The sequence below is a fragment of the Pinus tabuliformis genome, chromosome 1_1, assembly GCF_031772625.1.
Source record: "Pinus tabuliformis cultivar Carrire ecotype Pingquan chromosome 1_1, CPIR1, whole genome shotgun sequence".
Taxonomy (NCBI): domain Eukaryota; kingdom Viridiplantae; phylum Streptophyta; class Pinopsida; order Pinales; family Pinaceae; genus Pinus; species Pinus tabuliformis.
The window spans coordinates 578,562,978-578,851,335 of record NC_142297.1 but is presented as its reverse complement, the minus strand read 5'-3'; the positions used below and the strand labels follow the sequence as shown (position 1 = coordinate 578,851,335).

Genomic DNA, 288,358 nt, shown 5'->3' with positions numbered 1-288,358 from the left:
TATTATTTTGTCTTGGAAATACTAAATTATTTTGTTCTGAGATCACCTAGTATGAGTTGTTCATTGCAGCCACCACTTGATCCTTTAACAAGCATTTGAAATTCAAATTGTAATAAAGCTCTTTTAGTTGATTTCCAGAAGAAGATTGCTACAAGCCAATGAATATTACTGTGATTAAACTAGATGTTGCACTTGGTACCATAGGCCTTGTAATACGGTTGTACTCCATTTCAGTCTATGGCAGTAGACTGATTTCTAACTGCTCCATGTACAATGACATATGATATAATATATTACCCACATAACTGTAACTTCTAATCTTCTAATAGATCATGTAATGAAGAAATATTTATCTTTGAAAAGTTATGGACCCACTTTGTACAACTTGATAATTAACATGAATTTTGAATCTATGACTTTGCACAATGCTCTATTATAATTTGGTGTCTGGTCATAGTGACAATCACCTAGTTCTAGTTGGTTTGAGGCCCTTGGTAAGGATCCTCTATTCATATGATGGAGTAAACAACCTACTTGTATATTGATTTCTATTGGATTTAGTTGTTTGAATGCAACATGGTATATATTAATGGTGTTGGAAAGGGAATTGATGGTGCAACTGCAAGAGTAGAGAATGTTTTGGATGCTACTTATATCACACTCAACAAGAATTCTTTACTAGGTTACATGAATTTTTTCATTCTGTATTTAGATGTAAGGGATTCATCTATTTTCCTTGGTCCATGTGATGATATAACTTCATTCATATATTGTGCCCTTTATCAAAACATTGTTTCAGTTGTCAGAAAGCTTAAAGTAGCTAGCCTTCATGGAATCGAAGTATATAGAAGTGATGGAAAAGCAACTGGTAAGTTCTTTGACTTGCAAATGTTTAGATTGCTCTAATTATTTATTTAGGAGAGAGCTTTGAGAATGGTTGCTGCATTTTCTTATGTCTTTGTAGTTTAAATTTGATTTAATCAAAGTTAAAACCCCTTCTCCTATAAGTAGTTGCAGCTATGATTATCGCATCATCGAAGAAACTTTAATGTTTGGTTTGAATGTATTATGTCTCTACCTTTTAGTCATTTGTCTTGGTTATTTTCTTACTCTAGTATAATATTTTTTTCTTAGTCTTGTATAATATTTTTTTCTATAGGGGCATAACCAAATATTAGTTCTATGATGTAATCCCTAAAATGTGGTGGAGGAATACCATGAAGAGGTCATTGAAAAAAGGTATATGTATTGTTTTTGGGTTACCATTTTGATTTTCATTAGCAGTATCATCCATTGAATACTAGTGTAAAAAAAAGGCTTGGGTTCCCTTCTTAATCATATTTTCTAAGGATTATATATTAATACTTTGGGTTTCCATTTTTATTTTCATTAGCAGTATCAACCATTACATACTAGTGTAAAACATAGCCTTGGGATCCCTTCTTAATCATATTGAAGTATTATATCTAGTTACTTTGGGTCGTGATTTTGATTTTCATTAGCAGCATCTTCTATTAAATACTGGTGTAAAAATTAGTTGGTTTTTCGATTGGTGCACTTTTGGCCAAATCTATTGGCATCCCCTTGGAAGCTCTGAGACACAATTTCAAAGTGGCTCGCAAATTGGACGTTTTTGTTGTTGAATATTTCAAGAAGGGCCACTCTATTGAAGTTTGTTCTTCAAGCCATTCTGGTGTTCCAATTATTTATCCTTCTATACTCAAAAGAGATTTACAAAGACATTGTTGCTATATTCTGAAAATTCCTATGACACGGAGCTCAAAGTATCATAAAATGGACACTTTCTTCATGAGAGAATCTTTGTCTTTCGAAATGGGGAGGGAGTCTAGGAATTCAAGACCATGAGATGCTTAATAGGGTGATGGGGGGAAACTATGGTGGAAATGTGTACTCATCTAGCATTGGTAAGTTGGCATATATATTGTCATTGGAAATAAGTGATTCACCCTTTCTTCCTTGGAGAAAAAATTCATCCTTCACTCAAACTTGTCTATATGTTTTAAGGGGTCTTTCTCTTCGCAATTTTCTATTATTGGGGTTATGCTATGTACTTATACTCAAAATAGGTTTTTGACATACCTCAAGTAGATTTCATTTTTTCTATGCACTCATCCTTGTAAGGTTATGTAAGGATATTACCTTGTTGAACTTTCCATGTGAAAAATGCCTTAGTCATCAAGCTCTTTCTCTATTGCTTTATGGATAGTTGTATATAGATATCCTATATCAAACTTTCACATTGATAAATTATCCCTATCAATTGTATTAGTTTTTTTTTTGTTACTCACCTAGTATTATCAAATGGAATGATCACTTTCTTTTAGTGTTGTCCAAACATTAATGGCAATTTCGCAATATAAAATGTGTGTCTCATTTACTACATTCATGTTCTTATGAAGAGCATCCAATATGTTGCTCCTGAATGTCTACTCAAGACCTTAAAGTTGGCATATGTCTTGATCCCATGACATTCAATCTTAATCTCAATCAACCTTGCAAAAGGTTTACATGTGTGATTGGTTGTTGAATTGTCACTATACTATGAGACAAAGGTGGTTGGCCATGTACTTCATCCCAGTAGATACAAGAAATAATATTGATCTCAACCCCTAGGATGATGACTGCTTCATATATTAGTGTCCTCATTGGAACCTAAAGGTCCTTTCAAAAAAAAGGTGTTGACCTTACATACTCTTACAACATAGAAACCTAGATCTCATACGAGTCAATGTTGAGAAGACAATCAAGGAACTCATAAATTGTCTTCAAATATTTCTTGTCTTGAGACAACACTTGTAATTGATCATTAGCTCTTGTATCTTGGTTTCCAATGATCCTACCTTCTTTCTCTCAAGGTGTGGTTTTCAAGCTTTTCCCTTTGCAAATTCGTTGTATGCTCATACGTATTTGAATGTATTCTTTAGTGTTCTCATTCTCTTTGTGAAATCTTGGTCTTCCTCATCTAAGATAGTTCTTCATCAGACTTAGGCGGTCCTTCCTCATCTACTAATGGTTCTTTGTCAAATTTAGGTAGTCCATACTTGTCAGTTTCTGATTGGGTTTTGATAAAATCTTCCTTGTGATGGTCCTTGTCTTCAGCTGCTTGAATAATTTGGAAATGTTTGGGTGTTAGTGCCCTAAATCTAGGAGAATATCTTATGTCGAGACTACAAAAGTAACAACAACTTGTCCTAGGCTACTAAAAATACCATTAGGGGTTATGATTTTGAATGTATTGTGAGTGAAAAATTTGCATGCCTTCATCACTCTAACCATGTTTATCATTGAAGATATTTTTACTTGGGTTTGCACTTAGAAGATATTATGATCTTGTTGCAGATCCTTGTATTGGTTTCCCAATGCCCTTTTTGTTTTGAAGATCTACCTTGATTTTACAATTATAACTTACAATGGTTGCAAGAGCACTTATCCATACAACATATGCAACAAAAGTTAAATTTGTTCAACTTCTTTTGGTTATATTTGAAAAATCTAGTTTTTCTCATCCTGATAGGTAAATGTTTGTAGATGAAGATTCCATCTTAGCAACTCTGTCACAAGGAAATTATGTATATTTTGTTGTTGCTCAGTACAAAATCAAGCAATTTTTTTTTTTTAAACTCAACATTGGTTGCATTTAGGAGCAAAGAGTTGTCTCCATGTCTTCTTCACACAAGAAAGTTGTATGGTCCAACGATCCTGCCATATGACTGTTGACAGCTAGCTTGCGGTACAAGGCTATCTTTGATGATGAAGCAGTAGTAGTAGCTTGGTGGTGGGGAAGATTTGGAAAGCTAAATCTTCAATGAAATCCATGATTTTTATGTCGTTGGCCCTAACAAATCATGTTTTGATGTGAGAGGTTCTACAAAATAGGGCAAGGTAGGGTCCTGGAATTTGCACTCTATGCAAATGTGAAGGGGAAACAATAGACCATGTGTTGGTGTTCATTTGTATTTTTTCTCAGGAGGTATGGGGTGTTATTCTCCCCTTATTTGAGGATAGGGTACTTGGTAGGAGGCTTCTTTGTTGGACTGTTTGATGATAAAGCACTCAAATAACATAGATCATTGCCCCTGATTGCCTCTAGATCCATTTGGACAGGAAAGAAGGAATAAAAATTTTGTAGACAAGGAGATCCCTCCTTTTCAGGTATATCATCAAATAAAATACCTATATGAAGGCATAAAAATGACTCCAAAGGTTAAAGTTCCAAGGTGGGTTGCAATCTGGAGGTTGATAAAACTTATCCATGGCCTTTCTTTGTTGGTGCTTGCCAAGGTACCCCTGGATTCCTTTATACACATAGTTTTTAACATATACCAGTAAACAAAAAAATAAAATATATAAAAATAAAATGAAAAGTGCAAACAATATTGTTAGTGTAATCATTAAATGAGAAAGACAACTAGGTTCCTCAAAAATGCAAATTAGGCATTCAAAATATTCTTTATTTCGTCAGGTGAAAGAAAATTACAATTATCCTTTTTCATTTTTGGCTCGCTGAATATACAAAGAGAAAATTGCTTAACAATATTTCTTAATTTGACAACAATTTTACTTTTATCTGATACAAGAGTGGAGGTAGTCTTAGATTTTACCTATTTCTCAGTAGTTTTTCTCCTTTGGCAACAACATCATCCTTCAATAAATACATTCCAGCTTGTACAGAGGAAAGTTGATGTTTAGTAGAGGGCCCATAAGAGATCCTCTAATGGAGGTGCAGTAGTTTAGTAGGATCACTGGATGAGGCACATGTATGAATGTATTGTCTTCAATTAGGAAGGCACAATTACTTGTCCAAGAGAGGGCATGCATGAATGTCTATTCTGTGAATGGTGTAGTTTTCTAAGTGTGTTGGGTGCATGAGTTCATGCGTTTAGTCTACCCTACTGGGTCTTTTATTTGAAGCAATGTTATCCACACGTGATGGTGATATCCACTAGTTGCATTGGGGTTAGGGTTTGCTACTCATGTGAGGCACACCACTGGTATTTCCCACATCTAGTGTAACCCTAGTCCTTTATTATTCGATAAAAGAAGAACAGGGCACTTCACTGTGGTTAGAAAATGTGCTTCATTGTGATGGTTAAACAAGAGAAATTTTGAGATTGTTGCATTGTAATTCATTATTTCAGTTAGTAGATAGAAATGTGGTGGAGTGCTACAGAATTATGTGTTTGTAGATCTAGCATTCCTTGTCTGTTGTTTTGATATGTGACTAATCAGGTTTCAATTCCCAGCTTAGGGTTTTGTTTTAGAAATGAAAATCTACTTACCATGTATTGAAAATGAAAAGGCAGAAGAAGACTCCTATTTATAGGATCATCCTTGTTTGTACCATTTAATTAGTGTTGTGATATGCATCTTTGATTGCATGGTGGTCATGTTGTAAAGGATTCCTGAAGGATAAGGCCAAAACAATCAACAAATGTGATGTCACACTCAACATTTTTAATGAAAGGTGAGAAAACGTAACATTATGGATGGTCCTTATCTATTTTCTTTGGTTTATCATTTGTTTTCATTCAACCTAAAAATGGTGAGGATGAGGTTTAGAGGGAAAATTAAGAGATGTTCTAAGATGTTCTGAAATAAGATTCTTCATGTTGTCATTATTTATGCTTTGGACCAGCTGGTATTTGATTTATCAATTTCACTTGAACAAAGCTTCTTTATAAACCACAAAGGCGTAATGAGTTTCCTATGGGACCAATAATAGATTTGGAGAACTAGTAGCTAGTTTATCTTTCTCCTCAGTTTATATTATTTTCTCAACCATTAGCTTACGTGATTTGAGTGCTTTTTGTTGAAGGCATTCTTCATTAGAATGGCCAAAACACTTATGGCAGTTGAAATGTTTTTTAAGACCATTTCCATTTCTAATTTGTTTCTCTTAGAATGAAACTTAGAAGTGGAAGGAATATTCATATATTGTAGTCCCCTATAAACTAAATAACATGAAAATGAGGAGGGGGAAGAAGAATAGGGATGAGAAGGATTTCAACACACATGAGAAGTTAAGGAGGTTGAGTGATTTTGAGAGAGAGAGAGAGTGCAGGAAGCCAGGAAATAAGCATTTCTAGGTAGCACACAGTTTTGTACATCCACACAGAATCCATACAATAGGATAATATGCCCCCTTTCGTACAATATGTAAAACAGAGAATTGTTATTTCTGGTTTTTTTAGTAGGTCTACCTCTCAAGCAACCTGTAGAAGCTCAAGTTTAGGGAGATTTTGGTAACTGTGTAGTCCTGATTTTTGGGCAGTGTCTGGAGATTTCCTTGTAACTTTTTCAAGGATGTGGAAAAGGACACAGATAGTTCTATCAATGCGAATTTCATGATAGAAATCAAAGGGAATCCTAAGGCTTCATTCTCTAACATAGATGATCCTTTGATAGAGGATTTGAGAAATTCTCTTGAAGCCAACCTGAATATACTCAAAATGCACCATAGAAGGTAGATTTTGAACCTGGAAACCCATACGGGAAAACCAACATTGGATGGTGTCTTATATTATACTTCATATGCATACAACCAATGTCCCTTCAACATGTGCGTTGGGTACCTACAACCATGCATAAATGATATTCAGAATTATAATTGGCTATGGTGAGAGGCAATAGCACGTTTGAAGGAATCACATCTTATATGTGTGTGTGTGTGTGTGCATGTGCAAATAGGTGCAATAAGTGCTTGGTTCTGCACAATTAGATAAAAGCATGTATACATTCAATTGGCATTTGGTCTAGCTCACACCCAAATTTGTATTGGGAGTGTTATGGCTTGAATGTATGTTGAAGGGTAGATATATGGTTGAACATGATCAGGCGTTGTGATTGAAAATTCAAGCTAGAACATAGTGCTTAGTGTTGACACAACATAACTTAAATCATTTTTCAATTGTTTGACTTTCAAGTTGTCACAAAATTGTAGTATGTAGAGTGTATTTGACATTGTAAGAAAGAATAGTATTGCTTTTGAGCACCAATTTGTAAAACAAGAGTAGGCATCACTTTCTTAGAGTTTTTCCCCATAATTGGGAATTGGCCCTGACACCCTAAACAAAGAATCCAAGCCCTACATAGAGTTTGGAAACATAGCTCGTTCATGCTTGCCGGAGAATAGCCCAAAGAGAATCATGAACTCAACATAACTCAGTATTGCACTAACAAATGATTTTTTTTATTGCAAAATGCATTTAGAAAAAACTAAGCCATCCAATACAATGATATAAGGTGGCTAAAGAGTTGTCACAATATCCAAAATCCCACTTTTGATTTAGGAACAAATTGTTTGGATGGTTTTTTCTTGGTAACAACTTAGTAGTTAAAGATAAGCTTCAACGTTTTCTCCTAGAGTGCTATTGTGTCATTTTCATGAGATAAACACAGTAGATCAATGCATTCTGTTTTAATTCAATCACATTAAATTGATGGGTTAAGGAACTGAATGGTTGACTTTGCCATGCTATGGGTGTATGATAGAGCACTTTAAAATTTTGTTTTGAGAAACATAGGTACTCAAATTTCTTGTCTGTTAATGACATTGCAACATGCTCTTTGAGCAAAGGAAGACCATTAAACCGTTCTTAACCATCCTTTAAAAATTCACTAATGTCTATGAGATCATGATTTTTTTTCATATAAAAATGTTATTTAATATCATCTTTCAATGAAATTTTATACAGAAATATATCACGTCTCATGTCTTGTAAATTACTCTGTGCAAATGGTTCTTATTTGAAATTTTTTTGTTCGATGCAACACAATTCGTTTGATTTCTGATATAGTGTAGGTGTTGGTTTTGTTTTGAATTTAGAGTGTTAATATTGTTGTTACCTTTGGAATATGACCTAATAGTTTTGATCTATATGACATGAAAGGAATTGTTATATAGTTAATAGGTTGTCACCTTGAAGGGTCTTGCCCCTGTATGCACTCAATGTAGTGGCAATTAATGTGATAAATGAACAAATCTTTATAACGACATCTACTAAAATGTCAATTATTTAAGACTTGGCATATTCTTAGTTATATACTTGTAAGCATTATTTTTTCTCTCTTAGTTAAGATTCCATTGAGTAAAATTATGATAATGCTTTATCTTGAAGATTCCATTTAAATGAAATTCTTATCGATGCTTTATATTGTCTTGCAGATTTGAGCATTGGAAGTCAACCTAACATATTTCATTTATGATTCCTTTTGTTACCTTTTTTACTCTCCTATCAGTGTTTCAAATTGTATCCATCACACAGTGAGCATACTGGGTCTGCTTTTGGAAACGATTCATCCATATGGGAAGCAGAAAATGTTGTAGTTTGAGAGTATTGGGATACTTTGATCCTTGCAAGAATGGATAAGAAAGGTAATAAGTAGATCAGTGGGTTGATAGTTCTCGTGAGTGTTTTTTCGTCACTGGTTTTGAATTGGTTAACACAATGGTTGATTGTCTCTAAAAAGTGACAGTTGCATGATATACTATGATCTGAAATAATTTTTTGGTTGTATTTAGCTAACATGACTTATTTGGAATTTCTTGTTTATGTTCCAGGTGTTGACAAAGGTAAGAAAACAAAACACGTTGCAACCCCTTATCCAAAACAGGGTGCAAAGGGCCCAGCCTCAGTTGTCAAGGGTTGTACCTGAGAGGTAAAGAGGTGGGGTTGTACCATTGAATATGTACCTGGGAGGAAAAGAAGTGGGGTTGTAACTTGTAAGAGGTCAGGAGCCTCTACTTTCTGGCAAGATTCCACTCCACTAAAGATGCTAACACCAATATGACCATAGGGGTTGGGGAGAACGATCACTTTGCATCTTCACATTCACACTGGAGGGAAATAGAGATCATTGAATATGTTTTTAGGAAGGAACTTCTTAATGATTTTGATGCCTTTGAGGATTGCAATGAAAGCTTCTCTAAGTGGGAGTGATTTTAAAGGGGAAAAGAGAAGGATCATATAGGCTACATAGGAGGATGTGTTGTGTATGGAGGAAGTTGGTTCACTCAGTTCTCTCTTTCTTTCCAAGACAGACAAGTGTGGCAGCAAGAGGGAATCGTACAATGTGTGGAATTGGCATGGTTGGAATGGGGTGGGTGGGTTTGATTAATTAAATGGAAATTGAAGTGGATTGGATTTAATAGAAAACACAACAGGAAGAGGGGTTAAGTGCCTACTTTCATACACCCTCACCTAGACAATGAGGATGGCAATGTACTGCTTAGAAATATTCCAGATAATGAAAAAGCTAAAGAGTTTAGTGATGTCAACGATGAATACGGACATGCAATTACATAAATATATTGAGACCATGAGCCGATACTTTTAATTGATGATTTCAAATGTCTCTAATTGATATCATGTTGCTTCATTTGTTCTTTCGTGTTAAAAATTTGTGTGTTGAATTTTTTTTTTACACTAAGAATTCTCCTAAGATTAGTGAGGGAATCAAGAAGATGAGATCATATATGTCACATTGGTATGTGGTATGTTATATTTCAACTTGCTTTTCAATGAATAAAGACTGTTTGTGTGTATTTTTTAATTTTGTAAAAATTTGTGGAATGCATGTTTTCGTACCTATAAAGGTGTTTGCTTCGACATTTTAACCACCTTGGATTTTTTGTTGTTGCATATTTTCTCCAATGTTCCACGGGGACATGCCCCCCATGTATGTCATGCTATGCGTGGGACCAAGGGAAACATTTCCCAATGTGGGGGACACATTTCCCCAAAAGGGGTGTATCTAGGCACCCCCTCCCCATCTCCTAGGTGCCATGACCCCCAATTTTTTTGTTCAACAACCCTTTAAGACAAACAAAAGTATGGGATAGAAATTTGAGGAGTTTTTGACCTTGGAAATTAAGGGCAATATCAAATTCTTAAAATAAAAGTGACATTCTCCGGACATTCTCCAAACAGTCATAAATGAGACATTCTCATTTATTTCTACTTTTTCTATCCAAACAGTCTCATTTATGACTGTTTGGAGAATGTCCAAAGAATGTCACTTTTTTAACATTACCATTAATTGTTTCTAGGTGTTTGAGAGTGTTTCCAACCTCATTGGACTTATATGGAGAAAGTGGAATTTCATATCCCATCCAGGATAATTGATTATGAGATTGACTAGGTATCAAGGCTTTCAGAAGAACACCAACAATAATTCCTTGTCAGATTTGCATAACAATGGGCACTAGAATTTCAAATTTTTATGTCCATGGTAGACATAATGATTAGGATTGACAGAGATGGAAGCTTTCTCGAGTTCAAATATTATATATTGATAGTTTAAAAAATGCATCAATTATTGTTGCAAGAAAGGACATTAATGAAAGGTCAGTTTAAATTTTCATAAAGTTTCAAGAAAAAATATGAAATGGACATTAGAGCCATGAGCTTGGAGAACCTCAAAGAGAGCCTATTCCAGAGATAAGTATGTGGAAATAAATGACTGAGCTCATGTAATAGCGAAAGTTTGAAAGGAATCTCCAGTAGTGTAGGCTAGCATGAAGAAATCTGTCCAGCAGGCTTAGATCTTTCGAGTGACATAAAGATAGAGGTAAAATGGGGTGCCAACAAGAGGTATAAATTTTCCTAAGAGAAGTCATTTAAATTCCACCAGAAGGTAAAACTTCTATCCAAAATCAAATAATAACCCATTCTACCCAGCAAAATGTCATTAAGATTGTACAAAGTCTGACAAAATCACAAGTATTAGTGACAAAATTAAGATTTTGCTAAACTTTTTTTTCATAATAAATCTACACACTAATGGAGTTTTCAAACTTTCTAGCAACTTCTGCATTTAACTGGCTATTGAAATATTATTGTCAGAAGTTAGAAGAAGTATATGAGAAAATTAGGAAGGATTGATGATCACTATGCCATCTGCAGTAAATGACCTCATACCGAGTGCCTCAAGTGTAGGACATGGAATATGCATGGTGAAGAAAAAAGTTCACGACTTTTATATGAAGATGCAAATAAAACAAGAATACTCATCTCTATAATCAAGCTATATGTGTCACAAATACAAAATAACAGATCAACAGTGGCCACCTAAAAGGTGTTAAGTATGCCAATGATTAATTGTCTGCAATCAATGAAACAATACAAGAAAAAACAATTACACATCAACTAACTTTAACAATTAGCTTTATTCATTTGAAAATATTCTTGAAACATTGACCATTCCTACTAGACATTGGTCCTTTGAAAAAGTTTTGACTACATGTTACAAGAAAAACTAAGAGGTAGACAATATGATGGTGAAGCCAACAAGGGCAATGCATTAGTACAAAAGTCATAGACAAGTGGCAACAAGCAAATAAATGTAAGATCTTTTAAAATTGCATTGCAAGAGAGTTTCGTCATAAATAAAAAACAGTAGAATACCTTTCCCTTACAATTTTAGGAGACTCAAATTATTATGTCAACAGTTAAATGGATAAAGGGAAGGAAAATGCTTGAAAGAATTTTTCTTTGCAGTAACATAGAATGTTACTAATTATTCTCCAAATAGTTGGGAACTATACTTGAGTTCTTTAGGGCTCATGACTTCCCAAGTTTTCACCTCTCACGGAAAAGACAGAGACAAACTAAATAGTGGCTCTTGGACTATAAGAAATATAGGAACAAGTTACTATACCAATATACATGACAAAGGATGTACATTGATTCCACTTGACACACTATTCAAGTCTTTTTTGACATCTCTTTGTTGTCTAGGATTTGCCGAAGGAGTTACAGGTTTTATGGGTTATGATGATTGACAAAGTAGAAAAAATAAGTTGAGAAGTTGATTAAAATCAACATTCTTTGATATTTGTACCAAAAATTTAATGATCAATTTTGTTTATTATTCTTCTGATTCGGTGCCATCTTGAGGTGCCTATGAGACGTTGGTGGGACCTTTGAGGACATTTCTTGTATCTTTTAAAATTGCATTGCAAGAGAGTTTGGTCATAAATAAAAAACAATAGAATACATTTCCCTTACAATTTTACGAGACTCAAATTATTATGTCAACAATAAAATGGATAAAGGGAAGGAAAATGCTTGAAAGAAATTTTCTTTGCAGTAACATAGAATGTTACTAATTAGTCTACATATAGTTGGTAACTATACTTAAGTTCTTTAGGGCACGTGACTTCCCAAGTTTTCACCTCTCTCAGAAAAGACAAAGACAAACTAAATAGTGGCTCTTGGACATGGAAACTATAGGAAATATAGGAACAATTTACTATACCAATTTACATGAAAAGGGATGTACATTGATTCCACTTGACACACTATTCAAGTCTTTTTTGACATGTCTTTGTTGTCTAGGATTTTCCGAAGGAGTTATGGATTTTATGGGTTATGATGATTGACAAAGTAGAAAAAAGAAGTTGAGAAGTTGATTAAAATCAATATTCTTTGATATTTGTACCAAAAATTTAATGATCAATCGTGTTTATTATTCTTCTGATTCGGTGCCATCTTGAGGTGCCTATGAGACATTGGTGGGATCTTTGAGGCCATTTCTTGTATCTTTTAAAATTGCATTGCAAGAGAGTTTGGTCATAAATAAAAAACAGTAGAATACCTTTCCCTTACAATTTTAGGAGACTCAAATTATTATGTCAACAGTTAAATGGATAAAGGGAAGGAAAATGCTTGAAAGAAATTTTCTTTGCAGTAACATAGAATGTTACTAATTAGTCTACAGATAGTTGGTAACTATACTTGAGTTCTTTAGGGCGCATGACTTCCCGAGTTTTCACCTCTCTCAGAAAAGACAGAGACAAACTAAATAGTGGCTCTTGGACATGGAAACTATATGAAATATAGGAACAAGTTACTATACCAATTTACATGACAAAGGATGTACATTGATTCCACTTGACACACTATTCAAGTCTTTTTTGACATCTCTTTGTTGTCTAGGATTTGCCGAAGGAGTTATGGGTTTTATGGGTTATGATGATTGACAAAATAGAAAAAAGAAGTTGAGAAGTTGATTAAAATCAATATTCTTTGATATTTGTACCAAAAATTTAATGATCAATCATGTTTATTATTCTTCTGATTCGGTGCCATCTTGAGGTGCCTATGAGACGTTGGTGGGATCTTTGAGGCCATTTCTTTGTGTTGGTTTTGAATTGCAAAAGGATTTCATAGAATCGACTTGAATTTATGTTGTACCTCGAGAGCTCAAGATGATATGGGTGTTCTCAACAAGTTTTATTTAAGACAACTTCTATGTTGAGTGGATAATCAAAGCCTAGGAGGGCTAGATTGCTTGAAAAGAGTTGTCTAGGCATTATGTTTTAGACATGTAAACAATGGTGTACTGATCTTCGATGTCATTTTTCAGTTTCTTAATGTGTTTCACATGTGTTGATATATCCTATCTTTTTAACATAAAGAAGCCAAAACAAAAATCATCCCCCTCCAACCTCAACAAAGACATAATCATAGAAAATCAATGTGATATGGTGCATTTCAACATTTCCATATGTGTTCTTCCACTTTTGTCTCACTATTTCAACAAATTTAATTTCTAAGTCTTTACTTACCTGCTTAATTCACTATCTTCCCTATTAGTTTGTGCATATCTCTATCTCCTTCGTGCTTCTATGAGGGAATTTGATCATCCTGACAACTAGCCAGATTTCGATAACACAACCATCTCCCACACACAACCCTCTACTTTACCAATTCCTTCCCCTTACCCCCCCACCCCTCACCTCTTGATTCCTCATGCCTTCCACATCCACATCCTTGTTTCCTACAACGCTACCTCTACATCACTCTAAATTCATCTACACTTCTATTGACGTGTCTTTGCACCCTTTTGGTGCAAATGCTAGTTGTATTCATGTTGAATGAAATCACAAAAGAAGTTGGACTTGTCCCAAAGCCTTATTTAGGTAAACCATAGAAACTTCACAAATTAACATACCTTTTCGATCTATTTTTTATATTTTAATGGATTCGACTTATTTTTTCAAAAAGGAAAAATTATGAAGTTTCTTGATTGAGCTCCTACTTTTTCATATGTATTAATGTAGTTTGTGCAGGAGAATCAGTCCATGAAATCTTATGTGTCAGGATGCACCATTGACACTTTCATAGTGCAGATTGATCTTTGAGTAATAATCATATAATAAATTATAATGCATTGTGTTGACCTCCTACAACCTCATAATAAAGAAATACTCATGGTTCTCAACTTTTCAATATGAAAAACTACATTTTGAAGTTATAAGTGATTATAGCCTGATTATTGTAACTACCTTTGTTAACTAAAAACAAAAACTTACTTTACTTCGACCTATCAGTTGTTAGGCAGCAACTGCTAGTTCTAGATCTATATGATTTAGTCACTAGAGTAGTGCGCTATATGGTAACTAGTCAAGCTCGTCTAATTCACCAACAATGTTGTCAATTTATTTGACAATTTTTTCTTGAATACCCTCTTGGTGCCAAGATATTGCAACAACCCTTGTATTTCTTAGCGATTCACCATTTTGTACTAGTGATTCGCTGTGATTTTATAAGATAATATAATTTGGTGAGAGATTCGCCAAAAAAAATATATTTACATATTATATTATTAATAAAATCGCCTTCCATTTATCCTATGTATCATGGGGATTCACCCATTTCTTATACATATAAATTTATGGGGGTTCTTAAAATTTTCCCTGTGGATAACTCTAAGGGCATTGATTGGATTTGAACCTATGGCCTATGGAATCCCCATTGGAAACATGCCTTGGGTGGATGGTTCAATTGTTTGAGCTAATCTTTGGGGCTCCAAATGCCATCAACTTATGACATGACAAGTATATAATGGTTTTATTTTAAATGCCATGAGCACAAATTGCCATAATCTAGAGCAACTTATGTTTTGTAAATGTCATGCCTACAAAATCCATATGCTATAGAGTAAGACTACATGGATGCAAAGAGATAAAGGATACCATAATACAAATACATTACATACATGGATATTACCATCATAAGTTCTTTTTGTTATTTGTTAAAATTTGGTGAGTCCGTTTGTTTTATAGGTTGCATATCCAAGATCTCGATGATATCTAATGAGGCACATTTGTCACATTTCTAAATTTAAGGTTGTAAATGCATAATTCCCACCAAGGGTTATAAATCCTACTAATAACATAGAGTTTGAGATGTCATCTCCACCTTCTTTTATCATAACAGAGCAACACCTCGAACAACTCTCTACACTTCAGTTGCTTGATATTATCACTTTTTGCAAGGTCTCATGTTTCACTCAAGAAAATTCAATAATAACAAGTGATTGACGCTATTTAATTTTCTTAGATAAATATGTTTCTAACATTATGGATTAATTAATTTTGTACTATGTTTATATTGATTATAGAATTTTAATTTCACCATAATTATTTATGAAGAAGAATAAAGACAAGTCTTCAGAATTTAGGAGTGCGGTGTGTTTGTCAAAGATGTTTGTTGGTTAGACATACAAATACTATCTGCCTAAATGTTGATACAAAGAGGATGGTGTAGAGATTTTTGTTTCTTTTATGCTAAATTCAAGTGTCAAACTAGAAAAGAATACGAGCATGATGAAAAACTTAGCTATGGTGTGACTAGTGGGGCTATCATGGACCAAGGGAATGAGGTGAGCTAACAACCAAGAAAAGATATTGGTGAGGCTAGTATGCATTAGTAATTTGACCAAAGAAATGGTTAAAAACTATGAGTTTCTAACAACAACTTTAGACATAAGTCATGATGGTCTTTCTATATAAAATCAACAAAAAAGAGGGATGTAATGATCAATCTTAAGGAAAGAAACCGCAAATAGTTATGGGTAGAGATACTAGCTAAGGAATTGACAATTTGTATAAGGGTAAAGGGATTCATTAGAATATTAGCTATATGTTGATCCATTGGGATATGTGAGAGCTTCATTGCTCCCTTCTAAACCTTGTCTCGTATGAAGTGATTTATAATCTCCTATATGCTTGGATTTATTAGGAAACACTGGATTCTTGGAGAGTTTGATACAACTGATTATCAAAGTGAATGAATATAGTTTGCAATTCCTAATCAAACAATCTTGCAAGTAATTGTTAAACATAGATGGCTTCACAACTAGTAGTTCTAGGTTCCATTTGTTCTACCTTTGCTAAAATAAGTGTTATGAAAGTTTGTTTCCTATTGAACCATGATACCATTGTTGATCCTAAGCCAAAGCAACACCTTAAGGTGCTCTTCCTATCTGCTACATTGCCTACCTAATCTGAGTTTGATTAACACTATAACTTCACTTTACCATCTCCAAGATATATTATACCCTCGGATACTTAATCACATGTTTTTCTACTACCCAATGCTCCTGACTTGGCTCCACCCCCATCTAACTCAATTTGTTTATTGCAAAACATATATCTAGCCTAGTGTTGACCAAATACATCAAGGAACCTATCAATGGCCTATACTCTCAATCTGAAGTTTTCACCTTCCTTAGATTAGTGATCATGGGTGTGGCCATAGGTTTGTATTCCTCCATCCAAAACCTCTTCAGGATTTGAATTACATACTTATATTAAAATGTGAAAACCTTGGCAAATCTTACTAGCCTCTAATATGCAAACTATAAGTTGCTTGGAAATATTTTTGCAAAAATATTTTAATTTCGTAATTATTTTAGATAGTCTCTATAAAATTTTAAGGTAAAATAATTTTATCCTATAAAATTTGGCAAATTGTTTTTAGAAAAAATGGAAATTGATGAATCTTTTTTTTGGGAAAAACCATGGAAACTTAGCTCATCTGTGAAATTTACCCTCTAAAACTTTAGGGTCAAATTAGTGAATTTAATGCAGTGACTTCCTTCTATCCTCAAATGTGCATAGTTCCAAAAAAACTATTGTAAACAAGGGGTGTTACATATTTGCTTGAGTTCTTCATTTATGTTTATCTTGGTGTTGCTTCAGTGCAAGTGAACACCAATACACCAAAGTCACCTCACTGCATTAGGGTTTGTTTCACTATGAATGAACATCCATAGCCATAAATTTTGCTTTGAGCAAGAGGTAAATCAAGGGACACTTTTGCTTTGAGCACGAGGTAAATCAAAAGATTCTTAAAAGACAAGGCTTGAAACTATTACAAAGATATACTCATTATAAATCAAACATGTCATAGATATGAAATAAGATTTTATAAAAAGGATAACAAAATTTTTTTCAACTACTCAAACTACGTCCAATTAATTTTTATCTCACATATATAATCTTAAAATAAATATTTCTATAATATATAATACAATTTTAAATAATGTTTATATAATTTAATTTTAAATAGTTTATTATAAATTTTCTATCCTTTAAAATTCACAAAATTTTGATTTTATTATAAAGTTATAATTTTTGAAATAAACAATATAATATAATATATACCTATTTTATAAAAAATATTTTATTTTTTAAGTTCACAAAATGTTATTACCTACTACCTTCATCCATCTCATATTTAATGTAATACCTAACCTAAATACAACCTAATAGTGAAAAAATGAACACAAAAATAATGTTGATCTGTAATCTTCTCTATGAAGGGGTATGTTTTTTAAAATTGAAATGTTTTAAATTATATATATATTAAAACGGATAAATTTAATAATTTTAATTATTATTTTAATATTATAAAAATATACGTAATTTATTGGTGAGAAATTTTCACATATTTTTAAAATTTAAAATTTTTTATATCAAAGAAAGACAAGTTTTAACTGAATCTATTATAATAAAGTTAAAATGGTAAATGTTTGTATGAGTGAGACCCCTTCAGGAGTGTCTCTATAAAGCAATGTTGACATCAGATGAGAAGTTAGAGTGGTACGTGTTGTTACAACAATTTAAATGTTTTATCTTTTTTATTTTCATGATAACCTTAATTGTAGGTAAATTGATTATTTTATATTGTTTAATTTAAAAATAAATTTAAAATATTAAAATTTCATAATTATTGATACTAATTAAAAAGTTATAACAATAATAAGTTATATAAATTTTTATCAATTTTATTAAAAAAATTATATTTAAAATTAAATAATTAAAAATAATAAATAAATAAATTATATATTTAATATTTTTATTTAAATATATATATATATATATAATAAGTAAATTTATTATTAGTATCAATCCATTTTAATCATGGATTTAGCAAGAGTGTAAGATTCATCATTATTATTCAAAGAAAACCAATTATCTATAATAATCTTTGATGGTTCTTAAAAGAGCAACTTTTCATTCGTTAAAATATCTCTAGGTCTTAGGTTGTTAATATGTTTCCTTAAATCCGAGGAAGATAAAATCTTAGCCAAACAAAAACAATTTTAACCAATTAAACAAAGTTTTTCGCACCAAAAGTGTGATTACTTGTTACGAAACGTGTAAACCAAAAACTTCTCTTATATAATTTCTACCAAAAATAACTTTACTTAATTCATTATAATTCACAAAAACTTGAATACAAAATTTTTAAATAAAACAATTATTTAATAAACAAAATAATTTATATATCCATATTTAACCATTTAATATAATTCAATTATGATTTGGAAAGTCCTTTCAAAATAGATTACAAGAATCATTTTCGTTATATGTAACAATGAATTATTTTCCTTAAACCAAGGTAAAAGTTTAATATCAAAAACAAAAATACCCGCCTGTATCCTTACGAATAGTAAACCCATCCTTTACCAGCAACTGAAACCCGCGAATACTAAACCCATCCTTTACCTGCAATTGAAACCAAAAGAAATGAAAAAGCAGACGCGCGGCTGCGTTTGTGACCGTTTGAAATGAAGTGGCTATAAATAATTATGAGACACCCAACATCGAGCAAGTTCAGCTTATCATAATCTTTTTCTGCATTCCGTGTGTTGGGCCGCTTGTTGTTATCCTTTTCATTGGTTTTTTTTTTTGCTTTTAATTCTTCATTGAGTTTCTGCAATCGGCCATGCATGTGTTTCTTTTTTCATTCTAATTTTGGTTCTGGTTGATGTTTTCTTTGGGTTGCTTTGTCTGATCAGCGGATCTATTTTTTCTTTTAATTTTAAATTGTGAGAAGCAGAGTAGACGATAGACAGACCAAAATGAAACCCCTGATTTCGAATTTATAGAGGTATGCTTTTGTTTGGTTTAATGTGAATCCATGGACAGATATTTAGAAAGATTTTAAACTAGTAGATATCTACAAAATGGATGCTGCCTGCTAGATGATGGCCTTCCTCGGATTGGTTCGGGTTTCTCTGTTTCTCAACAATTTGATCCCTAATATGCATTTTCAACCTTCTGATGGTTGGCTTGGTTCTGGGTTTTGTAGTGCTCTGTTCTGCGGTACAAGCTTTGTCCGATCAGCGGATCTATTTTTTCCTTTAATTTTAAATTGCGAGAAGCAGAGTAGACGATAGGCAGACAGAAATGAAACCCCTGATTTTGAAATTATAGAGGTATGCTTTTGTTTGGTTTAATGTGAATCCATGGACAAATATTTAGAAAGATTTTAAACTAGTAGATATCCACAAAATGGATGCTGCCTGCTAGATGATGGCCTTCCTTGGATTGGTTTGGGTTCTTCTGTTCCTCAACAATTTGATCCTTAACTTGCATTTTCAACCTTTTGATGATTGGCTTGGTTCTTGGTTCTGGGTTTTGTAGTGATCTACAAAAACAGATAACAAAAAAACATTTATATTAATAAGACTCGAACCTGCGTGGGAAGATTATAAACTCAGCTACATTCAATTAATTATGTAACCGAATTATGCTAATAGCCTGGTAAACAATGATGTGAGATGATGATCTTCCTTTTAGATTGGTTCGGGTTCCTCTGTTTCTCAACAATTTAATCCTTAACTTGTTCCTCTGTTTCTCAACGATTTAATCCTTAACTTGCCTTTTCAACCTTCTGATGGTTGGCTTGGTTCTGGGTTCTGTAGTGCTCTCCTCTCTGAATAATGCTTGAGTTTATGGCATCAGTCTCTCTTCCAATCTTTGTCTTCCAATCAGCCTCGCCGGTACAGCCCTTGCCTCCATGAAGGTACGGTCTCATTCCTCCGATTTTCTTTCTTGCTTTGCAAAATTAATCTGACGTGTCACGTAACCCAACTCTGCTAATAGCCTGGTAAACAATGGTCTGACCTGGATCGATTTGGGAGACAAACAGTTTTTATTATTTTTATCTCAGGGAAATTGCAGGGTTTTAACGAAATGCAGAAAGACCATTGGCATTTCAAGAAGAGAGAGGGAGAGCCATTCCAGGTTTTCGCTTCGTCAATTGTTTAAGTTTTCTTTGGGGCCGCTACGGTTTGGTTGAAGTGTTTCTGAATGTTTAAATGAAATCTGATCTGTCTTCAGGGGAGCCGCTGGACCAAATGAGATGAGAGGATTACGTTCTTACGATTTTATTCTTTCATTGCTTTAGAATTTAATCTTTAAAAAGTTTTTCCAGATTTGATAATTGGTTTGATGCTGGGTCTCAAGTATGTTTTAACACTGTTTTTTATTTGGTTTTTTTTATAATGAAACATGTAAATAATCTAAAACCCAGAGGTATCTAGCAGGAGAGAAAGTCTTTCTCTTTATGGATTAGTTTTGAATTAATTTTATGTGGCACTGGAGTGGGGTAGTTTTCCTTGAATAACAGTGACAAGTCAGGGATTCCCTTGCATTAGTGGATAGCAGCCAGAGATGGCTGTCCTCACCGCTGGTTTGACAACTAAATTATAATAGATTTTTTCACAAGGTAAAAAAAAAGTAGCTTAACTGAAAACTTTGCCTTGACAAATGTTGAATTCATTACATCATTGATTTTTTGATTTTCTGTGTGTTTCAGTGGTTAGCAGGTGAGTGACAAAGAGAAACGAATGATGAACAATAAAAATCTTTTATCTCATGAAAATGGATTTGGCAGCAAGTGTGATGCTATTAATTGTTTTTTTTTATTCGATATAGCCTAGCCTAGCCTGACCTCCATGCAGCTTCTTTTATCTCATGAAAATAGATTTGGTCGCAAGTGTGTGATGTCATTGATGCCTGACCTCCATGCAGCTTCTTTTATCTCATGAAAATAGATTTGGCCGCAAGTGTGTGATGTCATTGATTGTTTTTGTTCTATTCGATATAGCCTAGCCTAGTCTAGCGTAACCTCCATTCAGATAAAAACACATTTTGTTATTTTGTTATTTATTGTTTTGACAAAATTAACATTCCTATGTGGAAAAGTTGGCAACTCACATTTTAGAACGAGAGTGAAGTACAAATAAACGTAGGGCTGCTCTAGCTCTGTGCAACTCACATTTTAGGACGATAGTCTCGGGAAGTACAAATAGCATAGGGCTTGTAAAGTCAGAGGTGCGGTGCAGGTTCGCTTAATCGTTCTACGTGTAAGTAGTATTCATGGAGCCAAATAGGGTAGCGTTGGTTTTGTCAGACTTCATTTTGTTTTTTATATCTTTTGAATAAGAGGTCAAATTTAGTTTTATTTAGTGGTAGTATATTTTAGATGTTTTTGAGGTCTTTATGGATATATTTTTGAGTAAATTGGTTTATAATTTGGCAGAATTGATTGAAACGTTAGTTTTATATGTTAATTTGTTTTTTGAATATTTAAGAGGTTTCTCAAGGTTGTGGATTTATTTATCTATTTAGAAATAGATTTTAAATAATAAAAAGAAAGTTATTTTATTGAAAATATTTAGCAAGAAAAAATTTCAAAACATATAATAGTTAGACAATGTTGTATATCTTTTCTTATTATTTGTTTTTTTCTTAATAATTTATAATGAAATATATTTATTTATATAATTTTTGGTTAATTAAATTCTTTAGTAAAAAAAAGAATGATATATGAAATAAATTTTAGCTATTTTTAATTTAACATTTTTCCTCTTGTGGGAAAATCCGGGCAAATCACCGGGGAAACTAGCAAGGCCTAACCCCAAGGGCGTCAAGGAGAATTGACCCCTTGACCAAGGCACTTTAACAAACTCCAAGGGCCTCGAGGAGAACCCCAAGGGCATCGAGGAGAATTGACCCCTTGACCAAGGCACTTAACAAACTCCAAGGGCCTTGAGGAGAATTGACCCGGGATCTGAGGCACTTAACCCTTGGGGCTACTATTTTTAAATTTAACATGCTAACTTATAAAAAATAAAATAAATTTATATTTATTAAATAAAATATTTTTTTTTAATTGGAAATTATTTTATATATTAAATTTGCAAAATGATAGTTAATAATATATTGTTATTTTATCTATTCAACTTTATAAATTGTAAAAGGTAAAGTGGTTAATACATTATAATTTGACATGGTTAATATTAAAATTTGTAATTTGCAAAGAGTAAATTACTGGTTATGTTGAAGTTGGATTAATTTAAATTTGAATTTGTAAATTTAGGTTGATTATGATAAATATTATATATTAATTATATGGTATTTTAAGTTTACTTAATTAATACAAGTTTTTTTTAAAGATATTTTATTATTATTTAATTTATTAGAAATTTGCAATGGATTATAGTTTATTTATATAATTTTTGCTAACCAATTGATATGTGTGTCTTCCTCACTACTAATTAAGAAACATTAAGATTTGCAGAGAGCAAGTTGTAAAGGGTTGTAAAGTGGTAAAGTTGTGACATTAACATGGATATGACTTGATGTCTTAAGGGGTTGTAAAGTGGTAGAGTTGTGACTATTAAAATAGATATCTATCTATAACTTCATACCTTTAAATGTCAATAGTGTCTCACTTTTTGATAAATAATGTATATTAAATAAATATAAATAAAACATATTTTATCATTACCTTATTAACTTACCAATCAAATTATAAACCATTAATATATATCATTAAAATTTAATAATAATACAACAAAAATAACCTCTTATTAAATTTTACTCAGATACTATCAATTTTTTTATATTTAAATCCCCCTTCTTCCTCCTATTATTTGAATGGAAGTTGACTTAATAATTGGTGACACTAAGTAACACTACAAGAATTGATTATTTGAACCTATAACAACATATATAGTTTTTGTTTTTATTTTTGTTTTTTGTTTTTTCCCAGATGGAAAAGCGATATATTCAGTCATGTAAAAGTTACACATTCTTCATGGCTATATATCATAAACAACAACAATTCAGACATAGTATATCCGTGCATATATGCCATCATGCAATCATACATTTGTCCCTATAATCAGTTTGATTAGCAAAATCTAATCTATACTAAATTTGGATTTCAGATAGATCATAATATAGTAGTAATGGCATGTATTCACTGATAATAGACAATATATAGCACATCTGAAATGTTGTCATTAATTATTAAAAATAGAGAATACCATAGGAGATCTATATGATATCAAAAAAGAAGTATGTCAGAATTAGATAGTTATCCTGGTAATGGCAGAATCCCGGCCTCCAACCAAGTCTCCTCCATCTTGATCTCTATGTGAATACCATCCAGTTTGTCCATGACACCTTTTTTGGAGAGACTGTCCACATCTATATTGAAATCCCTGCTGATATGTTGTATGGAGGAGTGTTGGAGTGAACTCCAAAGTGTAGTGATCTGTTGTAACCAGCCTTGTATGGAGGATTTGCAGATGATAGCCTTGCCACCGACATAGTCTATGATGACCTTTGAGTCACCATAGATGTGGACAGATGGAATATCCAGAAAATGAACGAACCAATAAAGTCCCCATAACACCATAGCCTCGACCTTTGTATTAGTGCCTTTACCCGCTCCCCAATGAACATGATATGTCAGCTCAGGTGAAAAGAGGATTATGAATCTGCATCCACAAATGTTGCGTTGTGATGCGCCATCAAAAAACCCGACAGGGTAAATGATCTCAGGGCCACATTTGGTATGTGTGGACTTTTTAGTGGATATGCCAGCTTGTAGTTCAGTCGAGATTTTGCTTCTAATTCTTTCCATCACCAATGCCTAGTTTTCACGGAATTCGTTGAAAATAATATTGTTCCTCCATCTCCAAATCTCCCAAAAGGAAATAGGAGGTATAAAGCGCCATGAATTGTATTGTTTACTCCACCATTCAAGACAGTTAGTAATGTAAGTAAAGTGTGGAAGCTGGAGTCCATATGTGGCATCCAAGATTTGCCACATTTTAGAAACCTCGGGGTACTTGATGAACATATGCCAATTATCTTCTTCTACATTTCTACATAAAACGCAATACCCAAGTCCAGACCAGCTTCTTTTTTGAAGGTTTGCCCATGTCAAGTTTTTGTTCCTCCAGACTAACCAGAGAAATAGAGTGTTTTTTGTAGGTATGTGGGAGTTCCAAAATTTTGAAAACCAACATACCTCAGGTTGAATGGCGTCTAAACAACAAAGTTTTTTATATGTATCCGCCACCATAATGTTGTATTCCTTCATCTTGCCGCGTCATGCGATCGAGTCTCTTTCCGAGTCCCTACAAATCCCAATCAACGATAGTTACCTGTGGATCGAATCCCATTCCACAACGGTCTGTCCATACAATCCCAGCTCCGTGGAACACTTCCAAATAGGGCAACTGTTGTGCCAAGTCATAATGACTTGTTGCCAGAAGAAAATACCCAAGTCATTAAGACCATGTAGGAGAGGGTCCAGAAAAGCGTCAATATCCTCAAGTCCCTAGATGTTGTCCCAACCAATAGCTATGTGATGACCTGTGCCCAATCTCCATGAAGGTAGTGATAGAAATGGGTGACTAATCTTTATAACACTGCACCAGACTGCCGAGTCCGAGTTACATCCAATACAACCCCTACGCATCCAAAACTTAAATTCAATGTCTCTCAGGTATTTATGATTTATAATTTGACTCCAGATTCCAACTCCAAATATCCCACACCATAATGATTCGAGCAGAAGAGCATGTCCAAGTCTTTTCAAGTTCAGGATGCCCCAGCCTCCCAACCACTTCGGCATAGAGATATGTTCAAGTTTTGTGAGATGATATTTGTGCTTTTGCCGCATGTTGGACCAGATGAAATGGGCAATAATCCCATTTAATTTCTTGATGATGGAGATAGGCAGGTGGAATAAGTGTGCCTAGTACACACCCATTTGAGTAATCACAACCTTAGTAAGAGTGAAGCACCCTCCCATAGAAAGACATCTGAATTCCCAACCCGATATTTTCAGATAAAATCAAGCCACTGCCAGTCCAAAGTCTTGTATTTACAAGGCTTAATGTGGAAACCAAGGTATTTCAACCCACCAAACGTTCTCAGAAACAATCCCAGATAGATTAGCAATATAATCAGTAATATCCATATCACCATGAGCATGTACAATAGTTGATTTACTTTGATTCATTATTAAGCCACTAGCATTTCCGAATTTAGTGAAAATGTGGAAGAGGTGTAGCCAAGAAAACCTGTTGAGCATCCCCATGATGAGCGGGGGGCTGCAAATGCCATCAACCTATAACGTTTCACAATGATGCTACCTGCAAGATGATTGCCTCACTTGGATTGGGGCAGGTCCTCTATTTGTCAACAATTTAATCATTAACTCGAGTTTTCAACTTTGTGATGGTTTTGAAGTGCTCTCTGCATCAGTCTCTCTTTCAATCTTAATTTTCCAGAGGTCGTGGTTGGTTGGTTTGCAAGTGAGTGGCCTGGAGAAGAGCAGAAGATGAACGATAAACTCAATATCTCCGATGTGAACGTAGAATTACACTGTGGATGACACGCTAAATGTGGTCTTTCTCGGCTCACCAGTACAACCCTTGCCTCTATAAAAGTACGGTCGCATTCCACCGATTTTCTTTCTTTCTTGCTTTGAAAAATTAATCTGACATAACCCAAATTTTTCTAGAGAATGGTATGACCTAGGTTGGTTTGGAAGAGTATGGCAGTTTTTATTATTTTTATCTCAGGCTAATAGCAGCGTTTTAACACACATGGAGAAAGACCAGTGGTATTTCAATTAAGAGAGAGAGCGAGCCATTCCAGCTAAAGCTCGCTTCCTATTCGTCAATTTTACGTTGTGATTGATTTAAATTTGTAAATTTAGGTTGATTATGATAAATATTATATGCTAATCACATCATGTTATTAAGTTATGGTTTATTTAATTTTTGTTTTTTTAGATCTTTTTATTTTGAGGATCAATTTTTATTATTTAATTTATTAGAAGTTTGAAATGAATTATAGTTTATTTATATAACTTTTAGTTACTCAATTATGAAAAATTCAATCTATAACCAACATTAAAAGTTGCAAAAACAAAGCTTTTAATACAAGCCACTGCCAGTCCAAGAATATAGTTTTCAATATTAAGCTTTTAATACAAGCCACTGCCAGTCCAAGAATATTAAAGTTTGATATAGTTTTCAAGTTATGGTCTATTTGGAGTTCAGTGAGTTTAGAATTATGAATTTGGGTTGACATATTTATCACAATATGTCATTAAGGGTTACATATTGAACAATTGATATATTTTATGGCTAGTAATGCTAGCCTTTTAAGCTAACACTGTCTCTAAAGGGGTTGTTGTAAAGTGGTAAAGTTGTGACGGTTAACATAGATATTACCTTATGATTTCAAATGCCAATCGAGTCCCACCTCTTGATAGGTGGTGGATATTTGAAAAATATAGATAATTTGAAGCATTTTTGGTCATTACCTTACTAACACTAACTTAACAAGTCAAATTCTAATTTATTAGTTCATCATTGAAGTCCTCTTGATAGGTGGTGGATATTTGAAAAATGTAGATAATTTGAAGCATCTTTGGTCATTACCTTACTAACACTAACTTAACAAGTCAAATTGTAATTTATCAGTTCATCATTGAAGTTTAACGATGATATAATAAAACTAACCTCCTTATTAATAATTTACGTTTTAATGAATAGTTGTAACTATTCTTAAATGTTACATAGTCTAAAATTGCAGTTGCCCAAATGCCATGAACTTGATTTTTCCAAGGAAAATCAATCCCCTTTCTTCCTTAGAATATTTGGATGGAGGGTAACTTAGTAATTGACGACAATAACAATGGGTAACTCTAAAGGAGTTGATTGGATTTGGACCTATGGCCTATGGACTCCCCCCATTGGAAACATGCCTTGGGTGGATGGTTCAATTGTTTGAGCTAATATTTGAGGCTCCAAATGCCATCAACTTATGACATGACAAGTATATAATGATTTTGTTTTAAATGCCACGAGAACAAATTGCCATAATCTAGAGTAAGTTACGTTTTTTAAATGTCATGCCTACAAAATCCATATGCTATAGAGGAAGACTAAATTGATGCAAAGAGATAAAGGATACCATAATAAAAATACATTACATACATGGATATTACCATCATAAGTTGTTTTTGTAATTTGTTAAAATTTGGTGAGTTTGTTTGTTTTACAGGTTGCATGATCCAAAATCTCGATGATATCTAATGAGGCACATTTGCCACATTTCTAAATTCAAGGCTGTAAATTCCCACCAAGGATTTAAAATCCTACTAATGACATAGACTTTGAGATGCCATCTCCACCTTCTTTTATCATAAGAGAGAAACACCTCAAACAACTCTCTACAATTCAGTTGCTTAATATTATCACTTTTTACAAGGTCTCATGTTTCACTCAAGAAAAATCAGTAGTAATAATAAGTGATTGAAGTTGTTTAGTTTTCTTAGATAAATATGTTTCTAACAGTATGGATTAATGAATTTTGTACTATGTTCTTATTGATTATAGAATTTTAATTTCACCATAATTATTTATGAAGAAGAATAAAGATAAGTCTTCGAAATTTAGGAGTGCAGTGTGTTTGTCAAATATGTTTGTTGGTTAGACATAAGAATATTGTCTACCTAAATGTTCATACAAAGAGGATGGTGTAGAGGTTTTTGTTTCCTTTATGCTAAATTCAAGTGTCAAACTACAAAAGAATACGAGCATGATGGAAAACTTAGCTATGGTGTGCCTAGTGGGGCTATCATGGACCAAGGGAATGAGGTGGGGCTAACAACCAAGGAAAGATAATGGTGAGGCTAGTATGCATTAGCAATATGACCAAAGAAATGGTTAAAAACTACGAGTTTCCAACAACAAATTTAGACATAAGTCATGATGGTCTTTCTATATAAAATCATCGAAAAAGAGGGATGTAATGATCAATCTTAAGGAAAGAAACCACAAATAGTTATGGGTAGAGATACTAGCTAACAAATTGACAATATGTATAAGGGTAAAGGGCTTCATTATAATATTGCCTATCTGTTGATCCATTGGGATATGCGACAGCTTCATTTCTCCCTTCTGAACCTTGTCTCGTATGAAGTGATATATGATCTCCTATATGCTTGGACTTATCAAGAAACACTGGATTCTTGGAGAGTTTGATACAATTGATTATCACAGCGAATAAATATAGTTTGCAATTCCTGATCAAACAATCTTGCAAGTAATTTTTGAAGCTAGATGGCCTCACAACTAGTAGTTCAAGCTTCCATTTATTCTACCTTTGTTGAAATAAGTGCTATGAAAGTTTATTTCCTATTGAGCCATGATACCACTGATGATCCTAAGCCAAAGCAACATCTTAAGGTGCTCTTCCTATCTGCTACACTGCCTACCTAATCCGATTTTAATTAACCCTGTAACTTCACTTTACCATCTCCAAGATATATTATACCCTCAGATACTTAATCACATGTTTTGTTGCTACCCAATGCTCTTGACTTGGCTCCACCACCATCTGACTCTATTTGTTCATTGCAAAACATATATCTAGCCTACTGTTGACCAAATACATCAAGGAACCTATCAATGGCCTATACTCTCAATCTGAAGTTTTCACCTTCCTTAGATTAGTGATCATGGGTTTGGCCATAGGTTTGTATTCCTCCATCCAAAACCTCTTCAGGATTTGAATTACATACTTATCTTAAAATGTAGAAACCTTGGCAAATCTTACTAGCCTCTAATATGCAAATTGTAAGTTGCTTGGAAATATTTTTATAAAAATATTTGAATTTCCTAATGATTTTAGATACTCTCTATAAAATTTAAGGTAAAATAATTTTATCCTATAAAATATGGCAAATTGTTTTTAAAAAAAATGGAAATTGATGAATCTTTTTTTTGGGAAAAACCATGGAAACTTAGCTCATTTTGTGAAATTTACCCTCTAAAACTTTAGGGTAAAATTAGTGAATTTAATGCAGTGACTTACTTCTATCCTTCAATGTTTGCATAGTTCCAAAAAACTATTATAAACAAGGGGTGTTACATACTTGCTTGAGTTATTCATTTATGTTATCTTGGTGTTGCTTCAGTGAAGTAAAGACCAATACATCGGAGTCACCTCAATGTATTAGGGCTTGTTTCACTACCAATAAACATCCATAACCATAACAAAGATGGATCCCTACTTAAAATCTTTATTGTTTATAAAATTAAACATATTATATATAAAAATTAAGCTTCTATTAAAAAAATAATAATAACTCCCGGATCCAGGTGTCTGACTATGGTACAGGTACGTGGGTAGCTGTTTGGGTGGGCGCGTGGCTGATCTCCACCGCCACTCGGCCTCTCACAGCACTGGTCATAACTTCCCCTGCGCTCAAGTTTAATGCTGCTTTAATGCAGCCTATCCCTCCTCTTCCGCCGGTTTATTTCCTGATCATGGCGCTCTCAACTTGCCACATTCGCATCTCTCCTTTACACTTAATTCCCTCCTTTGCAGCTACAGCGGTTCGCTCTCAAACCTTCCCAAGAATACACTGGGCTCTGGTTCGTTGGGTGAATTTCTGGCTATGCCTTCAAGCTACTCACTGTCACACCTGCAATTTCGCTAGCCACTCGTCTGTTGCTCTCCCTTTCGCCCTTCTGAGTGCTGAAGCCAAGCTTGTCCTCATCCCTTTCTGCCTCCATAGTTTATCAAGCTGCCCGGATCACCCTGTTCCTCCAGTTATGCCGAAACTTCGCCAGAGGATGAGCTGCAGAAGAGGCAGCTCCCGGGGGCAAACGGGCCGCCAGGCCTCCTCTTCCACGACGGACTCCTCGACTTTTTGCTCGGACTTCCGCATGGACCGGTATCCGGCTACTCGGAGTGGACGGGGTAGGGGCAGAGGACTGCACAATATGGCAGCGAGCTCCCTCAATTCTTCGACTAACACCGCTCGGCTACAATTCCCCTGTAGTCATGGCACTTTCTCCTTTATGGCCTCGGTCACCATAGAGCTTAGCGAGCTCAATTCAGGTCAGGAAGTAGGTTCCCTTGGGGCGACTACGGAAAGGCTGGCGGAAGACAGACATGGCTCCATCCAGATGAACTTCGAACCGAGCAAGGCTTCAGGCTCAGGCAAAAGCAAGGCTTCCCAAATCATGAAGGATCAGGCAGGCTCCTCTGAGGACGACGATGATTACAAGTATGGATGCCGCATCATCGAAGAGCCGCCCGATCCCTCTCATGATGTTTAAACAGGTTGGTGCTTTTTGGTTTTTTGGGAATTCAGTAAGCTCGAGAATGTTCACTTATCACCTTCCTTACTATCATGATAAGTGCTCTAGCTCAAATCGCCAGTTTCCCCTGCGAAAGGGGCACTCTGCTAGCCTTTGGTTTCCAGTCTCGGTTGCAGTCACAGCTACTTCTGAAGTCTGTATTCAGATTTGGGTTTCAGGCAATGTCTCTCGGTTCAATCGATATGGTCTAGTTTTCCTGTTATGGTTGCCATATGGCCCCTGCTTAATTTTCAGTTCCATGTACAACAATGGGGTTTTTTTATTTTTTGCTTTAGTCATGGTCAGGTTCTTTGCAGTTCTTCAGGGCAATACTCAAATGGGTTTTTTTGCGTATTGATCTGCTAGGCTTGTAAACATACCGCTTCTTCAGGCTAGCTTTTACAAGGCCATGACCTCGGTGTAAAATTATTTTGTATTAATATAAAAATGACATATTCAGGAAAAATAAAAAATAAAAAATAAAAAAATAAAAAATAAAAAATAAAAAAATAAAAATAAAAATAAAAAATAAAATAATTTTAATAATAATAACAATAACAAAATTTCAAACTACATCCAATTAATTCTTATATCATATATATATATATAATATTATATAATTTTAAAATAAATATTTTTATAATATATAATATAATTTTAAATAATGTTTATATAATATAATTTTAAATAATTTATTATTAGTTTTATATATATTCTATTTATAAAATTTATAAAATTTTGATTTTGGTATAAAATTATAATTTTTAAATAAACAATATAATATAACATATACCTATTTTATAAAAAATATGTTTTATTTTTTAAGTTCTCAAAATAATTACCCACTGCTTTCATCATCTCACATCTAAATTGATACATAGCCTAAATACAACATAATAGTGAAAAAATGAACACACAAATAATGTTCACCTGTAATCTTCTCTATGAAGGGGTATATTTTTTAAAATTGAAATAGGTTAAATTATATATAATTTTTTTAATTAAAAGTGATAGATTTAATAATTTTTATTATTATTTAGAAAAAAACAATATTATAAAAATATACGTGATTTATTGGTGAGAAATTTTTATATATTTTTAAAATTTAAATGTTTTTTACATCAAATAAAACAAGTTTTAACTAAATCTATTAGGATGAAGTTAAAAAGGTAAATGTTCATATGTTTCTATAAAGCAATGCAAGGTTGACATCACATGAGATGAGAAGTGATAGTGGTACGTGTTGTTTCAACCATTTAAATGTTTTATCTTTTTTATTTTCATGATAATTTAATGATATAATTGTAGATAAACTGATTTGATTCTTTTATATGGTTCAATTGTAAAAATAAATTTAAAATATTAAGATTTCATAATTATTTATATTAATTAAAAAATTATAACAATAAGCTGTATATAAATCTTTATCAATTTTATTAAAAAATAATCTATATTTAAAATTACATAATTAATTATATATTTAATATTCAATATTTTTATTTAAATATATAGTTTTTGGAAGAAATTATTTATATATTTTTTATATAGTGGGAAAATTTATCACTAATATAGATCTATTTTAACTATGGTTCTAGCAAGAATTCAAAATATTTTAGAATAAAATTTGATTTATCATTGTTATTAAAAAAACTAGGCTATGTGAGATCTTTAAGAGGACAAATTTTCACTGATTGAAATACTCTAAATCTTAAAAAAATAAACTCTTAACCAAACAAAAACAATTATTTAATAAACAAAATATTTTTATATTCATATTTTGCCATTTCATTTTCGTTATACGTAACGAGGAATTATCTTCGTTAAACCAAGATAAAAGTTTAATATCAAAAACAAAAATACCAGCTTGTAGCCTCACGAATTGTAAACCCATCGTTTACCAGCGACTGAAACCCACGAATTGTAAACCCATCCTTTACCTGCAATTGAAACCCAAAAAAATGATAAAGCAGACGCGCGGATGCGTTTGTGACCGTTTGAAACGGAGTGGCTATAAGTAATTATCAGGCACCCAACATCGAGCAGGTTCAGCTTATCATAATCTTTTTCTGCATTCCGTGTTGGCTTGGCTGGGCCGCTTGTTGTTATCCTTTTCAATTTTTTTTTTTCTTTTAATTCTGCAATGAGTTTCTGCAATTGGCTATGCATGTGTTTCTTTTTCCATTCTAATTTTGGTTCTTGTGTCTCTGCTCGGTGTTTTCTTTTGTTTGCTTTGTCTGATCAGCGAATCTATTTTTTCCTTTATTTTTAAATTGTGAGAAGCAGAGTAGACGATAGGCAGACAGAAATGAAACCCCTGATTTCGAATTTATAGAGGTATGCTTTTGTTTGGTTTAAGGTGAATCCATGGACAGATATTTAGAAAGATTTTAACCTAGTAGATATCTACAAAATGGATGCTGCCTGCTAGATGATGGCCTTCCTCGGATTGGTTCGGGTTTCTCTGTTTCTCAACAATTTGATCCCTAACATGCATTTTCAACCTTCTGATGGTTGGCTTGGTTCTGGGTTTTGTAGTGCTCTGCTCTGCGGTACAAGCTTTTTCTGATCAGCGGATCTATTTTTTCCTTTAATTTTAAATTGTGAGAAGCAGAGTAGACGATAGGCAGACAGAAATGAAACCACTGATTTTGAAATTATGGAGGTATGCTTTTGTTTGGTTTAATGTGAATCCATGGACAAATATTTAGAAAGATTTTAAACTAGTAGATATCCACAAAATGGATGCTGCCTGCTAGATGATGGCCTTCCTTGGATTGGTTCGGGTTCTTCTGTTTCTCAACAATTTGATCCTTAACTTGCATTTTCAACCCTTTGATGGTTGGCTTGGTTCTTGGTTCTGGGTTTTGTGGTGATCTACAAAAATAGATATAGAAAGATTTTAAACTAGTAGATATCCACAAAATGGATGCTGCCTGCTAGATGATGGCCTTCCTTGGATTGGTTCGGGTTCTTCTGTTTCTCAACAATTTGATTCTTAACTTGCATTTTCATAGAAAGATTTTAAACTAGTAGATATCCACAAAAGGGATGCTGCCTGCTAGATGATGGCCTTCCTTGGATTGGTTCGGGTTCTTCTGTTTCTCAACATATTGATCCTTAACTTGCATTTTCAACCCTTTGATGGTTGGCTTGGTTCTTGGTTCTTAACTTGCATTTTCAACCCTTGGATGGTTGGCTTGGTTCTTGGTTCTGGGTTTTGTAGTGATCTACAAAAATAAATAACAAAAAGACATTTATATTAACGAGACTTGAATTTGGGTGGGAAAATTATAAACTCAGCTACATTCAATTTATAATGTAACCGAATTCTGCTAATAGCCTGGTAAACAATGATGTGAGATGATAGCCTTCCAATTCTGCTAATAGCCTGGTAAACAATGATGTGAGATGATGGCTTTCCTTAGATTGGTTCGGGTTACTCTGTTTCTCAACAATTTAATCCTTAACTTGCCTTTTCAACCTCTAATGGTTGGCTTGGTTCTGGGTTTTGTAGTGCTCTCCTCTCTGAATAATGCTTGAGTTTATGGCATCAGTCTCTCTTCCAATCTTTGTCTTCCAATCAGCCTCGCCGGTACAGCCCTTGCCTCCATGAAGGTACCGTCTCATTCCTCCGATTTTCTTTCTTGCTTTGCAAAATTAATCTGACGTGTCACGTAACCCAACTCTGCTAATAGCCTCGTAAACAATGGTATGACCTGGATCGATTTGGGAGACAAACAGTTTTTATTATTTTAATCTCAGGGAAATTGCAGGGTTTTAACGAACATGCAGAAAGAGCATTGGCATTTCAATAAGAGAGAGGGAGAGTCATTCCAGGTATCCGCTTCGTCAATTGTTTAAATTTCTTTGGTGGGTCGTTTAAATGAAATCTGCTGTGTCTTCAGGGGGAGCCGCTGGACCAAATGAGATGAGAAGATGATGTTCTTACGATTTTATTCAAGTAGGAAGTGTGAGTTTGCTTTTTCCAGTGGGTTTTTTCCATTGCTTGCTAATTTAATTTTTTCAGTTTTGATAATTGGTTTGATGGTGGGTTAGAGTATGTTTTAAAACTGTGTTTTGTTCGGTTAAGAGTTTGTTTTTTTGGATATAAGTAAACATGTTAACCATCTAAAACCCAGAGGTATCTGAAACCAGTGAAAGTCTTTATATGATAACTCTGGAGTGGCATGATTTTCCTTGAATAACAGCGATGAGTAGGGATTGCCTTGCATTTGTGTATATTTTAGATGGTTTTGGAGGTTTTTATGGACATATTTTATAAGTAATTGATTTATAAGTTTACAGAATTGATAGAAACAATAGTTTTATACGTTAATTTTGTATAATTAAAGTATTTAAGAGGTTTTTTTTAAGGAGTGTGAATTTATATATGTATTTAGAAATAAATTTTAAATAACAAAAAAAAATTATTATTTTATTGAAAATGTTTTGCCACAAAAAATTTCAAAATATATAATAGTTAGATAATGCTTTATATCTCTTTTTACTATTTGTTTTTTCTTAATAATTTATAATGAAATATATTTATTTATATAATTTTTGCTTAATTAAATTATTTAGTAAAAAGAATGATATATGAAATAAACTTTTGCTGTTTTTAAATTTAACATACTAACTTATGAAAAATAAAATAAATATATATTTATTAATTAAAATAATTTTTTAATTAGAAAACTGTTTTATACATTTAAATTTGCAAAATAATAGTTAATATATTCAACTTTATAATTTGTAAAAGGTAAAGTGGTTAATACATTATAATTTGACATGGTTAATATTAAAATTTGTAATTTGTAAAAAGTAAATTACTTATTATGTTGGTTATTTTTTTTAAGATATTGTATTATTATTATTTAATTTATTAAAAATTTACAATGAATTATAGTTTATTTATATAATTTATGGTAACCAATTGATATGTGTGTGGTTTTCTCACTACCGATTATGAAAATATTATTTCATAATTAACATTAAGATTTGCAAAAGACACCCAATAAAATGGCAAAGTTGTGACTATTAACGTAGATATTTATGACTTCATACCTTTAAATACCAGTAATGTCTCACTTTTTGATAAATAATATATATTAGATAAATATAAATAAAACATATTTTATCATTATTTTATTAACTTACTAATCAAATTATAAATTATTAATATATAATTAAAATTTAATAATAATATAGCCCCAAAAACACCCTTTTATTAAAAATTTAATTAAATACTATATATTTTTTTTGGAAAATCCCATATCTTCCTCCGCTTATTTGAATAGAAGGTGACTTAATACACTAACACTACAACCGTTGATTATTTGAACCGATAACAACATAAATTGTTGTTTGAACTAATCCAGGGGGCAGCAAATGCCACCAACTTAGGACATGTTTACAAAATGACGCTACTTGCTAGATGATGGCCTCGCTTGGATTGGTGCGGGTCCTCTGTTTGTCAACATTTTAATCGTTAACTCGCGTTTTCAACTTTCTGATGGTTTTTAAGTGCTCTCTGCATCATTCTATAACTAGTTAGGGTTATTTATTTAATTATTTATTTTTTGCATGGTTAAATTATTTGGAAAAGGAATGTGTGTGAAATAATTTTTATTTTTTCAGATTATTTTAAAATTTAGCATGTAATATTATATATAATATAATTTTTAATTTTTAAATTTTTTTTAAGTGAGAAAAGTTTATTTTATATTTAATATTAAAATTTGTAAACATAAAATTGTTAATATATTGCAATTTCATATATTCAATTTTTAATTTGTCAACAGTAAAATATGAGAATTTTCGGTAAATATCACATCATAAGAAATATGTGGTTCTTATATTTGATTTATGGATTACAGAATAAGGTAAAATAGTTAATAGTAGAATTTGCAAAGGCTTAGATAGCTAATATATTGAAGTTCACATAATTTTTAAGTTGTGATTAATTATTCTTGGGAGAACCATCTCATTGAAGAAGACGACTGAGCGCTCCTGGGAAGCAAGATGGCGGCTAGGGTTTGAAGAAGACCTGCTCAAGCTGTAGCCATAGTCCCAACTCTAGAGGAGGACAGTGCCAGAGCAGCAGAGCTTCGCAGAAGAGGCCAGGTTCTGACCCTACAAATGAAAAACGCAGGGTCCAACGAGACCCTATCTTATAAACAGGTAATGATGCACAAGGATAAAACTGCACTGGATGGGGTGCAAATATCAGGTTCTAAGAAGTCAGGAAAGGAGGGAACGACTGACAAAGGAAAGCTAAATAGTGAGGGCAAAAATGCCCCTAGACAAAAAGAAATCATTGGCAGAAACAATACTGCGAACATAGACAGGAAAAACCCCTCCCCTGAGGTTGAACGAGCACACGAAAACGGGCCTGAGGATGAACGATCACGAGACAAGGAGGATCTAAACCAAGCCAAGGCAGGACAGGAAGGAACAGCGATGGAAGTCAAAAAGAAATAAACCCAGGGATCGTGCAAGCCCAAAGCTACTGAAACCCTAGGGGTAATAATCTCTGACCCAAAACTACAGGTGTACTTCGACCACATGGCAGAACATGCAGTGATCTGCAAGTTTATGGGTTTCTGGCCAACAAAACGAGCCCTGTGCATGTGGATAAAGTAGCAATGGAAACCCAGAGGAAATGTAAGACTCCACTTAGGAGCCAAATGATTCTTCACAGTGGTTTTTACCAATCTGGATGACAAGAATCGAATCTTTGATGGAGGCCAGTATTTCTTTGCCTCGGCAGGTCTTTACATGAGACCATGGAAACCCAAATTTGCCCCAGAACAGGAAACTTTCAAACAGGTACCGGTCTGGATTCGCTTGTTCTCTTTACTGATTGACTACTAGGGACATGCAGCACTTGAACAGATAGGCAACAAGTTAGGCACCTTCATCAAAGCTTCAGAGGCAACATTACAGAAAAGATATACCTCATGTGCAAGGATTTGTGTCGAGATGGATTTTTCGAGAGCTCTTCATGAAGGCCTATGGCTGGAATACAAAGATGAAGTGTATTTTCAAGCCATAGACTATGAGCAGATCCCATTCCGCTGCAGGAAATGTCATGAACATGGACATTTGATCAGAGAATGCCCAATGAACAGAACGACGGAGAAACCCAAGGATAACAGAGGAGATAAGAATAAGGAGGCCTTTGTTCGACCTAATGCTAGACAGAGAGAAAACAAAAAACGACAAAATAAAGCAAATACCTCCTTCAGAAACACAAGCAATGCTTTTGAGGTGTTGGAGTCAGAGACGGATTCAGAGGACAACAATCCAGAGCACGAGACATTGAGAGAAAGCCAGACCACAACCACACCAGGAACAAAAGAACCCATTTCTAATCCATCCAACAACATCCCACATGTTCAAGAATAAACAGAAGGATTAGAAGAAGACTCAGAGATGATGACTAGCGAAATAGGGCTACAGGATATGGAACTAAGCGACATTCTTGAACAAGAAGGTATGGATCTACCAAACATGGTAGAAAATTGGAAGAAGAAAGGCATGGAACACATATCGGAAGAGGAGGTGAACAGAATCAACAACCTATTCATAGCAAGACAACAAGCAAAAATGGATTTGCAGAGAAGGAGCTTGGGAACCGCAAAAGGGCTAGGGGTAAGAGCTCAAGGACTGCATCAAACCACCACCAACTCAAAGCACTGGAAAAAACGATGAAGAAGGAGAAACAATGAAGCATTACAAGAACTTGGTCAGATGCTCCTAAACTCAGGTAAGATGAAAGCCCTTGAGGCGTTCACACTCACCTCCTAAAATTTGTTAATTATGAAAGTACTTTCATGGAATGCTAGAGGGCTAAATAGCCTAAAGAAGCAGTGGTTACTAAAGAAAAAAGTCAAAAAGGAACAACCAGATATAATTTTTTTGCAAGAAACTAAATGCTCCAGCAAAACAATGGAAAACATCAGTAAAAAATTGGGTAAACGAATGGAATACCTAGAAACAACAAGCAGTGGATGGGAAGGGGGCCTAGCCATTCTTTGGAATCCTCAAGTTCTCCAGCTTATATCCTCTGAAGCTGCCAGATCTCATATATCTATAGAAGTCCAAATGGTAGGTAATCCATCCACCTATCTCTACACAAATGTCTATGGCCCTCGGAAACTAGAGGCCAAATTGCTATGGCTCAGAGCTCTATCCAACTTGCAGCCGAGATATCCCCAAGCAAAAGCCATTTTCGAAGGTGATTTTAATATGATCACTTCACTCATGGAAAAAAAAGGAGGCATCAGAACACTCAACAGGGATTCTGAAGCTTTCAAAGACTTTATTAAATCAGCCAGGTTGGTAGACATCTTCCCCAAGAGTGGAGCTTTCACATGGAACAACAAAAGAGGGGGTGATAGGAAAATCGCCTCTAGACTGGACAGGTTCTTAGTGACAGAAACCATTCTTCTGGAAGGGATTACTGTGGATTCGGACATACTACCAAGTGGAGGTTCGGACCACTAGCCCATAATAATGAATGCGGCCATCCTAGGCACACCAAGGAATAAGCCCTTCAGATTTGAAAAGTTTTGGCTTAGTCATCCTGAATTCACAATGAAAATAAAACAATGGTGGAGTGAACCGTTAGGTATAAGAGGCACTAAAATGTTCATTCTCCAAGCTAAACTTAAACATATCAAAACCAGGTTAAAATCCTGGAATCAAGAAGTCTTCGGTAACATTTTCAAGGAAAAAAAGAAGCTGGAGGAGCAATTGGAACAAATTCACAAGGAATGGATCTAGTAAAATATTAATCAAGAAATGATGAATATAGAACAAAATCTTATGCAGGACTGGCAGATAAGATGCCAACAGGAGGAAACTCTATGGAAGCAAAAGTCTAGAATTGAATGGCTTAAGGAAGGTGAAAATAACACTAAATTTTTTCACAGATTTTCCATTGATCACAGAGGTGCTAATAAAATATTAAGAATAAAAGATGATCAGGGAACCTCGGTGCAAACTCATCATGAAATCTCGAGCCTTCTCATAAATCATTTCAACCAAATTGTAGTGGAACCTAATATTGACCGAGAGGAAGCTATTAGGGACCTAGTGACTTCTATTCCCAAGCTAATCTTAGAGGATCAAAACATGGCTTTAAATCGAGCAATTACCTTAGAAGAAGTGGAAGAAGCAGTGAAAGATATGCCAAATGGTAAGGCACCAAGACCGGATGGCTTCACCATTGACTTTTACAAAGCCTGTTGGGAAATAATCAAAACAGAGGTATGGGAAGTAGTGGAGGATTCCCGGCGATCCTCTTCCATCCTAAAATCCCTCAACTCTACGTTCATAACCCTTATTCCAAAGGAGGAGGAAGCAAACACTCCATCGAAGTTTCGGCCAATTGCATTGTGCAATGTGTTGTACAAGATCATATCTAAAGTCATAGCTAACAGACTAAAACCAATTCTTCCAGGTATCATTTCGGAAGAACAATCTGGTTATGTAGAAGGGAGACAGATTATGGACAACATACTGCTAGCTCAAGAGATGATTCATACTCTCCAAACTCAGAAAAAAGTGGGCATGCTAATGCAGTTGGACCTATCAAAAGCTTATGATAAAGTCAGCTGGAACTATTTGGAGGCTATTTTGGATGCCTTTGGCTTTGCGAAGCAATGGATAATTTGGATCCTAGCCTTGATTAAGTCTACTAGATTTTCCATTCTGGTTAACGGAGCTCCCACAGCCCAGTTTACACCCTCTCGAGGTTTGCGACAAGGGGATCCCTTGTCCCCCTTTCTATTTGTAATTCTAATGGAAGGTCTTCGCCGGCTTATCAGGGACTCCAACCCTTTCCCTCAAGCCCTGCTACAACTCATCAGCAGTTTGTCGATGACACAATGCTGCATGGCACGCCCTCTGTCAAAGAAGCTCTTGGTTTCAAAAACATTCTCAATCGCTTCAGCCTAGCCTTAGGTATGGAACTTAATCTAGCTAAATCTTCCATTTTCTTTTTCAATACGCACCTAGCAGTCCAGAAAAATCTATCTACTGTCCTCGGTTTCAAGAGGTGTAACCTCCCTTCAAGATACCTAGGCATTCCGCTGACTGACAAACCCTGGCAAAAAATTCATTGGGAAAAAATGATCGCCAATCTAGAGAAACGGTGTCAACATTGGACTCATAGGACCCTCAACTTTGCAGGCCGCCTAGTCCTCACCAAATCCATCCTCCAGGTTATTCCTCATTTCATGCTTTCTATCCTCCCAGCACCTAAAGGTGTGCTTCAGAAAATCCGTCTCATTCAGAAAGCTTTTCTTTGGTCGGGCAACTCAGTGAAACAGAAGTGGTCTTTAATGGCATGGGATAAAATCTGCAAACCCAAACACCTGGGTGGGTTAAATCTTCAGGACCCCTACACCGTCAACCGAGCATGTGGAGCCAAGCTATGGTAGAGATGGGTAAAAGAACCGAATATACCGTGCACCAAACACTGGAAAGCAAAGTATGTTAATCACTATAGCCTATAGAATTTGATCAGGATGCAAGAACCCCCAGACGGATCTCCAATCTGGAACCTTGCAAGAACTAATCAGAGCACAATTCAAGAACAGAGTTTTTGGGAAGTTCGCGATGGACACACTGCCCTGTTCTGGGAAGACGGTTGGCAGCAATTACCTAAGATTGAAAGCACGGATTACCTAACCATTCAGAGAAGAAACCAGGAGTAAGGGTGAACAACAATGAGTCATTACTGGAAACCTAGCGATAATAATCAAGCATGGAATCAGTGGATATTCAACGATACAGAGCAACCGGAAGAGGAAGATAACATTGTAAGAGCACTACAGACAGAGCTGGCCAAAAGAAAAATAAGGAATGCTTGTGATGCAGTTCAACTGCATTGGGGCAAGCTCGAGGGGGTAATTTATCCCTCAAAGAAGCAAGAGGCTATATCGAAGAAAATGAACAAAGGGAAAAATTAGTTGGTGTAGTAAAGTTTGGGATGCCAATCTTTGGCCGAAGATTAAAACTTTCCTCTAGCTTTTGATGCACCGAAGAACTCTTACCTGGGAGAACCTTCAGAAAAAAGGGTTCATAGGCCCCTCACGATGCCCCCTATGTGAAATTGAGGAGGAATCCATGAATCACCTCCTCAATACCTGTAAATGGACAGAAAGCTTATGGAACTAGATGGAAGCAATATTTAAGAGAATGAACAGGGATAGAAACTCAATACAGGAAAGCATAGGGAATTGGCAAAGTAATTTTTCCAAAATCCAAATGGTCAATACATTATGGAAATTAATTCCGGGGTTTATAGTGTGGATGTTATGGAAAGAACGAAACAGAAGGGTGTTTCAAAATGAAGTTAAAACCACAAAGTTTATTAAAACCACCATTTTGCAAAACATGAGGGAAACGGCTCTTACAGGGATTTATCAATCACTGACTTACAAATTCTGCAGGCATTTGGAATTGAGACAGGATCCATCATTGTATCCTTTGATCCACAACAACAACATGGACCCTCCATGAATGTTTGGTTGCCACCACCAACAGGCTTTCACAAACTCAACTTTGACGGTGCTTCTCATGGGAACCCTGGTCTGGCAGGTATAGGAGATGTCCTTCGAGACTACAAAGGAGAAATACAACATATTTTCAGCCAATCGTTGGGTGAAGGAACCAACAATGAAATGGAATTTTCGGCTTTAGAGCAAGGGTTACGAATTCTAATACGCCTGGAAACAGGAGCTACAGTGGTGGAAGGGGATTCTCTTTTGGCTATCAATGCAGTAAGGAGAATGCAAATGGGGTCGAAACCGAGTAAGGTAACGAAGCATTTGAGGTTGGCCAAGGTCACAGAGCTCATAACAGAGCACCTCTCAAGCCTCGACGGAATCATCCTGCAAGCAGTGAGAAGAACGGCAAACGCGGTGGTTGATTGTCTGGCCAACTACAAGATTGATAACCACTTCACCTACCCAGACACCTGTTGGCATGATGTCATATGCACAGAACTTTGAGATAAGTGTTTATTTCTCTCGAGACAAGACATTCGATAAAGGGAGGAGGGGCCAGAAGTACGATAGATCATGCCTTAATAGCGAATGAAGATAGCCAATTGTAGGAACAATGGGCGACAGACCCATGAAGTACATGAGGAAGAGTGGGAAATCATAAACAAGGACAAAGTGCAGCGAATGAAGAGGAAAACCAACAAAAAATATGATCGGCGCCATCAGCAAAACACAAGGGAGGACACATGGTGTTCAACCAATAGCCTCAAGCGTGGCAGAGTTAAGGCTCTGGATACACATCATGAACAGGAATTGGGAATCCATAATGGCAGTTATTATGGCAGGAACAACGCCTATCCGACGGTGAAGTGGGAGATCTCCAGCCAGACCTTCCCACCCTCAACTATATCTAAAGCATCCAACCAAAAGATCAGAACATTGCTCTCTCCCGGCTCGCCTCTTAGCATTCGCAGTGCTGCTAGAATTTTCAGTGATTCCGCGACCTGCAATAACATTATGGTGCGTGAGGGAAGTCGGAATGTTTCTGCCAACCGGGACTTGCAGAAAGCCCGGGAGGCTTATGAAACCTAAACCACCCAGAAAGAAAAACACAAAATCGAAGAGCTCGAAGCTGCGGTAACAGAGGAGGAAGAACGTTTGGATGCGCAAGATTTGGAGAAGGAAGTGGAATGGCTATCTGATCCAGGCACAACAACTACAAGAGCAACTCAATTTGTTCGAACCCAGGGAGAAATGTGGAGGATGAAAACCATGCTGGCCAAGGTGCTCAGCATGCAGGCTGAAGACATCAAAAAATCTCACCAGGCCATCTCTCTCGTTTCAGCTGAGAATTTGGCTAAGCTTGATGCCATGGAATTCAATTTCAGTGCCCTGACTCAGGAAGTCAGAGTCCTCTCGCAAAAACTAAGTGTCCTCATAAGTCTCCTCAGGCTCTCCATGCGTCAAGGATCCACGACTGCGATGGAGGTCACGGAGGAGGCAACCGACACCAGTCAGGTGAAGCGGCCCACTCCTCAGAGGATTCTGCAGCCTGAGAAAATGACTGCAACAGCCGGCCCAAGTGCTCCTAGTACAGACTATGTTATCTTAAAGCTGTAATGGCTTCTCTGTTCTTGATATCTCTTTTGGTTTTGATATGTTATGTTCCTGGCTTCTATGCTCCTGGTATCGCGTAGCTGTAGAGGTCCTCCTGGCCTCTGTCTTTCTTTTTGGCACTACTGTCCAGCAGCCCAGGTTGAAGATCTATTTTTCTATTTTTTACCCCTCTTTAGGCAGCCCTGCGTGGTTAGCCTCGGGTTCAGTAGATGAAGTTTCAGCTGCTTATAGTCATTTTGAGCATGCGTTGAGGTTTTGGCTTTGTCTGTGCGTGCAGACCCTTTTGTATCCTATGTATTTTATGAATTAATATAAAACTGCTGATTTACAAAAAAAGAAAGTTGTGTTTAATTTAAATTTAAATTTGTAAGTTTAGGTTGATTATGATAGATATTATATGTTTTTTTTTTTTGTTGTAAATCAACAGTTTTATATTAATTCATAAAATACATAGGATACAAAAGGGTCTGCATGCACAAACAAAGCCAAAACTTCATCACATGCTCAAAATGTCTATGAGCCGCTGAAACTTCATCTACTGACCCCGAGGCTAACCACGCAGGGCTGCCTAAAGAGGGGTTTGAAACAACAAAACAATTCATCACCCTAGGCGACTGGACAGTAGAACCAAAAGGAAAGATAGAGGACCAGGAGGACCTCTACAGTTATGAGATACCAGGATCATAAAAGCTAGGAACATAACATACCAAAACTAGAAGAGATATCAGAAACAGAGAAGCCATTACAGCTTTAAGATTACATAATCTTTACTGGGAGCACTCGGGCCGGCCGTTGTAGTCATTTTCTTAGGCTGCGGATTCCTCTGAGGAGTGGGGTGCTTCACCTGACTGGTGTCGGTCGCCTCCTCCGTGACCTCCACTGCAGCCGTGGATCCCTGACGCATGGAGTGCCTGAGGAGACTGATGAGGACACTCAGTTTCTGCGAGAGGACTCCGACTTCCTGAGTCAGGGCACTGAGATTGAATTCCATGGCATCAAGCTTAGCCAAATTCTCTGCCAAAACGTGAGAGATGGCCTGGTGAGCTTTTTTGATGTCTTCGGCCTGCATGTTGAGCGCCTTGGCCAGCATGGTTTTCATCCTCCACATTTCTCCCTAGGTTCGAAAAAATTGAGTTGCTCTTGTAGTTGCAGTGCCTAGATCATAAAGCCATTCCACTTCCTTCTCCAGATCTTGCACTTCCAAATGTTCTTCCTCCTCTGTTACCGCCACTTCGAGCTCTTCGATTTTGCGCTTTTCTTTCTGGGTAGTTCGGGTTTCATAAGCCTCCTGGGCTTTCTGCAGGTCCCAGTTAGCGAAAACATTTCGACTTCCTTCACGCACCATAATGCTATTGCAGGTTGCGGATACACTGAAAATCCTAGCAGCGCTGCGATTGCTATGTCGCGAGCCGTGAGAGAGCAGTGTTCTGATCTTCTAGTTGGAAGCTTTAGATATAGTTGAGGGTGGGCAGGTCTGGCCTGAGATCTCCCACTTTGCCATCGGATAGGTGTTGATCCTACCATAATAACTGCTATTACGAATTCCCAATTCCTATTCATGATACGTATCCAGAGCCTTAACTCTGCCACGCTTGAGCCTATTGGTTGAACGCCATGTGTCCTCCCTTGTGTTTTGTTGATGGCGCTAATCATATTTTTTTTTGGTTATCCTCCTCGTTCGATGCACTTTGTCCTTGTGGATGATTTCCCACTCTTCCTCACGTCCTTCCTGGGTCTGTCGCCCAATGTTCCTTTGGTTGGCTATCTTCATTCGCTATTAAGGCGTAATCCTTCATACTCCTGCCCCACTTCTCCCTCTAACGAATGTCTTGTCTTGAGAGAAGTGAACACTTATTCCAAAGTTTGGTGCATGTGACATCATGCCAACAGGTGTCCGGGTAGGTGAAGTGGTGATCGATCCCGTAGTTGGCCAGAAAATCAGCCACCATGTTTGCCTTTCTTCTTACTGCTTGCAGGATGATTCCGTCGAGGCTTGAGAGGTGCTCTGCTATGAGCTTTGTGACCTTGGCCAGCCTCCAATGCTTCGTTACCTTATTCGGTTTCGTCCCCATCTGCATTCTCCTTGTTGCATTGATAGCCAAAAGAGAATCCCCTTCCACCACTGTAGCTCTTGTTTCCAAGCGAATTAGAATTCGTAACCCTTGCTCTAAAGCCGCAAATTCCATTTCATTGTTGGTTCCTTCCCCCAACGATTGACTGAAAATATGTTGTATTTCCCCTTTGTAATCCCGAAGAACACCTCCTATACTTGCAGGACCAGGATTTCCATGAGAAGCCCCGTCAAAGTTGAGTTTGTGAAAGCCTGTCGGTGGAGGAGACCAGGCATTCACGGAGGGGCCTTGTTGTTGTCGCGTTCTGAAGAGACAGTGATGGATCCTATCTCAATGCCAAATGCCTGCAGAATTTGTAAGTCAGAGACTGAGAAATCCTTGTTCTGTTCTGCTTTCCCTCTGGTGAGAACCATTTCTCTCATGTTTTGCAGAATTGTGGCTTTAATAAATTCTATGGTTTTAGTTTCATTTTGAAACACTCTTCTGTTTCGTTCTTTCCATACCATCCACACTATAAACCCCGGGATGAGTTTCCATAATGTATTGACCGTTTGGGTTTTGGAAAAATTACTTTGCTAATTCCATATACTTTCCTGTATTGAGTTTCTTTCCCTGTTTGTTCTCTTAAATATGGCTTCCATCCAGTTCCATAGGCTTTCTGTCCATTCACAAGTATTGAGGAGGTGATTCATGGATTCCTCCTCAATTTCACACAGGGGGCAGCATGAGGGGCCTATGAACCCTTTTTTCCAAAGGTTCTCCCAGGTTAGCGTTCTTCGGTGCATCAAGAGCCAAAGGAAAGTTTTAATCTTCGACCAAAGTTGAGCATCCCAAACTTTACTGTACTAATTAACTTTTTCCTTTTGTTCATTTTCTTCTATATAGACTCTTGCTTCTTTGAGGGAGAAATTTCCCCCCTCGAGCTTGCCCCAATGTAGTTGATCTGCATCACATGCATTCCTTATCTTTCTTTTGGCTAGCTCTGTCTGCAGTGCTCTTATATTGTTATCTTCCTCTTCCAGCTGTTCTGTATCGTTGAATATCCATTGTTTCCATGCTTGGTTATTATCGTTAGGTTTCCAGTAATGGTTCACTGTTGTCCTCCCTAGCTCTTGGTTTCTTCTTTGAATGGTTAAGAATTCAGGGCTTTCCAGCTTAGGTAATTGTTGCCAAGCATCTTCCCAGAACAGGGCAGTCTGTCCATCTCGGACTTCCCAAAAACTCTGTTCCTGAATTATGTTCTGATTAGTTCTAGCAAGGTTCCAAATTGGAGATCCATCAGGGGTTTCTTGCATCCTGATCAAATTCTGCAGGCTATAGTTATTAGCATACTTTGCTTTCCAATGTTTGGCCTAGGGTAAGTTCGGTTCCTTTATCCACCTCCACCATAACTTGGCTCCACATGCTCGGTTGACGGTGAAGGGGTCCTGAAGATTTAGCCCACCCAGGTGTTTGGGTTTGCAGATCTTATCCCATGCCATCAACGACCATTTCTGTTTCCCTGAATTACCCGACCAAAGAAATGATTTCTGGATGAGTCGGATTTTCTAAAGAACACCTTTAGGTGGTAGGAGAATAGAAAGCATGAAATGAGGAATAGCCTGGAGGATGGATTTGGTGAGGACTAGGCGGCCTGCAAAGTTTAGGTATCTGTGCGTCCAATGATGACACCTTTTCTCTTGATTGGCGATAATTCTATCCCAATGAGTTTTTTGCCAGGGTTTGTCAGTCAGCAGAATGCCTAGGTATCTTGAGGGGAGGTTACACCTCTTGAAACCGAGAATAGTAGAAAGATTCTTCTGGACTGCTAGGTGCATATTGAAAAAGAAAATGGAAGATTTACCTAGATTAAGTTCCATACCTGAGGCCAGATTGAAGCAATTGAGAATATTTTTGAAACCAAGAGCTTCTTTGACAGAGGGCAAGCCATGCAGCATTGTATCATCGACAAACTGTTGATGTGTTGTTGCAAGGCTTAAGGGCAATGGTTGGAGTCCCTGAATAATTCCATCCTCTTTTGCTCTTCTGATAATCTGGCTAAGACCTTCCATTAGAATAACAAACAGAAATGAGGATAGGGGATCCCCTTGTGGTAAACCTCGAGAGGGTGTAAACTGGGCTGTGGGAGCTCTGTTAACCAGGATGGAGAATCTGGTAGACTTGACCAAGGCTAGGATCCACATTATCCATTGTTTCGCAAAGCCAAACACATCTAAAATAGCCTCCAAATAGTTCCAGTCGACTTTATCATAAGCCTTTGATAGGTCCAACTGCATTAGCATGCCCGCTTTTTTCTAAGTTCGGAGAGTATGAATCATCTCTTGAGCTAGCAAGATGTTGTCCATAATTTTTCGTCCTTCTACATAGCCAGATTGTTCTTCCAAAATGATACCTGGAAGAATTGGTTTTAGTCTGTTGGCTATGACTTTAGAAATAATCTTGTACAAAACATTGCACAATGTAATTGGCCGAAACTTCGACGAAGTGTTTGCTTCGTCCTCCTTTGGAATAAGGGTAATAAACGTAGAGTTAATGGATTTTAGGATGGAAGAGGTGAGCCAGGAATCCTCCACCACTTCCCATACCTCTGTTTTGATTATTTCCCAACAGGCTTTGTAAAAGTTGATGGTGAAGCCATCCGGCCCTGGTGCCTTACCGTTTGGCATGTCTTTCACTGCTTCTTCCACTTCTTCCTAGGTGATGGCTCGATTTAAAGCCTTGTTTTGATCCTCTGTTATGAGCTTGGGAATAGAAGTCAAAAGGTCCTTAATAGCTTCCTCTCTATCAATATTAGGTTCCCGTGCAATTTGGCTGAAATGATTTATGAGAAGGCTCAAGATTTCATGATGAGTTTGCACCGAGGTTCCCTGATCATCCTTTATTCTTAATATTTTATTAGCACCTCTATGATCAATGGCAGATCTATGAAAAAATTTAGTATTCTTTTCACCTTCCTTAAGCCATTGAATTCTATATTTTTGCTTCCATAGAGTTTCCTCCTGTTGGCATCTGATCTGCCAGTCCTGCATGAGTTTTTGTTCTGTATTCATAGTTTCTTGGTTAATATTTCCTTGGATCCATTCCTTGTGAATTTGTTCCATTTGCTCCTCTAGCTTCTTTTTTTCTTTAAATATGTTGCCAAAGACTTCTTGATTCTAGGATTTTAGTCTGGTTTTGATGTGTTTAAGTCTAGCTTGGAGAATGAAAATTTGAATTCCTCTTATGCCTAACGATTCACTCCACCATTGTTCTATTTTTGAAGTGAACTCTGGATGACTAAGCCAAAAATTTTCAAATCTGAAGGGCTTGTTCCTTGGAGTACCTTGGATAGCTGCATTCATAATTATGGGCTAGTGGTCTAAACCTCCACTTGGTAGTATGTCCGAATCCACAGTGATCCCTTCCAGAAGAATGGTTTCTGTCACTAAGAACCTGTCCAGTCTAGAGGCAATTTGCCTATCACCCCCTCTTTTATTGTTCCAAGTGAAAGCTCCACTCTTGGGGAAGATGTCTACCAGCTTGGATGATTTAATAAAGTCTTTGAAAGCTTCAGTATCCCTATTGAGCATTCTGATGCCTCCTTTTTTTTCCATGAGCGAAGTGATCATATTAAAATCACCTCTGAAAATAGCTTTTGCTTGAGGATATCTCTACTGCAAGTTGGATAGAGCTCTGAGCCATAGCAATTTGGCCTCTAGTTTCTGAGGGCCATAGACATTTGTGCATAGATAGGTGACTGGATTTCCTACTATTTGGACTTCTATTGATATATGAGATCTGGCAGCTTCAGAGGATATAAGCTGGATAACCTGTGGATTCCAAAGAATGGCCATGCCCCCTTCCCATCCACTGCTTGTTGTTTCTAGGTAGTCCATTCGTTTACCCAATTTTTTACTGATGTTAACCATTGTTTTGCTGGAGCATTTAGTTTCTTGCAAAAAAATTATATCTAGTTGTTCCTTTTGGACTTTTTCTTTAATAAACGTTGTTTCTTTAGGCTATTTAGCCCTCTAGCATTCCATGAAAGTACTTTCATAATCAACAAAGTTTAGGAGGTTAGTGTGAATGCCTCAAGGGCTTTCATCTTACCTGAATTTAGGAGCATCTGACCCAGTTCTTGTAATGCCTCATTGTTAGTCCTTCTTCCTCATTTTTTCTGGTACTTTGAGTTGGTGGTGGTTTGATGCAGTCCCTGAGCTCTTACCCCTAGCCCTTTTGCTATTCCCAAGCTCTTTCTCTACAAATCCAGTTCTGCTTGTTGTCTTGCTATGAATAAGTTGTTGATTTTGTTCACCTCCTCTTCCGATATGTGTTCCATGCCTTTCTTTTTCCAATTTTCTACCATGTTTGGTAGATCCATACCTTCTTGTTCAAGAATGTCGCTTAGTTCCATATCCTCTAGCCCTATTTCGCTAGTTATCATCTCTGAATCTTCTTCTAATCCTTCTGTTGGTCCCTGAGCTTGTGGGATGTTGTTTGATGGCTTAGATATAGGTTCTTTTATTCCTGGTGTCGTTGTGGGTTGGATTTCTCGCAGTGTCTCGCTCTCTGGAGTGTTGTCCTCTGAATTCGTGTTTGATTCTAACACCTCAAAAGCATTGCTTGTGCTTCTAATGGAGGTGCTTGCTTTATTCTATCGTCTTTTGTTTGCTCTTTGTCTAGCATTACGTCGAACAAAGGCCTCCTTATTCTTATCTCCTCTGTTATCCTTGGGTTTCTCCGTCGTTCTGTTCATTGGGCATTCTCTGATCAAAAGTCCATGTTCATGACATTTCCTGCAGTAGAATGGGATCTGATCATAGTCTATAGCTTGAAAATACACTTTATCTCTGTATTCCAACCATAGGCCCTCATGAAGCGCTCCTGAAACATCCATTTCAACATAGATTCTAGCACAGGAGGTATATCTTTTCTGTAATGTTGCTTCTGAGGCTTTGATGAAGGTGCCTAACTTGTTGCCTATTTGTTCAAGTGCTACATGTCCCCAGTAGTCAATCGGTAGAGAGAACGAGCGAATCTAGACCGATACCTGTTTGAAGGTTTCTTGTTTTGGTGCGAAGTTGGGTTTCCATGGTCTCATGTAAAGACCTGCCGAGGCAAAGAAATATGGGCCTCCATCAAATATTCGATCCTTGTCTTCCAGATTGGAAAAAACCACTGTAAAGAAACCTTTGGCTCCTAAGTGGAGTCTTACATCCCCTTTGGGTTTCCATTGTTGTTTTATCCACATGCACAGGGCTCGTTCTGTTGGCCAGAAACCCATAAACCTGCAAATCACTGCATGTTCTACCATGTGGTCACGGTACGCCTGTAGTTTTGGGTCAGAAATTATTACCTGTAGGGTGTCAGTTGCTTTAGGCTTGCATGATCCCTGTGTTTCTTTCTTTTTGGTTGCCGTCTATCCTGCCTTGGCTTGGTTTAGATCCTCCTTCTCTTTTGATCATTCATCCTCAGGCTTGTTTTCTTGTGAAACCTGTTCTGGGAAAGGTTTTATCCTATCTCTGTTCACAGTGTTGTTGCTTCCAATGATTTCTTTTTGTTTCTGGGTATCTTTGCCCTCATTGTTTTGCTTTCCTTTGTTGGTTAGATCTTCCTTGCCTGACTTCTCAGAACCTAATATTTGCACTCCGTCCAGTGCAGTTTTCTCCTTGTGCATCATTACCTGTTTATATGATGGGGTCCCGATGGACCCCGCGTTTTTCATCTGTAGGGTCAGAACCTGCCCTCTTCTGCGAAGCTCTGCCGCTCTGGCACTGTCCTCCTCCAGAGTTGGTACTATGGCTGTAGTTGAACAGGTCTTCTTCAAACCCTAGCCGCTCCCTCATGATAGATATTATATGTTAATCACATAATGTTATTAAGTTTATTTTTTACAGAGTTAATGTAAGTTATGGTTTATTTAATTTTTGTTTTTCTAGATCTTTTTACTTTGAGGACCAATTTTTATTATTTAATTTATTATAAGTTTGAGATGAATGTAGTTTATTTATATAACTTTTGGTAACCCAATTATGAAAAATGAATCTATAATCAACATAAAAAATTGCAAAGACAATTTTTAATACATTAAAGTTTGATATAGCTTCAAGCTATGGTCCACTTGGAGTCTAGTGAGTTTAGACTTATGAATTTGGGTTGACGATGACCGTTGCCATATATTTATCACAATATGTCATTAATGGTTACCTATTAAATACTTGATAGATTTTATGGCTAGTGTGGCTAGTAATGCTAGCCTTTTAATTTTTAAGCTAATGCACTCTCTCAAGGGGTTGTTGTAAAGTGGTAAAGTTGTGACCATTAACATAGATATTACCTTATGCTTTCAAATTCCAATTGTGTCCCACTCGTTGCTAGGTGGTGGATATTTGAAAAATATAGATAATTTGAAGCATTTTTGGTCATTACCTTACTAATAGTAACTTAACAAGTCAAATTGTAATTTATTAGTTAATCATTGAATTTTAATGATGATATAATAAAACTAACCTTCTTATTAAGAATTTATATTTTAATGAATAGTTGTAACTATTCTTAAATGTTACATAGTCTAAAATTGTAGTTGCCCAAATGCCATGAACTTGATATTTCCAAAGAAAATCAATCCCCTTTCTTCCTCAGAATATTTGGATGGAGGGTATGTTAGTAATTGACGACAATAACAATGGGTAACTCGAAGGGAGTTGATTGGATTTGAACCTGTGGCCTATGGAATCCCCATTGGAAACATGCCTTGGGTGGATGGTTCAATTGTTTGAGCTAATCCTTGGGGCTCCAAATGCCATCAACTTATGAGATGACAAGTATATAATGGTTTTATTTTAAATGCCACGAGCACAAATTGTCATAATCTAGAGTAAATTATGTTTTGTAAATGCCATGCCTACAAAATCCATATGCTATAGAGTAAGATTACATGGATGCAAAGACATAAAGGACACCATAACACAAATACATTACATACATGGATATTACCATCATAAGTTGTTTTTGTAATTTGTTAAAATTTGGTGAGTTCGTTTGTTTTATAGGTTGCACGATCCAAAATCTAGATGATATCTAATGAGGCACATTTGTCACATTTCTAAATTCAAGGCTGTAAATGCATAATTCCCACCAAGGGTTATAAATCCTACTAGCCACATAGAGTTTAAGATTTCATCTCCACCTTCTTTTATCACAAGAGAGCAACACCCTTAACAACTCTCTACACTTTGGTTGCTTGATATTGTCACTTTTTACAAGGTCTCATGTTTCACTCAAGAAAATTCAGTGATAACGAGTGATTGAAGTTTTTTAGCTTTCTTAGAGAAATATATATCTAGCACTATGGATTAATTAATTTTGTACGATGTTCATGTTGATTATTGAATTTTAATTTCCCCATAATTATCTATGAAGAAGAAGAAATCCAACTCTTCAGAATTTAGGAGTGCAATGTGTTTGTCAAAAATGTTTGTTGGTTAGACAAAAGAATACTATCTACCTAAATGTTGATACAAAGAGGATGGTGTAGAGGTTTTTGTTTCTTTTATGCTAAATTCAAGTGTCAAACTAGAAAATAATATGAGCATGATGCTATAGTGTGCCTAGTGGGGCTATCGTGGACCAAGGGCATGATGTGGGGCTAAGAACCAAGAAAATATATTGGTGAGGCTAGTATGCATTAGAAGTTTGACCATGGTTAAAAACTATGAGTTTCCAACAACAAATATATTGGTGAGGCTAGTATGCATTAGAAGTTTGACCATGGTTAAAAACTATGAGTTTCCAACAACAAATTTAGACATATTCATGATGGTCTTTCTATATAAAATCATCGAAAAATAGGGAAAGAAACCACAAATAGGTCTGGGTAGAGATACTAGCTAAGGGATTGACAATTTGTATAAGGGTAAAGGGCTTTGTTAGAATATTAGCTATCCGTTGATCCATTGGGATATACTAGAGATCCATTGCTCCCTTCTAAGCCTTGTCTCATATGAAGTCATATATAATCTCCTATATGCTTGGATTTATCACGAAACACCGGATTCATGGAGAGTTTGATACAACTGATTATCACAATGAATGACTATAGTTTGCAATTCCTGATCAAACAATCTTAGAAGTAATTTTGAAGCTAGATGGCCTCACAACTAGCAGTACTAGCTACCATTTATTCTACCTTTGCTGAGATAAGTGTTATGAAAGTTTGTTTCATGTTGAACCATGATACGACTGTTGATCCTAAGCCAAAGCAACACCTCAAGGTGCTCTTCCTATCTGCTACATTGCCTACCTAATATGATTTTGATTAACCCTGTAACTTCACTTCACCATCTCCAAGATATCTTATACCCTCAGATACTTGATCACATGTTTTTTTGCTACACGATGCTCATGCCTTGGCTCCTGCATCATCTGACTCAATTTGTTCATTTCAAAACATATATCTAGCCTAGTGTTGACCAAATACATCAAGGAAATTATCAATGGCCTATACTCTCAATCTAAAGTTTTCACCTTCCTTAGATTAGTGATCATGGGTGTGACCATAGGTTTGTATTGCTCCAGGATTTGAATTACATACTTACCCTAACTAAGGAAGATCTCCCTTGGTCTTTTCCAAACCTTCAACCCAAGAAATAATGCATCATGTCAATGTTATTCATTTCAAACTCAATTGACATGTCTGCTTTGCGTTGATTTTTTTTCACAGCACTGAAGAATCAGGTTTGAGTCTAAGATCATGATCACAAATACACTCAAATGTCACAATGCAAGCACTTTTCACAGTGGAATAACATATAGCAATGAATCAACTAGTACACAAGACAAATTTTAACCCATAACTTGTTATATTACAAATTTTAATACAACAATCTTAGGGCTCTCATACCAGCGATCATGGCCCTTACAATTAGCCCCGATAGAAGAATAGCTAGGGTTTGGTATCAATAAATATGATTACTAATCTTTCCCTGAACAAAGGACTTACTTGTTGATGTAGTGCTTCACAGTCCTTTCAATCCACATACCTTGAACACACCTGGCGGGTACTTTGCCTCCCCTTGCGCTAATCACTTAGGGCTTCAAGGCTGCTCTCTTATCACTGATTTCACCCATTGTGAATCGTTGAACTAGGGATCAACAAGCTTCCCTCTTATCACTGAGTCTACCCACCAACAACCCACTGAACTAGGACACAACAATCTACCCTCACACAATCCACAAATTTACTTATCTAGGGATCATTCCACAACCGACTTTTCTGCAATTTGCCTCCTCAATTTTCACAGAACTAGGGATCTTCCTAGCAACCCACAAAAAATGGATCCTCTGCTCAAGTCACTGTAACTTAGGGATACTAGGTTTTTGTTCAATGCTTATGAACAGACCCTTACATCAACTAGCAATACTCTACTCAAAGACATCATCAATACTTACCTTGTAAACTCTGTGCAGATCAAAAGATAAAAGGTCTTTTGCAATGATACTTGGCCCTAACATAGCTGGCATAAATCTGACTTGGCTTCTCCACAGGTCGGACCCTTAACTTGGTTAAGATTACACTGAAATTTTCCATACTTGGCCTCGACTGCTGTACAGAACCTCAACTCTCATCCAACATACCAACTAGACCTATTGACCCTTTTTCTCAGTTGTTTAAGGGTCTCGACCCTATTGAAATTCCACAAAAGTTTTGACATATACATAGAGGTTTTCTATAGAAATCACATGACAAATTCTCCTACTTTGTTTTCCCAAAACAACCATACACAAAACCCTTTCAATGTTGGACCAAACCTTCGCTACCTTGACCAAAACACAAGAAAGAACAAACTCACTTTGCTTCCTCCAACTCTAGCTCGACTACACAAGGAACTTTGTCACCTGAGATTAGCCTTTTCACAAGGGGAATTGCACTTGTGATGTGCGTTGAATGAGCTCACCTTGTCTTCTATTTATAGAGTTCTTGGTGGGTTTCCCTTAGCCACCAAGGGTCATCTCATAACTCCAAGTCGACCTAAACAGTTTAAACTCCATAAAAACACAAGACAAAATTCTTTTCCTTCATCCAACACCACATCATTGAAGCCTTTGATACCCCTTAGCCCCTCAAAGGTGCATCACATGCTCTCAATGATCAAATAATCAAAATCTCCACTTGGTTTAATGACTACAATATTGGGTGTAAAACCCATTGCTTGGGCACACTTTCCCACCAAGCCCATGTGGGTCAACTTCTCCCAAACCTAGTACCCTAGGGTGTGGGAGTACCAGTGTTGCACGAAACACCCCCCCAAGGATCCAAACTAGGAATCACGTCCAAGGATCCAAACTAGGAATCGCGTCCCACACGGATCCGTCGGGGATCCATTGTCGAATCTGCGGTTCAAAATTTAAGAACCGTGTATCAAGCTAGCGAAGACGGTTCTTGGAAATTAGGAACTGTGCTGGCCCGATCTGCGGTTCTGAATTTCCGAACCGTGAATCCGACGAAGGATCCTTCCTAGATCTGTGACAGATCGAGCACGGATCCGTACTGATCCCAAGTGGATCCGAAGGGGGACGAGCGGTTCCATATGGTTATAAATATGTTTTATATTTTTTCTTTGGCTTAAGTTGGATTGGGGCTTCTCAGACACTCCCAAGGTGCTCTCTTGATGCTCCTTAGATGCTTCCTAGATGCTCCCTCATGGTAATGTTAAATTCTTAAGTGACATTCTCCTTTATTTTTATTTTCATCTTTTTACTTAATTTTTTAACATTACCATGAAATGACTTAGGATGTTTGAGAGTGGTTCCAACCTCATTGGACTTCATATGGAGAAAATAGAATTTCATATCCTATTCAAAATTCAGTAGACTTAACATTTTTTAGGAATTCAGGATCAATGGGATTGTATCATTTCATTAGATTATATCATGTATTGAGGGTATGTGATTAGCATTTAATCAAGAGCACCAAGCCTTATATTTACCCTAGCGTTGGTGGTGTTAATTGTTGAACTCATTTGTCATGCCCTTCGCAAAATATTACCTTTCAATCAAGTCAAAATCATCGATCAAGCATGTTAATATTTTTCTACCATTTTTTAAGGCTTTAATTAGGTAGTTTTATCAAAATTGGGCAATGTTGACTAATATCCCTAGACAATCAAGGTAGAAGCAAAGGCTAGACAAGAGGAGAAGAATCTAGATTCTAGATGGTTGATGCTCGAATAATTAATCACTAATGTACAATTGATGCCATATCTATCTTGATTTATGTACAAATATGCATGCTTCCATGTCTTCTAAAACTAATTTGGTATTTTGGATTTTTTTAATATAAATGCAAAATACCAAATTAGTTTCTATATATATATATATATATATCTATATATATATAGATGTATATATATATATATATATATGTGTGTGTGTGTGTGTGTGTGTGTGTGTGTGTGTGTATATATATATATATATATCTTTGCTTCCTAGATTTTTGGGAAATGACGCTTCCACGTCCCCGCTTCGTGCAACATTGGGAGGACCTCCCATGATGCACAAATCAACACTTTGCGCCCTACAATGAGCTTATTTGCACTCATAAAAAATAAGTCATTTGTTAAAATTCCTTGAAATGCATCAACTGGAATGTATTCTTCTAAGTTCTAACTGATTAATTATGCAGTTTAATTTGTTACGACAAAATAACAAATAAATCACACTACAATTTTCTTCACAATAAAAGTAAATTACATTGTGGAAATAAATCTAGAACTGAGAAAATAAAGCATACACACAATAAAATTGACACCATTATTTTTTGACAAATGTCCCCAGAAAAACAAAATGTGGGAAAACTAGTCCAACAAATAAGGGTTTTATTATTATTATGTAGCAACAAAAATTCTCAGTACAATTTGGATGCCAAACTGGCAATCCTCTCCAAAGGAATCACTGGGAAAATTATTACGAGAATTTTTCCCTTATCCACAAGGAATCCTGCAACAATCTGTCCATTGAAGCTGGCTATCCAAGACCCCTGTGCAGGCCTTTGCATAGCATGTAACTCGCACTGCCTGGAACTACCTCTGAATCAGACGCCCTACATGTTGTTGCCTTTGGAAGTGATTCTCCAGCACTTTGGAAAATTATTCTAGCCTTCGACACCTGAATCGACCTCCTCTCCAGCAAAATCGAATTGCCTCAATGAAGCTACTTGCACAGTCCCTGTGCAACCTCTTGTGGAATAACTTGACCTCCTCTGGCTGACTCTTACGGCACTGGAAAACCTCCACCAAAATATGTGGGAAAACTAGTCCAAAAAATAAGGGTTTTAATATTATTATGCAACAACAAAAATTCTAAGTACAATTTGGATGCCAAATTAGCAATCCTCTCCAAAGGAATCACCGGAAAAATTATTACGAGAATTTTTCCCTTCTCCACAAGGAATCCTGCAACAATCTTCCCATTGAAAATGGCTATCCAAGACCCCTGTGCAGTGCTTTACACAACCTGTAACTCGCACTGCCTAGAAATACCACTAAATTAGACGTCCTGCCTGTTGTTGACTTTGGAAGTGATTCTCTAGCCCTTTGGAAAATTATTCTGGCCTTCGACACCTGAATCGGCCTCCTCTCCAACAAAATCGAATTGCCTCAATGAAGCTACGTGCGCAGTCCCTGTGCAGCCTCTTGTGGAATAATTTGACCTCCTCTGGCTGACTCTTCCGGCATTGGAAACCTCCACTGAAATCTCAATTGTTGTTTCTCTGCCTCTGCTACTGATCTCTTGGCTCGAATTCTCTTCCCGATTGAATCTATGCTCTCTGGGAAATTTGATTTGCCTATGTCACTCACACACTTGATGTGTCTATCTCCATCCTAGCGTCCTGCTATTATAGTATCTCGTTGGTGAACCAATGACCATGATTAGATCCCCATCAACGGTTAAGATCATCTCAAACTCAATCTGTGTGAGTTTCTAGAGCATTCTCATCTTCCTCAATTAATTGTTGTTAATTAATCACTTTTCCTAAGTTGGACTTAGGGAATATTAAATAATTGAACAATTAACTTAATTGAGTTGTCTAGGTGTTTTCTCCTTGAACCTTTTCTGGGTTTTGGAGATAATGTGTTCTTTAGCCTCTATGACCAAAGTCGAGACTAGAACACCTGCCCGATGATACAAAAACTAGCACTCCCTCTTAGCGAGGAAGGTGTTCTCTCACATAACATCTTCCCATATGCTGCTGATGTCTGACAACTGTGACTATCTGCCACTGCCCACCAAGCCAATGCGCATACTTTGATTCATCTACCACTCTATAGTTGAACCATCCTACATCTGCATTGCTGCTGACACTACATTGTGCCTCCTACATTGTTGCCAACACTGCTTTGCATTACCACTGATCTGAAGTTGTTGTTGTTGCAACTACTGCAACTAAGAACCAAATTCTCCTGCTACTAAAAAGGGTTCTCCACTATACCCATATGTTCTCTGAAATAGACTAACTTAGCTCTCCCTAGAGATTTCATGAGTATATCTGCAACCTTCTCTTCTATGGGAACATGTTGTAGCTAAACTACTCCATGTTGAACACAATCTCTGATGAAGTGATATCAAATATCTATGTGTTTCGACTTATCATGGAACACTAGATTTTCAGAGAGCCTGATGCAACTATGATTATCACAGTAGAAACTAGTCACCTCCAACCTATGACTGAACAAGCTCACTAACAACTTCCGAAGTCATATAGCCTCACACGTAGCTGTGCTCAATGCTACTAACTTCTGCTTCCTGCTGCACCAAGAAACAACTCTTGATCCAACACTGAAGCAACACCCTGATGTGCTTTTCCTGTCTGTTGAATTTCCTGCCCAATCTGCATTTGTGAATCCACATAGTCTGACACCATCACCTCGAGTATATCTCAATCCATACTCGATTGTGCCACACAAATACCTCAGAATGTGCCTCGCTGCTTTCTAATGCACTCTCTTTGGTCCCACCATAAATTCACTGAGAGTGTTTACTGTGAAGCGGATATTTGGCCAAGTGTTGATTAGATACATGAGGGAATTGATAAGCTATCTATACAAGGTGGGGTCAATGTCCTCTGATGCATCTATCTTCCTCCAGTTTGTGATCATAGGCATAGACATCCTAAATATCTTTAGAACCTCTGTAGCATATCTCCCTTGACCAAGGAATATTTACTCGTCCTTTTGCCATACTTCCAAGCCTAGAAAGTAACGCGTCAGCCCCAAATCCTTCATGTCAAATTTTGTTGTTAGGTTCCTCTTGATGTTCTCTGTGAGCCTTGATGACCCTATCAAGAAGAGGTCATCCACATACAACACTAGGATGAGTGGCTCATACTATACCTTCAAATAGTAAAGGTTGGGATGTGCGTCACTCTTGACGAACCCATTTGCTGCAAGTAGTGTTCAATCTGACCATACCATGCTCTAGGAGCCTGCTTGAGCCCGAATATAGCTTTCTTCAGTTGCACACATGTGTGCCCCTCTCATGTGTCTCGAAGCCCTTTATTTGTTCTATATATACCTCCTCCTCTATGTTGTTGGGAAAAGTATCCAATACGGAATGACCCTATCCCACTCTAAGGGTGATAGTTCCTTAGCAACAATCAAAGCAAAGCTATCTAAGATTTCTTCTTTATGAGATGTAAAAGAGGGGAGAAAGAGATCCGCTAACCGATGTCTTCCGCTAATGGTTGATCCAATCTTCTCTCCTTGCTGCTTGCTCCCAACTCCTTGCTCTTTCACGGGCCCAGCTACACCAAGATCCTGCAAAGTGACAAGAGAGGGAAACTACAAGAAGCATACATTCATAACTGATTCAAGGATTAGAATAAATCAAATACACAAGTATAACAATACATCATTGAGACACATGCATATAGAAGAACCTCAAATGCTTTATTAATGGAAGAAAGTAATGTTCAGGAAGTGATACAACCATAAGAGGCCCAATCCAGCATCACCTTCCCAGCAGAAAGAAATCTCCTCTTCACCTCCTTCAAAGCAAATCACCTCAATAGTTCTAGACTCAAACCAACAGCAATTCTTTACATTCACAAGATTCCAGCCCCCCTAGACCTCATGAGAGAGATCTATATATAGGAGTTTTGGAGAAAGGATGAGTCAGCTTGAGGCTGGCATGAAGCTGACTAGTGTCCTCTCTCACTTTAGTTATTCTTCAGTTCTTGAGTCCACTTGGAGGTTCTTGCTTCCACTTGGAGTTTTAGAGCCTCTTACTCATCACCAGTCGAATTCCTTGATCCAAGTGTCATTTTGGAAGCTTCCTGGGCACTGACACCTTGAGGAATGACTGTGCCACATGTCCAAACTCGCCCAGCGCAGGTAGCCTTCTTTGCAGTTGACATTCAACGCAGGTAGACAGTGGAGCAGTTGACATTCAGCGCAGATGCTCAGTGGAGCAGTTGACATGATCCAGAATTGCCTTGTTTTTGAGTAATTTTCAGTGGAGAACTTATTTGGATTGTTGTGGTTTGTCGGCCTTGTTCCTCTAGGGGTAGGAACAACATGTTTAGGGACTTTGGATCCCTTAGATTATGGACATTTCATGCTTCATGTTGTTAGGCACAAAAATGTCTATAACACTCTATTACCTTTTTCAAGAAGGTTGTCTTGACATCCATCTGGTGAATCTTCCATCCCATCTGCACTGCTAGAGATATAACTAACCAGATAGAAGTATATCTGGAAACTAGGGAGAAAGTCTCCTCATAGTCTATCTCTTCTTTCTATGCATACCCCTTTTCCATGAACCTAAACTTATACTTCTCCACGTTGCCATCTTCAACGTACTTGATCTTATAGATCCATCGAGAGCCCACAACTGACCTATCTTCAGGCCTCATCACTACCTCCCAAAAATCATTTTTCATGATGTAGTTGTACTCTTCCAACATGACATCTATCCACACCTAATGTTTTGTGGCCTTCTGATAGCTGGAAGGATATACAACCTGTACCACCAATGCTTGGTACCTATTTGGTTGCCTGCCTTCCCTCTTGTTCATCCTAGGAACACCAATAAAATCTTCTACATCTCTCAATGCATGACTAACTTCCCTGCTAGTTCGATCACTAGTGTGGGAGGATCTACTAGCTCTTCATCTTGCCTCTACTGCTTTGTTTGATGCGAATTCACTAGATCTCCTGCACCTGAGGACGTGCTGGTACTGGTGACAATACTAGATCCCTATGACTGTCCTTACAACTACCCCTGCTTCTGGACCAATGGAGCTTTTGCTTGCTCACTCTAATCACATGTTGATATCTTGTGATTCTTGAAGGCTTTATCCTCCATAAACTTTGAGTCCCATCTTATGATAATCCTGCTGCTAGGAACATAGATCTTGTATGCCTTAGAGGTTTTTCTATACCCAACGAAGTATTTCCTTTTTGTAATCTGATCCAACTTGGTAAATATCTCATCTAGTACATGACAATAAGCTATGCTTCCAAAGATCCTGAAGTGACTAACTCCTGGCTTCTTCCCTGAGAAGACTTCTTTTGGTGTTATCTTCCCCAATGCCCTGTGAGGAACCTTGTTTTGAATATACACAACCGTGTTACATGCCTCTGCCCATAAGAACTTGGGAAATCCTGGTCATATAACATCACCTTTGTAGCCCCAACTATAGACCTATTCTTCCGCTCTGCTACCCCATTTTGTTGTGGATTGTATGGAGTTGTCCACTCTCTCTTGATGCCTTCCTTTGCACAAAAATCCGTGAAGTCACTATCTGTGTACTCACCTCCATTATCTAAGCGAAGCATATTGATCCTCTTCCCTGTCTCATTCTCCACTAGAGCCTTAAACTCCTTGAAGTGACCAAATACCTCATCCTTGGTCTTCCAGAAATAGATCCAAGTTTTCATGGAATGATCATCAATGAAGGTGACAAAATATTTGTACCCTCCGAGAGATCTAGTGGACATAGGACCACAAATGTCTGAGTGTATAAGTTGTAACACACCATCTAATTTGTTGTCACTTCTTCAGAATGTTGCCTTGGCATATTTCACAAGAACACACTCTTTGCACACATTATCATGTTTTGTGCCTAATTTTGGAACACCTGTTACTGTTTCCCTGAGAATTCTAAGTGCTCCTTGATGTAAATGTCCCATCCTCCTATGCCATAACTTATTCAATTCTATCCCACTATTGTTGCCATTTCTCACTAGTGCCATTGGAGAGTGTACAAATTGTTGCTTTGTACCCCAATCTGTTTCACCTTCTTCCAGTTCTAGTGTTTGATGAACACCTTCTTCCCTACAAAGTGGACATCATATCCCATATCTTATAACTGAGACACTGAAATTAGTGTTAATTTATGGTACATTCTATGCTTAGAGTAGTTTACTTCTTTTCTTATTATTATCCAGAAATTAGCAATCACATATACATTAAGTAAAGTGCAGATAGAACATTAAACAATCAACAGAAAAACAAGCCAAGACAAGAGACCCAAGATGTTGCGGCTAGCCAGGGACAAACCCCAATATGGGGAAATCCTTTGATCAAATCTTCTTTTATCTTCAATAATTCAGCAGAGAGAAATAGTACATAAATCTGATTTACATTAGCAGCAGCAAACCCTAGATCAACCCTCAACTAGGGCAGACAATATCTCGCAAACCGACTGTCGGATCGGCTTGATTCCTTCACCAAAAAATGCAGCCTTCTGAGGAGAGTCAGTTCGACCTACAACACAGTTCTGAGAGAGGGTCTGATGGTCAACATTGGTCAAACTTCCAATCTGCAGTTGCAGCCCCAAATCTGCATCTTCCTTCCACACGTGTGAGAGAAGAGTCTCTTTCTGCGCAGTAGGAAAAGAGCCTCTTTTCTGCGCAGGAGAGAGAGAGATGTGATGATATGAGTGTGTCTAAATGAGGAAAAGACACCCTGTATTTATATACAAATGTTGATGATTGAATAGATGCGACTGTTGGGCTTCTAAGCCTCCATGAGTTGATGGTCGGCTTGATAATTTTTCCATAATCAAAATAAATTCATATATCCATAAATACTTATCGGAATCGGATGATCTTTAGATCAATCCTACACCTCTCGACGAGAGGAATCTAATAAAAATATTATCAGCCATGAATAAGATGACCCATATGGAGTTTGGCCCTAGTTTCCAATTTTAACACTCCCTCTCAACTAGGGAGAACTCCATCTGCAATTCGTCTGTCGGTTGCTAATATTCATCCATCAAATGCACTGGCCTGTACAGCTTGATCCTTCTTTTGCCTTTCTCTATTCTGCCTGCTCTACTCTGTTATGTTCTGCCCTGTTCTGGTCTGCTTTGCTTTGTCCGAATTATGAAGAAGAAGAAATGATCGAGGATGTATCATACCATCCTCCACTAACTCAAAGTCAGTCTCAGAGTGTGTACCACTAGTCCCAGACCAGTCCTCAACTGACCTAAAGTCGGTGTCATAGTGGGTACAACTCCTACCACTAGTCCCAGACCAGTATCATTGATCCCATATCAATGAAGGTCATCCTAGCATAGGGAGTATGGTAGATATAGTGATGCATCCATCGGTACTACTATGGTCGCTATCCTCATTTCCCTGCTCATTGATCAGATGAGAGGTACTTCCCATGAGTCCCAGACTGCATGGGTAGGATGCCTCGATAAGAGAACTAATCAATCTTGTCCACAGGAGAGCAAATCATCTTGTCCCACAAGAGAGTGAATCATCCTGTCCACCGGAGAGCAAATCATCCTGTCCACAGGAGAGCGAATCATCCTATCCACAATTGCCATGGAGAACACATCATCCAGGCGTCACAGGAGAACTAATCATCCTACTACACAATCGCCACGTAGAACACATCATCCAGACCTCATAGGAGAACTAATAATCCTGCTACATAATCGTCATGGAGAACACATCATAAGACCTCACAAGAGAACTAATCATCCTGCTACATAGTCGCCACAGGGTGTCGCAGGGAAAGTTTTGATTCTTTTACCCTATACACTTACACCACCAGGGGATGGTGAGTCACCCTGTGGCCATATGTCGCTCCAAGAAGTACCCTGCATCCCCTCGGAGCTCCCAAAGCTCAATAAACCATACAAGACCCTCATCAGAGGGTCTTTGAACAACACCATGTCGTTCTCAAAAAGTCAGGAATTTGACCTTCCCTAGGGGCTTTTTCAGAATGTCGGCGACCTGTTCATCTGTACTGATATGTTGGAGCCTTATTGCTCCTCGCTGCACCATATCTTGAATATAGTGGTACCTGATATCGATATGCTTGGAGCGATCATGAAATACGGGATTCTTTGACAAACAAATCCCACTCTGGTTGTCACATAGGATCATGGTGGTATCCAATGTAAATCCAAACAGCTCACTGAAGAGCTTTCACAACTAGACTGCCTCACAAGAGGCCATGCTAGCAACAATATACTCTGCCTCGGCGGTGCTCAAAGCCACTGACTTCTGCTTCCTGCTCATCCAAGATATAGAAGCCGATCCCAAGGAGAAACAACACCCGAAAGTGCTCTTAACGTCCACCACATTGCCTGCCCAATCAGCATCAGTGTATCCTACTAGTCTCACATCTCGGCAGTGTATCTTAACCCATATGTAATTGTGCCACGAAGATATCTTAACAGATTCTTGGCAGGAATCCAATATATGTGGTGAGGTTCAACCATATGTTGACTTAATGTGTTGACAGCAAAGCATATATCTGGACGGGAGTTCACTAAGAACATTAATGCTCCGACGAGTTGCCGATACTCGGTGGCATTTCATAAAACAGGTCTAGCAGCGCTAGCGCTTAACTTCTTGAAGTCAAGCTCCATCGAGGTAGTTACAGGCTTGCAGTCCACCACGCCGAATCTTTCCAATACCTTCACCACATATTTTCCTTGAGATAGGAAAATTTCCCCTGGCTTCTAACACACTTCAAGTCCTAGGAAATAGTGCATCAGTCCTAAGTCCTTCATTTCAAATTCAGAAGTCAACTCCCTCTTACATTTGTGAATGAGAGGGTCTGCACCTGTTAGAAAGAGGTCATCCACATACAGCACCAGTATGAGAGGTTTGTCATCTTCAACCTTTAAAGTAAAAGTTAGGATCGACTTCAATCCTAGTGAATCCCAGTTTCATCAAGTAGCTATCGAGCCTCTCATACCATGCTCGAGGTGCTTGCTTCAACCCATAGAGAGCCTTCTTCAACCTGCATACATGAGATTTTCGATCATACATCTTAAATCCTTCGAGTTTCTCCATGTAGACCTCTTCTTTGATCGAACCATGCAAGAACGCAGTCTTGACATCCATCTGATGTAGCTTCCATCCTTGTGAAGCCGCAAGGGCTATGATCGAGCGCATGGTGGTACATTTGGCAATAGGTGAAAATATCTCGTCATAGTCTATACCTTCCTTCTGGGAGAAGCCACAAGCGAAAAAACGAGCCTTATACTTTTTTGTACTTCCATCTGCTGCATGCTTTATCTTGTAAATCCATTTAGAAGTGACAACTGTCTTGTCTTGGGGTCGGGGAACTACTTCCCAAACATCATTCTTCATAATAGACTCATATTCTTCGGTCATAGCATCCTTCCATACTTTATGCTTGACGGCATCTGAGAATGATGAAGGCTCATTTTGTATGATCGTGCTCATGATGGTCAGGTATCCCTGATACCTGTTAGGTTTCTTACTTTCACGGAAGGTTCCTCGGCATGCAGTGTGTCCTTCAGCATCATCGAGTAGCCCCCTAAGACAAGAGGGCCTCTTCCTAGAAGAGGAAGGCTCAAGTGGATCAATAGGATCCATGGGTTCATCCACATCGAGCATTGTTACATCACCTTTTTCTTTCGGTTCCCTGGTGTCAGCTTCTTGAGAGCTCCTCAAAGTAGGAAGATTGTCCACCTTACTAAGAGCCATATCTTCATCAAAGGTGACATCATGACTAATCACGACTTCCCTTTGACTGGCTACATAGATTCTATATCCCTTAGTATTTTCACCATAGCCCGTGAAGATTCCTTTCTTTCCAGATGCACCCAATTTATTCATTTTCTCTTTCGGCACATGAAAATATACAGGGCTTCAGGAGTCTTGGAACCCAATGGTTGATGAGGGCATCGGTTTTGTACATATACGGCGGTGTTTGCAGCTTCGACCCATAGAAACTTCGGAAGTCTTTGATCATGGAGCATGGCATGGACAACTTCCACAATTGTATGGTTCTTCTTTTCCACCACACCATTCTGTTCAAGAGTATATGGTGTAGTAGTCTCCCTCTTAATGCTAGCCTCTTTACAAAAGTCATGAAACTCGTTAGATTCATATTCAGTCCCATTATCAGTTCTTAATATCGTGATCTTATTTTCGGTTTGATTCTTGATCAAGGCTTTGAAGTGTCGAAACCAAGATAACACTTCATCCTTCTTTTTCAAGAAGTATATCCAAGTCTTTCGAGAATAGTCATCTGTAAAAGTAAGGTAATATGAATATCCTCCCAAGGAGTTCACAGGCATCATACCAGATATGTTTGAGTGAACCAACTATAATATATCGGAGGTCTTGCTTTGGTTTGAGGGGAATGGTCCCCTTTTGAGCTTTCCTTCGACACATCCCGGACATACACCTTCTTTCTCTATTCAGAATTCGAGCATCTCTGTCACCATTTGTCTTACATCGGGTAGAGCTTTATAATGAAGGTGTCAAAACCTCCAATGCCAAAGTTCAGATTGAAGAGATGTGTCACAAGACATGACACCTAGCGGACTTCTACCGACTTGATATAATGAATCAACTTGAAACCCAAGAGTGAACGCATTTTTAACATTGTTTTTCCATACACATACCTTGCCATCACTGGAGGTCACCTTGTAGCCTTTGTCTTCCATTGCCGAGATGGACACTAGGTTCTTTCTTAGGTCAGGTACATATAATACATCCTGTAAGTGGATCGTATTACCTTTATTCAATTTAAAAGAGACATTGCCTACACCTTTCACGGGATATTTCATATTATCTCCGAGGATAATTTCTAGGTTAGTTTCTTTCTCTATCAGATTATGGAGAACTTCTTTGTAACCAGTAAAGTGCCTTGAGGCACCACTATCAATAAGCCAAATTCCCAGCGAGTCCGAAAGAGCAGAGGTAGATAGAGTAGCTAGTAGATAATATTCATCCTGCTTATTGTCAACAATTTTAGATTCATACCTGGAATTTCTAGCCTTCTTGAATGATTGTTCTCTTCCTTGATTTCCAGCACTCCTTTTACCTCTGCTATTAGATTTTCCATTCCTTTGACTGCCATGAGAGGGATTTTGATCATCGTCCCGGTGTGAGTCCCTTCTATCAGGGCACTCCCTTGCATAGTAACTTGCTTTATCGCAAATGTAACATCGTCCTTTTCTTCCACCCTTAGGTCCAACTTCTTTTTATTATTTAGTCCCGGAATTATTTATTTTCTTAGCATGAGAAGAAAAGGCAGCATGAGGACCTTTAGGCATGGGCATTTCTTTCTCTTCTATCCTTGTTTCTTCTTGAATGCATCTTGCCATTAATTCCTCGAAACCAAGAATTACATTATTGTTGAGAAGAGTAGTCCTGAACACGTACCATTCGGATGGTAATCCTGCAAGAGTCATGAGTGCCATTTCCCTATTAGTAATAATCTCCCCAATAGATAGGAGATCGTTCCTGATCTCGGTGATTCTTAAGAAGTATGCTTGCATACTCTCATCTTTGCCCTTCTTAATTTCCTTCAGCTTATTTCTAAGAAACAAGACTTGATTTGCATCATTAACTTTAAATAAACTCACCAGTCTATCGTAGATTGTTGGGTTGTGTTATATTCTTTCCACGACTAGCCCACGTAGTTAACCGGGGGGTTAGAGGGGGGGCTCCAGCCCCCCTTCGTTGCGGTGATTGTGTAGTGAAGGGGGGTCACAGGGGGTTTGAGGCGTACCCGTAACCCCACTTTATGGGGTTCGGGGCAGTGCCCCGGAAAATTTTGGTTTTGAACCCTATGTTAGGATGGGTGGACCCACCCATGGTTTTGTGCATGTTTTTTGCACATGTTTTTGGATGCGATGGTTTTCGGTCCATGGTATTGGATGCTTCGACATGTATAAATATGTATTATAACATTGAAAGGAACATAATGAAAAATCAAGTTGGTAGTCCCGGTTTTGGGATCCAGGGGAAATCTCTGTGTATATGTGTTTTATGTGTTATGCTCTCGCATTGTTTATTTTCTGTGTTTTATAATTCGTATGCAAGTAATTTCTGTACAGGGTTAAAACCTACATTTGGTATCAGAGTAGTTTTGGCTTCAAGGGGACGCCATTGTTACTGAAGGGTTTTACTCGGGCCTGTGGTAGACCCTGTTCAGTGGGAGATCTGCGAGATCGATTCTGGTGGTGAAAGAAGACGGCAAGCAGTGGAAAGATAGAGATCGAGAAATTTGATGGTGAGAGTTTTGAGTTGTGGAAACTCAAGATGGAGGATCTGTTGGTGGATAAAGATCAGTGGATCGCGATAGATCCTGGTACTAAACCAACGGGAGTGTCCAATGAAGAATGGAAGAAGTTGGATCGGAAGGCAAAGAGCACAATACGATTGTGTGTCTCAGATTCAGTGTTGCTAAATGTATCATGGGAAGCTACGATGAAGGCTTTGTGGGACAAGTTAGTGACTTTGTACCAATCTAAGTCTCTGGTGAATAAACTGTTCCTGCTGAAAAATCTGTATAACCTGAGGATGAAAGATGGGGACTCGATGACAAAGCATCTGAATGCATTTAATACTGTGGTAAGTCAGTTAGCACCTGTTGATATTAAAATTTCAGATGAAGATAAGTGCATCAGTTTGTTGTGTTCTCTACCAGATTCGTGGGATAGTCTGGTTACTGCAATAGGTAGCAATGCAACTACCTTGCAGTTTGATGAAATAATCTCAGCCTTGCTGACGGTGGAAATAAGACGAAAAAATATGGAGAATCAGAATGGTGATGCCTTGTCTGTACGAGGACGGTCCCAGAACAGAAACAAAAATAAGTCATCGAGTGGGAGATCTAAATCTAGAGGGAGATCTAAATCTCCAGGAAAACCTATAAAGGTGGTGTGTTGGAAATGCAGAAAGGAAGGACACTTGAAAAGGGACTGTAAATCTAAAGCTCCTGATAAAGGAAAAGAATCTGATGATGCTCCTTCTATAGAGGTGAAAACCACCTCAAATGAAGGTGGGGATGTGTACTTGGCTTCTTCAAGTACACATGTAGATCATGAGGCATGGTTGATTGACTCAGGTGCATCCTTTCACTTCACTCCCCATAGAGAGTGGTTCTGCGAGTATGAGAAATACGATGGTGGTGATGTCTTCTTAGAGGATGATAGGAAGGCTCGAATCATTGGTCGCGGAAAAGTAAAGTTGAAGTTGCAAGGTGGAAGAGTTAGAACACTTCCGGGTGTTTTGCATATTCCTGCATTAGCCAAAAATCTTATTTCTGTAAGCAAGCTGGATGATGCAGGTGTAAAAACAGTGTTCGAGAAGGATACCTGAAAAATGGTTCGGGGAGCACTGGTATTGATGCGGGGAGTTCAAATTGGAACTCTGTACAAACTACAAGGTAGCATTGTTATTAATGGGGGCAACAATTCTATGGTTCCTGAAAGTGGAGCAGAAAATCTAGTGGTCTCTAGAGAGAAGACCATGTTGTGGCATCAAAGGCTTGGACATATTAGAGAGAAGGGCTTTCGAATACTTCATGGTAAATTTATGGTAGAAGGTATGAGTAATAGCTCTCTGGATTTTGATTTCTGTGAAAATTGTGTATATGAGAAGCAGAATCGGGTGAGTTTCCCCTGTAGTAGTAAGAGGGCGAAACAGATATTAGAACTTGTGCACAGTGATGTGTTTGGACCTGTGAAGGTTCCTTCACTGGGTAAGTTTGTGTACTATGTATCATTTATAGATGATTTCTCAAGGAATACATGAATATATTTCCTTAAGAAGAAATCTAAAGCCTTTGACAGGTTTAAAGAATTTAAGGCTCTCGTGGAAAATCAGACAGAGAAGAAGATAAAGGTGCTGAGGACAGATAATGGTGGAGAGTTTTGCAGCAAGGAATTTGAAGAATTCTGTAAGAAGTGTGGTATAGCACGACAGAAGATTACTCCATATACACCTCAGCAAAATGGAGTTGCAAAAAGAATGAATAAGACATTGATGGAAAGGACAAGAAGCATGCTCAGTGGTGCTAAGTTAGGACAGGAATTCTGGGCAGAGGCGGTGGATATTGCATGTTACCTGGTTAATAGGTCACCTTCATCAGCGTTGGAGGATAAGACTCCACAAGAGGTATGAACTGGTAAAAAACCCTCTCTTTCACATCTGAGGGTATTTGGAAGTGATGCATATGTACATGTTCCAAAGGAGAAACGAACCAAGTTGGATAGTAAATCTGAAAAGTGCATCTTTATTAGGTATAAGGATGGTTTAAAGGGTTATAAGCTTTGGAACCTAGTCACACGGAAGGTTGTGTGCAGCCGAGATGTGGTGTTCAGAGAGGTAAAAGATGTTATTAAACATGAAGTCCAACCAAAGGAACCTAAGAAGGTAGAGTTTGAGCTTAAGGAGGAAGAATCAGACTCTACAGCAGAGGAGGAATCAAAAGATGAAGAGCCGCAAACTCCGGGTGTGAGAAGATCAGTTTGAGAAAGAACGCAGCCAGAAAGGTATAGTCCATCTACTTTCTGTTCAAATTTTGCTTTATCTATTACTGATGATGATCCCAAAACTGTGAAGGAAGTAGTAGATTCAGAGGATGGCAAACTTTGGAAAGAGGCCATGGTTGATGAAATGGAATCTTTGCACAAAAATGAGGCTTGGGATCTGGTGGAGTTGTCGACTGGAAGGAAACCCATTGGAAGCAAATGGGTGTTCAAGAAGAAGACAAATGCAGAAGGAAAGGTGGAGAAATACAAAGCTCAGTTGGTAGCAACAAGTTATTCCCAGGTGTCGGGAATTGATTTTGGTGATATTTTTTCCCCTGTTGCCAAGGTAACTTCTATTAGATTACTTTTATCTTTTGCTGGTACTTTTGGTTTTGAGGTAGAACAGATGGATGTGCAGACAGCATTTCTTCACAGGGATCTGGAAGAGGAAATACACATGAAGCAACCTGAAGGCTTTGCGGTGAAGGGCAAGAAAGAACTGGTATGCAAGTTAAAGAAGTCTCTGTATGGGTTAAAACAGTCACCAGGGATGTGGTATCAAAAATTTGATACATTTATACGGAGACTTGGCTTCACCAAAAGCAAATAAGATCACTGTGTGTATTTGAAATTAATTGGTGACTGTATTATTTATCTAGTCTTGTATGTGGATGATATGTTGCTGGTTGGAAATGACAAAGAAATTATCCAGGATTTTAAGACCCAATTGTCCTCTAAATTCGACATGAAAGATATTGGTGTTGCAAACTATATTTTGGGCATGGAAACTAAAAGAGATCAGACAAAGAGGAAGCTCTAGTTAAACCAGAGGAAGTATGTCGAGACAATACTACAGAGGTTTAATATGCAGGATAGTAAACCGGTGAAGGTTCCTATTCCTGTAGGTGTGAGGTTATCTGCTGAACAGTGTCCCAAGACACAAGAAGAGGAAGAGGACATGTCCTGTGTTCCATATGCAAGTGCAGTTAGTAGCTTGATGTATGCAATGGTCTGTACTAGACCAGACATTGCACATGCAGTGGGAGTATTGAGCAGGTTTATGTCAAAACCAAGGAAGGAGCACATGACAGCAGTGAAGTGTGTTTTCAGGTATTTGCGTGGCATTAGTGATTATGGTTTGTGCTACCAAGGAAGATCGGGATTGGACAGAATGTTGGATATTCGTGGCTTTGTTGATGCAAACTGGGCTGGAGATATGGATCAGAGAAGATCTACAAGTGGGTATGTGTTTAACCTATTTGGAGGTGCAGTCAGTTGGATGAGTAAGAAACAATCTGTAGTGGCACTATCAACTACAGAGGTAGAATACATGGCAGCCACTCATGCAAGCAAGGAAGCAATTTGGTTTCACAGATTGTGTTCAAGTATGGGGTTAGTACAGGGAGATATAAGGATAGACTGTGACAGCCAAAGTGAATTTTTTTTTACAAAGAACCCTGCATATCATTCAAAGACAAAGCACATTGATGTTCAATATCACTTTGTGAGAGATATGATAGAAGACAAAAAGGTGTTGCTGGTAAAGATGGACACTTTGAAGAATACTACAGATGCATTGACAAAATCTGTGAGCTCTGAGAAGTTCTCTTGGTGTAGAGAGACAATGGGCGTTTAAGGGCTGGAAAAATGACTAAGCTCTCTTGTGGCCCCCTGTGGAAAGAAAAGAACAAGTGTTAGAATGTTGGGTTGTGTTATATTCTTTCCACGACTAGCCCACGTAGTTAACTGGGGGGTTAGAGGGGGGATGGATCCCCCCTTCGTTGCACCGATTGTGTGGCGGAGAGGGGTCACAGGGGGTTTGAGGAGTACCTATAACCCCACTTTATGGGGTCCAGGACAGCGCCTCGTGTTATCACTCAAATTTTCCTACAAGTTGTAAGAAGAGGAAAGGGGTCCGAGGTAACCATAAACCAACTTTTAGATACATAATCTATCCAATCTGTATCCAGAGAGGGCTCTCTCTTTAAGGTTTAGCTTTGTTTTGGAAGATATTAGGCTACTTATGGAAGCTTTGGGGTTTTGATTGAGTTTGGTAGTGAAATTCAATAGTAGAGTGTAGGAACTAAATATTTCAGGCCAATGGGCTAATGGAGTCAAAAGAAATGGCTCAACTGGATTTGATTTCTTAGCAAAGGATGGCTTCATAAGGCAAGATAGCTAAAACAGGGAGCAAATGATAACTTGATAGGATGGGATGGACTTAAAAGGGATGAAGGGCAATTAAGAATCCTTCAACATGTTTTAAGAGAGGAGAACTTGAATGATCACTAATAAAGAGAAATTAAGAATTCTTTAATAAATGATCAAAATGAGTAAACCAGGAAACATGAGCAATTAAGAATTCACTGCTTATGCTAGTTTAAAAGAAAACATCAAGAATAACAACGATTGAAAACAGATTGCACTGAAGCATGTTCTGAATTAAGCTTTTTCATTTTGATATTCATATATGAAACATAATTGAAATATTTAAACAAGAGAACAATGACACATGAGTTATAAAATACTTATTTGTTCGATGTAGTGCACATGAATCCTATGAAAATTCCTTTGTATTAATTCTTCATCTAGCTAGCCATGCAAGATTTGTCCAACAGCACTTTATTCCAAAATAATCAGTTTTACAACAATGTCTAAGAATCCACCCTCAATACTCCGAATGAGGGAGTATTTATACAAAAAACTTTACAATAAAATATCTCATAACAAAGTGAGATATATTCTGAGATGACTAACTATATGTTACATGAAAATAGAGACAGATAGTCTCGTAGGTAGCAGATAGAGGCAAACTGATGGTTTTTTGTACTTATTTTTGAGTGTGCTGGAGTCAGGTCCTATAATGTGGCATCTTACTGTCTTTGATCTAATTCTGTGCTGGCTGCTCTGCTTTTCATCTTCTTACTGATACACTTTAACCTGTTCTAATACTCTTTACCTGTTTGATCTTTGTTTATCCTCTTTACCATCATTGACTGTAGTAAATAACCAAAATTTACCTTTTACCAAGGATAAATTACAAAATTTCTAGCATTTCTTCCCACCATTTTGGCTATGGTATTCTGGTCCTTTGAAATTTTCTGAGGATCTCATCAGTCTCGGTGTACCTGAAAAAGGTAGGTTGAATTGGAAACAAGTGCTTTAGCTCATGCTCGACATAGAACAGGTTCTCTAGACTGTCATAGAGAACTCTGCCTGTAGGCAGTGCCTTTGGTGCTGATGCACTTGTTGATGAACTTGCCTGGTCGCCTACATATTGATTCAATTTTTCCACATAATCTATATGCCTCATTAATTTGTCATTAATAACTAAAGGACTAGGAAGCCCTTTGTTCTACAAAATACCAAATTTCTCCATAAAAGCATTAATTTCCTCCTGCATGTTTTGGCATCTTCTTTCTAGATTTTGCATCAGAGACTTTTTAGTTAATACCTTCTTAACTTCCAGAATTGTCCCTGTTCTGTCTTCAATGCCTAGTTCTTCAAGTTGGTACTTATTCTTGGTATTCAAAAAATTTATGAGCCTGGTGGCTTCCTCAGGCATTCTTCCTAATTCTGCTTTTGTTCTCTGAATTTCTTCTAGGGCTGCCTTTACCAAATCAATTTGCTCAAAAATTATTTGTATTGATGGCCAAACATCATTTATTGACTGAGTGATGTTGGTCCAAAGAATCTTTCTAATATCTGCCAAGGGCTTGTCAAATGTAAGGTCTTTTTCTGATGATTTTACCTTGTTTTCCAATCCTTTAATTTCCCTTGTCTTTTCTGCAACATTTATCTTTGATAGATTATACCTCTGTTCTAAGGTAACATATTGTTCTTTTACCTTTTGTAATTCTAAAACTTGGAGTTTCATCTCCTCCATTGATCTTATCAGTTCCTCTGTGCTCAAATTTGAAGTATTTTCCTGTGTTGTTGCTGCTGTTGCTGTACCTGTGACTACCTCAGCTGTGACTAAGGGGGAATTTGGAGCCAAAGTTGTTCCAAGGGTTGAAGGGACTGCAGTTGAGACTACTGGTATCACATTGGGAGGCTGAGAGGTCGACTCTCCCTGCCTGTTCTTCAATGATTTTTCTAGCTCTTGCTCGGTCTCGTTCAGTCGTTCATTAAGCTTTAGGAGCAAGTCCATAAGCTCTTCTTCAAACCTTTGTTGTATGACCTCAGCAGTCTGTGGATGCCTTGAAGGAGGCAACTTTAGCTGCTTTCTTAAGGCAACTATATCTTCATCTTTCTTTTTTATTAAGGCTTCTATAGCCTTCACATCTTTCGGATCATGACCCAACCCAATGATCAATTCTTCTAAAGATTTTATTCTATTATCTTTAGCCTGTGAGGAGGCTTTCTCCAGCTGTAATTGGGCAGTTGTATTATTCAAAGAATTTTCTAGTCTTTGGGCCATCATGGCCTTACTAGTCAATGTAGAATAGATCATCTCCCTTGTCTGTTTATGCAACTCAATTTGGTCCAAGGGATGAATGTCCTTTGCCATGACCTCAAAATTGGTTCTGAGGTAATCTACTGCTGATTGAGGTTGTTGCACTTTAGGTTTGAAAAAACTCATTATCATTTTACCTTCTTTGATGTCATAGGCTGACATCAATCTGTTTTGATTAGTGGGAGCCATTTTCAAATACTGATTGTAAACCTGGATCCTCAATGGATCATTTCTGGCTTTTATTTCTATAAACTTCTTTTTGATATCTAGAGTGTCTTTTCCTGGTGGCCTAAAAGATGATACCTCTGCACTTTGTTGTCTCTCCAGCTCCTGTCTCTGTGAGCTAGTAGATGTCCCACCTACTAGGAAAGTTTGATGACTATCTACACCTTCTTTTCTTTGACTATCAGTAGTCTCTTCAAAAAATTCCTCCTCTGAAAGGGGATTTAGCCTATGCCTTTTAGCACCAGGCTGCTTTGAGGGTCCACTGGCAGGGGTAGCTACTTCCCTATCTCTCTTTTTATTCTTTTCCTCATTCAGAGGAGTCTGCAAGATTGGAGGTTCTCCCACATTGCCTTGAGTTGGAGGAGTGTGCATTTGGGCCTGTTCCTTAGAAGTTTCAAGCTGTTTAGACATTGTAGATTGCTCTGTGGCTTGAGTGCTGGTCTCTAGCCCCTTTCCCTTGGATGTTCCTGTAAATGGTGTGTTGGTATCCTGTGAGTGCTACTGAGAGGTTTCAGCTGTAGAGGCACTAATCCCTGACCTTTGAGAAGACTCAAATCGTACCTGCCCAAAAGAATCCAGGTCAAGTGTTTTCTCAAGATCCCTCATAACATTTTCTATATTGACCTGTTCACTATCAGTTTCTACTAGGGTCCCCTCCCTCCATTCATCCATATTGGAAAATTGTTCAATCTCTGGGATTCTATGGTGTATATATGGTGACAGCCTATTCTTCATTCTTCTATCACATATGAAGCTATGAGGGTCATATGGCATCCAACCAAAACTCTTGTGTAACTTAAGGTGATCTTCTAAAATTCTTTCAGCTTCTTTCCATGCTTCCCTAGTGTTGCAGACAAAAGGGCCTAATTGATTCTTGATTTTGAGTTGTGCTTTATTTTTGGCTTTACAAAAATGAACCATATCTGAATTTATCATTTGTCTGAAATATTCTAATGCAAATAGTCTCATTGAAACATATTTTGGTAACTTGAAAGGGCAGAGCTCACACTCATATACCCTGATTTTTGTATGGTTCTTGTATAAATACCAATCACCTATTATGTACTACTTGGAGAGCTGAAGGATCCTCTTAATGTCACCACTGATCCTAGGAGGGGAAATCCCTGTCAATAAGGTGGTTGCTGGATGAACAAACTGATCAATGAACTCATTGTAGGAGTAAGGGGAATCAAAGGATTCATGGAAGATGGGACTCCAAAAGATGACAGACCTTGGATTGCCTTTGGTATCAAGTTTCATGACAGGGAAAGGGAAGTTTTCTGACTGATAATATAGCATGAGATGATATATGAAGGTGGTATACTTGAAAACTCCTTCATTTTCCAGTCTCAAGAACTAGTCATGAATCTTATTAGCAATATAGGAGGCATAATCATACTTAACAGCAGGGGGTTGTCCAGGAGTAAAGATTGACAACAACACTAGGGTTAACTCATCAACATACTCACTAGTGTTGAATCCCATAACTAAAGATATCATATCAACAATGAGTCTTCCCATATCTGTGAAGAAAGTTTGCAGATAAGGAGGTGGGCCCTTAGGCTGATGTTTCTGTAACATGAAAGTCTGACAGAGACGATTAAGTTCTAATTGGTATAATTTATTTGATTTCTCAAGTAAATATCCAATGGAAATGGGAGTGAGAGCTTGACTGGAGTGAAATTGCAACATTTCATTGATGGATTCAGCAGTTATTGGGAAGAGGACTATTTTTCTTGGAGACATAACTGCTCTGTGGTTAGGGTCATAATTGGCCTGGCATTGATGAATTATATCAGGGAAAACATGGACTGAGGGGAAAAAATACATGGGAATGTTAGATTCCCACAGTCCTACCACATCAGAGCCATTCAGGTAGTTATCTCTACTTTGGCAAAAGACTTTGAGGTGATTTTTATCAGTGACTAAGTCTTTTATCTAGAAGTCCTTATCCGCAAGAGGCAGATAGTCTAAATCTTGATGAGGAGCATTTATGGCGCAACATTCAAAGCTACCGGGGTTTCCATTTCTCGTTCTTGTGGATTCAAAAAGGGAATTTAGGTTTTCTTTGTGAAATAGGGAACACAGAGGCTATGGGGGACTTAATTGACGAAAATAATAACTGAATTATTATAAATTTGGTCTTTTTCCGTCAATTTACAATGGAAAACTAGAACTTGCAGGGTTTTGTTAGAATTGGATAAATACCTGTGTTCGAGGGATGAACAGTGAAATACAAGTACTAGTAGTGGCTAAAAGGCTCTGGGTTGCGTCGACTGCGAGTTTTTTGAGCAGGGTGGCTGTTGAAAACTTCAGACTGTTGACCTCGACGTTCTTTTCCATGGGCGCGCAGGTTTACAGTATAAAGCAGTGAAAATGACTTGTTTGTTTTATTTACAAAGTCAAGGGTTGGCAGGGTTTTTTGGGTTTTCGGACGGATGATGTCAGCGACGAGTGATATGACGTTTTTGTCGTATGCAGGAAGGCGGTAAGTGGTTTCATATCGCACTGCTTTTCAGGATGGGCGGTATTAAACCTGGAGCCAGCGATTCCACAGATCTTGCAACGCATGGCGGAGGTACTGTGCAAAAACCACTTTGTAATCGCGTGCCAACGCGCAGTCACAAAAGGTCGCGTGATATTCATAAAGGCCATCAAATCTGGAGGACCTGATCGGACGATTGATGGAAGGTGCGATATGAGGAAGTTTAACAGGGCGGGCCCGATATGATTAAGGGTTAATTAAATCGTATCGAGAGTGGCGGGATAGGTCGGGGAAGGTTATTAATTAACCATAAGGGTTAATTAATCCCATATTGATGCGGTGGGGGATTTATGGGCTGTTAATTAGTTATGGATTAACTAATTAATCCCGATTATAAAAGCTTTATGATTATATTTAATCAGGGGCAGGATATATAGAAATTCGGGGTTTTTCATATTTACATAATACGGGAGAGGGTAAACATTATAAGGGAATTATATAATATAAGTTAAAAGTTAATATGACAATGAAATGAAAAAGCGCTAAGTATAAAACAGTTGATTTGTGTATTTAACTTAGGCTTAAGTGAAAAAGGGTTTTTATGAGAAATTATGTAATTTTCCTAAGTAAAATAGGATTTTACTTAGGAAAAGACTTATGAAGGTGAATGAATGATTTATGAATGGTTTTAAGTACTTAGGCTTTTAAATTATTGGGCCGAGGGTCCGGTCCCTCCAGAAGTCAGAGAAATGCTCTGAGCCCCTCCAATTTAGCAAATACCTTAGTACTTAGGGGAAATTAGTGAATAATTAGGGAAAATGAGAAGGGGAGTTAATTATTCTGACTTTGCTTTGCTTGAGATGTTTTCAATGTACTGTATGCCTTGGCCTTGTGATGAAAGTAAAAGATTAACACATTTAGAGTCATCATTCATCACATATAATTCTGCAACATCAACTACCTACCCTACCTACTTTAACCTAGCATTTTTTCTTCTTTATTAGGGTGCACTTAGACTAGCAAACCCTTATCAAATTTTCCTTTTCTTTTACATGGCAAAGCCTATCTAAGTCTGCACTTATTACATCCAAGGGCTCAGATTAAACTATTGAGCTCCTTTGATTTACTCTACCTATCTACTTATCTGCCAAGATTACACTATTTGGTCGGATATTTATTCTCTGTTTCTACAATATGAAATTGAAAAATGAATTAACCAAGTTTAAATAGTTTGACTATTCATGAATTGTGGCATAAGTGACAGGCTGCACACAATTGTTTATTACACAAAGTGAAAAAGGAGTGGCATTTAGACTTGCACACTTTCCTGGTCTATCTTTTCTTTGGGGTTCATTTTCTTTCATTTTTTGACCATCTTTTATTTCTTTTTACCCTTTGATTTTTCTTTTAGGGTATACCCTCTTTATATTTTTTAAATTTTTTTATTTTTTGAAAATATGGAAAACTTTTGCAACAAGAAAAGGTATGAACATATTACATAGCTTATCAAGGTCAATCATGACATATGACACCTATTGATATAGGGGCATAACTAGAAAATTTTGGTTTTGGACCCTATGATAGGATGGGTGAACCCACCTATGGTTTTGTGCATGTTTTTCGTACATGTTTTTGGACGCGATGGTTTTTGGTCCATGTTATTGGATGCTTCGGCATGTATAAATATGTATTATAACATTGAAAGGAACATAATGAAAAATCAAGCTGGTAGTCCCAGTTTTGGGATCTAGGGGAAAATCTCTGTGTATATGTGTTTTATGTGTTAAGCTCTCGCATTGTTCATTTTCTGTGTTTTAGAATTCGTATGCAGGTAATTTCTGTACAGGGTTAAAACCTACATAGATTTCCTTGGAGGTGTTCAGGTCGGAGATATAGGCCACCAAGCACTTGTCGATAGAGTCCCGGATGATCTTCTTTGTTTTGACTTCGCCGGTTTTCCATTTATTCCTGGCAGCAGCGCATGAATTTGATGGAGGCTCAACAATATTGCCTCTCACATGGCCCAACACTCCTTGATCTTCTAAGTTTAGATCGAGAGACATCTTCCATCCGTGATAGTCAGCTTTCTCAGGGAGCTTGTCTTCGGTAGGGAAGAATGTTGAGGACCCCATAGTTCTTTTAGGATAGCCTTGCCAATCTTCTCTTCGGTGATTGCTCTTGCTCTTGCTCGGGCTTTGTCTTCACCTCAGCTCTGATACCATGTTAATTTATGGTACGTTATATGCTTAGAGCAGTTTACTTCTTTTCTTATTATTATCCACAGATTAGCAATCACATGTACATTAAGTAAAGTGCAGATAGAACATTAAACGATCGACAGAAAAACGAGCCAAGACAAGAGACACAAAATGTGGCAGCTAGCTAGGGACAAACCCCAATATGGGGAAACCCTTTGATCAAATCTTCTTTTATCTTCAATAATTCAGCAGAGAGAAATAGTACATAAATCTGATTTACATCAGCAGCAGCAAACCCTAGATCAACCCTCAATTAGAGCTGACAATATCTTGCAAACCGACCATCGGATCGGCTTGATTCCTTCACCAAAAAATGCGGCCTTCTGAGGAGAGTCAGTTACACCATAGCGCAGTTCTAAGAGAGAGTCGGGTGGTCAACGCTGGTCAAACTTCTGATCTGCAGTTGCAGCCCTAAATCTGTGTCCTTCCTTCCACACGTGTGAGAGAAGAGTCTCTTTCTACGCAGTAGGAGAAGAGCCTCTTTTTTGCGCAGGAGAGAGAGAGAGATGTGATGAGATGAGTGTGTCCAAATGAGGAAAATACCTCCTTTATTTATATACAAATGTTGATGATTGAATAGATGCGACTATTGGGTTTCTGTGCCTACATGAGTTGCTGGTCGGCTTGATAATTATTCCATAATCAAAATAAATTCATATCTCCATAAATACTTATCGGAATCGGATGATATTTAAATCAATCCTACACCTCTCAATGAGAGGAATCTAATAAAAATATTATCAGCCATGAATAAGATGACCCATATGTATTTTGGCCCTAGTTGCCAATTTTAACAATTAGGTTCATACCTAATCTCGGCACATGCAATACATCTGTAACACTGGTGGTTACTCCTGACTCCCCTTGAATGTTAATGGTGCCTCTCCCGACTATAGTACATTTAGTCATATGTCCCATTGTTATCTGGAAGTCCATCTCCTCCTTATTATAGCTGGAGAAGTAACCTCTCACTCCTGTCACGTGAGTTGACGCAACAAGTGTCTCTATACCAAATTCCTTTTGAATCTGAGATAGATAGGAAAGTTGTCTAAGAAAAATCGTCCTCCAATTTGGAAGACAAGTCTGTAGCACCTTGAATGTCAATGGTGGCTCTCCCGATTGGAGTACATTTAGTCATGTTTCCCATTGTTATCTGGAAGTCCATCTCCTCTTTATTGTAGTTGGAGAAGTAATCTCTAACTCATGTCATGTGAGTTGACAAAATAAGTGTCTATATACGAGACTCCCTATGAAGCTGAGCTAGATAGGCAAGTTGTCTGAGAAAACTCGTCCTCCAATTTGGAAGACAAGTTTGTAGTCCCTTGAATATCAAATTTGTTTGTGGCCATACTGGAGGTTTCTAGACAATTTATTGAAGACACCCTAATCATAATCTCATGTGCTTTTTCTCTTCCGATAAACGTTGATTTGCTACTACTGGTCTAGCTACAAACCAAATGCACCCAGATCTGCTCACTAGAAATGCTTCTAAGAAACACCACTACCTGTTAGAATTTCTATTGGGTTGTTCGAACCTTTCCTCCACTTGCAACTGGAAATCGAACCCTTTTGCCCAACAATTCGCACTACCTAGCTGGACCACTGCGCAGACCCAAATTTTTTTCTCAAAGACTCCCTTTGAAGCTGCAAAATTTCGTCTTTGCTACTGAGCTCTTGATTTGTCTTCAACATTGCTTTGATGCCTTGTGAAAATTCCTTGAAATGCAACAACTGGAATTTATTCTTCTAGATGATTAATTATGCAGTTTATTTTGTTATGGAAAAATAACGAATAAATCACACTGCAATTTCTTCATAATAAAAATAAAATACGTTGCGGAAATAAATCTCGAACTGAGAAAATAGAGCACACACATTAATAAAATTGACACCGTTATTTTTGGTCAAACATCCTCGGAAAAACCCAATGTGGGAAAACTGGTTCAATAAATGAGGGTTTTATTATTATTATGTAGTAGTAAAAATTTTGAATACAATTTGGATGTCAAACTGGCAATCCTCTCCAAAGGAATCACTGACAAAATTATTACAAGAATTTTTCCCTTCTCCATAAGCAATCCGACAACAATTTGCCCACAGAAATTGGTTATCCAAGACCCCTGCACAGGACTTTGTGTAACCTGTCACTCACATTTCCTGAAACTGCCTCTAAATTAGATGTATTTCCTATTGTTGCCTCTAGAAGTGATTATTCGGCCCTCTGGAAAATTATCCCGGCCTCCAGCACCTGAATCAACCTCCTCTCCAATAAAATCAAACCACCTCAATGAATCTTCCTGCACAATTTGTGCACAACCTCCTGTGGAATAACTCGACCTCCTCTCGCTGACTCTTCCGACATTGGAAACCTCCATCGGAATCTCAACTGCTGCTCCTTGGCCTCTACTACTGATCTCCTGGCTTGAATTCTCTTCCCGGCTGAATCTCTGCTCTCTAGGAAATTCCATCTACCTAGATTACTCACCCACTCAACGTGTCTATATCCATCCTAGTGTCCTACTCTTATAATATCTCGTTGGTGAATTGACCATGATTAGATCCCCATCAACGACCAAGATCATCTCAAATCGAATCTGTGTGAATTTCTAGTGCATTCTCACCTATCTCAATTAATTGTTGTTAATTAATCGTTGTTCCTAAGTTAAACTTAGGAAATATTTAATTATTGATCAATTAACTTAATTGAGTTGTCTCTAGGTGTTTTCTCCTAGAACCTTTTATGGGTTTGGAGATCTTGTGTTCTTTAGTCTCTCTGACCAAAGTTGAGACTAGAAAACCTATTCGATGCTACAAAAACTAACATCATCTACCTATAGCACCAAAATAAGCAAATTATTTTGAAGAATATATAATATAAGTAAGAATATGCTTCATTTTGGGGAAGCTCATAGTTTGCAAAAGCCCATCAATCTTGGAATACCATGCTCTCAATGCCTTCTTTAGTCCAGAACAATTTTTTTAAAGCATGCACACATGGGACTCTTTTCCCATTTACCTCAAAGCCCTAAGGTTGCTCTATGCACACTTCTTCCTAAATGATCCTGTTAATTTTCTTAAAACTCAACTATCTAATCTGTGAATTATACACTTTTTCTTACAAATTCCTATTTAGGAATGCACTTTTGATGTACATTTGTGGTACCTTCTGTTCTAACAGTGTTATAAGTGCTTCTCACTTTTTATTTGTAATCAATTTTTCCCATAATAGCAAATGCTTCCTCATAGTCAGTCCTTCTCTTTGTGCATATCCTTTTCCAAATACATGGATTTATATTTATTAATCAAAGTATCTAAATTAAACTTGGTTTGATATAGCCATTTATTATGTTTACCTCCAGTGCAATTTTGCAAGATTGTAATCATCCATTTTTTAACTTGTTTAACAAATTTAAAGCATACTTTTCTTTTGAGATGAAAATCTTAGTTTGTTGTTGCCAAATTTAATTTCAAGATAATAATGTTGTAATCCCAAGGCATTCATGTCAATGATGTGCAAAGATTATCTTTTTTTTTTCTAGTGAACTAAGAATTGTTATATGTAATTATTAAGTCAATAACATGAACAACCATAATGATATGTTCTCTTTTTCTTTAGGATCGTAAGTAATTCTCCTAGAACCACTTCATTTAAAATACTTTTCAATTTTTTCATATTAAGTTTGAGGCTTTGCTCAAACTATATACGGCTCTCACCAACTTACATATCAACTTTTATTTTCCTTCAATAGCAAATCCTTCTAATTGCTCCATATACACTTTTTCTTACAAATTCCTACTTAGGAATTCACTTTTGATGTACATTTGTGGTACCTTCCATTCTAACAATGTTATAAGTGCTTCTCACTTTTTATTTGTAATCAATTTTTCCCATAATAGCAAATGCTTCCTCATAGTCAGAGCTTCTCTTTGTGCATATCCTTTTCCAAATACATGGATTTATATTTTTTAATCAAAGTATCTAAATTAAACTTGGTTTGATATAGCCATTTACAACATATTGCTTTCTTATCTGGAGGTAATTCGATTAACTCCAAGTCTTGTTTTTCAATAAAAAATCATATTATACCGTTTGCATCTCTCCATTCTTATTTGGTGTAAAATTTACTAAAATAAATAAGATCATATGAATTCACAATTTCACTGTTAATTTTCCACGAAACTCTGCAACTATGTAGATGAATGACTAAAAAAAGGCAATTGAAAACCGAAACCAAATTTACTTTCACCAAAATACAAAGTTTCTTAACAATTTATAAGCAGCAGAAAATATTCGAGAGATAAAAACACAATCACACAAATTGACATGCTTTTTTACCCAAGAAACCCAAAAGGGAAAACCTATTTTATTTGTTGTGGTTTTTATTGATTATTCTTAAGCAATTGAATCTATTACAAAGCATTTTTTCTCTGAGAAAACATTACGCTTCTTCTCACTAACCTCATTTGATACAATTGATCTCAGCTTGCCTTGATCACTGCGTGATCTCGACACTCTAGCACGGAACTGTTCCCCTTTTGAAGCCTTGACTTGCCCTTGCAAATCCCCATATCCTTCTGCTATTCTCTTGTGCACTGGAGCCCTATTCCTTGCACACTTTATCCTATTTTCTAACGCAAAAGGAGTTCCTAAATCCTAGTGCAAATCCGCCCCTATTTCCTAGCGGGCAAGTCCCTATTTTCTTGTGCTCTTTAGCCTCCTATTCTCTTGCGCACTTGTGACTTCTAATTTCTTAGGACACAAGCTCTCAATTCTACACACACACAACTAAAGAATAATCTCACAAACTTGTGATTTCCTATGCCTTCAACCTCCTCTTTATAGACCCAATTCGAGCATGCAAGGAAGGCTCAATTCAATTTTAGAAGTTGAGTTCTGATATCGAGTTAACTGAGAGTTCAAATGATTCCCTCTCCAATCAACACTTGGAGTCTTAACTCGTTCAATCAAGACTGAAGACTAACTCACTCTAACTGAACTAGTAACTACCACCTCATTTTGTAGTCAAATTGATGAAGACTCCACTTAACTGAAGCTATGGATCTACACAAGCTATCTTGATGATCATTCCAGTAAATTGTAAATAAACTCATCCTAACTAAAGTCTAACTCATGAGCTCACACTCATACTAAGAGAAAGACAGATTGAGGTTTGCATTGGCTAAGGCACAAGCCAAAAGACCTTTACTCGCTACATTTTCATCAATCTAGTCCTTCTATTTGTGCATATCATTTTCGAACTACATGGATTTATATTTATCAATCAATCTAAATTAAACTTAGTTTATATACCCATTTACAACATATTACTTTCTTATGCCAAAAGACCTTTACTCGCTACATTTGCATCAATCTAGTCCTTCTATTTTTGCATATCCTTTTGGAACTACATGGATTTATATTTATCAATCAATCTAAATTAAACTTAGTTTTATATACCCATTTACAACATATTACTTTCTTATTTGGATGTCATTCGATTAACTTCAAGTCTAGTTTCAATAAAGGATCATATTATACTTTAATTGCATACTTCTATTCTTATTTGTTGTAAAATTCATTAAAAATAAATAAGATCATATGAATTCACAACTTCACTAATCAAAGCAATTTTTTGCTTAATAGGGTGACTTTGACCTTGTTCACCTTTATCCTTACTAGATTTCATTTGGTTTTGCATTATGGATTATCTTGTAAAAACCATTTTGGTATTTTCTTAAAGCTACTTGATTAATTGTAATCTTCTTCTTCTAAGTCCAAGTTTACTCTTTCTTTCATCTCTTTTTTCCCTTTTCCATATTTTTTTCATTGTATATATCACTCTCCCTATTATTCACAACAATCAAGGAAAAGTTACGACATAGTCAATATTACTAGTACAAAGGCGACTCCTAATAGAGAATCATGTCACAATGAGACTTGAAACTGGGTGGGGAGGTCATCATTAAACCCTCCCAACCACTTGGGATACACTCAAATGACTTATTCTCCTATATGTGATTGGATTTTTGGGTTGAACTTCTCTTTATCAAGTTGTTGGCCCAATCAATGACCAATTTTGAATCCCCCGTCACTAGAGATTTTTTAGATTCTTTAGAGAAGTGATTGTAAGTAAGGTACACAGAGCTAGGAATTATGCTCAATTGTTGGAACCACATCTAGGGGCATATTTGACTTGTACATAGAGTGACTCAAGAAGAGAACTGTTTCGATGCCACGCTTGGGTGGATGACCTTGTGAAGCATTATCAAATAAGCCCTTGTGTAATCCCTAGTTGAGAGGGGCATGTCTGACACTCCTATTTTATGAAACTTTGGGTGACCTTGAATTTATTTCATAGTTTAACTATCAGATCATCAATGACCTTGATCAAAATGTCATGAGAAAAAAATTTACTAGAGTTTTTGGTCCACTAGACATTATTTATTAAAATCATGGAAACCCTCCAGATGGAATAGTGACTTTATTTTCGTTTCATGATTTTATGCATTTTTCTAAAGCTAAGATGTGATCAAGTGCCTTTTATGTCTAACTCTGACATCTTCTTGGTGCATACCTTCCCTATGTATGAACATAAAATAAATATATGTGAGACATTTTCATTTGAAGCTTTGCACAGTGAACAACAATTAGGACCCAACCATCCCGTTTTCAAAATATTGTCCCATGCTAATAGCTTATTGTTTATGGCTAACTAGGAAGTAAATCTGCACTTTGTAGGAGTGTGGAGTATCCATAATGAGCTCCACCACCAAATTTTAACACCTGTAAACTGTGATTTTGTGAAGGATTTGTAACCAAGTTTGGATATGAAATCCCTTTTGTTGGGGTTCTTTGACCAAACTAGTTCATTCTCAATCACATCTTTTAGTCTAATGAAATTTGACACCAGTGTAAAACCATCTTAAGCATGGATCTGACATGAGTTCAGAGGGATCAAATTTCTTTAGGTGAAAACCTATTTTAGAGTGCAAAATATAACATGTAATTTTCATTGTTTAAATTGTATTTTTGAATGCTATATAAAGTACATTACTTAAACTTGTAAGTCCAAAAACTCTTTGTTGAATTTCAAAGAAAAAACATATACCTAAAAAAAGAACAAATTATAAAATATTAAGACCACTTCAAACGTTTTAATCATAAAAACTTATTCTTTTCAATACCTTTATATATATGCCTAATTATTTCAAAACAATATATAATATATGCATGGTTGACATTAAAATATTTTACATAACATGTGCATTGAGACATTTTATCAATACATTAAAATAGTTTATTTGTTATTAATATATTTTTAATTATACGCCAATATTAGTTCGTATTAAAATATTTTATTGATAACCCACATTGAATACTTTATTAGTATTTTCTTCTAACATTATTTTTCTATATATAGATATATATGAAGCTCATATTGAGATAACTTGCTTAACATAGATCTTCAAATAGTTTATTTAAATCCCGCGTTGAAATATTTTTGAAAAGTATAAGGTTTAAACATCCCACTCGCATTTTTTTAATTTAATTACATTAAATGAAATTATATTACATCATATGGACAACTAACTAAACATGTGTATCATATTCATTTTTGTTTTTTATTATCGCTGACAATGCTTTTCTATTTAGAGAATGTTTTATTTTTATTTTAAGAGAGACATGTGTTAACTCTAAGTTGAGCACATATGGGATTACACATCACCCTCATACAGAGTTGTAGAATGAGCCTCTCAACTCAACACAGAGACTTATATAAGATTCTCAATCTACTATCTCTTGACTAGTAAGTCCTACGACGGATTGCCAGCCCGCATGACCCCATTCTTGTGGATTTTGAGCCTTTGCTAGTACATAACATCCCACTTGTTGAAGATGACAGATAAGAATATTAGACAATATGAATTCATCTCTAGCCTTGAGCCATGGGTTCATACCCAACTTCACCTTAGTGTTGTTTCCAATGTGCCAAAGAGTCTAATTACCAATGAGAGGAAGGCAAGAACAAGATCTTTCCAAACATTTGATCCCTTTGTCGATTTTCAAGTCTTCCTAAATAGTCGTAAAAGATAAGGAAGTGCGACAGTTGACTTTGAGCATCCTTCCCTAAAGAGAGGTATTGTCCACCAACTACCACAAACTTTAAGCCGCCAAGGGCTTGGTAAAAAAGAAAATGTTTTGGAATCTCCAACCACCCAATTTCATTAGGAGGGCAATTTTATCCCATTTGACTAGAGAGATGTCACCAAATTACCTAGTGCTAGACCACATGAAGTAAAAGCATGTCTTCTGAAGTTTTGAGAGAATGCCTTGGAACAAATGCAATCGAACACAATACATAATGATACTTTAAAGAACAACCTTTATTAGGAAAACACTTCCACCTCTCGAAAGGAGTCTATTGAGCCAAAATGAGATCTAGGATTCAATTTTCTTATATAGCCATAACTAGTTAATGAATTTATAATTGATTAGCTTGAGGGAAAAACCCAAGTACTTAAATCCATCATCGAGATATTTAGGGGGGAGGGAACACTAAATAAATTTTGTATTTCTCCCTTTGAAAAAATAAGAATGTCATCCACAATTAGAAAATGAGTGAAGTGATGATTTAGAAGCCACTTTCAATTTTCTTGAAAGAACTCCTTGAAATTGCCTCATGGATTAGTTTGTTCAATGCTTCAACAACCAATAGAAAAGTAGAGAGAGAAAACACACACAACCATGTCTCAACCCCTCAGAGGGTTAAATAACAAAAACAAAGCTCAAAACCCATATTTTTTAATCCTATACCTAATTTAAACAACAAAATTATATATCTATATATATATATGATATTATTTTTTATTCATTAAATTAAATTATTATTATTATTAAAAAAAATTATTTGATATCAATTTTTATAACTCATATTATCAGTAGTAAATAACATACTATTCACCAAATAGTTAACTTTCTTTTTTTAATTTTTGGAAACCATTAATTATATATATATATATATATATATATATATATATATATATATATATATATAATTTTAATTTTAATTTTAATTATATAAATTTTTATTTAAATTTTTATTTATTTATTTATTTTTTCTTCACTACTGGTTCACGGATACCCATGGTCAGTGGGTCCGCTACGTCCAGGATCGAACAACGCTAGGGTGGACCCCACCCGAAGTGTGTCACACCCCTCAGCCTATTGACTGACCTAACTCCAAGAGCTTTCGGGTTTCGACCCTGTGACCTCCCATTGGCAAGGACCCGGCTTGACCGATTGAGCTAACCCTTGAGGCCTAGTTAAAATTAAAAATTTTATATAAGTAAATTTTTAATAAAAATTATATATATATATATATATATATATATATATATATATATTTTAGTTTAAAATTATTTTTTTATATATTTTTAATTAAATTTTTAATAAAGTTTACTTAAAAAATACCAAATAAATTAAATACCAAATAGTCATCTAGTTTATTACTGCCAACTAAAATCGCTTATGCACTGGATCCTTTGACAAAATTAATCAATCGTTTAATTCTTTTTTCGTTTCTCATTCATTGCCTTCAACATCACATCATATAGGAGAATAATACAAATGGAGGATAATAATAATAATCAACTAATTATATCACTGCTATAGCGGCTATAACTACTTTCCAAAATTTTTCTATGCTTCGTTTTAGAGCCTCTCTCCTAAAATTACAACAACTTATTTTACACTGATCCAGGGATTTGTGATGTGATTTAGCTTTATCTTTTGCTTATGGCTTGTGTTTTCTAACTCTTTTCTATCTAACCCGCAAGCCGATCTCTTGACTTGGTTTCAACCCGATTCTAGTTTTGCCTTAGTGAATTGTGCAATCCTTGAGGGCAACCAACCTTGCTCTCGGGAATTGCGCAATCCAAGCCCGCAGTGAGAATTTAGCTCCAAAATTGCATAGAGCCAGCTGACAACTAGATTTCGGTTGGGAAACTGCACAGAGCATGAGAGGCAACCTGAGCCACTCAGCTCCGATGCAGGAGGTAGTGAGTTGTCCAGTTCTCTCCAGAACTGTGCAATCTCTCCGTACATGCATGGTAGCTTTTTCCCAAAAAAACAAGAAGAAAAAAGTGAAAAAGCATCCCTAAAAAATAGGGATCTATTTTTAGAAGTCATAGTTGCACTTAAGTTATTTTTGGAAACTGTCATTGTGTCACTTTTTCCTAGATTTTTGGCCTTCGTGTCATAAACCGTAAATCGACCAAATCTATTTAATAGGTGCCACTAGAACTCAATTGCACATCCGATCTTGGAGCTCTTGCATTCTCGAGGAGGTCTAGGAACCTTCAGCATAGTTGTCGCAACTTTTCCGGGTAAGTCTTGCTTTTAGTATTTTTGCTGCTTTTTATGTCGCTTTTGTTTGCTTGGCTTGTAAGAGTGTTTTTTTACCCATGTTATTGAACGAGCATTGACGTTTTGATTTGTTTTAGCTTGTAGAAGTGTTTTTTAAATTTTTGCATGGCCTTTCCCAAGTGTTGCATGCATAACCTAGTTTTTGCATTAATGGTCGTCATTGCGGCGACTCGCTCCACATGCTTCATTGTTCTTCAGTTTGATTAAGTCATGCACTCATTTTATTTACATGTATCGTCATTCACTCAGATATGCACCCACCTTCACTTCCCCTTCAGATCTACTCGTTTTCATGTTGCCATTGGGTAGATCTGGGATTCCTTGGCCCGGATTTTGCTCCTCCCAGACATGCACTGCGCATTTTTGGATCTCAAGGCTTTGCCTTGGCTCCAAGAATTGCGCAGAGGCTGCCAAGGCCTAACTTTAACTGCACAGTTCCAGGAGCTAGTCCTAAGCCTTGGCGCAGTCCTAGCCAACCTAAGCCATACTAAACTGCACATTGTGCAGTTCCAATCAGCAAGCGCTCCCCACTGGCAGATGGGACTGCGCAATGCATAGAACCAGTTGGAAGTCAGTCACCTCTAAGAGCCAGTATTGTGCAATTATTCCCAGCAGTTGCCTAGTTTGTTGTTTGGTATGTTCTTGAAGTGCTTTTGGTTTCACGCTAATATTTGCATGCCATGAGTGTCCTCTCTGTGTCCAGGTACAACAATTGTTAAGCAACTCTCCAATAGTTATAGGTAACGTGGCTTCCAAGAGAGCTACATTAAAGGATATTGTCAAGAGTAGCACTGGGGAAGCAATTGAGCAGGTGCCAGTGAATTTACCAGTTTATGCAGACACTCGATTATTCATTGATAAGGACATGAAGATAACTTGGTAGGAAATTAAGGATATATTTGCATGGGACTTCAAGGAAGATCTAAAATATCGGCAGTTGTATGCCAATATCCACCAGTCATGCTTACATAAGGTTGCATGCAAGTACCCCGCATTCCCATGTGCGGACATCATCCACTGGATTGTCTCACACACAAATCCTGAGACTATGACATTGAGAAGTGCCAGGGGAACAAATCTTGGTACCTTCAGGATGGGGAATTATCATCAGATGTATCGCTTACCTCAGTGGGTGAACTGCATGGATACACTTTTTTATTCCACCCATAGCTATGTAAACACCAAAGATATCATCAAGAATTGGGTGAAGGAGTCGTCAACATTCAGATCCACACTTAATCATGTTTATAAGACGAATTAACTTAGGAAGGCCTACCAATTCTTGATCATCTTTGCATGTTGATTATATGGTCAAGAGAGCACGGAGAACTTTCTGCAGAATTGGGTGGTTGTGTTGGACCAATTGGTGAATGATGGAAAACCATTAAATTGGTCAGATTTGTTGGTTCATCAGTTGAAGTCCATCTGACTAATGCCCAGAATCCATCGAAGGATGAGCAAGCGAGATTCTACATGTCTGTGTATTTACTTGATGCAATATGTGCCCAACATCAATTTCTTGGCATGGGTTGGACATGGACACCACAAGAGAATGCCGTCAATATTTATTGCAAGTTTCTTTCCGAGTGCAGCTACCAAGGAGTTATGGCAAGGCTAGCTAACCATTTCATTACCCCGATGTACAATTTGATCTTTGAGCAGGATCCACCTTGCATGTCCCAAGAAGCAATGGTGGCAATACTCAACATTAGAGATTGGCATACCTCACCTGGTGGCACCTTCATCGAGATGCTTGGTGAAGAGAAGCCTCTGCATGTTCTACCAAGGTATGCCACAGACAAGTTGTTAATGTAAGAGGTCGCATATTACGTCTCCACAGGGTTATCAACAGGGCTACATAGGAGGAAGAAGGCACCATGGCTTGCTCTTCCTTTACGGATTGGATTGTACAAGATTAAGAGCTTGAAAGATGCAGATGCTGAAGCTAAGGAGATAATGAAGTTTGAGTTCAGCACTAGAGATTACAATCTATATGATCCCCACGAGATTTGCAAGAACCACTGCGTGAGGGTGTAATATCCATGGATCCATGGAGCATTTCATTGGGTAAGGGACCACCCTTGGAGATATTGTTACAACTACTCCAATCTCAATGAACCAGTTAGTATAGCCACAGAATGGAAAGTTGTTCTATAGGCAACACCACCATAGGAAGCAACAACAACAGCAAGAAACTGACACAGGACAAGGGTAAGAGGAAGATTGTCGAGAACCCAGAGGCTGAGCAAAGCTACAATTTCAAAGAATATCCTCTCATTGAGAAAAAAGCTTTGGTAGCAGAGGCAAAGAGGCAACAACGCATAAAGAGAGAATAGTGAAGGAAGAGAGAAAATCAAAGGTTGGAGGAAGTAGAAAGGAAGTTGCGTGAAATGGAGAAAAAGATGAAATAAGAACAGGAGCTAAGAAGGAGAGAGAGGGAAGAGAAGCAGAAACATGAACAGAAAGAAGGGCAAGGTGTAATGATAGAGAAAACTGTGCCCATACAGGTTGAGGAGTCAAAACAACCAGCAGATGAAGAAGAGGGTGAGCAGATGTAGGATCGAGAGCTTGCTCAGCAAATTGAGAAAATGGTTGAAGCAATGGACATGGAGTTGGGATAGGAGCCACAGGACCAAGATACCAACCTCATGCTGAGAGTTTCCGAGGTTGCCCCTCAGTCTCCACCACCTCTAGTATTAGAACTAGTCCCGAGCGAGCAAGGAGAGGTTTTTCTCCTTGATGATGATCCAATGATGGATGCATATAATCTATCATTTGATAAGTTCCAGCAGAAGATTGTACAGGTGTGGAGAAAAAATTTCCCGGATGATCACACGTCACCTGCATTTATGAAGGAAAGGGTAATAGCACCAAATGTCAGAATGCATCCATTCACCACGGTCGATGCCACTATGGCTTATGCAAGAGCCATGAGCTCAAATGTCAAGTTCTTATTAGCAGAGAATGAACATATGGCTAAGAAAATGCAAGTAGTTAGGGAGAAGGCAGAACAATCTGCAGGATCTACAATGGAAGAGATGAGGAAAGTGGTACTTGCTTAAGTATCAACTCTTGAGACCACCATGTGGAAACTTTATGACAGATTTGTCGCCGTGCGTAAGGCGGTTGCCCATCTATTTGGTTTTCAGCGACAGAGTAGAAAGATTGTCGAAACTCTCAGAGACATACACACTGTTATCGCCCATGTGCAATAATGGACAATGAGATGCAAAGGAGCCCACTTCACTTGCCCAAACTGATGAAGCCACAGGCATATATGGACAAAGAAAAAATCTAGATGTAGATCCAGAACTATGAGCAGCTCGCCCCATTCCTCAGTAACATACATGCCCCGTCAATCGGTTCCCTCACCGTAGCTAAGGAGAAGAACCAAGTCCGACTAGAGATCGACAGGTACATGGAGCAGCTAAGGCAAGAGGCCAGCAACGATAACTTGGAGATGAGCGCAAAAAACATGCAGAAGTACATTGGTGGTCCTGTCATAGTCAAGATCATGTTACACATGCTTCAGGATGTGTTGGAAAAGGGTTCCAAAACCATATACCCACAAGCTATGGAGGCAAGAGTCCGTTATCAGAAATACACTATTAAACAGTATGGGGATTGTTGGAAATACTAAGAGGGGGGGGTGAATCAGTATTCCTTTTCACGTGTTACTTATACCAGTTAAATCAATTATATTTAGAACAAAAAATAAGCAATAAGAATAAATGATTTTATTAATATAATCTTTATAATGAATCAAGTACAATATATAGGGCTCCAACCCTTGATGAAGACATTGATCTTCAATTCTCCAGGCTCCAACCTGTTGCCAAGCAGTAACTTGGTCTTTTGTGAGGCTCCAACCTCTAGGGCTCCGACCCTATCTTGTCAAGGCACCAACCCCAAGGGCTCCGACCCTATCTTGTCAAGGCACCAACCTTAGATTTAGGAGCACCAACTCCAAGGACACCAATCCTTCCAATTCTAAGGCACCAACCCCAAGGGCTTCAACCCTCTGTTATATATTGTCTATATATGTTTGGTAGTAATTCTCTGCTCCCAAAATCTTCTTCACTAAATTCTGTCTATCTACAGCTTCACTGCTACATCAATGACAACCTGTCTTCATATGAATGAGTCTTCAGAAATCTTCATATTGCCCAAACAAAGTCTGCAAAGTTGCCTCATGATGATTTTAAATAGGCATCATGATCTCCAATAACTTTTCCAAGATTTGCTGAAGCTTTCCAACAAGATATCTTCACTAAGCCTCAATGTATGCACGAAAGAAATTCTTTGTTTTCAAGCCTCTGTTCTTATTGTCGCAATAACTACTTTAGGAGTGATTGTCACGGTATCTTACTTCCAAGGAACAAACTCAAAAATACTTTAACGTTGTTGTTGTCTATTACTCCCTTCAACTGATGACTGATGAAATCTTACTTCACTGGTTCGAGGTCAAACAGATATTCACAAAAAAAATTGTTCTTCAAGTTGAGGTCTGTACTTCTTCTAATTCATCACAAGTCCGAGCCTTTCAAATATTAACCCAATCAACAGAATTTCTCGACCTTCGACTTCCTTCTTTCCTGCTGGACCTTCGACTTCCTTCCTTCCCACTCGACCTTTGGCTTTCTCTGTTTCTTCAAGTTCACGAGTTGTGAACTATTACTTCTTCTCTGTGTTAGATGCGCGAAATCCATTACATGACGTGAAGTGTTTCAAATTGTATATATATTTTTCCAATAACCAAAAAACACGTTCATTGGGAGGAGAGGCCGACTTATGAGTTTGCACATTAAAGATTTTATTGGAGAGGCCCTTTTTTTTTAATTCATCCAAGGCTAGTTTCATCAAAATCCGATGATGCTTCGATAGAAGATCTTGGCGCGGGAGCAGGGAAGAACGATCAGAGTTCAGCGCGCGCAGGGGTTTTCAGAATACCTATGAAGGGTGGACGAGGAGGGGGCTCCACTCCCTCCTACAAGGACGCCCTGACCAGCAGGGGGAAAAAGCCTCTAGAAGATGTTAAGGAAACAGGGGTGGAAGGAAAGAAGAGCACGGAAGCGAGAATAGAGGAACCCACAGAAAAGGATCAAAATCACACAAAAGACAAGGAGGTAGAGGACAAACAACAGGAAACTAAAGACAAGAAACACAAGGGACCCTACAAACCCAAAACAGATATAACTCCCAGGGTGATTTTAAATAATCCAAAGCTGCAGACGTACATGGAACATATGGGGACATATGCCATCATCTGTAAGTTTATGGGACTATGGCCCACTAAAAAAGCTCTACAATCATGGATCAGATACCACTGGAAACCTAAAGGAAGCATAGATCTTCACCTTGGGTCTAAGGGTTTCTTTACGGTGGTGTTCACAAATATTGAAGACAAGGACAAAATATTTGAAGGAGGGCCCTACTTCTATGCTACTGCAAGACTCTATATGAGACCTTGGGTTATGAACTTTGTCCCAAAAAAGGAGACTTTTACTTCAGTTCCGATTTGGGTAAGACTCTACTCTCTACCTCTTGATTATTGGAAAAATGAATCGTTAGCGGCCATAGGCAATAAATTAGGACACTATGTTAAAGCCTCTGAAGCCACTAGAAGGGGAAAATATACTTCCTTTGCCAGAATTTGTGTGGAAATGGACCTATCAGGAGCTCTACTGGAGGAGATAATCTTGGAAGTTTTTGATGAAGAATGGGTACAAACAGTAGATTATGAGCACATTCCATTCATATGTCGCAAATGCCATGAACATGGACATCTTTTTAGAGACTGTCCGCTCAACAAGGAAACAAACAAAAGCAGAAGCAATACAGTGAAAGAAGCAGATAGCTTTCAGAAAGTGGTTAACTGGAGTAAAGGAATTAGGAGAGGTTCGCAGAATCAGTAGCGAGAAGAACAATAGTTCAGGCAAAACAGTTTCCAGGGGCTTCAGGAAGAGGAAGAGAATACTAAAGAAGAACAAGCAATGGAAGGGAGTTCTGCAGAAAAGGAGGAAGGGAAAAACCCAGTACAAACACAAAATGATGAGTACCAGAAAGAAGCCACCATGAGTGATGTGGAACAAGAAATGGATCAGGAAATGACCCAGAGCGACATGGAGATGGAGGATCACGAACTACAGGAAATTTTGGAGAAAGAGAATCTAGATCTAGAAGGCTTCTTGGAACAAGGAACCAAAGAGGGAGTGGATTCGTTACCTCAAGAGGAGTTCCACAGAGTATAGCAGCTGTTCATCTGGAAAACTTAGAACAAAGGATCCGAAAAGCTAAGGAAGAATGAAAAACAAGGTAATGAAGGAGTGAAAGCTATGAAAGCCACACCAAGATTAGCACCAAGAATCCCAGGAAAGAAAAGAGGCCGGAAAAAATAGAACGAGCTGTTGATGGAATGTGGGAAGCTAATGATAGATTCAGGTAAGATGAAAGACCTATCCAGCTACTCCTTTAAAAATCTTTGATAATGAAGTTCACTTCTTGGAATATAAGAGGTCTAGGCAGTAAAAGAAAACAAAGATTATTAAGTAACAGAATGAAACAAGCAGCCCCGGATGTGATCTTCATTCAGGAAACTAAATGTTCCATTCAAAAGATAAAAGAGATTCACAGTAAATGGCTCAATAGATTTGAGTTTTTGGAGGTCAAAGCAGAGAATACAGCTGGAGGAATTCTCACGCTTTAGAACCCCCAAAAGATTGACATGATAGATGCAGAAGCATCTAGAAATTATCTTTCAGTGGTCATTCGGCCAGTGGGAGATAAGGAAATGTACTTGGTTACAAATGTGTACAGCCCCCAAAGGATGGAGGGTAAACTCTTGTTTCTTGATTCACTGCAGAAGCTCAGGGAACGTCATGCAAAAATCCCCTGGATCCTGGGGGGTGATTTCAATATGATAAAAACGTTGTCGGAAAAAAAAGGAGGAACTAGAATTCTAACCAAAGATTCTTGTGCTTTTCAAACCTTCATAGATAGTATGAAGCTCGTGGATATCGCCATGAATAATGGTACCTTTACTTGGAACAATAAAAGAGGAGGAGAGTCTCAAGTGGCATCCAAACTGGACAAATTTATAATTTCAGAAGATCTTATGATCAAGGACAAGGACATAGTTGCGAGTGTTCTTCCCTTTGGAGGCTCGGATCACTGGCCGGTTCAACTGGACATTCAGGGTATTGGCAAACCCAACAACAGACCTTTCAGATTTGAAAATATCTGGCTCTCCCACCCAGACTTCTATAACAACATTGCTATCTGGTGGGCAGAAGATTTGGATATTCAAGGCACAAGAATGTTCCTTCTTCAAAAAAGACTCAAACACATTAAACTCCGGCTCAAGGAGTGGAATAAGAAGGAATATGGCAACATTTTTGAAGAGAAAGAAATTGTGGAAGGAAAAATGCATAAACTCAACCAAACCCTGATTACAGAGGGTTTTGATAAGGAGCAGAATGAACTGGCAACTAAATATCATCAAGATTGGGAAAACTTATGTAAGCAAGAGGAAATTTTTTGGAGGCAGAAATCCAGAGTGCAATGGCTAAAAGAAGGAGATCGCAACACCGGATTCTTCCACAAAGCCACTATGGTGAACAGAGCTCACAACAGGATTTCTACTATTAAGGACAAGAAAGGTAACATGCTCAGCACGCATGAAGAAATCGAAGCTGAACTAGTTCAACACTTTCGGGGCATTGCTCAGGAAACCTGCACTAACAGAGATCAATCTATCAGGGAGATTACTAGGCATATACCTAAGCTAGTCTCCAAAGAAGACAATTTCAACCTCAACAGACCAGTGTCAGAAGAGGAGGTCAAGGAGGTCCTTAAAGAGATGCAAAATGGCAAGGCACCAGGTCCGGATGGGTTCAATGTAGACTTCTTCAAAGCCTGCTGGAATATAGTAAAACAAGACATTCTGAACGTGGTGGAAGACTCAAGGAGGGATAAAACTATCCTGAAGGCGCTTAACACCACCTTTATTGCCCTAATACCTAAACAGGATGTAGCCCTAACTCCTGAAAGGTTCAGACCCATTGCCTTGTGCAATGTTGTCTACAAAATTATCTCCAAAGTGGTTGCCAATAGACTCAAACCCCTTCTTCCTACCATGGTGGCAGCGGAATAGTCAGGATATGTGGAAGGCAGAAAAATCCTCGACAACATCATTCAAGCTTGACAAACAATGAGAAAGCTGGTATGATCATTTAACTGGACATAGCCAAAGCCTATGATAAGATAAACTGGACATACATCAGAAAAGTTCTTGCTGCTTTTGGGTTTGATCATAACTGGATCAGATGGGTTATGGCCCTAGTCACTTCACCCAGCTTTTCAATCCTGGTTAATGGTTCACCCTCAGAGACTTTCACTCCTTCAAGAGGCTTAAGGCAGGGAGATCCACTCTCTCCCTTTCTTTTTATAATCATGATGGAAGGGCTGGGGCGAAAAATCAGAGATGCCAAGGTAGTGGGTTCAGTCAAAGGTCTCCAACTTTCTGAAGAGGGTCATGCTTTAACACATCAACAATTTGTGGATGATACTATGCTACAAGGGATCCCCACGGTCAAGGAAGCTCTTGCCTATAAGCAAATCCTGAAAGACTTTTCCATGGCTTCAGGTTTGGAGGTAAATCTCTCTAAATCTAAAATTTTTTCTTTAATAATCACATTGTTATTCAAAGAAATATTGCCAGAATTCTGGGCTTCCAAAGGGAGCTCCTCCCCTTAAAATATTTGGGAGTTCCTCTCACTGCCAAACCCTTACACAAGAGCATATGGGAACCTGTTATTAACAAATTGCAAGACAAGGTCAAGAAATGGACCTATAGATCTCTAAATTTGGCTGGTAGGTTAGTGCTAACCAAAGCTATCCTTCAATCCATCCCTGTCTTTATGCTATCTTTTCTACCAGCTCCTCAAAGTGTCCTACATCAGCTCAGATCCATCCAAAGAGACTTCCTTTGGGGCCAGGGGGAGGATCGTAAGAAATGAGCCTTGGTATCTTGGGATAAGATATCTAAACCTACGAGCTTTGGTGGGCTAGGTTTGGATGACCCTGACTTACTCAGCAAGGTTCTAGGTGCCAAATTATGGTGGCGATGGGTTAAAGAGCCAGAGACGCAATGGGAAACCATTTGGAAAGAAAAATATGCTAGCACCTAGCATAACCATGATCTAATAAGAATGTCAGGTCACAGAAAGGGCTCGCACATTTGGAACAAAGCCTGGGATAACCGGAGTTTGCTCCAAGGAAACAGCTTTTGTGAAATCAGAGAAGGAAATCTCAGCCTGTTCTGGGAGGATAGATGGCAACAAGAACCTATATTATTAAATGAAGACTTAAGGGATCTCAAGGAAAACATTGATAGCAATAGACTTTCTAAGGTGAAAGACTTTTGGGAGCAAACCAATAACACTGATAAATGGAGAATTTGGAGGAATTTTGATTTTAGGGATAACAGCACCCTGAAGGCTAAAGCAGAAACTCTTAAGGAAATGTTAGATCAGAGGAAGATTCTAAAATCTGAGGGCCACGATTAGCTAAGATGGGGCAGCAATAATGAGGGGGTTTTTAACCTCAAGGAAGCAAAGCTCATTCTCCTTGACCTTAATTCTCAATTTCCAGACAAAACCTGGCTTAACCTTTGGAGACACCAGGGCTGGATGAAGATTAAACTTTTCATGTGGCTCGTTCAACACAGGAAAATTCTGACCTGGGACAATATTAGGAAGAGGGGCATTCTGGGACCTTCCAAATTCCAGCTTTGTGAAGCGCATGAGGAAACTATGGAGCACCTTCTCAACAGTTTTATGTTCTCCTCTAGTCTGTGGGACTCTTTTGCTTTCATTTTCCATCAGACGGATAGAGACAAAAATAACATCTGCAACACCCTGACCAACTGGAGAAGAGATTTTTCAGACAATGAAGTTCTCGCCACTGCTTGGGCCCTCTTTCCGAGCTTCATTGTTTGGAATGTTTGGAAAGATAGGAACAATCGAATCTTCAAAGAAGTAAAGAGAACTTCCCATTGCATTTTTGAGCTGATCTTAAAACAGCTCAAGGAAATGGTTAGCACCATAGTGCGAAATCTCCCCAAGAACCCTCCTTCAGCTACTGACCTAAGAATTCTCTGTGAACTGGGCCTGCAAGGCATCTCTCCTCAGGGTCTGGATAGAAATCTAACCTCCCTGAGGGATGCAAATGATTTCTAGCATCCTCCTCCAAAGGGTTATCTGAAATACAACATAGATGGAGCTTCAAAAGGCAACCCGGGTACAGCTGGTTATGGAGGGGTACTTAGAGATGAGAATGGTAGTGTCCTCTTCATTTTCCACTGTCATCTGGGACAGGCTACTAATAACTTGGCAGAATTGATGGCTATGGAGCAATGTTTGGATTTCCTGAGTCAGGAAAACAGGCAAAATGTGATAGTGGAGGCTGACTCTGAACTTATTATCAATTCAGTCAAGAAAATCAGTGGGGGTTCTAAGCCAGAAAAAGTCTCAAAAAATTGGAGACTAATTCAGGGATTTCAATGGATTCAACACCACCTTCAAAGCCTCCATACAGTTGGCTTTAAGCATGTCCACAGGTCGGCGAACAAATTGGCAGATTTTCTTGCCAACCAAGGTGTTATCAGCACAGAGATTAGAGTGGCATCAAATTGGCATGAGCTGCCTCAGAGCAGGTTAAAGGCGGTTGTACAGGAACAGGCAGAAAATGATAAGTTGGAGTTTAGAGACAGAGCCTTGGACCAGGGATCAAATTGATTCAACCTTTGCATTCAACACCTGCATGTGTCATCAATATCTGATAGACGGTTCTGTGGCGTGGCAGATACCTAGTCTGGTCGCTCATATTCCCAGAGTAAATGAGAGGAAGATCTATGTTTATCGTGGGGAATGAAACGAGTCCCTCAGATCTTCGTTCAGTGACAAGCCCCTCATCTATTCAGGGTTCCAGGTTCAGGCAAGGGAGATCCACATGCGCAGGAAGAGCCCTATTTTTTCTGGTGGCCGGTCTTTTAAGAAATCGGAGTCTCGGCATGGATTACCGCCCCCCAGGCGGTTTCTGGCTGATCGCACCGCTTTCTATTGGGAAGCGGTTTTGGAGATTTCGCAGCGATGCCACTCACCCTCCAACACGTGGCAGGGAGAGGGTTCCAAAAACCGCTCTTCCCTGCTCACTAACGTCGGCCCTTCTTGTCCGGAGCGATATCAACATCATCCGTTGGATTTAGTCAACGGAGATCAACGGTTGAGTCGGTTCTTGCAACTTGGGGGGTAGGACCATTATACTTCGATCTTTTTGACGGAGCGATTTCCTCCTCGGCCATCGATCTTAGTGCCTTTTTTTGGACGGCTCAGATGATTAGGGCTTTTCCGAAAGCGGTGAAGCTGGAAAGTTCACGGGCTTTCTGGGAGCCAGGTTACATTTTTGTTTGTTTTTCCTTGGGTTCGAGTTTTCTTTGTAAGACTATAAGGTTCTGACCTGGATGTCTTGTTCTCCATGCATGTAAAAATTGTACACTATTTTTTTGGTTTAATGAAATAGAAGGATCCACACTTGCTTTAGCAAAAAGAAAATATTCATCCAAGGCTATACCCACATGGAGGTCCCACATTAATCGCAATCCCAACCACAACATTATCACATTAATCAAAATCGCAACATTCATGAAAATCAGAGTTATTTCTTTAATCCTGCAATCGCAATTTTCGGAGGTTTGCACATAACATAGTGATTCCCCTACTACTGATGGAGTGGATGTGATATGATCTTAAGCAGCTATTAATAAATCTATCGGGTCCACAACCTTATTGCAATCGGTGGTTTGACATCCCTTAGAAACTAGCGATACTGCGGATGCGATATTGTATAAAGTCATGTTATAGTGGTGTAGCGGGTCTGCAATATTATATCGCAATCGAAGGTTTTACCATGACCTTTATGACTTGCAATATGACAGTTCATACGGTGGATGAGATATAGTATTAAGGTGTATTATAATGGAACCATCAAGTCCACAGTACATATCGCAATCGGCTTTTTACTGTGACATCTCGTTAAGACTTGTGATATGAAATTTCCGATGAGGTGGACGTGATATAACATAACGGTGTATTCTAATGGAGCGATCGGGTCTGCATATCCAATCACAATCGGTGGTTTTGTGCGGTGGCATATAATAGAACTCGTCGATATGATATGTTAACTCCTCCAGTTTATGAGGTGTGAACTTTTAAAAGGTTTCCATGGTTTATTCCTTCCTCCGATATTGCTCTTACTCTTGGCATATGCGATAGATCTGTTATGTCTTGGCTTGTCGCTCCCATGGCTTCTCTTCACTCCTATGACTTCCGATACACTGCTCTGATAACTCTTCTTCCGATAGCTCTTCTATGATGGCTTCTGATATCTTTCCTCCTTGGTTCCACTGTTTCTATTACGTTTGTATTCAATCCTTGGATCCTCCATGAGCAGTATCATGATCAATGGGAATCAATGGGCAACCTCACATGTCACAAGAATTTTCCATCACAAACACTGCCATATTGACATCAATGGCAACCTAGATTAACAGGGACACCATAACACAGTACCAAGCTTGGTATCAGTACATCACCAAAAGTCATCAAGTGGATGTTGCCAAGTTGGTATTTCCCCAAACTTTTGAGTCATAGTGTTTTGTGTTGTTAAGCTATCTTTGACCTATTTTGTCTCACATGGGTACATGTGGAAAATCTGTATTAGTTGTAAATATGTTGTAAGTGAAATTCCAAGTTTCATTAATGGAATGTGAACAGTCACTATGTAATCTAATGAGTTATTTTTAAAGAAGTTGAAGAGTCATGAGGGTAGTGAAAGAGTCAAAGGGGAATGTCAAGGGTCACCCCACCCTTTGTTATAAATAGAACCTCATAAATCATAGAAGAGGCTTTTGGAAAGCCAAGTTTTTTGCTAGCCTTAGGCTTAGAGAAGGCTTGGGAGTTTTGTGACGAGCCTTAGCTTATCCACAGCATAGAGAGAGTATACTTCTTTGGAGGAGAAGGTGTTCTTGACTGTAATGTTCCACTGTTGGGGCTAGTAGTTGTCAATGGTGTATGTATGGATGAAACTTTTACTTATAATATAATAACTGAGCTAGCACGTTTTCATGCATATATTGTTATTGTAGTTGGACTATTCTGGTTTCTTTAGTAATATATGTTGTTTAAATTACGCATTTGCTTATGAACTATTTTGTATGCAATTGTATAAATTTGGTTGAAGGCTTGTTTTTGGATTAAGCCGTCACTTTGGTTAGTGGACTATTCTTCTTTCCAGCTCGTGATGTCGTTTCGCTCATGTGTTTCTTTCAGGCTGCGTACTATTACAGGCTTCTCAGGGACACACTTGTTTTTCCCCTTTGTGTGTTAGAAATCTCATGCATCTCACTTGAATCACTGCAGAGTCACACACTTGCTTCATCCCAAAGCTATCATACTTATCTTTGAGTGCTACCGTGGTCAAGACACTACATTACCACCCACTGCTAGGAATCCTACTCCAAACGGTCTGAGGTCTAGTTGGGACTTCTTACCAGGGAGATCCCCTTGAATGTTGGCAGGTCCAACATCGTCAACATTTCTGGTGCTAGAAGGAGGGAAAATGACAAGTTGAGCCCTCAAAGTTTGTTTTGAATCTCTGCACATCATTCATGACTTACATCACAATCTAAACCTCGACATGTTTTTCTCATGCTCATGATTTCGAAGTGTCAGAGGATGTCATAGATGACTTGTCACAACTCAAATATGATGGTGAAAGCAGAGAAGCCCTGTTAATTCATGCATTTTCCTTTTTGGGTTTCTATGACAGGAATGAACTCCCATCAAACGATATTTCCTGTGGGTTGTTCACTTACACGTTCCGAAGGTGCGTTAAGCAATGGTGTCTCACATTGCCTGCAACCTCTATACTCTCTTTCAATCACATGACTAGAGATTTAGGAAGTGCTATCTTTCGTTATGACCATAAAGCACTCAATCTCAAAATTCTAAATTTGTGAAAAGCACTTGATGAATCAATTGTGCACTTTTATGAACGCTTCCGCCATTACTGTTTTGAATTTATAAAAGATGAAGTTGATTGGAAATTTTTAACTGAAAGATTTCAATATCTTCTTCACATTTCAAAAAATCCACAAGATTTAGAATTTTTCGAACCCCTCCCAGCATGTCTCAGTGTTAGAGCTTCTAAATCTGATACAAACAAGTTTGTTTTCCCAAGTGACCCTCTGTCCCCTTCTACTCAAATAGCTCTAACTCTGTAGGAAGAGGAGGGAGAAATTGCGAATCTACCTGTTGAACAGTCACCTCCTCCCACGCCACCTGCTCTGGATTTCTGTGTAGATTTGAACTGCAAGCCCGATGGTTGTCACGTGGTATCATCTTCTCGACCTCTGTCCACTAATTCTGTTGATCCTTTGGATTTTGGTGTGTTGTGTTCATCTGTTCCAGATTCCACGTGCGATGTTCACAAGGATCAAGTTATGGACATAGTTGGTGTTGGGAAATCAACCTGCGCTATCATTTTTTATGAGTATGTGTGGGAATCTGAACAAGAATTTGCAGTGAAGGATGGCATCCTTTTGTCTGCACCTCGTCTGCTTTATCTTGACATCTTCTATGATTTTGCCATTTTTTATTTTCCTTGTGAAAAATTATCCCCGGATGTTTCTATGTCTGATCATTCACAAAACACATAGGATGTCAGTTTGTCATTTGATTGCGGAGAGGACAAATCTTTCTTCCTAAATCCACTCGATCTCTCATCTTTCATTTTTGGAAATTCAGAGGGTGAATTTTTTTGTTTCTCATCAACCCCTCTGTATGATTCATCAGATCATGAGGATGCCGATGTCCATCTTGAATTTTATGATCGTGGTTGTCGTGATCTTTTCACTCATTCATCTGATCATGATTCTGATTCACCTATTGTTGATCTTTCTAAGCCACCGGTCTTTGATGATCCATCTTATGATGAAGTGGAAATCCCTCAATCTTTCGAGGAACTTCAGCCTAAGTTGATGGTTATGTCAGGTTCTCGTAGCCTTAAGGTAAATTCCACTTCCGACCAGAAATCTGTTGAATCTCCCCAGGCTCCTCGTCACTCTCTTGTTTACATTGAAAATGAATTTGGTTTACAGTTTTTACATCCTCCACCGGAATCACTCAATCCTATTGCTCATCCATTGGAGCAGTCATACGTAGCGAGCACTGTGGCGAAACAAAAATTTTCTTCTTTCTTCATGTTTGCTCATTTGTCATGTTCAAAAGAGTGTACATCTTTGTTGTCCACGCGCAATGTGACACAACACCATGATATGTCTGCAAGGTGTCTTTCATGTGCTTTCAATATTTTCTTTTTTGTAAATTCATTCAAACTTCAAACGTTTTGGTTTGCATTGCTTTTATCTTTCTTGTTTAGAGGTTTGCTTGAATATCTTTCTTGTTGGTCATGCCATCACCTACATGGGTCTACCAATACATAGGTGGCTGCATTGGAAATATCACTTCACGTGAGTTGGTCCATTCTCTGCTTAGCTTAGGAGTAGGAGTAGTGTTTTCTTTCCCGGTTTTGTCTTTGCTTATTCTATTTTGTTTGCTTACTCTGTGTTGCGTATTTCCTTTGCTTGTGTGTTTGTTTTATGCACCCTTAGGATTAGTTTCCCCATGACAAGCAGTGTGAAATACAAGAGGACATGTACAACTATCAAAACTTGGTTATCTGTTTATTCCCTCTCCTTATGAAGATCTTGTGTTTCTTTTAGTCGATGGTACCCTGATGGAAAATATGTTCCTTTCAGAGTGAGTCTTGGTGAAATCACAACGCTTGCACTTTTAACTAATACCACCTACTCTAGTCAATTTTCTATATTCGGTTAACCCTTTTCAATTTAGTCAAGTAGAGTAAGGTGAAGGGGAAAACCTTAACAAATATGTCAGAGGTATATATAAACATCCCTATCTAAAGGGACAACCTCTTCTTCTCTTAATAAGTCGGGATCCCTCTTCCACCTCATGAAATAAATAAGTGTCTATGCACAATTCTTTGAAAAATAAAAAATGAAAAAAATAAAATAAATGCAAAAAAAAGAGAAAGGTTTCCTGCGCAAAGAGGTGAAGCAACTCCGTTGGGGTACTCTCCAGGCTCGCTGGCAGTGGAACAATACTTGTGTTCCTGAAGTGACTATGTCGGGGTACTGTCTAAGCTTGCTAATATCAGAACAACACCATAGATAAAACTAAAACTCTGATAATATATATTACTTGTGCATCAATATACCCCTCATGCCCAATCAAGACAACTCAGTTGACTTGGCTTGGTATGTGTGCTACCAATAAAGAGAATGGTAGGGACTACATCTTTAAATCAAGCTAGTGAAGAAGCTATGAAAATCAAATAATCGAACAATACTTCCAGAAGTGTTAGACTTGCTTTACACAAGACAAGGTCCATATATAGAGTTGGAGTTCTACCAGTGTGTCGTCAATGTTGTAGCAGCTACAACCACCTTCCAAAATTTTGTTTATGCTTTCTTTTAGAGCCTCCCTCCTGAAATCATAGCAGCTCATCTTACACTGACCCAGGTACTAGTGATGTGATTGAGCTTTATCTTCTGATTACGACTTGTGATTTCTAGCTTGATTTTCTGTCTAACCCGCAAGACGATCTCTTGACTTGGTTTCAACCTGGTTCCAAGATTTCCTTAGTTAGCTACGTAATCCTTGAGGGCAACCAACCTTGCTCTCGGGAATTGCGTAATCCAAGCCCGCAGTGAGCCTTCAACTCCAAAACTATGCAGAGCCAGTTGATAGCCAACCTTCAACCGAGAAAATGCATAGAGAATGAGAGGTAGCCTAAGCCACTTAACCCAGAAATTGCGCAAAAGATTTCCCTCAACAGTTGCTCAATGCATGAGCTAGTCAGTTGTCTAGTTCTCTCCAGAATTGCGCAATCTATCTGTACATGCATGGAAGCTTTTTCCTGAAAAACCAAAAAGCAAAAAAGCAAAAAATCATTCCTAAAAAATAGGGATCCATTTTTAGCAGTTGAAGTTGCACTTGAGTTATTTTTGGAAACTGTCGCTAAGTGTCATTTTTTCCTAGATTTTTGGCCTTCTATCATAAACCTTAAATCGACCAAATATATTTAATAAGTGCTGCCAGAGCTCAATTTCACATTCGATCTTGGAGCTTTGGCATTCTCGAGGAGATCTATGAACCTTTGGCACAGTCGTCGCAACTTTTTCGGGTAAATCTTTGTGTTACCCGTTTTATTGAACGAGCAATGGTGTTTTGACTTGTTTTAGCTTGTAGAAGTGTTGTTTTAAGTTTTGCATTGCCTTTTCCAAGTGTCGCGTGCATAACCCAGTTTTTGCACTAACGGTTGTCGTTGCAGCGACTCACTCCACACGCTTCATTGTTCTTTAGTTTGATTGAATCCTACACTCGTTTTATTTGCATGCATCATCATTTACTCAGATCTTCACCCACCTTCACTTACCCCTTAAAATCTAGTCGTTTTCATGTTTCCATTTGGTTGATCTAGGTTTCCTTGCCCCGAATCTTACTCCTCCCAGGCATGCACTATGCATTTCTGGATCTCAAGGCTCTGCCTTGACTCTAGGAATTGCGCAAAGGCTGCTAAGGCCTGGCTCCAGCTATGCACTGTGCAATTCCAGGAGACAGTCCTAAGCCTTGGCCAGTGGATTGCGCAGAACCAGTTGGCAGTTAGTCATCTCTGAGAGCCAGTATTGCGCAATTCTTCTCAGCAATTGACTAGTTGGTTGTTTGGTATGTTCATGAAGTGCTTTTGGTTTCACGCTAATATTTGCATGTCATGAGTGTCTTCCTTGTGTCCGGGTCTAGTGGTTGTTGAGCAACTCTCCAACAATTACAAGTAACATGGCTTCCAAGAGAGCTGCATCAAAGGATACTATCAAGAGTAGCACTGGCAAAGAAATTGAGAAGGTCTCAGTGAATATACTGGTTTAGTTTGTTGTTTGGTATGTTCATGAAGTGCTTTTGGTTTCACGCTAATATTTTCATGTCATGAGTGTCTTCTCTGTGTCCAAGTCCAGCGGTTGTTGAGCAACTCTCCAACAATTACAAGTAACATGGCTTCCAAAAGAGCTGCATCAAAGGATACTGTCAAGAGTAGCACTGGCGAAGCAGTTGAGAAGGTGTCAGTGAATTTACCAGTTTATGAAGACACTCAGTTGTTCATTGAGAAGGGCATGAAGATAACATCGCAGGAAATCAAGGATATCTTTGCACGGGACTTCAAGGAAGATCTAGAAGATCGGTAGGTGTATGTCAATATCCATTGGTCAGGCATACATAAGGTTGCATGCAGGTACACCGTATTCCTATGTGTGGACATCATCCATTGGATTGTCTCACACATAGATCTCGAGACTATGACATTGAGTAGTGCCAGCGGAACACAATTTTCTACCTTCGGGATGGAGAATTATCATTTATCTCAACCGGTGAACTACATGGATACAATTTTCTATGCCACCCACAACTATGTAAACACCAGAGATATTATAAAGCATTGGGTGAAGGAGTCGTCAAATTTCAAATCCACACCCAATCATGTTTATAAGACGAAGTCACTCAGGAAGGCCTACCAGTTCTTGATCATCTTTGCATGCCAATTATATAGTCAAGAGAGCACGAAGACCTTTCCACAGAATTGGGTGGTTGTGTTGGACCAGTTGGTGAATGATGGAAAATAATTCAACTAGTCAGATCTGTTGGCTCATCAGTTGAAAGTCCATGTGACTAACGCTCGGAATCCGCCCAAGGATGAGTAAGCGAGATTCTACATGTTTGCGTCCTTACTTGATGCAATCTGTGCCCAACATCAGTTTCATGGCATGGGTTGGACATGGACACCACAGGAGAATGTCGTCAATATTTATTTCAAGTTTCTTTTCGAGTGCAACTACCAAGGAGTTATGGCAAGGCTAACTGACCATTTCATTACCCCGGTGTACAAGTTGATCTTTGAGCAGGATCCACCTTGCATGTCTTGAGAAGCGATGGAGGCAATACTCAACATAGTAGATTGGTATGCCTCACCCAGTGGCACCTTCATCAGGATATTTAGCGGAGAGAATCCTCTACATGTTATACTAAGGTGTGCCACGAACAAGTTGGTCATCCAAGAGGCTTCATATTACATCTCCACAGGGTTATCAACAGGACTGCATAGGAGGAAGAAGGCACCATGGTATGTTGTTCCTTTGCAGATTGGAATGTATGGGATTAAGAGCTTGAAAGATGCGGATGTCGAAGCTAAGGAGATAACGAAGTTTGAGTTTGGCACCATAGATTACAACCCATATGATCCCCATGAGATTTGCAAGAACCACTATGCGAGAGTGTATTATCCATGGATCCATGTGGCATGTCATTAGGCAGAGGAGGACCCTTGGGAATATTGTTACAACCACTCCAAGCTCAATGAACCAATCAGTATAGCCACATAATGGAAAGTTGCTTTGCAGGCAGCAACACCACAGGAAGCAACAAAAAAAACAACAATAAGCAGCAAACCGACACAGGACAAGGGTAAAAGGAAGATTGTCGAGAACCCAGAGGCTAAACAAAGCTACAAGTTCAAAGAAGGTCCTCTCATTAAGAAAACAGCTTTTGCAGCGGAGGAAAAGAGGCAACAACGCATAAAGAGAGGAGAGTGAAGGGAGAAAAGCAAAGGTTGGAGGAAGCAGAAAGGAAGTTGCAAGAAATGGAGAAGAAGTTGAAAGAAGAACAAGAGTTAAGAAGGAGAGAGAGGTGTTGGGTGTGGTTTTTATACCTATTTTCTACACTTTCTTTCCCTAGTTTTGATCCTCTTTTCCTCTAGGCCAAGGAAACTTCACATGTTAATCACCCTTTTTCTCATTATATACAACCTATTTCGCGTCATGTTATTTTGCCATTAATTGCTGAATATAACGATGCAGTATTCCTTTTTGTGGCTAACTAAGGTAAGCATTGGAGCAGTCTTTTGAGTCATCTTCTCTTTTTCAGGTGTTGATTGCGAGAACAAGGTTATGGAGTGAACAAGTTGCACTGATCGGTCTTAGAGTAGAGTAGAACAGATTGATGTTACACTCTTTATGCTGTTACAGATTGTTGTTACACTTTGTATGGTGTTACAAGTGTTGTTGTTACACTGCGTGCTGCTAAAAGTGACTGTTGTTACACCTCGGATGTTGTTACCTAGTGATTATTGTTACATCCCAAACCATCATAATGTTGTTGCATCGTAGCTAGCACATTTGTGGGTACTATTCCACGCAACAGCTATCGGAAGTTATGAATTGTTTATTTAGAAGTAACAAATCCAAATGGTTGTGATCTTAACCAATGTATCTGAATAGCATTTGTATTTAGGAACATGTTGTAATGACTTCTATTTTATGATCAACATGAGAATCGTGAGATTTTCATGACTGATCTATTCCTGATTTTGGGTATGTAATAACTATAAAAGAAACTCAATCGCTCATGAACAGGGATGGCATAATGAGCACCGTCATTCTAATCTTGTAACTTTCAATTATTTTTAATATTGAAAACACTACGGTGATGATATTATTGTTTCTCATTTGATTCTTTAACTAATCTCATGTTCATTCCTGCGCCCTTGCTAGGGAGGAAGGGCCCTCCTATTTAGCAGGGACTGCAGCGGTATAAGTAGCTGCATATTATTGTTTCTTTTATTGATTGTATGGTTTTCTATTGTTGCTGCATAAATTGTAGAATATATCCGTTTCAGTTCTAGAATTATATTATGTCGTTACACTGGTTTGATTAAGCATAATGGTAGTTGACCAACAGGTGTAGTTATTAGTTCAGTATGCGGTGTGGCCTTGCTTTGGTAATCATGAAGTGTGATTTCATTTCTGTGGAGTGCCTTAATTTCTGCAATTGATTAAACAACATTCTTTACTGTTTTTCGATTTTCATTCTTAGCTGTAGTGTATCGGCACAGATAGTGCAAACTCCATTGAAACAGCAAGACCTACCATGGGTTGACAATTAAATGGTTGCAGTCTTAGTCAATTAGGATTGATTAAAACAACGCTACAAGAGGGAAGAGAAACAGAAACAAGAATAGGAAGAAGGGAAAGGCACGATGATTGAGCAAACTGCGCCCATACAGGTTGAGGAGGCAAAACAACCAGTAAATAAAGAAGAGGGTGAGAAGATGCAGGAACGGGAGCTTGCTTAGTAGATTGAGAAAATTGTTGAAGCAACAAAAATGGAGTTGGGACAGGAGCCATAGGACCAAGATACTAACCTCATGCTGAGAGTTCCCGAGGTTGCCCCTCAATCTCCACCACCTCCAATATCAAAACCAGTCCCGAGCGAGCAAGGAGAGATTATTATACTTGATGATGATCCGATGATGGATGCGTACAATCTATCATTTAATGAGTTGCAACAGAAGATTGTACAAGCACGGAGAAAGCATTTCCCAAATGATCATGTGTCACTTGCATTTATGAAGGAAAGGGTGATAATGTCATATGTTAGAAAGCATCTAGTCGCCATGGTCAATGCCACTATGGATTATGCAGGAGCCACGAGCTCAAATGTCAAGTTCTTGTTAGCAGAGAATGAACAGATGGCTAAGAAATTGCAAGCAGCCAAGTAGAAGGCAGAACAATCTGCATGATCCACAATGACAAAGATGAGGAAAGTGATACTTGTTGAAGTATCAACTCTTGAGGCCACCATGCGGAAACTCTATGACAAATTTGTCACCGTGCCTAAGGCGGTTTTCCATATATTTGGTTTTCAACGATGGAGCAAAAATATTGCCCATGTGCAAGAATGGGAATGAGATACAAAGGGGCCCCACTTCACTTGCCCAAAATGATGAAGCTGCAGGCAGAGTTGGACAAAGAAAAAATCTGGATGCAGATGTAGAACTATGAGCATCTTGCCCCGTTCGTCAATAACATATAGGATTCATATGCACGATTGTTCAAGAGTTTGAACGTCATGGTGAGAATGCACAAGATCTTGACAATCGGTTCCCTCCCCGCAGCTAAGGAGAAGAACTCTCACCGCAACTAAGGAGAAGAACTAAGTCCGACTAGAGATCGACAGGTACATGGAGAAGCTAAGGCAAGAGGCCACTAGCAATGACTTGGAGATGAGCATAGAAAATATGCAAAAGTACATTGGTGGTTCTGTCATAGTCAAGAACATGATGCAATGCTTTAGGATGAGTTGGAAAATGGTTCCAAAACCATATACCCACAAGCTATGGAGGCAAGAGTCCGCTATCAGAAAGACATTATCAAGCAGTATGGGGACACCATAACATAATACTAAGGTACGTCACCGAGAGTCATTAAGTGGATGTTTCTGAGTTGGTCTTTCCCCAAATTTCTGAGTCACAGTGTTTTGTCTTGTTAAGTTGTCTCTAGCCTCTTTTGTCTGAAATGTGTACATGTGGAAAATCTATATTATTTGCAAATATGTTGTAAGTGAATTTCCAACTGTCATTAGTGGAATGTGAACAGTCACTATGTAATGTAATGAATTATTTGTAAACAAGTTGAAGAGTCATGAGGGTAGTTGAAGAGTCATAGGGAAATGTCAAGGGTCACCGGACCCTTATAAATAGAACCTCATAAATCATAGAAGAGGTTTTTGGGGAGCCAATCTTTTGGCTAGGCTTAGGCTTAGAGAAAGCTTAGGAGTATTGTGACGAGCCTTAGCTTCTCCACAACATAGAGCGAGTATACTTCTTTGGAGGAGTAGGTGTTCTTGACCGTAATGTTCCACTAGTGGTTAGTAGCTATGAATGGTGTTTGTATGGATGAAACTTTCACTTATAATATAATAACTGAGCCAACACGTTTTCATGTATATGTTGTTATTGTAGTTGGACTATTTTAGTTGCTTTAGCAATATATGTTGTTTAACTTACGCATTTGCTTATTTTGTAAGCAATTGTATGAATCTGGTTGAAGGCATGTTGTTGGATTAACTCGTCGCTTTGGTTTGTGGACTATTCCACGTTCCAACTTGTGATGTCGTTGCGCTCGTGTGTTCCTTTCAGGTTGCATACTATTGCAGGGTTCTAAGAAACACGCTTCTTTTTCCCCTCCGTGTGTTAGAACCCCCATGAATTTCACTTGACTTGCTGCAAAGTCACACACTTGCTTCATCCCAAAGTTATCATACTTACCTCTGCGCACTACCGTGGTCAAGACACTACATTACCACTCATTGCGGAGACTCCTACTCCAAAAGGTCCAAAATCTGGTTGGGACTTCTTACCGAAAAAATCCTTTGAATGTTGACCAGTCCAACACCATAGTTATAATAGTGTTACTGGACTCTCCCCTTTTATCGACTTTCTTATCTGTAGAAAGCGCAGATATACAGTGATCGATTCATCACTTTTATTTATTTTCAGTTCCTCCATTTGACCAATGTTTCTAATAATGATATATTATTATTAAAGCATTTCACCGAACCTAAGATGCCAATTTCAGAGTTCCAGGAACAAAGTAGAACTCCTATAATTTTTTATACAAATATTTGATATCCCGAATCCAATAACTTAGATTTGATACCAATATTTGACACCCGGCATCCACCATCTTCCATTTTATTATATACTCTGCATTTTCTCATGAACGCACGCACAGCGTTCCTGATCTTCGAACAGTATATTTCTCATTTCCATTCGCCCCCGCGTTGATCTCGATTTTCACACAAGCAATGAGTCTCAAGATCGATCCCGCCAGCGGATACTGCAATTCCAAGTGCACATACTACAGCAAGCGAAAACCAGTCAATTTCCCCAAAGACTAGTACCTGGACATCCCCACCTTCACCTCTTCATGTCCCCACAATGGCCGAATTCCTCTCATTGATTCTGCCACAGGGGAAACCATCACTTATCCAGAATGCCGCAGTTTAATTTGACTGTCTTTTGCTTTGAAAATTATGGAAATTTTATTAATATTTTGATAAAATGCTGTAGGCATTTTTGTAAATCTAAGTTACAGTTGTTAAATTTCAAGATTTTAGATGCACCAGAAATTTTTGATTTTGGATGTACCAGAATTTTTTGATGTCGCTGAATTTATTTCCACTATCAAAAACATAATCCAAACACTGCGATTGTAAAATTTCTTAACATGAAATTAGTCCAGTTAATATTAATTTTCATTTTCATACTGGCTTATTATATTGTAATTAATAAAAAAAACTTCTTTTTTTTTCAATCAATTGTGAAAATTTTAAATAGATTTTATAAAATTTATTAAAATTTTGAAAAATACAAATATTAAACTTAATATTTTGCAAATTAAAATATTTTCGAAATTTATATTTCTATTTTTTTATTTACTCATACAAAAAACATAGCTAATTTTATAAAATTAAAAATAAAAAACAAAGTATATATGACTAAATGAATGACATTATACATCACATCCTAATATTTATAAATAAATGACGATATACATCATATTCCAATATTTATGGATTTTATACAGCACATTCCAATATTTATAAAAATTCAGTACACATCAAATCAACTTTCTGAAATAAATTTAATAGATAATAAACAAAATTAATAATTTTTTAAATTCTGATATTAATATTTTTATAATTAAATCTTAGCATACGAATGGGATGGGAGAGATTTGTTTATATCATAGTCTAACTCGCTGGAGGAATTGCCCAGAAAGTTATGGAAATTCCGATCATATTTAGAGAAAATCTGGTAAGGATTTTAGTAAATCCAAGTTCTAGTTGTTAAACTTCAAAAGTTTAGGTGTTTTGGACGTTTTTAATGGTGCTTAATTTATTTCCATCATCAAAAACATGATTCAAACACTGCCTCTACAAAAAAATTTGAAATTTTTATCCGAAGTCCAACCATTTTTGACCGTCTAAACCACTTATTGAAAAAAAATGCAGTTGTCTATAACGCCACTTTTTGAAAGTTTTTCGGGTGGGTTTTTCCGGTCCAAATCCGGTAGGAATTTATTGGAATCGCAAGTTTGATAGCTAGTTTCTGCACAATGAAAGAGTCCCAGGGGTTTCGAGGGTGCTGAATCCAAATATGCAGTTAAAAACCCATTTTAACTGCAACAAATCAAGATTTAACCTCAGTTCTTCCGCAGGATTCCATCACCGAAATCTCCAAAAAAATCACATTATAAACAACTCCGAAAAAAATATCACTCTCTTCACTCTATCAGAAACATTAATTCATTAAATATTTACCTTTTTATCGAAATGGTTGCCAACCAAAAATTCGTAACCTCCAAAATATCCACTCAAACACAAACATTAATTCATTAAATATTTACCTTTTTATCGAAATGGTTGCCAACCAAAAATTCGTAATGTCCAAAATATTTTATCAGTAATAATTGGCTATCTTGAAATAGCCAACCAGAAATTCAATGTCCGAATATTTTATCAGCAATAATTCGCTATCTGGGTGTCATATCAGCCATAATTATATTGCTCAACAAACATCCACCCATTATAGGTTAATTAAAAAAGTCCAGTTAGTTTTCAATTCAAATAGTACTTAAATTAATATTATAAAGCCAGGCATCATTTACGAAATATTTATAAAATTTTAATAAAAATAAATGGTCAAGTTAAAAATAAATAAAAATAATCATATTTTATAATTTTTTTGTTTATATTAATTTAATAATGATAAAGGTAAATTTTAATAAAATTAGAAAAAATCAATTTATTTTTTTATAAAATTTATATGAATTATTAATTTTTTGTTTTCAAGTTTTATAATTATTATCTAATTTATTAATCACATCAATAATTTTGATATAGTTTATTAATCAAAATATTTTATAAATTGTGTAAAAGATATGGAATGGCGTGTCACACCAAAGTGCATATTATTAAAACTAGCCAATTCAATGTAGTTTTTTAAGCATATACATGTCATTTGATGCTGTTCTCCCTTTTTCTTCATATAGGCTTTTAGAAACAAAAGCATAGCATAGAATTGATACTTCTATTAACTTGAAAAGTAAAGGAATTAACTCATATTTCAGTCTATTTATATGTAATGGGCTTTACATGTTTTTAATACAATCTTGCATTTTTCGTATTGTGAAAAAAATAATAATAATGATGATGTAGTTTTTAAGCATACAAAGATTAACAAAAACGTATTTATTGGTATTTATATTATTTTATGATTTGGGTGTGGTTTGGATTATTGTTTTAGTTAATCAAAGTAAGTCTCATGTCATTTTTTAAAAATATTTATTATTTTAAGATATTTTTGATGTAAAGGTTTATTATATTTATAAATAAATAACTTTGAATTAAATAAGTATAAAAGCATTTTTTAATTTATAAACTTTAACATTACAAAGTTTGGGATAAAATCACATCTTTAGTTAATGATACGAGTTATTTAGAAACATTAAAAATATGTTGCAACACAATATTTTTTTAATTTTTAATATTTTCCGTTTTTTTTAATTGTTTGTAATTTTTTTATTTTTTATTTATATTTATTTTTGGTAATTATTTAAATTATTTTTTTTTAACGAGGTTTTTATTTTTTTATTTATTTTTAACGTAAAAAATGGTTTTAAATATTTTTTCTTAAATTATTTTTTTTGGAAAAAAATCATTTATTTTTTTTGTTTTTTTGTTAATTTTTTTTACAAGTTAATTTTGTATTTTTTTGTCTCTTCTTTTTTTACCATCTTGAAAATTACCAAAATTTTAAAAAAAATTATCCACACTTAATACATTAAAGTGTAAAAAATAAGTCCTCTACACAAAAATGGTCCATACTCATCAACACTTTTCAAAATCAAGATGAAAATCAAATGTTCATACTTGGATACACAAAAAAATTTGAAGTGTAAAAAATAGCCCTCTAAAAAATTGTGTTGATGTTCCACCAACACTTTTCAAAATCAACATGAAAATCACTAACATTTAAAAAAAATGTTCATACTTGATACATAAAAAAATTTAAAGTGTCAAAAATATGCTAAAAAAAAGGTGTATATTATGAATCACCATTTTTCAAAATTGAGTGATGTTTTGCTACCTCAAAAAAAAACGGTACTAGATAATTTTCTCTTTTTTTTGCTTAAGCAAGAGTCCAACCTTCTAATTCATTAAAGTGTAAATTCCATTACATAATGTACAACTGTTCACTAGGAACTTGTGAAAAAAGTGGAAAAAACCCAAGACTTCCAATTACCCAGCCCAAGGCCGAAGTCCCGCCCCTTACACACCACACTGCTACCTCTTAAAAGGAATACCAAGCCTCCAAACTACTAAACCATTAACCGCTAACTTTCCAGGCAGCAAGGAAACCTTCAAAGCAAAGAGCATCGGAAGCCGTAAAGACTCCTAAACCTGGAAAACCGTCAATAGTTCATTATCTTGCGTCGCCCGCCTCGCTTTCTTAATCTCCACCGTTGGATCCTCCTGATCAATCCAACGATTGTAGAGGATTTCGCACTGTGAAGAAGCCCGACTGTTAACCATAAGGTCCCACTGACTTGCTCGCTCCATGCTGACCGTCGATCCGCTATCCCTGATCCGATGGCTAAGGATCATATCGTGCGGTGCAACCCTACCGAACATTACTGTGCAAGAAGGGCGGTAATGCCTCAGGCCCCACTGCCACGTGTTCTCCGATGAGTGGGTTCGCTTCCAAATTCTCAAAACCGCTTCCCGCTTACACCGCATGCGATCGCCAGAAAACCTCCCCCAACATGGTAAGACGATTGCCGGCGGAAAACAGGGGGTATTACGGCCCAAAATCGGTACCTGAGACGGATGAATCATCACTTTCTCTCCTCGTCTGTACCTGAACCCATAACCGAAACTATCACCGCCATTCAACCTTTCTGCTGAAAAACTGGCTCTCCCCTTTTGATTCCCCCTGGGCTCTCTGAGCAAATTCTTTCCTTGTCTGCGGGGGTCGAACAAGGTCTGCCACCCATACCCGGACGAGCCATGCTGAAAAAGGCTACCCATGCAAAACACTGAGATTAGGACCTAGCTGCTAAGTCCCTGTCCTCTTCCACTTTCTCATGACACAGAGTTTTCACTCTACAATGGGGCCACTCCTCCCAATTCATTGTAACCTTGCTGTCAGGACAATTCACCCCTTGGTTGGCTAGTAGATCCGCCAGCTTGTTGGCAGTTCTGCGAACATGGTTGAAACTGACAGTACGAAGACCTTGGAGATGACCCTGAATTCTCTGGAAAACCCGAATAAGCCTACAGCGTTTTGAAACTTTCTCTGGTCCTGTTCCACAGCTGATTCTTTTTACCGAGTTAATAATTAACTCTGAGTCCGCTTCTATAATCACATTCGAGCAATTGTCCTGCTTCAGAAACTATAAGCATTGCTCCATAGCCATTAGTTCCGCCATGTTATTGGTAGCTTTACCTAAATGACCATGGAAGATGGAGATAATACTTCCTCTTTCATCCCTTAAAACCCCTCCATAGCCAACTGTCCCTGGGTTGCCTTTTGAAGCTCCGTCAATATTGTATTTCAAATACCCTGCCGGGGGGGTATAACAGTTAATTTTCTTCGTATTTGAAGAAATCACTTGCCTATCCAGGCTTTGAGGAATGATTCCCTGAATACCCAACTGCCTGAGAATTTTCAAATCTGCCTTTGAAGGAGGATTTTTAGGATAATTCTTCACTGTGGATCCTACTGTTTCCTTCAGCTGTTTTAAAATCATGTCAAACAGGAGATGAGAGGGTTTCTTTTCTTCTTTAAATATTCTCTTGTTCCTTTCTTTCCAAACATTCCATATAATAAAACTTGGTGTTAGGGCCCAGGCTAAGTTAAGCCATTCATAATTAGAAAAGTTCCTTCTCCAATTATTGAGGGTGTTAATTATACTCCCTTTGTCTCTATCTGATTGACGAAAAATTATGGCAAAAGAATCCCATAGCCAGGAGGTAAAGCTGCAGCTATTTAGTAAATGTTCCATTGATTCCTCTTGAGCCTCACATCACTGGCATCTAGAAGGCCCCAGAACCCCCCTCCTCCTAATATTATCCCAAGTCAATATTTCTTTGTGATGAACTAACCACATGAAGAGTTTGATCTTCGTCCACTCATGGTGCCTCCATAGGTTTGGCCAAGTCTTGTCTGGTATAAGAGAATTCAGCTTAAGTAGAATTCCTTTTTCTTCCTTAAGATTGATGGTGCCCTCATTATTATTGCCCCATATTAGCTGATCTTGCCCTCCTGTTACTAATATTTTCCTTTGCTCCAGCGTTTTCCTTAGTATCTCTGCTTTTCTATTCAAGGGGCTCCCCTCTCTGCCAACAATGTTCTTCCAGATTCTCCACTTTTCTGTATGTTGTGTATGCTCCTAGAAGTCCTTTACCTTAATTAGTCCTTGCATATTAGTCTTGTGCTTAAGGTCTAAAAAGTCCTCATTTAGCAGTGTTGGTTCTTGTTGTCACTTGTCCTCCCATAAAAGAGCTAAGTTTCCCTCTCTGATCTCCCAGAAACTATTTTCTTGTACGAGGCTTCTGTTCTCCCAGGCTTTGTTCCGGATGTGTGAGCCTTTTATGTTTCCAGACATTCTTATGAGATCACTAGTGTGCCATGAGCTAGCATATTTTTGCTTCCAGATATTTTCCCATTGCGCTTTTGGATTTTGTACCCAACGCCACCAAAGTTTGGCCCCTAGAACATTGTTAAGGATTTCTTGATCATTCAATCCTAGGCCTCCATAGTTCTTGGGCCCGCAGATTTTATCCCAAGAAACTAAGGCCCACTTTTTCCTTGTTTCCTCCTTACCCCACAGGAAATCTCTTTGGATGTTTCTAAACTGGTGTAGGACCCCTTTAGGAGCCGAGAGGGCTGATAACATGAAAACTGGAATAGCTTGCAGAACTACCTTAGTGAGAACCAACCTACCAGCTAGGTTTAAAGATCTGATGGTCCATTTTTTAACTTTATCCTGTAGCTTATTGATTAATGGTTCCCAGATGCTTTTGAGCAATGGTTTAGAAGTAAGAGGGATACCTAAATATTTTGAGGGGAGGGAGTCCCTTTGAAAGCCTAGAATTCTGGAGATATTTCTTTGAATAGCAATATTGGTATTAAAGAAAAAGATTTTTGATTTTGATAGATTGAATTCCGTACCTGTGGCCATGGCAAAGACGTTCAGTAACTGTTTATAGGTTGTAGCTTCTTTGACTGTAGGGATTCCCTGTAGCATGGTATCATCTACAAATTGTTGATGAGTTAGAGCCTGCCCATTCTCAGATAGTTGAAGACCTTTAATCTTACCTGTAACTTTAGCATGCTTGATAGATCTACCAAGTCCTTCCATCATGAGAATGAAAAGAAAATGAGAAAGTGGGTCTCCCTGTCTGAGGCATATGTAAGGACAAAAGATCTGTGAGGGAGAGCCATTCACAAAAATTGAAAAGCTGGAGGAGGTCACTAAGGCCATAACCCACCTGACCCAGTTATGATCAAATCCAAAAGCAATAAGGACCCTCTTCATATAGGTAAAGTTGACCTTATCATAAGCTTTGGCTATATCTAATTGCATGATCATTCCAGCTTGCCTTTTGCTGCTTAACGAGTGCACCACCTCTTGGGCTTGAATGATGTTGTCTAAAATTTGTCTGCCTTCCACATAACCTGATTGTTCCCCTGAAACTAGGGTAAGAAGCAGAGGTTTAAGTCTATTAGCCACTACTTTGGATATTATCTTGTAGACTACATTACAGAGAGCTATGGGCCTGAACTTATCTAGAGTTTGCGCAATATCCTGCTTAGGGATAAGGGAGATGAAGGAGGTATTGAGCACTTTCAAAATAGTTTTGTTCAACCTGGAATCCTCCACTACATTCAAAACATCCTGTTTGACAATATTCCAACATGCTTAAAAAAAATCCACATTGAAACCATCCAGGCCTGGTGCTTTTCCATTCTGCATTTCTTTGAGGACATCCCCTACCTCCTCTTCAGAAACTGGCCTGTTTAGATTGAAATTGTCCTCTTTTGTTACTAGCTTTGGAATGTTTCTAGTTACCTCACTGATAGACTGCTCCCTGTCTGAAATATTTTCCTGAGTGATTCTTCGGAAATGTTGCACAAACTCAGCTTCAATATTCTCATGGGTGGTGAGAAGAATCCCATCTTCGTTCTTGATTGAAGATATTCTGTTGTGAGTTCTGTTTGCCATAGTGGATCTGTGAAAAAATTTCGTGTTTCACTCTCCCTCTTTTAGCCATTGAACTCGAGACTTTTGTCTCCAAAAAATTTCCTCTTGTTTGCACAGATTATCCCATTCTTGATGATATTTATCCACTTGGTTACTTTTATCTCTATCAAATCCATCCATGATCAGAGCTTGGTTGAGAACCTTCATTTTGTTTTCAACAGCTTTTTTTTCCACAAAAATATTGCCGAACTCATTTCTGTTCCAATCCTTTAGTCTGAGTTTGATATGCTTTAATCTTTTGTGGAGAAGAAACATTCTTGTTCCCTGAATCTGTAGATCTTCTAACCACCATTTTTTAATATTGTTGACAAAATTTGGGTGAGAAAGCCAGATATTTTCAAATCTGAAAGGTCTGTTACTGAAAGTACCTATTCCTTTGATCTCCAGCGGAATCGGCCAGTGATCTGAGCCTCCAAAGGGGAGAACTCTCGCTATTACTTCCTTATTTGTCAGCATAAGATCCTCTGAGATAATGAATCTATCTAGCTTTGAGGCTACCTGAAACTCACCTCCTCTTTTGTTATTCCAAGTAAAGAGACCAGAATTCGTTTCAGTATCTATTAGGTTCATATTGTCTATGAAAGTTTGAAATTCTAAAGAGTCTTTACTAAGAGTTCTGATTCCTCCTTTTTTCTCTGAAAGAGATTTAATCATGTTGAAGTCCCCACCCAAGATCCAAGGTATTCCTGCCTGTCTGTTTCTGAGCTCCACCAGGGAATCCAGAAACCTTTGTTTGTCGTCTATTCTTTGAGGGCCATATACATTTGTGACCAGATAGGTGAACTTGTCTCCTACAGGTTGAACAACTACTGATAAGTAGTTCCTGGTTGCCTCAGCATCTAGTATGCTAATTTTTTGAGGGTTCCAAAGAGTGAGAATTCCCCCCACTGTATTCTCTGTTTTGACTTCTAGAAATTCAAATCTACTGAGCCATTTGCTATGAATTTGTCTTAATTTTTGAATGGAACATTTCATTTCTTAGATAAATATTATATCTGACATTTCTTGTTTCATTCTATTACTAAGCATTCTCTACTTTCTCCTACTCCCTAGACCTCTGATATTCCAAGATGTAAACTTCATAATTAAAGATTTGTGAAGGAGTAGCTGGCTAGATCTTTCATCTTACCTGAATCTATCATAAGCTTTCCACACTCCATCAAGAGTTCATTCTGCTTTTTCCTGCCTCTTTTCTTACCTTGGTTTCTTGTTGCTAGTCCCGAAGTCGTTTTCATCGTCTTTACCCCTCTATTGTCCTGCTTGTTTATGTTTTTTCCTTTCTCCAACGTATTTTCCTGCGTTTTCCATAATAACAACTGTTGTATTATGTTTAACTCTTCTTGAGGTACAAAATTTACTCCTTCTATATTTCCCTGAATCAAGAACCCTTCCAGACCCAGGTTTTCTTTGTCCAGAATCTCCTACAACTCATTTTCCTCAAGGTCCATTTCGCTCTGGGTCATTTCCTGATCCATCTCAAGTTCTGTGTCACTCATCATAGTTTCTTTCTGATAATCATTTTCCTGTGTTTGTTCACTGTCTTTTTCTTTTCTCTTTTCCTCAGAATTTTCTTCCCTAGCTTGATCTTCTTTAGGAATCTCTTCGTTTTCCTCAAGAACTCGGAATTTGTTTTGGCTGACTTGTAGCCCTTCATCTTGATAATGCTTTGGTCCTACTTTGCCGCCTTTTCCTCGCTTTACCACTTTCTGGAAGCTGTCTGTTTCCTTCGTTGTGTTTGTTTTGCTGTTGTTTACCACTTTACTGAGTGGACAGTCTCTAAATAGATGTCCATGTTCATGACATCTGCGACATCTGAATGGAATATGCTCATAGTCTACTGTTTGCACCCATTCTTCATTAAAAACCTCCAAGATCACTTCATCTAGTAGAGCTCCTGAAAGATCCATTTCCACACATATCCTAGCAAAGGAAGTGTATTTCCCTCTTCTGGTGGCTTCAGAAGCTTTGACAAAACGACCTAATTTATTGCCTATGGCTGTTAACGATTCATTTTGCCAGTAGTCCAGAGGTAAAGAATAGAGTCTTACCCATACCGGTACCGAAGTAAAAGTCTCCCGTTCCGGGACAAAATTCATCATCCATGGTCTCATGTAGAGTCCAGCTGCTGCATAGAAGTAGGGTCCTCCTTCAAATACTCTGTCCTTGTCTTCAATGTTCGTGAACACCACAGTGAAAAATCCCTTTGACCCAAGATGTAGGTCAATGCTCCCTTTAGGTTTCCAGTGATATTTGATCCATGTCTGTAATGCTTTTTCAGTGGGCCATAGTCCCATGAACTTACAGATAATAGCATATGTCCACATGTGATCCCTGTGTGCTTGCAGGGCAGGATCATTTAAAATAACTCTGGGTGTGATCTCAGCTTTGGGTTTGTAGGGTCCCTTTTGCTTTTTGTCTTTAGTCCCCTATTTTTTGTCTTCTTCCTCCTTGTTCTCTGTGCCATTGTTTTCCTTAATTTTGTCTCCTGCTGTCTCCTCTTCCCTATTTCGTTTCCCTTCCTCCGAAGTTTCTTTAGCATTTTCTAGAGGTTTCTTCCCTCTCCTAGCAACGGCCTCCTTGTAGGAGGGAGTGGCACTCCCTCCTCTACGACCCTCCATGCGAAACCCGCCTGCAACTCGCTAAAACCCTTGTTGTTCATCTTCGCGCCTCCACTCCGACTTCGATCAGTACTAGGTAATTTTCTCATTTGATCGATAATTATGTTTTTTCCTATTTTTTATTTTATTTCATAAATAAAATGTCAATTTTTGTCACTTTTCCTTTGCCAATTTCCATAGTCATTTATTAGTCGCCAGTGATACCCATCACTATGTTTTTCCTAACATTCAGCTTGGAATAAGTGTGTGATGACCTTGGTCTTATTTTATTTACATGGAAAGGCTGTTACAATCCTAGAAGAGCTAGAGGAGCAAGATCACAATGAACGCGATGCTCAATATGGCCCAACTGTACATCCATCCTTTCTAAACAAACCCACTATTTTTGTTGGACTCTTTTGACATCTTATAGGCCAGCGAAAATGTTACATCTTTCTTCTTGCTTATCTTTCAGAACCTTGCCGAGCAGGGTCTTCATTTTCTAGTACAAAGACAAGGCATGAAAATATTGTTTTTGTTTGCTCCTAGTTTGGCCATGGTTAAGAAACCAAGTGGAGATATCCTCTAGGATTTCTGAATCCAAAAAAGATTGCCTCTCTGTGGCTACAGTGTATTCCAAATGACGAATTTCATTCCTAGTTTCAGGGGGAATAACTGAGTGATAGTTGGTTGCTGCCTCTTGAGCGTGTTGTTGGGCTCGGTTGCGTCCCTAGGGGCTGCAGGCACCCCCACCCCGTTTGCTTCTCATTCTTTGTGTTTGCATGTTTAGCAGAGATAGGTAATACAAACTAACAATACATGGCTATAGCTTGACAATGGCTTGAAATTGACTAGGCTAGATAGTCGTAGCCAAATACAGGGAGAAAACTAGGCAATTCAAGGTAAGCCTCAAGGCTAAAGGAAATTGACCATGAGCAAAGAGACAACACCAAGTAAAAAATTTAGGATTTTATAGAGGGAAGGGCTTTTCATAAGATGGGAGCGTAGAGCCGTGAGTCGAATTGGAATGAAATAGGTACAACCAGGACCAAGAAATAATCCCCTCAAGCCCACACCACGACTTAGACATACAACACAAAAATAAAAAGACAGTTGTAAAATGTTGTGAATTACCTTGAACCAATAGACAATTCCTGACAGCAAGCACAAAGGCAGGAGGAGGAGGGCTGAAAGGTTTGCCATAGAGGATAAGCAAGATGTGCTTGAGAAACTAAAGCCTGCATTAGAGATGCCATCACCTCGAGCTGTCGCCTTACGATAACTCGTAGTGTGTTTGACTATCACGGTGACTCTCACCCAACGACTTATTTATGGAGCTCAGGAAATAACTCCTCCCACCAATCCCCATAAACTAGAGGAGAGAGCCCAGAGATAGCTGTAAAATGTTGTTGTCAATCACCTCAACATATTACGCTTCCCCGACCCAGGGTTCCTATTGCAGAGGGCTCAAATTTTTCCATTTTCTTAAGTTTTGTAGACGGGTGCTTTTACATGAAGGCACCCCTACCTCACAAAACAAATGGTCCAACAACATCAATATTCACATGTGTTAAATTGTAGGGGAACGACTACGTCACTCCCAATATTCAATGCATTCACTACTATGGGATAGCAGGCTTGTCCCCCAATCCTATTAATCTTGTAACACACTCCATTGGGGAGCACTTGTACCAACAACAATTATGCAATGTGTTGCACGACAAAGATGCGCAACGGCTGTATATGCGCACCATTAGATCCAAACGAGTGCAATTGTTGTGTAGGATCCAACGATGCACATATACAATTGCTATGCATTAAATGTCACACAACAAACTTAATAATTATTGCCACTTTATACATCTATTCCCATCTCCTTAATCGAAAAATTTATATTACAATTGTAAATAACATAATATTAACAAATAATTTTCAATAAACGCTGAAAATCAATTAATAAAATTTTTACAACTATATATTTGAAAATTACAATGCTTACATATGTAAGCCAATATAAACTATTTCCCTTGTGAATATTATATTTCCCTTGTGAATATGAATTGATGTGTGTGATGAACTACCTGAAAATCAATTAATACTTTTTTTTTTAAACTATATATATGAAAATGACAATGTTTACCTACGTGAGGAGGTGTAAGCTATTTCCTTTCTAAATATGAATGGATGTGTGTGATGAACTTTTTGTCTCTAAGTAATTGTCAATAACGTAATATTTAGAAATAATTTTGAATAAAAATTGAAAAACAATAATTTTTTTTTTAAACTAATAATTTTTATTTTTATTTAATATTAAAATTTGTATTTTTTTGGATGTGAATTGATGTGCGCGATGAATTTTTTGTCTCTAATTTTATCGAAATATTAATAATAACAAGGTCACATAGCTACCGTTTCTTGCCACTTAGTTTAATTATTGAAATTTGAAAAGTATGTACCAATTCCTACATTTAAACAAGGGCTACAGAGTAGGGTAGCTCAATTGGTGATAACTTGTTCTATGTAAACCATGAGATTCAAAACTATGTGGGCCAAACCAACAAAAAAAATAAACATTCTTAATTCATAAAACTCAGATATATCATTACTTAGGCACATCAATTAAGCAAACAAGTTTTGGATTCCTTATCTTGGAAATTTGTTCTCACTCTCTATATATGAATTAATAATACCTAGTATAATGGTTAGAATAATGTTTTTAATTTTTGATTTAAGAGTATAATTTTTTTTGAAAACACCAATTTAATTAGTATTAAATATTTTTATTTATAGCATTTTTGTGAACAATAATGCCGAAAGATGTTTTAATTCATTAAAAATTAAAAAAATATTTTTATTCATTCAAATTAAAAATTAAAAATTAAAATAGGAAACTTCTTTAACATACGAAGTAAAATAAAATATAATAAAACTTTAATTTTAAGATAATCAAATAGATGTATAATATTTTTATTGGCTAGAAAGCAATAATGTTTTCATAAGACTTTCACTACATGAACTTTTTTGGACAAATGTATACCACCACTTTATTACATAATAAGAAATTACACTATCTTTCCTACCCTAACAAAATGTTGTGTTTAATACTTAAAATGAAGTCGACACTACATTTTAAACTTTTGTGGTGTTTTTTTGTAAAGAAAGAATTCATATTTCCCATAAGTTTCTCAGATATCATGAAGTATATAGTAAAAAAAAACAAAACACACTCCAACTAAATTCAAATTTCCTTTCCTTAAAAAAATTCTTCCCTCCAAGTTTTAATGCCCTAAATAAATTGAGATGTTCTATGCTTTATATATATCTAAATTATTTACTATGTTTACTTGGAAATTGTTAACTACTAGAAAATAAATTTATCAATAGGTGAGGTAGTGCCAAAAATATGTTTCTAAAAAATAGAAGGAAGAAACCAAGATATAAATAGCTCTGGAGTAAAACTCAATCGTTAAAATTGATTTAGGTTAGTGGTGGTAAACTATCGTTAAAATTGAGTTAGGTTAGTGGTGGTAAAGTGATGAACTTCAACGACTTTACTCCCAATAACAACCTATAAATTCTTTGAGGAGTGAAAGTATTGCCATGGAAGATATTTTTTTTTATTGAATGTTATAAGATGATGTTTATTTAGTTTGAAATTATTTTTTTGGTAATTTATCTGTAATTTTTGAAATAAAAGTTTTAAATTTGAGTGAATGGAATATTATTTTTAAGATATATAATTAATTAGATTTGTTTTGAATGATTAGAAAAAAGAATTACAATTTTTTTCATTTAAATTTAATTTTCAAATTAAATTTATATCAAATTTACTTTTTTATTAATTTTAGATTTTATCGTTAAACTACGCTATACCATAAAAGTGTATTTATTTAACTTAATTTTCAATCCAAAAGAAATTATGTTGTGAGCACTTCTTTGGTTTGGCAGTTGGTTGGCCACTTGCTAAAGTGGACTATTATAAATGAACTGAAAATTTTTAGAACAATTTGACTAACGAATAATTTATTAATATAAATGTAAGCTTTAAGGAGCTGAAGATTTCAAATCAACACTTTTTACAAACATGTAAGGTTAATGAATAATAGTATTTCCACTGCTTTTACAAACATGTAAAGTTAATGAATAATAATATTTCCACTGCTGGATTTAAGAACTCTGTGGTTTATTTCTTCTGACTTAGTTACCGGAGAATCCATAGTAAGAACTATTTTCTGACAACGTTTCAAACCCCAACCGGGATTCATCATCAGAACGCTTGAATGCTTGATAGAAGAAGAGCTGATTTGAGAGATTAAATAGTAATGAGGAAATTTTAGAACACTTTGACTAACCAATAATTTATTAATACAAATATAAATTTTAAAAAGCTGAAAATTTCAAATCAATCCCAATCATTTAAAAACTCACCTTTTACAAACTGCAAAGTTAATGAATAATAGTATTTCCACTGCTTTTACAAACATGTAAAGTTAATGAATAATAATATTTCCACTGCTTTTTAGTGTGTTGATTTGTAAGGCAAACCAAACCAAAAAAATCTTTCTAAAATTTTTAAACCCACTAAAATTTTATAAAATAAGAAAAAGTATATATATATTTATTTAGTGATGAAGAAAAAAAAAAAAATTTAGTAATACACATGTTCATTACCCATATAAGCTAATAATTACAAAGATTTTCCTTTAGCTTTAACGCACTAAAATATATACCAAAATATTATAGTTATCTTAATAGTAGGAGCATTTTTAAAATATTTTAGAACATTTATTATATTTGTTTATTTGTTTAACAACCTAACAACCATCCGTATACTCTTTACATCGCTATATTTTATTAAGATTATTATATGTTCAGAATGTGGGTTGTCGATGCATAACAGAGAACAGGCTGCGTGCTCTGTATTCTCGTCTCCTGGTGCCTTGAAAGTTGAAAAGCTGATTAAATGAATGCAGATAAAGTTGAATCATTCAGCTCAGTTGGAGAATCTGCCTGTTTGTCAGTGCCCACAAATTTTTGAAAAATGGAGTTTCGATATAAGAAAAAGCTCTCCGCATATTCCAACTATCGTTGACAGCGATTTATTAATTAAAATGGCGTTTATAGAAGGGAGGTGGAGGATTGTCTGGACGGTTAAAAGTAGTTGGAATTTGAGAAAAAAATTTCAAAAATTTTTGTAGAGGGAGTGTTTAATCGTATTTTTGATGATGGAAATGGATTCAGCACCATCAAAAAAGTCTAAGACACCTAAAATTTTGAAGTTTAACAACTATAATTTGGATTTACAAAAATCCTTGCCGGATTTTTTCTAAATATGACTGGAATTTCCATAACTTTCCGGGCAATTCCTCCGCTTCATTAGACTAAGCGTTATAGAAGCTGGTGTAATTTGAAATAGGAGTAAATAAATTTGGCCTATTGTGCGATCAAGAGTTTGGGTAGGTGTACACAACTTTTTTTAATGTTCCAAACTTCGGCAAGCCCACTTCAATCAATGGGATGCCATGGCAACATTCACTACTATTTATGTTTTGTTTAATATTGCTTTTACAAGATTTTTTGAATTTTTTAAACCCAGATTCCGACCACTTTTGGCTGCTCCCATAAAAATGAAAATAATTAAATGAAATTATTGATAAATAAAAATCAAATTAAATAGTGTAATGTTAACTTTGTTTAAAATGATTTAATTTTTGGTCAACTGTCAACTAACAAGGGTGAAGGGTGCCCTTTTCATTTGTTGATTGATTATTTGATTTTTTTTAAATACAGTATTTATTATTAAATTATATATTTAAATATATAACTAAATTATATAAATATAAATTTAAAAAATATTATTAAAATTATATAACAAAATTGTGATTTTTTTTGTTTATTTAAGAATGATACCCAAATACACAAATGCTAAATGATTTTTTATTTATTTTTAAATAAAGTGTAATAGGTAGTGTTGCTATTTAGTATTTGTTTTTTAAACAAAAAATAATTGGTAATTAAATTAAACTAAAAAGAATAATTTCTAATACTTATAAAAACACAATTATAATTTCCCATAAAAGGAAAATTGAAATTTTAAAAATAAAAAAAAATTAGTAAATTTAAAATTTCTCAAAAAATATTTATTTGATTACATTTTTTTCTGAAATTAAATACATTATCTATCTAAATGCTTTGAATTATCAATTGAATTTCACTTTTATCTATCTAATACCTCGTGCATTTGTATGGTTGACAGTAAATTATTATTCATAATAGAAAAAATATATAAATATTAATTTATTACCAACTTTAAGGGTAAGTCCCAATAATCCACATTCATTATTAGATTTTTTCCTAAGTGGCACATGGTCTTTAATTTATATTAAAAATGGTATTTATCGTTATTTAACTTATTATGGGAAATGAAACAAAAAAACTACAGTGGAATTAAACCATTGAAAATACTTGACCCATAAGTAAAGTTCTATTTAAAGACTAAGTGAATTGTTTCACTTATTTTAAAATTGATGTTAAACCATGTTGTAAGTCAAATAACATAATTATTTATATGAGAACTCTATAAGTTCTTTTAAACGATGATACATGTCTGTCTTCATAAAGAGTTCTTTTAAAAGATGGTACATGTCTGTCTGCATAAAGTTTCTTGCTTCCCTATAAGAGGGTATAAATATAGCGGGTATAAATATAGCAGGTTTATATTGCCTGCAAATCTTCCCATAGGCTTGAATGGAAATAAAGGCAATGTTTATAAAGTTTCTAGTCATAAGGTCATGACTTTTTAAAATCTCCCAAATATAATGTTTATAAAGTTTCTAGTCATAAGGTCATGACTTTTTAAAATCTCCCAAATATATATTTGGGAGAACTAAGATAAATTATAGGGAGGCAATGAATACTATCTTTATATTTATATTATTATTTTTTGAAGTTGAGTTTTTCAATGTATTAAGGTGGTTTAGATATAAATTATAAACGAATAAAGTATATTTATAATGAATTAAGTATGTGTTACAATGGATTAATGTATAATTTTAAAGTATATTATTGAAAAAATTTGAGAGAGAAAAAGAGGTTTTTTTGTTGCTTTGTTGATTTGAGAGAAGCTTTTGACACAGTTCCTAGGGATAAGTTTTGGCACATAATGAAGGAACTTGGGGTTCTTAAACATTTGAGAGTAGCCGGGAATAGGCTGTATGAAAAAAGTGAAAGTCAAAATTAGAACTTCAAAAAAGTGAAAGTCAAAATTAGAACTTCAGTAGACATTTCTGAAAGTTTTAGAAGTGATATTGGGGTCAAGCAAGGTTGCCATTGTGTCCTACCCTTTTTGGTTTAGATATCAATAAGCTTGATGAGTGGTTAAATTCACAAGGGGGTGATGGTATCCATTTGGGCCAATTTGTTATAAGGCTTCTTTTGTATGCAGATGACCTTATTCTGATTGCTAAATCTACGCTAGGTTTGCAAGAGCACTTACTATCCCTTGAACATTTTTGTAAAAGGGCGGGGATGCAAGTCAATATTAGCAAAATGAAAGTAGGGTTTTCTCTAAAAAAATAAAACATAACCAACATAAATTCTACTCTGAAAGCAACATTTTGGAAGAAGTTGTGGATTACAAATACCTCAAAATTAACTTTGACAAAAAGCTAAGCTGGGATGGCTGTAGAAAGAAAATAACTTTTAGGAGTTGGAAAACATTTTATGCTTTTTAAAATAGGTGTGGAGAGGTAGAATTATGGGATTGGAAAACCACTCAAACTCTTTTTGGGCTTTTAGTGATTCCGGTGATTCTCTATGGTTGTGAACTGTGGGCCAACAATACATCTGACATGCAGTGGAAACAAATTGAGAAAATTCAAAAGCATTTGATTACAAACAAATTCAAAATTAAAAGTGCAATTCCTTATGCTATCTTGTTAAGTGAAACAGGGATTGTTCCTATTGAAGCAATTGCTATGGTGCGAGTCATAAGGTATTTAAAAAAAATTGAGCAAATGGAAGAGGGAAGATGGCCTAAGGTTGTCTTTAATGACATATTGTGCAAAAAAAAGAAGACTTGGATGCAACAAAATAACAAATGGTTTAGTAAATGGGGTATTTGCTTGAACACGTGTCCCATAAACAGTAAAGAGATAAAAACTTTTCTTATGGATAAGTTCGTACTTGGGATAAAGAGCTAGGGAGAAAGAAAAAATACTATATTGAAGTGTTTAATCCCACTCATAATCATCAACAAAAAACGTACATAGAGGCCAATATTTCTTGGAGAGCCAAAATTCTTATTGCTCAGTTAAGGACTAATTCTCATCAACTCCGTTGTGAAAAAGGGAGTTGGAAATTGCCAAAAGAAGTGTGGGAGGAAAGAGTATGTATTTTTTGTTCTTCCTTGAAAATGGAAATATAAGAGCACTTCATTTTGGAATGCGAGACCTTCAAAGACAACATGGAAAGTTATGCAGATACTCTGGCAGCTAGCTCTTGGGATAATCTATTTAGCAAGGGGTTTGTTGAGAAGCTGAGAGTGTTTATTGTGAGGCTCCACAGAAAAAAAAACCAATACATCAATTAGATGAAGAAGCAATCTGTTTCATAGACTATTTTTAGCATTGTGGACGTTAAAATAATTTCTTCCTTCTTCTTTCTTCTACATCATCATTGAGAAAAATCAACTTGGCAATTTAATAATGATGATTTTAATAATGATACATCATCATTGGGAAAAATCAACTTGGCAATTTAATAATGATAATTTTAATAATGATACATCATCATTGGGAAAAATCAACTTGGCATTTTTCAAACTTCCAAACACAAAGTACAACTCGTGTAATTTTTTAATTAACACTTGATATCCCAAATCCAATACCGTTCATTTTATACAAATATTTGACACCCGGAATCCAACATCTTCAATTTTATAAAATATTTCAGAAATATTCTCATGAACGCATGCACAACCTGCACGATCTTTCGAACAGCAAACATTCGCATCTCTGTTGATCCCGATTTTCACGCGACGATGAGTCTCGAGATCGATCCCGGTAGCGGATACTGCAATTCCAACTGCACGTACTACAGCAAGCGAAAACCAGTAAATTTTCCCCAAGACGAATACCTGGATATCCCCACCTTCATCTCTTCATGTCCCCACAGTGGCCGAATTGCTCTCATTGATTCTGCTACAGGGGAAACCATCACTTATCCCCATTTATGGCGGAGCGTGAGATCTCTGGCAGCCGGTTTAGCCGGCCTCGGGATCAGAAAATCTGATGTCATCCTCCTCCTCTCGCCCAATTCAATCCATTTCCCCATAATATGTTTAGCGATCATGTCCATCGGAGCCGTCGTTACAACCATTAATCCGCTAAATACGGCGGCCGAGATATCGAAGCAGGCGACAGATTCCGCCGCCGTTTTGGCCCTCGTCACGCCATCTTTGGTACACAAATTGGCGGCCACCCAGTTGCCGATGGTTCTCATTTCCTCTTCTTCTGAATTGCCCTCGCAAAATGGCCGATATTGCATCTCTACTCTGCAGAAGCTCATGCTTTCGAATCCTGCCGACGCCCCCTCTGTGAGAATCAGGCAAGACGATACCGCCACTCTGCTTTACTCTTCCGGGACTACTGGAACCAGCAAGGGGGTCATCTCCACGCACAGAAATCTCATTTCTCTGGTTTGTATATCTCTGGAGCGCTTGAGATTGCGTTGTGAATATTGTGGAACACGGAATGAAGAAAACTCATACCTGTGCACGGTACCCATGTTTCATATATATGGGCTCTCGGCATTTGGTTGTGGGTTGCTTGGAGCCGGAAGCACCGTTGTTGTTCTGTCTAAGTTTGATCCGGGGGCGATGCTTATGTCTGTTCAGAAGTACAGAGTAACCCATTTGCCCCTTGTGCCTCCCATTCTATTGGCTCTGATCAAGACAGATATTTCAAGTAAATATGATTTGAGTTCAATCAATACTGTTATATGTGGTGGAGCTACCCTGAGCAAAGAGTGCGAGGAGGAATTTGAAGCTCGGTTCCCCACAGTCACGCTATTTAAGGTACCGGTTTTGCCATCTATTTAATCTAAAGGATGTTTTTATATATTTGTTATAAATGCATAGCTAGCACATATAAAAATTCTGGTCTAAAGTTGCATATCTAGAATTCCACTATAAGTCAACCTTTTTTTCATACTCAAGATATCCATCTGGAAGCTTTAGATGGATTTCTTCTAGTGTTCATATTAAATGCATATGGGTTATGACCTGCCTGTGCTATAAGTTTAATGCTTCCCTGGTTACTATCTCCCTGTGCTATAAGTTCAATGCTTCCCCGACTACCCAAAGGTGCCATAACCACCTAATCAAATTATCTGGTGAAGTCTATAAGGTTTGAACCTTGATCAAGTGTATGGAATTCCCAGTTTAGCATTGCTAATTTCAACAACCTGAATTTGAATTTTAGCTAGATTGGAAATTTCTAAAATATTCCCAAAATCTGCAATTGAGATGAGGATGCCTGTCTCAAAACCACGGACTATTTTCAGTTGACTATTGTCCACAATCTTAAGAGATTGCTAGCACAATTTTTATAAAAATTATGTTAAATACAAGCTGTCTAAGCTGTCTAATCATGTAACGGGTTATGGAAGTTTGACACCATAAAAAGTTAAGAGTTCCCATTGTTCCAGATCTAGAATGCTAATTGAATTTTTAATAATATAGGTTGATTTATAATTAATAAGAATCACTAAGTGCATTGTTCAACCCTACATAGATTTTGGATCATAATAAAACTCTATTTATACTTGAAATTTCTGTTGAATAATATAAGTTGATTTAGAATTGATAAGAATCACTAAGTGCATTGTTCCAGCCCCTACACAGATTTTGGATCGTAATAGAACTCTATTTATAATTGAAATTTCTGTTGAATTCTATGACGAAAAAATGATTTACTTATTACAAGATTAACTTCTTCCTATTCAATGCACATAAACACGAAATGTAGGCTTCATATTTATTGCACCCAATACAGTTGGTATGTTCAGTGCACCATTAAACAAACAAGCCCCATATGTTCTTACATTCTGTTATCCTCCACAATATCCCAAGGCCGAGAATGGAGATCGAAGAAGGTAAGCTCAAACCACTTAGGGTTAAGTATCTAGCCCTGCTAAACCAGAGAGGGATCTCTCTATGAACTCACAACCAATGATGACTGGAGTGGGAAAATATGTTAGGCTAGATATGTTCAGCTCTAGAGTTTAAAGATTTTTTTGGTTTTGCTGGATTAGGAGTGAAAATCAGGGAATTAGGTCAAAGATCAAAGGTTTCAGTTGCAAGAGATATAAAGGAGCAGGGTAGGTATGTCTTTTGTGATACTTTGGGGTTTTGTCGATGTAGTGTATGGTGGAAAAGCAAAGATCAAAACGAGCATGGCAAGCATGAATTCATTTATCATAAGACAAGAGACATAAACATGGAGCTCCTAACAAAACAAAGCTTAAAACTCAGAATTCTGTTTAAAACCTCTTAGGAAAATCATTGAAAAGCATAGGCATGGAAAGAGAATGGAATTATCATTCATATAAAACTATAACAGAGGGAAAACATTATCACAAACTCACAACACAAGAATTCCAAAATAATAGCTGCAATTGTCCTTTGAATTTCTGCAAAAGTGATGAAGTACAAGCTCCAAGAGTTCTACTCACTGATGTCCAACCTGTTCTATGACTAAAAACTAGATACATATAGACCAAAACCATTTTCCCCTCCCTCAGGGTCGAATCCTTCAGTTTATGAATTGATTACATGAGGTGTTCAAACAAAACCCTAATGTCTAGGGAGGTTAAAACAAATCCTCCATTTAAACTTTGATTGAACTGCTCTCATAAATGAGGCCTAAGTTTACATGAAAACAATCTAACAAGCTTATTTACCCTTCATTACATCATAAGTACATCATAATTACATCATAAAAACTCGAATCTAGCTGATAAAACTAAGAAGTAGTAGTTTCAGGCAAAAGCGTAGAGAATTCAGGCAAAAGTGCAGCGTGCCAGGAGAAAGCGCAATGAAATTGTTGAATTGATTTTTGGAGGTCTTCCCGAGGTCCAAATCCTGATCTGAAAAGTGATAGAGATAGGTCTAGATGTCTGCTACATGATAGAATCTTCAAGAACTGAAAAATGTTGCTCCTAGCCCTTCAAAAGTTCATTCTCCCAGAGGTACTCCAAAAGTGCAGCGAGCTCTTCAAAAAGAGGGCAGAGAGGTGATTTTTGAGTAGTTTTTGGCATTTCCCACCTATTAGAACTCGCTGAAACTTTGCTCCCAAGGGCTAGAGGTGATGTACAAGTGATAAGGAATCTAAATATGCAAAACAAATATAATTTGGAGCTCCCCATCAAAAGCGCAATGTGGGTTTTCAACAAAAATAGGGCTCAAATATGGAGTGATATCTCTCTAACCATAAGGATTTTTGGAACACTGACAGAGGTTTTTGTAGATAAGGAGGTTGTGAAGAAAAACCTTTCTCATTTTTTGGAAATTCATTTTCATTTGCTTCGAATCCGTGCCACAAAATCATGGCTAAAACAGGTAATTAACTTGAAAAATTTTGATTTTCTGACATAGGCCTCCAGAAGGTTGCATATCTCCCAATCTATGATATTTGTGTAAAAATTGAAAGAGGTTTTGTTCCTTGGTCTATGATTGACAAAACCTCTTTCACTGTCAAGTTCATCTCCATTTGGTGAGAAACATACTTTAAAGCAAAACTATCTTATGTGCAACAAATGATTTTTTAATGTCCCTTTGACATAGTGGAGGAGATGGTTCACTTTCTTGATCTTTATGCCTCTTGAGATCTTTTGTCCTTGGACTCCTTTATGCTTCCTTTGATCAGTGGTTGTGGTCTTTGGATCCATTGTGAAACCCTTGCTCACTAGGATGCGAAATTAGGGTTTAGTTTAGGAAAACAACGATTTGGGGGCAGTTTTAGGAATGAAGGGAGATGAAGGGTTTTGAGGGTGTCTAAATTCTTGGGAAAATTTAGTGGAGTAGAGATAAATGTTAGGGAGTGTAGGGAGGTGGAATATTAGGGAATGAGTGAGGGGAAGGGGTCCAAAAGGGCAAAATACAGGCCTAACCTAGGAAAGTGTAGTCTAGGCTAGGGTTTGTTGGAAAATGATGAAATTGAGGGATAGGAATGAGGGGAAGTGTTTAGGAAGGTGTATAACAGGTGGGGGAAGGTGAGTGAGCGCTCTTTGCTAATGAAATGAGTGAGAGAAATGAATTGTGATGGTCTTTTATAGCTTGTGGAAGTCAATTTATTCATAGTGGTGGGGTGGCCCACCATATGTTTTTCACTTTTGCTTTGAAAACTATGAATCTTTATACAAATTTGGAACATTAGAACTTATTAGATCATATTTGCAATAAATTACACTTTGAAACAAAAACCTTTGAGCAAATTCACTATTACTACTCCTTCATTTGTCAGATTTATGAATAAAATGATAGATTTTGATGACCTTGACCCTAATGACCTAATGGTGACACTGAGATGAATGAGGACCATGATGATATGACTGAGATGATGATGATGACCTTTCAGTGATGGCACATCCAACTGAGTGATGGCAATGATCGGAACATGAAATTTTTTGAAAGGAACAATAAAAGAGCTAGACACACTAGCCATTGACCAAATTTTTATTTTGAAAACCTAATGAAATGATAAAAATTTGATTTGAGACCCTAACAAAAACCTTGTAAGAACATATTTGATCACTGGTGATTGGCATGACTGATAGACACTAACATTGGCTCCAGCTGGGGATGGCATCTCCTTTAGGAGGTGTCAAGAACACAGTAGATCAGGTAACCTTATCCATCGCGCATGGAGTCAAAAATAAAAATTTAAACTCAAAACTGTAAACTGACTGACTAAACTTAAGAAAAACTAAAACCGACTTGACTTAACTAAAGAACTTCACTATTGACCGAACTTACTTATGGCAGCAAACCATCGAGATCTTAGGGCCTTTACCTCGGGCTTTAAATCCTAATGATAACCGCCCACCTGCTAAAGATATATATATACAATCATGTGTAATGATCCCTCGAGTGTAACCAATCCAGCAAATGTCTACTTACTTGAATCCTGCTCACACTTTCCTTGAGCACGCAGAAGAGAAAAGAAAGTGGCAACTCAACTTTTCCACTAGATCCAATACATGTATTGACGAACTTGGCAAATTCTTCCTCTACTAATGACTGCAGTAAAGTCACTAGACGATCATGGAAAGCATGCAACATAAGATCTTCTGGATGATTAAAAGCAATAAAACAAACCTTATTCCACAACGCTGGTTTGTCTATATGTTGAAACTGATTCCCATCAAACGGAATGAGAGCAAATTGTTTTTCATTCTCATCATCCACAATAGATAAGGGCTCTGAACTTTCTTGAATTTCATCAAACACAACAACAAGATCATATGTAATAAAGATGTCTTCATCATTAACTAGATCACATAGAAGTTTGCATGGTCACTTCAACTCATCATTAGAATCATGAAATAAAACTTGGCTTTCATCATTCAAATCTGATTGATCTTTAATCATGGAAGAAATATTGTCTGTTGGAGATGTTCTTGTGGATCATAAGACTGCTGCAAATCAACAAATGATTCTTCAATGATATGCTCAACTACTTTTGCCTGATGATTGGTAAGAGGAATTTGTTCAACAAGCACAGTGCTACTGTGTACACTCACAAGATCTAAAATAACTTGTTCTTTTTCACTATTCTCCTCTTTTTAATTAGATTCACGCTGCTGAATTTCTTCTTTAGCATCTCGCTGATCAGTGTGTTGTGTTGTTGCCAGAATTGTTACCTGTGGGGAATCTTTATGAGCATCTATACAACATTCATCATCTGTTTCTCCATCAATCAAAGAGGAGGCTACTATGTGCTGAGTATGATTAGCTTCTTCAGATTGCTGTTGGAAAGAAAATTTATAAAGGGCCTCTATGATCTCATAATCTAGACATTCTTCATTACCAAAAGTCTTTTCAAGGTATTGAATGAAGTTTTCACAGGAATCACAACAATTTTCAAACAACAAGAATGAATGATGAGATTTTCTATAAAACTCAAAGAATGTTGTGTGAAATTCTTTAAGAGAGAATAAGCTACCTGGCTTCAATCCTTAATACCATGATCTTGCTTTTCCTTCCAGGGTAGACATAAACATTTTCATCAAACAATCCTCATGAAACTTAATCCCGGGCTTATGTATATGCCAATGAAATTTTATTAGATGCAGAATAGCCTCATCCTCGTTTCCATCTATGAATTGGGTCAAATTAGTTTGCTAATCTATGCAAGGAATATGATTCAAAAAACCAGGAATATGAGCACGATTCATAGGAGCATACCTTCAAGCAGTTGAATCCATTTTGAAAACAATTAAGTCACTAAGAAGTTCTTCAAACTACTAGTTTTTGAACAATGGATTTGCCACGAAAATTCTAAACCTTTGGATTTTTTGACACTAGAGTCGCCAAGTGAAAGATGCACAACCTTCATATGTGTCTCACTGTTGTCCACCATCAACAATCAGAGCTGATCTTTGTCGTTCTTTCCAAGGGAAAATATGATCTTGTGTTCCCTGGCAACGACCCCAAAATGTTATCCTCCACAATATCCCAAGGCTGAGGATGAAGATCGAAGGATGTAACCTCAAACTACTTGGGGTTCAGTAGCTAGCCCTGCTAAACCAGAGTGGGATCTCTCTATGAACTCACAACCAATGATGACTTGAGTGGGAAAAGATGTTAGGCTAGATATGTTTAGCCCTAGAGTTTAAAGATTTTTTGGGTTTTGCTGGATCAGGAGTGAAAATCAGGGAACTAGGTCAAAGATCAAAGGTATCAGTTGCAAGAGATAGAAAGGAGCAGGGTAGGTATGCCTTTGTGATACTTTGGGGTTTTGTCGATGTAGTGTAGGGTGGAAAAGCAAAGATCAAAATGAGCATGGCAAGCATGAATTCATTTATCAGAAGACAAGAGACATAAACATGAAGTTCCTAACAAAACAAAGCTTAAAACTAAGAATTCTGTTTAAAACCTCTTAGGAAAATCATTGAAAAGCATAGGCATGGAAAGAGAATGGAATTATCATTCATATAAAACCATAACAGAGAGAAAACGTTATCACAAACTTACAACACAAGAATTCCAGAATAATAGCTGCAACTGTCCTTTGAATTTATGCAAAAGTGATGAAGTACAAGCTCCAAGAGTTCTACTCACTGATGTCCAACCTGTTCTATGACTGAAAACTAGATACATATAGACCAAAACCATTTTCCCCTCTCTCAAGTTTGAATCCTCCAGTTTAAGAACTGATTACATGAGGTGTTCAAACAAAACCCTAATGTTTAGGGAGGCTAAAAAAAATCCTCCATTTAAACTTTGACTGAATTGCTCTCCTAAATGAGGCCTAAGTTTACATGAAAACAACCTAGCAAGCTTATTTACCCTTCATTACATCATAATTACATCAAAGACAAGTAATTACATCATAAAAACTCGAATCTAGCTGATAAAACTGATAATAGTAGTTTCGGGGAAAAGCGCAACTAATTCACGCAAAACCGCAATGTGCTAGGAGAAAGCGCAACGAAATTGGTAGAATTGATTTTTGGAGGCCTTCCTGAGGTCCAAATCTTGATCTGAAAAGTGTTGGAGATAGGTCTGGATGTCTTCTACATGATAAAATCTTCAAAAATTGAAAAAGGTTGTTTCTAGCCCTTCAAAACTTCATTCTCCTAGAGGTACTCCAAAAGCGCAGCGAGTTTTTCAAAAAGATGGTAGAGAGGTGATTTTTTTGTAGTTTTTGGCATTTTCCACCTTCCAAAACCTACTGAAATTTTGCTCCCAAGGGTTAGGGGTGATGTACAAGTGTAAGGAATCTAAATATGCAAACCAAATGTCATTTGGAGCTCCCCATAAAAAGCGCAACATGGGGCACGCTGCGTTTTGGGACAAAAAACTATGTAAAATTTCTGGGTTTTCTACAAACATGAGGCTCAAAGATGGAGTGCTACCTCTCTAACCATAAGAATTTTTGGAAAGCTGAGAGCGGTTTTTGTAGATAAGGATATTGTGAAGAAAAACCTTTCTCATTTTTTGGAAATTCATTTTCATTTGCTCGAAACCCTTGCCACAAAATCATGACTAAAATAGGGAATTAACTTGAAAAATTTTGATTTTCAGACATAGGCCTCCAAGAAGGTTGCATATCTCCCAATATATGATACTTGTGTAAAACCTGAAGGAGGTTTTTGTTCCTTGGTCTATGATTGACAAAAACCTCTTTCACTTTTGTCAAGTTCATCTCCATTTGGTCAGAAACATACTTTGAAGCAAAACTATCCCTATGTGTAGCAAATGAATTTTTTAATGTCCCTTTGACCTAGTGGAGGAGATGGCTCACTCTCTTGCTCTTTATGCCTCTTGAGATCTCTTGTCCTTGGACTCCTTTATGCTTCCTCTGATCAGTGGTTGTGGTCTTTGGATCCATTGTGAAACCCTAGCTCACTAGGAAGGGAAATTAGGGTTTAGTTTAGGAAAACAGGGGTTTTGGGGCAGTTTTAGGAATGGAGGGAGATGAAGGGTTTTGAGGGTGTCTAAATTCTTGGGAAAATTTAGGGGGGTAGAGATAAATGTTAGGGAGTTTAGGGAGGTGGAATTTTAGGGAATGAGTGAGGGGAAGGGGCCCAAAAGGGCAAAACACAGGCCTAGCCTAGGAAAGTATAGTTTAGGCTAGGGTTTGGTGTAAAAGGATGAAATTGAGGGATAGGAATGAGGGGAAGTGTTTAGGAAGGTGTATAACAGGTGGGGGAAGGTGAGTGAGTGCTCTTTGCTAATGAAATGAGTGAGAGAAATGAATTGTGATGGTCTTTTATAGCTTGTGGAAGTTAATTTCTTCGTAGTGGTGGGGTGGCCCACCATATGTTTTTCACTTTTGCTTTGAAAACTATGAAGCTTTATGCAACTTTGGAACATTAGAACTTATTACATCATATTTGCAATAAATTACACTTTGAAACAAAAACCTTTGAGTAAATTCACTTTTACTACTTCATTTGTCGGATTTATGAATAAAATGATAGATTTTGACGACTTTGACCCTAATGACCTAATGGTGACACTGACCTGAATGAGGACCATGATGATATGACTGAGATGATGATGGTGACCTTTCAATGATGGCACATCCAACTGATTGATGGCAATGACCGGAACATGAAATTTTTTGAAAGGAGCAGTAAAAGACCTAGACAAACTAGCCAGTGAGCAAATTTTTATTTTGAAAACCTAATGAAATGATAAAAAATTGATTTGAGACCCTAACAAAAACCTTGTAAGAGCAAATTTGATCATTGGTGACTGGCAGAACTGACAAACACTAACATTGGTTCCAGCTGGGGATGATAGCTCCTTTAGGAGGTGTTAAGAACACTGTAGATCAGGTAGCATTATCCATTGGGCATGGAGTCAAAAATAAAAATTTAAACTCAAAACTATAAATTGACTGACAAAACTTAAGAAAAACTGAAACCGACTTGACTTAACTCAAAAACTTGACTACTGACTGAACTTACTTATGGCAGCAGACCATCGAGATCTTAGGGCCTTCACCTTGAACTTTAAACCCTGATGATAACCGCCCACTTGCTGAAGATATCTATATACAATCATGTGTAATGTCCCTCCAGTGTAACCAATCCAGCAAATGGCTACTTACTTGAATCCTGCTCACATTTTCTTTGAGCAGGTAGAAGAGAAAAGAAAGTTGCAACTAAAATTTTCCACTGGATCTAATACATGTATTGACAAACTTGGCAAATTCTTCCTCTACTGATGACTGCAATAAACTCACTAGAGGATCATGGAAAGCATACAACATAAGATCTTTTGGATGGTTAAAAGCAGTAAAACAAACCTTATTCCACAATGCTGGTTTGTCTATATGTTGAAATTGATTCCCATCAAATGGAATGAGAGAAAACTGTTTTTCATTCTCATCATCCACAATAGATAAGGGCTCTGAATTTTCTTGAATTTCATCAAACACAACAACAAGATCATATGCAACAAGGATGTCTTCATCATTAACTAGATCACATAGAAGTTGGCAAGGTCGCTGCAACTGATCATTAGAATCATGAAATAAAACTTGGTTGTCATCATTCAAATCTGATTGATCTTTAATCATGGAAGAAAATACGGTCTGTTGGAGATGTTCTTGTGGATTATAAGACTGCTGCAAATCAACAAATGATTCTTCAATGATATGCTCAATTACTTTTACCTGATGATTGGCAAGAGGACTTTGTTCAACAACCACAGTGCTAATGTGTACACCCACAGGATCTAAAATAACCTGTTCTTTTTCATTATTCTCCTCTTCTTGATTAGTTTCAGGTTGCTGAATTTCTTCCTTAGCTTGTAGTTGATCAGTGTGTTGTGTTGCTGCCAGAATTGTTTCCTGTGGGGAATCTTTATGAACATCTATACAATATTCATCATCTGTTTTTTCATCAATCAAAGAGGAGGCTATTGTGTGTTGAGTATGATCTCGTGTATCAAAGTGATTAGCTTATTCAGATTGCTGTTGGAAAGAAAATTCATAAAGGGCCTCTATGATCTCATAATCTAGACATTATTCATCACCAAAAGTCTTTTCAAGGTATTGAATGAAGTTTTTAGAGGATTCAAAACAATCTTTGGACAACAAGAATGAATGATGAGATTTTCCATAAAACTCAAAGAATGTTGTGTGGAATTATTTAAGAAAGAATAAGCTACCTGGCTTCAATCCTTCATACCATGATCTTGCTTTTTCTTCTAGGGTAGCCATAAACATTTTCATCAAACAATCCTCATGAAACCTAATCCCGAGCTTATGTATATGCCAATGAAGTTTTATTAGATGTAGAATAGCCTCATCGTCGTTTCCATCTATGAATTTGGGCAAATTAGTTTGCCAATCTATCCAAGGAATACGACCGAAAAACCAGGAATATGAGCACGATTCATAGGAGAATACCTTCGAGCACTTGAATCCATCTTGAAAACAGTGAAGTCACCAAGAATTTCTTCAAACTACCAGTTTTTCAACAATGGAGTCGCCATGAAAATTCTAAACCTTTGGATTTTTCGACATATGATGCACAACCTTCATATGTGTTTGACAGCGGTCCACCATCAGCAATCAGAGCTGATCTTTGTTGTTCTTTCCCAGGGAAAATATGATCTTGCGTTCCCTGGCAACGACGCCAAAATGTTATCCTCCACAATATCCCAAGTCTGAGAATGGAGATCGAAGGAGGTAACCTCAAACCACTTAAGGTTCAGCAGCTAGCCCTTCTAAACCAGAGAAGGATCTCTCTATGAACTCATAGCCAATGATCACTGGAGTGGGACAAGATGTTAGGCTAGATATGTTCAGCTCTAGAGTTTAAAGATTTTTTGGGTTTTGTTGGATCAGGAGTGAAAATCAGGGAACTAGGTCAAAGATCAAAGATTTCAGTTGCAAGAGATATAAAGGAGAAGGGTAGGTATGCCTTTGTGATACTTTGGGGTTTTGTCGATGTAGTGTAGGGTGGAAAAGCAAAGATCAAAACGATCATGGCAAGCATGAATTCATTTATCAGAAGACAAGAGACATAAACATGAAGTTCCTAACAAAACAGAGCTTAAAACTAAGAATTCTGTTTAAAACCTCATAGGAAAATCATTGAAAAGCATAGGCATGGAAAGAGAATGAAATTATCATTTATATAAAACTATAACAGAGAGAAAACATTATCACAAACTCACAACACAAGAATTCCTGAATGATCGCTGCAACTTTCCTTTGAATTTTTGCAAAAGTGATGAAGTACAAGCTCCAAGAGTTCTACTTACTCATGTCCAACCTGTTCTATAACTGAAAACTAGATACATATAGACCAAAACCATTTTCCCCTCTCTCAGGGGCGAATCCTTCAGTTTAGGAACTGATCACATAAGGTGTTCAAACAAAACCCTAATGTCTAGGGAGGTTAAAACAAATCCCCCATTTAAACTTTGACTGAACTGCTCTCATATATGATGCCTAAGTTTACATGAAAACAACCTAACAAGCTTATTTACCCTTCATTACATCATAATTACATCAAAGACAAGTAATTACATCATAAAAACTCGAATCTAGCTAATAAAATTGAGAAACAATAGTTTCAGGCAAAAGCACAACAAATTTAGGCAAAAGTGCAGCGTGCCAGGAGAAAGTGCGACGAAATTGGTAGAATTGATTTTTGGAGGCCTTCGCAAGGTTCAAATCATGATCTGAAAAGTGCTGGAGATAGGTCTGGATGTCTGCTACATGATAGAATCTTCAAGAACTGAAAAATGTTGCTCTCAGCTCTTCAAAACTTCATTCTCCGAGAGGTACTCCAAAAGCGCACCGAGCTCTTCAAAAAGAGGGCAGAGAGGTGATTTTTGAGTAGTTTTTGGCATTTTCCACCTACTAGGACCTGCTGAAATTTCCTTCCAAGGGCTAGGGGTGATGTACAAGTGATAAGTAATCTAAATATGCAAACCAAATGTGATCCAGGTGGATCTTTGGGAACACACACAGGACAAGGAGGACTCAGGGATGCTCAAAAATCAAAGTCATCTGAATGACTTTGACTCAAGACCAGATCGTAGATCTCGTCTTCCTGATCGTGGTGGTGCGAACGGTTCGTCAAACCCAATTCGTATGCAAAAGATAGAGCTCTTCAAAGTTTGACATGACAAGGGAAAAAGTGAGGCCCACAGTGTGCCACATGGCATCCCCATCAGCGCATGGGACCCACATGGCAACTCATCAGCCATTGACGCATGGCAGCCCGTCATTGGCCTCCTAAACCTACACAAGCAATAAAAATCATTTTTTGGTTAAAAAACCATATAACAAAAATTGTTTAATATAGTTATTAACTTAACTATATAAAACAAAGTTATATAACTCACATTATAAAATCAAAATCCATATATTAAACAAAACACACCATATATATGAATATGGTTATGGTCACCAAAACTTACGGTACAATGGAGTATAAAAAGAAAAGTCACGTGTATGGAGTCAAACCTACGTGGCTGAGTTTAATCATATGGTGGTTATATAAAAGTTAAAAATATTAGAACAAACTCCAAAAAGCTGCAAACAAACCTACCAAAGTCACGTCGACGGTTATGTCACGTGATATTAAAAGGGTATGGGTTTGACTTGTTATATAGTATGGTTTCTAAACAATACAAACCATATTAAATTAAACTTTGTTTTTTGAAACAAAAAAACAAACAAACATGTAGTTGGTTGCAACAGACTTATGATATTTGTGGAGAGTGGGATTTGACCACACAACCTCCTACACACTAAATTAACCATTTACCAACTATGCCAAATAGATTTCTTGGTAACTCCACCAGTGAAATTATTTAAGAACTCATTTTTTGCCAGAGTTGGAAGGAGAAGGATTGCACTGATTTCGAGACAGGAGTGGGCACACAAATCGAGGAAATTTAATAAATTTTTAATGCAGGAACCATGAATTTTGCAGGAGGGCAAAATTTTCAAGTTCCCAGAAATTGACAAATTTTATATGGATTTTACACCCCGTCGCCACGAACACGATGGTGCTATCTGTTTTTCAATCTGAGTTTTGCATTTTCCAGTCATTTCCAGAGTGCATGCAGAACCATGATTTCAGCAAAAACAGGGAGCGGACCCATGAGCCATGAAATTTCCCCACGGAGGTAAAATTTCACTTTGTCAGAATATGGTCAAGTTTATACTTGTTTTTCATGGTTTTCCGCATGGATCCTAATGGTGAAATCAGATTTGACATCTAAGCAACAAATTTTCAGTTCATCCCTGAAACAGAATCTTTGAGGAATCCCGAGGGAATCTAAAAGATTCCTTGAGCTCCGAATTTTCAACTTCTTAGAATTCGGATTTTGGACAGTCGATTCAACACTACTCGACACCACAAATCTGATGGTGTATTCAGATTTGTCTTTCTCTCATTTCTTCTTTCAGTCACTTTTCTAAGTGCTAGTGCAGATGTCCATCTTCATGTGCGAACAGTCTTCTTCTTGCGATCGATGTTGTGAGATCGATGTTTCAACAAGCTTCAGCACTTTGACAGCCTTTGCTTCAGATGGCCCTTGGTGGTGAGGTATATGATGTGTTCATGTACTTCTTCTTTCTGCATTATGTTGTACAGATCCATGATTGATGTTGATGCAGGATCTTGTTTATTACATGTTGTCATGATTCCTTGCTTGATTTGATGCAGAATCTTTCTATGTGATGTACTTTTTGTTATAATTCTTTATGTTATGCTTTGAGATCCCTTGTTGTTTGTTGTTGGGATACTCTTGTTGTCGTCATGCATGTGTTTTTCTTTGACATCCCTTTTGTGTCATGTTTGCGGGATGCGCATCATGCTTGTTTTTGTGTCATATTGATAGGAGTCTTTTGATTGAGAGTTCTAGTTGTGGAACATCTCTTAGAGCCACTCCTGCGTGAGGGCATTCTTCCTTGTATGATCGAGACATCATCTCTGTGTACATCACCTCATTGACAACACATAATGCAGCGGCCTAGACCATCTTGACACTGGGGCCCGGAGACGTAGTCCCTTTTGGACGAACTCCGTTATCAACGACTTTTGTTTTCATGTGCTGATGATTGTTATGTTCCTCTTCTTTACAATATGCAGATGTATTCATTAATGTTCTTTTAAAAGCAATTTTAACACATCACGAAAGTAAAAGGTCTTGGAAGGGTCCTTCTTCACACCTGGACTTGGATCAAGTGGTATCAGAGCGGTCTTTACGTGTATGTGAATTGCAGTGTGAACAATGGAACCTGCAGCGATAGAGAATGAAAGAGCAATGTACGAGACCATGGTCAACATTTCCAAGAGAGTGGAAATCGTGTATGAAACTCTATAGAAAGAGACAGAGGAAAAGGAGCGATTGCAGCTTCAGTTGCAAGCCACAGAAGAGGCCATGGAAGAACTGAAGCAAAACAAACATAATCTTCAAACAGAGAACAATGAATTGAAGATGCATCTACGTGAAGAGAAGGAGGAGAAACAAAGTTTGCTACAACAACGGCATGCAAAGGACGAGGCCTTTGGAAAAGCTGCAGTGTGACTCGTGAGGTAAAAAGTAGTTCTCCATCTTCATGTATGGTTGCTGATGATGATTTTGCTGTGTTTGAAAATCACACCACAGGAATTGGCTCCAAACTGCTGAAGAAAATGGGATATGAAGGAAAATGCTTGGGCGTTAATGGCCAAGGCATTGTCAATCCCATCAAAGTAGAGGAATTACCCCATCAAGCAGGACTTGGGTATGTCAGGAAAGAAGTTGGGGAATGCGCTGAGACAGTTAGCGAACCACCAATGATGAATGATGAGCAGCCCTCATCAGTTCTTTCCAAATCGAAAGAGAAGGTAAAAGATGTTGATTTCCTTTTGATTTCATCTTCTCATAGTATGATGTCTGTTGGAGACTTGGAGATCCCAATTACAGGGACAAACATGAGGCTCCTTGCAAAGACAAGGCACGAGGAGAAAGAGCTTGGTGCTAACAACCAAGGCATCACTCAACCTTTGGAGGTTGTGCATGAGCATTGATTTGCAGGATTGAGATACACTAAAGGAGAGTGCTCAAAGGTGTCAGAGTCGTCCGAGACATCGTCGAGGAAAGAGAATGATAGGAAAACATCCCCATCATCCCATGGCAGTTTCCATCACAGGGAGAGAGCTGAGGCAAGCTCTCATCGCCATGCTGACATCAGAAACAACAAAGGAAGGTATAATCACTTTCGATCTTCGAATGTTCATTTTGATTATGATCATGTTTTTAATAATGAACGAAGATCAAGGCATCGAAAAACATGTACTTTTTGTGGTTTACCTAACCATACCTTTTCCAAGTGTTGGAAAAGAATAGCAGCATTCATGAGGTGTGAAAAACCCTCTCGGTAGCATGAAAAGAAACAGGTTAAGCAGGGATGGAGGAAGAAAGCCTATTGCAGTCATTGCGACAGAAATGGCCATCAAAGAGCCACTTGTTGGAGGCTCCATCCAAAACAACGTCTTAAAGACAAAGCGTCGGTGTGTGAACTAGGAAGAGCAGTTGTTCGACAAGCAAAATCACCCCAAGGAGGTGACCCATTCACATTGATCAGTGAGAAATGGTTTTTAGACATGTTGTCATTTCATGGTCATTCTTTTGTAAATCATTTGTTGCATTTTAAAGTGTAAAAGTGATGTGTTTCCATCACTGGGTCAGCAACAATGATGTCTGGTCATGTTTTGAGTCGTATTTTGAGTCACATGTTAAAACTCTAAAAGTGATGTTATGTTTCCATCACTTGTCAAAACAATAATGTTTGGCCTTATGAATGTAAATCATGTGTTGCAGTGATGATGTGTTTTCCATCACTTTTTGAAGCAACCATGATGAGTTGGCCTTGTTGTCGTAGCTGAAGTATCGCGTCCATCTTGTTGTAAACTTGTCCACCGAGATGTGTTATAAACTCGTGGCAAGTGTGGGATGTTTGGGTCTTTAGTTGGTCATGTCATTCCAGCATGTATTTTGCAAAACAATGTACTACAGGTTGCAGCAGTAGCAGGTGTCGGCTCGTCGCTTAAGGCTTCGAAGGACAAAGGTGAAGGAGATGGAAGCGGGACCTTTTCAGAACGTTTGTGATGCAAACGGGGTACAGGGAAAGTTGCAGATTATTCTACATGCTTTTGGATGACCAAAAGCTCCTCAGTGGGGAGGATTGATCGAGGTGGATCTTCGGGAACACACACAGAACAAGGAGGACTCAGGGATGCTCAAAAATTAAAGTCATTGGAATGACTTCGAACTAGTTCCAGATCGTAGATCTCGTCTTCCTGATCGTGGCGCTGCGAACGGTTCGTCAAACCGACCTCGTATGCAAAAGATAGAGCTCTTCAAAGTTTGACATGACAAGGGAAAAAGTGGGGCCCACAGTGTGCCACATGGCATCCCCATCAGCACGTGGGACCCACATGGCAGCTTATCAGCGATTGACACATGGCAGCCTGTCATTGGCCTCCTAAACCTACACAAACAACAAAAATCATTTTTGGGTTAAAAAACCATATAACAAAAATTGTTTAATATAGTTATTAACTTAACCAATGTTACTTGGGAGTGGGAGCGAAAGCGGGGAGCGGGAGCGAAAACGGGAGCGGTAGTGAAATTTTCAGAAGCTCCCGGTTTGGGAGCGAATCCCGGAGCGTTTTTTATATAATATATATATTTTTTATATTTTGATACATATATGTCAACAAAAACATGTAGAATAATGAATTAGATATAAAAAACAAAAAAAAAACATAGATTGAACCATATAACAACAATCATCTAGAAGTTATAATTTTCATCAACCACGTCCACAAGTTAGTAACATAGTAACATACAACATATTGAGTCTCATGATTCATCAATCTTAAAGTTTCAAGCTTTCAAAATTCAATATATAACATTTATCATCATTGATCACCAAAGTTGTACTTGTAAGCTAAGTGTAACCATTACAACAAATAATATCTAACATGAGATGAAATGTTAGAAAATGAAATGAAATGAAACAACTTTCAACTTTCATGAAGCATCATATTCATAATTCATTACTAATGAGTTATAATTGCCAACTTCAAACTTAAATTGTCATATATTGTTTAAAAAAATATCATAATAAATATGAAAGAGTAAATAGTTATAAAAGCTACTAGAAACTAGAAAAGATAAGTAAATCTATTATCTATTTCTTATGCTTGGGCCTCTTGCCACCACGAGAAATGTCTAATTTTTTAGTCTTGTTGGAAAATCATGATCTTTGTCATTAATATCACCCTCTAAGCATTAATATCCAGAGGTATCTTTGTCATTACCTCTGTATCTGTATAGGGATCTTTGTCATTAATATCACCCTCTAAGCATTAACATAAGATAGAAAAAGCATAGCATGTCAAGTCAAGATTTTGTTTGAGTGATGCATACATTTTTAGGAGGGTCATGATAGAGGAGTTCGACAACCAATGTCACTAACATCAAGGTACATAGAGGGATTGGTGCTCTTGATTAAATACGAGTTCCATACCCTAATACATGACAAAATTCAATGGAAACATTGCAATCCCCCAATCCTGAAATCCTGAAAAACTGATGAGTCTGCTGGATTTTGAATGAAGTAAAATTCTACTTTCTCCATATGAAATCCAATGAGGCTGAAACCACTCTCAAACATCCTGAGTCATTTCATGGTAATGTTAAAAATTTAAGTAAAAGGAGGATGAAAATGAAGATTAAAGAAAAATATCACTTTTACTTTAAGAATTTAACATTACCATGAATAGCATATCAATACTAGGGCCTAGACTTGATCATTAAGCTGCCCCACTCAAAAATTATTTGTTTCTTTCAAAAAAAAAATGCATTTCGAACCTTACTACAAAAAAATTTTGCAAAAAAGGCAAAACGCTCCCGAAAAAGCAGGGAGTGAATTTTTTTTTAGGGAGCGCGCTCCGACCCTCTCCCGCACGGAGCGTGGATTGGGAGCGGGATCGAGGGGGGAGCGCTCCACCGCAACATTGAACTTAACTATATAAAACAATAAAACAAAATTATATAACTCACATTATAAAATCAAAATCCATATATTAAACAAAACCCACCATATATATGAATATGGTTATGGTCTCCAAAAACTTACGTTACAATGGAGTATAAAAAGAAAAGTCACGTGTATGGAGTCGAACCTACGTGGCTGAGTTTAATCGTATGGTGGTTATATAAAAGTTAAAAATATTATAACAAACTCCAAAACGCTGCAAACAAACCTACCAAAGTCACGTTGAAGGTTATGTCATGTGATATTAAAAGGGTACGATTTTGACTTGTTATACAGTATGGTTTTTAAACAATACGAGCCATATTAAATTAAACTTTGTTTTTTGAAACAAAAAAAAATAACAAACATGTGGTTGGTTGCAACAGAGTTATGATATTTGTGGAGGAGTGGGATTTGACCACACAACTTCCTACACACTAAATTAACCATTTACCAACTATGCCAAATAGATTTCTTGGTAACTCCACCAGTGAAATTATTTAAGAACTCATTTTTTTCCAGTGCTGAAAGGAGAAGGACTGCACGGATTTCGAGATAGGAGCGGGCACGTAAATCGAGGCAGTTTAATAATTTTTTAATGCAGGAACCATCAATTTTGCAGGAGGGCAAAATTTTCAAGTTCCCAGAAATTGACAAATTTTATATGGGTTTTACACCTCTCATCGCTGCGAACACGATGGCGCTATCTGTTTTTCAATCTGAGTTCTGCATTTTCCAATGATTTCCAGAATACACGCGGAACCATGATTTCAACAAAAATAGGGAGCAGAACCATGAGCCATGAAATTTCCCCACGGAGGTAAAATTTCACTTTGTCAGAATATGGTCAAGTTTATACTTGTTTTTCACGGCTTTCCGCAGGAATCCTAATGGTGAAATCAGATTTGACATTTGAGCAGTGGATTTTCAGTTCATCACTGAAACATAATCTTTGAGGAATCCCGAGGGAATCTAAAGGATTCCTTGAGCTCCGAATTTTCAACTTCTTAGAATTCGGATTTTGGACAGTCGATTCAGCACTAATCGACACCACAAATCTGATGGTGTATTTAGATTTGTCTTTCCCTTATTTGTTTTTTCAGTCACTTTTCTAAGTGCCAGTGCAGATGTCCATCTTCATGTGCGAACAGTCTTCTTCTTGCGATCGATGCTGTGAGATCGATGTTTCAGCAAGCTTCAACACTTTGACAGCCTTTGCTTCAGATGGCCCTTGGTGGTGAGGTATATGATGTGTTCATGTACTTCTTCTTTCTGCATTATGTTGTACAGATCCATGATTGATGTTGATGCAAGATCTTGTTTATTACATGTTGTCATGATTCCTTGCTTGATTTGATGCAGAATCTTTCTATGTGATGTACTTTCTGTCATAACTCTTTATGTTATGCTTTGAGATCCCTTGTTGTATGTTGTTGGGATACTCTTGTTGTCGTCATGCATGTGTTTTGCTTTGACATCCCTTTTGTGCCATGTTGGCGGGATGCGCACCATGCTTGTTTTTGTGTCATACTGATAGGAGTCTTTTGATTGAGAGTTCTAGTTGTGGAACATCTCTTAGAGCCACTCCTGCATGAGGGCATTCTTCCTTGTATGATCGAGACATCATCTCTATGTACATCACCTTATTGACAACACATAATGTAACGGCCTAGACCATCTTGACACCGGGGCCCGGAGACGTATTCCCTCCTGGACGAACTCCGTTATCAACGCCTTTTGTTTTCATGTGCTGACGATTGTTATGTTCCTCTTCTTTACAATATGCAGATGTATTCATTAATGTTCTTTTAAAAGCAATTTTAACACATCACGAAAGTAAAAGGTCTTGGAAGGGTCCTTCTTCACACCCGGACCTGGATCAAAATGTCGTTTGGAGCTCCCCATCAAAAGCGCAACGTCGGGCACGTTGTGTTTTAGGACAAAAAGCTATGTAACATTTCAAGGTTTTCTACAAAAATAGAGCTCAAAGATGGAGTGATATCTCTCTAACCATAAGGCGTTTTGGAAAACCGAGAGAGGTTTTGTAGATAAGGATGTTGTGAAGAACAACCTATCTCATTTTCTGGAAATTCAATTTCATTTTCTTGGAATCCGTGCCACAAAATCATGACTAAAATAGGGAGTTAACTTGAAATTTTTTGATTTTCTGACATAGGCCTGCAAGAAGGTTGCATATCTCCCATTCTATGATACCTGTGTAAAAACTAAAGGAGATTTTTGTTCCTTGGTCTATGATTGACAAAAATATCTTGCACAAGTTCATCTCCATTTGGTGAGAAACATACTTTGAAGCAAAACTATCCCTATGTGTAGCAAATGATTTTTTAATGTCCCTTTGACCTAGTGGAGGAGATGGCTCACTCTCTTGCTCTTTATGCCTCTTGAGATCTCTTGTCCTTGTACTCCTTTATGCTTCCTTTGATCAGTGGTTGTGGTCTCTGGGTCCATTATGAAACCCTAGCTCACTAGGAATGGAAATTAGGGTTTAGTTTAGGAAAACAATGGTTTTGGGGCAGTTTTAGGAATGGAGGGAGATGAAGGGTTTTGAGAGTGTCTAAATTCTTTGGAAAATTTTGTGGGGTAGAGATAAATATTAGGGGGTGTAGGAGGTGTAATTTTAGGGAATAAGTGAGGGGAAGGGGTCAAAAGGGCAAAACGCAGGCCTAGCCTAGGAAAGTGTAGCCTAGGCTAGGGTTTGTGGGAAATTGATGAAAATGAGGGATAGGAATGAGGGGAAGTGTTTAGGAAGGTGTATAACAGGTGGGGAAGGTGAGTGAGCACTCTTTGCTAATGAAATGAGTGAGAGAAATGAACTGTGATGGTCTTTTATAACTTGTGGAAGTCAATTTCTTCATAGTGGTGGGGTGGCCCACCATATTTTGTTCACTTTTGCTTTGAAAACTATGAAGCTTTATGCAACTTTGGAACATTAGAACTTATTACATCATATTTGCAATAAATTACACTTTGAAACAAAAACCTTTGAGCAAATTCACTATTACTACACCTTCATTTGCCAGATTTATGAATAAAATGATAGATTTTGATGACTTTGACCCTAATGACCTAATGGTGACACTGAGCTGAATGAGGGCCATGATGATATGACTGAGATGATGATGGTGACCTTTCAGTGATGGCACATCCAACTGAGTGATGGCAATGACCGGAACATGAAATTTTTTGAAAGGAGCAGTAAAAGACCTAGACACACTAGCCACTGACCAAATTTTTATTTTGAAAGCCTAATGAAATGATAAAAATTTGATTTGAGACCCTAACAAAAACCTTGTAAGAGCATATTTGATAACTGGTGACTAGCAGGACTGACAAACACTAACATAGGCTCCAGCTAGGGATGGCAGCTCCTTTAGGAGGTGTGAAAAACACCGTAGACCAGGTAGCCTTATCCATTGGGCATGGAGTCAAAAATAGAATTTTAAACTCAAAACTTTAAACTGATGGACAAAACTTAAGAAAAACTGAAACCAACTTGACTTAACTCAAAAACTTGACTACTCACTGAACTTACTTATGGCAGTAGACCATCGAGATCTTAGGTCTTTCACCTCGGGCTTTAAATCCTTGTGATAACTACCCACCCGTTGAAGATATATATATATATATATATATATATATATATACGATCATGTGTAGTGATCCCTCCAGTGTATCCAATCCAGCGAATGGCTACTTACTTGAATCCTACTCACACTTTCCTTGAGCAGGCAGAAGAAAAGAGAAAGTGGCAACTCAACTTTTCCACTAGATCCAATACATGTATTGACAAACTTGGCAAATTCTTCCTCTACTAGATACTGTAATAAACTCACCAGAGGATCGTGGAAAGCATGCAACATAAGATCTTCTGGATGATTAAAAACAGTATAACAAACCTTATTCCACAATGCTGGTTTGTCTATATGTTGAAATTGATTCCCATCAAATGGAATGAGAGCAAACTATTTTTATTCTCATCATCCACAATAGATAAGGGCATTGAATTTTCTTGAATTTCATCAAACACGACAACACGATCATATGCAACAAGGATGTCTTCATCATTAACTAGATCACATAGAAGTTGGCAAGGTCGTTGCAACTCATAATTAGAATCATGAAATAAAACTTGGCTTTCATCATTCAAATTTGATTGATCTTTAATCACGGTAGAAAACACTGTCTGTTGGAGATTGTCTTGTGGATCATAAGACTTCCACAAATCAACAAATGATTCTTCAATGATATGCTCAATTACTTTTACCTGATGATTGGCAAGAGGACTTTATTCAACCATCACAGTGCTAATGTGTACACCCACAGGATCTAAAATAACCTGTTCCTTTTCATTATTCTCCTTTTCTTGATTAGTTTCAGGGTGCTGAATTTCTTCCTTAGCCTCTAGTTGATCAGTGTGTTGTGTTGCTGCCAGAATTGTTTCCTATGGGGAATCTTTATGAGCATCTAGACAATATTCATCATCTGTTTCTTCATCAATCAAAGAGAAAGCTATTGTGTGCTGAGTATGATCTCGTGTATCAAAGTGATTAGCTTATTCAGATTACTGTTGGAAACAAATTCATAAAGGGCCTCTATGATCTCATAATCTAGACATTCTTCATCACCAAAAGACTTTTCAAGGTATTGAATGAAGTTTTGACAGGATTCACAACAATCTTCGAACAACAAGAATGAATGATGAGATTTTCCATAAAACTCAAAGAATGTTGTGTGGAATTCTTTAAGAGAGAATAAGCTACCTGGCTTCAATCCTTCATACCATGATCTTACTTTTCCTTCTAGGGTAGCCATAAATATTTTCATCAAACAATCCTCATGAAACCTAATCCCGAGCTTATGTATATGCCAATGAAATTTTATTAGATGCAGAATAGCCTTATCCTCATTTCCGTCTATGAATTTTGGCAAATTAGTTTGCCAATCTATGCAAGGAATACGATTCGGAAAACCAGGAATATGAACATGATTGATAGGAGCATATCTTCGAGCCGTTGAATCCATCTTGAAAACAATTAAGTCACCAAGAAGTTCTTCAAACTATCGGTTTTTGAAGAATGGAGTCGCCATGAAAATTTTAAACCTTTGGATTTTTCGACACTGGAGTTGCCAGGTGATAGATGCACAACCTTCGTATGTCTCTGACCGTTGTCCATCATCAGCAATCATAGCTGATCTTTGTTGTTCTTTCCTAAGGAAAATATGATCTTGCATTCCCCGGCAACGACGCCAAAATGTTATCCTCCACATATCCCAAGGCTGAGAATGGAGATCGAAGGAGGTAACCTCAAACCACTGAGGGTTCAATAGCTAGCCCTGCTAAACCAGAGAGGGATCTCTCTATGAACTCACAAATAATGATGACTGGAGTGGGAAAAGATGTTAGGCTAGATATATTCAACTCTAGAGTTTAAAGATTTTTTGGGTTTTGTTGGATCAGGAGTGAAAATCAGGGAACTAGGTCAAAGAGATATAAAGGCGCAGCGTAGGTATGCCTTTGTGATACTTTGGGGTTTTGTCGATGTAGTGTAGGGTGGAAAAGCAAAGATAAAAACGAGCATGGCAAGCATGAATTCATTTATCAAAAGACAAGAGGCGTAAACATGAAGTTCCTAACAAAACAAAACTTAAAACTAAGAATTCTGTTTAAAACCTCTTAGGAAAATCATAGGCATGGAAAGTGAATGGAATTATCATTCACGTTGAAGTTTCTAAGTTTACTTAGTTAGAAACCCTCCATGCACTTTATCTGATTTATTCCTACCTACTTGTTATTTTCCTTAACAAGTTATTTACAATGTAAACACTGAAAATAAACATTACTGAATGCTCAACATATTACAGATCAACAACTAAAAGAAACAGAAACAAACACACCATATGACACCATTATTTTTGGACTAATGTCCCCGGAAAAACCCAATGTGGGAAAACCGGTGCAACTATCTGAGGGTTTTCTTATTAAGCAATATCAAAGTACAATCTGGGTGTCGAAATTGGACTACCCAACATAGAATTTATTTGGCAGTAATACCTCTCAGTTTCTGACAAATCTACTGGCTGAAACCCCGGATAATCCTTCCGATAGCTACTCAGCACCAATCTACCCCAGAAACCCCATCGTCTGCCCAATCTGGACTGCGTCAGCCTCTCCTAGCCCAACACTGGCCCTGTGTCAGCCTATCTTGGCTTGCGTCAGCCCCAGGAGGCCCTACATCAGCTCTCTGAGCCTCTGCGTCAGCTATGTTGGCCTCTTTGGTGCCCTGTGCAACACTTAGCTGCCTCTGCATGGCCCTGCGTGAGCACTGGCTACTCCTGCGTCTCTCTCTCTGGCTGTTCTGATGCTGTCCCGACACTATCTCTGCCTCTCTGCCTCTCTGTACTCAATGCCCCTCAACTTCTCTTCGATCACTGATTCTATCTCTCTTAGAAAACCCTGCTCTAGAGAATAGACTGACTGATCACTCTGGTGTATTCTCCAAATGACCCTCAAGCCTCCTCTTATACTTTTCTTGTTGACATTACAACGGCCGAGATTAAGTCCCTAATCAATGGCTAAGATTAGATCTGGCTTGATCCATGTCTTTTGGACCATTCTAACACAGATTCATATTAATACACATTAATATTTTATTTTCCCTAAGTTTAAACTTAGGGACTCCATTAAAAATATTAATTATTTTAATATCTCCTGATCTGTTTAGAATCCGCCCAAACCCTTTCTGGGTATTGGAGATCTCATGTGCCCCAACCTCTCCACCAATTTTCGTGGCTAGAGCACATTTGATGCTACCCCAAATCAACACTGCCTCTTAGCGAGGATTGTGCCCAACATCCTCTGCATTGCTATATCCTGTACTGCTACCCATGGTTTTGCCACTACTACTGCTGCATCTATACGACAACTCCCTCTGCATCCGTGCTGCTGCTGTTCCTTTCTCCCAACACTGCATCTGCACTGCACCTCCTCTCATCCTGTTGCATTGCGCTGCTCACTGCACTGCAACTCAGTTACTGAGAAGTAAGTAACTGATCTCCCAACTGACCTCTTTGTTGGGCTAGAGACACCCACTGATGCTGAAGCTCCCTTTGCCGTTGACAAGTTCTCTCTCTTTGACCTCTGCGCTACTGTAACAACTCCCTGCATCTCGCACCATTGCACACCTCTCTGTGCCATCCTGCACTGGTGCAACACTCCTGTGCATCTCGCATTGCTGCTGCCTGTTAGTCTTGTGCTGTCTCGGGACTCCTGCACTATAGCTCTCTCTGCCACTCCATCCGCATCCGTCTCTACCTGACTTAGCCAGTCCTGCTACTCCTCTTCGGGGCTCCCGTAGCAAGGTCTAATCCAAGAGGTTGGGTACCTCGAGGATCATGCCCCTCATCGCCTGTAGTCCATATGACTACAGCTTGATGTCTCCACTCTTCCGCTCTGCGCTGCTGTAACAACTCCCTGCATCTCGCACCATTGCACACCTCTTTGTGCCATCCTGCACTGGTGCAACACTCCTGTGCATCTCGCATTACTGCAACCTGCTAGTCTTGCGCTGTCTCGAGACTCCTGCACTGTAGCTCTCTCTGCCACTCCATCCGCATCCATCTCTACCTGACTTAGCCAGTCCTGCTACTCCTCTTCGGGGCTCCCGTAGCAAGGTCTAATCCAAGAGGTTGGGTACCTCGAGGATCCTGCCTCTCATCGCCTATAGTCCATCTGACTACAACTTGATGTCTCCCCTCTTCCGCTCAAGTGGCGCATGTGCACTCATGGCATAGTTATTGTTTGTCAAAACTTCCTTCTCTGCCTGTGCTGGCGTTGCCTTAGTCTTGGAAGACTCTCCCTTACTCTTCTTCCTTAGACACTGGGATGCATAATGATCCAGCTCCCCACAGTGGAAGCACTTGATCTTGGAGAGATCTTTCTTCTTCCGTTTTTCCTGCTTTCCCTGAGATGCTAGGGCCACATCTTCCTCCTCTTGCTTGACTTTGATCCCCTTGCTGTTGCTATCCGTCTTCGACTACCGTCTGATCTCTTCCTGGCGAAGAGCTGCCCACATCTCCTCCCAAGGTGGAAGTGTCCCTCTGCCCAATATACTCTGGATGAATACTTCCCAGTCTTCTGAGATATTATTTAGGGCTGTCTTCACCATTAGCTCCTGATCTAGTGTCGCCCCTATAGCAGTGAACCGGTCTTGGATCTCATTTAGTCCTCTGAGGAAGGTGTCAATCGATTGTCCCTTCTTCATCTGATACGACCTCATCTGATTCTTAAGCAACATTCTTCTCTGCACAGAAGTATGCTGGTATAGCTTCTTGAGAGCCTCCCACATCTCAAATGTTGTTTCCTTCTCGGCTATGTGTGGTACTACATGATCCTTGACCCTGTCAAGGATAATGCTCTTGGCCCTCGCCATCGCCCCCTCGTGCCTGTCATTATCACTGGGGTTGACTGGGACAACTATTACCTTCAAGGCGAAGTTCTTGACACGATTCCTGTCAAGTACGGATAAGATTCTGGCCTTCTAGACTGCGAAGTTCGATGCTCCGTCCAGTATATCCTGGTCTCTTACTTCGTGTTGTGCCATGATAATCCTCTACTTCCCTCCTGGAAGTTCTTTGTTCGACTCCTCTGAGTCTCTACTTCCGGTCTGGAAGTTCTTTCGTGGACTCCCTCTGGGTCCTGATTTCCCTCCTAGAAATCCTTTTGCCGCTTGTCGAGATGCCCCCTACTCTGATCGTCTTGTGCAACTGCACTACTGATCCGGGTTCCTTGGCTAGAAACCCTCGGTAGCAACTCCTCTGGCCTTGCTCTGTCAGGTACTGTTCTGACTACAGTACCTCACCAGCTCCACTATGCAATATTCCTGTAGCCTTCTAAACCCCAACAATTGCCTATCTGTGGACTGCGTCAGCCCCTCTCTGCATCATGTTGGCCCTGCGTCACCCCGGATGGTTTGCATCAGCCCTCTGGCCCTCTGCGCCAACAACGCTGGCCTTTCTGAGGCTCTGCGCAGCGCCCGGCTACCTCTGCGTGAGCCCTGGCTGGCTCTGCGTCACTCTCCTTGGCTGTTGCGTTGCTAGAAACAACTTCTGTCACCTCGGGATAGCTGTTTTCTGCTGCTATTGCTCCGCTCGGCTGATGTCCTTTAGTCCTCCTATGATCTGCAATCACGCTCTGATACCATGTTGAAGTTTCTAAGTTTACTTAGTTAGAAACCCTCCATGCACTTTATTTGATTTATTCCTACCTACTTGTTATTTTCCTTAACAAGTTATTTACAATGTAAATACTGAAAATAAACACTAGTGCATGCTCAACATATTATAGATCAACAACTAAAAGAAACAGAAACAAACACACCATATGACACCATTATTTTTGGACTAATGTCCCCGGAAAAACCCAATGTGGGAAAACTGGTGCAGCTATCTGAGGGTTTTCTTATTAAGCAATTTCAGAGTATAATCTGGGTGCCGAAACTGGCCTATCCAACAAAGAATTTCCTTGGCAGTAATACCTCTCAGTTTCCGACAAATCTATTGGCTAAAACCCCAGATAATCCTTCTGGTAGCTGCTCAGCACCAATCTGCCCCAAAAACCCCAATGTCTGCCCAATCTGGTCTGCGTCAGCCTCTCCTAGCCCAGCGCTGGACCTGCGTCAGCCCCAAGAGGCCCTGTGTCAGCTCTTTGAGCCTCTGCATCAGCTACGCTGGCCTCTCTGGTGCTCTGCGCAACACTTAGCTGCCTCTGCGTGGCCCTGCGTGAGCACTGGCTGCTCCTGCATCTCTCTCTCTGGCTGTTCTGCTGCTCTCTCGACACTATCTCTGCTTGTCTGTACTCAATGCCCCTCAACTGCTCTCCGATCACTGATTCTATCTCTCTTAACAAACCCCGCTCTAGAGAATAGAATGACTGATCACTCTGGTGTATTCTCCAAGTGACCCTCAAGCCTCCTCTTCTACTTTTCCTGTTGACATCTCAACAGCTGAGATTATGTCCCTAATCAATGGGTAAGATTAAATCTGGCTTGATCCATGTCTTTTGGACCATTCTAACATAGATTCATATTAATACACATTAATATTTTATTTTCCCTAAGTTTAGACTTAGGGACTCCATTAAAAATATAAATTATTTTAATATCTCCTGATCTGTTTAGAATCTGCCTAAACCCTTTTTGGGTATTGGAGATCTCATGTGCCCCAATCTCTCCACCAAATTTCGTGGCTAGAGCACATCCGATGCTACCCCAAATCAACAATTCATATAAAATTATAACAGAGAGAAAACATTATCACAAACTCACAACACAAGAATTCCTGAATAATCGCTGCAACTGTGCTTTGAATTTTTGTGAAAGTGAAGAAGTACAAGGTCCAAGAGTTCTACTCATTGATGTCCAACCTGTTTTATGACTGAAAACTAGATACATATAGACCAAAACCATTTTCCCCTCTCTCAGGGTCGAATCGTTCAGTTTAGGAATTGATTACATGGGGTGGTCAAACAAAACCCTAATGTCTAGGGAGGTTAAAACAAATCCTCAATTTAAACTTTGACTGAATTGCTCTCATAAATGAGGCCTAAGTTTACATGAAAACAACCAAACAAGCTTATTTATCCTTCATTACATCATAATTACATCAAAGACAAGTAATTACATCATAAAAACTCGAATCTAGTTGATAAAACTGAGAAACAATAGTTTCAGGCAAAAGCGCAATGAATTCAGGCAAAAGTGCAGCGTGCCAGGAGAGAGCGTAGCGAAATTGGTAGAATTGATTTTTGGAGGCCTTCCCGAGGTCCAAATCCTGATCTGAAAAGTGTAAGGATAGGTCTGGATGTCTGCTACATGATAGAATCTTCAAGAATTGAAAAAGGTTGCTCCTAGCCCTTCAAAACTTCATTCTCCCAGAGTTACTGCAAAAGCACAGCGAGTTCTTCAAAAAGAGGGTAGAGAGGTGATTTTTGAGTAGTTTTTGGTATTTTCCACCTATCAGAACCTGCTGAAATTTTGCTCCCAAGGGCTAGAGGTGATGTGAAAGTGATAAGGAATCTAAATATGCAAATCAAATGTCATTTGGGGCTCCCCATGAAAAGCGCAGCGTGGGAAATGCTGCATTTTTGGACCAAAAACTATGTAAAATTTCTGGGTTTTCTACAAAAATAGGGCTCAAAGATGGAGTGATATCTCTCTAACCATAAGGCTTTTTGGAAAACTGAGAGAGGTGTTTGTAGATAAGGATGTTGTGAAGAAAAATCTTTCTCATTTTTTGGAAATTCATTTTCATTTGCTCGGAATCCGTGCCACAAACTCATAACTAAAACAGGAAATCAACTTGAAAAATTTTGATTTTCTGACATAGGCTTCCAAGAAGGTTGCATATCTCCAAATATATGACACCTATGTAAAAATTGAAGGAGGATTTTGTTCCTTGTTCTATGATTGACAAAAACCTCTTTCACTTTTGTCAAGTTCATCTCCATTTGGCGAGAAACATACTTTGAAGCAAAACTGTCCCTATGTGCAGCAAATGATTTTTTAATGTCCCTTTGACCTAGTGGAAGAGATGGATTACTCTCTTGCTCTTTACGCTTCTTGAGATCTCTTGTACTTGGACTCCTTTATGCTTCCTCTGATGAGTGGTTGTGGTCTCTGGATCCATTGTGAAACCCTAGCTCACTAGGAAGGGAAATTAGGGTTTAGTTTAGGAAAATAGGGGTTTTTGGGTAGTTTTAGGAATGGACAGAGATGAAGGGTTTTGAGGGTGTCTAAATTCTTGGGAAAATTTAGGGGGGTAGAGATAAATGTTAGGGAGTGTAGAGAGGTGGAATTTTAGGGAATGAGATAGGGGAAGGGGTCCAAAAGGGAAAAACACAGGCCTAGCCTAGGAAAGTGTAGCTAGGCTAGGGTTTGTGGGAAAATGATGAAATTGAGGGATAGGAATGAGGTGAAGTGTTTAGGAAGGTGTATAACAAGTGGGGGAAGGTGAGTGAACGCTCCTTGCTAATGAAATGAGTGAGAGAAATGAATTGTGATGGCCTTTTATAGCTTGTGGAAGTCAATTTCTTCATAGTGGTGGGGTGACCCACCATATGTTTTTCACTTTTGCTTTGAAAACTGTGAATCTTTATGCAACTTTGGAACATTAGAACTTATTACATCATATTTTCAATAAATTACACTTTGAAACAAAAACCTTTGAGCAAATTCACTATTACTACTCCTTCATTTGCCGGATTTATGAATAAAATGATATATTTTGATGACTTTGTCCCTAATGACCAAATGGTGACATTGAGTTGAATGAGGACCATGATGATATGACTGAGATGATGATGGTGACCTTTTAGTGATGGCAATGACCGGAACATGAAATTTTTTGAGGGAGCAGTAAAAGACCTAGACACATTAGCCACTGACCAAATTTCTATTTTGAAAACCTAATGAAATGATACAAATTTGATTTGAGACCCTAACAAAAATCTTGTAAGAGCATATTTGATCACTGGTGACTCACAGGACTGACGAACACTAACATTGGGTCTAGCTGGGGATGGCAACTCCTTTAGGAGGCGTCAAGAACACCGTAGACCAGGTAGCCTTATCCATTGGGCATGGAGTCAAAAATAGAAATTTAAACTCAAAACTGTAAATTGACTGACAAAACTTAAGAAAAACTGAAACCGACTTGACTTAACTCAAAAACTTGACCACTGACTGAACTTTCTTATGGCAGCAGACCATCGAGATCTTAGGGCCTTTACCTCGGGCTTTAAATCCTAATGATAATCGCCCTCTTGCTGAAGATATATATATATACAATCATGTGTAATAATCCCTCCAGTGTAACCAATCCAACAAATGGCTACTTAGTTGAAGCCTGCTCACACTTTTCTTGAGCAAGTAGAAGAAAAAAAAAAGTGGCAACTCAACTTTTCCACTGGATCCAATGCATGTATTGACAAACTTGGCAAATACTTCATCTACTGATGACTGCAATAAACGCACCAGAGGATCATGGAAAGCATGCAACATAAGATCGATCTTCTGGATGATTAAAAACAGTAAAACAAACCTTATTCCACAATGATGGTTTGTCTATATGTTGAAATTGATTCCCATCAAACGGAATGAGAGCAAACTGTTTTTCATTCTCATCATCCACAATAAATAAGGGGTCTGAATTTTCTTGAATTTCATCAAACACAACAGCAAGATCATATCCAACAAGGATGTCTTCGTCATTAACTAGATCACATAGAAGTTGGCAAGGTCGTTGCAACTCATCATTAGAATCATGAAATAAAACTTGGCTTTCATCATTCAAATTTGATTGATCTTTAATCATGGAAGAAAATACGGTCTGTTGGAGATGTTCTTGTGGATCATAAGACTGCTGCAAATCAACATATGATTCTTCAATGATATGCTCAATTACTTTTACCTGATGATTTGCAAGAGGACTTTGTTCAACCACCACATTGCTAATGTGTACACCCACAGGATCTAAAATAACCTATTCTTTTTCATTATTCTCCTCTTCTTGATTAGTTTCAGGTTGCTGAATTTCTTCCTTAGCCTCTAGCTAATCAGTGTGTTGTGTTGCTGCCAGAATTGTTTACTGTGGGTAATCTTTATGATTTTCTAGACAATATTCATCGTGTGTTTTTCATCAATCAAAGAGGAGGTTATTGTGTGTTGAGTATGATCTCGTGTATCAAAGTGATGAGCTTATTTAGATCACTGTTGGAAAGAAAATTCATAAAGGGCCTCTATGATCTCATAATCTAGAAATTCTTCATCACCAAAAGTCTTTTCAAGGTATTGAATAAAGTTTTCACAGGATTCACAACAATCTTCGAACAACAAGAATGAATGATGAGATTTTCCATAAAACTCAAAGAATGTTGTGTGAAATTCTTTAAGAGAGAATAAGCTACCTGGCTTCAATCCTTCATACCATGATCTTGTTTTTCCTTCTAGGGTAGCCATAAACATTTTCATCAAACAATCCTCATGAAACCTAATCCCGAGCTTATGTATATGCCAATGAAATTTTATTAGATGTAGAATAGCCTCATCCTTGTTTCCATCTATGAATTTGGGCAAATTAGTTTGCCAATCTATGCAAGGAATACGATTCGGAAAACCAGGAATATGAGCACGATTCATAGGAGCATACCTTCGAGCAGTTGAATCCATCTTGAAAACAGTTAAGTCACCAAGAAGTTCTTCAAACTACTGGTTTTTGAACAATGGAGTCGCCATGAAAATTCTAAACCTTTGTATTTTTCGACACTAGAGTCGCCAGGTGGAAGATGCACAACCTTCGTATGTGTTTGACCGCTGTCCACCATGAGCAATCAGAGTTGATCTTTGTTGTTCTTTCCCAGAGAAAATATGATCTTACGTTCCCCGACAACGTCGCCAAAATATTATCTTCCACAATATCTCAAGGCTGAGAATGGAGATCGAAGGAGGTAACCTCAAACCACTTACGGTTCAGTAGTTAGCTCTGCTAAACCAGAGAGGGATCTCTCTATGAACTCATAGCTAATGATGACTGGAGTGGGAAAAGATGTTAGGCTAGATATGTTCAACTCTAGAGTTTAAAGATTTTTTGGGTTTTGCTGGATCAGGAGGACAAGCAGGGAACTAGGTCAAAGATCAAAGGTTTTAGTTGCAAGAGATATAAAGGAGTAGGGTAGGTATGCTTTTGTGATACTTTGGGGTTTTGTCGATGTAGTGTAGGGTGGAAAAGCAAAGATCAAAACGAGCATGGCAAGCATGAATTCATTTATTAGAAGGCAAGAGACATAAACATGAAGTTTCTAACAAGAGTTTAAAACTAAGAATTCTGTTTAAAACCTCTTAGGAAAAGAATTGAAAAACATAGGCATGGAAAGAGAATGGAATTATCATTCATATAAACTATAACAGAGAGAAAGAATTATCACAAACTCACAACACACGAATTCCTGAATAATAGCTGCAACTGTCCTTTGAATTTCTGCAAAAGTGATGAAGTACAAGCTCCAAGAGTTCTACTCACTGATGTCCAACCTGTTCTATGACTGAAAACTAGATACATATAGACCAAAACCATTTTCCCCTCTCTCAGGGTCGAATCCTTCAGTTTAGGAATTGATTACATGAGGTGTTCAAACAAAACCCTAATGTCTAGGGAGGTTGAAACAAATCCTCCATTTAAACTTTCACTGCACTGCTCTCATAAATGAGGCCTAAGTTTACATGAAAACAACCTAACAAGCTTATTTACCCTTCATTACATCATAATTACATCAAAGACAAGTAATTACATCATAAAAACTCGAATCTAGCTGATAAAACTAAGAAACAGTAGTTTCAGGCAAAAGCGCAATGAAATTGGTAGAATTGATTTTTGGAGGCCTTCCCGAGGTCCAAATCCTGATCTGAAAAGCGCTGGAGATAGGTCTGGATGTCTGCTACATGATAGAATCTTCAAGAACTGAAAAAAGGTTGCCCTTATCCCTTCAAAACTTCATTCTCCCAGAGGTACTCGAAAAGCGCAGTGAGCACTTCAAAAGGAGGGCAGAGAGGTGATTTTGAGTAGTTTTTGGCATTTTCCACCTACTAGAACTTGCTGAAATTTTTCTCCCAAGGGCTAGAGGTGATGTACAAGTGATAATGAATCTAAATATGCAAACCAAATGTCATTTGGATCTCCCCATTAAAAGCTTGGACAAAAAACTATGTAAAATTTTTGGGTTTTCAACAAAAATAGGGCTCAAAGATGGAGTGATATCTTTCTAACCATAAGGATTTTTGGAAAACTGAGAGAGGTTTTTGTAGATAAGGATGTTGGGAAGAAATACCTTTCTCATTTTTTGGAAATTCATTTTCATTTGCTCGGAATCCGTGCCACAATATCATGATTAATACAGGAAATTAACTTGAAAAATTTTGATTTTCTGACATAGGCCGCCAAGTAGGTTGCATATCTCCCAATCTATGATACCTGTGTAAAAATTGAAGGAAGTTTTTGTTCCTTGGTCTATGAGTGACAAAAACCTCTTTCATTTTGTCAAGTCCATCTCCATTTGGTTAGAAACATACTTTGAAGCAAAACTGTCCTTATGTGCAGCAAATGATTTTTTAATGTCCCTTTGACCTAGTGGAGGAGATGGCTCACTCTTTTGCTCTTTATGCCTCTTGAGATATCTTGTCCTTGGACTCCTTTATGCTTCCTCTGATCAGTGGTTGTGGTCTTTGGATCCATTGTGAAACTCTAGCTTACTAGGAAGGGAAATTAGGGTTTAGTTTAGGAAAATAGGGATTTTGGGGCATTTTTGGGAATGGAGGGAGATGAAGGGTTTGGAGGGTGTCTAAATTCATTGGAAAATCTAGGGGGGTAGAGATAAATGTTAGGGAGTGTAGGGAGGTGGAATTTTAGGGAATGAGTGAGGGGAAGGTGTCCAAAAGGGCAAAACATAGGCCTAGCCTAGGAAAGTGTAGTCTAGGCTAGGGTTTGTGGGAAAATGATGAAATTGAAGGATAGGAATGAGGGGAAGTGTTTAGGAAGGTGTATAACAGGTGGGGGAATGTGAGTGAGCACTCTTTGCTAATGAAATGAGTGAGAGAAATGAATTCTGGTGGTCTTTTATAGCTTGTGGAAGTCAATTTCTTCATAGTGGACGGGTGGCCCACCATATGTTTTGCACTTTTGCTTTGAAAACTATGAAGCTTTATGAAGCTTTGGAACATTAGAACTTATTACATCATATTTGCAATAAATTACACTTTGAAACAAAAACCTTTGAGCAAATTCACTACACCTTCATTTGCCGGATTTATGAATAAAATGATAGATTTTGATGACTTTGACCCTCATGACCTAAGGGAGACACTAAGCTGAATGAGGACCATGATGATATGATTGAGATGATGATGGTGACCTTTTAGTGATGGCACATTCAACTTAGTGATGACAATGATCAGAACATGTATTTTTTGGAAGGAGCAGATAAAGACCTAGACACACTAGCCAGTGACCTAATTTTTATTTTGAAAACCTAATGAAATGATAAAAATTTGACTTGAGACCCTAACAAAAACCTTGTAAGAGCATATTTGATCACTGGTGACTGGCAGGACTGACGGACACTAACACATTCCACCCTCAAAAATGTGTAAAATATCTTGCTTCTTTCAATGCAAATGCAAAGACACAGAGACACAAACATGTAATGTTGATGGATTGCCCCTTCTCCATTAGAGTATTTTTTTTTCTTTAAATACAATTAGACACACAAACACAAAGAGTTGATGGATCTCCCACCCAACTCAAGTTGTAAAGAATCACTGTATGAGACTAAATCTATGTCACAAGTTTCGCTTAACACCAATCTTGAGGTTAGAAATTTGATGAACTTGAAAAAGTTTCTCAAATTAGATAATGCTCATTGAACCTCATTGCTGAACCTTGAGTTCAAACTTCAAGAGCTGAATTTGAACCTAAATGTGAACATGAAGGCAAATTTGTGTTTTTCTTCAGTAATTAGGTGAACCTTAGGAAAATTTGTGTGTTTTTTTTTAAATTATTCTAACCCTAGAGCTATTGACTTAGAATCTTCTATGCACATTTTTGTTCACTCCTCCGTTGATCTGCCTCCACTGCTTATGCCACTGACTGTTTTTCCATTACTGTTGACCCACAACCTTTCTTATTGGAACCCTTAGCCTTGCGATCACTCAACATCAACTGTATTATCAACTGTATTCTCGACTCCATGCTTAGTGTAAATTCGACCTTCCTTTACCACTACCACAGGCTGTGTGTAAGTTGAGGACCCACAACCCATGAAAACTTCTTTCATTGAAATCTATGAGCTTGTATCAGCACTATGACCTGCCAACCTTTAGGGGATTTGCCATAGTCCATGGCTCAAGTTGTAGCTTGTGTCTTGTGACACGAGCTACAACTTAAAGCTATATAGTATAACTATAGACTGTGCACTGTGCCTATGCCATAGCCCACAGGATTTGTATCCACACACCAGTCACCTGTGGATTTGTATCCATACACCAATCACCACTATAATACTTTGTAGACTCAATACAAACGGCCAAGCCTCAAGGGGAATTTAAGATATATATATATATATATATATATATATATATATATATATGTATATATATATAATGGCAAACCGTTTCAATTTAAATCCAATCTAATTGTTATCAAGCTTAAAATCGAACTTGAACCATGTGACTTAAGACCACAGTATACAGTACTATTCGAGCAGTAATCTACTCTTTTTTTATTTATTGATTTTGATCTTATAGACGATGGTTCTGCAAAATTCAAATGACCTCCATGATAATGTTCACTTGCAGATACTATAGAATCATGAAAGAAAATGTAACTGTTTTTATTTTTCCTACTAAAATCATGCCAAAAATTGACCTCAGTCTTAAGAGAATACGGATTATTCATCTGTGTCAAACACTTCAACGCGGGTGCTGAAGTGCAGTGTTTGAATGCCAGAATGGAACCTCTTCCCCTTGGCTGCAAGTCTCATAACAGTGCCTCTGCACACGTTGAACCTATCATATACTCTACCTACGGTGCCTGCAGTCAATGGAGTCAGAGGTACTAACTGGGAAAAGATTCCATTCTGCCATTCAAACTACCACAGTGCATGTACACGTTGATCCTCTGTCATTTACCTGACTACGGTGCCTGCAGTGACTGCAGTCAGCAGATCTCACTGGGAAATTAAGAAACAAAGAATTTGACCAAGCAACTCACAGGTTCGAACAGCAATGCAGTCTGCCAATATTGGGAATTACAGCATACTGGAAGTAGCAAAACTTGCATTCAAGGTTCCCGTTTATAAATGAAATGAAAATGAAAATAAGGACTGGAAACAGTAATAACAAATTTTAGGTGGATAAAACCCTCCCAGGGTTGTCATAATTCCATGTCCCAAGAAATCCCTGCCTTGCAGGTTTGTTTTAAATTCATTTTCGGAATCAAATACAATGAAATCACGTTCTTTGCTCCAAAAATATTATTTGTGTTTTCTGGGAACAAAAATAGCTACAGTCGTTCTCCTTCTTCTCTGTGTCCTTCTACCTCTGAACTGATATGTATTTTTTCAGAACCCAAGCTCTCTGAAAAAACAGGGTCCAGCCTGCTCAAATTGCAGATCTTTGGAGTCTGTAGTATGCTTGGCTATCAATGGCCACCCTGAAAGCAATACAGGCATAGTATCTCTGCTCCAGGCTGGTAAAATCTGCTAAACAAAAATATGGAGAATATATGAAGAACAAAAGAGATTGTGGTGCGCTTCCATCGTGGGGCACATCCTATGTTTTCATTGGTAAAACGTTTCTCTGTGGGGAAATTTGGGAAAATGCATGGGAAACATTTCTCAGTGTAAGAGACATTTTTTCCCAAAAAAAAAAGAGGACCATGTTTTCCTAAAAAGAGGACGAAAGAGTCCTCCCTTCCAAGGGGTATCTGAGTGCGTCCCACAATTTTTGTCTAATTATGAAGATAGAACAAAATAACTTTATATTTTATTTATACCATTCAGAATTCAAGGCTTAACAATTTTTAGGATTTCAAGATTGATAACGTTATTGCATTTCCATTGGATTGCACAATGATAAATTTGCATGGAATGAATTGTTATTGTTGAGATTTTATCATTATTATTTTTATATTTTATAATTTTAGATATGGTGACCTCTATGCTAGAGACTGCAATGTCTCAGCTTCCACGCTCCCCCATCCCATAAGCTTGGTGGAACATTGTATCTAACACTATTTTTTAATGTTTATTTCATTTTCCATTATTTGTAATAGCTCTAGAAATTTCTTGAACTTATTCGTGCTGAGTGCCTTAGTCAAGATCCCTGTGACTTAACCTCGGGTTTGGAAATAAATCAATTCTCTCTCTTTGTTTTGCACCTATTTTTTTATTTAATGATGATGAATCTCAATGTGTTTTGTTTTTAAATAATAGATTTGATTATTTATCAGTTTGATTGCACTTTTATTGTCATAGTGTAAAGTTGTTTGCTATGTTTGCGGAAGGCTCAAATCACATAAAATCCTATGTTGCATGAGTTTCTGGAACGTCGAAACGTTGGGAACTTGGGTACGGGTGTCAGGAACTGCTAGAGGTTTCCCCAAAATTTACAGGAAACGGCTAATCGGGAGCAGTAATATTATATAATAAAAAAAATATAAAATATCTTTTTAATTATATAATTGATATAATAATCAAAATTAATATTGAATCAAAATATTCAAATATTAAAATTAATTTAAATATATAAATAATAAATATATAATCTTTATTATATATAAATATATTCTTTGGGTGTCTCTCTCCCCGAGTCTCTCCCTTTTTTATATATAAAATATTAAAATGTCAAGTTCATTATCAGTTCTTTGACACATGACCAGTGTTTGGAACAATCTGGCTTAAAAATACAAAGGAACAGTTTTACATATGTTTCTTCTCTAGTTATTCTTAAGAGAAAAGTAAAACAACTATAATGTTTAAGCATTCACTGCCACATACAATATGCACACACAATCTTCTGCGATATATATACATAAACAACAAAAGAAATACTCATCAACATGACATCCCAGATATCGCCCTTACATCGAGGTGCCACACGCTTCCTTAACCCATCAAGAGATTGCTTCACTTTCTCAATTAAGGATATCGGTGTTAAGGATGTCTTTGGCCTTTCTTCGAAGGTTTCAACATAGGCTCATGTTTTGTGGGCAGTTCAACTTATTTCTCTACAGGTTTTGTATTCCCCAACCCCAGGGAACGTTGGAACTCCAAAAAAAGCAGTCTTCAAAGCTCTCGGAACTTGCCCTAGCTCCCATTGCAACTCCCCTTGAAAAAACTCCCGAGAGTGTGGGAACCATTGGAATGGGTTTCCCACCTCTCGGGAATGGTTCCCGTGTAACAGAGATAAAATCCTATGTAACTATATAAACTCACTTGTTGCTTTGCGTTTTGCTTTTGTTGTTGAAAGAGCCATTGATAGTTGCTTTTTACTTGCCCATGAAATCACTCAACTATCAAGATTAAAAAAATGAATTGTTGTAGATTTTCCCTCATTCATGAATCATATCACTTGCTCAATCTACATCTAAAAAATCATTCGACAACTAATTGATTTCTTATCGAAGTGTCAAATTGTAAGGTACATTTGATATACGTAAACACTCTTTTAGACTTAACAATTTTTAGGATATCAAGATTGACAACATTATTGCATTTCCATTAGATTGCACAATGATAAATTTGCATGAGATGAATTGTTATTGTTGGGATTTTATCATTATTATTTTATATTTTATAATTTTAGTTATGGGGACTTTTATGGTAGGACCCCGATGTCCCAACCCCCCTATATTTTCCTAAAATTTTGGGGTGCTCCCACATGTCCCCATTGTGCATCTCTCGACTTCCATGCTCCCCCACTGTTTTTTAATGTTTATTTCATTTTCCATTATTTGTAATAACTCTAGAAATTTCTTGAACTTATTCGTGCTGAGTGCCTTAGTCAAGATGCTTGCTACTTAATCTCGGGATTGGCAGTAAATCAATTCTCTCTTTGCTTTGCACCTATGTTTTGATGTAATGATGATAAATCTCAACACGTTTTGTTTTTAAATGATAGATTTGGTTCTTTGTCATTTTGATTGCACTTTGATTGTCATAGTGTAAAGTTGTTTGCTATGTTTGTGGAAGCTTCAAATCACATAAAATCCTATGTACCTATATAAATTCACATGTTGCTTCACCTGCTTTGTTTCTGTTGTTAAAGGAGCCTTTGAAGGTTTCTTTTTACTTGCCCATTAAATCACTCAACTATCAAGATTTAAAAAATGTTGTTGTAGATTTTCCCTCATCCATATCACTTGCTCAATCTGCATCTAAAAAATCATTCAAAAACTAGTTGTCATTCTTATCAAAGTACAATATCAAATTGTGAGGTACTTTTGATATGCCTAAACACTCTTTTAGCTGCATTCCAATATTTTTACGCAGGATAGTTTAAAAACTTTAACAAAATACCAATTGTAAATGTTATGTTTGGTTTGGTATTTGTAAGATATATTAAACCTCCTACAAGTTGAATTTATTAATCACCTTTGGTTTATTATCTTTTGGAAGATTTATGTTTACCTCCAATGCAATTTTGCGAGGATTGCAATCATCCATTTCAAACTTGTTTAACAATTTTGAAGCATACTTTTCTTTGAGATGAAAATCTTAGTTTGTTGTTGCCAAACTTCATTTCAAGAAAATAATGGTGTAATCTCAAGCCACCCATGTTAAATGATTTAGAAAGATTATCTTTTTTCTTCTTTAATCAACTAAGAATTGTTATCTATAATTATTAAGTCAACGACATAAACAACCATAATGATAAGTTCTCTTTTTCTTTAATATACAAATTAGGATAATAAGTAATTCTCATAGAACCACTTGATTTAAGATACTTATCAATCTTTTCATACTAAGCTTGGGGGCTTTGCTTAAACCATATAGGGCTCTCACCAACTCACATACTGACTTTTCTTTTCCTTTAACAACAAATTCTTCTTATTGCTCCATATGCACTTTTTCTTGCAAATTCCCATTTAGGAATGCACTTTCGATGTACATTTGTTATACCTTCCATTCAAACATTGCTACAAGGGCTTCTAACATTTTATTTGTAATCAATTTTCCCATAATATTAAATGATTCCTCATAGTCTTGTCCTTATCTTTATGCATATCCTTTTCCAACTTATGGATTTATATTTATCAACCAAACCATCTAAATTAAACTTAGTTTGATATACCCATTTACAGCATATTGCTTTCTTACGTGGAGGTAATTTAATTAACTTCAAGTCTTGTTTTTCAATAAAGCATCATATTCTACTTTAACTCCATCTCTCCATTCTTATTTGTTGTTCAACTCACTAAAAGAAATAAGATCATATGAATTCACAACTTCACTAATGAAAGCAAATTTGTCCTTGATAGGGTGACTTTGACCTTGTTCTCCTTTATCCTTACTATATTTCATTTGGTTTTGCATTTTGGAGTATCTTGTAAAACCATTTTGGTCTTTTCTTAAAGCTACTTGATTAATTGCAATCTTCTTCTTCTAACTCCAAGTCTACTCTTTCTTTCATCTCTTCTTTTTCCTTTTCCATCTTTTTTTTCATTGTAGATATCACTCTTCTTGCTATTCACAACAATCAAGGAAGAGTTAAAACAAAGTCAAGATAACCAGTACAAAGGCAACTCCCAATGAAGCATCATGTCACAATGAGACTTGAACCATGGTGGGGAGTTTTCAATAAATCCTTGCAACCTCCTGGGATACAATCAATTTACTTATTTTCCTCCATGTGATTGGAATTTTGGGTTGAGCTTCTCTATATCAAGCTGCAAAACTTTATCTTTCCATTTGAATGTTTTCACGTGTGAAGTTTCTTATAAAAAAATCACATCTATAGTTATAATAATTTTCCTATTTAATGGATCATATAGTTTGTGTGCATTCAATTCAATGTTGCATCCAATAAATATACACTTTTTGCTTTTGGCTTCCAATTTGGGTTTAAATTTGTCCATATGCCAAGCAACCAAAGAATCTTAAAATCTACTACTTTAATATTTTGAATGTTTTCACATGTGGGGGTTTCTCATAAACAATCACATCTACTTATCACATCATTGTTTGGAACATGCCCATATGCCAAACACCAAAGGCATTGAAATTTACTATCTAGCACTTCTTTATTGATAAAGATTTCTAAGAGGTCTTAAGACAAACTATCTTCGTGGGACTTTGTTCCAACAAATATAGTATTGTTTGAATTTTTAAAAGCAAAAATGATCATTAAGGCTGTATTCTTCAATCATGCATTTGGAATTTTTCATTATTGAACAAATCTTTCTTTCTGCTACACCATTTTGTTATGATGTGTTTGCAACAAAGATATTCCTTCTAATATCACATTGATAACAAAAATCACCAAATACTTGGTTCCAAAATCTCCTTTTTTATCCCTCCTTAAAATCTTAATTCTTTGACCACTTTCATTCTAAATCACCATTTCAAATTTTTTAAACGTGTCTAGAAACTTTTATTATATTTTAGGATACCTACTATTTTCTTGACAAATCATCAACAAATGTACCAAATGAGTAAAATCCTCCCATAGATTAAGTTTGCGTGTGTCCATAAACATCACTATGAATGAGGGTACTTGATTTGTCTCGATTTTGTCATCATCAAATTTGATACAATGTTCTTTTCCTACCAAACATGCCTCACAAATTCCTTTATCTCCTTCCATTCGAGGAAATCTATTCACTAAGTTTTTTTCCCCCTGGAAAAATCCGTAACTTTTCATTAAATAGGAAAAATTACATATTGTAGATGCTGTTGCATATGCTGTATCTGTGTCACTGTGGACTATAAACAAAGTAACATACTATAAACTGTTCCAGAAACACCACGCAGGGCGATCTGCTATAGTTAGCTGTGAAAAACTGTATTATGCTTGTTTAGGCCTGTACATAAGCCACGCAGGGCCCTTTCAAAAATTTCCAGAATTACCAAAAATTTTGTGTTTTTTCAAAAATTTACAAAACCAAATAAGTTGATCAAGGACCAAGGTCCCTCTGATAGTGTGGATCTATATATGGCCGGTGGTAATACTGATATTCATTAGTCCCTCTCTGCTCAGTTATCACCCATTCGCCTCTGGGCAATAACGCGGCCTCCTTGGATAGTTTGTCAGCATTGCTGTTATGCTCCCTGTAGATATGAGTGCAAGAGATATTGTTAAATTCTGCCTTGAAAATATTTACTTCGTTTAAAATGTTGTTGAGTGTGTGAATGTGACAAGCAGAAATGCCATTGAACCAATTTATAATAATCTTTGAGTCCCCAAATATATTTAAATTGTTGCACTGGTGTCCCAAGGAGAAATGCAATAAGTGGCGCAAGGTAATGAGTTCAGCATAATTATTGGTTCCAGCTCCCAATCCCATCTTGACTTTATAGAGGTGATGTTCACTGATATACAGAATGAAACCACCACCACAGCCCTGTTGGTTTGCAGCACCGTCAAAGAAAGCCCAGGGGGTATTTTTGTCTATACAAGGAGGAGGATGAGGACGACGCTCCCTAGGAGGCGGAGGGTCTGGCAGTTCCTTGAAGGCAGATATTATACCAGCCTCAATGTGAGGCCAATGCGCTGGTCTGTTTTCGAAGATGAGACGGTTTCGGGCCTTCCATATATACCAACTGACAAGCAAGGGGAGGTTCTGAAGATTTGATCCCTTGTGTCTATTGGACCAATCGTCCCAAGCGCTGCCCAGATCATTACCATCCCATTGCCCAGTATATCGGATAGAGGTGGATAAGGCACGCCAAAGAGAAAGTATGACGCTGCAGCGCAAAAAAAGGTGGTCTGTAGATTCAGATGCACATTTGCACAGAATGCACCAGGTAGGCCCTTGAAAAGCTCTGTGAATTAGGTGTTCCCCCGTAGGCACCTTGTCTCTCAGAATGCACCAGAAGAATAATTTGGTTCGCGGCGGAGCAGTGAGTTTCCAAATGATTCTCCACCAGTTTGTAATCCTTTCTGGTCTCTTATGAAGATTTAAAGAAATGTATCCTGATTTTGGAGAATATATGCCATTCTCGGCCTGGCACCATACTAATTCATCAGGTCCCTCTTTAATCCTGATGTGAGATTCAGATAGCGCTGATATATACTCTTGCCATTCCTGGTGCCATCTAGGAGGTAGATCAAGTTGGCGAGCCGATTTCCATGCTTGTGCAAATATCCCTGTATGCTGTGGATCTGCAATATGTGAGAATACCCTGATCTCATGGGAGTGGAGATACATGATGAGGTCTTGAGAGAGTAAGTGCCTACCTCCACCTCCAATCCACGGATCCAGTCCAATCCGTGCCAGGGAACCATCATTTATCCTCCACACCAGATTGTCTCTTATATGGGGCAAGGAGTGAATCAAAGCCTTCCACACTGATGAGATGCCTGTCCTCGGCCAACTAGGCAGTCTGACCCAATCCATCAAGTGTTGTGGCCAGATGTATTTATGATATGAGATATGAGTCCATAGATTCTGACTAGTCAACAGGGTCCAGCCCATTTTTGCAGCAAGGGCTTGTGCAAATAGGGGGAGATCTTTTAATCCCCAACCCCCCCATTTCTTTGGCAGCGCAATCTTTTGCCAGCTAATCCAGGCGAATGTTTTTTTTGTCTTGGTTCCCAGCCCAAAGGTATCTGTTGCACAGTTGCTGCAAGCGAGATAGGATATTCCTGGGTATCCATGCAAGTGCCATCCAGAAAACTGGGGTAGCTTCCAGGACCGATTTGATAAGAACCAGCCTTCCCGCCCTGGATAAGTATCTGTGACTCCAACAGGACAGTCTTTTCTCCAATTTTGAGACAAGCCAAACCCAATCTGCTATCCTCTGACTGGTGGGTTTTAACCAAAAACCCAGATATTTGAGTCCTCTGTCCATTGGGTGGATACTGTATGGAAAAACCTGATGAGCATAATGTGATTCATGGACAGAAGTGCGAGCAAACGTGATAGTAGATTTGGATTGGTTGACAAGCATTCCAGAGGCTGACGAGAAAAGGTGAAGGATCCTGGAGAAGGAAAGGGAATCCCGAATGCTGCCATCCAGCAGGATAAGCACGTCATCCACAAATAGTAGATGGGTAAGAAAGCAATCATCTGAGATCTTGAGGCCACAAAGGTCTCCTTCCCTCTTGGCCGATGCAATTAAACGACTGAGGCCTTCCATGACAATAAGAAAGAGGAGGGGAGATAAAGGACAGCCTTGCCTAAGCCCCCTTTCAGAGTGGAAGAAATGGGATGCCGAGCCATTTATAAGAACACTGAAAGTGGGAGTGGTAATGCAGGCCATGATCCAAGTAATGAAATTATGAGGGAAACCCAGATGGATGAGAAGCATCTTGATGTAGAGCCAGCTGACCCGATCGAAAGCTTTCGACAGGTCGATCTTGAGAATGATACTTTTAAGATGTCTGGACCAGATAGAGTGGATGGCTTCTTGAGCCGATCCTATGGCTTCATGAATCTGTCTGGCTTCAAGGAAGGCAAATTGTTGAGGAGCAATATGCCGGGAGAGAATAGGTCTGAGGCGGTTGGCAATAATCTTAGAAATGATCTTGTAAAGACAGTTGCACAAAGATATAGGTTTGTAATCATCGAAAGAGGATGGAGAATCAGACTTTGGGATGAGAGCAATAAAAGTCGAATTGATGGCATGATATAGAGATCCAGTAGCTCTGCTCTCCTCCACTACCTTCAGAAGGTCTGGCCCCAATATCTCATAGAAGGCAAGATAGAACTCAATAGTCCAGCCATCCGGGCCTGGACTCTTATCCTTTTTGAACCATTTTAATGTACCTTCCAGTTCCCCAGAGGTTACCGGTGCAAAGAGCTCTTCTGCATCTTCCTCATTGACAAATCTAGGGAAATGACCTGCCACATTTATGATATCAGCCAGGTTTGCATCTGGAGGACTCTTGTAGAGGTTCCTGAAGTGAGTAGTACCTAGATGGGAGAGCTTGTTGAAAGAGTCAGCTAGGCCTCCCTCAGGTAGAGGGAGATTCCAGATAGTATTAGCAACCCTTCGGCCCTTTGCATAATTTTGAAAGAACCTAGTATTGTCGTCACCAGCTTTCAGCCAAATGGCTCTGCTCCTCAGCCTTTGGGATTCCTCCCTCGCTTTTAGAATATGGGCCTTCTGATTTTCCAGCTCGATCAAACGCGCCTTATCATCCGCTGAGATGAATCCCAGACTTCGATCATCTAATAAGGAGCTCAGTTCAGTTTCAATGTGGGTGAGCTGAGCATTTTCCCGAATAAGCTTTTCCTTAGCCCAATTGATAGAGAGGTGTTTGAGCTTGGAAAGGTTATTGCAGAACCCCTTTGCCAATGATTCATCTCTGTTGATAGGGTTGGCAGTCCAGAAGTCAGAGACCAATTTAATGAAATCAGGGTCTTGCAACCAGACGTGATTGAATTTAAAGGGGGCTTTCGGCTTTTGGTGAGGCCCATGTATTTCCAGATATATAGGGGAATGATCCGAAATACCCCCTGAGCCTACCCATTGCTTGTAGTGATGCAGTTGTAGTATAAGCGGACCCTTCATCAAAAATCTGTCTAGTCTTCGAGCCAAAGCTGCTTCACCCACTCTTCTGTTCCTCCAAGTGGGGAGTGGTTTGTGCATGGGGACATCTACAAAATTGGTCTGATCCAGAAGATTTGTCATGTACCCTGTGATAGCATCAACCTGAGCCGAAGACCCCCAGGATTCGCTGAACCCCAAGGAAAAGTTTAGGTCCCCTCCGATGATAATGTGATCCGAGGCCAGAATCGAGAGGTTTAGGAATTGGTGCCAGAAATGTTCTCTCTGATGACAGGGTCCATATACATTCACGATCCGAAGATTTTTACTGAGTTCAGCAGAGAAAATATCGATGCCCATGAATCCTGATCCCCCCCAAGATGCATCAACCCTGATGGATCTAGGGTTATATCCTATTGCTAGTCCCCTTGATCTCCCTACAACATCTATAGCCACAAAATTCCAGCTCGGGACTAGAGATTGCAGGGAACGGGTAATGTATTCGGCCGGGCCGAGGGTTTCTTGAAGCAGAATAATGTCAACCGGATCAACTTCAAAGAGTCTCTGCAAGGCTAGTTTCTTAGAGGCACTAGCCATGCCCCTGCAATTAAAGGACAGGCATTTCATGGGGGAACACCTCTCGGGGTATAATTTGCTCTAAGGACCCCGTCGAGAGTGGATTGTCGGCCAGAGGCTACCTCCGCCCTTGCTCGCAAAATGGCTTTGGAGAGATCAGACTTCCTCCCTCTGGTTGTCAAAGGACCAGAGCCTGGTAGTGAGAGCCCTAATCCGGACTGACGAGTCAGAATATCCTTGGAGTGGGATCTAGAGCGGAGGAAATAATGGTGTGTAGGTGAGACCCCAGAGGATGTCGACGAGATGGAGGAGGTAGAAGGAGAAAGCAGAGATGGAGCAGAGGAGGCGATAAGGGGGGGGGCCGACATGTTACAGTGAGCCATGGAAATCTGAGCCGATGAAACAACAACAGATGAGATATTTTCAAATGATGAGGGGGAAGGGTTCAGAGAAATACCCGAGACTTGCGCGGCTTCAGCGGCTGCACGAGCTCTGGTCATCGGCGGCGAAGATGGTCCATGCCCAGCCACCCCTGTCTTGAGAAGAGGAGAGATTGCCGATGAGGTAGGACCCGAGGGGGGAGGGCGAGAAACCGCCGGCGAGTTGACCCTGGATGGAATAGGAGTTACCTTTGGAGAGTCCTCTGATTTCCTGTTGAGTGGGCAATCTTTGTAGAGATGTCCCACCTTGTGACACCGTCTGCAGCGAAACGGAACCCCTTCATAATCCAAGATCTGGATCCTGCTGTACTTCCCCCACTGTAGAGTTATCTTTTCCTCCAGTCCCTCACGAGTGTCCAAATGGACCAGAACACGGGCAAGGGTTCGATTTTTCGATTCAACAAATGTGCGGTCGTGGTCCAAATATGTTCCTAGAGCATTTCCAATTCTGATAAAAACTTCCTCGCACCAGTACTGTAATGGGAGCCCTGGCAATCGTACCCAAAGTGGTCCAGCCCCAATTTGTTCTCGTTCAGGGTCAAACAACGGGCTCCACCGCTTGAGAAGGACCGGAGCCATCTCGATGTGCCAGTACCTGGCAAGTACCAGATCAGTGTAAACTTCCTTTGCAAAGTGTAAGGAGAACCACCCTCGGGGCAGGATGTGAACTTCAGGCAGTTCCTTCAACAAAGCACCCCAAATCTCCTTGACCCATTGTGTCAGCCTGTTGGCCGAGTATGCTCGACCACGCACATGTCCAACCAGCACTGTACACGCCATGACAGCAGCTTCCCCTATGGCCGAGGTCTCGCCAAATCTGATAGTAATATCCTTAGTGGTTGCCTTTATGCACTTAGTCTTCCTTTTGCCGGTGCGAGGAGCCGAAGGGTGATCCACCAAAGGGTTTGGGACACCTTCTGGGGAGATATATTTTGCTGGCTTTACTTTCACCGCAGGAGTCTCAAAACAGCCTGACGGCCGGGGACCCGAGGCAGAAGGGTTTGCCGCTGCAGATACTGGGATGTCCACCGGGGGCACAGTGAGGAAAGTTGAGAGGGGCGGATGGGGGTCAAAAGAAGGCGAGAGAGGCGTATATGTAGAGAGAAAATGCAGGGTGCCCGGTGAAAGAGGAGGGGCTTCGAGACCTGGTGAGTCAACAGGAAGCGGCTCAGAGAGAGATGGCGCAGAGCAATACCCCGGTAAGGTGACAACAGGCGAAACAGATGGCGGAGCCGGGTCAGATAACGGGAGAGGGTCAGTAGCCGTCGATGAGAAGCTGGGGTTTCCGAAAATTACCCGATCCGGAAAGGGTTCCTCGGAGTAATCCACTTCTTCCACCTCCATATTATCCCCCATATTCCAGCCAGCAGTCGGTAGCCGAAAGCGACGGGTGTGAAGACGGTAACGACAACGGCAAGAGGCAGCAAGCGGCGACGGTACAGGGTTGCAGTCTTCAGTAATTGCAGTAAAACCCTAGGCATCTATTCACTAAGTTATTTTTATGAAACCCCAAATAAATATAATTTAAGTGGCCACACTTTTTAGGTCAACATTGATTTTCTTTTTAGGTCAACGTTGATTTTCTAAAGTACAACATGCCAAAAAAACTTATTGTTTGTTTGGAACACCTTCAAACTTGTACATGTCACTCTAGCAATGATTTTATTATTGTTGTGTTTAATAGAACATTGTTTAATGTCAATAATAATAATATGATTATCGTTTGCAATTTTACTAATAGCTAATAGAGTTGTTTTTAAGCAAGGAACATAAAGGACATTTTGTATATTTTTTACATTAACCACACAAACTCGCATACGCCTTTCTTCTCTACCTTGTACTTCATATACACTATTATCATCCAAAACAATAACTTCATTTTCACATCTATTAATATTGGAGAAAACTTCTTTCATATTGGCCATGTGTTTGGTATCCCATGCATTAATATACCAAACACATTGTGATGCAACAACTGTTGAAATGTGACAACAAGTGATGTAATTATGGGTAAAACCTTATCGTTTTTACTGCCAGTTAGTTTTGTAACGAGATTCATAACGAATAGAAGTTATGTAATGGAGGAGAAACCCATATGAAATTGGTGAATGCCCGAGACACTGTATCATGGAGAATCATTCTTGATTAATAAAGATTTCCAATCCCTTGCCTCGTGGATGTTTCCTTGACACACTGTCAAGGTTTTACCACATAAAATTATTTGTGTTTACTTGTGTGTATTTCAATTTCCTATTCAGTTTCTTTATATTTCTTTCTTGTTTAATGAACTCCTGAGACCAACAAGTGGTATTAGAACCAGAGGATCAAAGCCTGAGGTTAAACACATTGGTTAAATGCACTGTGTTGAGGCCCACCGCCAGAGAAAGAGCAGAGGGCTGCCAGTTGCTCACTGCCGGAGAGAGAGGCACTGTGTGTTGGAGCTTGTTGCCAGAGGGAAAGAATAGAGTTCGTTAGAAAGAGCCGTCGCTGCCGCTATTGAGGAAGTCGAGTGCCGCCTGAGGGAAGAGCCCATCTGAAGAACGCTGCAATATGTGTGGAAAAGTTCCCCCAGCATATATATAAGAGAAAAGGTCCGTTTGAAGTAGAAACTGCAGAGGGGACTTACATCGTTAAGGAAGATGGCTGCCATCGCTAGAAAGAGCCTCTGCTACCGCCGAGAAAAGAAGGCCAAAAAGATTGCCATTGCTGAAGATAAAGATTAAGCGGCTCGCTGTTGAAGAAATGACTGTCCGTCGTCGTGAATGAAGACTGTCGCCATCGTGGATGAAGATGTTGAGGCTGCTGGAAAGAGCCAATCCACTATGCATTAAAGAACTGGTAAAGAGCCCCGCCCTGCCTGCCTGACTCTAAAAGTAGTGGGTATGTTTTTTTTTGTAAGTCACGATTTTGTGTTTAAAGAAATTGGTTAGTGCCAGAGGCAGAGCGCTTTTTCCTTTTTTTTTTTTAATTTGTCTGCAAGTCAAAAAAGAGAAAGGAGTCTAAAAATCCCGCTGGAAAGAGCTGCTCGTCTGTTGAATGGAGAAAGGGAGTCCACTGAAGTCTGTTTGAGGGTTTGCCTACTGTCTGAGGGTTTGCTGAAACTTGTTGTATGAGGGTTTGCTGAAAACAACGTTGCTGTTCATACAAATCGGGTAATTTTAATCTTGATAGCAGAAAGAACAAAAAATATTTTTTTGTTGAATGCAATTTTTTTTCTTTTATTGTTGGTATGGTTTGTCCAGTTGAAAAAAAAATATTTAAGGAGCAGCGAAACTGAAATTGGAATAGGGTTTTTTTCTGAAAATTCTGGAAATTTTTTGGGCAATTTCAGAAATGTTTTTTAAAGAATTGAATCAAGAAGTAGGAACAAAATCAGAATTTGTTTTGTTTTTTAACAGAAATTGATCATTAAGAAGCAGAAATTGAAAGTAAAACTGAAACCCTAGTTGGAAGAACCCTAGGAGGAAAATCTAGAAGCAGATTGAAAAAAAAACCTATAGGAAGAAAATGGAAAAAATGATGAATGCAAAGTTCGAGGTGGAGAAATTCACCGGCAAGAACAACTTTGCTTTATGGAAACTGAAAGTTAGGGATTTTCTTATGCAACAAGGGTTGCACAAAGCATTAGACGGGGTGAAGAAGAAACTTGCTAGCATGACATATTCAGACTGGGAGGACTTGGATGCCTAAGCTCTCAGTACCATCAGGTTATGCTTGGCGGATGAAGTTCTCTTCAACATTGTTGAAGAGAGTACAACTGCAAGTTTATGGGAAAAACTGGAAAAATTGTATATGACAAAATCGTTAACCAACATAATTTATTTGAAAAGACAATTGTACAGTCTTTAGATGAAGGAGGGTACAAAAGTTGCAGAACATTTAAATGTTTTTAATACACTTATTTGCTAATTATCAGAGATGGAAGTTAAAATTCAAGAAAAAGACAAAGTTATAACCTTGTTGTGTTCTTTGCCTGAGTCATGGGACCACTTCGTAACTTCAATTATTTTGAGCACTGTTGATTCTTTGAAATTTGAATCAATTGTGGGAGATTTGTTATCTGAAGAAGTATGGAGGAAATCCAGTATTGAAACATCTGCACCAGAAGTCATGATAGCCAGAGGACAATCAAAGGAAAGAGGAGAAAAAGCAAGGGGTTCTTTTAGATCAAAATCAAAGGGCAATAAGTGTAAGGCGAAAAGCTGGTACTGCAATAAAATTGGACACCTCAAGAAACACTGGTTGAAATGGAAAGAGTCTGAAAACCCAAAGAAGGAAGCAAATAAAGTTGATTCAATTATGATTAATAAAGTTTTATCTGCTGAAGAATTATGTATGGTAGATGAAACTTTACCTGTATGTAATGTCTCTCAGAATGTTGAAAATTGGCTGTTAGACTCTAGTGCTTCTCATTACATGAGTCCGCACAGAAATTGGTTTACTTCATATGAAGCTGTAAATGGTAGTTTTGTGTTTATGGGTAATAATATATCCTATTAGACTGTTGGGATGGGAAATATCAAAATTAAAATGTATGATAATACTGTTAGAACATTAACTAATGTTAGACATGTACTTGAATTGAAGAAAATTTTGATTTCTTTGGGAGTGTTGGACTTGGATGGTTATAAGTTTACAGGTCAAAATGGAGTGCTGAAAGTCTCAAAAGGTGCCCTAGTTGTTATGAAGGCAGAAAAGGTCGGAAATCTTTACAGACTACAAGGAAGTACTCAGGTCAGTGAGGCAACGATTGTGTCATAGAAAGAAGAAGAAGGTACTCGCCTATGGCACCAATGATTGGGTCACATGAGTGAGAAACGTCTTCAGATACTAATGAACCGCAAATTGCTTCCTGATTTGAAATCCTTGAAGTTGGATTTCTGCAAACATTGTGTGTATGGGAAACAATGTACACTGAGGTTTAAAACTGGAAATCATAATAGTAAAGAAATTTTGGACTATATTCATTTTGATCTGTGGGGACCATCTCCTATTGTATCTTATGGAGGTGCTTTATATTTCTTAACATTTATTGATGATTTCTCCCAGAAAGTTTGGGTCTATATGTTGAAAAGGAAAGCTGATGTATTTAATGTTTTTAAACAATTTAAAGCAATGGTGGAAAAGAAAACAGGCAAATCAATTAAATGTTTGAGAACTGACAATGGTGGTGAATTTACTTCTCTAGAATTTGAACAATACTGTAAGGATGAAGGAATTGTTAGACATAAAACTGCTGTTTATACTCCTTAGCAAAATGGTGTTGCTGAACGTATGAATCAGACTCTTATGGAAAGAGCCAGAAGCATGATCAACAATGCTAACTTGCAAAAGGAGTTGTGGGCAGAAGTAGTATCCACTGCTTGTTATTTAGTTAACAGATCACCTTTAGTTGCAATTAATTGTAAAATTCCTGAAGATGTTTGGTCAGGTTAGTTTTGTGATTATTCACATTTAAGGATTTTTGGTTGTGATGCCTATGCTCTTATTCCTAAAAATCAGTGTTCAAAATTAGATCCAAAATCAAAATGTTATGTCTTTGTTGGGTATGACTATGCGGTGAAAGGATACAGGTTGTGGGATCCTACTTCACAGAAGATAGTCATTAGTAGAGATGTAACATTTGATGAATCTTCTCTTTTAAAATCAAATGTTGAAAAAATTGAACAGGAACATGTATCGCCAAATCAACAAATTCAGTTGGAGGCTATACCTTTTTCAGAAAGTCGAAAGGACAGACTTCTGAAGGAAAAGGTGAAGAAGATGCAAAGGAAATTGTTGAAGTTTCAGAACCAGTTCAACAACTAGTCACTCTAAGAAGATCTTACAAGGGAACGAAAAACACCTAAAAGGTATGAAGACTTCGCTTCATCTTTTGCATTGATTACTGAAGATGGGGAACCTTCTTGTTATCAGGAAGTAGTAGATGATGCAGATATCGAAAAATGGAAAAAGGCTGTGGAAGAAGAAATGGATTCCTTAGCCAAGAAAAATACCTGGGATCTTGTAGAACTTCGTGAAGGGAGAAGTGTTGTTGGATGCAAATGGGTCTTCAAATTGAAACGGAAAGTTGATGGAAGTATCGAAAGGTATAAGGTGAGGCTGGTAGCAAAAGGGTATTCTCAGTTTGAAGGTATTGACTTTCATGAGATTTTTTCACTAGTCGTAAAACTTGTTTCTATTCGTACCGTGTTGGCACTAACTGCATTAGTTTTTAAAACAACTTTTCTACATGGTGATTTTAATGAAGAGATATATATGGAAAAACCATAAGGCTTTGTATAAGGTCACAACAGAAGATCAGTTTGCAAGATCAGGAAACCATTGTATGGCCTGAGGCAGTCTCCCAGGCAATGGTACAAGAAGTTTGACTACTTCATGGTGAGCCAGAATGTTATATGATCATTGTGTATACTTCAAGAGTTTCAGTGGCATATTCATTATCTTAGTTTTGTATGTTGACGATATGCTTGTTGCAAGCAAAAGCATGGAAGATATCAATAGGTTAAAGGCTGAGATCTCTAGGACGTTTGATATGAAGGATCTTGGAGCGGCAAACCATATCTTGGGCATGGAGATACATAGAGACAGAAAAATGGAAAGCTTTGGTTACCACAACTGAAGTATGTGGAAAGAGTACTTGAAAAGTTTGGTATGAACAGTGTGAAACCTGTTAATGTTCCATTAGCTTCCCATTTTAAGCTTTCTTCGGTTTTGAGTCCTAGAACTGATGAAGAAAAGAAGTATATGTCTCGTGTACCATATGCAAATGCTGTAGGCAACTTAATGTATGCGATGGTATCTACAAGACTTGACATTTCACATGCAGTTGGAGTTGTCAGCATGTTCATTGCAAATCCAGGTGAAGAACATTGGCGAGCAGTGAAATGGGTGCTTCGGTATTTAAGAGGCACAAGTGACCGTTGCATCATCTTTAATGGTAGTGAAGGATTAGTCTGTGTATATGTGGATGTTGATTATGCAGGTGGTTTGGACAAAAGGAGATCCACTACAAGTTATGTCTTTACTCTTGCAGGTGGAGCAATTAGCTAGATGTCAAAGCTTCAAGAAACAGTTGCATTGTCCACTACCGAAGTAGAGTATGTAGCTACTTTAGATGCCAGTAAAGAAGCAATTTGGTTAAAGGGTCTACTTGATGAAATTGGAAGGACGCAGGAGAAAGTGAATGTATTCTGTGATAGTCAGAGTGCTATTCATTTGGCTACAAATCTAGCTTATCACAGCAAGACCAAGCACATTGATGTAAGGTATCATTTTCTGAGACGTGATCTGTTATCATTGGGCTATTTCAACCTTTAACCTAGTGTAACTATTTCAGACCACTTGAACTGGAAGTTAGTCCTTCCAATCTAAGAGGGCTCTCTCAAATGTTTATCAAATCTTCTTGAAACAATTGAAACAGTGAGATGACTAACTTTGATCTCTTTTTGTGATTTTGTAGGTGAAGAAAAATATGATGACTGCTACCATTGGGCATGGAGTCAAATCAAAACAAATTATGGTCAACAACAATGTTTAATGGAAGCTGAGGCATCTATAGCTTTTAAACTGACACAAATGAACATCTACAGTCATACATAGTAAATGAAGGAAATTGGAGCAGTTTGACAAGATTTCCAAGTAATCAAGATACTATGTAAAACTTGAAACAACATGATAAAAACCCATAAAATCCATGACATGAATCTCAGGTACATAAACAGAGTAGCTGCAAATTTTCTATTAAAGGATCAAAATATTACAAAAGGTCAGTTCTTCACATTCTTCATCAACCCTTCTCAAAGTCGAAAACCTACTTATTTATAGAGAAAAGATCTCTTTACATATCTTGCCACCTGGGCCAAATTCGATCCACTATTCTAGAGACCTATTCCTACTTTTCTTCTAACTAACAAAGTCCTCATAGGGATTTTCTATTTTACAACAGTTGGAACTCAACTAGGACTCTACTAGCTTTAAAACCATAACCACTTTTTGTTGATGTAGATAATTGAAGCCAACTGCATGCTAGATTTGTTGGAGTGTCATTACATCTTCAAACTGTTGATAGACATCAATTTAATTTCCCTTTTTGCTGACTGTCTTTATGAGATGGCTAATTTGTAGATGTGGCTATTTGTTGACTTGGCAGGCTGAAAAATAGGAGTTTATCATGATGATGTGGACACCCTTTATCATCTGAAATCCACCTGGAGCTTGGATGTCTGATATAAAAAATCTTCAAAAAGGCAGAAAAACAGAGTTTTTTATGATTTCGTAGCAAAAACAACATTTTCAGCAGTTTAGCAAACTTTGGTAGCAACTTCAAAAAACATTCTTATGCTACCTTTTTTCTCCCTCTGCTGGTTTGAGGTCTTTTTTATGCTTATAAGCTAAACATAGGCCTTTGGAATGACCTTTGTTGGTCTTCAGACTAGCCTTAACCCCCATGGAAAGCTACTGCAGTTTCGTAGCAAATTCTCGGCGTCAATATGGGTAGTTGTTATGAAAGTTCCAAATTTTTTATTTTTTCTAGCTTCCATGATTTTAATACCTCCTTATGACTCCTAATATCACGATGACCATACATATGACCGAGTTGACTGAATTAGGTATAGAGAAGATAAAATTGATCAGTTTGATATATCATGGAGCAACACTTACTTCAACAACAATCTTGAGGTTTCTCTTCTTGAGTTCAGGCTGGATCATTTCAATTTGACTTTCTAGTGCTGTAACTTGTCCTTGTAGGCTTTTCCTATCTTCCTGTAACCAACTATTTCTTTTATACATATGTTCCAACATTCTGTGTAAAGGCAGAGTCCTTTTTATCATCTTCTTAGACTTGTCTGCAATTTCATCATAAAAGTCTATTTGCTTTAACACTTCATTTTGGTATTCATCAAACTCTAGCTTGGTCTTGATCACTTCTTGTCTGGCCTCCCTTAACTGTTCTTGTAGGACTTCTATTTCACTTTTTTCTTGAACAACCTCCTTGCCTTTCTTTTGCTTTGATGGTTTCTTTGATAACTCTGTTTTGTTCAATGGTGCTTCAGGTATCTTCTCAACTTGCTGCATTGACCTTGTGACAGGTTTCCTTGGCCTAAAAATGAAACCCTGTTCTTCTTGAGTAAAATCTAATTTCTTTGCTCTCTTACTTTTCTTCTTGGTTTCAGTTGGGGTCACTTCTACAAGCTACTCAACTGGGCTTTCTTCAATGTCTATAGCTTCTATAATGTCAATCAATCTGCCCTTCTTTGTACTCTGTTCCTGTTCTCTCTTCTGTCTTCTGGTCATTCTCCTCTTAGTACTTGTAGAAGCTTCAATTATAGGTTGCTTTGTCACTGATTGTTGTTCTGCTCTAGGTTGCTGCTCTGCTCTAGGGGTTGTAGATTTGGATTTTGGAGTTTTTCTAGAGGGAGTAGAAACATCTAGTTCATATCCATTTAGAAACAAAAAGGTAAGCCAATCCTTGTTCAATCTATTTAACTCTTCAACTACTAACAATTTGATAAGACCATGATGAAAAACAGAGGTACTACTTGCATCTGGTTTAGCTTGAACCTTGTTAGCCATCTTTCCTAAACTTCTGAAGAGATAGAAAGGGATATCTAAGGATTGTTTACCTGTGAAGTGAAGCAGCAACCTGAAGTGGTATTGGTAGACCATATGAAACCTTCCTTCACATGTAAAATACTTTTGAATAACCATCAACAACTTGGAATAATTTTCTTTAAGGACAGTTCTGGGGATGCCCACTGTCATATCAATCCCTTGATGTTCTTCCTTCAAGAATTCATCACAATTCTACAATTGGAACTTCTGAACTTTAAACCATGTTTCCCCTGACCTTGGGATTTCAGTAGCATGAGCAATGGTGTCTGGAGAGACATTCAAACTCAGGATGCCCACATTCGTTCCATGCCCTGTGAAATTGAGGGCGAAGTCCTTGGTGATTTTCCCATGAAAACCCTGTAATTTTTGACAAAATCGAAGACATTCCACGCTGGAAAATGACTTATAAACGCTGGGTCTTCTTCAAGCAGTTTCATGTCTATGGGCTCATAACGTACTACATCCCCTCCTTTGTGTGTTTTCTGGTGGCCATGCTTGCTAACACGTCGAGAGCTGCTTCCTCTTCACCTGCAAACCAAATTTAGAACACCTAGACCTCACTTAAACCATGACTAAGCTTGTTTTGATAGCGCAAACCCTATTCCATGACAACAGTTGTGAACCTTTTTGATAAGAGAAGATGGTATAAAGGGAAAAAGGAGAGGTAAAGGTGAATGAAAAGGAGTGAAGGACACGGGAATCAAGATGTATAACGACTCAATACATTTGACATCACTAACAATCATTTACAATAAAACCGTTATATAGCAACAAACTTTCGTAGCGAGACAAGTGTCGGAATGGACTATTTTTCTATGGAACTGTTAGGGACTTTCATTGCAAATTTTGGGTTTGTGTAATTGTGTTTGCTGCGAAAGTTTGTAAAAGTGTCAGCCAAATCTAATATGAAATGATGACCATCAAAATGGATGGAATTGTGACCTTTTCTTGTTATGTTGACCTTATTAAACATTGAATGGACCTTATAACAAGTGTCACATGAGCCTAGACATAAAAACCCTATCTATAATGACCAGTCAAACTAATTTTTTTTATTTAGGGTTATCATAGAAACATGATCGATGGCGAAAAGTAGCTCTCAAGAAGGTCCATACGCGGGATAATTGTGCAGACATATTCACGAAGCTAGTTACAGTGGAGAAGTTGCGATGGTGTTTGGCTTCTCTTGTCTTGTAGAAGAGATGATGAATGGGCATGGGCAAGGGATTAGGAAAATTGTTGTCAAGGTGGATTTTGTTGAAATGTGACAACAAATGATGTAATTATGGGTAAAATCTTATTTTTTTACTGCCAGTTAGTTTTGTAACGAGATTCATAACAAATAACAATTATGTAACGGAGGAGAAGCCCATATGAAATTGGTGAATGCCAAAGAGGTTGTATCATGGAGAATCATTCTTGATTAATAAAGATTTCCAATCCCTTGCCGAGTGGATGTTTCTTTGACACACTGTCAAGGTTTTACCACATAAAATTATTTGTGTTTACTTGTGTGTATTTCAGTTTCCTATTCTGTTTCTTTATATTTCTTTCTTGTTTAATGAACTCCTGAGACCAACAACAACCTTTTTGTGTTAGGCCATGAAAAGAATTTTTCAAGTTCAATTTGTGGAGTAATTGTATTGATTTTTGCAAAATTGCCTTGATGTATTTCTCCTTTTATTTTTCTTATATTTTGACCTTAACTTTTGGTTCTTTCATCTTCATGTCTTTTCTTAAGAAAATGATCTTCTTCAATAGAATTACTTTTATCACAACAATTGCAAAATTTGGATCTACTATGTTGGAGACTAATTTTGAAGCTTTGTGAATTATTTGTTTAGATTGATTGTCAATTATTCCTAGCTTTGGCTTGAGCTCTAAATCAACCTCTTCCTCTATGCCTTCCTATAAATGCTATGTTTAGAACCTCACTTTCATTCTTCTTTGATTTTTGTTTTCATTCTTTTTTAATTTTTGTTCGTTCTCTATTAGTAAATCTTTAGCTTATTCAAAAGTAGGATGTTCATTTCAAGAAGATATGCAAAGTGCCGTGATGAAATATTGATACAAATGTGACAAACTATTGAATAAAATAGTGCAACTATTTGTCATTTATGTTTTCTAATAACTCATTTTTTAATTCTTGCAAATTGGAACATGTATTGCGAGAGAATTAGATTTAGCAATATTCAAATTTCTTAATTTATTATTCAATAAAATGCAAAGTTTATTTAAGGTTTCATACACACTTTAATTTTTGTCATACTTCATCCAAGGAAGAATAAGAGAAAAAGTAAGAGGTAATACTTTTTCATTTTTTTTTTTGTTTCTTTCTTTATTTTGTGGTTATTAGTTATTGAATTTGGCTTTTGAGTTACTCCAAATGGTGGTTGGAAGTTGAACATGTTGAAATTTCTTGAAAGGGATTTTTAATATAAATTTAGAAATTCCATCTCAACTTAGAGGCTCATTGAATCCATTTACTATGAATTTTTAAACTTAAGTTTGAATCTAAAATATAAATTATAGTAGTTATATATTTCACTTATGGCCAATCACATAAACAAGGCAACCTAAGAAAATTGACACCAAACAAATGTACTACAAGTGAAGTTTTTCTAGCCCTTGGAGCACTATCCCAACATATAAATGTATTTGAAAATTACTTTTGCAATAGATACTTATTACAACCATAAATATACTTACATAGCTTCTCTATGTTTGTCAATTCTCTTAAGAAAATTTGCTCATTGTTAGTTAAAATCAACATGAATAACTAGGTTTAGAAACTACTTGATCATCATGAGAACATAAGATCAAAGTTAGATCTACTACACAAATTTTGGATAGCAAAATATGCTTCATATATACATAAGATGAAGTTACAATTACATAACGACAACTTAATAAGCATTGATATGAGTTATGCTTTCCAACGGGCATACATCATAAATAACAAACCTTAGCCACCAACTCCTTCTAGCGAGGAATCTCTCCCAACCAATGCTAATCACTCCACGAAAAATATACAACTAGAAAGCACACACACTATCACGTCCTCTTTAAAATATACACTTTCATTTCACAAGTGTAGAAGAGAAAACAAGATGGTGACCCTCTATTGTTTCCATATAAAACACTTTAAGTAGTACTAGGGTTTCCAATGCCATAAAACCCTAGTGCCACTCACAAGAACCACAAGATTGAGTGCCCCCTTTGCTTCTATAAGTATAGGGTTTCTCCCAAACCTTATCTTCTCTTCTCTTCTTAGGGAAAATAGTAACTGTAATGCCTTGCTTCCATCGACATGAGAACCATAGCTCTCAAGACAAGGGAGCAAAGTGCAAAGAACAAGAACACATATGAAGGAGACAAGTTCACTCTAGATCTCACAACTCTAGTACAATTTTGTAATCATTTATGATTTGAATAAAAAGGCTCACTTCTCCATTTATATGTATGAAAATTGAGGGAGGCCAACAATACTAATTTGGATAATGTCCACAACAAGAAACCTAACTAATTGTTAGAAAGGTCCATCGGTGAAGCACTTCATTCCTAAATGGCACATGTCAAGCTCCAAAGCGTGCACATCCATCAAACAACGGTCCCAAGATGAGCACTCCTTGTCTGAAGCCCTCCAATGTTTCAATTCTCCTTTAAAATCTATGTCTACCTTTGGGTCCACCACATCTATATGAGATTTTAACGTAAGATTCCTCAAGTCTTGCACAAGCCTCCATGTGAGCAACTAAGTGTCCCCACACTATGTAGGGCTCAAAAACCTCCTCATTTGTTATAAATGTGCCTCCTCCAAATGGGTTATCCTCCCAAGCAAGCAACCAAGACCTTCATGTGCACACCACATGAAGAATCTCACCATGCAACATAGGTCCCCCACCTCCTAAGGAAGTACACTACATAAGCATCAAGTCGAGGCCTATTATTTCATAAGTAAACTATCTACAATATCACAGTACAACCAAGGGTAATTAACAAACCATGCACCTCACATCACATGAAGCACCCCCAAGCATGGAATAACACTTTTGGAGTAACCCTAAAAGATAATAGAGTAGAACTTGGTGCATTCTCATAGACTACATTAAAAAGAAAAACAACACTTTTGTAATTGATAATAATGCCTTGATTACAAATATCTTATTATTCTAAGCTTTGTACTCTAAGAACAAAATCTATTATTTATATTAATTCTATTTTTACCTTTCTTAAATACCATGATAACTTAACTTTTAAATATGGGTTAATATTTTTCAAGCCCAAAACTTTGAAAGAATCTTCTCTAATTATGCTTGTCTCTCAACTGGTCTACTTCTTTTCTTCTCATTCCTTTTGATTGACAAAAGAGTTTCTTAGGTTCATTGGTGGAGTGTTCGCATGTCTATTTCCTTTCTTGAATGTCTCTTTTTTGTTAGTCTTTTTCTTTTTTATTGTCTTGACTTCTTTTGTCAGACATACCATTGACCTACTTCCTATTTGTTGAGATTTATCTTCTTCATTTGGTTTGTGAATGTCTCGACAATTTCTTGTCTTCGTATTCTAGGAGAGACCCTAATATTAAGTCACATCCCAGGTGAAATGATAAAATACATAATACAAGCTTCTTGTTGTAAAATAGGGTTTTGTCATCGTTTGCTACTATAATGATCCATGTCTTTTTTATTTAGGACATGTCTCCCACTATTTGGATCTACCCTTTGCGGGGACATATTGAATGGAAATGTAATCTTAGGTGTAGTTGAAAAAGTCAAAGCAAAAAGTATCCCTTCGTCCAACAAGACAATGATCTTTTTTCTTTCTTCTTCACTATGAGCTTGGACAACTTCTCTCTCACTTCTTCATACCAATTGCTTGTGTTGGATGGTTTGTGTGCACTAATTATTTCCTCTCCTTTCGTGTGCAAACACCATCCAATTCCAAACATTTTATCTTCTGAATCCTTGAGATTGAAACAACCTATTTTTTAGCCATGCCCCCCAAATTGTTGGAAAACTAATGATTAGGGACACTCATCCTGACCCAACATGTGAAGAGAAATGAAAAAGTGTGACTATCACAAATATAATTTAATAACTTTTTTTTCAACAAGTTAACTCATTAACATTGTCTACAACAATATCTACTTAGCATTTGTTTAATGTACATCATAGTCAATCAAAACATTACCATCATAAGGACATTATACATAATCCAATTGCTTGGAGAAAACAACAACCATGTTAGTTAGTTCAAAACAGTGCAAGTTGACCATATGAATAATTTATTATCCAAATATATATCCATTTTTGCCATGCTTGTGTCATGTGCAATTTGTTATCTATGCTGAATTTGTTACACTAACATCCCCTAAGCACCTAAGATAAAACCAAAATCATTGACTACTATTATAACTAACCATAAAACCATCCACAAATAATCATTATACAACCCTAGCATATGCATCCACCATGAGATAAATGGGAAAGTATCAAACACAAACCCTTGTGCAACTCATAAATGTTAAATGGGACATTGACCAACCATAATCAATGACTACTAAGATACATAACTATTATAGGTCGATCCCTCATAAATATCCACTAAGATAAGTTAGTTCGTACAATAATTCATAAAAAATAACTTAAACAACTAGGACCAAATTGAACTCGATCATTTGAGTGGTTTTGCAACCATAACCACACGAACACTCATATGATCATATCTAATGGAAGAAATCCCATAGCTTTGCACACACTCAGACTTGTGCATGCTTTGATTCAATGATCTTTTTGTAGGGTGCATTACCTCCCATGTATACTAATCCACCCATTTGCTTAATGATCTATTCACTAAATGCACACATCCAACACAATTTAGGTGCTTTTTAAGATTCTCTAGGCCCTACATACCTAAGGTTGAGCCCTAGCCCATTGATTAGTTTAGGTATTGATATTCTTAAAGTGAACTGATCTATATACCTAAACCCATTAGTCACATCCACTTTGTGCATTTTGTCCCTTGACTATCACTTGCTAGAACTTGAATCCTAATGAATTAAGTGTTTAGACACTAAACTATGCCCATCCAAAGTTTCTTCCCGATTGTTCATCTAATAGGCATCCCAAACATTCAAATTAGGGAGAATTCTAGAGTCCCTAGAGGATTTTCACCTAACATATTTTGTGACTCTTTCTACTATTGATATGAAAAGGGAGTCACCTAGATATTGGTTATCTTAATGGCCAAGAAATTAAAGTGTATTCTTGTGCATTCTGAACCTTGTTGAAATGCCATAGTTATAAGTTTCTCTCGTTGGAATTGCTCTCTAGAAAGCTACTTTTGGGTTGCCTCGCATTCCATATTTTTCAATGTATTTCCCTACACTTGTTTGCATTCTAGTAGATTCCTTATAACAAGATGGTACATATTTTGACAAATGAGAATAGAGAGATGCAAATTGCATCAAAGACCAAAAGGCGTTGTGAATGCATAGATTTCAAGTTATACATTCTTCATATAAACTTGAAGGCTTCAAATCTTAGTCAATGGCAGGTCCACATGCAAAATCTTGTTGAGAGAGGTCTACATGTTTTTGGCATTATATCATGAGGCCAACCTTGCTACCTGTTGACCACTACCGGTCAACTACCCATGCAATACACCCCATTTTTTCTTTGCAAAAAGGGGTAGCACCTGATCGACGTGTCCGTGCCATCCTGCAGTCATCAACAGCTTGATCATTTTAATTGTAAACCCAGTCTGCATGTATGAATTGTAAATAATCTTAGCAGATATGAGTCGTGTATGTAAATTGCCTAGGTGGACTTAACTTTCTAATGGTAATCTACGTCTCGGAAGGTTTTTCGTCTCACCGATCCATGATCGACAGAGTTTTCCTTCAGCCTGACCCCAAAGTCGGGATGGATTTTGTCATTAGAATTTTAGGAGAATCCTAGTGCGTTAATCTGCTAGATTATAGTTGTGTCACAGAACTGGGTGGTTTATGAGGGTCTATAATAAAGGGGTTTTCCCCCTTAAGATGTAAATTGTAAAAGTCATGATGAAAAGTGTCTTGAGGATGTTTTAATCCCCTCATAAGTCCTAAGTCCTAGGTCCTAGGTGATTTTTCCAAAGGCTAAGTTCGAGGATCCATTTAAAAATGAATTAAAAAATTAAAAAATTAAATAAATAAATATAATAATAAAAAAATTAAAAAATTATAAAAATAAAAAGAATAAAATAAAAAAATAATAATAAAATTATAAACCCTAAAATAATAAAATAATAATATTTTGAGTGAATGCATGGAAAATTTCATTTTTTAAATGAATTAACAAATTCAACGGATGAGATTAAGAGATGTCTTGATCCTCATCGACGGTCGAGATCATTTCGACATGGATCACTCAAACTAGCCGTTGGGATCATTTCCTTTAAGTAGGGTGCTAGGGGTCATTTGAAATCATTGGATCTGTGAGTCTTGTGCTGAAGAAGCTCTCTTGTAGTTCATTTTTTTGTGCAATAAAGAAGACTTTGGGGTTAAAAATCTTGCTGGTGTTACTCTTCTGAAAACGCTGTAAGATTGTTCTATTTGTTCTGCATAATTTTATTTTCAGCCATTAATGATAGCTTAATGAAGATTGATCTAGGCACAGGTATCTTGTCTGATCTTTGGGGTTTGAATGATAGTTTAGATTCTGAAATATATTGGCAGGTATCTCCATTTGATCAGGGTTTCACTATTGTTTTCTCCTTCTACGTTGATGGTTGATTTTAAGCTGTGCAGGAAATCCTTTTTTCAGATTACCGGGCGTTAGGGGAAGTTCTCGGTTGAACCAGCCAACTCCCGGGTTGTGTTTTCTGAAAGAGCCCAGCCAGTTCTTGATCCCGGGCTTATCATTCGAAATATTTTTCTTATGAATGCATGCAGGGTTTTCTGAAGCATTTTACATTTAAATTAAATTCTGATAATATTACTGTGATTATTGATAAATCTGGCTACTAAAGAGCCTTAGATCTGTAAATACTGTAATTCTTTTGCTGGATCTAGGGTTTTGATTTTGTTTACTGCAATTTTTTTTTGTGATTTTAGGGTAGTTTTGAAGGGTTTTACTTTAAAATTTTGTGTATATCTGCCGGGTTTTGTTTTCTTCTTGCAGGTTACAGACCTCAGACAAGATCTGGAGTTTTGTCGGTCCTATGGGTGTTGCATTGATTGATTGACCATCTGCTTGGTTGGCCGTGAAAGCATCAAGGCCCAGAAATCACGCATAGAAGGAAGCATATTTCGTTTCAAGGGTTTTGGCTTTTCTGTCACCCACGTGAAAACATCAGGCTATCTGCAAAATCTGTGCATTTCCTTCCATGTCGTGGCTTTATAGCCATCAAGACAAAAACTGCAAAGTATACACGTGGCTGGTTTGTACATGCGCAAGTAAAGAAAACCATCAACTGAGAGCCTTTTCAACGTGAATCGTTCCATCTCCAGTGAATATCAGACATTTGTGTTTCAATACGGGCGTGAGAAAATGAAGGTGCATTGACTGGATAAAGGAAAACGCGTTCACTTATCTATCTGTCACTGTATCCAGCGCGAAAAGCTTCAAGTGAACCTGCGGTTGGCATTTTTGCGTGGGAGCTTCGGTTAACCAGGTAACATCTGAAATCACAAGCTATCCGCCACATTCACTATCGGGCCAGGTAATTTCCTTTGCAAAGTCTGCGTATTGTTTATTCTTCTCAGCGTGAATGAACCTTGAATATCCGTCTAGGGTTACTGCGTATCGTTTTGACAGCAGTATTTTGGTAGATTTAATGTTTTTTTTTTAAATTTTGACAAATCGATATTCATTTTGCATTAGTTCTGTTGGGCTCGTGGTCCTGGATCGTATGCGGTGGTCTACCATCGTATTCTCTGTGGATTCATCTGCGTCTTCAAAAAATCGACCCAAATACGCCGCCGTCACCCCATTCTCACACTGAAATTTCCTTTTACGCGTTCAAGTCTCTTCCGCTCCACGTTGAATCAGGGTTCCTTTTTTTTTTCTTTTTGTTGGCCCAGGCAGTTAGATTCGGATTGTTTAATTTTTGTTTTATCATATGCGTAGTCATGTCTTATTTCTTTTTTCTTTTAGACTAGGGTTTAGTCATATTTTAAATTTCATCATTTTTAGATTTTAGATTTATTAAATCGTTTCTTTTTTTTTGCCATAATTTGAAAAGCATAAAAAGCATCGTGGGAATTTTTGCCAGATTCAGTTTGTTTTTTCCTCAGGAAATTATCATGTTATATTTTTTATGCTGAGATTTAAATTTTCAAGTCTGAATACGAATGTAATATCTGGTTAATGATTCATGATTTGAGTGGTTGTGTAAAGCATTCATCTCTTCAAATTTTTTTATTGCTGGATATCGTTATTAAGATTTGGTCATTATAAGAGCTTCGTGGATATCTTGCACTGTTCTAAGTTATTTGATGACAAATGATTGCCGTTCATGGTTTATATTTCTATATCATCTAACAAGTAATCGTTTAAATATCAATCTCTTAAGGCACTGGTCCATTTACTTCTAAATCAATTAAGTGCTTGTTCCCTATCGTGTCTCCCAACCCAACTGGTCGACAGTTGGCCTTCATCACCTCATTGGGTCTACCCCCCTTAGCCGCGGGAGACAGGCTTAAACGGAGAGATCGGGGATCAGAGTGACAGCCCCCGATCTGAGCGTTGTCGTGTCAATCTGTGCGACAACACTACCTACACCACTATCGTGTAGCCCAACTTCGTGTCTTATTTTTGCTCATCCACTACACATTTAGAGACTTAGGTGAGATTCTTCAAGGATTGGTAGAATAGTAAATAATTCAATACAAATGCTTACTTGGAGGCTTTAACATATTAACATCCATTCTATACATTTGAGCAATCTTCCCTTTCACATTCTAGGTGCATTTACTTTGATTTTGCATGCCATATACTTTACTTGATATTTAGAGGCTTGGTTTCATTTCATTTTTGGGTATCTTCTTTAATTTATGACTTATTTTTGTTAAAACCTAAAAACCCTTAGTGTAGTACTATCATTTTTAATCATAGTTCATTTTATTATTATGTAGAATATTTGGGTGGAAGATAAATATAGTTTATCTAGCCTTGAAATAGTAAGAAAAATATGGTGAATATGGTAAGTATAATTTATCTACCCTAGAATTCAATAAGAATTGATAACTCGACAAAGAGAAAATAAACTCAAAATATGGTAAATTTTGTGTACAAAAAATATGCTAATGACATTTCCAATCCATATAAAATCACAATCTATGCAAAAATTCATAATATAATCTCATAAAAGATGATGGCACAACATTTGACAATTGATATTTGTGTGCAAAATATGAACTGAAAGATTATTCCACGATCAAATTCACCAATAGTACTAAGTTGAGCTACATAAGTTAGTCTCATAACATAATTAGAATATAAAAATCGACAGTGTTAGGTTAGCTACTAGCATGGTAGTCTACAAGTTTGGCATCATTTATGGTTTCTTTTTAATTTTTAATCTTTTTATAGCCTAGTCCTGTAGGCTAAGATGTAAATTTAAAGGCTTTTAAGATGACATTACAACCTACACACCAATTCATCCTACAGACCTGTAGATTGAGATGTTTGTCCACATGCTTTTTGGATGACATTACAACCTACATGCCTATATGTGGACATCTTAGCCCACAAGAGGTTGTCATTTTGTAAGTTTGTAGGCTGAGGATGTCATTCTAATGGGATTACTGGCCTATTAGTGTGTGTGTGTGTGTATAACACTAAGTTACTAAACTAAAACCTAAATTTGTAATTTTCCACTTACCTAAGCTTTGAATGCTAAGAGTCTAAGACCTCCTTCACATAGCAACTAGTGATGAATTGCAACCTCCTTCACATAGCAACCAATGATCACTTATGATGATGAAGCCTCCTTTAATTTCCCTCGTAAATGATGATGAACTCAACACCTTCGTAGTGATCGTGCATAACATTCATCCAAGAAAGAAATGGCTCTCGAAGATATAGTTAATGAGAAGGAATGAAGGGAGAAATCTCTCTATAAAGACTTCTACCCTCTCAAACACTTCATTTCCCTCGTAAAACTCCCTTCAGAAAAGTCTTACTTGGTCAGATCATCCATGTTGGTTATTTTTGGTCATTGTCTTTAGGTGTTGAGAAATCAATAGGCTTAAGATATTAGGGTAGATTTCTCTTAGCATGGTAATCACTTGTGAATTTTGTTGGCTTCTTTTATTATTATGTTTTTCTTCTTTCATCAAGCAATTACCAAAATACATAACATGAAGATCACAAAAAATAGGATAACACAAAGATGTAGGCTCCAAGCCAGGGCAAAACCCCTCCAAGGGGATAACCCATAAAAAATTCTCTTCTTATAGAATCAGATCAAAGTGAGAAATCCAAGACTCAATTTCAAACTCCAAGAAACCAAGTCAAGCGCTCCAGGGTCCAACATCACAACAAATTTGTTTAAGATCTCTTGTAGCCCAAAAATTTTCATTGTTCTGAATCTTCTTATAATCTAGAAAGCCCACACTGTTACAGCCCAAGAAGCTCACATTTTTCAGATCATAAGCTTCAAAAGCATTCACATTTCCTTTATGTTCTATGCCACATATAGTATTCACATTTCTTGCTTTTGAAAATCTATATCTTTCCTCAGACAACTCACTTTTCTTCTTCTAAATTTCCATGGATTTCTTGCCCAAAATGAATGGAACAAGTTCCAATATATAGTTGTCTACTTGTGCGAAGGGTCATGTCCCTTGGGTTGGCCAACCTGTCTATTTGAAGGGACGACTTGGTTTCTTGAGATGAATTTATAGAAAATACAATTTTAAAAATTATTTTTCTCTTTTTCTTTACAAAAGTTCCAAATAGGACTATTTGGACTTTTGACTCTTTGACTCAACAAAACCTAGAAGGATGAAGAACATGCTTGACCTAAATATCAAATTGAGTTGAGCATGAAACCCATGCTTGAAAATTAATTTTCTTTTTCTTCTTTTTCTTTTTATATGAAATACAAATTATGAAGGCCGAACCTAGTTACACTTCCAACACTCCTTAACTAGGGAGGTATTCATAATTCCACAACTGGTACTTATAAGAAGAGTTAGATTGGTACACCATCTTTAAGCATCAACATCATAACCAACATTGTCAAATAACATAGCAAGGGATTGACTAACAAGCTCTAACTGTCCACAGGATTAGATCACAATGCTGGGACTCGGGAGGCATACATATGGACACCATAGCCTCTCAAGGTACATACCCCATCTGAATGATCAGATATGTCCTTCTAAGACTATTCTTATCTTGGATTTTCAATCCGCAAAAAATATCGATCCTCTTCGACCACTGTTATCATGGATACCCTGTCCAATCCGTAAAGAGTTTCGGTTCATGGGACTACTTCCTATCCCGTATTCCCAATCCTGAAGGAGTACCAGTGCCAGATGCATATCCAATTCTCCATTCTCAATTCTCCCTCCATCTCCTTCACTAGGCGTACGACTATTAGTCTTGGCCTAGTGCATGACACATGGAGAAGAGAATACAATGTCCATCATCACTCCCTCTCAACCAGGGAGGAGATCCTCATTCCCTCTTAATCAAGGAATAAATTCTTGCTCCCTCTCAACTAGGGAGACACAACCACAAGTCTAAGCTTGTCTCGTACTTCATTAATACATCAACTACTTCTTTCATGGAGATATTCAATAGTAGATGCAGGGATCTTTTCTCGCATTATATTTGGGCTTTGACTTTTATGGATGTCAAACATTTTATGGAGCCAACCTCTTTCACACTTTATCTTAATGATAGGGTTCCTCAACTCCTAGAAAGTTGCCATATCATATCAAACTACGACCTTCTTGGTTCTTTGATCATCTTCATGCAATTTTTGTTATCAATTGGTTTATTTGTCATCTTCAAAGAGCCGAACTTCCAAATAGCTGTTAGCACATCTTCTTTTTTTCATAACAAAATTCTGGCCCATATTCTTCAAATATCAATTTTGTCCTCATGCTCTTCAAGCCATTATCACTACTTGTTGGCTCAATCCATGTGCCCTCAAGATGAGTCAAACAACTGTTATCATCAAACAAGTTCTCATTCCAACTCCTACACATACTTATGTGAAATTTCTTTTCAGGGAGTCAAACCATAACCCACATTTCCAAATCATAATAACATTGTTATAGCTCTGATACCCCTTGTTACAGATCTGACCTGAAAATATATGATAATACAAATATACCCAAAGACAATAAGATAGAAATGGATAAAATTGCTTCACTTTATTGATTCAAACCCTTAAGGTAGGGAAACACTATACATTCACTCCTTAAGGAAGGAGAACACTCCACAAGCCATATGCTTGTTCATACAATAATCCTTGACATCTCTCAATGTGGAGTCTCTAGCCTCTATATAGGCCTCATACATACAATACCATGGGTCATTACCATGGTTCCCTCAATACCATCTATCTAATACCATGGGCCCATAACATTATTACTAACTACTTGTGGTCCCTTACATGATACGGGTTAACCACCTTATTTATTACTATGGCCCATCCCATTATTACATTATTCCCTTGGGTACCTCCCTTTGTACCCCATATTATCCCCCCTAGGTATATAACAAACATTTTAGTCAAGATGTGGGATCTTCCAAAATCTTGTTGCTTGCTCTCTCTAAGGTTAATATTCCTTTGCATGGTCTACGATAGAGTTCTGCTCCATACCTTTTAGCTTTCCATCGTCAATCCAAGTGTTCTTGGAACAAACCAATCAACAAGCTTCAATATTAGGGTCTTTTACTCCCTCTTTCCATTTGAGGTAAGTTTCCTTAATGCAAGCTTCAAACAACTCCCTCTTCCTTTAGCTTCATGCTTTCTTGCTTAGTTCACTTCTTTGATGCATTCCCCAAGCTACTTCCTTCTTTCTTGTTCTTGGTCTTCTTGTGTGTCATCCTCATCCATATCATCATTTAGGAATCTTTATCAGAAGCAAGTCTTACTTTACCATCCTTCTTATCTGCTACCACATCCTTGATAGCCTTCAGCATGTACCTGTAATTCTCACCAACAAGTGCAACCAAGAAAATTACACAAAGACAGGAGAACAAAATCAAGAGAATACTTATCTCATAAGAGTATGTCAACTCTTTAAACATGATGTCAATTTAGGAGCTAGGGTTTCTAGTTATCTAGGGTTTCTAGGATCTTTAAATCCTTACTAGGGTTCGTAAACCCTCGGTTCTTCATTTTTCAATCAAACCCTAGAATTCATATCTTGCTTCTTCCAAATTCTATATAATAAAGAAACCCTAGAGGCATCACTCCTATTCATGATACATGCAAGAATCTCTACATCTACCCTACTCATGATATAATGCAGAAAGATACACGTACCTTATTCGAGTTTTACCTTTTAGTAGAGATTCCTTGGCTGTCCACTTTCTTCATTGGGCATGCTTAATTCCTTGGAATGTTTTTAAGTCATTCATCACATATCTAGATCACTGCCATGTGAATCAAAGTCTAGGTCACTGTTATGCAAAAATATTTGTTTATCATAACTCGGTCCATCCATGATACATCATCATTACTACTCCCACATCACTATCCAATTATCATGTCAAACTCGTGTCAACGTTGTACTCAGAACAACATCTTGATTAAGATAAGGTCACTCGTATCAAGAAGTTTGCATTGTAAATAGGTTCTCAAACTTGCAAGTCAGAGAAGATAACTCAATCTTAGTCTCGTAGCTCAAAAAGAATTCGCATTGTCTGTAGTAACTTGTATACTCATATTGTTGGCATTTCTTAGAAGAGGTGTCAAGAGATCTCAGAACCCTTCATTGTTTGCCAACACACCATAGCTATAGTTAAGGTCAAGGTTCATCACAATACTTTGGATCATGGATAAGTGCCTCAGAACTTTGGATTAGGGTCTTTAAACTCGCACTAAAACTCGCATTATATTCACTGTCTTTTCAAGAGGATGATCTTACTTAGCATCTCTGTTGTACTTCGCAAGTTCGCATTACTTAGGGAAAAACTTGTATTTTTGCCATGACTTCAGAAGATTACTCGCATCACAGCCTGAATAACTTAAATAAATCTTGCATTTGCATAGAATTATAGCCTCCACAGGATAGGTCTTTATCTAGCATAGAGAAGAAGTATTCTACAGAACAGTGTATCGTATTATCTTTAGTTAGGTGCCTATAAAGATCTCCAGGTTGGTTCCTGTAAACAGTGTGAGTTGGTGTTTCTAGCAAGTGGGTGCTTGCAAAGAAAAAGGAGGTTGGAGCCTCTTGTAGGTTGGTGCCTACATAATTTGATGTAAATTAAAGTTGGTGCTTGCATTTACAGAAAAAAAATTAAAAGAAGATTTATGGTTTTCTCATGTATGGGCTTTCACGTAAACATCCTGTGTTCAATTCTTCATGTGATTGATGCACTATTGTATTATGAATGTTTTTGACTGACTAAATAATTCTTTAAAATTTACATAACGCTGGTTCACCCCCTCTCAGTGTTATTCTAGTTTCCAACATGTATACTATCTCCTATGCAAACCAGGTTGTACAAACCAAGTTACAATGTTGGCAGCTGCTACACTTACATGACAGTGGTCATGTAGGGGAGCAATACCACCCTGTTGGACATGACTGTACCCATAGTGCATAAATCCTGAGGTACTTTAAAGGCATATTTGTTATGTTTATCCATCCATGAGGCAATATTAAGGTATTGTAAAATTGAGAGATATTTAACATCGAATCTGCACTCATGAGATCTAGTATAACCATAGGGTTTAACATTGTAAATGTGGAAAGAGTAAAAAACTCGTAGATGATTCATGATGCATCTACTCCGTGGTTTTGGTCTTTGGGGTCAAATTGTAGTAGCTTGGATGACTAGGTATTTGAGGCTTACAGACTTGAGCCTTACGGCGTTGATGCCCTTAGGAGCAGGTCTTGCATTGATATATAAACAAAGATGGCACCTGACCCCACGTGTAGCAGACGCCACTCAGGCCATCAATGTCACAATTGGCCGTGTCACCAGATGTGGACCAATCATAGAAGGCATCTACAATGGATTATGCAGGCTTGGCTAGAGTGGAAAGCTCAATGAAATAGTAGCTTTGAATGCTAGAGTTTTCCTTGGTCTCTCCAGGGGAAATCTTTTGTCAATGGTGTGATTGTTTGTGCTGTTTCTGCTGAAATTTCATGTGTCCTGTTTCATTGTTGCAATATGTATTTCTGTAAAAATTAAGTGTAATATACTAATATACAATCGTGGGTTTAAAAGTAATAGACACAGTAATGATAGCATGCTAATTCTAAACAGAAGATTCGTTTTTCCTGTTTGCTTTTCCATCGTTGTTGACTCTAGCAGTAAGAATGGCAAAATAACAAAGTTTATGAGCATAACAGCAGTTGAGCGTTAACACAGTGAATTTCCACAAACGTCTGTGATGGTAAACTCGGGCAGAATAACCAGAGTCATTATGAATTATGCATTCTCTCAAGAAAGAGAGGGATTTCATTATCACGATTTATCAAGGAGTTCGGATCAACCAAAATGGGTAGCAAGCACAGAATTATCATAAGAAAAGACATTTGGCATATATTTCTTGTGGGTTTCTTCGATGGTGCAAGCTGTAGGAGGAATTGTGGCTGCGGGGCATACATTGTCATAGAGCCGGGTAACTGCTATCACTTTTGGTGGGAAGGGGGCCAAGGCACGAATAGCAAGGCAGAGATTGTTGCACTGTGGGGAGTGCTGATCGCAGCGAAATGGCTGGGATTGGAGAGCATACAGATCTATGGGGATGCTAAAAGAATCATTGACTGGGTTAAAGGCCATAATCACTTTAATCCTCCAATATTAAACAACTGGATGAAGCGCATCAGGACACTGGTATGTACTTTCCACCACATCAATTTTGATCACATATATAGGGAGCAGAACTGGACAGCTGATTTATTATCCAAAAGAGGAATTGACAAGGCTCCTGGTAAGTTTTTCTTCTCTGTATTCGAACAAGGTGTCAAGACAAATGCAGGCAGCATTAACTTTTCAAAGAGATAAGAGACAGTATGCTGGGTATTACCTGGACTGCATGGGACAAATATTATTGTAAAAGGTTGTTTTTATTTTTTTTGGGTTATTGACTATGGAGGACAGATCATAGATTACAGGATTCTAGAAAATAGAAGATATGGCTATTATAAAGAAAGGAAGAGATAGAGAGCTCTTTTTGCTGTGTTTTTTTTGTTGATGATGTTGACAGAGACTCAAGAGTCAAAACTATGACACATGTACTATCTGTTTTATTAATATAATACAGAGGCTTTTTTTTTTCTTAAAAAAAAGAGCATAATATAGGAGGTGCATTTACCAAGTAGCAAAACATCATAAAGCATTTGGAGGCGCTTTGGAGAATATCAAAGTGAAAAATATCAGCAAGATTATGGCATCTTCCAAACTAGTGTGCCTACATAGCCAAACTATGTTTAGATGTGAGTATCAGTTAAATTTAGCTTCTAGAATTTGACAGACAGAAGAAAGTCAATTGTTTAATACTGTTCCTGTCTATCCAAGTCCAAAATATTCTAGAGATTTGCAATCTAGATAAAAATGACAAGTCCTGGCAAGTATCGTGGCTTTTCTTTTAGCATTGATCTCTCAAATTGAAAATCAACAAATTGTACGATAGGTCATATCATCTTTAGCTTGCTACTCTTCAAATCATTCTTCTAATTATTTTCGTTATCGTACACCCAGGTTAAGCCCTTTCTTAAGTTAGAGTTGCATGAAGTTTTGCAGGGCTATGCGATGACGGAGACCACGGGATTAGGAGCATCTGCAGACAGCGAAGAAGAAAGTAGGCACCATGGATCAGTGGGCATGTTGGCTCCAAATACTGAAGCTAAAATAGTTGATCCTGAGTCTGGAGCTCCTCTACCTCCAAACAAAAGAGGAGAATTGTGGCTTCGTGGCCAATTTGTTATGAAAGGTATGCACGGTATGCACTGACTGATTCTTGAACTTACAATTTTTCATAAGCAGCTATATTATAAAATGATTTATAATTCAAAGACATTGAACTAAACACGGCCTTAAGATACATTAAATTTCAAAAATTGCTTTAGACACAGATGTAAACTATTCAGTCAAACATGGTCACCATCTAACAATAAGGAACGGAGCTTTAAAAAGGAAAAAGGAAAAAATCATTCCTATTGTTCGGAATTACTCAACTAGAAAGAAAGTTGTCATTTTAAAAAGAATTACTAGTCATCTATGTGTAACAAAAGGCCGATGTGGATTTATATGAAGTAGGAGAATTTTAACAAGATACTAGAGGAAAAGACAATGGCAATTGTATTTTTTATTTGGCATAAAAATTTCAATTTTTAGCAACAATTTTTGAAATAAAAAGTTTTACTTTGGAAGTCATACTTCATTTAATGACCTAGTACGTTAAAGTAAACATGGCATTTTGAAGTAAAGTTATTATAAAACCTGATTGAGAGACTCATTTCTAATTTCATTTTCATTGTCATTCTTGTTCCTTTTCCATTATGTCTTGATACTACACTAACATAGATCCATCTTAACTATGGAGATATTAAGTATTAAGAGGGTGTACTAGAATTGTATCTTATTTTTATTTTTTAAAAATATTATATTTGTCTGACTTATGACATGTTTCACGTTAGCATTAGGCACAAACATTGTTGAGATTCACAAATGAAAGCAAATCATCGAGTGGAACTAAAACCAAATCCAAATTCTGAAGTAGCTCAATCACAAATGTGCTAGAGAGAGATAAGCCTAGTGTACTAGAGAGAGAAATATGCCCAAGTATAAGTGTGCTAGAAAAAAAATGCACGAGTACACATAAGAGAAAGAAATGCCAAACACAAGACAACACCAAGGATAGAGGTGCATTTAGGCACAAAAAGCTTTATAAGAGTATCATGAAGATAACATGATAGAATGCCACAAATGAGAGCTTGAGTTGTGTACTTATACACAACTCACGTGAGGTGCCCCTTCAAGAAGGGAGGCATCCCTTAAAGAGAGGTTATGGGCCAACAAAACAAAGGTACACCCTAAGAGGTTATTGAACCTACATATAAAGTTTGACTAGATTAACCTTAACTATACCTAGTAATACATTAAAACAATAAAAAATATCACCTTGGCCATAATTACAAGTAAATGATGGTACATATAAATGGGTCATGGCCACATGTATGATTACACCTATAATTTCAACAACCACATTTTAGCTAAATAGGGGGCCATGTAGAGATCATTATAATACAGGATAACACAAAAATCTACTTCCTCCCTTAATGTTGAGCAGAGGACTAGGTCAGCCCCACTTGAACTCCATGTTGCTCCTTCATAAAACCTTAAAGATCATTAATTATTGACATTGAACTCTAGCGCAATTGAGGTCAGGGACGCTGATGTTTGGCATGGACATTAGGATATTGAGTAATGGCCTATGGTGGAAAGTAGTCCTATTGATAATGCTCAAATGGTCCAATAAGAAAATTAGCTACAAATTAGATACATGAGAAGAAGGGATCAAGGTGGAGGAGATTCCTCATGGTATCACATTGATAGAGTAACAAGAAAGTTGTTTGAATCAACAAGAGTGGAGATGCCCTACTTAAGTATAGGCCTTGACCCATCTGAAGAAAAAGTAATTGTTATTGGTGAATCATGCAAGGTGTTTCCATCATCATTGAATACTAGAGTAAAAAAGTTAGTAGAATCTACAACATTAGGACTAGATGAGCCATTAACAAGAACATCATCATCTACAACATGAGAACTAGTTGAAACACTCATAGGAGTATCCCAAAAATGTAAGGAGACATGCGCAATAGGAACATTGGATGAGTCATCAATAGGGTCCACATCAGTTGTAGGAGTCTGCTTAGATACTGTAGGAGTACTTGAGAGAGTATGCATAGAAGTAGAGAGAGGACCAACATCTTATTATGAAGGAGAAGGGTAAAACATGGAAGGAATCATGTGGAAGAGGACCAACATAGTGATGAGAAGCAACATGATCCATAGAAGCATGCTAAATAGAATCTTCTGAAATAAGTAAGGGGAAAGATCCACACAGTGAGTCGAAAACTTGTAAAAAATAATATCTCTTTATTCAACTACCTTGTGAGTGATAGGGTCATAAAGGAAATATCCTTGAAAAGTTTCACTATAGCCAACCTTAGTGCAACAAGAGTCTATAGATACGCATATTTTTTTCCTTTCATTAGGAGCATGGGTCCATCCACTAGATGGACTAGCAACCACCTCTCCCTAGAATTAACACTTAATTTTATTGGAGAGAAGCACACAATGAACCATCTCCACGATATCCCACTATTCTTCCATTCTCCTACTCAATTTTGTCAAGGAGTGTTTGAAATGATTCTTTGCTAGGAGTTTCCCTTAGATAAACGAAATGATTGGAAAGAATTGCTAATATATTCACCATTGCTATCAATGTTGAGACACTTGCTCCTCATGTTGCTTTCACTTTCCACAAGATATTGGAATTCCTGGAACATTATGAATACCTCATCCTTAGATTTAATGGTGTATGCCATTCAATGAAGGTGAGGAACTACTTATCTCCCCCAATAGAATATGTAGCCACAAGTCCATAAATATCACTATGAAGCATTGCAAGAGGATGAGAAACTAGCCTTGATTTATCCTTAGGAAAGGGCTTCCTAATCATTATTGAGAAATTGGTAGCTGAAAAAATCATGGAGGGTTCAGACATTGGGACATTTGAAAGATTGGTGAAAATATAAAAAAAGTACCAAAAGCATTAAAAAATACCAAATAATTTCATATTTTTCATTTTTTTTAAAGTATAAACCAACAACAACATCAAATAGGTACATTGACCCATAAACATTGATATATATCATACAGTGGATGCCAAATGATAAGTCAAAGTTCAAACATTGATTCTTAATAATTGTCTATTCAAGACTAGTGAATACAAAACTGCATCATGTATAAAAAAATAAATGTATCTCATCATTATGAGTCACACCTACAATTTTTAATCTAGAAGCTAGCTATCAATGACTTTAGTCCTTTTACTCACAAAGGAATTGCTTTGTCCTCTCATACAAGAAGCCCCATGGTTGGAGAAACATGATCTTTGGTGTGTGTCTCACCTTCTGTACAAGGTGCTTATTGATTTTGGGTCGTCCTTCCCTGCCCTTGCTCCTCCTCATGTAACCATTCAAGTGGCTCCTTCATAACAAGTCTCTTGGTCTCCACCCTCCACCATATAAATTTTAACAAACACATTAATGCAAATCCAAACCGTTAGACACCAACTGTGCAAAGTTTTCTCATGTATATAGCTTGTAAAGGTGACTATAACAAAATTTAACTAAGTGTGATACATATTTCAAATAGAGTACATTAACATAAGGCTCTAAATGGCCTATATAGTCCAAAATAATCATGCTACAACAAATACACATAAGTAAAATCATCCTGTATATTAGGATTTGTTTCATCAATGACATTGTCTACCTCTTCCTTTGCCCTCTACCTTGATCTTTTAGGGATACTAGTAGTAGTGCTTGGTGCTACAGATGGTTCCAAGTCAATCCACTCATCTATTTCTCAATTCAACACCAATTTTGATGAGATTGACTAACCATGTGTTAAAATGCGAAAAATCTCAACATGTTTAATTAGTGGTTTTTGCTTGACTAAATGGTAGATTTTTACTAAGGTCATGGTATATAAGTTCGATAGTGACACCACTATCGACATGGAAAATAGAGAGCTTCGTGCTCTTTATTATATTTTAATTCCATATTACCCCATACTCGAATCACTTGGGAATGTGGTTCTAGAGTGGGAGTGCCCCCTAAAACCCATGCTCTTGATACATTGATTAGGATAAGTCACACTTTTACCAAAACTTATGACTTATCACTTTGCATATTGCATAGATATGCCATACGTATCTTTGTGTGTCTTCATTCTGTACTTCGTGTGCAAAATGTGGATTGATAAACCATCCAATTCATAACATTTGGTCAGCATGTAATATAATTTAAATACAATTTTTAAAAATAAAAATCAAAGAATTTCACAGTGTACTTGGAAATTACCTTTATGGACAACATAATAGAGTTTAAAGCAATATTCAATATATTGTGGCCCCTTGGGAAATTGTTGCTCAAATTTTATTATTTAAAAAGTCTATTAGTGATGTGTAGTGGGATGATTAAACATTTATTCTATGTCTCTTCAATTATTATTCATATATAAGCTAACAATGCCAATGTTTTCTCATAATCAATTATTATAAACTTTATTACATTTTTCTATTTTTTTTGGCTCACCAAGTGTTAATAAGCAGCGACAACCCCTAGCAAATCCCAGTATTACAAGGGTAATCTTAAAGTACCACACATTGTAAACGTATGATTTTCCTAAAGTTGTAAACAAATAATTAAATATTCATATTTCTAAAATTTAGGATCCTCTCTTAGAAAAATCATAAGATTGCATTTCTATATGCTAGCTAGCTTGTAATATTGATTTTGGAATTCATTTATTTCCATCATTATTTATTTCATATGGATATTTCTACCAATTTATGTGAGTATCACTAATTAGATCTGCTACCACAAAATCTAGCAGGGCCCTAAGGAAGGGAAAACCTAAGGGACAAGTATTAGACTAAGTAACAACAATGGCACAATGACCCACTGTCACCTCAGTCAAAGTCCCCTACTCTTTACGGAATTTCACTGATGGGAGGAGTCCTGGTAAGAATGGAATCACATAGAATGAATAGAACAATGAATTAGATATGATATCATTCCACAAATCCCATTCAAGTAGAGGCACAACAATGACTCAATGCTTCAGGGAAGTTAAATGTTTTCCAAGGAAGGCCTAGGAAGAGATCAAGACTTGGGCTTTGAGATTTATGATTATAGAAGGTATTCCTAAGAACAAGACTCAAAGTGATGGGATAGGGCCTCTCAAAAAATCTGAATGCGATGTTTTAAACTTCCAAGGGACTCTTTGCTTCATTCGAGAGCCCTAGGAAAGACTTGCGCTAGACTTACGACTTTATTAATAATCATGGGAAGAAATACTTCCAAGGTACTCACTAGGTCAAGGCAAGGGAGGAGAAAGGGTTTCTTATTATTTATTCCAATGAATACTAAGCTCACACAACCCTCAAAGAAGTCCCCAAGGTGAGAAATAAAGACTTAGGTTTTCCCTCTTAGAGTAGCACCTAGCGCAAGAGATATTATGGATGAAAGTCGGGCGGATTCCCACCAATCTTGGAGCATAGGTAGCCTAGACCTCAAGATTGATGTTTGGACCCTCAAATTCTCGAAAACCACCTCACTAAAATTTCACTGCAAGCGTTAGATTTCAGCCCTACCTTTAAGGCACCGAAATTTTAGAAAAAAAAAATATGGAAGAAGAGAAGTTTGATCACCAAAATCCTTGGACTAGTGCCTAGTCCTTTGGGTTATGGAGTCCTAGATGTGTTATATTGGCCAAATTTGTCCTCAAGGAGGTCAAAAGTTGATGTCCTAACTACCAACCTTCTACAATTACCTACTATTAGAATATGGAGTTTCATGGAGGAAAAAAAATAACATTTCATCACTAAGAACATCCATTGCATGTTATATCATGAGTAACATATGCAAGAGCCAACCAAATAGCTTCCAAAAAATCTTCAACAAAATATGGGCAAAGTAGCATTTACATTAGTTGCAACAATTACATACATTAGACATTTTCAAGAGAGATTTCATCAACAAAAGAACTTACGAAATAATCATGCAATATATCCATCTATATTCAAGAAGTAGCTCCAAGACATGATAAAAAATCAGCGTCAAATATCATAGTGCATCCAAGATACTCCAATAGCTTCCAAAGAAAAAGTGCAAGCTCTTTTACAAGATAAGAATCCAAGTGATGATGATGAGTTCTCACAAATGAGACTCACTTATATTTATATGAATCTCTCTAAATCGAATTAGCCTAATGAGCCCCCAAAATCCTAAAATAATGTGCTAAAACAAGCCTTGGTCACAAGCCACCAAGTAGCTATCACAAGTTATGAACTAGCCATCCATATGTAAGTCGAGTTGATGACGTCATGATGATGTAGGGTTTTTGGAGGACCATATTGAGTCCTCTAAGTGCCACGATAAGAGAGAGGGCTCCAATAAAGATGAATTAGGGGATGATCCCTAATTTTCTATGCAAGTCATCATGTGGGGCCCCAAAGTGGGTTTGGGGTACAACTGTTGGTCTCATGGTTCTCCAGATTAAAGAAAGGCCTGTACAATGCTCCAAATGAGGGCTCTAATGATGGTTCCTACCCTCCCATGTCTCAAGGGTGAGACAAACCTCCTTTGGGCCTTGGATCAACTGCCATGATCATGCTAAGCTGATTGAGGCACATTGGTCCAAGTGCATCATCTCACGAATAATGTGGGGCAATGAAAATACTGATGATGGTGTTGAGGGTGCCCATGGCATGAGATGATGCTCTAACACATGATGGAATACCATGGCTCCCAACACATCCCATAGGGTGTCAATATGATCCTCTGGTGGGCTTGGGCCCCAGTTAAGTTGCTCAACCCATGATGAAACCACCTTCCAATTACATATAAGATCCAATGCGCTTCCTCACCTTCAAGTACAATAATTCATTAGTGCATCTAAGTGAACCAAGCTTGTTAATCAAGGGCACATTGAGACTTCGTAATGGGCATCCCTTCCAAATTCGCGGCTCTAAGCTTGTAACAATGTTACCTCCCTAGGTAGGAGTGGATAATAAACAACCTTATTAGGTGTTCCCAACCCCTAAGGGGAAAGATAGGTCCAAGGTACATCCTTCAATTGATAGGGGTCATGTGAATAATGATGAGATGGATAGGGACACAAGGGTCTCAAAGTCAAATGCGATGCGTACAAGGATGGTAATAATGAGGTATGTCCACATATTTAGGTTTATAGATGTAGGAGGGAGAAATCATGGATACATGAGTTACCTCGACCTTTGTTTTTCCATCCTTCTTCAATTTCGTTTTTCCTTTTCTTGATTTTTCTTTGTATTATTTCTCGGGGCTCCAAGAGGACATGCATGGGTTCCTTAATGATGCGGGGGAATTCATGGGGCCCTAGGAACCAAGCTGATGTCCATAATGATAGGGGTTAGAGCCCATTTTTAGTTTTTTTCCACGCACTATTGTAATATCCTGACTGTCTTTTGCATTTTATAATCTTCTTTTTTGTTTCTTGCTTGTGGCCGTGATATGCCTTTAACGTTCTCTTAGTGGCATCAACCTCCGAGGTAACATTACCAGGTTCGACCCAAACATGTGGACAAGGGGAGAGGGTGTACCAATGCCTTATGGACCCAGTGGTCATGTGGACCCAGAGAGGGAAAATGATGAAATAGGGCTTGCAATGTGTGAAGGGGAGAAAAAATTGTGAAATGGGAAAATGGGACTGCGCTACCAAAATCGTGGTTTTCCTAAAACTATAATCCAATAGGGGAGATCCCATGAGACTAGGATTAAGGATTAACCTCCCATTTAAGGTGAGCGAACAAAACTACAGTCAAAACCCTTCCTTCTTCCAAGTCACCCAATAATCCATGCCCAAAGTGCCCAAGGGAAAACAAGCATAAGCACCCAATTGCACATTGAAAAACATACCTTTAGGATTGAACTTCCCACCTTCAAACATATGCTCTCGACAGATGGACGAGGGGACATATTACTAGCTCAGGTAGCAGAGATCAAATGGCATACTACATCAGCTAGACTGGTGGCTGTCAAGGGTTACTGGCTGCCGATTGAAGACAAATTTAGGAGAAAAATTATCCTATGGGGTCACCCACTTTTGGTGGGTAACAAGATCAACTTAAATGTCAATGATGTCATTTATTTAATTAATATTGCTAATTATGACAAAGAATAAAGCTAGGGAGATGACCCAAACAAATCAAATTGTAGGTTTATATTAACCTCTTTTCATGGCTTGCAACAAAAAAAAAGTCGAAGAAAATGACCCAAACAAATCAAATTTCAGGTTTATATTGACAAATATTTCAAGTCTTAGCAATTTTGCTTTTTTTTTTTTTCTCAAAAAATTATGCCGTTTTGTTGAAAAATCACAATGTTTTCTAAAATTTGTGTTGTGATTGTTCCCATAATCGTGTTATTTGTAGGTGATTTCCTGTTTTCTATTTGGAATTGCAATTATTTACAATTTTATTTATCTTTTGGTGAAATTTTCATCAACCCTCTTGATGATGTCTCCCCACTCCAAACCTCATACAAATACCATTAGGTGGTTCAATATATGGAAGGTCATTAGTCATATGTAGTGGACTCATATGTTACAAAGGTCCATGATAATGGGTGTTATTAGGATGTTGATGCCATAGCATGTGGGTGTCATTAGCATTCGTTATGATGAGATTTGTCATAATATATTGATGCAACCATGATGAACTGATACTCATGTCCTTTACCACCCGTTGATCTGGCCATTATTCCACCATTTTAATGGTATGTGTAATGTTGTATATAGAAACAATACTTAGTCCAATACTTTGAACATGAACATATATAATCTTAGGTATATCAATAATGGCATCACTACAACCTACAAGTTGTATGGATGAATCGTCATGAATAACAACTTTCTCTCCATTACGTTGTTTTCTATAATTAGAAAGAAGGTGTTCATGTTTGGTCATGTGTTAGGCAGCCCTAGAATAAACAATCCACTCTTGCTAAGAAGAAGAGGACCGAAGTGCAGAGTATACTACCAAATGTGCACTATGAGGAGATCCAACATTATCTAAAAGAGGTCTTTATTTCCTAGTGTAGACCTTACAAGCTCTTTAGTTTTCTAAGATTATATAGGTAATACTTGAAGGGATAGCCCTCATTATGAAAATAGTCACACGTGATTTTTTTCTTGTTGGAGGATTTTGAATATTTCCCTTTACCCTAGTGTTGTTGTTGTGACAAACACCCGCCAAATTTTTTCCTACATCCAAATTTTGGAGCCTTATGATCATGTCATCCTTCATTTCAAGCCATTAATGTCACACTCAATCATGTTGTTTAAGTGTTCAAGTCTTCTTTTAGGAATTTTAAGTGTTGAACTACTTGTTTCCTCATGCCCAACTTTTGATGTCCTCACAAGCACACTTCTTTCAAGTAGGAAAGATAGTGCATCTCTTGTTTAGAGACAATGATTGCGCAGTCCTTAGAGATAGTGACTACATAATCCTTGCCAACAGTGATTACGCAGTTATCAGTGACAGTCACTCCACAATCCTTGCTCACAATGACTGTGCAGTTTTTACCCTCTTTAATTGCACAGTTTCTACTGATAGTGTTTGTGTAGTTCTTACTCACAGTGGTTGTGTAGCTTCCAATAACAATGTAAGGGGGTCCTCTGTAGACAGTGATTGCACACTCTTTGTTGACAGTGAGACTGTACTTCTTCAAGGTTGTACTGTCACACCTCTTAGTGGTAGTCCATTCAATAACGACTCCTAGTTTCCTGGCATACACTAAGCGAAATCACAAATCCTAACCCTAGCTGCATGTATACTCTCAAAAATATAAAGAGTCCAGTCCAGAGCTACTTTTCACATTCATCTTTTGGTTTTGAGCTCTGCGCACTTTTGGAGTAAAAGGAGCATTTTCTCACTCATGGTTGCGAATGCCCCATCTCCCGGGTGGTTTTCTCAACTGTCGCTTTTTCTTTTGCAAGTGTTGCTTCCGCATTATTTTTCTCTTACATGTGTCGTTTTTTCTTGCTCTATCTTTTGTAAGTGTCACTTTCACCTATTTTCATTCTTGCATGTGTCGTTTGTTCTTACTTTTGTGTTCACATGTGTCGTTCTTGCATGTGTCGCTTTCGCTTGTTTTCACATATCCTAAGAGCACTATGGCACACTTTCTAGAGGCAGCTCCAACACACTCTCTAGCACTAGTTGATCCTATCTATCATGAGAACATGTGCTGGACACTCTCCCATAACATAGTGCACCTTTTCGTCGCGACCGACACTTGTGTTGTAAAGGTATATCTTAAGTGTCGCACTTGGAGACAAGTGTTGTTTTACTATTGTTTCATTCTATGCATGTTAATTTTGGGTATTGTGTATCTTCTGGTCATGTGCTTGGTTGTATATGTGCGTGTGATCATGTTTAAAGCATGTTATATGCTTCTATTATCTTGTCTCATTGATCTCACACTTAGTCAATTTTGGAGTCGTTATTTGCCTTGACCTCTTGCACAACTCATGAGCACATCCAACTTCTAGCCAAGTGATGAGCGCATTGCGCATTCCTAAGCCTCAAAGATGAAGTCCCAATCTCCTAGAATTGCGCACTACACAATCATAGAGGACAACCTCCTTCAACTGCGTATTGAGCAACTTTAGAGCACAATCATTTCATCTTTTCTTGTTTCACTTGCCCAATGTGTAATTTTGACCATCCTTGCCTAGCACTACGCATGACACATTTATAGTGGACATTTGGGTCATTTTCGGACCCTTGTAGAAGCCAACTGCGCAATGCTTAGGCCCTCTCCCTCGTCTACTGCACATTGCGTAGTTACAGTGCCCAAGCTTGTCACTCTTGTCTTTTGAACTTGTCCTCTGCACAATGCCTTGACCATTCTTGCCTCCATTGTGCACTGCACACTTTCAGTGAGCAGTAGGGTTATCCTTTAGCCCTAGCAATGCTCAACTATGAAACACCTAGACCCCTCCCTTCAAGCACTGCATACTGTGCATTCTTAGTGAGCAAGCCGACCTTCCTTTTCTCTTGGACTTTCCCAGTGCGCAATCCATGACTTGCCTCTCCTTTGCCACTACGTGTTGCTCAATCACAACGCCAAATCCATCACTCCTTGTGTCTTCATCTTGCATGCTACGCCCATTCAATTCTTGCGCACTATCCCATCACATTCAACATCTCACATGAACAAACAAGATAGAATAAGTGATTTCAGAATTGATGTTGTCTTGTCATGAGTAAACTTCATTTGCAGGTCTTATCATATTGACATAGAAAGGTGTTTCTCAAGGAGTTCATCAAGGAAATGTTACAAGAACATACTTGTGGAGATAAGATACAAAGATACCATCATGCAAGAGATAAATGAATCTTCGACCATGATAAAGAGATGACAACTTAGGTTGAATTAGAAGGTTCCAATATTCATTTAGACCCTTTGGAGGGTGAAGATGAAGCACATCATAGATCAATCATCAAGAGTTGATGACATAGCAACAGAGAATGGAATTTCACATCTATACATTGCCATCGAGTCTCATGTCACAGTCACCAACTCATAGTCATTCAAGGTGTCAACACAAGAGTGTTGTTTGGTCCCATGTATTTTTGCCACATTATTTGTGGAATGTAATATTGTATTTTCAAAAAATGAGAAAATGTAAAATGTGTGGAAGCCCAAGGGTCACACATGGAATGTAAAAAATCACTAGCAAGTCCTAGAGTCATGTAGAAGCTCAAGGTCACATAGAAGTTCAAAATGTCACATGGGAGCTCAAGAGTTATGAGGGATGTTAAGAGTCTCATAGCAGGTGAAAGGTCACCTCATTTGTTATAAATAAACCCTCATGCCTAAAGCAAAAGGACTTTTCACCCGGGCTTCTCTAGTTTGGCATAGGAGAGAAGATCATTCTTTGGAGGAGCAAGTGGTGACTTAATGTTCCACTATTGGGGCTAGTGTCGCATCATTGTAATTGTGTATCTTAGAACTTTAACTTAATAATCAGAAGCTCTAAGAGAAGGCTCACTTTCATGCATGTATCATGGATGTTGTAAGACTATTCTTTTAATGTTTGTGGTATATGTTATGTTCATATATGCTAAAGAAAATGAACTATTTCGTTGGATTTGGTATATATCTTGCTGAATGCGTATTATTATTTGCTTTCATGCTTGTTGTTATCTTGTGAAATATTTTGCAGGTTAACCAACGAGTCCTTCCATGCTTTTGTGTGTCTATTTTAGGATAGTACTATTAATTTTCTTCTATAGGCTCACTCTTTCTTTCCCTTCCATTAAAGTACATTATATACATTTCAATTGTATGCTTCACCGTGTCAACTTGCTTGTTTTAAGGGTTGTTTGCATACTCTATTATGTTGTTTATTGCAGCCAAGGCAAACCATGAAGTTATGGTGGCCGGGCCTATTATCTGGATGGGACTCCTACTCCAAACGATGTGAGGTCTAGTTGGGACTTCAAACCGGGCAAACCCCCTGTGTTGGTGAACTTCCAACAAGTCGTGCTAGAAGGAGGGCCAAATGACGAGCTAGCCCATGAAGTCTATTTTGAATCTCCTATCTTAAACGACTTCTTCCCAAATTATAATCTTGAGGTGTTTTGCGACAAGTGGAAATCTTATAGCCCCGCGGAACAAATTCTTGAGTTGTCACATTTGAAGTTCAGTGGCGAGGATGGAACATCTATAGCTAAGCATACACTTTAGTTTCTTAAGTTTTGTGATTTTCATGAAGTGGATTCTGAAGATGTTGCTTGTAGATTATTCATCCTCACTTTTGAAGGTCACACTAAGCAATGGTGTCATACTTTGCCAGATGCTTCTATCCATTCATTCGAACAACTTTTCAAGGAGCTTCATCAAGCTTTTGACAGGTACAATTATCAAGATGTTTATAAAAGGATCAATCGACTTAGAATGAAATTCAATGAATTGTTAGAATATTTTCTTGATCAATTTCTTCATCTTTGTTATGAGTTTCCTAAGGAAGATGTGGATTAGGATTTCATGAGTGAAAATTTTCAGTATTTGGTTCAGGCCTCTATTGAACAATTTGAATCTGAATCATCTTCAAGCCTCATTCCAAACTCTGTTTTCAAAACTCATCTCAGTCATGAGGCACCTCAAATATCAAAGGAGGAATTTGATGCCCCTTTTGTTCCTTCCCCTCCTCCTTTTCCTTTACCGAATAAAGTAAACTCATGTACTGATTTTGAAGTTGGGAAACTTGAAAGTCAGATTTTTGATCCACTTATTCCACCCTCATTTCCTTCTCATGATCAAGATCTTATCTAGAGGAGCTTTGAATTTTCTGACACATTCATAGAGCCTAATGTAAAGGTTGATCCCTTGGTTTCCCAAGATGACATTAACACACAATCTTAATATTGAATCTAATCTTATTGAAAACATTGCCTCTTCAAGGGATACCTTTCAACCTTTATCATTTACACCTCATGGCTCCCTATTACTTGATTCACTTGGTCAACTCGCTCCATCACCATTTGCTCTAGATACCCTCGATTCTCAATTGGCTAGTTCAAGTGGTGATCATATACAAGATGGATACATTTCACAAGTAAAGGAGCAAAAAGATGAAGATTCATTCTATATTACTTCTCTTTTTCAAATCCCTCTATGTTCAAATGATCCTTCCACATTTTTAGTTGATCAAGAATCTTGTGATCCTAATGATCATTCAAGTGAAATTCGATCCCTTGATCAAAATGAAGGCTTAGGCAACCATCATTGTGATCACACTGACTCCATTGATATACATGGTGATGAGTGCCCAAATACATCTGTCGATTTCTTGATTTCTCAAACAAGCTTGGATATGCAGGATTTTGATTTAGAATCTGATATGATCATAGAAGAATTTCTTACCAGAATTTCTTCTTCTCACCCTCCTTTATCCCTTGATGCATGTAATGAAACAATGGATGGAGAAAATGTGCTATGCTCTTCGGATCCATCATCTAATGAGCCAAATTTCAAAGCAACATAGGTAATGAGGTTTTGTGCGAAGAAGAAGAAGGCAACTTAGTTATTGAGCATTTATTGTGTAATCTGTTTGATGATGATGAAATAACCGATGAAACTATTGATTCTAACAACTGTCATCTGATTCGTAATGATCTTGCTGAAACAATTGATGATAATTGTCTTCACACAAATGTTGACTTGACCATGCTTGCAAAATTCAATCATCTGACATTTGAAAGTTCATAGTCTTGTTAGGAAGTCGAGGAACTTCAGCGTCAACTGATGGTTACGTTAGGTTCTCTCAATCTTGATATGATCTCTGAACTAGGTCAGATTAGAATTCTCTCGCATAAGTCTTTTCTCAACATTGTTATATTTGATATAAGCTCACTACTAAAGGATTTTTAGCGTTTTAAAGTTAATCTTCTTAATCCTCAAGGTAGAGTTAATGATTCCTACAAATCCCTTGTACTGAAATTAGGTTTGGAATGCATATCTCACACGGATGTACATAGCATTTGTAAAACCTCGCAAATCAACACATATTTACCTTTGGATGATAGAGGATCTAATATGATAACTGATAGATCTTATTGACAAACTAACAACTGTCATCTCATTAATTATTTTCCCTTTGGTCTATCTGATGGTAGCCAGCTTAAATCTATTAATTGCATTAAACCCGTGAGTTTTTATGATTCACTATCTTACTGTTTGGATAATTGTCAAGAAGTTGAGGCACTTTAGTTTTTGCTGATGGCTATGTTAGGTCCTGATGACCTTGACAAAGTTCCTGAACAAGTTCGGGCTATCTCTTTCTAATGAGAATCTCCTCACAAGGCTAATGTATTAATTAATTGCTTATCTCTACAAGAATTTCAATCTTTTCAAACTAGTTGTTTTTAGTATCAGGATCCAATCACCGACTGGTTGGAAGAGTCGTACCTCACAAGATTTGTTGTTAATCATAAGTTCCAATTTTATCTTGAGCTTAATGAACATATGGATGAACATGCATTTGCAAGCTCCCTTCATCAAGGTAAATCTACAGGTTGGATAAAGCAAGTCTTTATAGCACATTATTTTGCTTGCAGACAAGACCTTCAATTTCTTGTGCAAATTTTTTAGGTAAACATCTTTATCTTTGCACATTGTTTCATAATGGTTCTAATCTTTGATATCTTTCTATTTGTAGGTCGAGAGCAACTCTCATGGCTTCATTAGAAATTTTATTTCACATGATCCTGACCTTCTAATTTAGATAGATTAGGATTTAGGTTTAGTTCTATTCTTTTGTTTAGTTGCATGTTAGTTACATTTGCATTTGCATTACAACACTTTTCCTGCATTCCCTTTCTCATTTGAGTTTTGTTCTTTGTATGCTCTTTACCAGTTTTTAATTTGCTTTCATATGTTCAGCCTTTTATGTCGTTTCATGTTTTCTTTCGTGTCTTTGCTCTCATTTTGTTTTAATAAGACCATGTATGAAAGCCATCTTATTTGGCTCTAACGGTAATGTGGCAAAAGTTGAAAGAGCCACTGCGACAACTAGCAACGCTTGACCTATCTTTGGTCTACTTCTCTAGGGCCTAAATATCTTTGAAGTCAATGATGCATGTGCAGAAAATACATTTCATCCTAAACAAAAGCTCAAGTGGATCTATGATGCTCGTATCTATCATAGGATCTTCATTCCTTGAATCGACCATTTATATTGATTGGTTTCAATGTGTCAGCTCAGTCGAGTAGAGAAGGGAAAGGAGGAGAAACTTAAGCGAGCATATTAATTTCAAAGGTATATGCATAAGAGTCTCTGCAAAACAAGGAACAACCTCTCTTGCTCATAAAATAGGTCGGGATCCCTCTTCCGCCCTTGGCGAAATAAATTCCTATAAATTGCTAATGTGCATAAAGTAATAAAATAAACAAAGGGTGAAAAAAGAGAAAGGATTCTTGTGCAAAGAGGTGAAGCAAGCAACTTTGTCAGGGTACTGAATAGGCTCGCTGGAAGTGAAGCAATGCTTGTGATTCCTTAAAGTGACTCCGCTGAGGTACCGAACAAGACTACCGGCAATGGAGCGACACTGAAGATGATAATAAAACTACAAACATCTTAAACTCGTGGAATTTACATACTCCTATTCCCTAATCAAAACCATTGAAGTTTGACTAGTCTTGTGAAATGTGTTAAGCCAACAAGGGGAGTAGAAGAGAATACATATGTAACCGGGCTATGCAAGGAAGCTAGGGTGATCAATAGGATGAGACAATACTTCCAGAAGGCTAGACCCTATCCTTAATGTTAGACCTAAATAGAGAAGCTGGAGTTCTTCCACTGAATTGACAAGTGTTGTCAATACGACAAACACCCTCCAAAATTTTGCCTACATCCAAATTTTGGAGCCTTCTTATGATCATGCCATCCTTCGTTTCAAGCCATTAATATCATGCTCAGTCATGTTGTTTAAGTGTTCAAGTCTTCTTTTAGGAATTTCAAGTGTTGTACTTGTTACCACATGCCCAACTCTTGATGTCTTCACAAACGCACTTCTTTCAAGTAGGCAAGATATCGCATCTCTTGTTGAGAGACAGTGATTGCGCTGTCCCTAGAGATAGTGACTGCACAATCCTTGCCAACAATGATTGCGCAATTGTTAGTGACAGTCACTGCGCAATCCTTACTCATAGCGACTGCGTAGTTCTTGCCCTCAGTAATTGTGCAGTTCTCATTGATAGTGTTTGCACAGCTCTTACTCGTAGTGACTGTGCAACTTCCAGTAACAATGTAAGGGCATCCTTTGTAGATAGTGATTACACACTCTTTCTTGACAATGAGACTGTATTTCTTCAAGACCGTACTGGTCACACCTCTTAGTGGTAGTCCATTCAATCTTGACTCCCAATCACAATCCCTAACCCTCACTGCATGTCTTCTTTCCCAATATAAAGGGTCTAGTCCAGAGCTCCTTTTCACATTCATCTTTCACTTTTGAGCTCTGCACACCTTTGGAGTACAAGGAGCATTTTCTCACTCGTGGTTGAGAATGCCCCATCTTTTGAATGATTTTCTCTCTTACCACTTTTGCATTTGCAAGTGTCGCTTTCACATTCTTTTGCTTGTACATGTGTCTTTTTTGCTTGCTATATCTTTTGTAAGTGTTGCTTTCACCTATTTTCATTCTTGCATGTGTCGCTTTCGCTTGTTTTCACATATCCTAAGAGCACTATGGCACACTTTCTACAGGCAACTTCAACACACTTTCTAGAGGCAGCTCCAACACACTTTCTTGCACTAGTTGATCCTATCTATCATCATAACATGTACTGGACACTCTCCCATAACATAGCACACCTTTTCATTACAGTCGATACTTGTGTCGTAAAGGTATATCTTAAGTGTTGCACTAGGAGACAAGTGTCGTTTTATTGTCGTTTCATTATATGCATGTTACTTTTGGGTATTGTGAATCTTCTGGTCATGTGCTTGGTTGTATATGTGTGTATGATCATGTTTAAAGCATGTTATATGCTTCTATTATCTTGTCTCATTGATCTCACACTTAGTCAATTTTGGTGTCTTTCTTTGCCCTGACCTCTTGCACAACTCATGAGCACATCCAACTTCTAGCCAAGTGATGAGCGCATTGTGCATTCCTAAGCCTCAAAGATGAAGTCCTTATCTCCTAGAATTGTGCATTGCTTAATCATAGAGGACAACCTCCTTCAACTTTCCATTGAGCAACTTCAGAGCACAATCATTTCATCTTGTTGGTTACACTTGCTTAATGCACAATTTTGACCAACCCTTCCTAGCACTACACACTGCACACTTCTAGTGGACAGTCGGGTCATTTTTGGACCCTTGCAAAAGCCAACTGCAAAATGCTTAGGTCCTCTCCCTCAGCCACTGCGCACTGCGTAGTTACAGTGCCCAAGCTTGTCACTCTTGTCTCTTGAACTTGTCTTTAATGCAATGCCTTGACCAACCTTGCCTCCACTGTGCACTGTGCTCTTTCAGTGAGTTGTAGGTTCATCCTTCAGTTCATTTAGTGCTCAACTGGGAAACACCTAGACCCCTCCCTTCAAGCATTGTGCACTGTGCATTCTCAGTGAGCAGGCATGCCTTCATTGCCTCTCGGACTTGCTCAATGCACAATCCATGATTGGCATCTCCCTTGCCACTGCGCATTGCACAATCACAGTGCCCAGTCTCTCACTCACTCGTTTCCTCTTGGTCCTGCACACTATTCCCACTCAATTCTTGTGCACTGTCCCATTACAGTCAACATCTCACATGAGCAAACAAGATAGAGTAGGTGATTTCGAAACTCATGTTGTCTTGTCATGAGTAAATTTCATTTGCAGGTCTTATCATCAAGACATGGCAAGATGTTGCTCAAGGAGGTCATCAAGGAGAGGTTACAAGAATACATAAGATACAAAGATACCATCGTGCAAGAGATAAAGGAATCTTACACCATGACAGAGAGATGACAACTCAGGTTGACTTAGAAGGTTCCAATATTCATCTAGACCCTTTGGAGGGTGAAGATGAAGCACACCATAGATCAATCATCAAGAGTTGAAGGCATAGAAACGAAGAAAGGAACCTCAAATCAATACATTGCCATCAAGTCTCATGTCATAGTCACCAAATCATGGTCATTCAAAGTGTCAACACACGAGTGTTGTTTGGTCCCATGTATTTTTGCCACATTATTTGTGGAATGTAATATTGTATTTTTGAAAAATGAGAAAATGTAAAATGTGTGGTAGCCCAAGGGTCACACATAGAATGTGAAAAGTCAATAGAAAGTCCTAGAGTCATGTAGAAGCTCAAAGGTCATATAGAAGTTCGAAAAGTCACATGGGAGCTCAAGAGTGATGAGGGATGTCAGGAGTCACATGGGAGGTAAATGGTCACCTCATTTGCTATAAATAAACCCTCATGCCTCAAGCAAAAGGACTTTTCGCTTTGGCTTCTCTAGTTTGGCATAGGAGAGAAGATCATTCTTTGGAGGAGTAAGTAGTGACTTAATGTTCCACTATTGGGGTTAGTGTCACATCATTGTAATTGTGTATCTTAGAACTTTCACTTAATAATCAGAAGCTCTTAGAAATAAAATGATACCAAACAAGAAGGTATTTCCTCACATATATGGCCTAACAAAAATTCACAAGGTGGGCAATCCCTTGAGGCCGATTGTGAACATGTTTGGTTTTAAAATATAAGGCTTACTATGTAATAACGTCATTTTATGACTTTAGAATATGTTAAAATCCACTTAGTGTAACATGGTCTATCCCACATTTATAAGTGGAAATGACTTGTTTAGTGAAAAATGATATATAAATAGGCAAACTCCATTGTAATAAATGCACTAATAATTCATTGGTAATATCTTATGGTGTTATTGTGAGTATCCTCCTTTGAGCTTAGTTATGTGAATAAACATCTAGGGTTTCCTTATTTAGTGTTCTAGCTCATTTTTGTAATATGGTATCAAAGTAGGGAAGAGTCTAGGAGCTTGAAGTTGTATGAGTCTCAAGCATTTGAAAGACAAGGTTTCCACTCTTTCAACTTCAACAAGGTTTCCACTCTTTCAACTTCAATAGTCTAGGATCCATGGAGAGTCATATCAGGGGTTTTGGGCCTTTGAAAAACAAGGTTTTCTCTCTTGCGACTTTTATAGTTTGAAATCCACAAAGCCTACATGAGTGTGAATACCTAGATATTGTTTTACATTCTTCTCATTTGAACACAATCATACACTAATAGAATCTTTGATTAGTTGACTTTGGTTTCTAGATCAAGCAAAGAGTACTTTCAACTTTATTTGATTAGAACATTAAACATGGATATGCTATTAGAAAAATATTTCACCTTCAATTTCCACACTTAGAAAGTGAAAACCCAAATACAACTAATGAACAAAAAGTTGTGGGGAATTGTAAAAGGGATTGATAAATCATCAACAAATCCAAATAAATTATTGGAATTTTAGAACATAGATTATAAAGCAAAAGTTGTTATTGGCCTTGCTCTCTCAAATTGAAAACTACATCATGTAGATTTTGAAAAATTATCCAAGATAATTTGGAGTAGTATGCAAAGTTTGTTTTGAATATACAATTATTCAATTTTAGGATGTTAGCTAAACTTAAAATTTCTAGCCACATAAACAATTTGAGATTTTTGAGATAGCTAGCAGAATCAAGGCTATGGTAGACAAAGAGGATTCCAAATCCAATACGTTAAACAATCTATTGTCTAAATACAACAATGCCACTTTTTATTCCAGTGAATTTCCTTCTCAAACTCTAGAAGATATGATTGATACTCTCTTATATTAAGAAAGAGAACCATTGTGGGGGATCAAAAAGGTGATACTCAACTTAACATGATATAATACACAATAAAAAATCGTTGCAAATTAGCTAAAGACGAGGGGGAGATGGAATGTTACTATTGCAAGAAAATTTGTCACATTGCTTGGAAATATAGATTTTGAGTTGATGGCATTCTCATGGGAAAATTAGATGATAGACTACATGTGGCTAATGCAACCAATGTTTAAGATCCACTAGAGGTTGAGAGTGATGATGATCTCATTGAAGAAAGGGAATTCTAAACATTTTAAGAATACTGCAATTTGAAGATAAGAATTAATCTAATGTAGATGCAACTTAGCATGAATTGTTGCCCAAATAATTTGAAAGTTTGTGAATCTTGAAAATTATACTTTTATGAGGGTCATGAGACAACTTGATGGAGCATTGTGGATCTAGCTCAACGTGGATGGTTGTCCAATAATTCAAAGTTCTACCTGGTCTAATAACTATTTTCAAAGAATAAGCTTTTGAAGAATGTTTTGTTTTGATGTTTTAGTTTTTAGTCATGGTGTTTTATCTTCAATTAGTGTGTTTTGCTTTCAGTATTGTAAGCCTTAAGAGGGGATTTAAGGATATAATACTTTCATTTGTAATAAAATCGTTTTATGATTTTAGGATATGTTGTTCACTCTTTGTGTAAAGTAGTGTTATCCCACATTTATAAGTGGAAATGATTTGTTTAGTGAACAATGATATACAAGCCTGCATAGCTAGCATTCCTGCAGCTTAGTTTAATTATTGAAATTTTAAAACTATGAACTAACTGCCACATTTGAAGAAGGGTTACATTTTTTCAATAGTTTAAAGATAAGTGGGATATTCCCGCTTAGTTTAATTATAGTTAAATGAGAGTAAAAATAATGAAGACATACATGAATGGACAAACAAAACAATCATTTAAAGATAAGTGGACAAAATTGTACATTTTTTCAAAATGAGAGTAAAAATAATGAAGACATACATGAATGGACAAACAAAACAATCATTTAAAGATAAGTGGACAAAATTGTACATTTTTTCAATAGTTTAAAGATAAGTGGGATATTCCCACTTAGTTTAATTATAGTTAAATGCGAGTAAAAAAAAATGAAGACATACATAAATGGACAAACAAAGGTTTTTTCAATCGTTTAAAGATAAGTGGACAAAATTGTACGTAGAACAACCATAAATCTTACCAATTTTCTTGGCAATAATTCATTTATTTTCACTAATATAAAGAGTAGAACAACCATAAATCTTACCAATTTTCTTGGCAATAATTCATTTATTTTCACTAATATAAAGAGTATGTTGCTTCTTAGACAACTATGAAAAATATGTTGTCACTATTTGTAATGTTGTTAAAATAATATGACTATTTGTAATGCCGTTAAACTAGCAATTATACAACTATAAATTTTACCATGTAGTAAAATATTATATTATACTATTCTATCCCAAGAACACAAATTAACAAGGAAGCTGTAGAAGTTGGTTGCACTACAAGCCAAGGAAAATAAATAATGCCCAACATTATTAAGCATGTGAAATATGCAAAAGTAAAAACTTGAGAAAAATAACTTTTAAAAGAATTTGATGAATTTGTATACCCAAATAATAAAAAAGTGAAATTAAAAATTGCAAAAGAGGTTTGCTATAATAAATTTAGGAACTATCAAATATTAATGAAGCATAAGAGTGGAGTTTGGAGTGGATATGAAGGCTATACTATTACTTTCGGGTTGCTTGTTTGGTAAGCCTTGTTAATTTAAATTGCAACTCATCCCTTTATATTCATTATCTGGTTCATCTCTAACCAAACCGATTGGCTTTAATGGGAGAGCTTATAAACATTTTTTTTTATGACAATGACCATTTAGCTAACTCCTTTCAAAAAGAAAGAAAGAATTTACATCTTAATCCTCCTTCTGTTTACAAAATTTTATGTGTAATTTAACTGTACAATTGCAGTATCCTCATTGGTTTAATGGATATTGTGAAATAAATGGTAATGTTTTTATTTATTGTATATTTATAATAATTTTTATTTATTATATATTTATAATAATTTCCTCTGCATTGAACACATTTTTCAAATTTAATAATTGATGGTATTTGTATAATAAAGCACCTGTGTGCTAACCTAAGCTACCGTGAAAGACTAATCCCACTCAGTGCTCACCAAGTTCATAGAAGAGTGACTAATCCCACTCAGTGCTCACCAAGTTCATACAAGAGTTTTTTCATGCTCTGCACACATCCCACCTTTAAGCGACCCGCCGTCGGTTTTTTACGTATAGATATAAATCTGTTGTTGAATGGTGGAAGAAATCTCCACCATTAGAAAAGGGAATTGAGTCATTGGGAGACGTAAAGCAATCACTTCGATAGGCGTTTCAGGGCCATTACCTCAACTGAATAAGGTTTTAAGCGAGATCGACTACTCCAATGGGCTTGGTCTTAGACTGGTTCAAACTAGTACAAGTTCTGATTGCCGTGATTGTGCATCACATCAAAATTTTTATTTATAAAATCATCCAGCGTATCTTTCAGTTCATGATTCAATCCTCAACGTAAAACACGAAACCCAAGCCATTTTAATATATACATATTGTCGTACTTAAATATCAACTATTTTAGCCAATTAAATTAAAGAATAAATAATATATATATATATATATATATTTTTTTTTTTTTTAAAGTAAAACTTGTAAAACACACACTACATAATTCATGGTCAACATGTATAGATATTCCTGTCCTTAATAAGGAGGTAAAGTCGATTGTAATAAATACATCAAATAATAATTGATGGTCAACATGTATAGATATTCCTGTCCTTAATAAGGAGGTAAAGTCGATTGTAATAAATACATCAAATAATATCATACAGTGTTATTGTCAATGACTTTTTTTGGCTTTAGTTATGTGATTAGTTATGTCACTCCAACCTAACTAAGCTTTTCTCATTTAGTTATTTTTGTTATAGGTTGTAGAGAAGTGATTAGTTATGTCACTCCAATCTATCTAAGCTTTTCTCATTTAGTATATTATTGAGTACACATTCATTTATTAAGGATTTTGACTCCACTTGCAGGGAAATTGAAAAATCTTATTAAGCACACACATTCATGTATTAAGGGTTTTACTCCATTTATTAATAAATTGAAAAATCATAATGAGTATGATGACTTTCATCGTGTTGTGATAGTTTAAGTCCCCTTAAAATGACTTTCATCCTCAACCCTTCCAATGAGACCTGAGTTTGACACTTGGTGAGAACTAAACTTTATATAAACCAATTAATCTGCCTCTTATATCTTATTAACTTTATTGATATGATGTTATCGAAAAAATACAAAAAGTACAATTATTTTTTGAATTTGTATCTCATTTAGATTCTATGCATTAAATTACTATAAAATTAATTAATGACTTTGCTTATACTAAATATAAGGAATTTACAATAAAAATAAACTCAATCATCATAAAACATCTTGGGATGAACATGATTTAAAAACTCCAAGCTTCAATCTGGTGAGATTTAAAATTAAGAGAATACAGAAGGCTATTGAGAAGGCTCTTGAGGGAATACCTAAAATATTATCTAAATTACACATGAAACTTGCTACTACAGTTTGCGCGAATATCTGGTCTAGGGTTGGGTGGGCACCCACCTGGAGAATGTATAGATTGCTGGGTGAAATTATGAAGAAACAAAAGCAGGAAACTCGATGGTTTGATAAAAAGACAAACCTCGTTTTGCTAGTCATAATAAATCAATATGGTAAACCTTTCCGGTCAATGTTGGATTATGAGTCGAAGGTCTAAACTTCGCAGTGGCACCATTAAAATACCTCTGGATGAAACATTTAAAAATCAATAAGAGACCTCGCGGGGTCTAAAATTCGCAATGGCACCACGAAAATACCTCTGGAAGAACTAACTTGTAGCATTGAAAATTCGAGAAGAGACCTCCGTGAAGACTCAGTTGAGGAAGTGAGGAAGGGGTGCACTGTGGCATTAAGAAGAGCTGATCTCCCAAAATAAAATATTGGTCGAGGGGAAGCGTTGGCCTCAAAAAATTATAAAAGAATGAGAAATTCCAGTGATAGCAAATGATGCTATGGTTGTGATGGATAAAGAAGAATACGAAAAAGATGCTTAGCATCTCACAATGGCATCTACAGAAGGTACCAGACCTACAACTGATTCTAACAACAAAATAAAAAGTAAGTAATGATGGTAGTCAATCAATCATATCTTGATGACCAAATTAAAAAAATATTAATTAAATAAAAAGGAAGTAATGATGGTCGTCAATCAATCATATCTTGATGAGCAAATAAAAAAATATTAATTAAAAAATACAAGGTAATGCCTTTCATATATGGATTACCAAAATTCACAAGGCCGGCCATCCTTTGAGGTCCGTCTTGAATATATTTGGATCAAACAGGATAGTATTAATGATAAAATTTGAAAATATTTTAAAATTTGATAGACAAAAGTAAAGTTAAACTATAAGTCTTTGGAACGTCGAAACGTTGGGAACTTGCGTGAACTGTTAGAGATTTCCCCAAAATTTACAGGAAATGGCTAATAGGGAGTAGTAATATTATATAATAAAAAAAATAAAAATATAAAATATCTTTTTAATTATATAATTTATATAATAATCAAAATTAATATTCAAATATTCAAATATTAAAATCAATTTAAATATATAAATAATAAATATATAATCTTTGTTATATATAAATATATTCTTTGGGTGTCTCTCTCCCAGTCTTTCCCTTTTTTATATATAAAATATTAAAATGTCAAGTTCATTATCGGTTGTTTGACACATGACCAGTGTTTGAAACAATCTGGCTTAAAAATACAAAGGAACAATTTTCCATATGTTTCTCTAGTTATTCTTAAGAAAAAAAGTAAATCAATTATAATGTTTAAGCATTGACTGCCACATACAATATGCACACACAATCTTCTGTGATATATACATAAACAACAAAAGAAATACTCATCAAACATGACATCCCAGATATCACCCTTACATCGAGGTGCCACATGCTTCCTTAACCCATCAAGGATTGCTCCACTTTCTCAATTAAGGATATCGGTGTTAAGGATGTCTTTGGCCTTTCTTCCTGTGAAGGTTTCAATATAGGCGCATGTTTTCTGGGGCAGTTCAACATATTTCTCTACAGGTTTTGTATTCCCAACCCCAGGGAACTTTGGAACTCCAAAAAAAGCAGTCTTCAAAACCCCCGGAACTTGCCCTAGCTCCGATTGCAGCGCCCCTTGAAAAGGGAACGTTCCCGTATGGTTCCAAAGCTCCCGAGAACACAAAAACCATTGGAACAGGTTTCCCAAATGGCCTGTAACAGAAAATTAAACACATATTTTTTGCAATTAAATAAAAATATTTTAAAACACATTAAAAAAATAATTATTTAACCTCCTTATCCATCCAATTCTGAAGTATTCCCAGAAACTGTCATAACCCTTCTCCTCAATTTCTTGCACGGATACTGAAGATCTTGTCGGACACATATTCATTTTCTTGCACGGAAACTGAAGCATCTTGTCGGACACATATTCATTTGTTAAGGATTCTACTCATCTTGTTAATAAACTGCAAAATCTTAAAGTTAATGGGTAAGATATTCTTGCTAGTTTTAAAATAGCCTCTCTTTACTAAAACTCCAATCCATGACGCTATGTAAGGGTTCTCAAGATACCACCAATGACCACACATCAAATTTGGTCAGTGTTGTGTCAGTGTGTTCAAAATCTCGATGTTTTAAGTTTAGAAGAAATATCTCCGAATAAGTTCAATGAAATCCTCGCCCTTTCCATTTGTTCCAAACATGTATTCAATAATCTATTGAATCTTTTTCATTAGAACGAAGGTGGTGTGGATGATATTCGTAGCTGATGTTAATGTAAACTAGCCACATGACGGGGAGAATTTAGACATGTTTTTAGATTACCTGAACAGTAGATCCAACGACATTAAATTCACAATTGCGGTTGAAGAAAACAACTGGATTCTACTTTTGAATGTCCACATCATGAGGAAACATCGACAGCTCACTGTTTCATTGTTTTTAAAGAAAAATAACTCACTTTAACACATATGTACATGCAAACTCTCATCACTAATAGTGGAAAAACATGGTGTAATGAACACTCTGATAGATTCTATCATCACCTGTGTCGTTTACAATAAAAAATAAATTATCTGTCTACAGTATTGGAAAGAATGGTTACAACTATGATAGATAAAAAGTGCCATTCAAAAGGCTCAGAGGGGACCGCCATTAACACAATGATAGACAGCATCAGTAAGTCTATCTTGCTGGCCAGGCATCAAGGTGACAACGAACAATAAATAGCGAAGATACTAAAGAGTAAAGTTATTTTGTCCCTCCCACTAAAGAGTAAAGTTATTTTGTCCTTCCCACTATTATTAGAATATCAATATCATTGACTCAGCAAAAGACTCCAAGGGATCCAAAACAAAAAAAAATGAGTCTATGCTATTCCACCCTCTTGTGGTAAACTATATATGGGAGAAATAAGGTGCTCAGTGCATATAAAATTCCAAACATTGTATTGGAAAATGATACATTAACATCACTTTGTATTTGAAAATATCAATATTATGGTTAAAAAAATCACTATATCAAAAGAAAAGAAATCAAGAAATCAGGATAAATGATAAGACTACAAATAAAAATGAAAGTTTTGAATTAAAAAATTGAAAGACTCTAAAAATCAGCGGAAATGACAACAATATAAACAGAAATAGAGGTTTTCAATTAAGTGAATGTGTGACCTGTTATCCACCTCACCTGACAAAGAATAAAAAAAGCATTGGTTTGCATAAATGTCTCATCCCAAAATCCCGGGCCTTTGTTCAAAGATTAACTTGCTTGCATATTTTATCATTTATTGTTTATAATTTTTGCAGGTGGATCTTCCTCGCACGTACGTCATACTCATATTAATGGATTAGCATCGGACTATTATTACTCATCATATTGCTCCTGCCTCAGCCCAACGAAATATAGTGAAAAGAGATAAAAAGAGTCGATAATGGAGATTTCATTTTCTTCATTCTTCCTATATAAAAGAAGATGAATAATGAGAGATGTTATTAGTTAATAGTTTTTATTAACAAAAAGAATTGAAACAATATTAAAATTTATAAATCAAAGCTAAGAATTGAAACCATATTAAAATTTACAGATCAAAGCTAAGAAGATAATTGAATGGAATAAAAAATAAATCTAAATTTTAAAGTCTCTCAATCATAAATGTGCTAGAGAGATAAATATGTGCAAGTAGAAGTGTAATACACATGAAATGCACAAGTACTTCTAAAAAATAAATAAAAGAAAATAAATATTAAATACAAAAACATACGGAAGATATAGGTACCTTTAGGCATTATACACTTTCTATAATTAAGAAAGACTATGAATATCACAAAATAAGATGATGAAAATGGCATCTTGAGTTGTGTATTTATACACAATTTAAGTGAGGGGTCTTTTCAAAACGGGGGGTTATGGGCCTACAAAATAATGGCACACAACTTAAGAGAGTTATTAAGAGCCTACATATCAAGTTTGGCTAGGTCACTCTTGACCATGCTTAGTAATATAATAAAAGAACAAATAATATTGCTTTAGCCATAATTACAACTACACAATGATACATATCAAGGGTTGTGGCTCCATGTATTGATTACACTAATAATTCTAGTAGCCATTATTAAAGGTCATGGCCATATGTATAGATTATACCAATAATTTTAATAGACATTATACATCTCTCTCACATTGAATTGTAAAAGGAACCATGTTTCACATAGTACAATTAACACATTACTGCCACATAAATCTCATAACAAACGATAAAAAATCCTAAGACCTAGATGGGGAGATGTGAAACTAGGAGGTTAGCCACTACACCTCACCAAAACTCCTCACACTTTAGACAAAGGGTACAACTAAATCAAGGGGGGATTCCCTATGGTTGCTAGGGTCACTTTATGTAATGTAGAATGAGAGTAAAATGATCTTAACAACAATGTCGTATAGGAAATGATAAAATGAACGAGCTCGGAGATGATGAATGAGAAGGAGATCCAATGCCTTATTACTTGGGCTATGGCATTATTAAAACAATCTAGGAGGGAATTCTAATAGTTAGGCACTATAGGTAGATAATAAGATATTCTCTATAGCTTTCCCTAATTTTCAAATAATAGATCACAAGGTGGATAAGTAGGGACTCACAATAGGAGTTCCAATGCAAGGTCAATTCATAAGGGTGAGTCAAACTTCAATAAAAAGATGTTTAGGCTCTAGATTCCTTCCCCTAGGGTTAGGTACAAGCTCTTCACTTACTGGAGAGTATAGACTTAGTTCCTCTCCTAAAAAACAAGGCGCTCCTACAAATTGACTTTGACAACCAACCTTGTACATAAAACATACCAATAACAAAATAGAATATGTACCACACATATATGATTAGGAAAATACAACTTATTGACTTAACATAACAAATTTACCTTCAATCTATGATTGGAGCTAAGCATGCTCATAAGTTCTCTCATTGATTTTCTATTTCAATCCCATGTTCAAAATGGAAATAACAAGCCTTTATATAGGCTTTAAGCTCTAATTCCTCTATAATAAAATATTAATTTCCTCATGATCCTGTCTAAAGAAAATACCAAAATATTTACAACAACTACCTAAGTGCATGAATTAAATCAAAATATTATGAAGATACTAAATAAAATCATCTAGATGAATGTATTGGCACATGTCATCCTCCCCCTAGCTCATGCAAATACAATTTTTGAGTGGCATTTCTCATATTTATGTGCAAGTTACTGTCCAAGAGATAACTAACTCATTAAAATAATGGAAATTGCTTAGTCAAGGAACTAGTGAGTTCTCTTAGATAAATGCATGGATGTCAATTGTATAAGCCTCATAACCATATTCAAATAATAATATCACTTGGTTAAATGAATAGGGTGAATTTTCAAGTCGATGATTAATTTACCAAATATATATGATGCAAAGGTTGTGAAAATTCCTTAACCCGGAATCCCTACTGCAGCAACTGATGATATTTCTCCTATTTGTTAAATTCCTTTAAACAAATTGTTTGCAGTTTCCTACAACAAATATCGAAATACATACGCTGTAGCATTCACTTAATTAAATATAATGAGGAAACAAGAATCTGAGCAAGAAAGAAAATATAACATAATAACGCTGCTATTTTTGTACAAATGTCCTTGGAAAAACCCAGTGCGGGAAAACTGGTGCAACAATTTTGAGGGTTTTTATGATTATACAGTAGTGATTCTGAGTACAATTCGTTGGATGCTCAACTAGCAATCCGATACAAAGAGAAACTGGACAAAAACAAATAGTGAAATTCTCTCACCCTGTCACTGGAAGAATCTGACTTTGATTACGCTAGGCTGGAGCCTTTGCGTCCCCTCTGCATGGCCTCTACACAGAACTGCATAAGCCTCATGCAGTCTCTGTATCACCCTTGTTGGGAATCACATTGCTCCTCCTTCAGAGCATCTGTGGGCTGGAAACTTTGAATTTTTCCTGACTTTTGAAACTCGATTTTCTTAGCAGGAATTCGATCTCCCTCTAAGGCCTATGTTGCCACTGCGTCAGCTCTGCGTGGGCCAGCGTTTGCCTCTCTCTGGATGTCTTTTTTCCCTCTTTGTCTTGTACTCGCTGACCCAGGAGAACTTCCCTCTTCCGGATACTATCTCTTCCCCTCACCACAAAAGATCACTTCGTTCACTCCTCTAACAACTGCTGTGTTGCCCTCTCTGAGAAATTTGATCTTATTGATCTCTCTCGAAGTGTCTTCCAAATGACCCTCAAGCCTCCTTAAATAATCTTCTCATTGACATTCAATGACCCATATGATAAGTTAATTAATGGCTAAGATCATTTCTGCTTGATCTTTGTCTTCTTCTAGAAGTTACACCCACATATATATATATATATATATATTTTTTTTTTTCTAGGAAATATTAATCTATTAATATAGTACAAAAATTACAACGAGGTCTAGCCTCCAAAGTACTGAGCAGCAACCATCACAAAATAATTCAGTTTAGCTGTGACTGCCCCAACAGAGGGGAAACCAGTCTAGGGTGTCCAAAAGTACTGAGCAACAACCATCACAAAATAATTCAGTTTAGCAGTGACTGCCCCAACAGAGGGGAAACTAGTCCAGGAAATCCAAAAACCCCATAGGGGTTGACAGTTTTGACCAGAAACAAAATGACAATTCAGACAGTGCATTGATCTAATAAAAAAACATGAAATTAACCGAAAACTCCCAGTCAGCATGAGCATCATCGACCTGGCAAGAGAAGTGCCACCTGGCAGCCACGTGTCAGGGCTAAAGGTTGTCCAATGCTGGCTCCTCTTCAATCCTGCATGCGTATTTGTACCAGTCATCCTCTTCAGCTGACGTGTCCGCTCCTTGAGTTGGATGGGCCCTTTCAACGCTCCCCGATTCCGCATGCAGGCCGGACGTGTCGCCTCGTTGGCTGCCAGATGCCTGAGTGTCACCAAGCATGTTGCCTACAGCTTGTTGACTTCCAGCCGGTGCTTTGCCATGCAGTGTGGCTCTATCAATGTCGGGATGCATTTCGCTTGGGCTGCAAACTCCTCTGGCGCTTGGAGCCGCCCTATTCAGCTCTTCTCTGTGTGCACCTAGAGGTGCCGACTGGTCCAAGTCTTCAGTGAAAGTAATTGTGACTGTAGCAGTGATGACGGGTTGTTCAGAGTGCTACGAAAATGAAATTGAGTGGTAGGGGGTGCTGGATGCAGGGGGAGGGGGAAGTTTGCTATGTGAACTGCAGTGTCTCGTCGTTCGGAACCTTGGAAACGGGTTCTACCCCTTCCGCTTCGGGTGTCTAGATATCGACCAGGGAAAGAGCCGAGAGGGTCGGGGTTGTCTGCTGAAGAATCAGGGGAAGCCGAAGCAGGGCTGGGAGTTGCAGGAGGATGGACGCTTCCGCCTCGCGTGCCTCCCCTCCTGCTTCTCATTCTATGACGAACCATGGCGGGATTGAAGGGACGATTAGCAGTCGGAGAGGTGGTGGAGTAATTGTGCAGAGGATGGACCGGGGAGGGCTGAGCCAGGGCTAGGTTGCAGAGCCTGGTTTGTGAATAATGAAATCCATTACCCAGGTCAATGCAACAAAGCAACCAGCAGCGACAGCCTGTGATAGTGCGAGAGCATGGCTCAGAGGCTTGCAGGGGGCAGACACAGTGGAGCAAGGGGGGAGGAATACCATAATTCTCTGCATACTCCATTGCTATGAAGGAGGTGGAGCGGTCTCGGCCTTGGGGCTCATTTAATGGCACCTGCAAGGTGTTTTGAATGTGCCTCAGGCGGGCTTGGGGAAGGACGCAGGTGGCCATTTGGCCAGCCCATCTGCTGCCCTTCCGTCTTGTCAATTTAATTAGCCAAATAATCACCCGCATCCGGGTGCGTTCCCTTTTCCTGAAACCTTTCAATTTGCACCAAGTCATTGTATTCCTGTAAGTGAAGAATAGTGGCGATAGCATTGAGTGTTCTTGTATGAAGGGTTCTTCTACTATCTACTCCAATATTTGCTAACAGATCAACTACTTTGTTGCCATCCCTTCAAATGTGTTTAAGAGTAACTGCCCTGTGGGTGGAGAGCCATTGCCCAATGTGCTTTAAGCGTTCTGCCAATCTCCAGCTGTTGCCAACTTTGTGTGATGGAGTCCCTTGCAGAATCTGATTGACCATGTTGATGAGGATCTGAGAATCTCCTTCAATTATAAGTGGAAAAAAGCCATGGTGTTGAGCAAGGAGAAGCCCTTGCCATAGCCCTTCTAATTCAGGGGAATTATTGGTATCCTAACCAATTGAGCCTATGTAGGTTAGAAGTGGAATTCCTTTGTGATCTCTGAAGACTCCTCCAAACCCTGCTTTGCCCGGATTACCTTTAGACGCTCCGTCAAAGTTAAGTTGTAGCATATGTTGGGGTGGAGGAATCCATCGATCTGGTGTTTTCCCTTGTGTTGAAGTTTTGCTCTGATTTGCTGGCAACTGATTCCACTGAAGATTCCAATTGGCCCATATAGACTGTTCCTGAGGAATGGAGGGAAAGTCTTCTTCATACCAGGTTTGAAGCATTAAAGTTTCTCGTAGGTTTTTACATATAGTATTCAATATTATTTCGAAAGGGGAGGATTGGTCCTTGAAGATGCGACGATTCCTTTCTTTCCATACAGTCCACATGAGGAGGCCTGGGATAAGCTTCCATAGGGCATTTAACAATTTGCTTTTGTATGGATTGATTGCCCAGGTTCAAACAATGTTAGTGACATCCTCCTTAATGCGTCCTTCTTTTTGGCACCTGAATTTGACTTTTTCCCAAAGTCGATTTGCTAGAGGGCATGAGTTTATGAGATGCTCAGTGGTTTCTTCTGCTTGTTTGCAATTAGGACATATAGAAGGCCCCTGAAAACTTCTTTTCCGAAGGTTGTCCCAAGTGAGGATTTTATTTTGGCATAGCAACCATAGAAAGGTGGATATTTTTGGCCATATGGTGGGGGCCCATACTTTGTTCCATAGAGTGTCTTTGACTGTATGGTTTCTTATAATTATATTGTAGGCCTCTTGTGAAGTGAAGGTTCCTCTCACCTCATATCCCCATCTAATGATATCCTTCTTATCAGAATAGCGAATTTTCCTGTTTGAGAGCTCTGTTTCCAAATTTTCCTTGATGAGCTGTGTGCCCTGTCTGATGATGTGGTCCGAGCTTATCCATTGCCTGTATCCTTGAGTTTGAGTGGGTCTCCAATGTTGGTTGACCGTGACCATCAGTTTCCCTTCCCATTCCTGTATTTGATGGGGATTGATTAGATCCTGCAATTTAGGTCTTTGCTGCCACGAATCTTCCCAGAACCGCGCATTACTACCATTCCTAACTTCCCAGAAGCTGTGTTGTTGAATTAAATCTTTATGCTGTTTAGCTACATTCCAGATTAGGGAACCTGGGCCAACCTCTGTGAGTCAGATTAAGTCGTCCACTGGTTGATTGTTGGCATATTTTGCAGTCCATAGAAGAGCCCATGGAGTATGGGGTTCCGAGATCCATTTCCACCAAATGCGCGCACCCATGACTGCGTTACTATGTTGAAGGTCACGAAGCCCAGTACCTCCTGAGATTTTCGGCAAGCAAACTGTATCCCATTTTATCAATGCCCACTTCCATTTTGGTCCTGAGGTGCCCCATAGAAAGGTTTGTTGAAGATGTTTGATTTCCTTGAGTACCCACTTTGGCGCTGCTAGAACTGAAAAAAGATAGAGCGGCATGGATTGCAGCACTGCTTTGATTAAGACTAATTGTCTTACCATGTTTACAGTTCTGTAAGTCTAGGAAGAGAGATGAGCTTCCATTTTTTCCAAGAGTAGTTGCCAAGATGAGTGTTTTAAGGCAGAGTCCGTCATTGGAGCACCTAGGTATTTGGATGGGAGAGCGGCTATCATAAAACCCAGGATCCTAGCAATTGAGGTTTGAGTTAAGGGAGGGGTATGAAAGAAAAAAGTTTGGGATTTAGTTTTGTTGATGCAAGCTCCAGAGGCATTTGAGAAATCATTCAAAATGGAATTTAATTTAAGGGCTTCCTGAACCAAGGGATGGCCAAAAAGCATGTTATCATCCACGAACTATTGGTGGGTGAAAGCAGGGGTGTTGGGAAAGGAGAGCCCTCTCAATTGCTGGGAGTGAAGAGCTTCTTTGATGCTTCTGCCAAGACCTTCCGCCATAATGACGAACAGAAAGGGGGAGAGGGGATCACCTTGTCGAATACCTCTGGAGGGGTGAAAGGGAGTGGAAGGGATCCCATTGATCAAAATGGAGAAGAAGGTAGACGTTATCAGACTCATGACCCATCGAACCCAAGGAGGGGAGAAGCCAAAGGCGAGCAACATTTTTTGAATATATTTCCAGCTTAAGCTATCAAAAGCTTTAGAGAGATCGATTTTTAGGAGCATACCTGCTTTTTTGGTCTGCTTTAAGGAGTGAATGATCTCGTGAGTGAGAATGATGCCATTCGTGATTTGCCTTCCTTCCACATAGTCGGATTGCTCTGGTGATATGAGTAGTGGAAGCAGAGGTTTTAGTTGCGAAGCAATAACTTTGGAGACGATTTTGTAAATGACATTACATAATGCAATAGGCTGGAATTTGTCCGGAGTCTGAGAATGTTCTTCCTTGGGGATGAGAGCAATGAAGGTTGCGTTTAGAGAGGGGAGCATCCATCTATTAGTCCTGGATTCCTCAACGACTTGCCAGACCTCTTCTTTGATTAGATCCCAAAAGTTGTGGAAGAAATTGGACATGAAGCCATCTGGGCCAGGCGCTTTTCCTACCTTGAGTTGTCTCATGGCGCTTTCTACTTCCTGTAAGGATATTGGCTTGAGGAGAAGCTGATTGTGTTCCTCTGTTATGATCTTTGGGACATTCTTGGTAATTTTCTCTATAGCCGGCAATCGGTCTATCTGAGGTTCCTGGTGTACCTGCTGAAAATGAGTTAGAAGTTCTTGTTCTACATCCTCATGTTTTTCCAACCGCTCCCCTTGCCAATTCTGGATGTAAGTGATGTTGTTATGCATTCTTCGCTGAATAGTAGTGCGATGAAAGAACTTTGTGTTTCTTTCACCCTCTTTAAGCCATCTAACTCTTGATTTTTGTTTCCAAAGTATTTCTTCTTGCTTTGCTCTTTCTGATATTTGTATTTGTAGGTGCTTTTCCTGCTCTGAGAGGACTTCAGATCTTCCTTCCGTGATGATTCTTTGCTGTAGTTTTTTCATCTCTTGGTCCAGAGTACTTTGTGCTTGGAAGATGTTGCCAAAGGTAAGCTGATTCCAGTGTTTGATGTTGTACTTGAGGTTTTTGAGCTTTTGCTGGAATTGATACATTTTGGTGCCATCTGGGGGTTTAAAATTTTTCCACACTGCATTAATTAGGTTGTGAAAGTTTGGATGTGTTAGCCAAAAATCTTTAAAGTGAAAAGGCCTTCGAGTAGTGTTTCCTGGCCTTTGCCATTGAAGCATGATTGGCCAGTGATCTGAGCCTGAGAGTGGTAAGATTGAGGCTGAGAAGTCTCCTCCAAGATGGATTGCATTGTCAGATAGCAAGAAGCGATCCAATTGGGAAGCGATTTGGTGTACACCTGCACGTTTGTTGTTCCATGTGTAGATTCCATTGTTAAATGCCATATCTATGAGCCAGTTGTCTTGGATGAAGTTTTTGAAATGAATGCTTTCATTATCCAGTTTGGCCCGACCCCCTTTTTTTCTTCCAACTTTGTTATCATGTTAAAATCTCCTCTTGTGATCTAGAGTGGATGAGTTCTTTCAGAATTGATCAAGGCTAAAGTATTCAATATATCTATCTTGTTCATTGCTTCCTGGGGGAAGTAGACATTGGTTAGGTGACCATGCACATTTGTCCCTATAATATGGAAGGTTGCTTGAATAAAATGCTTACTCGCATGAATATTAGTAAGTGTGATAGCTCGTTCATCCTAGACTATTGCTAGTCCTCTTGATGCTCTTGAGGTGTCCATTGCAACTGTTTTGCTACCTGGCCATGCTTTTGCAAGGATATGATCTAATGTTGAAGAGTTACATTTGGTTTCCTGCATGGAGAAGATTTGTGGTTTCTCCTGTTGTAACATGTTCTTTATCAGTCGATATTTCCCAGGGCCGTTAACCCCTCTGATATTCCATGAAATGTGCTTCATGAGGTACTGCTGGGTAGGGGATTCCAGTACTTTGTAAGCTTGGAATATTTTCCCGATTCCACCAGCATTTCCCCAATATGGATGGTTCTTTGAAGATCTATTTTCCGTCCTCTTTTTTTGTTGTCTTTAGAGATGTTTTTACCATCCCATTGACTTCCAGGCTGGATGCCTAGTGATCTTTGCTGTTGTGCTCTGGAGAGGATGACTTCTAGATTTTCCAGCTGCCTTTCTGGGATCTTGTCATATTCTTTTTTCTTGCAAGCTTGTTCTAATCCCAGTATGTCTAGGTCTCCAATATCGAAGCTCTCCAGCTCCTCTTCCATGTGCTGGGCTTCACTTCGTTCTACTGCTACATTTGTTACAGTCGTGGTTTCCTGATGCATGCTGTCAACATCCATGCCCTGAGAATTCCAAGTCTGGGATTTACTGGGTGAAGCGGATTTGAGATCTGTGGATTGCACAGATTTTTGGGTCTTCTTTGAGCTCGAGGGAGTGGATTGAGGAGGCATCTTGGGAATTTCTACTGAGTGGTCAGGGGTTTTAGAGTTATTTAGCTCCTGCTGATTCAAGGCCTCAAAGCTATTACTGGTGGATGGCTTGGATGCATTGGCCACAGTTTTTTTAAGGCTTGTGGAGGGTTTTTTGTGGTTCTTTTTGCGGCTGGAAACTTTGGTAAACCCATCCGAGTCAGGTTTGTTCGATGTGGGAGGGTTCGAGGTATTCAGATTTGAAGGGCAGTCACGAAATAAATGGCCAAGGGCATGGAATTTTCTACATCTGAATGGAACGTGCTCGTAATCTATTGACTGGATCCATTCGAAATCGTCATGATATAGACTTACCGCGTCCGGGAGAGCTTTGCTGAGATGCATATAGACACATATTCGAGCGTAGGAGGTATATCGCCTGAGCTTCGTCTCCTCCGCGATTTTGATGAATTCTCCCAAGCCGTTCCCGATATCTTGCAGCGAGTCTTCATCCCAGTACTCCAAAGGGAGGGAGTAAAGGCGAACCCAGACAGGTGCCCAGCTTAAATCTTCTTTGTCTGGATTGAATCGTTCAATCCAGTCTCTCAGATATAGTCCTGCTGCATTGAAAAAATATGGTCCTCCATCAAGAACTCTGTTCCAGTCTTCTAAACAGTTGAAAATCGCCGTAAAGAAGCCTTTAGGCCCCAACTGCAGGGTAATGTGCCCTTTTGGTTTCCACTTCGCTGCTATCCAGCCATGCAAAGCCTTCTCTGTGGGCCAGAAGCCTATGAACTTTCCAATCAAGGCGTGATCCTTCATGTACTGGATTTGAGAGTTAATCCGGTGACTTGGGAGTTCAATCTTAGGTCGTTCGGCCGCCACAGGCTTGCAGGTTGCCGACGTCACTTTGGGAGCTTCGTTGCTGTTCGTATTTTCTGGCAGGGTTTCAGGGTCAGTTCCTGCATCTTCCTGGTTTTCCTTCCTGACATCCTCTGTATGCATCGGACTGTGTTCAGCGTCATTGGGGGGAGGCGCCATATCCTCCCCTTGGGGGGTTTCCATCTCTTGTGTACTATGTCTTGTCGTATGGTGTTTGTCTTATTGTTGGTGGGCGATGACCGATTGCTGTGGTTTCTGCAGGTTTGTTGTTTGCAGGCTGTCGCAAACCCTAGTCGCTCATGGTCGCTCCAACTTGAATCTTCACACCCACATATATATTAATACCCATTGATTATTTTAATTTCCTAAGTTTAGATTTAGGGACCCATTAAAAACAATTAATTATTTTATTAAAATTGTCTCTGGGTGGAATTTCCCAAAACGCTTTCTGGGTTCTTTGGAATACATTTGCCCAATTCTCCCTGCAAAATTTGAGACTTAGAGCACATCCAATTCTACTAGAAATTAACACTCTATCTTAGCGAGGAATGTGCTCTAGCAATGCCTCCTACTGAAGCATCACCCTGACTTCATAACATCACGCTCTGCGCTACTGATGTCTGACATGCTGTTCACCAACTATTGTGTTGTTGTTGCAACTGTATTGCTGCTGACCCTGCCACTATCAACACTACATTCGTACTACAACTTCCTCTTAAGTGTTGCATCTGTGTTGTTGCTAGCACTGCCACTGCTAACACTTCATCTGCATTGTAATTGAAAAACATCCCAAAATCTGAACAAGTGTTCAACATATATGCATCTCGGTGTTGAAGATATGACTGTTGCTAGTCCCACGCTATCCCTCTGAAGCCACTGCGTTGTTGCTGCTACTGCGTTGTACCTCCTTGCACTGCTGCAACTTTGCACTATGCTACTCAGACTTAGCATTCTGGCCACTACATATGTCACTCCAACACTCCTCTAAACCAAATGACACTGGTCCATCCTGCTACTTCTGATATGGGCTTCTATAGTAAGGAATTGATCTGAGAGGTGGGCCCCTCAAGGATCTTGCCCATCTGTAGTTCTCTCGAACTACAACTCTAAATCAGCCCACTTCCCTCTTGGAGGTATCTCCACTGTCATGTAAAACTCCTCATCGATCTTCACGGGTGCAGTGTTCGGATTGTGCTTCTCATCTTTGTCCTTCTTATTGAGACGACATTGTGTTGTGTAGTGACCCATTTCACCACACCTAAAGCATTTGATCTTCAAGACGTCCTCCTTCCACCTCCGCTGCTCCTGCTGCCCCTTAGATGCAAGGACTGCATTCTCTTCCTCCTCCTTGGGCTTCAACTCATTGCTGTTGCTTCCGTCAAGATTACAATTGACTAGATCTCTCCTCAGATCTTCCTGCTTGAGAGCTGCCCACATATTATCCCAATCTGACAAAGTTGCTCTGCCCAGGATGCTCTAGACAAAGACTTGCCACTCTTCTGAGAATGAATTAGGGCCAATCTGGTGGCCTGGGTGCAGGCGATATAGACAAACACCCAAATCCTGATATAATTTCTTCTAGAATTGGTTGAAACCCTTCTTCTTTTCTCCCTGGAGTATCAGTGATCTATTTCTAAACTGACTGCTATAACAATTTCCTTTTTCTCTTCAAATCACTTCACTTTCCTTCTTGATCACCCCAACCCTTCGTTAGCGGGAACAAATTTCATCATAAGGCCCATTTCCACTATCGGGACTATAATTCCATAGGAATTATAACAATATACTATCGGAGGGCTTTGGAATGAGAATTAACGTAAATAGTGTAAAATACACTATTGCATTGTAAACCAAAGGAAATGCGTTTAAACGTAAAATACACAGTTGGCGACTTTTGTTTCAAAGGGATGAAATAACACTATTGATGCTTTATCATCAGTGATTCCCCGATGTGATATTGCCCATGGCTATCGGTAATCGCTATCAGCGATTCCAATAAACCCCACTAAGCACTCCCCACTAAGACCACGATGCACTAACGCTCGCGGACCCGATATACTATCAAAGCCTCCCTATAATATGCCGGGTCCGAGCTATCGGGGCTTTAAACTTCAGCAGTTCAAAGGTCTTTTTGCTCCACTCAGTGATGCGATAAATGATTCAGACCCATAAGGGTATAAGTCCGATACAATAAGATTTCAAGTCCGGAACTCTGCTTCGGCTAAGTATTTTTACGATTTATCTGTGTAAAACAGAATTTTGCCCGCAGAACTCTGTGAAGCAAATAAAGAAGCCGGGGCCGTCGATATGAAGGAAACATAGTCTAAAGGCTGCAACCGAAGTATTAATTGGTAAATAAGGCTAAATCATTATTACAGACTTATAGGCAAACATAGTTCAGATGCACAGAAAGGTTTTTCAGAGGTTACCACGCCTCTGGGATCGACCAATACACAAAGAAAATACCTCTTTTCTTTGAAAATATGCAATCAAAAGCCTACGGTCCAAATCCCATTACCATGGCATCCAAATTACATTTACGCTGGTTCATATTAACAACGAGATCCTTAAAACAAGGCTGTATTTAATACAACTACTAGTTCAGGGGAACACCCTCCTCGAGAACCTTTATTATGCGTAACTAATCCTATCTATTCAGCGAGGACATCTCCCCGAGAACCTCTATTGTGTTTAACTATTTTGCATATATTACAACATGATTCATCCCTAAATTCTATCTCTATGATAACTAGAAAAACATGGAAATTGATAGCTAAAGGATCCCACTCCTTTGCTTGTAGATTTTTTTGTATTTTTGGAATAAGTTGGAAGATTTTTCCCTCTAAGTCTTATGCTCCTGCATCAGATTCCTGAGGACAAAATTCTTCATGGGCTCCTATCCATGAGCTCTTCTACAGAACTGCCCAGCTTTTGTAGCATGCTTTTTGTTACCCAAGTAGCTTCACCAGTTGGCTGATCCTTCCATTTTAACAAATACTGAAAGTACTCCTGTCCTCTGGTCTTCTTGAACACCTTCTTGTCCAAAATCCTTTCTGGCTGTAACTCTTTTGCTGTAGGTAACTGTTTTACCCAGTCAATCTCTTGTGTTTGTTGATCTTGTGGTGTATCATCTGCAGCGTCACCTTCATACTTGTAGAGGTCTGCAACATCGAAAATTGGAGATATTCCAACATCAGGGGGTAGTTCAATCTCATATGCATTTGCAGAAGACTCTCTTAATACTCTGCATGGTCCAATTTTCTTGAACTTCAATTTGTTATACTCCCTCTTTGGAAATCTTTCTTTTCTGAGGTGTGCTAATACCAAATCTCCCACTTCAAAGTTCAATTCTCTTCTTCTCATGTGTGCTCTAGTCTTGTACTTGATGTTGCTTTCTTGCAGCGGTTGTTTCACTTGTTAATGTATTGCTTGCATTCCTGAAGCAAAATCTTCTCCTTTTGCACTTCTCATTTCATCTTTTCTCAGGTTTCTCAACTCAGAGACTCCTCTTGGATGCATTCCATAAACAATATGGAATGGACTCTACCCTGTACTCCTGTTAGGTGAGTCATTGTATGCATATTTAGCTTGTGCCAACACTTGATCCCATTGTTTTGGATGTTCTGCAATAAGACTTTTCAGAAGATTTCCCAAACACCTGTTCACAACTTCAATCTGTCCATTAGTTTGTGGATGATAGGCAGAACTGAAACTTATTTTAGTTCCCAATTTCTTCCATAGTGTTCTCCAGAAATGTCCAACAAATTTGGAATCTCTGTCTGAGACAATACTCTTAGGCAGCCCATGCAATTTTACTATCTCCTTGAAAAACAAATTAGCAATGTGAGTAGCAACACTAGTTTTATAGCATGGGATAAAATGTGCCATTTTCAAAATCTGTCCACTACAACAAAAATTGAATCATTACCCCTTTGAGTCTTTGGTAAGCCCAAAACAAAATCCATACTTACCATATCCCAAGGCCTATCTGGAATTGGTAATGGAACATACAAACCTATGTTTTGGCTCCTTCCCTTTGCATATTGACAGAGTTTACAAGTTCTCACATACTTTTCCACATCAGATCTCATTTTTGGCCAGAAATAAAATCCGTTCAACTGTTCAAAAGTCTTTTCTATGCCAAAATGTCATGCAAGTCCTCCACTATGTTTTTCTTTGATTAAATTCTCCCTTATTGAATAGTTTGGTATGCACAACTGATTTCTCTTAAACAATAGTCCATCTTGTAAGAAATAATCCAACCATTTACTCCTATCCATCAAAACAGGATTCTTACAAGTTTCAAATGCCTCTTTAAAATCTAAATCTGTCTCATATAATTCTTTAAGAAAATCAAATCCTAACACTTGAATTTGACTCTCTTGAAGTAATATATTTCTCCTACTTAAGGCATCTGCAACTTTATTTGATTGGCCATTTATATGTTTCAAAACAAAATGGAAACCTTGAAGATACTCTACCCATTTAGCATGTTTCTGGCTAAGTTTTGGCTGCTGCATAATATATTGTAGTGCATGGTTATCTGAGTAAAGGATGAATTCCTTTGACATTAGATAATACCTCCATTCTACTACGTAGAACTCCTTATCATAAGAAGAATACTTCTTTTTGGAATCATTTAGCTTTTCACTAAAATAGGCTATAATTCTATCTTCCTGACTTAAAACACCTCCAATTGCTTCTCCGCTGGCATTAAACTTCACATGGAAAGGCTTACTAAAATTAGGTAGAACCAAAAGAGTTTTTTCGGTGATTTTCTTCTTTAACAGCTGAAAATTCCTTTCTGCTTTAGCAATCCATCTAAATGGATGTTTGTCCTTTTTTATGGTCTCAATAATAGGTGCATTGATCTTACTAAAATTCTTGATGAATTTTCTATAGAAGCGAGCAAGACCATGAAAACTTATTACTTCAAAGACACTTTTGGGTGAAGGCCACTCCATGATTGACTTGATCTTCTTTGGATCCATCTTCAGCGCTTTAGCAGAAATTACAAAACCCAAGTACACTAGCTCCTCTTTCATGAATGAACACTTCTTAAAATTCGGCAATAATTTCTCTTGCTATAGCCTTTGTAATACATAATTCAGATGTCTTATATGCTCTTCCTTAGACATGTTGTACACTAATATATCGTCTAGATATACTATTACAAATTTACCAATGAATTCTTTAAGTACTTCATTCATGAGTCTCATAAACGTACTTGGTGCATTTGATAACCCAAAAGGAATTACTCTCCACTCATACAATCCTTCGTTTATCTTAAAGGCAGTTTTCCACTCATCCCCTTCTCTTATTCTTATCTGATGATACCCACTTTTAAGACCTAGTTTTGAAAAAAACTTTGCCCCACTCAAGCAATCCATTAAATCTTCAATTTTGGGTAAAGGAAATTTGTGCCTGATTGTGATTTTATTGATGGTTCTTGAATCTATACACATTCTCCATCCTCCATCTTTCTTTGGACTCAACACTATTGGTACTGCACAAGGACTCAAGCTTTCTCTGATCAACCCTTTGTTAAGCAGTCCTTGAACCTACTTCCTAACCTCTTCATTTTCTGTAGGAGTCATTCTGTAAGCTGCTTTGTTAGGTAGACTTGCTCCAGGAATCAAATCTATAAGATGGCTAATTGTTCTAATGGGTGGTAACTCGTTAGGTAAATCATCAACTATGATATCACAATAGTTGTCCAACATTTCTTGAATTTCAATGCGTAAATCAGGAACTTTAGTGGAAGTCATTATTAACTTGGGCTTGCAAATTACAATGAAATTTACCTCATTCTCTTCAATCTGCTGCAAGTATTCCTTTCCTCCTAGTAACAGAGTTTTTGGATCAGTACTCTTTCCTGATGCATCTTCTTCTTTCATGGGCAGCAACGTATGATTGATGCCATCTTTTCCAAACTTGTAGGTGTTTCTTTTTCCATCATGCATAGCTCCTTTGTCATATTGCCAAGGTCTTCCAAGAAATATGTGACACACATCCATTGGCATCACATCACATACAATTTTGTCCTTATATTTTCCCAACTGCAAATCCACTTCACATTGTTCATTTACTAACAATTGATGTCCCTTTTGTAACCATGACACCTTGTAAGGTGTTGGATGTTTCATTGCCTTCAGCTTCAATTTCTCCACCACTTCTGTAGAGACCAGATTATCGGTGTTGCCACTATCAATGATCATCTGACAAAATTTCCCTTGAACCTTACATTTATTCTGAACAAGGTTTTTCTTTGTGATGGTTCAGCTATCTCCTTTGTTGGCTTGAGCAAGACTTTATTGATTACCAAATATTCTCCTCTCTCTGGTATATTTTCTTCTTCTGCCACTGCTGATGCTAGTGCTTCTCCCTCAACTGGAGCAACAATTGCATTCCTGTGGCTTGTTCTTTCATTCTCTGGGCACTCAAAAGATCTGTGCCCCATCTTGTTACATATGTAACATCTTACTTCTTTTCCTTTTCCTATGCCTCCTCTTCCTCTAGAAAAACTCCCTCTGCCACTTGCATCGCCATGCTGGGTTGAGCTGCTGCTAGCTCCATCTTTAGGTGCTGTAGATCTTCCTCTACCACCTTGACCTCCCCTTCGTCGAAAAGTACCTCTCCCTATGACAGACTGCTTCCTCATGAGATTTTCTTTAGCTTTCAGTACCATCTGATAAGCTTCCTCTACTGTTTTAGGAGACAATATACTTATCTCATCCTGAATGTTCATCCTAAGACCATTCACATATCTAGCCACCTTCTAATCTGTATCCTGAGTTTGTCTAGCTCTTATGCTTACCTTATAGAATTCCTCTGTGTATTCTTTCACTATCATAGACCTCTTTCTAAGATTCTGCATCTGTATGAACAAGGTTTGCTGATAATTACTTGGTAAAAACTTACCTCTTAGCTTTGCTACCATCCTGCTCCAATTCTTGATAAGTTGCTTGCCAAGTCTCTATCTTTCTCCCTGCACACCATCCCACCAAAGTGTTGCATGGCCTTTTAGCTTGGTAACAGCAAAATTTACTTTCTTTTCATCTTCTGTTTCTTCATAGTCAAAGAATTTCTCCATGCCATTAATCCAGTCTATCAATTCTTCCGGATTCAGTCCTCCTTCATATATTGAAACCTCAGTCTTTGGCCTCGCAGTGGATCTCAACACTGACTGGAAGAATCTCATCTCAGGAGTAACTTCTATAGCTTCCTCCTCTCCTTCAGCTTCAACCTCAGGCTCACTAACATCCCCATCATCTATATTCCTCTCTGCTGTTAATGCCTCTAATCTTGCTTGCATCTGTTGCACAGCTTCCATCACTTCAGCATTTGCAACAGGCCGTCCTCTTCTACCACGTCCTCTTCCAACTCTGAAAGCCATATTAGCTTTTCTTCTTCCGCTTCTGAGATTCAATTTAGTGTCAAAAGGTTGCTCTGATACCACTAATGGTGGCCTGGGTGCAAGCGATATAGACAAACACCCAAATCCTGATATAATTTCTTCTAAAACTGGTTGAAATCCTTCTTCTTCTCTCCCTGGAGTATCAGTCATCTATTTCTAGACTGACTGTTATAACAATTTCCTTTTTCTCTTCAAATCACTTCACTTTCCTCCTTAATCACCCCAACCCTCATTAGCGGGAACAAATTTCACCATAAGGCCCCTTTCCACTATCGAGACTATAATTCCATAGGAATTATAACAATATACTATTGGAAGGCTTTGGAATGAGAATTAATGTAAATAGTGTAAAATACATTATCACATTGTAAACCAAAGTAAATGCGTTTAAATGCAAAATACATAGTCGGCTGCTTTTATTTCAAAGGGATGAAATAACACTATCGACGACATATCTAACAGAAATAGAGCTAACAATATCGACGCTTTATCATCAGTGATTCCCCGATGCCATATGGCCCACGGCTATCAGTGTTCGCTATCGACGATTCCAACAAACCCCGCTAAGCACTCCTCGCTAAGACCCACGACGGACCCGATATACTATCAAAGCCTCCCTATAATATTTTGGGTCCGAGCTATCGGAGCTTCGGACTTTGGCGGTTCAAAGGTCTTTTCGCTCCACTCAGTGATGCGATCAAGGATTTGGACCCGATAAGGGTTTAAGTTCGATACAATAAGATTTCAAGTTTGGAAATCTGCCTTGACTAAGTATTTTTACGATTTCTCTAACGTAAAACAGAATTTTGCTCGCGGAACTTTGTGAAGCAAATAAAGAAGCCAGGGTTGCCGATATGAAGGAAACACAGTCTAAAGGCTGCAACCGAAGTATTAATTGGTAAATAAGGCTAAATCATTGATATTCAACTCAGAATAAAGAAACGAAACCGATGCACGCATAATTACAGACTTATAGGCAAACATAGTTCAGATGCACAGAAAGGGTTTTTCAGAGGTTACCACGCCTCTGGGATCGACCAATACACAGAGAAAATACCCCTTTTCTTTGAAAATACCCCTTTTCTTTGAAAATACGCAATCAAAAGCCTACGGTCCAAATCCCATTACCATGGCATCCCAATTACATTTATGCTGGTTCATATTAACTACCAGATCCTTAAAACAGGGCGTTATTTAATACAACTACCAGTTCAGGGGAACACCCTCCTCGAGAACCTCTATTATGCGTAACTAATCCTATCTATTCAGCGAGGACATCTCCTCGAGAACCTCCACTATGCTTAACTATTTGGCATTTATTACAACATGATTCATCCCTAAATTCTATCTCTATGCTAACTAGAAAAACATGGAAATTGATGGCTAAAGGATCCCACTCCTTTGCTTGTAGATTTTTTTGTATTTTTGGAATAAGTTGGAAGATTTTTCCTTCTAAGTCTTATGCTCCTACATCACAATCTCACCATCTCGGAACCTTGAGGTGTAGACCCCACATCTGCTAACTCCTCCTAGGTCTCCTGAAGCTTCGTGACGAACGAATCAATACGCTCCCTCTTCTGCATCTGTGCAGATCTCAGTTTCTGCTCTAAGTACATCTTCCGATGCTCAAAAGATCCTTGATACAACGTCGCCAAGGCATCCCACATTTCCTTAGCAATCCCTCTGCTAGTGATGTGATAGATCACATGATCCTTTAGTCCATCAAGGATCATCCTCTTGGCCTTTGCCATTTCTCCCCTATACTTCTTCAGCGGATTTGGATCTGTTGGCTCAACCACCATGTTGTCAACATAGGCCTTGAGAAAATGCTCATCTAAAAGGCACAACATCCTTGACTTCTAGATCGCATAGTTGGATGCCCCATCAAACCTGTCCTGATCTCTCAACCCACTCGCTGCCATCTCTGCCATGAAAATGTCAAACTCCTCCTCTGTGTCTCTTACTATTGCTACTCAGGCAATAAGAAAACAAACTTGTTGGTGGGAACTCTACTAAGGAAAAATTTCCCTCACAGTGCTTCTTCTCTCTCTTCTGGCGCCTTTCAGCCTAGAAACCTGCCTGCTGAAAATTGCATCCCACTAGCTCTTTCCTCATGCCGAGGCTCTGCATTGCTCCCTCTGGCATGGTAAAATTTTGATCTGGAAGCGCTTCCTCTCTGTCGACTCACTCAGAGAGAGACTTTCCTAAAAAATTCAACCCTCCTGGCTTGGACTGCGTAATCTTTCTAGGGATTCGAACTACTGCCATCTACAACTATTCGACCTCCTTCTCTGCTTAATGTTGGGTTCTCTGGCACTGCTCTAATACCATGTGAAAATTCCTTAACCCGAAATCCCTATTGCAACAACTGATGATATTTCTCCTATTTGTTAAATTCCTTTAATTAAATTACTTGCAGTTTCCTACAACAAATATCGAAATACATACACTGCAACCTTCACTTAATTAAAAATAATTTGGAAACAAGAACTGAGCAAGAAAGAAAATACAACACAATAACACTATTATTTTTGGACAAATGTCCCTGGAAAAACCCAATGCGGGAAAACCGGTGCAACAATTATGAGGGTTTTCATTATTATGCAGTAGTAATTCTCAGTACAATTCGTTGGATGCTCAACTAACAATCTGATACAGAGAGAAACTGGACAAAAACAAATAGTGAGATACTCTCACCCTGACATTGAAAGAACCTGAGTTTGATCACGTTGGACTGGAGCCTCTACGTCCCCTTTGCATGGCCTCTACGTAGAACTACATAAGCCTCACGCAATCTCCACATCACCCTTGTTGGGAATCACGCTCCTCCTCCTTCGAACCCTCCGCTAGCTAGAAATTCCGAATTTCTGCCTCCTGGTCTCACACCTTGGCCCCGACTTCTAAAACTCGATTTCCTTAGCAGGAATTCGATCTCCCTCTAAGGTTTGCGTTGCCATTACGCCAACTTTGCGTGGGCTAGCTTCTGCCTCTAGATGTCGCTTTTCCCTCTTTGTCTTGTACTCTCCGGCCCAGGAAAACTTCCTTCTTTTGGATACTATCTCTGCCCTTCACTGCAAAAGATCACTTCGATGACTCCTCTAGCAACTGCTGCGCTACCCTTTCTGAGAAATTCGATCTTCTTGATCTCTCTCGGTGTGCCTACCAACTACCCCTCAAGCCTCCTTAAATAATCTTCTCATTGACATACAATGGCCCAGATTAGAAGCTAAGTAATGGCTAAGATCATTTCTACTTGATCTTTGTCTTCTTCTAGAAGTTACACCCATAGTTAGATTAATACCCATTAATTATTTTAATTTCCTAAGTTTAGACTTAGGGACCCATTAAAAATAATTAATTATTTTAATAAAATCGTCTCCGGGTGGAATTTCCCAAAACGTTTTCCGGGTTCTTTGAAATAAATGTGCACAAGTCTCCCTGCAAAATTTGAGACTTAGAGCACATGTGATGCTACCAGAAATCAACAAAGGCCACATATAAGCATTGAAATGAAGGATCCCTTTTAGGTATCCCATGTTTATATACTTGAGTGCTCCTTCTATAGCCTTTTAACCAAGAAATAATAAATATTCCTACACCCTTGTTTCTTGTGCTTTTTCTACTTTGAGTTGACTCTAATCAAAAAAATATTTTCTCCACTAGTTTTACCTTTTTGTATATACACATGCATTAGCTAAATTGTGTATGATAAGTCTTTGTATCAGGTAATACTTCTTTTCATGCTTTACCATTAATCGACACTGATTGACATGGAACAATGTGATTGATACAAATATATTTTTGCACTTATCGTGCCAGCTTTTGTTTTAGATGCTTGCAAAATTTATCAAATCAGTTAGGAATTTGTGTTCCCATTACATTAGTATCTATTGACCCCTTTTTTTCATCTGTAGTTTTGAATAATTGCATGGAGCTTCTACTTAATAGTAGTATTTCCTATCGAGTATTATTCCATAGAGATAAGGGACTGATTCTGAGTTGTCACCTCCGTTGACTCGGCTCAGGATCTAACCCAGTGATATCACAAGATTATACATGTAGCCCACTGTTATTATTAACGATGCAGTAGATTTCCGCCTCGTAATATATGAAAATTTTAGTTATCAAAATATACTTGTACAGAAACATGGGCTACTCCCAAAATAAAATTTTGTCTATTAGATGGAAACTAACCTATATCTTTTGCCATAGTCTCAAATTTCATGAAGACAATAAACCCCGCAAAGTATCAATATACACATCCACTTGTGAAAATGGGTCTTCATCATCTCCATGTGATCTCCTCAAACTCTGTGCAAGTGGATGTCATTTAACCAACACAAACCATCACTAATCACTTCACTTGTGTGCAAAGTGTGAACAAGATTTTGCAAAAAAATGTATAGGTCCTCATAGTGGAGTGCACCACCTAGGAATCTGTACATGAATGAATAAGGTGGTTGAGGTGGATGGATGTTCTGGAGGGTCAAAGATCAAGTGTGCATGCTTAATTAGTCTTCCCTAGTCAACTCAAGGCTTAGCTAACTCCTCAAACCTTGTTCTAAAGGATTCAAATATTATGCCTATTTATAGTATTATAGGTGACTATTTTGGTTTGAAAAATCACACATGTTGAATGTAGAAAAAATATTTAATTAAAAACATGTAATTTACTATTAAAATTGGTAAACTTTTGGCAAATATTATCCACTTAATCATATAAGGTGAGTTTTTATGAAATGGGTTAATATTTTGTTTTCAGAAAATGTATAAAAATTAGCCAATTAGCGAAATTTTGCCCTTGAAATTTTCCTTGCAATGGAGGATGAATGTCTTAGCATGTGTGTCCAAGACTAGGGCCATGTGAAGGTGAATTAGTTTCTGGCCATGTGTTTTTGCCTTAACATATATGCGAAAGGGGGAACACCTAGTCTCATGCATACCACATTGATTTAAGTTATAACCCGTAGCGACAAATTAGTGAGCAGAACTTAGCGAAAATGCTTCTATGAAGAATTAGAGCAATAAATTACTAATAGGCCAATATTTGTGTTATGCTCTTAACCTGCAAAATGATACCCGAATACAGAATATGCGAAGAAAAGATACCCAGAACACAGAATAGCAATGATTTTATTATTCAGAGAGTAATGTTCACTTGCCTCTTCGAGGGGGCAACCTCCAATAGAGCAGAGCTCGACTACAAAAATAAGACACAATGCTCCTCGCAGGGAGTCTCTATCCTTTATATATGACTCATACATGCAATTCCATGGGCCAATACCGTGGGTTTTATTAATACCATCTATCTAATACTACGACCCATTTGCAACTAACTGTGGTTCCGTCATTAATTGCGGATTAACCACTTACAATTATTAATATGGGCTTTATTGACTCTTGACTATGACGTGATCCCATTACATAAATAAAGGGGTTAGGGTGGGACCCTAACATGCCCTCCCCCTTAAGACGAGCCTTGTCCTCAAGGCTGAAGTTACGAAAACTGTTGAAGAATAGTGGCTGGTTCCCAAGTTGCATCTTCCGGAGAAGTGTCTTTCCATTTGACGAGGACTTCCTTAATCATGCGGCCGCGCAGTTGCTTGTCTCGTGTGTCTAGGACCTGTTCAGGTTGAAGCCAGATGGACCCTTCTTCGTCCAATTCAGGTAGACTGGTCTGAATTCTACAATTGTTCCCAATCACTTTCTTGAGGCATGAGACATGGAAAACTGGATGGATTTTTGCAGTAGGTGGCAAGGCCAACTTGTAGGCCACTTCTCCAATGCGCTGAAGTACTTGATATGGTCCGTAGAATTTGGGAGAGAGTTTCTGACACCCCTTGTCCTTGAGTGATGTTTGCTTATATGGTTGTAGCCGTAAAAAGACGTGATCCCCTTCTTGAAATTGGCGCTCTGAGCGATGTTGGTCTACCTGTTGCTTCATGCCGTTCTGAGCTTGATGAAGATTCTCTCGAAGATGGGCGAGCATGGTTGCGCAATGTTGTAGGAGTTGATCCACTGCTTGTACTTTTGAGCATCCCTTGAGATACGAAGTAGGTGAAGGTGGGAGTTGACCATATACTGCTTCATATGGAGTCATTTTGGTGGTGGCATGATAGTTGGTGTTATACCACCATTCTGCCAGAGGTAACCACTGTACCCAAAGGTGTTGCTTTTCTGAAGTGAAACACCTAAGGTAGGTTTCTAGACATTTGTTGACGGCTTCAGTTTGACCATCTGTTTGCGGATGATAGGAAGTACTGAGTTTGAGTTGAGTGCCTTGTATTCTAAAGAGTTCTTGCAAAAAATTACTGGTGAAGATCGGGTCGCAGTCGGACACAATAGAAGTGGGCATGCCATGCAATTTGAAGATCTGATCCATGAAAGATTGAGCCACCAAAGTTGGTGTAAACGTGTGGGGTAGGGCGCAGAAATGAGCATACTTCGACAGTCGGTCCACAACCACCATGATGACTGACTTGTTCCCTGACTTTGGAAGACCTGTAATGAAATCCATAGAAACCTCCGTCCAAATTGATGCCGGAATGGGCAATGGTTGTAATGTGCCTGGTGTGTTGACGGTTTCCCCTTTGTGGCGTTGACAAACATCACATTCTGCTACGAAAGTAAAGATGTCCTTTTTCATGCCTGTCCAAAAAAATGATCTTCTGGTGCGAGCATACGTCTTCTGAAAGCTCGAATGTCCTGCAATGGGAGATGAGTGCAATTCTGCCAAAATGCGACTTTTGAGGGTGGATGTTGGTGATATTACGACTTTGTCCTTGTAGCGAAGAATATCATCCTGCCACGAGTAGCCCTTGGTGGAATTTGGATCTACCTGCAATTGAGAAATGAGTTGGGAGAGCCCGGGGTGTGAAAACCATTCCCTGCGAGCCTCTTCAATCCATTCTGGAATGGGGAGGGAAATTGCTAGCAGAGTACTTTCCTCCTCAAATTGGCGAGATAATGCATCTGCTACACTATTGTCTTTCCCTTTCTTGTAAATGATCTCATAATCATATCCCAGCATTTTGGCTAGCCATTTATTTTGTTGTGGGGAGGATAGCGTTGCTCCAAAAAATATTTAAGACTGTGATGATCTGTGCGGATTTGGAAACATCGCCCCAATAAGTAAGGTCGCCAGGTCTCGACTGCATGTAAGATGGCCATCATTTCCTTCTCGTAGGTAGATTGGCCCAGATTCCTCCCACTGAGTTGTTGGCTTGTGAAGGCCAATGATCGCCCTTCCTGCATTAAGACCGCCCCAATACCTGTACCCGAAGCATCACATTCAATGACAAAAGATTTGGTGAAGTGAGGGAGTGCTAAGACTGGAGTGGAACACATGGCATTTTTTAGAGCTGTAAAGGCTTGTTGTGCTTCCTCATTCCAGAAGAATGAATTTTTCTTTAGGAGTTGGGTGAGGGGCTTTGCTATGCGACCATAGTTGCGGACAAATTTACGATAATAGCCTGTGAGACCCAAAAATTCTCTCAAGCTCTTCAAGGTCTTAGGTTGAGGCCATTCCTGCATTGCTTGGATCTTTTTGGGGTCCACCTTGACACCTTCACGCCCCACAATGTGGCCCAAATACTCTACTTCTGCCATGCCAAACGAACACTTGGACATCTTGACAAATAATTTATGCTTGCGGAGTAGATCTACATGCTGAAGATGTGCGACCCAAGTGCAACTATAAATGAGGATGTCATCGAAGAAGACAAGGACAAATTTCCTGAGATATGGTTTGAGAATGTGGTTCATAAGGCTCTGAAAAGTAGAGGGGGCATTACAAAGACCAAATGGCATGACCAGGAATTCATAATGGCCTTCATGAGTTCTGAAAGCAGTCTTGGGGATGTCGACTTCCTTCATGCGAATTTGGTGGTAGCTTGAGCGAAGATCCAACTTAGTGAAGAATTGAGCCCCATTGAGTTCATTCAGCAAATCATCAACCACCGGGATGGGAAATTATCTTTGACTGTCAACTTATTGAGGGCCTTGAAGTCGGGACACATCCGCCACTCCCCATCTTTCTTGAGCACCATGACCACTGGGGATGAATAAGGACTAATGCTGGGACGAATGACACCTGCTTCCAAAAGTTCCTTGATGATTTTTTCTATTTCATTCTTTTGGGTGAACGAATATCTGAATGGGCGCACATTTGGGGGTTGGGCCCCTGGAACCAAGGTGATGCTATGATCATGTTCCCCTCGCGAGGGTGGAAGCTCATGAGGCTTATCAAAGACCGGCAGATGGTTATTTAAAATCTGTTGCATCTCAGGATGAATTGGCAGAGGCTTTGTTTCGACTGCCTGGATGGCATTAAATTGAGCTACAACTCCATGATTGCCCTTTTTTAACAATTTTTCCATTCTATGCGAGTTGATGATAGAGGGGGCTCCAGCCTGGAGTCCACGGAGGGTATGTGTGTAGTTGTTCTGCTTAAAACTCATATATAATTCCTGGAAATCCATTGTGATTGGCCCAAGAGTGCGGAGCCATTCAGCGCCGAGGACAATGTCACAACCCCCCATGTGTATGGAAAACATATGGGTTTTCAACTGATAATCCCCCATTTGAAGTTTGACATTTTCACAGCGGCCTTCACATTTCATTGTGCCTCCATCCGCAATTTGAACTTGGAAGTTAGAAACTGCGCGTACAAAACAATGCACTACTTCTGCGACTTTTTGATGGATGAAATTATGTGTACTTCCACTATCAATCAAAACTACTATTGGGCGATGTTTAATAAAACCTCTGATTTTGAGAGTTTGAGGGGAAGAAATCCCTGCCAACGCATGCAGCGAAATAAATGGTTCGTCAGGGACATTGTCATGTTGGTTGTCTTCTTCTAGCGCCTCATGGTCCTCAAGTGGTGGATCTTCCTCTGTTGAGCTGTAGTCAGTGGCATCTATTTGAAAAAATTTGGGCTCCTTGCATTTATGACCTGGGGAGTATTTTTCATCACAATAGTAACATAGTCCTTGCTTTCTTCTTTCGACCATTTCTGCAGGTGACACCTTTTGGACCTTAGGTGTTTGAGTCGTGTGGTGAGCCGGTGGGGGGCGACCTTTAGCGGAGAAATTTGGGCGACTGTATTGGGCTACTAATGCACGTTCCACGTTACGAGCTACCTTGCAAGCCTCCGTCCACGTGGGAGGGTGGTGCAGTAGGACTTGAGCTTTGATGGATTCTTTAAGACCGCTGATAAAACATTCCGTGTAGAACGCATCTGAGAGACCCCAAGTGCGGAAGGCTAAGGCTTCAAAAGCTGTAATATATTCATCCACTGTACCAGTTTGTCGGAGCTTAGTAAGATGACCCAAAAAAGAGTCCTCCTGTTCAAAGCGGCTTTGAAGAGCTTTTATAAATTAGGTCCAAGTCCTAAAAGGTCCATTGCAATGTTGATGCCATTCCCACCATTGCCACCTTTCATTGTCCAAGTACATGCTCCCCAACATAAGCTGAGTCGCATCATCTAAGATACGATTCAGTTTGAAATACTGGTCCATTTGTGCTATCCATGTCGACGGGTGAGAACCGTCAAATTTATGCATATCCAACTTGGGAGGTCGCTGACTGGGTGGTTGGTGGGTGTGCCAGACGTGAGCAGAGTGGCTAGACTCACCCTCATTGTATCCATTGCCATTATACGCCTCCTCATGGGCTGGCTCCTTGTCCTTCGGGATGAGTTGCGCGACCTGGCTACTTAGTCCGTTAAGCTGAAGGGTGAGGGCTTCCATGGATTCTTCAAGTTTGTCGATCCTTTCATTGGCCATCGCTTGAGCTCTAGTTTCTACCATACACCAACCTGATGAAAATTTGGGACCGCCTAAAAATTTTCACTAATAATTGAATGGTAGCACCGTGCTCAGCTTGTCGTCCTGATTCTGATGGGCTAGATCACCAATAAGCGCCCCGGAAGATCTCAGACCTTTTTTTTTTTTTCTGAAAAATACTAACGGAGTTTTACTCCTTCCTTATCAATACTACAGTGGCCAAATCCTCAAAATGTCAATGCGGCCAAAAGTCCTGCGAGAATTATACCTCGGTATAGGAACGCTTCACAACGACTCCGATCTGGTGGATCAGAGAGATCTGAATGGCAGATCGGATGGCGGAACACACTGCTTCTGCGGATCTGATGGATCTAATAGATTGGAATGGCTGATCTGCGAACTCGAGACTGCGGGACTGATGTCTGCTGTTGCTGCACCCTTTTGCACAAGCGGGTCTGGAAGAGATGTGGTGTGATCCCCAGATAGAAAAAGGGAACTATGGTCTTAAGGAGTGTCAGGTGCTACAGATCGCAATATACATAAGGGTCTGGCAGTAGTACTCGACTCAATGTTTCAAGGCTCTAACTAAGGAGGATCGACCGTACCCTTAGCCGTACAACCCGACTACCCTATCGTACGGCGAGTAATCTCCCCGAGTGCTGTTCTCGTTGTACTGTAGCCGCAAGACGGCCGACGGTTTATCTATGGCGAGGTTTCAAGGGAGCCTAGGGGGCTTCCAATATACCCAGAGGGTACGTGGAATACAATCCGTGCACGGTTCTGTCTAATGCGCTACTACTCGAATGGGTACCCACAGGGGTTACAAGGGAGTCCAACAGACGTGACCACCTCTTGTATTTCCTGCATGCATGCCTCCCCAAATCTGCAGGTTTATGCGCTCAATGACAGATCCCGTGGTTTAAAGACGCCGGAACACGTCTCTAGCCAAAAAAAAAATTCTGCTAAGAAATGGAGATCCCACCGGCCCTGGAAAGTGTTCTGATACCACTTGTTATGCTCTTAACCTGCAAAATGATACCCGAATACAGAATACGCGAAGAAAAGATACCCAGAACACAGAATAGCAATGATTTTATTATTCAGAGAGTAATGTTCACTTGGCTCTTTGAGGGGGCAACCTCCAATAGAGCAGAGCTCGACTACAAAAATAAGACACAATGCTCCTCGCAGGGAGTCTCTATCCTTTATATATGACTCATACATGCAATACCACGGGCCAATAGCGTGGGTTTTATTAATACCATCTATCTAATACTATGACCCATTTGCAACTAACTGTGGTTCCGTCATTAATTGCGGATTAACCACTTACAATTATTAATATGGGCTTTATTGACTCTTGACTATGACGTGATCCCATTACATAAATAAGGGGGTTAGGGTGGGACCCTAACAATTTGGCACACAACCTAATATTTAGAATTTTAAATCAAAATATATCGTAAACCAATTAGGCTTTTTCACATTGCAAAAAGTGAAAATATGAGATTTTAAAGTTTAATATAGTTTAGGATTTAGCTAATTATAAACAAAAGGTACCATGCACCTTCTAGGATGGAGTGAAGTGAAATGTAAGTGTAATTACGGATTTTACTTTGGGTGAAAAAGTCAAGATGTGATGTGGTACACAAATCCCTAAGAAAAATGAACCAGCCATGCAAATGTGTGTAAAGTGGATTTTGCCCATAATAATTTATCAATGTGAAATAATGGAAATGAAACAAAATACTAGATAATACATCATTACATTGGAGGAAATTCATGTTTTAACTATGCAAATACATCATTACATTGGGGAAATTCATGTTCTAACTATACAAATACATCATTACATTGGGGAAATTCATGTTCTAACTATACAAATACATCATTACATTGGAAGAACTTTATGTTTGTGTAAAGTGGATTTTGCCAATAATAATTTATCTATGTAAAATAATAGAAATGAAACAAAATACTAGATAAATACATCATTACATTGGAGAAAATTCATGTTTTAACTATGCAAATATTGACGAGAATTCATATTCTAACTATACAAATACATCATTACATTGAAAGAACTTTATGTTCTAACCATGACAGACCAAGTAAAAGTGACTCCGGATATAACTAGATGAACATTCCAACCCTTTGGAAAGCTAGAATGGTCACACCAATCTACATAACACCAAAGTTTACCACTCATACCAATATAAAATGTAACACACATCATTACTCATATAAAGTTTACCACTCATATCAATACGAGAGTTAACACACATCATTACTCAATTTTATAGGGACATTATCAACTGAGAGGGAGGCGCATTCCTGTTTCTTATTTTCTGAAACCCTCTAGTCCTGTTTCTCATTCCGTCCCTGTTTGCCATTCCATTTTATGTTTTCCATTTCTGGGAACCTACAGATTTGAACATAATGTTTTGACCAAACATTGTATAAAATCAGGAAACTTACTATAAAGTAGCGATTTCATTTAATAAGTAATTTTTTTTTTTTTTAAGTCAGATAATGAACATTCAATCTGATTTTTTGCAGGGTATTTCAACAATCCAGAAGCTACGGCTTCAGCTCTGGACGTGCATGGTTGGCTTCGAACAGGCGATCTATGTTACATTGACGATGAAGGCTACCTCTTTGTAGTGGACAGATTGAAGGAGTTGATCAAATATAAAGGCTACCAGGTCAAACATACATCTCTGTGGGAACCCTTAACTTTACATCTGACTTCTACTGAACTTTCGCAAATAATTCAATAGATTTTTTCTGACTTCTGTTGAACTTTTCCAAATGGTTCCATAGATTTTTCCTTGAACTCAATCATAAGATATTTTTTTGTTGTACATGTCATTGTAGGTTGCTCCAGCTGAACTAGAAGCACTTCTACTTTCTCACCCTGAGATTGCCGAGGCTGCAGTAATACCGTAAGTACAATGTTTTTTTCTATGGTTTTGGCATGCATTTCTGAGCAATTCTTGCAATTTTGAAACTGTCATGTGGCACAACTACATTTTGGAAACTGTTGTGTGCCACACCTTCATACTAATTCAAAGAGGGTGCTCATCCCACTCCCAGTGCTTTGGATTTTCATAGTGCTTTGAACTAATGGCACAAAATACCTATAGTATATCCCGTCACTGGTTTCTATGGTGTATGAATGGCACGGTTTGAACTTACTGTTCATGGCTGCAGGTTTCCAGACAAAGAAGCTGGCCAGGTTCCCATGGCATACATTGTACAAAAACCAGGCAAAACACTATCCGAAACCAGTGTTATTGACTTTGTAGCTCAACAGGTATTTTGTATTGTAAATTCTGTATATCTATATTATCAATAGATTTTTGGAGTATTGCAAGCTAGCAGAGGAGTAGGCTTGAATTTTCTCTCTTCAAACATCTTAAACTCTGTAGAAAGTATGAGAATTGAGTGGCAAAATCTCCTGATTCCTCTCGGTTATGGACTTCCTTTACAGGTAGCACCATACAAGAAAGTTCGCCGCGTAGCTTTTGTGAGTAAGATTCCAAAAACTGCAGCAGGAAAGATATTAAGGAAGGACTTAATTAAGTTGTCCACATCCAAACTTTGATGCAATTGTGGAATTATAAATTTCAATTGCCTGTTAGAAAATAAGTCTGCATCACAAATTTGTCTGAGCAATCATGGAAAATAAGTTAAAATCCATTATCTGCAGCATCAGAGTTACTGAAGCCACAACAAATGCACGAGAATTCCTAAGTGGAGGCACTCTGCGGTTTAACGAATATGTTATATGTCCGATGTCATGTACCCAAATAATTAAATCATCGAATAAGAAAAAGACAAAGATATTTCTGGATATCAAATTTCTTCTCGTGGTGTTAAGTTGTAACGATACCATTAAATGGTAAAATTCGAAGGAAGCAACCACTAAACAGATCACACAGCATGGAGGATTTTGAAGCTGACACAATATATATTGCATTATTATTTAAATTGAACGCACTTCACCTAATACCATTTTATGCATTTTTGTGCATGTGTAATTCACCACGGTTTAATTCAGTGTAATCTCCAATTAAATATTTAAATTTTGAGTTTGGTTAGTAAAATTTACTTGACTCAGTGAAAGAGTTAGGTTGTTAAGTCAAGAATGGTGGTTTAGCTTATTTGGTATTGGTGGTCTGTGGTATTATATATAACTAGAGTTTTTAAAAAGCTTGGGGATTCTCCACTATAATCTTCCAGAGTTGAGTGGAAGGCTCACTTGGCTGGGGTAGGGTTTTGGCAATGGAAACTCTCACATGAATTGTCATTGTTTTCGAAACCTTCGGTGGTTTAGAGTCACAAGAGGAAATATGGATTCATATTTGAGGACATGACCATCCTCATTATCATTGTGCTCTCCATGACGCAATATAGGGCTTCCTTGATGTCCTAATAGCCACCTTAGTAAGTCAATGTCATCAATTGCAAAGATCTCACAATTCTTTTTCTTGGTCATACCTCTTGATTTAGATTTAATGATCAGCCTCTAGTCTTTCAAAACCACGCTCCAAAACAAATGAATCAAATTTCTTGCATCACTGGTAGGGCATCTGTTTTATCCTATCACGAGGTGAGGTAACTCCCAAAAGATGAATGAATTTCCATTAATGAAGCAGACATATGTAATGATGTTGTAACATTTGGTTTCAACTTCTAAGGTCCATTGTCTCTTCATATTCTAATGTTTCTTATTTTCATATTTACAAAATATTTACGATTTCACCCAATTGTTAAGAATTAGGTGTCTAACATTACCCCTCCTTAATTCAAAGTGGTGTTAGTGAGCCCAAACATCGTTTTGGATTTTTCAAAATTTTCTCTTCGAAGTGCTTTGGTGAAGATGTTTGCAATTTGCTCATTTGTGGAACAATGTCTTAGATGAATAGCCTTGGCCTCTACATGATATCAAATCAAATGATACTTTGTGTTGATGTGTTTCGTTCGATCATGGAATTTGGGATTCTTGGCCAACTTGATTGTAGAAGTATTATTAATCAAAAGTGGAGTAGAATTCACTTTTTATCGTGCAAGTCTTTAAGAATTTTCTTGAGCCACACAATGTCCTTTGTTGCTTCTACAACAAATACATATTTTGCCTCTGTCGTGGACTCTGTTAGAACTAACTATTTGCATGAGCTCTAGGAGACAACTTTTGATCCAAGACTTCTATGATAACCTAAAGTAGATACTCCATTCTTTGTCTCCCTAAGTCTAAATCAAAATATCCAATCAAGCTTAAGTCATCCACTTGTGAATATTTGAGTTTGAAGTCTTAAGTTCTTTTTAAGTGCTTTAAAACTCTTCTTGTCGAAAATAAATGCCCTTCATAAAGGTTTTGCATAAATCTAGAAAGAATTTTGATAACAAATGAAATATCTAGACAAGTAGCAGTGAGGTAGACAAGGCTTCCCACAAGATGTTTGCACTTTGGTGCATCCTCAAATACATTCCCTTCTTTTGATGTGACTTTCAGATTTTGTTCTATCAGAGTAGATAAAAAATTTCATTTAGCCATGCCAAATATGTTCCACAATTATCCAATGTAATTCTTTTGGGAGAGGAATATATACTTTGGATGTTGGGCCACTTCAATGCCTAAATAGTAGTAAAGGTGTACCAAATATGTCATCTCAAAGCCCTTTTAACTCTTTCTCTATGGACGCATTTTAATTTTCATTGTTCCCTGTTATTAATAGATCATACACATAAACCACAAGATATACAATAGTTTTTCCAACTTTCTTAACAAACAAAGTTGCATCATCAAGATTAAAGTGTTCGAAGTTTAATTTCAAAAGATGCTCAATTAGCTTTTCATACTAGGCTCTTTATGCTTTCTTTAAGCTATATAAGGATTAGATAAGTTTAAAAACTTCCTATTATTTTCCCTTTACAACAAAACCTTTCAATTGACCATGAGGGAATTTTCTTTCAAGTCTCCATTCAAAAGCACAATCTTTAAATCCATCTGATGAATTTTCCATCTGTTCTTAGCTTCCAAGGCAAAGAGAGTTTGAATGGTGGCCCATTTTGCCATGGAGGCAAAAGCTATTAGGTAAAATTGACTTGGTGAAAGAGCTAAAGTTATTTGGTCATTGATGGTAGTTTTGGGTACATGGTTTTGGTTTCCCATGGTTTTGTACCCATGAATTGCATGCAATGAATCCTTTATGGCTTGGGAAGACTTCATTGTAATGTGTCAGGGATCTGAGTGGTGAAGGCTCACTTGCCTGTTGAACCAGATTTTGGCTAAGGAACGAATAGAATGTTGCATTAAACATTTTTTCCCTCAAATTAAGGTTTTTTTAGGACAAACATTTATGTTTATTATTTGTCATTTGTTATTGTTTGTTTTAATTTTCTCTTAGTAAATTTATATTTCTCTCCAATAACTTTAAAATGGTATCAATCCATGGGGCGAGGTTAAGGATGGGAGAAAATCTTCATGGGTTTTGATCAGTAGGTGCGATAATTACTAGAGCCATGGATATGTGTGAGGTGTACAAGAAAAGGCATGCCAAGCCTCCTATTGAGACTATATGTATGTCAAGGATGCACACAAATTGTTTGACAAAATCCTTCAATGAGATTATTTATCATGGTTTATTTACTTTTCATTGTATATTTTCATTGGTGAAATAAGTGACCTATGGAAGAGAGAGATGTTGGTCGTGTATTGTAAATAATAATAATAATAATAATAAATTATGATGGAGTTGAATTTTTTAACAAGAAAATGGGCATATTGTTGTATCTGGTATAGTGTGTGCCCCTAGGAAATTACTGATAAAGTCTAGAGTTAGACCTAGGTGATAAGGGACATGCTGAATTATTGGATACCCTGAATATAAACTTTGAGGGAGTAGGGATTGGATGTGAGTGGTGTTGGTTCACTTAGCTAAATTTGGTTAAGGGAAACCCAAGTCAAGTTTTAAGGGGGGATGGTTAGGTAAATTTGAGTCGGTGAAAGAGTCATAGTTACTTGGTTAATAGTGGTGGTTTGGGAAAATAGTTTTGGTTGCCCATGATTTTGTGCATGTGGATTGCATGTAATAAAGTCTTTAAAAGGATTGGGAAGACTTCATTGTAATGTGCCAAATATATGAGTGGTGAAAGCTCACTTGGTCGGCTTGGCCTAGTTTTGGTCAAGGGACTAATAGAATATTCTATTAGCTAGTTTTTTTTGTTTTTGTTTTTGTTTTTGTTATCTTTACCCTTGGATTGGGGTTTTTCTAGGACAAAAATTGTGTTTATGATTTGTGATAGTTTAATAATTAATTCTTTATATTCTTTCATTAAATTTATATTTATCGTTGTTAATTTTAACAAGAGCCTCTTCATAACTTTCTTTTTATGCAAATCTTTTTGCCATGAGCCTTGTTTTTTTCTTGTCAAGTAAGCCATCTAATTTGTACTTGTTCTTGTAGACCCACTTGCAACCAATTGGTTTGATTCTGAATGGAGGGTCCACCAAATTCCATGTACATTTTTTTATGAGAGGATCATACTCCCTCTACGTTGCTTCTTTCCATTCATCATGAGAATCAACTTCTTTAAAGAAAGTTGGTTTAAATTTAGTAGATAAATTCAATTCCTAATCATATGAAACATCCATGTTATCTACAACAACTAAATCCAAATTATCTACTTCACCTCCTTCTTGTCTCGTGGAACCTCTAGTTCTTGTCTCTCTGACTTCATTGGGATGAAAACTTTCAAGTGTTTTGGTGAGCTATTTTGGAGGACCTTAATGAGATGGTATAGGCTACTCCAATGATTGAGATGGGGCTACATCAAGATATAACCTTCCAATCCTTGAACAATCGCATCACTTAAAGTGATGTAGGAGCATCACCCTAGGCCAATCGTTTTGTTTAAGGCCCCAAGGGAGCCATGTACATTCTAGAAAAGGAAATTTTATTTCAGTGAGTAATTTAGAAAATTGTAGTGAAGATCTAAGTTGTTAGTCTAGCGATGTGGTTCACTGTAATATTGTCAATGCTAAATTGTAGTAAGAAAATACTTCATTTGTCTTGTGTCTTAGTCAAATGGAGAAATTCAAATTTCCACATCAACAGGATGACTTGAGTTGTAGTTAGCAGGAGTGCAATGACCAAGTCACTTAGTTAAGTCAGTCAATTCGAGTTTGTGGCAAGAAGTAGAGTTGTGCATGAGTTGATTACTAAGATCTAGCAATCTATGGAGTTATAGTTAGTGAAACTCATTTATCCGAGCTCTAGTCATGAATAGAGTCAGTATGAGTTCAGTTGAGTAGTTTTAATTGTTGTTAACTCACTAATCTCCTAGTTAACTAGTCAATTTGCTAAAAATAGCCTTAGTCATGCATGCAATTCGAATTCCTAGTTGAGTGGAGGAAAAAGACATCAATGTAATTATTATTGTATACTAGTGAGTGTACATATTTTTCATGTAGCAAGTGAGCTAATTTCCTTAGGATTTGCACAAGGAAATAGGAGCTTCCCTATTCTTTAGGAGCAGGAATTGCGCAAAGAAATAGGACGAAGTTGGAGGCCTATTTTGGCCAAGTGTTGGCCAGAGCAGGAGATTAGTATTGTAGTGCAGGTTGAGCTTCAATGATTGAAGTTGTCATTGTAATTGATCAGTGCTTCATCTGATATAATACAAATAGAGGATGGGTTTTTCCCAGTTGGGTTCCCCAATAAAAAATAATGTGTTCATTGTTATTGAATGATTGCGTGTGTTTCTATTGTATGTTTTCCTTTTCACAGATTGAGTAGAATAAATTTGTGTCTATTGGTCTTAATCTGATTTCATTAGAAACTGCAAATTTTGAGTTATTTCTACATGGTATAAGAGCTATTGAAATATACATAGAAACCAGGTTCCAGATCATCTTTCAAAGAAATTTCGAATAGTAGATTTGTGGTGTAGGTATTTCTTTAGTACAGGAACCATGTCTTTCAATGGATTGAAGCTTGAGTATGCATTGGAAATTTGAATTTCTATGCTTGGAAAAACAAAATGGAAGTTGTGCTCGATGATAATGGAGTATTAGAGTACACAAAACATATATTCTAAAACCAGCAACATCATATGCACAATAGTTCACTCAGTGGAAAAAAGATACTGCAAAAGCTAGGAGGATTATCTTGGAGGGAGTCAGAGACCATGTGGTTTCAAATTTGCATGGAAAGGAGACTGCTTTTGCAATGTGGAAAACTCTCATAGATCTATTCGAAAGTAATAGTGATTCCAGGACGCTGCCATTGGGAGATAAGCTCAGGAACATTTGAATGAATAAAAATGAAACTATTGTTCAATACCTATCTAGATTCACTCAAGTGAGAGATGAACTTAGAGGAGTTGGAGAGACTGTGCCACCATCTGAACTTGTGAACTTAACACTCCTTGGTCTTCCAAAGTCCTGCAATAACTATTAGGATTCAGTTAATGGAAGAGAAAAGCTCCAAGATTTGGAGAGACTTTGGTCTAACTTGCTGCAAGAGGAGATTAGAAGAAACATTAGAGATGGATTCACATCTAGAACTGATGAGAAATAAAACTTTTATTTAGCAGAAAAAGGAAACAAATCCAAAGGCAAGAAGGCCCAAGGCAAGGAAGAATCTACCCAAAACCATGGAAAGAAGAAATACCTTAGTGAAATTAAATGCTTTCACTACCATGAGTATGGAAACTATGGAACCAAGTGTCCATAAGCTTGCAGGAGCAGTAGGAGGACATGTTCTCACATCACAATTCGAGTTGGATTTTACACTTATTGCTTGCATGGCAAGTACCATACAAGGAAATGTATGGTACTTAGACTATGGTGCTTCATTTAATATGACATGAAATAAGGAGTTCTTCAGTAACCTAGAGGAGAAGGATCTAAATTTTCCCATATCGCTGGGAGATGATGGAAGGTATAGTACCAAAGGGATTGACACTGTCACCTTTAAGATGGAGTCATGCTCCCATATTCACCTACAAAATGTAATGTATGTTCTTAGTCTGAAAAAAATATAATCTCTGTAGCTGTTCTTGAAGAGAGAGGATATGGTATGGTGTTCAGTAAAGGGAAAGATTATCTGAAGCATGTTTCTATTGGACAAGTAAAACAATTTGGTGTTTGGGTTAAAAATATCTACAAGCTATAGGTGGTTTCATTCATTGCATTGAGAAGTAATGCAGAATGTGTTTAGGGCTGAGATGTTGGAGAGCTTTGGCATATGCGCATGGGACACCTAGACCATGAATCTTTGAAAGTAACGCATCAGATCACCATTGGACTTCCATAATTCACGCTTAATCAACATGATGTTTGTAAGGGATGCACTCTTGGAACATATGTTAAATCCTCCTTCCAAGGCCGAGATAGAAGCGCTGGAGTCATCTTGGATCGAGTTCACTAAGATGTGTGTGGACCATTTTACACAGTCTCAACTACAAAGCACAAGTATGATGTGATCTTCATAGATGATTTTTCCCACAAATGTTGGATCTATTTCATGAAGAAGACAGGTGAGGTTTATTCAAAGTTTATTGAATTCAAAACCTTAGTTGAAAATGAGACTGGGCAGAAAAATAAATTCCTGAGAAGTGATAATGGAGGAGAGTATGTGTCATATGCCTTCAAATAATTATGTGCCAAGGAGGGTATTAGAAGGGAGTTGACTACACCCTATGACTCATAATAAAATGGGGTTGCAGAGAGAAAAAATAGAAGCGTTGTAGGGGATGAAAGAGTAATGTTGCATGATCAAAGATTTCCATTATACCTGTGGGCATAAGCATGCAATACAATTGTCTATTTGTAGAATATGAGCCTTCACAAAATTCTTGGAATGATCACACTTGAAGAGGATTTCTCTAGGAGGAGTCCAGATGTCTCCCACTTTCGCATTTTTGGATCCATGGTCTATTGTCATGTCTCCAAAGATAGCAAGGAAAAGTTGGATCCCATTGTAGAGGGGATCTTTGTAGGAAACAAAAAGACACCTCATATTTATCGAGTATACATGCCCTCACTCAGGATGACTGTTATGAGGAGGGATGTGAGATTTGACGAGGAGAAATCTGTGAGGATTTATCTAGAGTGAGAGATGAGCATTCCACCAGAGGAGGAGCTTCTAGGTCCAAAGGAGGAGCCTCAGTCAGATCCATAAAATGTTGTGGAACAATCACATGTGGAGGAGAAACTAGCAGGCTAACTGGAGGCACCCACTCACATAGAGCCTTTCATATAAGGGAGGAAGAGAACCAAGGAGGCAGACAAGTTGGTGTAGGAAGCTCAAGAGCAGGTTGGAGCTCTTAGCTCCTTGCACAGACAAAGGAGATCACCATATAGATATACAAGATATATGGCACTCATGTCAGAATTGATAGATTCTAAGCCATCTTCTTTTGAAGAGGTTGTTTCCCAATAGGTGTGGGTAGATGCCATGGTGGAGGAGTATGACTCCTTGATGAAGAATGATTCTTGGGAAGTTGTGCCAAGACTTGAGGACTAATTTGTTATTAGCTCTAGGTGGGTGTATAAGGTGAAACATGCAGCTGATGGCAATGTTGAGAAGTACAAGGCCAGATTTGTGGCCAAAGGCTTCTCACAGGTGGAGGGTATTGATTATGAGGAGACATTTTCCCCTGTGGCAAGATACTCATCTATCATGACCATACTTGCATTGGTAGCACAGATGGGGTGGAGGATCCACCAAATGGATGTTAAGACTGTCTTCCTCAGTGGAGTGGTTGAGGAAGAGATCTACATTGAGAAGCGTGAGGAGTTCGAGACCTTTAGTAGGGAGACACATGTGTATAGGCTCAAAAGAGCCCTTTATGGTCTCAAGAAAGCATCTCGTGCTTGGTACACTCACATATATTCTTATCTCAGAGGATTGGGCTTCACTAAGAGTGAAGCATATGCCAATATCTACTACATTATGGTAGATGATATTTTTCTCATATTAGTTCTCTATGTGGATGATTTGATCCTAATAGGAGATGACAAGTTGATCCAGTCTTGCAATGAGGACCTTGCAAGAGAGTTTGAGATGAAGGGCATGTTGAACTATGGCAACAAGAATATTCCAATTTAATTTGTCCTTGAATTAAATTGTGAATTAAAATCGAATTTAGTCTTAACAACTACTTGGAAATAATTAATTAATCTATTTTAAATTAATTAGTAGGAGAAATTCAAGTTAGAAGTCTTTTTGAAGTCATGCAAGAGTTATCCCTTAAATTAACGAGATAAGATTGAGTTATATTTGAGTTGTAATTAGTTAACTCAGTTTACTCAGTTAATTCCAGTTAAATTAGTTCCAAACTGTTTGAGGAACTAATAGTGAGTTAACAATCAGTTGATGCATTAATACTCTCAACTAGTGCTACTCCAGTTAACTGAAGATTCCCTCATCAGAAACTCATGCATATCTATTCTGAGAAAGACCCAGTTGAGATTAATAGTCAAGGGCAATGTACTAATGCAGTCAAGGATTTATCCTTGAGGATTGCGCAATTTTGGAGGAGGTCTTCCACTTGGTAAAAGGAGAATCATCCACAAGGAACAACGCAAGGAAATTGGAACTTGAGGGAAGAGAGGAAGACTGGAGAGAAGCCAAGATTGCCTGTGAGCATCTATGAGGATTGTACTGAGAGCTGGCTAGCTATGAGAGCTAAGGCTTTGTATAATTCCTATGTATTTCCACTTTGTATGATAATACAATAGTGTGGGGTTTTTATCTGAGGATTTCCCCAAAAGTATTTTCATGTGTATTGTGCCATTGATTCTTCTTATAGTTATATTGTTTAGCTAGATCTTTAAGCTTCCGCAAATTGATAGTAGAAGTAGGTTATAGTATTTTGCTTTGATTTATATTGCATTATCGGGTTAACCTACACATATTTTCTACATGGTATCAGAGCAGGATTTGTAGAAATTATCTACATGGTATCAGAACTGTGAACAATATACTAAGAAGAGAATTTGAAGTTTGAAGTTTGGGGTTGTAGGTGCAAATCGAATACATATCATACTTCAAGGTCGGCCAATGACGTTCTATGGCTTGAGATTTGAGTATGCCTTGGAAGGTAGCTTGAATTACATAGCATGGAAAGATAGAATGGAGGTTGTATTAGAAGATAATGGCTTGAAGGAATTCATTGATCAAGAAATCCCAAAGCCAGCTTCAACTAATGCACAAGAGTTGGCTGAGTGGAAGAAGTGTGTGGCAAAGGCGAGATGGATCATCCTTGAGGGAGTTCGAGACCATATTGTCTCGAGTCTCCATGGGAAGGATACTCCATTTTTAATGTGGAAGACATTGAGAGACCTCTACCAGAACAATAGCGACCAAAGGAAATTGGCGCTCAAGGATAAGCTTCGAAGAATCAAGATGGAGAAGGGCGATACTATTTCCACATATCTGAACAAGCTCACCACCTACAGAGATGAGCTTGGCAGTGTGGGAATAGCTACTGCGATGATGATATGGTGAGCCTCACTCTCCTTGGCCTTCCAAAGAGTTGGAATAGCTACCAAGACTCTGTGAATGGAAGGGAGAAACTGCCGGATTGGGAACGATTGTGGTTGGATCTTATGCAAGAGGAGATCAGGAGGAACACACAAGATGGTTCTTCATCCAAGAATGATGATGAAGAAAATCTGGCCTTAGCAAGTAAGGCAAGGAAAGGGAAGGGGAAGGCTTTCCATTTCAAATTGAATTCTTCTCATGGACGGAATAAGGGTGACATGTCTAAAGTAAGATGCTTTAATTGTCACAAGATGGGATATTATGTGACTAAGTGCCCATCGAAGAAGTCCAAGAAGGGATCCTCAGGAGGATCGGAAGGTGAGGCATTAGCCTCTTAGTTTGAAATGGACTTTACCCTCATCGCATGCATGGTGTCATCGATGATGGGTTGTGTCTGGTATCTTGACAGTGGAGTCTCATTCCACATGACCGGTGATAAACATTTATTTAGTTCCTTGGAGGAGAAAGACCTCAAGATGTGCATAGAGATGGGTGACGACGGAAGGTATAGTGTTTCAGGAGTGGGCACAATTTCTTTTCATAGGGAGCATGGTGCTCCTCTCACCTTGACAGATGTAATGTATATGCCTGGACTGAAGAAGAACTTGGTATCGGTCGCGTTGTTGGAGGAAAAAGGCTACGATGTTGTCTTTAGTAAAGGAAAGGCGTTTCTAAGACACATAGATATGGGTCAGACCAAGAGGATAGGAATTCGGGTGAAGAATCTCTATAAACTAGAGGTAGTTGATTGTGCAACATTGAGTACAAAAGTAGAATTGGTGCAAAGCCAAGAAATTGGCGAGTTGTGGCACAGGCGGTTGGGCCATTTGCATCATGGGGCTTTGAAGATAATGCAACAGATATCTACAGGACTTCCCAAAGGTAAACTTGAGCAATTTGACACATGCTAAGGTTGTACCTTGGGAAAGTACACCAAGTCTTCCTTTCATGATCGAGAAAGTCGAGCAAAGGCTATCTTAGAGCGAGTTCATACTGATTTGTGTGGACCATTCTCAACGACATCCATAGCGAAGCAAAGGTATTATGTGATTTTCATTGATGACTATTCTCGTAAATGCTGGATTTATTTCATGCAAAAGAAGGACCAAACTTTCACAAAGTTTTGTGAGTTCAAATCTTTGGTCGAGAAAGAGTTAGGGAAGAAGATCAAGGCCTTGAGAAGCGACAACGGTGGAGAATATGTCTCTTGAGAGTTTAAGGACTTTTGTGTAGTGGAAGGAATTAAACGAAAGTTGACGGCACCTCATAACCCACAACAGAATGGGGTGGCTGAGAGGAAGAACAAAACTATTGTAGGCAGCACGGGAAATGCTGCATGACCAAGGTCTACCAATTCACTTGTGGGCTGAGACATGCAACACAACGATTGATTTGCAGAATAGAAGCCTGCATCACATACTCGGGATGAAGACACCAGAGGAAGCTTTCTCTGGCAAGAGACCAGATCTGGGTAACTTCAGGATCTTTGGCTCATCAGTATATTGCCCTGTGACAAAGGATGCACAGAAGAAGCTTGAGCCGACAACAGAGTTGGGGATATTTGTGGGGTACACTAATACATCTTGCAACTATTGGGTGTACTTGCCTACCAGTCGGAGGACAATGATTCATAGATATCTCAAGTTGGATGAGCAGAAGGCCATGTGTGTTTCCCTTGAGAGGGAGCTCCAACTACAGGCTATGGAGTAACTGTTGGTTCCTAAGGAGGAGGAGCCTCAGATTGATGTGGAGCAGCCACATGCAAAGGTTCTAGGAGTGGAGACATCCACTCAAGCAGAGTCTTCCAGAGATGGACGGAAGCGCACAAGAGAAGTTGATGGATTGTTGGAGGATGCGAGAGAGATTGTGGGAGCACCATCTTCTCAGCGCAGACAGAGGAGGTCACTTGAGAAGTACACTGGATACATGGCCCTTACTGGGGAATGTGTTGAGACCAAGCCATCTTCCTTTGAGGAAGCAGTACAACGGCCGATTTGGGTCGATGCTATGGTGGAGGAGTATGACTCCGTAGTTCGTAACAGTGTTTGGGACGTGGTTCCGAGATCAGAGAACAAGTCAGTGGTGAGTTTCCATTGGCTTTACAAGGTAAAGCAAGTTGCTGATGGTAGTGTGGAGAAGCATAAGGAAAGATTTGTTTCCCTTGGTTTTTCACAGGTCGAGGGGATTGACTATGATGAGAATTTTGCTCCTGTCACAAGGTACTCATCTATCATATCTATGTTGGCACTATCAACACAAATGGGATGGAAGATCCATCAGATGGATGTGAAGACTGCATTCCTCAATGGCTAGATTGAGGAAGAGGTGTACATAGAGAAACTGGAAGGTTTTGAGACCTTCGATTGTGAGTCGCATGTGTGCCGACTCAAGAGAGCGTTGTACGGGCTGAAGCAAGCACCTCGTGCTTGGTACACTAGGATAGACAACTACTTCACTGAGTTGGGCTTCTCAAAGAGTGAAGCGGATGCGAACCTGTACCACATCGTGGTGAAAGGTAAGCTGTTGATTATCGTACTTTATGTTGATGATCTCATATTGACTGGTGATGATCAGTTGATTGTGTCATGCAAGGAGGACCTTGCAAGAGAATTCGAGATGAAAGACATGGGTCTCATGCATTACCTCCTTGGCATGGAAGTGTGGCAGAAGAATGGGAGCTATTTTTGTCTCAGGGCAAGTATGCCAACGAGATACTCAGGAGATTCCACATGGAGAAGTGCAAGCCCATGCAGACTCCTCTAGCAGGTAACTGGAGGAAGGAGGTTGCTACTTCAAGAGAAGTGGTAGAGGCTACTGTGTACAGGCAACTTGTGGGTTCACTAATGTAATTAGTAAACACATGATCAGATTTGTGCTATGCGGTGAATCAATTGAGTCAAGTGATGGTTTAGCCTACCAAGATGTTTTGGAAGGCGACAAAGCATGTATTGAGATACCTCAGAGGCACATATCAGTATGGATTATGGTACAAATAGACAAAGGGAGTGAAGCTATAGGGCTTCACTAATGCAGATTGGGTAGGGAATCCACCAGATCGGAAGAGCACATCAGGAGGGATTTTCAACCTTGGGTTAGCGACAGTTTCTTGGTACTGCAGGAAATAGAGGTCGGTTACACTCAGCTCGGCAGAGGCAGAATACATGGCTACAAGTCAGGCAACATATGAGGCCATCTGGATGTGGAAAATCCTAGTTGATTTGTTTGATCAGAGGATGGATCCAAGTGTGATCTATTGTGATAATCAGAGTTGTATCAAACTCTCTGAGAATCGAGTATTTCATGATAGTCTAAGCACATCGACATTTGGTATCATCATCTCAGAGGCTGTGTAGCGAGGAGGATCATGTTGCTGCAATATATTTCGACAGAGGAGCAAGACACTGACATTTTGACAAAGGCATTGTCAAAGTGTAAATTCGAGTTCCATAGAGACAGGATCGGGGTGGCAGATAATCCCTTTCTTGTTGAGAGGGAGTGTTGAAATATGGCAACAAGAATATTACAATTTAATTTGTCCTTGAATTAAATTATGAATTAAAATCGAATTTAGTCTTAACAACTACTTGGAAATAATTAATTAATTTATTTTAAATTAATTAGTTGGAGAAATTCAAGTTAGAAGTCTTTCTGAAGTCATGCAAGAGTTATCCCTTAAATTAAGGAGATAAGATTGAGTTATATTTGAGTTGTAATTAGTTAACTTAGTTTACTGAGTTAAGTCTAGTTAAATTAGTTCCAAACTGTTTGAGGAACTAATAGTGAGTTAATAGTCAGTTGATGCATTAATGCACTCAACTAGTGCTACTCTAGTTAATTGAAGATTCCCTCATCAGAAACTCATGCATGTCTATTTTGAGAAAGACCCACTTGAGATTAATAGTCAAGGACAATCTACTATCAGTTGTATGTGTTTTCTCATGAATAAAACTCATGCATGTAGTCAAGTATTTATCCTTGAGGATTGCGTAGTTTTGGAGGAGGTCTTCCACTTGGTAAAAGGAGAATCATCCACAAGAAACAACGCAAGAAAATAGGAGCTTGGAGGGTAGAGAGGAAGGCTGGAGAGAAGCCAAGATTGTCTATGAGCATTTGTGAGGATTGTACTAAGAGTTGGATAGCTGTGAGAGCTAAGGCTTTGTATAATTCCTATGTATTTCCACCATGTATGATAACACAATAGTGTGGGGTTTTTATCTGAGGATTTTCCCAAAAGTATTTTCATGTGTATTGTGCCATTGATTCTTATTCTTCTAGTTATATTGTTCAGCTTTATCTTTAAGCTTTCGCAAATTGATAGTAGAAGTAGGTTATAGTATTCTACTTTGATTTATGTTGTATTATCGGGTTAACGTACACAAATTTTCTACATGGTATCAAAGCAGGATTTGTAGAAATTATCCACATGTTATCGGAGCTGTGAACAGTATACTGAGAAGAGAAGTCGAAGTTTGAAGTTCTGGGTTGCAGGTGCAAATCGAATTCATATCATACTTCAAGGTTGGCCAATGGCGTTCTATGGCTTGAGACTCGAGTATGCCTTGGAAGGTAGCTTGAATTACATAGCATGGAAATATAGAATGGATGCTGTATTAGAAGACAATGGCTTGAAGGAATTCATTGATCAAGAAATCCCAAAGCCAGCTTCAACTAATGCACAAGAGTTGGCTGAGTGGAAAAAGTGTGTGGCGAAGGCGAGACAGGTCCTCCTTGAGGGAGTTCGAGACCATATTGTCTCGAGTCTCCATGGAAAGGATACTCCATTTTCAATGTGGAAGACATTGAAGGACCTCTACCAGAACAGTAGCGACCAAAAGAAATTGGCGCTCAAGGATAAGCTTCAAAGAATCAATATGGAGAAGGGAGATACTATTTCCACATATCTGAGCAAGCTCACCACCTACGGAGATGAGCTTGGTAGTGTGGGAATAACTACTACTGATGATGATATGGTGAGCCTCACTCTCCTTGGCCTTCCAAAGAGTTGGAATAGCTACCAGGACTCTGTGAATGGAAGGGAGAAATTGCTGGATTGAGAACAACTGTGGTCGGATCTTATGCAGGAGGAGATCAAGAGGAGCACACAAGATGGTTCTTCATCCAAGAATGATGATGAAGAAAATATGGCCTTAGCAAGTAAGGCAAGGAAAGGGAAGGGGAAGGCTTCCCATTTCAAATTGAATTCTTCTCATGGAGGGAATAAGGGTGACATGTTTAAAGTAAGATGCTTTAATTGTCACAAGATGGGACATTATGCGACTAATTGCCCATCGAAGAAGTCTAATAAGGGATCCTCGGAAGGATCGGAAGGTGAGGCATTAGCCTCTTAGTTAGAAATGGACTTTACCCTCATCACATGAATGGTGTCATCAATGATGGGTTGTGTCTAGTATCTTGACAGTGGAGCCTCATTCCACATGACTGGTGATAAAAATTTATTCAGTGCCTTGGAGGAGAAAGACCTCAAGATGCGCATAGAGATGGGTGACGATGGAAGGTATAGTGTTTCAGGAGTGGGCACGGTTGCTTTTTAGAGGGAGCATGGAGCTCCTCTCACCTTGACAAATGTGATGTATATGCTTGGACTGAAGAAGAACTTGGTATCGGTCGTGATGTTGGAGGACAAAGGCTACAATGTTGTCTTCAATAAAGGAAAGGTGTTCCTAAGACACATAGACATGGGTCAGACCAAGAGGATAGGGGTTCGGGTGCAAAGCCAAGACATTGGCGAGTTGTGGCATAGGCGGTTGGGCCATTTGCATCATGGGGCTTTGAAGATAATGGAACAGATATCTACAGGACTTCCCAAAGGTAAACTTGAGCAAGTTGACACATGCAAAGGTTGTACCTTGGGAAAGTACACCAAGTCTTCCTTTCATGATCGAGAAAGTCGAGCAGAGGCTATCTTAGAGCGAGTTCATACTGATTTGTGTGGACCATTCTTGACAGCATCCACAACGAAGCAAAGGTATTATGTGATTTTCATTGATGACTATTCTCGTAAATGCTAGATTTATTTCATGCAGAAGAAGGACCGAACTTTCAAAAAGTTTTGTGAGTTCAAAGCTTTGGTCGAGAAAGAGCCAGGGAAGAAGATCAAGGCCTTTAGAAGCGACAACGGTGGAGAATATGTCTCTCAAGAGTTTAAGGACTTCTGTGTAGCAGAAGGAATTAAACGAAAGTTGAGAGCACCTCATAACCCACAACAGAATGGGGTGGTTGAGAGTAAGAACATAACTATTGTAGGGGAAACACGGGCAATGCTGCATGACCAAGGACTACCACTTTACTTGTGGGCTAAGTCATGCAACACAGTGGTCTATTTGCAGAATAGAAGCCCACATCACATACTTGGGATGAAGACACTAGAGGAAGCTTTATCTGGTAAGAGACTAGATGTGGGTCACTTGAGGATCTTTGGCTCATCGGTATATTTCCATGTGAAAAAGGATGCACATGATCTGAAAATGGGGCACTAAAGGCTTCTTGTGACCTTACAAGAACCTCTCCCACTTCCAAAGCTTAAATATTCCAAAGATTTATTGATTAACCAATTGTAGAATTAATAATTTGCTTGAAAATAAGGTGTATGATAGTGTTTATTTTTGACTTTTTATGTGCTTTAAAATTCTATTGTTTATGTTGATATAACATACATATAACAGTAAAATATTAGAGCAGATAACAAACACATAAGACAACAAGTTTAATATGGAGTTCACCCAAAACTCTTGGGCTATGTCTTCTTAAGCTCTAGTCAACTCAACTAGGCTCTCTGGGATTATGGAAGCAGGTCTTTTACAATCTCCACGCTCAACTCCACTGGTTTACACAAACACAATGGGCTTAGAACACCATCTTTTCCCTAGTTCTGAAGCTTTCAGCTTTCTGGCTCTGGCTCTGGCTCTCGGCTCTGGCTCTGACTCTTGGCTTTGGCTCTAGCTCTTCGGCTCTGGCTTCTCTGAGCTCTCTCTCGGCCTCTACGTGCATCAATGGTTCGCTCGACCTCCAAGTGACCTTTAGCAACCTTCCAGCGACCTTTAGCAACTTTGCTGCTTGTCAATCGTGCTCCCTGGATTTTCGCTCTCGTAGCTAACAACTCTCCTTCAGTGACCTCCAACTCTGCCAACCACCCTGTCAATTGGGCCTTCTGGCTCCTTTGAGGCATTTTCCTGGCTCTGTGGCTTCCCCAGCCGTTTCTCTGCATGTCATTACTCCCCTGCGGCTCTGTGGCTTCTCTGCGCGTTGTTTGTTCAACTGGCCATCTGGCTCTGCGGCTCTGTGGCTTCAAATGCATCATTGTCTGCCAAAAATTCCCACTTGCAGCATGGCACAGTGATCAGGGGTCGTTACAGAGGGATCGGGGCCTTCTTCTAGGTAAAAACCCGAAAATGGAGAAAAATCCAATACACAGAGATTTTTTTGAAATTACACTATCAAGCGTGAATTCCGGACTTGAAATTTCATCAAATCGCCCCTATAACCCTATCGGGTCCGCCATTAGTTGCAATATCGCTATTGCATCACCGCATGGCCAAAATCCCAAATACACGGGATAACACAAAAAATCCAAATTCCCGGACTTCAAAAATTATGTAATTGGGCTTATAATCCCCATCGGGTTCGGCCCTTATCACTATCGCAATCGCAATCACATTAGCCCTGCTATCGGGGATCTCCTATCGCCGATCGACAATTTGATCTAAACCGTTGATCTGATCCCCGATCGGATGGTCCAGATCGCATCGCATTGGCCCTTTGTGTCGGGGATCGCTGATCTCCCGACCACCGATTTAATCCTGGCCGTTGATCTCATTTCCAATCCGACCACTGAGATTGCATGCTGCAGATCACTATTGCATGTCGCGTTCGCTACAGCCTAGGGGTTTTGTACATCATCGATGCCGATCCGCTGATCCGATCATCGGCAATCACAATGTCGCATAATTGCAATCGCCAAGTCCTCTCGCCAGGCCTTTGTCCCTTCATCGCTCCGATCCAATACATCTCACGGATCTGATAAGGGTTTAGGTTGCAGAACATAATATTTCAAGTCCACCCTTTAAACCTTTCACATGTGATTTTTGCATATAAGGCCTTTTATGCCATTTTTAGAAGAAATGCCTCATTTTCCAAAGGACAAAGGTAATCTTCTTTCTACGATAACTTCATCATTCGAAGTCCGTTTTAGCCCATTCAAGTTGCAGTAGATTTAGAATGAAAATATCTACGCAATGGGACTATTTCCAGGAGCATCCTTGGAATTTCATTTTCCTTTGTGAGGAACACTTTAGCCTTAGAAGGCTATCCAATATCCATTTTGGATCACACCTTCCCACTAAAGAAATTTTGGTCTCCAAAAGACTGACATATTGATCTGAACAGTAAATGAGAGTAACAATACCCTCTTCTTTCAACATCCATACACTTGCCTTGCATAGTGCCTCTGAACCAAATCATTTGACCACTCTCCTTCCTGAATGTGCTGGTCCTCTTGGGGAAGAACTGTTTTCCTCCTTGACTTCATGCAGAACTCCTGCTGAGATGGTCACATAAGGCAGTTTGAACTTCTCTTCCTTGATAATTGATCCAAGGTGGCTCAAACAAATGTGAAGTACATCTGCTCCACAAAATTTTCATTTGTATCTGTTTCACAAGCTGTCAACAAAAACTGTTAACAACAACAGAAATACAGATACCAACTGGATGGCTTAAGCTCCTACTTCAACAAAAGAAACAAATTTCACATCTTGTGAACACCTCCATGTCTTACATCTGCATACAAATGATGGACTAGATAACAAGCCCACAAAACATGCCTTTAAAACAAATGACTCTTCAAGTCAAGCATGTAGAAAAATACCGTTATGACTCTTTTTCAAAAGATGAAACACTTCACCATTATCTCCATTTTGGAGACCAAGTTAACTTCTCCCAAGTAAACTCTACATGCATGTTACAAAAAAGCAATCAACCCTTCAAGTTAATTACACATACATGTTCAAAAACAAGGAAATCATCAACATCCCTATGTTCATGCACATCAAGCTTATGCATGCCTTTCATCCTTCAAATTTCACTTAAGCACACTGTACTTTCGAAGCTGAAATGAAATATAATGTTGCAGCAAAAAAGTGAGCCTCCTACTCAACTTTTTCCATTCACCTTCTTGGTAAAAACCTGCAACTTGCATCCCATTAACAAAGAAATGAAAATAGATGCATCAATAGACATACAATCTTAATTTGATAAGAACTCTAAAAATTTCTCACCAATCCCTTTCAAAGGTAACTACCTTTGTCTACATATTAGCATCAACATGTGAATCATCCTGAGACACATCATTCATGGAATCTTCCTTTCCATTTTTGCCATCTTCTCTTTCCACCTTCTTCAAGTTTTGTGGAAGTATTGCTGGATTCAGAGTCCAACAATTTTCAGCAACATGCCCTTGCTTATGGCAGTAAGTGCACTGCATGTGCATCCTCTTGACATCATGATTTTCCTTGTCCAATGAACCTTTGGCTTCTTGCTTCCTTTCCTTCAAAAGTTTCCTATATGTGGCCATTCTCTTCCAACATCTAGAAACATTATGGTTATCCAAACCACAAAAGGAGCATGCAATTCTTTTTCCATACCTATATGGAAACTTATCATGCTTTGCACAATCAAAAGGAAAATGTTTAGAACCAGATTTATACCTTTCTCTTTCACCTTTATTGCCTTCATGAGGAGGTGAATCATATGAATAAGTGGCTCCCTTTGGAACACCATCAATCTCTTCAAGGTTGTCAGAGTTTCCACAACTCTCTGGTTCAAGTGTGTGCTTCTGAACACCTGCATCCTGCAAATGATGTTTCAAGCTATTGCATTCCTTCTGAATACAATATCCACACTCTTGAGGTAGAGGAACTGAAATGAAACTCCTTCTTAGAACTGTTTCAATGG

At 37.9% G+C, this 288,358-nt stretch overlaps 1 protein-coding gene across 3 annotated transcripts; it reads left to right on the top strand.

Annotated features, from left to right (window-relative positions):
- Positions 1-134,258: 134,258 nt before the first annotated feature.
- On the top strand, positions 134,259-268,871 carry LOC149214569 (beta-phenylalanine coenzyme A ligase-like). 3 transcript variants are annotated; one of them, XM_089392324.1, is made up of 6 exons: positions 134,259-135,413; positions 209,970-210,159; positions 267,411-267,538; positions 267,711-267,778; positions 268,047-268,149; positions 268,327-268,871. In XM_089392324.1, exons 1-6 carry the CDS (start codon positions 134,301-134,303, stop codon positions 268,438-268,440), a joined length of 1,716 nt encoding a protein of 571 aa, XP_089248450.1. In that variant the 5' UTR covers positions 134,259-134,300; the 3' UTR covers positions 268,441-268,871. The 3 variants fall into 3 exon arrangements, with proteins under 3 accessions (XP_089248450.1, XP_089248448.1, XP_089248449.1); XM_089392322.1 differs by having other exon boundaries at positions 209,970-210,168; positions 267,393-267,538; positions 268,327-268,870; XM_089392323.1 differs by having other exon boundaries at positions 134,262-135,413; positions 267,393-267,538; positions 268,327-268,867.
- Positions 268,872-288,358: the final 19,487 nt, after the last annotated feature.

Coding starts and splice junctions, on each gene's coding strand:
- LOC149214569 (XM_089392322.1), top strand. CDS start 134,301: ATGAACGCATGCACAACCTGCACGATCTTTCGAACAGCAAACATTCGC. Junction 135,414..209,969: donor CCACAGTCACGCTATTTAAG/GTACCGGTTTTG, acceptor GAAGTTTTGCAG/GGCTATGCGATGACGGAGAC. Junction 210,169..267,392: donor TGTTATGAAAGGTATGCACG/GTATGCACTGAC, acceptor GATTTTTTGCAG/GGTATTTCAACAATCCAGAA.